At 41.2% G+C, this 211690-nt stretch overlaps 35 protein-coding genes, 2 long non-coding RNA genes, 1 other non-coding gene and 2 pseudogenes across 78 annotated transcripts; 17 read left to right on the top strand and 23 right to left on the bottom strand.

Moving 5' to 3' along the window:
- Nucleotides 1–693: 693 nt before the first annotated feature.
- On the top strand, nt 694–1823 carry LOC135615763 (protein G1-like7). Its single transcript, XM_065114702.1, has one exon. The coding sequence runs from the start codon at nt 840–842 to the stop codon at nt 1482–1484; it is 645 nt and encodes a 214-aa protein (XP_064970774.1). The 5' UTR covers nt 694–839; the 3' UTR covers nt 1485–1823.
- Nucleotides 1824–3842: 2019 nt separating this feature from the next.
- Nucleotides 3843–18190, top strand: LOC135615762 (cytosolic endo-beta-N-acetylglucosaminidase 1-like). The gene is made up of 11 exons (XM_065114701.1): nt 3843–4344; nt 6905–7042; nt 7275–7384; nt 7486–7597; nt 7683–7790; nt 9397–9509; nt 11334–11415; nt 14673–14753; nt 15684–15739; nt 16725–16860; nt 17238–18190. The coding sequence occupies exons 1-11, from the start codon at nt 3898–3900 to the stop codon at nt 17985–17987; spliced, it is 2133 nt and encodes a 710-aa protein (XP_064970773.1). The 5' UTR covers nt 3843–3897; the 3' UTR covers nt 17988–18190.
- Nucleotides 18191–19461: 1271 nt separating this feature from the next.
- LOC135615761 (cytosolic endo-beta-N-acetylglucosaminidase 1-like) lies at nt 19462–24808 on the top strand. Its single transcript, XM_065114700.1, has 11 exons — nt 19462–19886; nt 19996–20133; nt 20220–20329; nt 20419–20530; nt 20625–20732; nt 21391–21503; nt 22225–22306; nt 22999–23079; nt 23248–23288; nt 23507–23642; nt 23846–24808. Exons 1-11 carry the CDS (start codon nt 19485–19487, stop codon nt 24566–24568), a joined length of 2046 nt encoding a protein of 681 aa, XP_064970772.1. The 5' UTR covers nt 19462–19484; the 3' UTR covers nt 24569–24808.
- A 2221-nt stretch (nt 24809–27029) lies between these two features.
- LOC135581503 (uncharacterized) lies at nt 27030–30543 on the top strand. 16 transcript variants are annotated; one of them, XM_065114691.1, is made up of 6 exons: nt 27030–27150; nt 27212–27730; nt 27853–27929; nt 29231–29324; nt 29427–29494; nt 30129–30543. In XM_065114691.1, exons 1-4 carry the CDS (start codon nt 27117–27119, stop codon nt 29264–29266), a joined length of 666 nt encoding a protein of 221 aa, XP_064970763.1. In that variant the 5' UTR covers nt 27030–27116; the 3' UTR covers nt 29267–29324; nt 29427–29494; nt 30129–30543. The 16 variants fall into 16 exon arrangements, with proteins under 16 accessions (XP_064970763.1, XP_064970762.1, XP_064970756.1 ...); XM_065114690.1 differs by having other exon boundaries at nt 29647–30543; XM_065114684.1 differs by adding an exon at nt 29031–29125 and having other exon boundaries at nt 29427–30543.
- A 514-nt stretch (nt 30544–31057) lies between these two features.
- On the bottom strand, nt 31058–32032 carry LOC103989695 (abscisic acid receptor PYL4). The gene has a single exon (XM_009408636.3). It carries the CDS (start codon nt 31881–31883, stop codon nt 31248–31250), a length of 636 nt encoding a protein of 211 aa, XP_009406911.2. The 5' UTR covers nt 31884–32032; the 3' UTR covers nt 31058–31247.
- Nucleotides 32033–32439: 407 nt separating this feature from the next.
- LOC135615758 (dehydration-responsive element-binding protein 2B-like) lies at nt 32440–37277 on the top strand. 3 transcript variants are annotated; one of them, XM_065114680.1, is made up of 3 exons: nt 32625–32741; nt 35473–35522; nt 36155–37277. In XM_065114680.1, exons 2-3 carry the CDS (start codon nt 35515–35517, stop codon nt 37101–37103), a joined length of 957 nt encoding a protein of 318 aa, XP_064970752.1. In that variant the 5' UTR covers nt 32625–32741; nt 35473–35514; the 3' UTR covers nt 37104–37277. The 3 variants fall into 3 exon arrangements, with proteins under 3 accessions (XP_064970751.1, XP_064970752.1, XP_064970753.1); XM_065114681.1 differs by having other exon boundaries at nt 32644–32741; nt 35470–35522; XM_065114679.1 differs by lacking the exon at nt 35473–35522 and having other exon boundaries at nt 32440–32741.
- Nucleotides 37278–37471: 194 nt separating this feature from the next.
- On the top strand, nt 37472–41081 carry LOC135615759 (uncharacterized). The gene is made up of 2 exons (XR_010488136.1): nt 37472–37964; nt 40684–41081. It is a non-coding gene; the product is annotated as an uncharacterized LOC135615759 (long non-coding RNA).
- LOC135615757 (uncharacterized) lies at nt 38282–40371 on the bottom strand. Its single transcript, XM_065114678.1, has 2 exons — nt 39459–40371; nt 38282–39218 (listed from the first exon to the last, which is right to left on the bottom strand). The coding sequence occupies exons 1-2, from the start codon at nt 40307–40309 to the stop codon at nt 38570–38572; spliced, it is 1500 nt and encodes a 499-aa protein (XP_064970750.1). The 5' UTR covers nt 40310–40371; the 3' UTR covers nt 38282–38569.
- A 545-nt stretch (nt 41082–41626) lies between the features above and the next one.
- LOC135586389 (uncharacterized) lies at nt 41627–47470 on the bottom strand. 7 transcript variants are annotated; one of them, XM_065114675.1, is made up of 12 exons: nt 47054–47461; nt 46912–46971; nt 46657–46799; nt 46224–46405; nt 44935–45651; nt 44751–44807; nt 43938–44289; nt 43647–43846; nt 42622–42698; nt 42366–42467; nt 42103–42289; nt 41627–42012 (listed from the first exon to the last, which is right to left on the bottom strand). In XM_065114675.1, exons 3-12 carry the CDS (start codon nt 46796–46798, stop codon nt 41923–41925), a joined length of 2106 nt encoding a protein of 701 aa, XP_064970747.1. In that variant the 5' UTR covers nt 46799; nt 46912–46971; nt 47054–47461; the 3' UTR covers nt 41627–41922. The 7 variants fall into 7 exon arrangements, 6 of the variants coding, with proteins under 6 accessions (XP_064970747.1, XP_064970748.1, XP_064970743.1 ...); XM_065114676.1 differs by having other exon boundaries at nt 46912–46968; XM_065114671.1 differs by having other exon boundaries at nt 46906–46971; nt 47054–47460.
- A 2519-nt stretch (nt 47471–49989) lies between these two features.
- LOC103989690 (uncharacterized) lies at nt 49990–50838 on the top strand. The gene has a single exon (XM_009408621.3). The coding sequence runs from the start codon at nt 50108–50110 to the stop codon at nt 50531–50533; it is 426 nt and encodes a 141-aa protein (XP_009406896.2). The 5' UTR covers nt 49990–50107; the 3' UTR covers nt 50534–50838.
- Nucleotides 50839–54938: 4100 nt separating this feature from the next.
- Nucleotides 54939–57038, bottom strand: LOC103989689 (uncharacterized). The gene has a single exon (XM_009408620.3). It carries the CDS (start codon nt 56672–56674, stop codon nt 55130–55132), a length of 1545 nt encoding a protein of 514 aa, XP_009406895.2. The 5' UTR covers nt 56675–57038; the 3' UTR covers nt 54939–55129.
- Nucleotides 57039–60688: 3650 nt separating this feature from the next.
- LOC135615755 (CASP-like protein 4B2) lies at nt 60689–64528 on the top strand. 2 transcript variants are annotated; one of them, XM_065114669.1, is made up of 3 exons: nt 60689–61195; nt 61293–61428; nt 64152–64528. In XM_065114669.1, the coding sequence occupies exons 1-3, from the start codon at nt 60882–60884 to the stop codon at nt 64341–64343; spliced, it is 642 nt and encodes a 213-aa protein (XP_064970741.1). In that variant the 5' UTR covers nt 60689–60881; the 3' UTR covers nt 64344–64528. The 2 variants fall into 2 exon arrangements, with proteins under 2 accessions (XP_064970741.1, XP_064970742.1); XM_065114670.1 differs by lacking the exon at nt 64152–64528 and adding an exon at nt 61522–61545.
- Nucleotides 64529–65103: 575 nt separating this feature from the next.
- LOC135615754 (WRKY transcription factor WRKY24-like) lies at nt 65104–67839 on the bottom strand. Its single transcript, XM_065114668.1, has 5 exons — nt 67317–67839; nt 66840–66998; nt 66112–66752; nt 65856–66017; nt 65104–65767 (listed from the first exon to the last, which is right to left on the bottom strand). Exons 1-5 carry the CDS (start codon nt 67635–67637, stop codon nt 65323–65325), a joined length of 1728 nt encoding a protein of 575 aa, XP_064970740.1. The 5' UTR covers nt 67638–67839; the 3' UTR covers nt 65104–65322.
- A 2154-nt stretch (nt 67840–69993) lies between these two features.
- Nucleotides 69994–74112, bottom strand: LOC135615753 (uncharacterized). 2 transcript variants are annotated; one of them, XM_065114667.1, is made up of 4 exons: nt 73726–74112; nt 71979–72048; nt 71698–71788; nt 69994–70235 (listed from the first exon to the last, which is right to left on the bottom strand). In XM_065114667.1, the coding sequence occupies exons 1-3, from the start codon at nt 74065–74067 to the stop codon at nt 71733–71735; spliced, it is 468 nt and encodes a 155-aa protein (XP_064970739.1). In that variant the 5' UTR covers nt 74068–74112; the 3' UTR covers nt 69994–70235; nt 71698–71732. The 2 variants fall into 2 exon arrangements, with proteins under 2 accessions (XP_064970739.1, XP_064970738.1); XM_065114666.1 differs by having other exon boundaries at nt 71998–72048.
- Nucleotides 74113–74882: 770 nt separating this feature from the next.
- On the bottom strand, nt 74883–86781 carry LOC103989900 (SCAR-like protein 1). Of its 2 annotated transcripts, XM_065114664.1 has the most exons (14): nt 86677–86781; nt 86496–86603; nt 85489–85568; nt 84299–84586; nt 83951–84181; nt 83145–83656; nt 81822–81979; nt 80751–80874; nt 80545–80671; nt 79524–79591; nt 75728–79436; nt 75496–75582; nt 75316–75423; nt 74883–75236 (listed from the first exon to the last, which is right to left on the bottom strand). In XM_065114664.1, exons 6-14 carry the CDS (start codon nt 83477–83479, stop codon nt 75168–75170), a joined length of 4785 nt encoding a protein of 1594 aa, XP_064970736.1. In that variant the 5' UTR covers nt 83480–83656; nt 83951–84181; nt 84299–84586; nt 85489–85568; nt 86496–86603; nt 86677–86781; the 3' UTR covers nt 74883–75167. The 2 variants fall into 2 exon arrangements, with proteins under 2 accessions (XP_064970736.1, XP_064970737.1); XM_065114665.1 differs by lacking the exon at nt 85489–85568.
- Nucleotides 86782–87197: 416 nt separating this feature from the next.
- On the top strand, nt 87198–91555 carry LOC103989685 (uncharacterized). 4 transcript variants are annotated; one of them, XM_009408610.3, is made up of 7 exons: nt 87198–87281; nt 87383–87459; nt 88164–88423; nt 88632–88713; nt 89099–89153; nt 90706–90844; nt 90933–91555. In XM_009408610.3, exons 3-7 carry the CDS (start codon nt 88244–88246, stop codon nt 90996–90998), a joined length of 522 nt encoding a protein of 173 aa, XP_009406885.2. In that variant the 5' UTR covers nt 87198–87281; nt 87383–87459; nt 88164–88243; the 3' UTR covers nt 90999–91555. The 4 variants fall into 4 exon arrangements, with proteins under 4 accessions (XP_009406885.2, XP_009406886.2, XP_009406891.2 ...); XM_009408611.3 differs by having other exon boundaries at nt 87383–87543; XM_065114663.1 differs by having other exon boundaries at nt 87206–87281; nt 87363–87459.
- A 1854-nt stretch (nt 91556–93409) lies between these two features.
- On the bottom strand, nt 93410–94182 carry LOC135613999 (uncharacterized; the record flags this gene model as incomplete). The annotated part of the gene is made up of 1 exon (XM_065110994.1): nt 93410–94182. A coding segment is annotated over one exon (546 nt), but the record flags the coding sequence as incomplete, so codon positions are not given.
- Nucleotides 94183–95303: 1121 nt separating this feature from the next.
- On the bottom strand, nt 95304–102077 carry LOC135615752 (uncharacterized; annotated as a pseudogene).
- Nucleotides 102078–104459: 2382 nt separating this feature from the next.
- Nucleotides 104460–108829, top strand: LOC135615751 (uncharacterized). The gene is made up of 3 exons (XR_010488134.1): nt 104460–104576; nt 107719–108122; nt 108317–108829. It is a non-coding gene; the product is annotated as an uncharacterized LOC135615751 (long non-coding RNA).
- LOC135615750 (alanine--glyoxylate aminotransferase 2 homolog 3, mitochondrial-like) lies at nt 106004–109184 on the bottom strand. The gene is made up of 9 exons (XM_065114662.1): nt 108831–109184; nt 108444–108674; nt 108206–108376; nt 107947–108090; nt 107696–107875; nt 106796–107021; nt 106587–106700; nt 106369–106455; nt 106004–106285 (listed from the first exon to the last, which is right to left on the bottom strand). The coding sequence occupies exons 1-9, from the start codon at nt 109062–109064 to the stop codon at nt 106242–106244; spliced, it is 1431 nt and encodes a 476-aa protein (XP_064970734.1). The 5' UTR covers nt 109065–109184; the 3' UTR covers nt 106004–106241.
- Nucleotides 109185–114954: 5770 nt separating this feature from the next.
- LOC135613708 (transcription factor SCREAM2-like) lies at nt 114955–116449 on the top strand. Its single transcript, XM_065110747.1, has 4 exons — nt 114955–115099; nt 115642–115767; nt 115841–116011; nt 116302–116449. Exons 1-4 carry the CDS (start codon nt 115022–115024, stop codon nt 116383–116385), a joined length of 459 nt encoding a protein of 152 aa, XP_064966819.1. The 5' UTR covers nt 114955–115021; the 3' UTR covers nt 116386–116449.
- A 161-nt stretch (nt 116450–116610) lies between these two features.
- LOC103989761 (putative tRNA pseudouridine synthase) lies at nt 116611–123491 on the bottom strand. 2 transcript variants are annotated; one of them, XM_065114660.1, is made up of 7 exons: nt 123194–123491; nt 123044–123079; nt 120437–120549; nt 119326–119474; nt 119094–119238; nt 117909–118346; nt 116611–117219 (listed from the first exon to the last, which is right to left on the bottom strand). In XM_065114660.1, exons 1-7 carry the CDS (start codon nt 123453–123455, stop codon nt 116806–116808), a joined length of 1557 nt encoding a protein of 518 aa, XP_064970732.1. In that variant the 5' UTR covers nt 123456–123491; the 3' UTR covers nt 116611–116805. The 2 variants fall into 2 exon arrangements, with proteins under 2 accessions (XP_064970732.1, XP_018682459.2); XM_018826914.2 differs by lacking the exon at nt 123044–123079.
- A 1995-nt stretch (nt 123492–125486) lies between these two features.
- LOC135615749 (uncharacterized) lies at nt 125487–126396 on the bottom strand. The gene has a single exon (XM_065114661.1). The coding sequence runs from the start codon at nt 126360–126362 to the stop codon at nt 125820–125822; it is 543 nt and encodes a 180-aa protein (XP_064970733.1). The 5' UTR covers nt 126363–126396; the 3' UTR covers nt 125487–125819.
- LOC135615748 (mini-chromosome maintenance complex-binding protein-like) lies at nt 126343–136977 on the bottom strand. Its single transcript, XM_065114659.1, has 15 exons — nt 136783–136977; nt 136294–136407; nt 136090–136197; nt 135608–135733; nt 135473–135517; nt 134275–134388; nt 134016–134174; nt 133224–133298; nt 132972–133085; nt 132630–132832; nt 132225–132360; nt 131797–132021; nt 131618–131685; nt 131413–131542; nt 126343–129224 (listed from the first exon to the last, which is right to left on the bottom strand). Exons 1-14 carry the CDS (start codon nt 136960–136962, stop codon nt 131428–131430), a joined length of 1782 nt encoding a protein of 593 aa, XP_064970731.1. The 5' UTR covers nt 136963–136977; the 3' UTR covers nt 126343–129224; nt 131413–131427.
- Nucleotides 127497–129195, bottom strand: LOC103989898 (CBL-interacting serine/threonine-protein kinase 14-like). The gene is made up of 3 exons (XM_065110993.1): nt 128972–129195; nt 128295–128648; nt 127497–128247 (listed from the first exon to the last, which is right to left on the bottom strand). The coding sequence occupies exons 1-3, from the start codon at nt 129193–129195 to the stop codon at nt 127497–127499; spliced, it is 1329 nt and encodes a 442-aa protein (XP_064967065.1).
- LOC103989897 (CBL-interacting protein kinase 29-like) lies at nt 129203–131223 on the top strand (annotated as a pseudogene).
- A 4975-nt stretch (nt 136978–141952) lies between the features above and the next one.
- Nucleotides 141953–142071, bottom strand: LOC135616009 (5S ribosomal RNA). Its single transcript, XR_010488243.1, has one exon. It is a non-coding gene; the product is annotated as a 5S ribosomal RNA (ribosomal RNA).
- A 1328-nt stretch (nt 142072–143399) lies between these two features.
- LOC135615747 (protein trichome birefringence-like 28) lies at nt 143400–147022 on the bottom strand. 2 transcript variants are annotated; one of them, XR_010488133.1, is made up of 8 exons: nt 146883–147022; nt 145427–146811; nt 145172–145343; nt 144892–145091; nt 144654–144812; nt 144143–144586; nt 143878–143991; nt 143400–143662 (listed from the first exon to the last, which is right to left on the bottom strand). XR_010488133.1 is itself a non-coding variant. In XM_065114658.1 (6 exons), exons 2-6 carry the CDS (start codon nt 146134–146136, stop codon nt 144229–144231), a joined length of 1599 nt encoding a protein of 532 aa, XP_064970730.1. In that variant the 5' UTR covers nt 146137–146811; nt 146883–147021; the 3' UTR covers nt 144012–144228. The 2 variants fall into 2 exon arrangements, 1 of the variants encoding a protein (XP_064970730.1); XM_065114658.1 differs by lacking the exons at nt 143400–143662; nt 143878–143991 and having other exon boundaries at nt 144012–144586; nt 146883–147021.
- Nucleotides 147023–149727: 2705 nt separating this feature from the next.
- Nucleotides 149728–153640, bottom strand: LOC135615746 (transcription factor RF2b-like). 2 transcript variants are annotated; one of them, XM_065114656.1, is made up of 4 exons: nt 153005–153640; nt 152420–152552; nt 151724–151808; nt 149728–150301 (listed from the first exon to the last, which is right to left on the bottom strand). In XM_065114656.1, the coding sequence occupies exons 1-4, from the start codon at nt 153577–153579 to the stop codon at nt 149946–149948; spliced, it is 1149 nt and encodes a 382-aa protein (XP_064970728.1). In that variant the 5' UTR covers nt 153580–153640; the 3' UTR covers nt 149728–149945. The 2 variants fall into 2 exon arrangements, with proteins under 2 accessions (XP_064970728.1, XP_064970729.1); XM_065114657.1 differs by having other exon boundaries at nt 153023–153640.
- A 334-nt stretch (nt 153641–153974) lies between these two features.
- Nucleotides 153975–156410, top strand: LOC135615745 (uncharacterized). Of its 3 annotated transcripts, none has more exons than XM_065114654.1 (3): nt 153975–154366; nt 155080–155169; nt 156093–156410. In XM_065114654.1, the coding sequence occupies exons 1-3, from the start codon at nt 154004–154006 to the stop codon at nt 156138–156140; spliced, it is 501 nt and encodes a 166-aa protein (XP_064970726.1). In that variant the 5' UTR covers nt 153975–154003; the 3' UTR covers nt 156141–156410. The 3 variants fall into 3 exon arrangements, with proteins under 3 accessions (XP_064970726.1, XP_064970725.1, XP_064970727.1); XM_065114653.1 differs by having other exon boundaries at nt 153976–154366; nt 156057–156410; XM_065114655.1 differs by lacking the exon at nt 155080–155169 and having other exon boundaries at nt 153976–154366; nt 156057–156410.
- A 56-nt stretch (nt 156411–156466) lies between these two features.
- LOC135615744 (pentatricopeptide repeat-containing protein At1g62680, mitochondrial-like) lies at nt 156467–158719 on the bottom strand. The gene has a single exon (XM_065114652.1). The coding sequence runs from the start codon at nt 158650–158652 to the stop codon at nt 156811–156813; it is 1842 nt and encodes a 613-aa protein (XP_064970724.1). The 5' UTR covers nt 158653–158719; the 3' UTR covers nt 156467–156810.
- A 531-nt stretch (nt 158720–159250) lies between these two features.
- Nucleotides 159251–160472, top strand: LOC135615743 (probable carboxylesterase 8). Its single transcript, XM_065114650.1, has one exon. The coding sequence runs from the start codon at nt 159369–159371 to the stop codon at nt 160335–160337; it is 969 nt and encodes a 322-aa protein (XP_064970722.1). The 5' UTR covers nt 159251–159368; the 3' UTR covers nt 160338–160472.
- Nucleotides 160473–161511: 1039 nt separating this feature from the next.
- On the top strand, nt 161512–167231 carry LOC103989672 (probable U3 small nucleolar RNA-associated protein 11). Of its 3 annotated transcripts, none has more exons than XR_010488132.1 (9): nt 161512–161916; nt 162013–162103; nt 162171–162262; nt 162335–162428; nt 162524–162603; nt 164785–164868; nt 165797–165896; nt 165998–166195; nt 166795–167231. XR_010488132.1 is itself a non-coding variant. In XM_009408597.3 (8 exons), exons 1-8 carry the CDS (start codon nt 161861–161863, stop codon nt 166088–166090), a joined length of 690 nt encoding a protein of 229 aa, XP_009406872.1. In that variant the 5' UTR covers nt 161512–161860; the 3' UTR covers nt 166091–166301. The 3 variants fall into 3 exon arrangements, 1 of the variants encoding a protein (XP_009406872.1); XR_001978692.2 differs by having other exon boundaries at nt 166783–167231; XM_009408597.3 differs by lacking the exon at nt 166795–167231 and having other exon boundaries at nt 165998–166301.
- A 2632-nt stretch (nt 167232–169863) lies between these two features.
- On the bottom strand, nt 169864–173768 carry LOC135615739 (probable LRR receptor-like serine/threonine-protein kinase IRK). 2 transcript variants are annotated; one of them, XM_065114645.1, is made up of 3 exons: nt 173505–173768; nt 171926–173406; nt 169864–171651 (listed from the first exon to the last, which is right to left on the bottom strand). In XM_065114645.1, exons 2-3 carry the CDS (start codon nt 173371–173373, stop codon nt 170190–170192), a joined length of 2910 nt encoding a protein of 969 aa, XP_064970717.1. In that variant the 5' UTR covers nt 173374–173406; nt 173505–173768; the 3' UTR covers nt 169864–170189. The 2 variants fall into 2 exon arrangements, with proteins under 2 accessions (XP_064970717.1, XP_064970716.1); XM_065114644.1 differs by having other exon boundaries at nt 171926–173768.
- A 1273-nt stretch (nt 173769–175041) lies between these two features.
- On the bottom strand, nt 175042–177104 carry LOC135615740 (uncharacterized). The gene is made up of 8 exons (XM_065114646.1): nt 176973–177104; nt 176805–176873; nt 176677–176702; nt 176419–176565; nt 176240–176311; nt 175643–176132; nt 175488–175519; nt 175042–175359 (listed from the first exon to the last, which is right to left on the bottom strand). Exons 1-8 carry the CDS (start codon nt 177053–177055, stop codon nt 175271–175273), a joined length of 1008 nt encoding a protein of 335 aa, XP_064970718.1. The 5' UTR covers nt 177056–177104; the 3' UTR covers nt 175042–175270.
- A 2375-nt stretch (nt 177105–179479) lies between these two features.
- On the bottom strand, nt 179480–187413 carry LOC135615741 (uncharacterized). Of its 3 annotated transcripts, none has more exons than XM_065114647.1 (10): nt 187258–187413; nt 185988–186048; nt 185476–185498; nt 185160–185335; nt 182914–182944; nt 182679–182827; nt 182409–182504; nt 181809–181863; nt 180373–180460; nt 179480–179710 (listed from the first exon to the last, which is right to left on the bottom strand). In XM_065114647.1, exons 2-10 carry the CDS (start codon nt 186027–186029, stop codon nt 179486–179488), a joined length of 885 nt encoding a protein of 294 aa, XP_064970719.1. In that variant the 5' UTR covers nt 186030–186048; nt 187258–187413; the 3' UTR covers nt 179480–179485. The 3 variants fall into 3 exon arrangements, with proteins under 3 accessions (XP_064970719.1, XP_064970720.1, XP_064970721.1); XM_065114648.1 differs by having other exon boundaries at nt 185160–185311; XM_065114649.1 differs by lacking the exon at nt 180373–180460 and having other exon boundaries at nt 179507–179710.
- Nucleotides 187414–188362: 949 nt separating this feature from the next.
- On the bottom strand, nt 188363–190323 carry LOC135613707 (WRKY transcription factor 55-like). The gene is made up of 2 exons (XM_065110746.1): nt 189488–190323; nt 188363–189259 (listed from the first exon to the last, which is right to left on the bottom strand). Exons 1-2 carry the CDS (start codon nt 189967–189969, stop codon nt 189076–189078), a joined length of 666 nt encoding a protein of 221 aa, XP_064966818.1. The 5' UTR covers nt 189970–190323; the 3' UTR covers nt 188363–189075.
- Nucleotides 190324–190548: 225 nt separating this feature from the next.
- On the top strand, nt 190549–191672 carry LOC103989892 (trans-cinnamate 4-monooxygenase). The gene is made up of 3 exons (XM_009408835.3): nt 190549–190569; nt 190767–191365; nt 191636–191672. Exons 1-3 carry the CDS (start codon nt 190549–190551, stop codon nt 191670–191672), a joined length of 657 nt encoding a protein of 218 aa, XP_009407110.2.
- LOC135615738 (uncharacterized) lies at nt 191616–204934 on the top strand. The gene is made up of 6 exons (XM_065114643.1): nt 191616–191932; nt 193349–194282; nt 201520–201615; nt 202312–202448; nt 203357–203579; nt 204649–204934. Exons 1-5 carry the CDS (start codon nt 191718–191720, stop codon nt 203529–203531), a joined length of 1557 nt encoding a protein of 518 aa, XP_064970715.1. The 5' UTR covers nt 191616–191717; the 3' UTR covers nt 203532–203579; nt 204649–204934.
- Nucleotides 204935–205319: 385 nt separating this feature from the next.
- On the bottom strand, nt 205320–209163 carry LOC135615737 (uncharacterized). Of its 2 annotated transcripts, none has more exons than XM_065114642.1 (3): nt 209025–209163; nt 207762–208085; nt 205320–207688 (listed from the first exon to the last, which is right to left on the bottom strand). In XM_065114642.1, the coding sequence occupies exons 2-3, from the start codon at nt 207877–207879 to the stop codon at nt 205617–205619; spliced, it is 2190 nt and encodes a 729-aa protein (XP_064970714.1). In that variant the 5' UTR covers nt 207880–208085; nt 209025–209163; the 3' UTR covers nt 205320–205616. The 2 variants fall into 2 exon arrangements, with proteins under 2 accessions (XP_064970714.1, XP_064970712.1); XM_065114640.1 differs by having other exon boundaries at nt 208999–209155.
- Nucleotides 209164–211690: the final 2527 nt, after the last annotated feature.

Raw genomic sequence — 211690 nt, 5'->3', positions numbered from 1 at the left:
ACCCATCTCAACCCCACACTTTGAATCTATGAAGGGCCAAACCAATCATGGCAACAAAACATAAACAAGTCTATGATGAAGATGCAAGCTTGTTTGAACTTGTTTTGCCAATCAACAAATGCAATCTTGATTGATGTTTATGAAGGGTGGAGTGGGCATCATATTCAAAATTTGAGGTGTATTTTAACTTTGTATAATGGTGAATGGTTATATCTTAAAATGCTCACTTATCGTCATTTTATTATCTAATATATGTTTTAAAAAATAAAGATTTCGATCGTTGTCGATAGTATGATCATTGGGATCGAATTTTGTTTTAGTTACTCATCTTTGTAAAAAATAAGAGATAATGGGGTGCATCACACTATACTATTATATATTTTTTATTAAAGTTAATTAAATATCAATTAATGTGATTCTTGATAGCAAAATAATTTAGGATCAAATAGTCTTCAAAAAAAATAATAGTGAGAAAGGAATCTCCTACCTCTTCGATCAAAGATCAATTATTTATTTGATAGACTAAAAATAAAACATGATCATATCGATTGTGAAATTTGATATGATCATCCCATATATATATATATATATATATATATTTGTAGAGACCATTATGAACACCACTATATTACAAGGACTAACATGATGACAAAGCGCACCGTCCGGTCAAATTACCACGCAATCCCCGAAAGAGGTACACCGGTTGGTCGTATCTTTCCATCCCCGCCTCTCTCTCTCTCTCTCCGAAGACCCGTATCGAGGAAAAAGAACAAGTTGGGCGTGGAGAGGAAATTAATTGGAAGGAGAGCGAAGGCATCAACTGCAGGAAGCACAGTTGCATGGATCCTGGCCCTGCCGCAGCCGGTGATGCGGGAGAGGAAGGTCCCTCCGCCTCGTCAGCTCCCGACGATCCACCTCCGCCTATGGCTCCAACAGCGCCACCTGCTCAGCCGCAGCAGCCACTGAGTCGATACGAGTCGCAGAAGCGGCGGGACTGGAACACCTTCCTTCAGTACCTGAGGAACCACAGGCCGCCGCTGAGCCTGGCGCGGTGCAGCGGGGCGCACGTGATCGAGTTCTTGAAGTACTTGGACCAGTTCGGGAAGACGAGGGTGCACGCGCCCGGGTGCACCCACTTCGGCCTCCCTAAGCCACCGGCGCCGTGCGCCTGCCCGCTCAAGCAGGCCTGGGGCTCGCTCGACGCGCTCATCGGCCGTCTCCGGGCCGCCTACGACGAGAACGACGGCCGCCCGGAGTCCAACCCCTTCGGCGCCAAGGCCGTCGGCATTTACCTTCGCGAGGTGAAGGCCTACCAAGGGAAGGCGCGCGGCATCCCTTACGAGAAGAAGAGGAAGCGGAAGCGCCTCCCGGGTACAGCGCCCGTCGAGGGGAGTTCAGCTGGCGGAGGGGAGGCAACTGTTGCCGGTGCTTTCAGTAGTTCAGCGGCCAGCGAGGGATCCAGCGCACCACCGACGAGCTCGTAGTCTGCTTCCTGGGTACCGATCACTCCTCACATTTCCCGTCTCTCGTACTGTCGTTCTTTGGCGGCCGCCGGCAATGGGAGCACCATGGAGTGAGTACATAGCTGTTGGTTCATGGCTAATTGTCCGCATTAATTCTTCGCTGACTTAGTGAAGCAAATCTCGATCATCATCAGCAGCATAGGCAATTGAAATCTTATTATTATCCGTTTCAATTCATCAGCAATCTATATATAAATATATATATATGTATATATACTACCCGTGCAGATTAAGACTACTCTTCTTAGATTGCGGCTGTTGAATTATTGGCTACCGGTATAAATGCTCTCTTTTCTCTGAGCTTATCAGGTTTGATTCCTTGTCTCCTACAACATTGTTCTGCAACCATCGGACTTCCATGGATGGATGGATGGATACATTACGAGATCACACGAACAGCTTCCATTTCATCTGTTTTCTTTGTTGTAGATCAAAATTAAGCTTCCTCGTTGTTGTATGCTCTTTTCCTTTACCTTTCTTTCTCCTTTTGATGCTTTTCATCTTTCGTTTGTCTTCACGAGAGTCCTCTCGCCGAGTCGCGAGAACCACAGTGGGTCCACGACTTCTTCTCCCTTCCCATCACCAAGCGAACACACATGTATGATTCATCACAAGAAGAGAGAGAGGGAGAGAGAGAGAGAGAGAGAGAGGGCGAGGCGGCCTTTTTCTTGCCCGCTTTGAAGGTGAACTCTGAGTTTACTGTACGCTAAAGGCAAACAGCAGCGGAAGACATTCTCGTACGGGGTTGTCGGAGAAGTCACTGTGTGTGCACTGCGGGCGTTTGAACGCCTGCAGTATTCCAAGAGAGGAAGAGGGAAAGGGGGAGGGAGAAGGAGAGATGGAATTGAAAGCCCACAAAGCACCACCGCCTCGCCTGTGCACCTTTTAATAAGCCCCCACCATACATATAATACACATATGCGAAGATTAAGATCGCAATAGTCTCAGCGATCTCGATGACGTACATTAAGTTTAATTCATAATTTAATGTATTATTTTATAAAATCAAATTGATGTTTGAATAAATTTATATTACTCTTCGATCATTTTTTACTCATATCATAGATAACATGTTATAAAGTTATATATTTAATTCTCCAAATCTGCCATCTTCCTACTTATGCCTCTTAATTTAATTTTAGCGCATATATATATATATATATATATATATATATATATATATATATATATATATATATATATATATATATATATATATATATATATATATATATATATATATATATATATATATATACGGTGACAGGCAAATGAATTGAACAGTTCCCATCGTTGTCATATCAGATGACGTTTCCGTGCTCAGATGTCCATCTGCTTCAAATGTCCATTTCAATCTACAACTCATCGGTGGGAATTGTAGCACACAGTTTTGGTATTCTATGAGTTACCTATTTTCTTCTATTTTTATTATTTTTTAATACTTAATAGAAAAGTTAATCGTATTTTTATTATATTAATTAGGGATGTCAACCGCATCGGACAGGACGTGGAGTCCCTTCCCCTTCTCCGCCACATCCCCAACCCCATTTCCTGTTTAGTCCCGCACAGGGAATCTCAATTGTCGGTGGAGATCCACAGGTCTTTTATATTCTCATAATTAATTTATTATATAATTTTTAATTAAAAAATATTATTAAAACTAATTAATAATATCAAAATATCACAATAACAATAAGGAGGGTATTGATTATTAAATATCGATATGATTCAATTAAATCAAATAATTCATAAATAACTTACTCAAGATTCAACGCAACCTAATTTATGGAGAATAGATGTAAAGATGGGATAAAAAATGAAATAAAAAAACCTCTTATACCCACCCATTGGAATATACATGTGTTATTGATTAAGTTTGACATGCAAAGTACACTATCGTTACACATAATTAAATATCATATTATTAAAATATCTAATAAATAATTATTGAAGGATAAAAATTTAAAATATAATAATTTATTAATTTAAAATAAATAAAATTACTTGTTTCGATATTTTGTATTATATACTTATTTTATCTCCCGGTTTATTTCTTTGCATGTATATCAACTCGGCATCAGATTCTCTCCAATCGTTGGAGCGGATCCAAGGATGCAAATTCCACACAGGGTGGGAAAGCTACAAAGGGAGCTTCAAGTCCGTGCATTCCATCCTGTTATGTATCTTAACATCTGAGTTTGATCAAATCAATCCGACGGCTAAATTGAAAGAAAGAAATCAAATGGACGGTTTCGATAACAATTCCATAATTTTCCTATTACGAAACCCCGCGCAGGTTTGCATAAGGGCAGAAAACAAATGGATACCAAAAGAGAAGAGAGAGGGAGAGAGAGAGAGAGAGAGAGAGAGAGAGATGTCTAGTTTTCTTAGGTGCGTCAAAACCGTGGTCAGCTTCCTGCGTCGCCTCGTCCACTGCGGCGGCGATCGGAAACCCGATCCCCGGCCATGGGATCCGCCCTTCGACCCATCCCAGCCCTCGATCCCCATCTCCTACCCGATCACGACCCTCGAAGCCCTCGCCTCCCGCTCCTACTTCCGGTCCTTCCACTATCCCTTCAACCGCTCGTCGGTCCCCCTCCCCCCCTCCGCCGCCGCGCTGCCCCCTCGCCGCCGGATCCTCGTCTGCCACGACATGAAGGGCGGGTACACCGACGACCTGTGGGTGCAGGGCGGGGTCAACCCCGACGCCTACGCCATATGGCATTGGCACCTGATGGACGTTTTCGTCTACTTCTCCCACTACTTGGTCACGCTGCCGCCGCCGTGTTGGACCAACGCCGCCCACACCCATGGCGTCAAGGTATTGCCTCCGAGGTTCCTGATCTGAGCTCTTTGTTCTTCTTCTTGGGCTTCCACATTTGGTAAATTGGTGATGGTTTTGATGATGAATGATTCTTGAATATGTGATGTGGTTAGATAATTATTTTACGTATGCATATAATGGTTTCTATTTGTCGATTGTTTGGTTAAGCCAGTTTCGGGGCATTTATTTTAGAAAAGAACATCTTATCCTATTCATAAAGAAGATGCTCTGCTTTTGAGTAAAAGGTTACTTTTGATCGCCAACAAATGGGCTTACCACAAAAGAAAATAAGCAATATGATTATATGGGTGACGAACAAGCAGGAGGTTACTTTTGACCCTCTCGAGGATGATATCACATTGCACCCACGATCACTTCAAACAAGCAGGAAGTTAATTTCACTGTTTGGTAGCTCTTTGTCACACAGCTTGTAATACCCCGAATAATCCACGTCGAAAGTGAGCAAGATTAAGATTGATTTATACGGGTATGATAAGAATACTACTGTCAATTTCATCTTAAACATTTTGATAAGTGATTTAGATCAAACGAAGTTGATGGATCGGTTAGCCTATTAGGCTTGGAGACGACTTAGTATTTTTAGACATGGTGAGGGGTTCAAGTAAGAAAAGACTATCCATTGATGGAGTCAAAGGATTCGTCATGGCATGGAGCCGCTACTAGGCTACACCTCACATGCACCATGTTAGGGTTTGATCTGGACTATGGTAGGTCTTGATGAGGATGTTGTATTTGAGTGAGGAAAATTGTAACACCCTGATTAGTGCCACATTGAAAGTGGACAAGATTAAGATTGATTTATAAAAGTCTAATCAATGTACTATTGTCAACTTCAGCTTAAGCATTTTGATCAGTATTGGTTCGTGACATAGCTAGACTATTGTGGTGAAGGACAGAGCTGTAGCTAGCCCCCTAGACCTGCAACCTTGGTCGACCACTTGTTAGATTACTTCATTCTTTTAGCGGTGGAGGACTTAGGCACCTATTATCGGCAACCTTGGTTAACCATCCTTATCACTATTTTAGGTGCACAATCATTTGCACTCAGTCCCACAGATTACTGAAGATAAGACTAGCAAGTCTTTTAGTGTTTCTTTCCTTTGCTGCATTTATCCTTATTCCCTGACACTTCTTTGCAACTTGTTTAGCTCAACTTGATCTTCTCATCAACCTGGCTTGTCCAGGCTCTTTCATGGCAGCCACAATCAGCTCCGCACTATCTTTGGTTCAATGCATCAAACTACTTGCACTTGTTTAGCGAAATTTAGAATATCTTTTTGCAATGCAATTAATATCACTTTGGGATTTCTTTGATTAAAAGAAATTATTAATGCCCTCTAATTCTTGGTGTTTCCAGAAGTGGTACAAAATAAACTTATCAAGGGTCACAAGATTGCTATAGAAAATTTCATTGATTCGTCATGTGTGTGATCCATGGTGAAGATTGTTGATTTAGGGTTTTAGTTACCTTTTATCTGATTTTTTTGTTATTTAATTATTGAAAACTATTTTATCTAGTTGGATCAATCGTGTGGAAATACACAAAATTGGAAAAATCAGGTGTGGATTTGTAACTTAAGGATTTATTATGCAATTTATTGTATTGAAGAGCATAGCTACTAGGAAGTTATGGCCTTTGCTTCCTGATTTGCGGCATTTTTACATCCCAAGTAGCTGTGCTATGAGATCTGTAATAAATAGGTATATGATTTGGATCTTCGAATGGGGATTAATCACATAAATATAATTCAATTATACCTAAAATATTTGTTTGATGTAGTCTACCAAAGAAATAAGGGTTGAGAATTCAGAATATCATTCAATAATTTTTTATTCCATTGTCATCTAGTCCGGTTAGGATTCCTAGCTTTCATCCTGGCGACCCGGGTTCAAATCCCGGCAATGGAACTCTAGTTACCATTTCATTTATCGAAGCCGTCAAGCTTAGCTGGTGAGGACTTCAACTGTTGATAGTAAGATTTTGGGATCCAATCCTGTCTTCACCTCTTAGTATAGCTAATGAGTTAGCAAAGTGTATCATATCTTCCTTAATATAGCACATGGCATATGTGATATAATGCATAGTATGACTCAAAAATGGCAATTTTATTTTAGTTATCCTATTTCGACAAAATATCAACCAAGTATATAGTGGCATACCTTATATCTCCTTCACTATTATTGTCCAAAATGTTGCATTTCCATGTTTCTTGGTAACTATGTTGATGAGCTTTTCTTAACAAAGAAATCTGACATATTATTCTTTTTTTTGCTGGAGATCAGTAATTTAAAGATTTGATAAAATTCTATATTTGCATTCTTCTTACAGCTCAGAATTCTTTCTAATGTTTATGCCATAAGTTTTGGACTTTCAAAGTTCAAACTACAAAGAAAATTCAAATAGTCTTTGTGAAACTTCTCTTGATGTTGCATTAAAGTAGTTTGGATTTGTTGTGGACACTTCAAATTTACTGTTCTGCAAGAGCTTTACAATTTCTTTCATTCTCTTTTGTTGCATGGTACGATGGATTAAAAGGTCTTGGGAACTTTCCTGACGGAATGGGATGAAGGTAGAATTATTTGTGACACCTTGCTTTTGTCAAAGGAATCTGCTCAAATGTATGCTGAACGGTTGACAGAACTAGCTTCTGCTTTGGGATTCGATGGTTGGCTGGTTAGTTTTCTCCACACTTTGTGGATAAGCAATGGCTATATTGGAGGAGTGTTTTTTTTCATCATTCTGGAAATGCTGCCTTTTCTGTCTTGTTTCTGTGTAAAATGGCTCTTGTAGGAGCTATATTAGTGATTCTTTTGTTAGTTTAGTTTCATGTTTTTAGTCATATAAAGTGGCAGAGGCCATTTTGATAGGGGCTTTTCTGCAGCTGACATGATATTAAGACTTTCAGGTCAATATAGAAGTCAAATTGGACAGGAGGCAAATTGATAACTTGAAGGAGTTCGTGGGTCACCTATCTCGTTCTATGCATGCTTCAGTTCCGGGATCTTTGGTCATATGGTCACTTCTCGCAGCAAATGCTTTTTCTTTTATGGAATCTGAACTTAGATATCATGCTTTCTTTGCAGGTTTTACTAGCCTAATTTATTTGTGTTATGCAGGTATGATGCTGTGACTATAGATGGTAAACTTGACTGGCAAAATCAACTGAACATGCAAAACAAACCTTTCTTTGATTTGTGTGATGGTATTTTTGTCAATTATACTTGGAAGGTAGCATTTTATTTTTTGCTATGCAATAAAAATTATATCTTCTTCCTTTTTATTCCCTGCTTTTATATGTCTTTGAATCCTGCAGGACGAAGACCCTAAACCTTCAGTTAGTATTGCTGGCGAGAGAAGGTTTGATGTCTACATGGGTATTGATGTTTTTGGCAGAAATACCTTTGGTGGTGGGCAGTGGCATGTATGTCAACACCCTTCAGCTATTTTGATTATTTTACCTTATTCCAAATAAAAAGAGGTTGAAACTTAATTTATAGATGATATTTGATGAAAAATGCATGGCCTCAGCAAGCTTTTAGCACAATGTGTTACTGATTTCTTCTCTTCTTCTCTGGGTATGATCCAGGTAATGATGCACCATCTTCATGTTTTCAGAATAGTTTCTTTGTTCCTCACATATTTATGCACACTGAAATAAATTCATGAAAAGCTCTTCTCGGATGTTTAAGGAGCTATAATAAAAATCAGCAGGGAACTATAACAGCAAAAAAAAAAAAAACTAATGCATACATGCTTATACTTAAATTTCTATAATTTTTTGATGAATGTTCTTGTACCTTATTTAATTCTACAAGTAGATGACAGTCTATTGTTTTTGTCTCTTTCTTCCTCAATAAGTAAACAAAAGTATTTTCACAAGTCCCAACTTCAATTTGTTGTCTTGTTTCTTAAAATCATTATCATTATGCTTGTTTATCGCATACCTGCAAGCAATCTTAACAGTTCTGCTCCGTTTAAGTTATTCCTTCTGGAGATTATTGTGGTTACCATACGTGATATTCAGTATTGTGCGGATCCCTCCATGTAGGATCACATATATTGGATTGTGTCAGGTTACTTTCAGCATGTTAAAAGGAGTAGAATCATGGAGGATATGCGTTGGATTGGAGCAGCTAATCATTCATGCTTAGTCCTAAGAGGAATTTAGAGCAGGATTCTAGTGTGTAAATGATGCCTTGGCTAGACTTTTAGTTGAATAATTGAGGAGATTGTTATAATCCATAGAAAATTAGATAATGGATTTGGGAGTTGGGACACATGAAATGAGTGACTTATTACTGATATTAGCAGCTGATGAAGCATTTTGGTAAAGCCTGCTATTGAAAATGTTGGGCTAGCAACCCAGTTCATGCACCGCTTTAATGGGCGATCAACCCAACTCTTGGAACATACTACAATCCTAGGTAGCGAAGAGCCGGCATCATGGTGCTGAACCTTCCTGTAGATGTGAACTCTTGATGAGGATCGGCATGTTTTCTTAAAGTAACTTTTATTGGTTCAGTGACGACCCTTCCACTCAGAATCATTGAATCATTGAGGCTGACTATTGTCTGTGCTTGATGGGCGGGTCTTGCAGTCAAAGCTCCCTTCTACATTTGCACTATAGGGTCAATCTCCATTTGATTTGAGGAAACCTTTGCATGCCTATGTAATGTTATCTTTTGGGGGTCCTATGTCCCATAGAAACTATCTATTTGGGACCGTCCCTTGACATATAGGTTCTAACTTGCACTCGAGCTGTGTAGGAAGGGCCCGAAGCCAATCGCAGGGAACAATAAAGCTAGTAGATTGTTTGAATCATTAGTGTCCCACCTTGGATCTTTAAAACCATGCTTCTTCAAATAGATTGCTAGTGGAACTATGCTGGATTACAGAGGACATCATTTAAATATATTCTTGAATTTATTCATCTTATACATCACTTACTATATACTTGATTTGGTTTACTTTCTTTAAGATACCATATGCGGGTTTTCTTTTGCCTTTTTTCCCTTTTACCATGACAGACAAATGTAGCCCTCGATGTGTTGAAGAAGGATGATGTTTCAGCTGCCATATTTGCTCCAGGATGGGTCTATGAAACTGAACAAGAACCTGATTTTCAAACTGCACAAAATCGGTATGTATTTTCTACCTTAATCATATAACACCTTAAATATCATGTCCAGCTTAGTCATGTGATGATTTACTTTGCTATAAAAGCCTCCATTCATAACTATTAATTATTAAATTGATTTTTTTGACTGTAGCCAAGTAGTTGAGTGTACCGATTATAAAATACAAATTTGTTAGATTTATTTGCCTAAAATTACTATTATTAATTTTTTTGACTAGTACAAAAGAGATGAAATACCAATTACTAAGTTTTCCACCTTCAATACCTTTCATTTATGTTGGTCATCCTTGAAGGATAAAAGTTGAGAAGGTCTAATAAATTATTGACACAATTACATAGTGTCAATTGGTTATCAATCCTCTAGTGTTGGTGAAAAGTTTCTATTACCCAACCTAGCTGGGTCAGATCAACTAAGGATGCAATTGTATTTATTCCAACTCAAATCACCGTAAAACCCTTACTCAAGCCAGAAATTAGGCTAGAAGACCCTACAGAGATTAGAACCTAATAGCCAAATTAGGGTGACCTTGGGTGAGCTCATAGGGGCTTCTGAGGTCTAGTCAGCACCTTCAGATGATATGCCAGCCTTTAGTATTGCTCCATTTAGCTATCCTATTGATTTGATAGCATATGGATCTTGATTTGTTGTGACAACATGGTCCAGTCATAGATGGAATCATAGATCGAAATAAGATATTTCCTACTTGGGCGAGCTTGAACCACATTCAGAACAAATTGTTGAAAACTGAACCGGATCAAACTTGAGCCAGTACTAATGAAGACTACTGCTACTATTAAGAGGGGTAACCTCCTTTTGCATTTGCCTAAGTGGGTTATGAATTGACATGTTTTTTGTCATTATTTTCATAAGCAAATTCTGAAGGTTCCTCGGAATCTTAGAAGGAGAAGGGGTGCTTAGGGCTTGAAGCAACTGGTACCAGGTTTGGTATCAAGAGCTTAATCCTTGATGTGTATGTTCATACACTTTGTATTCCTTTTTGGGTGAACTTTATAGAAGTGAATATTAAAAGAAATTATTTTGTAAATTTTTGTTTTTCTTACTGTACGGTATTGAGAGAAGTTGACATTGATAAGAATTATACTTATGCGAGTCATATGTAATGATGATTTGTTGTAAACATACTCCACCTTATACCTTATACGGGTTGGGATCACTATGTCAGGGTTTGTCATGACAATTTAGTTTCTAGTAATCAAACTTTCTAGATTGAGGCCTTTTGCCTGAACATGGCGCCAACTTGATGTTGGCCACTGACATAATTAGATATCTCAGCACACCACATTTTTGGTTGATTTGTTATGATTTAAACCTATTTTCTTGCTCTTAGATGTTTTAACTTTTAAGGCTAAAGTTCCATGTTAAAATTATTCAGAAAAAGATGAAGATGATAAAGGTGATAAAATGCTGATGATGTGTCATTAGTTTTGCAAGTATTGCACCATAAGTTTGGTTATAAGCCTTTAAGCTTCAGAATTGAACTTATTACCTATTTAACTGCACTATTGATTTCTTCCAATCAATCGGATTGGTTAAATTGCAGACTTTGAAAAGTCTCACTTTTTTTCTTTGTTCATTAATACATCTCAACCTACGAACACAATGAGCTTGAAAAGGAAATGTGGTTATATTAAATAACTTGTCCTTTGTACATCATGGTACACTCTGATACAAATTCTGGGTAACTTGTCGTAAAATTAACACCCGTGTGTGATATTAATAAAGAAGAAGCTTTTGACTTTTGACATTCAATTCTATTGTTTTTGTTTATGTTGTGACACTTAAAATACTTGAATTGAATTGTGCAGCTGGTGGGGCCTTGTTGAGCAATCATGGGGAATTCTTCAGAACTACCCTAGAGTATTGCCCTTCTACTCAAGCTTTGATCAGGTAGGTGTCTTGAAATTTTATTCTTTCTTCTACATGATCGAAGGCATTTGATTAGCATTATTTATGCAGTTTTATCTTTAAATGCACTTATATTCTTCATCCTTTGTGGTAAAAAGAACACAAAATCCATGACTTTGTTTGAAGTATGTGTTAACAGAACAGCAACAGAGAAGCAATTTGCTGAAATCTGATTAATTCAAGGACATCGTTTTGAACATGGGGACCTTCGGGAAGTTTCGGCTATGCCACATCAAACTGACATGGTTTCTTTGCGAGACTCATACCATGCTGAAGAATGCAACTAGAACACCCTTTGCATAGCAATGGCTTATGACAATAAGGGCCTATCATGTTGGATATGTCATGTCACGCAACATATTACTAACACAAGACAGGCATACAAAAATTCAAGGGTGATTTCTCAGGCAAAGCCCCACACTTTGTGGCTTGTGGGATCTAGCCCCTTTACAAAATGATCAAAGTGTCCTGTCAAAAAAGACATCTAGTTTCCCACTGAAACCCAGCTGGGCTGGATCGATTCTTCAACTAAATCGTTCCAAATCTGGATTAAACTGGTTATAATGTTCTTAAATGGAGGTACAGTTTCTTTTAAAATAGAGGGATAGAAAGATCATTGAGAAACAATGCTAGAAATGGGTTGGGTGTTAGTTTTCATTTGCAATGTAATATAGGATTTAATCACTATGGTAAAATCAAGTTTAAAATTGTTTTTGCTGAACATCAATTAGTGTTTATTTGAGTTGAAGGTTTATTTTTTATATCTATATGAGCTTAGATATCTATATGAGCTTAGATAATTATTGTTAATTAATTATGTAATTCTATTGTTTAAAAATGTTTTTGTTTTTGAAGCACCCACTATGGGCTCACCTAACATGGTGGTTGCTCCATAATACTATGAAACAAGGTCTTCAATTTCGAAAAATACGGCCCATACCGGGTGGTATGTACCGGTCCGTCAGCAGATCGGTACACGGAACGCTTGCTACCGGGCGGTACCGTCAATTGGGCTATTTTTGCCCATTATCGTTTTAAATCGATGGTGACCGAGGTCTGAGGAAGAAGAAAGAAGAGGGATGACCAAGGGAGAAGGTGAAGAAAGAAAAGGAGAAGAAGAGTGCCTACGCTGCTCTACCTCCTCGTCTGTTGGCGACCTCTCATCCGCGCGGGGAGAAGAATCACGGCGTCGCAAGGAGAATAGGCGACGTCGCGGCGAAAACGGTATATATATATATATATATATATAGGCGACGTCGCCGAAGCGATATCGCTGAAAAAGATTTTTTTTACTTTATATATATATATATGTATATATATATATATATGTATATATATATATATATGTATATATATATGTATATATATATCAAAATATACTGCTCGGTATATAGTACCGTACCGTACCGAGTGAATCTCGAAACTTCGGTACGATACGAAATTTCAATCCTTGCTATGAAGTATGAACCAAGGATTGAAATATCGTATCGTACCGGAGTTTCGACGTTCACTCGGTACAATACGATGCTATATACCGAGCGGTATACCGTTCGGTATATATATATATATATATATATATATAATTCGGCGACGTAGCCTCTCTCTTCTCCTAGGCTTGGCGACGTCGTCTCGTTTATATATATATGTATAAATTAATAAATATATATTTATATATATAAAAAATTATATATATTTATATATATATTTTTATAAAGGCGACGTTGCATCGCCTTAGCGACGTCGCCTTGTTTATATATATATATATATATATATATATATATATATATATATATATATATATATATATATATATATATATATATATATATTTCGTTTCGTCTGGTAACGGGCGATATTATTCGAAATTACATACCTTGGTATGAACCATTATATCAGCAGGTGCAATTACTATTTAGAACAATAACTATATGCTTGTTGTCTCTTCAGGGACATCCTATAAAATGGGAACTATTCTTGGTCAAAAATTTCGGTTAATGGGTTATTCGTTTATATTCACAAAATTAAAAATTTGTGGTCATTTTTCAGTATTTCTTTTATTTTCTGCATAACTTTAAGTATCAGGTGAAAATTTCAGCATCTTACTTTTGGAGTCTCCTTACCAAGGCTTATTAAAATTTAAAGGAAAATAAGGGTTCAGTCCTTCTAGATCAGTCCAATAAGCCTGCATAAGTGAGCAGGATTGAGTGTGCAGGTTTGAGCTTCTAGGAACATGCAAGAACACTAACATAAGAAAAATAAAGATAGATCACACAAGAAAAAAAAGAGGAATGGAAAAAAGAAGTAGAAATCTATGAATATCTTATAGGAGTTATTTTGGGTATTTTCAGATAACAATAGCTGGCTTTGGCCTAGATGTACTGTTGTTGGAGCAAAGAATTTGTAAAGGATATAAATAAATATTGCTCAAGCGAAAAAAATATTTGCTCTAGTTACTTCTACTGAATGATTTAGTTGTTTATGAACTATTCACTGATCTGAGTAATTGCTTTTCATTAAATGATTGGGTTCAACCCCTTATTTATCTCGTTGTTAACTCTTTTATTGATAAAGCTGTCAAGTCTTCTTTTTTTTTTTCACTTGCAAGATACCATAGACTAGTGAGCTAAGATATTTAAAGGACAGGGGGTACTTGTTTAAATATTTATTTAATTGTTGAGAAACCAGTGGGAGAAAAATGTTGTTGCCAATTCATAAAGTCCTACATCCTATTGCTATTCAGTTTTAATCCTTCGTAATTGTTGTAACTGAGAAATTATAGTGTGACTAACATCATCTTTTGTCTAAACTTTTGTAATAGCTTTCACTTGAAAATATTCTTTTTCATTTATTAGCAGTTACTCATAATTATGCACCTAAATACCAGATAATCATAGTTATGCTGCTTACTGGTCATTAAACATTTTCTTTTTTTCTTGGATCTTTTCTCCATGGTTGGTCTTACTGGTCCATATCGGTATATCGACCGACTATTGGTACGGTTTGTACCGATGTATCAACACATGATACAGTGGGACATACCAACAGAATAGTATGTACCATCCATACCGGTCCCCTATCGGACCGGTACATATCACCCTGAGTGTTACAATGAACCTTGCTTTTATCCATATTTATTGTTTTGTTTCTCTTAAATACCGGTTGATCTTATGCACCTTGAATCTGTCACATTTGATAAAATCAGTAGCAACTATCAAACTCTGAGTCCTACATATTTCCAGGGTCATGGTTATCATTGTTCAATTGAAGGTTTACAGGTTGCCAACGATCCTTGGAATAACATTTCTTCTCAAGGCTTTCAGGTATATTGAAATTTTGTTTCATGCTTCATTTAATTTTGCATGTATACATGATTCATGTTATGAAATTGTTACTTTAAGGAAGCTTCCAAGCTTTAGATATTTTTGTTGTGTTATTAATATGTTGTCTTGTGGCCCTTTTTGGGTTTATCTTTAAAGTTTGCTTCACATTTGGAATATTTTTTGTTGGGAAGATTATCTGAAGGATCATACGATGTTGATAAATAACAGATCCTTTTGTTACATGTGTTTTTCACCGATTGTGCTCGGACTTGATAATTTACACCACTGGACCCTTGTCAACTTGATGTTGTCACTGGTACATTTCAGATGATCATGCGGAATTGCCTGAAATCAATTTTAACTTGGTCTGTCCTGGTGGCTGATTGACGCAATCCCTCAGAATTCTGACTGAAATCCCTTTTTGGTATTAAGGAAAACCTTATGATTTTAAATCCTTATACTAAAAGGTGGCTGGTATCCATATGTATAACATAGTTTCACAGTATGTTCTTCACCCAATTGGAGCTTTTCATCAGAGATCAACATTTGCTATCTAGAAATGGTGAAAATTGTACCGAGGAGATGCACTTCTTGACTTTGTTTGATAATCTGATTTGTGCAGATTTCCTACATAAATACTAGTTAGTTTACATCTTGGGTTCCATTGTTGACAAGTAGTTCACACACACACACAATATTTGTACACCGTGTGCATACATATTGTCAATGCTTTCACCTATTACCATATTTCCAAGTGCCATAATATCGAGAGTATAAAAAATATACTAAAATGTTATATTTTCATTTGGAAAGCAACGTAAGGTGTTTAAAGGTCCTATCTGTATTAAACATATTTCTCGATCTGTGTACCACTGTTTAAAAGAAATTTATATTATTTGTAAGACAATTTTCTTATGTTTTCTGGAGCAGCCTCTTCTTAATAATCCTAATGGTCCTAGCTCAACTACAGTCGAGGCCTGCATCAAGTAAGTTTTGTTGTCTTTCTCTTTTTAGACCAAAAGTTTCATGATTTAAGTTTCTCTACTTCAAAATTTTCATTTTTAAATTTAACATTTATGTGCATATGTTACCAGAAATTCATATCCTATATTTAGGCACATTTATTGTTGTTGTTGTTGTTGTTGGGAATTTTATTGCTGCTGCAGTTAGTTTCAGTAGGTTCACAAATCTTGTTTCTTTCCAACAAAATGGTTTCAGTAGGTCCATAAAGATTGTTTCTTTCCAACATTTAATCCTTCTGGAAAGAAACCAAAATGATGCATGAGAAGCAGTAGTCAAAGAATCTGTATATTTATTGGGAAAACATTATCATTATATGCTCGAAAATTATAAATCTTGTGCAACTTTTATTGCAAAATCCTTCTTAATTAGAACCTTGGTCACGTGATGAACTGATAGAACACCTAAACAACATCCATTTCATTGACCATCAAAACAAAAGAAATAATGAACAAAGATCCCTGTAAAAGTGGCAGATAGCAAATTCCTACAAAGGCTTTACACTGACATAATGCATAATAACCTCCCCAAAGAGAGAAGGTAACAATAGTCAAATAAAAAGAAAAAGAAGAGGAAGAACTGGGTCAAACTGTCAAAGTGGGTAGGAAAAGTGTTTCTGTTGTGTTATTTCTGTATAGCTTCCCCCTTGCAACTATAGCTTTGTCTTCTGTTTAACATGGTCTGAAGTTGGCTTTCCTTCTTTTCATAAGATCTTGTTCTGTTGTTCAGTAATATTTCTAGATCTAATCTCCTTAATTAAGCTATTCTTGAATTGGTAGGTTCAGGAGTGTGTATAGTCTGAAACTCTCTCTCTCTCTCTCTCTCTCTCTCTCTCTCTCTATATATATATATATATATATATATATATATATATATACTTTTTCATGAAGATTTTCTATGGTAATATTTATAGGTTGAACTCCTTTAGTTAGGCTATTCTTAAATTGGCAGTTTCAAGGACGCATCTTACTGTGGAGGAGGTAGTATCACTGCTAGAGGAAATCTTGAGAACAACTCTTTTTTCTCTACAAAACTCTTTCACGGACAACTTCAGCTGGAAGATCAACCTGTGAACATTTCATATTCTGTAAGCTGCATTATCTCCCATAAGAATGTCTAATCGATTCTTTTCCTAGTTATTCTAGCTTTAATCCAAGGTTCTATTCAAGAGTATGCTGACTTCCAGGAGAATTTCTTGATTCAAAATTTTCTATGTTGCAATATACTTTTTCTGTTTATATTTTAATTGGACATTTCCTTTAATATCAACATCAAATTCATTGGTCGCAGATGTATTGAAATATTTAGCAATTTTCAAATGTATGAACTTAAGAGGTGCTAGTAAGCCAAGGATTTCGTTTACACAGACTGTAGGATTATGCTGTACCTAGTAATTTCCAAGCTTTTTTTTTTAACATTATTTTACGTGTTGGCATTCCTGAAATTCTTGTTCTTTCTCTGCAGGTAAGATCAGATGAAAACTCTCTCTTTGGACTATACCTTGAATTGTGGTCTGAAATCAGTGGACAAACATCCATCCTTGTCACAGCTGATACTCAACCCTTCACTGTTGCTGGCCTCGAGTATAATAGAACCATCAAGCCACAAATTAAAGACACGAAAGCAGATGTGTTGGCTGACGCAGCATGGTTTATTCATGAAGTTACCTTGACCATGAGTGGCTATACATTGGGTGGCATTTATATCGTGGGTGCCTTGAAAAACCCTGGCCCGACTAATATTGAGATGGAGAAGAGCCCAATTAGAGAAAATACCACATCAGAAAACAGTGGATTTTTGCCCTATAGAGCATCATTAGGTCACATCAGGATTTTAACCAGTGAACCGATCGTGGAATTTCCACCTGCCAAATCATGGGTCATTCAAGGCCATGATATTTCATGGATCTTGGATTCTGATGGAAATAGAAGTTTGAACCTAAAGGTCGCTTGGAAGCTCAAAGAAGGATATGCGATGTCATTTACAAGATATAATGTCTACGTCGAAAGGTTAATGATTCATACCGACGGAAACATCAGTGATAGAGTACCTAGCTACGTTGGATTCGCTAGAGTCGAAGCATTTTTCTTATCAAAACTTGGTATTCCTACTGGAGTTACGGCACTCAGGTTTATTGTTCAAGCATGTGGTGCCGATGGAACTTGCCAGCAACTGGACGAATCTCCAACTCTTGAATTGGCTGTCCAAGGTTAGTTTGCTTTCTACCATATCAGGGTCCATCATCACTTTCTCATGCAACCCGGTAGCCTTCATCAACATATCAATGTTGATGTTCTTTTATTGGCAATAGTTGTTTCAAGATGGTTGTCGAGTTTCTTGCTTTAGCTTTTCATCGAATTGAGTCGAGATATGGTTGTACACCACTTTGGAATATGCAATTATTATCTATTGGTGCATCATGTTATTATCTCTGTTTTTTGGTCAATCTTAGCATACATACGCAATTATTATCTATTGGTGCATCATGTTATTATCTCTGTTTTTAGGTCAATCTTAGCATACATACCCACCATCATCTGTAGGTGTCCGATTGGATGTCCATTTCTATTCTTTAAGAGGTTCACATGCAGTCAAATGCTTGGTAGTAGCTATCCAAGTAATTAATGCACTGCAGAACACTTGACGGTTATCCAAGTCAAATACTCGAAAGATTAGTGTTATGAACTAAGCTTGTGGCACACACGTCGGCATTAAAAGAAGGACACACTCCACTACAAGTAGAAGGGCTCACTCAAGCCCCTCGGAGATTTCTCGCTACATTAACCCAGGAGGCTCTGTTCCACACCTGTAAGCCGTGCGTGCTCTCGTGTCGTCGTTGTATGCTGACGCGGAGGTGCTATCTCTTGAAAAGCTACATACACATTCGATTCTTTGCGTGTATATTGAGGAATTAGTACTTATATGGGCCCCAGCAACTTGACGCATCTCGCCAGCGGGGATATCTCCAAATGCCATGCCCGCTGCAATTGCAATCGGTATGATTTATGCGTGGCAGGATATCGCCATGCATGATCAAGGAAGGTGCGGGGATGGATGGTCTTTTAATCTCTATCGTTAACCTATTTCGATTCCTCTGCTCCTTTGTCATTCAATAATGAGATGATCCTTTTTTGAATTGTAGCATTAAAGTCAATACGGCATGTTTCTTCACTTTTTATCTTTCATCGTTTTTTCTTAGTTATGTTCGTCGGAAGACATCCCAACAACCTCATAATTTTATCTCCCTCCTCATCGAAGCCATCACATTCTCGAGCTCTAAAATACTTTTCTTAATATTTCATTTCCTTAGCTTTAAGAACATAACTTTTCCTATTTTTATTGACTCTACCATAATCTCAACTTCTCTACAAATTAAGCTAAACGAAACTCCTTTTTATCATTTGTCTCCCATCAAAATATATATTTTCAGAATTATGAGTTTTAATTAAAAAAAGGTTATGTCTTATATATATATATATATATATATATATATATATATATATATATATATATATATATATATATATATATATATATATATATATATATATTTATATACAGTAAACAGCACTTCAGAAGGGTAGATATTGAAAGAGCTGCTTGGTAGGGATATATATGCAATTTGGCCCAATGTCCTCTATAAATAAAGCGGGAGCGAAGGCGGGAGAAGCAGATCGATAACAGAAACGAAACGAGATCGGCGATCGCGAGATGCCTCCTATACAATCGATCGGCGGGTCGAATGGCGATTCCCGGCCATGGGATCCGCCCTTCAACCCGACGCAGCCCTCCATCCCCATCTCCTACCCCATCACAACCCTGGAAGCCCTCGCCTCCGACTCCTACCACAACTCTTTCCACTACCCCTTCAACCGCTCCTCTGTCCCCCTCCCTCCCTCCGCCGCCGCGCTGCCCCCTCGCCGCCGGATCCTCGTCTGCCACGACATGATGGGCGGGTACCTCGACGACGCATTGGTGCAGGGCGGAGACAACTCCGACGCCTACGCCATCTGGCACTGGTACCTGATGGACGTCTTCGTCTACTTCTCCCACTACCTGGTCACGCTGCCGCCGCCGTGCTGGACCAACGCCGCCCACACCCATGGCGTCAGGGTATCATCGAACTCTTCCTTCTTCTTTGGTTCCCGCTAGCTTTTGGTAGATTGGCTGATTCGGTACAGTTGCAAGTGTCTAGCCTCCTCTGATTTGGATCGGTAAATAGGTCTTAGGAACTTTCATTACAGAAGGGGAGGACGGTAGCAAGATCTGTGACACCTTGCTTTCCACAAAGGAATCGGCTAGAATGTACGCGGAACGGCTGACAGAACTCGCTACTCATTTGGGATTTGATGGTTGGCTGGTTAGTCCTGATCTGGATCTTTCTTTTCTGGTCCCTGAACTAAGTTTGATTTCATGTTTTAGCTGACATGATAGTAACTCTTTCAGGTCAATATGGAAGTCACACTGGACAGGACGCAAATTGATAACCTGAAGGAGTTTGTCGATCATCTATCTCGTACTATGCATTTTCAGATTCCCGGATCTTTGGTCATATGGTCACTTCCCGCACCAAACTCACTCCTTTTCCTTAATCTTCCTTTCTTCTCATGTTTTGCGGCTTGCCTTATTTGGTTGTATCGTCCAGGTATGATGCTGTAACTATAGATGGTTCGGGAGGCTCTCAAAATAAACTGAATCAGAAAAACAAACCCTTCTTTGATTTGTGCGATGGTATTTTAGTCAACTATTTGTGGGAGGTACCTTATCTTTTTTTTCTTTCTTGTCATGCTAGAAATCTTGACTCTGCTTCTCTTCTTTCTTAGCTTTTAGATGTGTCTTCAAACCCTGCAGGAACCGGATGTTGAAGATTCAGCTAGCATTGCGGGTGAGAGAAAGTTCGACGTCTACATGGGCATTGATGTTTTTGGCAGGGGTACCTTTAGTGGCGGACAGTGGAATGTAAGTTAGCACCTTGCTCTGAGACTCCTAGCTTTTGATTATTTTGCCTAATTTCTCAAAAAGAAGGGTTGAAATCCAATTTATACAAGTCATATTTCTTCATAAATATTTGACAACTTCGGTACGCCTGCCACTAGGCAAATTTGTGAGTAATATCTTCTCTTTCTTTCTTCCTTACTGTAATTAATTGATGCAAAGCTAGAATAGTAAAAGAAACCAAAGCATACGTGCCTATGCTAAGGGCATTTCTAAAGGATTTCCTATAAACCTTCTACGGCTAGATGTGAATCTATTAATTTAGTCTCTTTCTTCCACAATTCAAAGCACATTCGCAGCATTTTTGACAGATTATATAAGTTCATGTAAGTTTGCAGATTCTTGGGGTTGTCATACATGATATTGGAGTAAATCTGTGGGCCTTTAACCAGGTTTTTTTGCCTTCTGGGTCAAGCTATTTGCTTGTGGCATGATCAGAAAAGTAGAATCATGGGAATACGCTTTTGCTTGTCGATTTGGTCTACATCGTTGATCCATATGCATCTATTACTTCATCTTATACATCATCGATTTGGTCTACATTCTTTTACGTAGGTTTTCGATATGCCATGTATGAATTCTCTTTTGGCCTTTTATTTGTTTATTATTGTTGCCATCACAGACAAATGCAGCCCTCGACGTACTGAAGACGCATGATATTTCGGCTACCATATTTGCTCCAGGATGGGTATATGAAACTAATCAAGGACCTGACTTCGAAACTGCACAAAACCGGTATGAACTTTCCACCTTAATCTCCAGCTCGGTGAAGTTTTACTTGGTCATAAAGAGCTCCCATGCATCATTTATTAAGTAGCAGCTTGATTATTTCGGCCGCAATCAAATAGTTGATTGCACCAACAATATATGTCACCTAGGAGGTTACAACTTGAATCACTATAAGAATAATGAAACACAACTTTTGTGTTGGATCTGTTTGCTCAACATGTATCAGTTTTACTTGTGGCCTAATTTCGAATAGACAGAAATACCAATTACCAAGTTTTCCTATAAAGGAAATCCAATTCTTTTGTTCAAACAAATCTGATCAAGAAAGGGCCCCGTTTTAAAAGGCTAGTTTGCAGGTAGTAACACCTAAGACAAATATTTTCAGTCTATGCTTACGAACCTATGGTCTGGGCTTCAGGGTGCTCTTCAGACAAACTTGCATGTCAACCTAAAAGGCACCAATGGGAAATTTTTTAATCGGTGCACATTAAAAAATAACCGGTGTAAGTCATCAATTTTATGCGGCTCGAAATAACTCGCTCTTTGGCATAACTTATGTTGATACCTTTCTGCAGAGTCGAACCAGTTTGGTATGACGTCACTGTCATAGATTTATACAACCGTATATTTTTTGTGATTTTAATAACTCGGTTGTTGCTAGCTTTTAGAATTCATATTGCTTCTATTTGTGTTGTAATGTGTAAGATACTCGAATTGAACTTTGCAGCTGGTGGGGCCTTGTGGAGCAATCATGGGGAATTCTTCGGAACTACCCGAAAGTGTTACCCTTCTACTCGAACTTTGATCAGGTATGCATCTTTAAAATTGGAATTTGTTGATTCTGCTACGTGATGGAAGACTCTTGAACTGGATAATATATACCGCTTCTTCATAGTTTGTATATAATCTTTTTCCTCTATGGCAAGCATAACACAATTGATAATGAAGCTTGAAGTGACATGATTTTTGCATGAGATTCGTGTCATGACAAAAAACACAATCTTTGCATATATTTGGCTTATGACGATGAGGGGCTATCATGTTGGACATGCCATGCTGCGTCCACAAATTACTATCAGCAAACATGTTTATAAAAAAATGAATTCAATTGGAATTGTGACAGTAAATTTGCTAGTCTTTACGATTTCAACTGAAATTTAGCAATTAGTTCAACATATTTAGCCTCTTCCTTTCTCCACTTGGACCCACTAATATGTAGTGTATCCTTTAAGAAGTTTTCATGAGAACATTGTTTCCTTTGACATAGACTCTTAAACTAGCTTCGCTCTGAATTTCTTCTTGTATTTTTCATTATCAACTATTTAAAATTATATATTTGTACTAGATATTCATATTTATGGTGCTTAAATTCATTAAACGTTTTTTTTTTCTCTTTTCTTGGGTCTTTTTTGCATATTTATTCTTGTGATTTTCTTGATTATGCCTATTTCATTACTACTTCGATAGCAATTGTTGAACCCTGAGCCTTATATTTCTCCAGGGTCGCGGCCTTCATTTTTCAATTGAAGGATTACAGGTAGCAAATAACCATTGGAATAACATATCTTCTCAAGGCTTCCAGGTACCTCATAATTATGCTTCATGCTTCATATAATTTGTCATGTTCATCAGCAATTTATTGCATGTAACTTGTAGAATATTCTTCCGCCTACATGCATTGCATTTTTGGAGCACCGTCAAATCTATTTTATGTTATTTATAAGGTAATTTCTTTTATTCTTTGGAACAGCCACTTCTTAGTGTTGGCTCTGCTGTGGAAGCTTACATCGAGTAAGTTGAAGTATTTTCTTTTCCAAAAGCAAAAGGTTCATTCTTTTAGTTTCTCTATTTCATAAATCTTGGTCCTATATATATATATATATATATATATAATCTCGTGAGAAACTAGAACAGTTACTTTGTGTTCTTTATTTCCCATATATGAAGATCTTTGTTAAGTAAAATTTCAAGATTTAATCTCCTTTGATTGAGCTATCCTCAATTGGTAGTTTTGAGGACGCTTCTTACTTTGGAGGAGGAAGTCTCACTGTTAAAGGAAGTGTCGAGGATGTCTCTGTTTTCTCTATAAAGATCTTCAGTGGACAACTGCTGCTGGACGATAAAGCAGTGCAGGTTAAATGTTTTGTAAGTTTCATCTTTCCTCACAAGCAACATGTAATTTAATTGGTTCCTTTCCCCGTCATTGTAGTTTAAATGGCAGCACTACTTTGATCTTGCAGGTTAATTGATATCCCGTCACTTCAATTACTGAAACTGATACCTTGCTGAGTTTCATTTTCATTTACGTGTAGGCCTCGATCCTTACCTTCTTGTTATTTTCCATGCAGGTAAGATTAGATGAGAATTCTCTCTTTGGAGTAATCCTGGTTTTGGTGTCTGAAACCAACGAAAAGTCATACATCCTTATCGAAGATGATTCTCAACCACCGTTAACTGTTGCAAGCTTTGAGTTTGATAAGATCATTAAACTACCACAAATTAGTAAGAAGGCAGACGTGCTGGCCGACTCAACCTGGACTCCGTTTGGCGGCACCTTCACCATGACTGGCTACACGCTGACTGACATCTATATCGTGGGTGCCTTGAAAGATGCAGCCGTGGAGATGGAACAAAGTCCAAACCGAGAAAGTGACTCACCTTCTTCCTACCATGCATCATTAGGTCAGATCAGAATTTTCAACACGCCAATGAGTTATCCACTCGCGGACGCATGGCACATCGATCCCTCGTATACTTCATGGACCACAGATCTCGATGGAAACAGAATTCTCAGCCTAAAGATCACTTGGAAGCTCAACGAAGGAGACATGACGTCGTTCACGAGATACAACATTCACGTGGAGAAATTATTGACTCATGGAGGCAACGAGGCACGCCCCAGCTTCCTTGGGTTTGCTAGAGTTGAACTCTGGTACGTATCGCATCTTGCTATTCCCAGTGGAGTTGGTCTCGTCAGGTTCATCGTTCAGCCGTGCGGTGTGGATGGAAGCTGCCAAGAACTGGACAAATCTCCGACTCTTGAACTGCGGCCGCCGCATTCTGAAGGTTGATTTGCATGATGTCGTAGCTGCAATAAAAATCTCGAGAACTCCTACTGCTGTGTCAGGGTGCTGCAGGTGTTGTAGCAATAATAATAATAATAATAATCTCGAGAACGGCTACTGTGTCCCAGGGTGCCGCAGGTGTTGTAACAGTCATAATAATCTCGAGAACTCCTACTATTACTGTGTCAGGGTGCTGCAGGTGTTGTAGCAATAATAATAATAATCTCGAGAGCTACTATTGTATCAGTGTGCTGTTGTTGTGACGATAATAAAGTCGATGGTGATGCAGATTGGTGTAGCTTTCGCTAATTCTGCATTCCGAGTGTGAATAAAATCGTTTGTGAAGAATCGTAGAACTTTGTGAACGATATGCTTCGACAACACGCTCATATTTGCTGTGGATCTTCAAATAACACGCTCCAACAAAACAACATGCTCATTTTAGCTATGATCCATATCTTTTGATATGGTTTGCTTTTTATTTTTTTTTATTTTAATTAAAATAATTTAATATATATTTATTATTAATTATATATATATATAATTTAAAAGTTCTTATAGATGATTTAATTTAATAGATTATCCTTTTAATGATAAAGAAATCATTGTTTATATCCTCAATGCCTAGAAAATTATAAGAAACTGACTACAATAATTTAGATTTGTGACTCATCGATGTCATTTGTAGAACTATATGATAAGCTAATTGATCATGAAACATATCCAATTGCTTGATCGAACATTGTTTAGATTGAAGATACTATTATGGTTGAAGGTTTGATAATATAACGGAGGATAATAGTTAGGTGTGTTATTTATTTGTCTAAAAGGCATCTTGTTCGGTCCTTCGTTAAAGTTTTGTTGCTTTGATTATCCTTTCGTTTGAATTTTTTATTGAATTAAAATGTGATAGTTGGTTTCATGATCTTTTTTCTCATTTTAGATATGTCATGTGATCGAATTAATGTCTTTAGTTCCTTATATTCTTTTCCTAAGCCATTAAAAATATGAACAATGACTTTTTCATTAGGAGATGAGCTATTAAAGTAAAGTCATCTATAATAACTTTTAGATTTTGTATATAATTGATAATAGTACTTCCCACTTATGTTATTTTCATAAGTGGATAAAAGATTTTGCATACGAGTGCAAAGGCAATTGATAATGTTAGTTTGTAATTTTGACCATGCTTATACTGCAATGTTGCACAAAAAGATTAGTAGTGCTATGGAGTCAACGACTAAAGTTTGAATTGTTTATAGAATAAGATGATATTGTCTACTCATAACTTATGATTATGATTCATTATTTAGATGTATTCTCCTAGTATTTAAATCTTTTTCGATGGACAATTAAGAGAGTCATTGATGTAGCCTAATAGATCATATCCAAAGATAAGATTAATGAATTATGCTCGTCAAAATGCATAATTATCGTTTTTGGATAGTTTGAAGGGGATTATAGTTATTACATTTATGGATATAAGTCATATAAGTTGAAATGAATAATTATTTTCTAAAAAAAAATACTTGAAGTGTTAGATGTAGATGAGGAAAACATTTTGAAAAGATATTTTGATCCACTGAAAAAATTTTAGAACCAATTGATAATATGGTAGATGGTAGACGATAGAGATATTATATGTTAGTTAAGATTAGATTCGAAAAATGCACAAGAAGGAATCTGATTTGATGATGAAGAACAGGAAAATTCTGCGTATCTGATAAGCCACGTCGTTGAAATACGGAAGGAGGGGGAAAGAGCCCTTTCTGTGACGACGACACAAAAAAGTTGATCGGCAACAATGGTAGAGTTACTAGAGAGAAGGAGAACTCGAGTACGTCATGAGGAAGAAGACTCTGACTCTTACCATGGCTCCGAGAAATTTTAGATATATAGATTTGAAATCTATATTGAAAGAAACTTCGACGTAGGTGCAGATTATCGAGGAAAGGTTTTGTTATTATTCTGACAATAATGGCAATAAATGACAAGTAAATTGTTGTCGTTGGGACGAACTCAAATGGGAAGCGATAAGAGAGAAAAGTGATTTCATTGGTTGAGATAATATTTATTTATATATATATTGAGAATTTTTTTCAATGATGTATTTAAATTACATAATTAACTCATGCATTCAAATATGTGATCATAAATTAATTAAAAATATAATATATATAATTATTATTTTATATTTATCACTATCAAAATATTTTATCAGTTTGTCATCCTCCAATTATTAGTTTTGTGTTATAACGATTGCATGCGTCATATATATATTTTGCTTTATGCCGTGATTGCTAAATCCCGATACGGACTTTCTTTTCATAGCGGTAGTAATTAAATTCGAAATTCGAATCATTAAAAATATACCCTTTTCTTTATTTAAAAAAAAAGGCATTTGGGTTCTTCTTGGTGGGGCCACTTGAACAAAAACAAAGTAAAATAAATATAAGTAACTAAATGGAGCGGTGGGAGTATTTTTCCGATCAGAGGCGTGGCGACGGCGACCGAGGCTCCTCTTCTCCCATTCTCTTCGGCTCCATCGGTGAAAATGTCCATCTCCAACGGCCTCCACCCCCACCGAGGTAACATCTCATCCTTCCGTCCTTCCCCCAAAGAACTCTCCTAAATGCCTCTCGTCCTCAGATGACGCCACCGACGACGAAGACGACGGCGACTACGGATCTGCCGCCCACGACGCCTACTACCACCCGATCTCGGCCTTCGATGACGGGTTCGATCCCAACTCTAACTCCGACGTCGCCTCCGGAGGGATCGTTGAAGCCGCCTCCCCGATCCGACCCAACGGCGGCGCCTTGTTCCACCTTCGGAACCCTGACCCTAGTTTCCTCTTTCTCGACGCCGAGAGTGGTATATCGGCTCTGGATCTGAACGGAGGTGGCGATGGCGTTGTCGCTTCTAGCGGAGGCTTGGTGGAAGAGGTGGAGGATGAAGAAGCCGAGGAGGAGAGCGTGAGGCAGCGGGAAGTGTCGATCTCGACGGCGTTCAGGGAGGACGAGAGGCGAAGGTCCGCACCGTTGACGCCGGAGAACGCCGCGAGGGTCCTCGATGCGATGAGGGGAGTCGCGTTCCAAGGTGTCCCTCCGGATTGGGCGGAACGAGTGCCCGAAGACCAGTGGGTGGCTCGGCTTAGGCGTATGAGAGGTGAGAGTAGTTCACCAAGCTAGTCGAGATCGCGTCTTTGATGCATTCTGTCAGTGACTGATGTTATTTTTTCTTGGTTTTATGCTTTATCTACAATCATGGGGACGAAAATTGAAGATTAGCCTTTTCTTCTATGATGGAAACGCAAAAAAAAGGGGGGGAAAGATGGAATTCGATTTATTGCTCATCATCATCTATGGTATTTATCATTTGGTCATGCTGATTTCAATGTAAATGATAAGTTTTTATTTGACAAAGTTTACTAATTGCCTCCTTTTTAGATTATTTATGTTTTGTACATAAATTCATGTTTGCTACAGACTGATCTCATGCCACTGATAGTGTTTGTGATCCTCTATTAAGATTATTGGTAGAGAGATATCATCGAACACAGTTTATGATCTGGAATCAAGACTTGGCGACTTAGGTTCTCGGATGACTAAACTTTAGGAGAATGAACCTAACAACAGGAAGATCACCTAAAAAAATTTGTAGGTATCCAACGACGGAAGTTTTGTAGCTTTGTGTTTCTCTACCCATAGCCAAATCCATGTTGTTCATGCTTGTGAGCTTCCTTTGTCACTCTTAGATTGCAAATCCCAGAATGCAGCCACTTGAGATGGTTGGCATTCGACCTTGTTACGACTAATGTATTATATTTTGGTTTTCCAGATATCAACATCTAATTGTAGGTCGTCGTCTTGGTTCTTTCTTCAAGTTCAAGGTCTAAAAATATCTTCAAATGCTTGATAGAAGGATCGGAACATTGGTCTAGTTTTTCTATCATAAATAAAGAATATCTTGAGGCTCTTAATCTAAAAGGAATTCTTTTGCCATTCCAGTCATCTGGCAGGGTTTCAGATTCTTTGATCCAAAAAGACAGCATGCTTGACATTGTAAAACATCAGATAAACTCCTTAAGAACCTTTATGATCACTAATACTTTTTTTTGTTGTGTCAAACTCACATTGAGCGTAGGTTTGGGTCTTGCATTCCTTCGAATGAGTCAGTTGAAGTTATTATGGTCTCTGTGTTTCCTATTTATATTAGGTTTTGGTCCATCCTTGTTATTATTTTTTAGGAAATTTTGGGGTGTTCTGTAAGTGTAAAAAATTCTTTATATCGATCAATTAGGATATCTTAGTCTGGATAGGCAGGTTCTTTAACTTTGACTTTTGAGGACTTTTAAGTTGATTATGAGCCCTGTTTTTTTTTTTCTCGGATGGTATGCAACAAATCTGATGTCTCAGCAGATAGAATCGAGGTTTTGAACACATTGTTTATGGTCACTCCTAAACAGGGCATGGGTCTAAAGGGAGTAGTGGACTATAGACATGGACCTCGAGGAAGTCATGATCGATGAAGATTCACGTTGGGTGATACAATGGAAATAATGTAGTAGTATATTCTGAAAATTTGTAGTTCTTACTTTTGGTCAAAATTGAAGTTTTTTTTTTGGAGCTTTGTGGTAGGGTTGATTCCTTATTTTGACTGTAACAGTATATAAATGGTGTTCCTAAGCCATATGGAAAGTGAGAAATCCTTTTGGGCTAACGCATATTGGAGTCTGTACCAGTCGTTGAATCGGTCGAAGGTATTCTATAGTCCTATGATTTATGGAAGTTTCTCTGTAATATATCTGTAATCCGACGATAAACTTAGTGACAAGATATCATGATCTACACCGATCTAAAAGGTGAACCTTCTGAGTTTGGTGGTTCCACTGCTTCGGTATCATGGTAGCAACTGACACACCATCAAAAGGTAAGAATTGTGTTTTTTGTTTTCTGCTACAGAACAAATATTCTCATTTTAAAGATTATTCTTCACAGCCTACATTGTATATTACAGCTACATGATTTCCTGTTATGTCAGCATGCACAAGCTCAAAGTTTTATTATGTTGTTGTGTTCTAGTGGCACGGCAAAACAAGAAGATGCTGGAGATCCTGTAAGGCTCTGAAAACAATTGGTTTGCCATTTCCAAATGCTTAATCTGCATGTTGGACATGATGATGGATCGTTTAGGATTAACCGTCAGCTTAAATACCTGCATTCACTCTATTTACACCATCTCTTGTCTAAGTAATGCAGCCTTGTGCATGTTGTGAAACGGAGTTCATTCCTTTCATCCTGTTGGAGCTTTTGGTATTTGAAGCTCTCCTTACAGTCACAGAAGTAAATAGATGCTTTTAATTTGATATTTTGAACTTTGTTTTGATTCATTGATGCCAAAGTAGAAGAATTCTTGGTTCTTGACTTTCCCAGCTTTACTCATTACGGCATTTTCATAGTGTTTATGCTAATGGATCCTTAATCTTCGTGATATGCAATGTTGATATACTTAATAATCATATGTGAGGAGTCCTCGTCAGAATAACTTGTTTTATCCTCTGTAGAATCTTACGCTGGGATTATTCTGTGGAGAGCAGCTTTTAGGTGTTGTCTATGATGCTAATCTGAGTCGGGAGTAAGAACTTTGTGCCTCTGGTAGAGAGAGAGAGAGAGAGAGAGAGAGAGAGAGAGAGATGGGTGTGTCGGTCGGATCTCTCAAGATTCGTGCTGCAAGATTCGTGCTGGAGTCCAAACTACGTGGCGTCGTGTAGAAAACGAACGCTTCAAGATTCGTGCGGGAGTCGAACCTAAAAAAGCTTGGTTTCAATAATAAGATCAGGGAAAGGATGAAGGATGGGGGAGGTGCAGACCACAAACGTAAGGCAGCTTTAAGCTGTTCCCATGGGAACCGCCACTTCTTCCGACATACTAAACTTTCCCGACGTCCCACTGCCAATTTGGACCACCAGCATCTTTCCGTGGATTCATTACCTCCTCGCTGTGAATATTATTCACATCGGTCATAGGTAAATATGCGTCGTATTTGGACGATGCAAACTATGTTCTTTGATCCTCCCTTTCCCTTTCATCACTTCTTCTTCTTCAGGGTTGACAAGTCCGTCCTTGGCCTTGCAACTTGCAGCTCAACTTGCAGGAGGGTGAGGGAGGGACATTAAAGGCTGCCTTGCAACTTGCAGCTCAACTTGTCCGCCATCACACTCATCGGTACAGCTGAAATAATGTTCAGCAGGAGAAGAAAGCCGAAGCCGATGGCCAGAGAGTAACCGATGTAGGACAGGAAGCTGATGGAGAAATCAAGGGAAGCAGCTCCAACTTGCTCTGTCCTCTCTCTTAAATCCACAAGCTGAGGTATCCAATGCCACCAACTTGCATATGAAGACATCAATATTTCTTCTTCTTCTTCTTCTTCTTCTTCTTCTTCTTCTTCAGCTTTTTGATCCTTTTTTAAGGACAATTTGTGGGCACTCATTAATTCATAAGCAGGAATAAGTTGATTGAATATTTATAAACTGATGCACAATAGTATTCTGGCATTCGATATTATGCTTGCAAGTCCAACTATGGGGAATCAGATCGGAAACAGTATTCTGGCATTCGAGAAATATAGATCGAAGAGACGGTAATTGGAAAAGGGGAAAGCTTTAGAAAGAGCCCGTCGAATCTCATTTAATTATGGGTTGCCCTCCCGCCGCCGCTGTTGCTGCCGCGCTTGACGAGAGGCCTTGGGCGGTCCGCGCCAAGGACTGGAGGTTGCACCTGACGATGGTGTCGACGAACACCCGCGTCTCCTCCGTGGTGTTGCCCGGCGGCACGTCCACCACGTACGACTCCACCACCACCGTGCGCCCGCCGCCGCCGCCGCTTCCGCCGTCCTGGTGCAGCGTGGTCACGGACCGGTAGTTGGCGAGGCGGTGCTCGCCGCCGACCACCCGGAAGCTGAGCACGTGGCGCTCGTCGTCGAGGATCTCGAGGCGCTCCGTGCTGGTGGCCGCCGGCAGGCCGGAGACGACGCTCACCTCCCGCAGCGTGCCGACGTCGCCGTCCCCGACGACGACGTCGCACCTCCTCACGAATCGCTTGTACGCCTGCGGCTGGTCGAAGCGCCGCACCACCGACCACACCGCCGCCACCGGGGCCTTCACCGCCTGCACCACCGCCGAGCAGCACTGGTTCAACCCCACCGCGTGCTCGTGGTGCCTCGCCACCGCCTCCGGCACCTCGTGCGCCGTACACCTCTCCCACTCCGTCTCCTCCTCTTGGTGTTCGATGCAAGTCCTCGTTCCAGGAAGACAAGGCATCGCTTCGCTTCTTTCCCTTCGAATCTGTGACACCGAGAGAGAGAGAGAGAGAGAAATGGGAGGAGTTGCCGTTGGGCAGAAGAAAGGCCATATAAATAGTGGTGTGTAGGGAAGTGAATGGCGTTGTATGGTGTGCAAGCAATGGGTTGATTGGTTCTCAGATTGGTTGATGGATGCCGTAAGTCATGCGACACGAAGCTAAGCTGCGTTCGTATAGGTCATCGGTAATTGTCATTTGTCATGCGGTTGGATGTTTGTACAAATTATCTTTTTCTCATTTCATGAGCTTTTCTACCAAACTGCCAAAGTGGATGCAAAAAAATGCTCTCTTGAACATAAAGGATAATATAAGGACGAACATATCCATTGCCATGAGTGACTTGGAGAGCTAATCTAACCCACTGACTTAATTATGTGGTCAGGATTACTTGTGGCTGGGAGAGCTAATCTAACCCACTGACTTAATTACGTGGTCAGGATTACCAAGTAATCCTGACCATCCATTTGACATCGCGTGGTTCCTGCCTCGCTGATCCAGATGATGAGCTGCCATCCCGTGGGTTGCACTACCATGAAGGTCTACGTGTACGGGCAGATACACAATCCAAGCCTTCGTGGGCAAGCAATCGGCCACGCCATCGCGGAACGTTCGTCAGACACGTGCCAGCCACGGCGTCTCAGCTTTCGACACGTCGTCTCCCACGTGAGACGTCGTCTCCTATATAAGGATCTTTGCACCGCCTTTGGCATCTCTTGGAGACCAAGAAACATCTGGAAACCACGAAGGAAGAGATCGCGGGCCCTAAACCAAGAGGAAGCTCAACGGATGGGGGTGATGACGATGGTGGAGTCCGATAGGTATAGATCGAATCTTTACGATCCTGTTCTTGTTTCTTGCGCTCTCTTGGTTCGATTTTTTGGTTGGTCTACGAGTTCTGCGCTCGGTTCTTGTTTGGTTTTCCCTTGTCGATTGGTTCCTTGATTCCCTCTTCGGTCGTTTCCATTTATTTTCACGGTTGCTGGTCCTTTTCGGTTTCTTGGGGTTTCTCGTTTGTTCTGTGAGGTTGTTTGGGTTTGGGCATCGAAAGAGAAGCTAGCGACCTCAGTGGAGGGGATCGATCACTTAAGTTGGGCCGATTGACTTGTGGGTTTTCTTGAGGTCTTACGGAAGGCTTTCGGACTCAAGAAATGGGTTTTGCATCTCTCAGGAGAGAGTTCTCTTTATCAAGAAAGATGGATTCCTTTGTTTGGGAAGTGCTGACTGTGGTTTGCTTTCGAAGTGAGTGTTGCTTGCGACTGTGATGCGTGATCAGAACATAGAATCACCTGAATTTGGCATAGATAAAGCATGCAAACGTTGATGGCAACGACCGGTGGTTTCGGTCGCTTTTGCTTTCCTTTTCTGTTGGATTTCTGCAGTACAAGGGAATTTGATGCCTGGTGGGTAACGACGGAATAATAGATATATGTTTATTATTAGAACGTTTGATTTCATGTTGTAAAAATTAGAAGTAAAAGTTCGGTCCAGTACTTGAACGTCTGAGGAGCATGTTTGGTTGCTTATGTTGATTTCATATATTTAAAGGTTTATTTCTTAGGAACAGGGATGTTATAGGTTGAGAGAGACGTAGGCTTTGACCTTTCGTTTCACTTTGTCCGGGAACTATAGTTTTGTTTGCCCAGTAACTATATAGAGCGTGGAATCTTTTGGATGAATTGTTTCTGTAAGACTATCGAACACCATTATGGACTCCAAGTAATTATTTTGGTTGCTTTGGGTTTGTTTCCAAGGATTATTGCAATGTGCAAGAGGTTTGAGATGGAAGCAGGGTGATGGCAGAAGACTTTTATGACCGCCGAAGCATAATCTATTTAGAATTGATGAATAAGGCAGTATGAGTTCTGATGCAACTAACTTGGGATTAGAAGACATACATGCTTCTCATGAGCGTGTTCAGTTGATTATATCAGAGGAAAGGTTAGATTAGTTAATTTACTGATTGTAATTCATCATGACATTTGGTCTATGGGTGCTCCATGATATCTCTCAAAGATTTGATCGAGTGAACACAAATTCAAAAGCTTAAGTTATCAGGTAAGGGCCCAATATATGCTTTAAGCTCCATCTCGTGATTAAGTTGGTTTTACATGTGACAAGAATGAGCGGAACATGAGTGTATGGAACAACCAATATGAAGAATGGGTACTGAACAAATATATTAAGCATTGGGTAGATTTAGGACTCAAATTCATGACTCAAGTATATTAAGATTTGATTGGGTGGTGATAAATCTTTAAAGCTTGACCTATTAGGAAGGATTCAATAATATGCTTAATCAACAACATCGATGAGGTTATAATGTATTAGCCTTACGTCTTGCCTTTCTTATGTCTGAACTTTACAATGTTGAAATTTGATGGTGCATGTGGTAGTCTTCTTTTGTCACTGATGATGTCTAAATTAGCATTGGTTGGTCAGTAGTCAGATTAAGCAAGAAAACATGCAGGAATATGATGTTCTTAGCTGAACGTGGGAGGGCCACCAAGCATAAGAGATCCATTGATTTAGGAGTCAGCAAGGACGCTATCATGCTCTGTTTTTCTGGGCCTTTTTGGTTGTTTTGCACAACTGAAGCTGGACATGTTTCTAACAACTAAGAATATTTGAGAATATTTGGGTCTTAGCTGTGCCAAATTGGATACGGTAGTTGTTTATAACTCAAGTTTAACATCACAAACTTATCAGGCAGACTATGAAATTTCTTAGATGTTCTGGATTTTGTTGTTTGGTTGTTACTTCACTGTCAATGGATGCTTAAACCCTTGGAGTGTTTATCAAGTCGAATGTTGTTCTGAAGATACATCATTTAGTTTTTATAGATATTACTCTTGATTATCCTGGGAGAAAGTTATTGACTTTTATCTTAGAAAGTTCTCCATGATGAAATTAGTAAGTTGCCGCTTTCTAGGTAGAAATATGTTGATCACTGGAATCTTCTTGAAGTTCGTATCCAATAAAACATGGGTGGGAGTCTCACTTGGAGTGTTTATTTGACTTTCTGCAACGAAACATCTGTACCCTTAAGACTTCCTAGAGAGTTGGCTGGCAGTCTCTAATCTCAGTGGATTGAAACTGTAGTATTAGTTCCATTTTTGTAGCCTGTGTGTCCTCGTTTACTTCTTGGGCTCAGTGTGAAAGTTGTGATGATCAAAATCATGAGGGTATAAGCATGGTGAACATAGGGTGAGAGGGTTTATGCTAGTTCTGAATCCAGTAGCCTGTACTTCTCAATGCTGAAAATACACAGATTGAATTTCTTTTCTTCCAACGATTGAGCTGTCAGAAACTTAGGGGAAACTAATGTCAGAATGAACGTTGAGATTTATGTACCAAGGTCATGAGTTTTTTGTTTGCTTGCTGAATTTGTTTTGCTATTTTTAACGGTTGAATAAACAGATTTTCGGAAGCTAAAAAATATTTGAAATGTATTTTGACTTTGGTTCGTGCTACTTAAGTGTTTATTTCTCTCTGATGGATCACATGCTTTACTTATTTTGTACACTTGTCTTATGATATTTGCTGAAGTAGAAGTCGGGAGCGGCAGGTGCTTGGTTATATTGATTCTGCAGAATGTTTAGGTATGACATGCCTGTTTCTCACTTTGCATCTGGTTTTATATTCACTTCAGTTGTTTTTTTTATGGTCAAAATTGAATCCAGCTTATGTTTTCTAAAGTCTTATAAATTCAGATGTGGGTTCAGAGGAAATGGTGTTCATAAGTTACAAGTGCTTCGCAGTTGTCTTTCTTGTTTTTTGTTACATGGGAGGGAAGGTCTGGTTTTTCTCCTAGTCTGGAATGGGTAGCTGGGAGCTAACAGGAAACCGTTGCACTTTTGGTTGTATTATACTAGTCTTCAGGCGGGATCCAAATGATGTTCCTCGAAAACAAATCCGGCCTTGCAGAATGTGGCCATTTTCCAGAGGAAATTGTCGTGTTTTGCCTGCTGTTTGGTGCTTCATTCAGGTGGTGATCAGGAATCCTGAACACGAGAGGAATAAAATGGAAAATAAAAAAAGCCTTTTGATTTGTTTTTGTTTTTTGTGTTTTTGACCTCCGTGGGTGTGGTTGGGAGTACATTTTTTTCACGCATCGTGAAAGACAATTCTTATTTGTTTCAATCATCGTTGATGATTTGGTTTGATAAGTGTTCGATCATGGCTTTCTGCTGGTCCTGTATAAGCGCTGACACGTTTTCCCCCTTTCGTTCAGGAGGAGTAGAGCACGCAGAGGGAGGAATGGTTCTAGTTCTGTGGCAGAAACCATTGCTTGGTGGAGGGAGCGTAATAGGCAGCTCAAATGTTCCGCAGACACCGAAAAGCGAGTTCGGAGACCACCTGCCAAAGGATCAAAGAAAGGTTGCATGCGAGGCAAAGGAGGGCCAGAGAATCCTCACTGCAGATATCGTGGTGTAAGACAGCGCACCTGGGGCAAGTGGGTCGCTGAGATCCGAGAACCAAACCGAGGTAGCCGCCTTTGGTTGGGAACTTTCCCCACTGCCATCCAAGCCGCTCTCGCCTATGATGACGCTGCGAGAGCCATGTATGGAACCATGGCTCGTCTCAATCTGCCTGCTATGATGAGGGGGTCGTGTGGGTCGACTTCGACCTCGTATAACTCAGAAGATGTCGATGCCTCCGTATCGTGTGACTTTGGCATCAAAACTCCAAGGGTTGATGCTGGCTCTGAAACTGTGGATGCACCTCGTACCTGGGCGGACAACATCAAGCATCCGAAGATTGAACTGAAAGAAGATGTGGCATCTGATATGTGGCCATCTTCAGCAGCTGATGCTCCAGAGACTCAGTCGACTGAGGCGAGTGTGGATCTTCTTCTTTGTCAATCACCACGGGAGGATGAATTCTCCGTGGAAGAGATGCTGAGAATGATGGGGACGGATACAGACAATGGTGCTCCCGATCAGTTTGGTGCTGTTGCGGTGGACACAGGCTGGCAATGCATGATTCCTGCAGACGTTGGGCTGGACTTGCAGAGTCCGGATGGTACGGTGTTAGGGCCATTATGGGGCACGGAGCAAAATCCTCCTTTGGAATTCGATTGTTGTGATAGTCTCCAAAGGCCGTTGGGTGATGATTGGGAGTATGGGCCTGGAGAATTTGGAATGCTCGACGCTGACATCCTTTCGAGCCCCATAAATTGATATTTCAGTCAAAAGATCGATGGTTCTCGTCGTCGTTTGTTTGTTTTTTTCTTTTCTTTTCTTTTGATGTCCATGTAATCTTCTTTCGTTTGTGTGTAATGATGTTTGTTTGTTTGTGTTTTTTTCTTTTGTAATACATGGTATGAAAGTAAAGAAAGCCTTCTGTTTCGATGAGCTTTAGACACCATGCAATTACTGCAGCTCTGACTTAGTGTTTCAATGTTAGAGGTAGCTTTGCGTCCTCACTTTGGACAGATTGTCGTCGTCGGCGGCTGATGGATACCGTGCTGATCCTAGACTTCGGATGTTTAACTGATTTGGAGGCTCTGGGACGGAGAATTGCATCCAGGTAAGTGATGGATACGTTCATCATTTCCATAATAAATATTTTATTTTATTTTTTTCTGATCGGTAAAATCCGATAATTTTTTTTATATAAAAAATAGCGTAAAAATTTACTAATTATCTCTTCTTCTATTATTTTTTCACATCATCCGATTGAAGGGAGAAATTCAATTTTGTGTGAAAATACAGGATCTAATTTTATGGTTGTTTGGTGTTCAGCGGGCTGTTTGGATGGTGGTTTTAATGAGTTCGTTAAACGGGTGAGGAAGAGATTTAGGGCTTTGCATTTGAGGTCCGGCTCCTCCTCCTGCCAAGGCGTTCGGGCGAGCATGAGCAGGCAGGCCGTGCCGTGGCTTCAGCGCGACGCCCCGACCTGCCTCGTCGGAGATCGCGGCCCCACATGACCAGCTTTACGCCGGCTCGCCTTTCGACCACGTCGTTCGGCTCCTTCGACCGATCTGGCCGCCGTGCTTGCCCAGCTCCAGCGCCAAGATCGTTGGTTTCCTCTCCAAGAAGGTGCGAATGATTAGCTCGTCCTGCTGCTGCTTCTGATTTCTAACTGACCTGCTGCCTTCAGTCTTGATAAGCATTGTTTGCGTTAAATCTTTTGTTGCTTCCTAATAAGAAACTGAAGGAGTTGGGGAAGGTAAGTCGTGGTCTTCATCAAAGATCGATTTGTGAAGATTTGTTACCTCCCATGATGGTAAGTCGTGGTCTTCATCAAAGAGCGATTTTTAGCTGTCGGATGGAAGTTCCCTCGGGGATACTTTGATATACTTTTGTTATCCTCTTATCCACCAGTAGGATTAACCAATATTTGGTCAGTAAACCAGTGAAAATAATATTAGTGTCATAAAAAGTATTGAAGCACCTCAGAAGGTTGCTTACTGTGTTCCCATAATCAGTTTGATGAGCTCAGAATTCACATTAGTAATTGATGATAGTCGTTTCAGACCGATACCACAAGACACCAACATGCACTTAGTATTATGGATGTACATATGGGGTGCATTGCTCTAAATACCATGCTGTTTTATGAAGGGAAAAGGTAGTAGTCATATTACGAGCCAGCAACATGCTTCTTTGTGTTAGGGATAGGCTTCTTCCATTACTCTTGGATGTTATACTGCTTTAGGAAGGTTAAGATAAATTAGCTCTTTGAACTGCAAATTCCTTGTTTCACTGTAAAAGCTTCTTTGCTTGTTGGGCCAGTAGGTTATGCCAATCGTGCCTTTGATTTCCCACCCCATGGTCTTTCCGAAGGCTCCTGCACCCACCTTCCACCAGACACTTTCCCCATACTCGTCGCCCGCAAAGATCACCCCTCCTTCTTTCGTGAAGGGCCTGTAGACACTCGAGTATCGATCTCTAAACCATGCCTTTGGCTGGAGCAGTGAGAACTTTGATGGCTTGGAAGAGAAGACCTCTCTGCCATTCATCCCATCATGAAGAAACCAATTCAACTTGCCGCTGGCTCCATGAACCGATTGCTCAAATTTCCAAGGTTTCACACTTACTGTGACTGTTTCTGTGGTTGAGACTCTGAGACCCAGGTAAGTACCAGGGGGTTCAAATGCCCCTTCAAGCGCCTTTTCGAGTCCAATTTCTTGAGTAGGGTTATCGGAAGATTTGCTTACCGAAACCGACACCACATCTGATTGATGGGTCGGGGTGACTTGCAGAGATATTCGAGAAGGGAAATGCTTCTCTCCGGAACCATAGCCTCGCTCATCCATGAGAGTCTCGGATACCAGGGAGATCACATCACATCTGCTGGCACAGACAGAACAAGAGTTTTCATTCAGTATCACTTAAATTTTTGGAGTAACTCTTGCGGTCAGATGTGATTTTAGTATGATGTAGTATTAATAGGAAGTTTAGCTATGAGCAGCGTTACATGCTCTAGGTGAGTCAGAAACAGGCTTATGTTGGATTTGTCCCCTGAACAGCTGATCAGTGGAAATCATTTACAAATGTGAATGAACTGAGATGAAGAAGTATCTCACTGACCTTATGTTATCGACGGCCACCACTATGTCAATCCAGTTTTGTTTTACGATAACCTTGTAGGCAAGTTGTATCACAGCTTCGAGCTGCTGATATCTCAAAGAGAAGAGCAAGCGTTCGTCTTGTGTGGTAGCGCTGGGATCTTCGAGGCTCATGGCTATGACTGGGCAATATACCTGTACTTTCCATAGGCCACTTGCAGAGAGAGCATATGAAAACAATGGTGATATTGCTCTGACCGACTGATTTAAAGACTGAAGCTCTACCATCCAGTTTGTCATGCCGAGGTTTAATGATCTCATCCATTGCTCCTCGAGGTTGGAACCAAGCATCCGTACGAGAAGTTTTAATGCGTCTCTGCATGTCGGATTCGATAGCTGAAGCCTCAAAGTGTCGAGACATCCACAACGGAGGTCATACGGGGCTTCATAGATGCAAATCAGAAAAGTAAGAGTGAGAAATGAAAGATTGAGGACATCCCTGAAGTTCTCTTTGACTTTTACTTGAGAGCGCCTGAAGGAGGATCTCTTAGAGGGGCCATAACTGAAAACTGTGCTTAGTATGTCAAAGAAAAGATGAACAGCTTCGGCTTCGGTCAAAGAAATTTGTGCAGAGCTTTTAAGGGGGATGGGGTTTGAGGTCCAAAGGGATATAGGCATGTGGAAATCTGCAAAGATAGTGAAGGAGACGAATGGGTTTTGGTTTTGGGGGCTTTTGATGATCGAGAGCTTCAACGAAGTCTTTGTCGATTTCGAAGTGCAGATGCAGAGGCACATGGTGTTTGTACTCCATCGAGAGAATGGGGGAAGATTGGTTATCCATCCCCATACATCGAGAACAAAATTAGAAGCCATGGAAGAGGTTGGTTGGTTGGTTTACTCGATACCTGTGCCGAACGAACTCCAAGGGGGTTGATATAGTGGTGAACTTGAGTTTCTATATGGTACAGTAGGTCAAAAGAAACCAAACCATGATTCCAGTCCCACTATCACCTATAAAGTCATCAGAAATAAAAGTAGATTCTTTGTGGAGGCTGGGGTGATACAGACGATACTGTGTGAGCAATAAACATCTCATTCTGTGACAGAAGAATCGATACTGTGATATATCTTCTTCATGTTTTCATAATTGGTTTTTCTTTTTTTCTTTTTGGTTTCACATGGTCCATTAAAGGAAATGCACGATCAGGATTTGATTAGATAACCTTAATATTAATTGAAATTTGCAGGCATCTTGAGCGTTGTGTGCCTGCAGTTAGGTCTTTGTTCGGAGATGCTGTTTATCTAACCTTGGCCACAAGGGTAGGTGGTGGTGGTGGAGATAAGTTTGAATCTCTTAAGCTTGAAAGGAAGCATCCTTGGAGGCCACACAAAACCAGTGAGCGTCTTCATCCTAAGATACCTCTGAAACTTAATTCTGCATATGCTATTCATTCAGAATTGGCACGCGTGTCTTACTTGTTAAGTTTCCAACTTATTTCCTACAAGTAATTCTAACCTATGTATCTGGGCAAGTTAGGATTATATTCTTGATTGATGGGATGATCAAATTGTGTTGTTCTGCTTTCCCGATGCAAAGCTGTATCGTTCTGATCTAATCATCTGCCGTTACTCGCATTCTATTCTATTACTGAAGCTTCTGTTGCATGGGTTCTGCTTGGAAGAAATGTGGGGTGCTTGGAAGCCATCAGACAGTTTTGGTCGGATCAGCTTTAGATTTAGAAAGACGTTGGCGTGTACGTTAGTGACAGGTACATCACACCCTTTTTTCTTTTCCGGTCCCCATTCAACAAAGGTATTCGGAAAAGAATCAAGTTAGCTTTACATCTTTCTTGGGAGCTTTGATTAGATGGTGATGAGCACAAGCGGGGAAAGCCTTTTTTTTTTTTTTCTTAAAGAGGGTTTTAAATGTCTATAAATTACAGGATGTAAAAACAATGCCATTTGCCTTTACAATTTCCTTAAAAAAAAAAAACAATCGAGTTATATTCTTTAGGCCGGCCAAGAAAGTTGAATTGGTAAGGGTCTGGTCACCCCGGCGTAGAACCATCTGACAACTTCTAAAAGGCACTTTAGCCATTTAACTCAAAACAGAACTCGATATCAGTATTTTGCATCAAAGAAATTATTTTCATCACTCAAAACCTAAAAGTTGATAAAAACCAAAGGGCATGTCGAGAAATTTTCACTATTCTGATTTCAATAACGATCAATTTCATATCCCAAGTCCTGGAAAGAAGGAAAAAGAAAAAAAAGAAAAGACCACTTCCTCGTCGTACATCAATTTCATATACAACGGGAGGATGATCTCAAAAAGGCTCCGCATCGTCCTCCCTCTTCATCGTCATCATCGGAAGAAGAAAGTAGGACGATGATGCTTATAGAGCAACGGGAGGATCTCAAAAAGGCTCCGCATCATCCTTCCTCTTCCTCGTCATCATCGGAAGAAGAAAGTAGGATGATGATGCTTATAGAGCAACGGCTGAGAGAAAGCACCTCTTCCCGATTGTCTTGGAGCTGGAAATGCTCCATCCGCTTCCCTCCCTATAACACTCCACCTATCCGATCGGATCAACAACAGAGGGAAGATAAAAGATGCATCAGTTGTGATTCACGAGTGAAAAAAATTAAAGAAACAAGCAACTTACGGTGTCCCAAATGTGTTCCCCGCTTTTGAGCCCACCAATAACAAACAGCGTATCGCCCAGCACTGAGGCAGCAGCGTATCCTCTTGCGAAATTCATTGGCTCACCGATCATCCACGAACCCAGACGAGGATCAAAAATTTCAACACTTGCAACCATTTCTTCACCATCGTATCCTCCCATCGCATAACTAAAAACAGGAAAGCACTTTGGCATCAACAACAGGTAGTCGTCTCTCTCTCTCTCTCTTCAAACACACCACTTACATTTTACCGTTCAGAACCGCTAATGAGTGGCATCCCCTTCTGACATTCATGCTTGGGAGCCTGGTCCAATAAGCTTCTCGTGGATCGTATCTTTCAGCTGACCTGAGCAAAGAAATTCATCCACTTTCTCAAAGGCAAACATTTTTATGCTTACAACATGGTATGAACTTACAAATACGACGTCTACTATGCTGGAGTGGAGGTAGAATCAAGGAATAGATTAAAGATGAAAAACTTCAAATGTTAGATATCTTACATCAGGTAACCATCACCATTATATCCACCCACAGCATACAGGACTCCATCATGTTCAACTGCAGCAGTAGCAAATCGCTGGAACAATCATAAATTTCACATAAAGATAGATCAGCTGCACAATTACCAACATAAGGTGAATGAATTCAAAGGGAAAAGCTACTAAAAACTGAACCAGGCCCTTGGATATTGTAATCGAGAGTAGAGACAGGTTTTATTTAGGAAGCAATTCTTATTTAAATAGTTGAAAGAAGTTCGGCTAAAAATGCTTTACATGCTTGACGAGGATGTAATCATAGTTGTTTAGTGTCAGGTACAACAGAATAATTATCACTGTGACGATCGGATCTTCAAGTTAGATGGTTTCTTCATAAGAACAAAAAATAATGATCATTTTTGCTTGTTAACTAGAAGAGCGAGGGCATGAGAGTAGGTTAAAGGCAAACACAGTAAAGGCCTTTCTAACTTAAAGGCGTAACCACCAAATAACCGGATTAGTTCATTCTTTTAGATCCTAAAAACCATAATACTTCCTCAGTTTTAAAGATGCCCAAGGCATGTATAGTCCAAAAAATTAAAATACAACAAAAGGACGAAGATTCACAAAATTGAGATGCTCAAATGACCAAATGAAATTTCAATAGTTGCAACAACTCTAACAAATAACTCGGCAGTAAATCTCTTTGATTCTTTCTCCTTTCGTTTCTTAGCCCTGTTGTAATGCTAAAACATCTATAAAGAATATTACAATCTTTATTACATATGAGAAAAGCTTGAGCTGAATAGATTTTATATATTATTTAAAATTACCTTATCAAACAAATTGCATTAGTAAAGATAACATATGAGAACATATACATCCATGCAGCAGCAACTCACGAAAATGCAAATGAAGTTTCAGACATGATGATTCATAAGGACAGCATGGTAGCATCTAAAACAAGCACATATATTAAGTCGAAATAAGAGGGGATGAGGAAGACGGTGCAATCAAACTAATTACTAGCAGCAAGGAGTACATTATACCTTATCAAACATCAACTGACTGTTTATCCACTTTCCAAGGATTGGATCATACATCTCAACATCCGAAAGACACTTAACTCCATCTCCTCCACCAATAGCATATATCTTGCTGTTCAAAGTAGCTCCAGCAAGGCTCCCTTTTGGATGATTCAAGTTAGGGCACAGTGCCCACTTATTTTCCCTCTGATTGTAGCACTCGACTTCATTGAAGGACACAAAATCAGTGCCTAAGCGATGCCTTCAACATAGTATGTTTTAAAGAATAATCAAAAGGCACACAATGAATAGCACCTGAAGTATACCAAGAATTGCCATCACCGCCGCCAAAAACATATATGTTGTCATCTAATGCCGCAACACCAGCATATGAACGAGGAGAACTCATCGGCTTAAGAGGCATTAGTTTGTCCTCAGAAGGTGAAAAGGCATCAAACGCTGATAACCAAGAAGTGCCATCATAACCACCCAAGAGGTAAATAACTTTTCCAGGTTCTCCATACTGATCAATACATGTTTCACCAAGAGACATAGAGGAATTAAGTTTAGACTCTAGTTCTTTAACTTGATCCCGCAATCCTTGAACCGTCCTCCCTGACTTCTCGACTACATCTCTCAGTTGTTGCAACTCTTTATCTGATTCGGCCTGCAACACATGATGGACAAAACCATTAGGAAATGCAGCACATACAATGCTCTTGTTATGAAACGTGTGTGAACAACAGTGAGTTTCTGAATTATTGATATTTTAAAACTCTATCTTGTCTATGATGAATGATCAACACACGGACCAATTGTTGCATTACCATTCTTTTCAGTGACATGAACCAAATATTCTACTCATGCTAGTACTGCAATATAATTCAAAGTGAAAAAACCATGCATAACATATTAAGCATCCATAGAGGTTTAAGGGATGGTACGTGCTTAAATGCTGCAAGCATGGAACTCCCGGGAGCCTAATGCCAGTACAATAAATGCTAACATAGAAATAGTTGAGATATGCTTCAACTTAAGAAGATTTACTTTTTATTACTTTTAAGAATAATCAGAAACATAAAGACGCAATGATATGATATTTATCAGAATATATCAAAAACATGGTACCTGCTTTTTCTCCAATGCTTCAGTCCTTTCTGTCAATGCTTTGATAACTTGCACCAACTATATAAAACAATAGCTTCTCAGAAAATATGTAGATGAGCAAAAAGCATGAAAAAACAATTAAGAGAGGATGCAACCCACAGTTGTTAAACATCAAAATGAAGAAAAAAAACAGAAGTTCGACTACCTTAGAATTTTCCTGCAGTTCAGATATGGTTCTATTCTCCGCTTCAGGTGATATGAAGGTATCCTCTTTGCGCACATCCTGAGATATGCATGGAGTAAAATTATCATTTCTACAATCCTTTGATGAACTTGAAGCTGTACGCTCAACTGAAAGTTCCTTAAGCTTATGCAGCACTTCCTTCATATCAGCCTCTGATTCCTTGACAGTAGAGTGTCGTTCCAACAACTTGATGTTCTGTCTATTCAATTGAGGGTTAAGCATTGAATGATTCCCCTGGATGTTGTCATTGTAATCCCCCCATTCCATGACTTGTTCCTTAGTCTCCTCATCATGAACACTGGATGATGTGTTGCTCGAGCTACCAAGTTTATCTTCATCACCCCCGTCAAGTGACTCAAACTTATTCACGTTCCTACGCTCAGTAGAGTATTTCGACTCTCCTTCAGCAACAACGATGTCTTGATTCTCCTGACTGTTTGTTGCCTTCCGTTCGGCACCACATAGTGGTGCGCAATAGATGGATTTATTCGAAGGAAAGGGGGCTTGCTTAATACTGACAGGAACTGATGCCGGTTTGAATAAAAGCATTAAGCCTTTTGCTTGTGCATGATCCAGTTCGAACCAGAAATGTTTTTGAGCATAATAATTGTCCTCAATTACACTCTTAAATTGTTTCTCTGAAAGAGGTTGACAAGGCGTCTTTGTATACACACGAACCTTGAGAAAACAATAAATGATCTATAATCAACAAGAAATACAAAAATAAATGCATGCACATTAGTGGTCTTCCAGGTAAGGATGGAAACAAATCGGATGGTGTCCGCATAGTAGAAAAATATTATCTCTATCCACTTTTGACCAGCAGATACCAATTCAGAAATGGAAGTTACACCAATACTAAATTCTGTAATTATATATGTTTGATACTGTTACAAATATGAATCAGATGTATGACCTATAAGGATTCAGAGCGGAGTTAAAGCGGATAGACGTGAACATTCCATAAATCAGATTTAACACTGAAAAATGATGAACACATTTAGACATTAATTGAACTTGGAGGTAAATTAGATTTCTGGATACAGATATAGCTATTTCCATCTCCATATCAGGAAGAATTTAGAAATGAAATTCAGATTCAAATACATATGTGACATGTGCACTTATATAACCTTAACCGGCTCCATGCAGATACGACAACAGATTCGGACAGGTCATATCTGATCCACTCCTAAACCTATTTTCAAGGGAAACATGGCATGCAAAAAGAGTTTCTCTTATATTAATACCTGTGCAGGAAAGGGTGTTCTCTGTGCCCCGTTTTCCGTCCAAGCATACGGATCAATGTTCATCTGACCATGACATGCAGCCTCAAAAATGCCATACATTGTCCTGTTGGTGTAACTAAACAGAAAAAGAGGCAGACCTGGTTCAATGTTCCTCACATACGAGAAGTGAGTAGAGGGCAAGCCTGCCAATCATATTACGGTCATTTAATAGAACAATTAAGTAAAATTAATTAGTCTTACAAACAGTTTGTTCATTAATATAAACAAGAATAGAATCTGAACAAGATGACTAAGAAACCAGATGTTCTCGGAAGCATGACCAATTAATTCTACGCCCATTGAAGCAAACATTTAAATTCAATGCCATGGAAAGAAACAGGTATCCGAAGTGAGATCATGCGGCGATAGAAATGGGACGGTGATTAGAACTAACCGAACAATTGCTTTTTAAGGCACTCCTTCATCGTCGCGTCCTTGCAGCCAAAGATCGTTCCTCCCAAATCCTTCTTGAGCAAGTTCCTGGCCGGCGACGGCTCCGGCACGAGGATCGCCTGCGTCTTACGTCCTGCCCCCATCCTGGTTCACGAGAACACGAAACAAACACCGGTTCGCAGGTAAATAAACATAAGACGGCACGATCCATGGAACCCTAATGCCTAGGACGAACCAAAGAACCAAGAACCTTTACACCGATGGCGACGGCCGATCGAGTCGCGAAACCAAGAAAGATGCCCAAGAAGGATGCCTTCTTCCGTAAGCAAGCAAGAAAACATACCCAAAATCAATCCAAGAAAACGGGCATTTGCGTCGCGAACCAACGTCGCACTCACCGGAGATAGAGACCGTCGAACAAGGAGATGGAGAGAGAGGCGCGAGGGAAGGGTTAGGGTTTAAGCAGAGGCTTCTCGAGGACGAGTGTGATCGAGTTCTGTCGAACGAGACGGAAGGCCCTCGTCTTCGAGAAACCCGGAGTGGATCAGTGTCGGATCACCGCGAGTGCCGCCGAGGGAAGCGAGCGTCTGCTGACCGCCAGTCGACTGCCGCCACTATTCGGAAGGTGCGAAGGGGGGTGACTCTACCACGAAGGCAACCCAGGCGATAAGAGATGTCCAACACACCCCTGCGAAAACTTGCGAAGGTGTGAAACGACCGTCGCGGAATGTGTACCCGCAAGGTCCCGTGCGGGTCCCGCTCTACCTGCATTGCGTGGTAGGGGTGTGAACGGCGACGAAACGATAAGTGGGTAAGAAAAGGACGATCCGGATTGGGCTTTTGGGTTCATGCCTCGATGCTTCAAATAAAAATAAATAGCAGCCCATGAAATCGTATAATTGTCCTAACCCGTGAAGGCTCGGCCCAGCCCATTGTATAATGGGCTTCAATTAGCTGTTATTCGATTTGGGCCAAAAGAGGCCCATAGAGAGAGAGAGAGAGAGAGAGAGGGGAAGTGGGGAGGATTGGGGTAATAATGCAAGCCGCTAATAAATGCTTAGCGTTGTAATCTTAATTAATCCAAGTCACCCAACCAAATCCTTGTCCCGTCGCGTCTGTGCGCGTGTGGGCCAGCTGTGGGCCCGCGGAATCCGACGATTTCTAATGGGAGTCGATTTGTGGGTCCCGACGAGTGTGGAGCATCCTATGAACGCGGGGCGCGGGGCCGAGTGCCACGGCGGGGAATCGGAGGGGAAACGGGAAACGGGAAACGGGAAACGGGAGCGCCGTGCCGAAGCTTCGTCCTCTCTCGCGTGGCACGTACGACCAAACGTCCACGTTTTTGTTTTGTTTCTGTTTTCTGTTTTTTATTTTTGCTTTTGACTTGTCGTTCCCCGATGAACACGAAGCTCGCTGCGAAGAAAACAGAAACGTTTCTCCGAATATATTCCCATGTATTCTTTCTAATTATTGATGAACATACTAAGAAAACAAAAATATAATGGTTAAACATCTATTTCGACGTAAATAATTGAAAGCTTAAACCACTCACTCTCGAGTGAATGCAAAATTAATTAAAAATTATGAATTGCTATCATGTTTATCATTTCCTAATAAATAAAATCCGTCTTATTAAATACATGAAGCTCGAGACCAAATCAGTCAGTCTCACTTGGTGTGTTTCTCTCTCTAAAGGTCAAATTTCTACGATGTTGGTGTTGGTGAATGTAAACTATGGAGACAAACAAGTGTGAGAAAGGGGATTTGACCACCTAATCTAATGAAGAGTCCCCCTTATTTTAGGCGAATCGAGCCATCCCCACGAGCAAGACACGAGTAACACGTTAGCACACGAGTTAAGTCGAGGAAAACATTCACATGTGCTCTTCCACCAATGCCATAAATATACGTGATCTAATAAAAAGTGTGGTATAGTTGCTTGTTTTTGCCTTATCCATATGTACCTCCAAAAATGATTCTTGGCATTGCTTCTAGGAGAAGGCATAGATCTCGATTCGATTACTTTACTTTCTCCGAAGAAATATGAGTTAGTTTTAAGTAACATTATTATTTGTATCAAATAAACTTAAGATTATGTACATCGACCCTCGTTCAATGATAGATTTATAATAAGAGTGTTATTATATTTTTAAATAAATTTATTATCATCTTAATGTTAGTTTGAATTTTACGTTCAACTATACCATTTAGCTTGAATGCATATGGTACTGTCAATTTTCTATTAATATTATATTTTTATAAAAAATTTAAACTCATTATATACAAATTCACTATCTCAATTTGTTTGAAAGATCTTTATATATCTACCATTTTACTTTTTCATAAATATCTTAAATTTTTAAAAATTATCAAATATTTTAGATTTTAGTTTAAAAAAATATATCCAACTCATGCAATTATATTCATCAATAAATAATAAAAAATATTAACTTCTATCAAATAATTTTATATTCATAGGTCCACCACCTAATTCATGATAATTAGATGCTTTCTATACTTTGTGTCAATAGAAAATGATATTTTACTTCGTTCACCAAGTATATTAATTTTATTAAAATAAAAAAATATTTTTTTAAAAAAATTAATAATATTAAAATTTTAACGTTAAGATGTCCATATCTTAAATGTTTTGTGAAACAGAAGCTAGATTTAGGTTTTTTAAGGGGGGGGGGGAACGTGTATATATATTGCATGCTATTCTAATCAAGCTTGAACACTGTTCCACCCACACCTACATTGACCTAAGCACAATGATTTCATGTCTCATGTTTAGATAGTAGAGACTATAATGAAATGGAGAAATCATTGTGGTACAAGTACGAGTACATGACACATGTATTTTATGGCTACCATTACTTTGCGCACTTGTCCTCATCAGCAATCTAACTTGCATTGATGAGTATGAAAACAGCCTTTCAAATGCATGAAAATACATCATATGTGATGTCGATATGTGCTAAAACCGATGTCACTGTATATATCAATGTCGACGGATATGGATCGGCAAACACGCGGTTTTCCGAGGTGGTGGTGGTGAGATCAAACTGTTACGGGGCGGTGGTAGCAGTTCTCTGGGGAATAACTTCGAACACCTGGAGAACAAAGAGAATGAGGTTGATGGTGGGAGTTCTCCGGAGCGATGGAAGGGTGCATCTGTCTTTTAGTTCGCACTCGGATAAGGTTGGGAACCCCATTCGCCCATCTTTTAACACGGACTGGAATATAGCGCACGAAGCTCCACCTAATGAAGGCAACGACTCAGTTTGTCCTTTTGGGAGCACGACTTTGAGCTTACTTTATTGGCCATGGCGTCCTAACCCCCCACCACCCTTATATAGACCACGGCCACCTCCCCCTTCCACGTCCACAACAACAAGAAGAAGGAGAAGCCGTGGGGGGAAGCACGAGGGGAGGAGAGAGAGGTGACAGAGATGGGCAACAGCCTTCGGTGCTGCTTGGCGTGCGTCCTGCCGTGCGGCGCCCTCGACGTGGTTCGCGTGGTGCACCTGAGTGGCCAAGTGGAGGAGTACAGCCGCCATGTCACCGCCGGGGAGATCCTGGCGGCCAACCCCGACCACGTCCTCAGCAAGCCATGCAGCTCGCAGGGCGTGGTCCGCCGGATCCTGATCGTCTCGCCCGAGTCGGAGCTGAAGCGGGGCGACATCTACTTCCTCATCCCCACCTCGACGTTGCCCGACCAGAAGAAGAGCAGCGACGACAAGAGAAAGAAGCATGCCGAGAACACACGCACGACAGAGATCCTCGCGGAGAAGAAGCAGCCGAGCCATCGTCGCCATAGGAGCGGCCGGGTCGGGGTATGGCGGCCGCACCTGGAGAGAATCTACGAAGACTCGTGAAGCTAGCAGCAGCAGCAGCACAGACTCGTGTAACCATCCGTTCCTCCATCCTCCATCCTCCATGGAGACGAGCAAATCTGTAGAACTTGTAGACCTTTTTAACGATGATCTTCTCATCTAATAAAGAGAATGATCAGCTCGTTCAGAATCGTTGTTCACGAGGGATCAGCCATGCAATCGATCGACAACCTGTAACTCCACATTTGTCTTGCTCCATGAACAGAAAACATTACAGAAGAAGCTACGAAAGGATCTAACGTTGTCGAATCAGTATCCAACCGGTAGATTGCTACAGGAGAAATCAAACTGAACCAAACCAAAGGCACACTGTTGATCCGCATGCTGGCTGTGTCTTGTTTCTTGAGTGGAGAGAGATCTGTATCTTCCTCGTGCAGTCTACGACTGAAAAATCTGATCAACCTGAACAAAAGATAATGAGAATTTTCTGCTCGATCTGTTTGCCATCCTAAGAAAAGTGGAGCTGCAGTAAGAAGGGAGGATGTGCGTGGCTCCAGAAAACGTGTGGCTGCAGCCTTGCAGGTTTAGTAAAACAATGATACAGTAGTATACATGTTGCCCGAGGGAAGAGATCAAATTTGATACTTGTGCTACAACAGAAGAAATCCCTTGAGGAGAAGAGAGAGAGAGAGAGAGAGAGAGAGAGAGAGGCTAAGGGAATTGATTAAAGACGAGGGTATACAGCTAATAAGGTGCAATTGTTTAATTGGATCTTTTGACTACAGCTCTTGGATCCATATCAACAGATTGTTGAGGAGAATATATATATAGTGAATATGATTCCAGAATCCACTATTTTATGCTGCAGTGGCAGCTAAGAGGTGTGGGGACAAGCAGTCTAGAGATGTAGAATAAGGAGTAGCACAGAATCATGGGGTCTTGCTGAGGTTAGAATATGGATCAATGATTGGTTGTCAATGACATGGTTTGCTGGAGAAGAAGATCATGGTAAGATTGATGAGAAAGACATCACAAAACTGCATGCACGAAGATGATGATATGGGAGCAGAAGGTGAGACTAAACAACTACTGTTGAATCAATGACACTAAAAAGTTTGGGATGGGGGAGAAGAATTGGTGTCCTGAGATCTGAGAACACAGACAAAAGTTGTAGTTTGGTGCATGGACTCCCCATGATCTCACATCTCATGCACTTCTTGCAGCAAGACACAAGAATGTGTTGCTAGCTGGCACTTATTTTGTCTCTCTCTCTCTCTCTCTTGACATAGCTTTCATAACCTAATAACCATTAGAGGTCTATTCCTACACATCAAATCATGTTCTAAGGTATTCAATTAATGCAATTATTGCAGGACACATCCCTAACCAGCTTTCATATTAATTGACTTCCCCAGTTGGTAAATGTCTTATCACCAGTTTATCTTCCTAATGGTAAAAAAAATCATTAATGTGGAGTCTGAAAAGGATCAATGTAAAAAAAAAAAATCTTACTAATATGGAGTCTGAAAAAGATCAATGTAGGAGAATCCTTATCAGCTTATCTTCATCTAGACATAAAATGTAGGTATCATCATCTCATAGATTGAGCCTGAACAATATAATAAGATGGATATTAGTTAAAAGGCAAGGTTGAGCATAGTTGGGAATAATTAGGCTCGGTCTGAATTGACATGATTCTATGGTTCCATGTATATGTAATTTTACATGTCACCTCAAACAAAATGAGAAATGTAGGAATCTTAAAAAAGTGAAACTCAAATCATAAAACAACAAATCCAATGCCACCCTTACAAATAGAAAGACTATTCCATGTCAAAATAAAATCACAAAGGAACTTAATTTGCATGCTAGTAAATTTTTTACTGACAAGATAATTACTATTTGTGGATTCATCATTTACATGGCAGGTTTTATTGGGTAAAAAGGTGGAGCAGCATATAGCTGCTTTGTTAGGCTGCAGATTCCTTGGATACAAGACAAAAAGAAAAAGTAGCTGTGCACATTCTTTGCTTTGTAGAAAGAGAAGTAATCATGCAGATCTTCCCTGTAATCCAACTATTTCCTCTTCATCTGTGACTCTTTGTCTACTCACAATGCAACTTCAGAACAAGTAAATGATGCAAATTGGATTTCACAAGTTACACCACTCCAGTTTAATGATGGATTATGCATGCATATATATATATATATATATATATATATATATATATATATATATATATATATATATATATATACACATACATACTATGAATTGATTTTTTGACAAAATGGATTAATCCTATGATATGTCGAGGCGATAATGTGTGGAGGACATAATATGAATAGAAGTTGAGATGCATATTTAAGGCGAGTCCAATGCAATGAACTGTATAATCACATTGCATAAAGAAAAAAGAAATACAACATTAATTGCTAAGTGCATACTATCACCTGGGTCATAAATCTCTCTCTCTTTATTGCAGGACATAATATGAATAGAAGTTGAGACGCATATTTAAGGCGAGTTCAATGCAATAAACTGTATAATCACATTGCATAAAGAAAAAAAAAATACAACATTAATTGCTAAGTGCATACTATCACCTGGGTCATAAATCTCTCTCTTTATTGCAGGATTCAGAGCAGACTTATGAGCATTGATTTACCATTCCTAAAATATATCAAACAAGATTCATAAATAGATTCTTGAGTTGCCCAAATGATAGTTAAAGAGCATATAAAAAGAACTTTGATGAAATGGTATTACCATACATGATAAGATATTATCAATGACAATTAAGGACAATATCAACTTAAATTAAAACGAGGACAAATAAATCATTTGAAGTTGTAAGTTATTGAAAAGGAAATTTGTAAATGGTCCAGAGAGACAAGGTGAGCCAATGTGTTTTTCAAGTGATAGTTTGAGACCAAGGAAGAATTGAAAATGATTTAATAAAAAAAAAGGTTATGATTACCCTTGGATATCTAAATATCCCAGGTAGCTAATATCACAAAATCCATAAATATCCTTCACCAATACAAATCTTTTGTTTTCCCTTATTTTCCTCACCTACAAAATTTTTCATTTTAGCTGCAAGAAACTTGACTACTAACCTATATAACCTATTAGGATTCTTTCTTGATGAAAATCAGGAAGTGATCTCCATGGGACATTATTAAAATGATGATAATTAAATTTACATGATTGCATCCCACATCACAGGCTGTAGGTTTAGAAAAGCAGCAGAGACTACTTCCGCTTTGTTGAAATCATATGCTTTGCTAATGATGAATCATCAAATTGTCTAAATTTGTCCCTCCTCCACATGACTACAAAGACATCCAGTTATCCAGCCCTAGATGCACAAGGCTATTCCACTCTTTTGTTATTGAACTTTCAAATGGTATGCAACATACCACTCTTCTATCCTTGAGCTTCACTTCGGATGGTATATGAATTATAAACCTGTTCTAAAAACTACCACCACAAGATATGCTGCCCTCATGTCGAGCAACCTATGCATCTGAAACAATTGCTGAAACTTGAATGAAAATTAAGAGCATTTCTTGGTCAACAAAAAAACAATTAACCAAAAACAAAGAAATCATGTTTTGCAAAAGCATTATGCCATAAATGTTGCTAAAGATTTTAATTAAGACCTGTATGGCTTAAGCCTGCCCTGACAGAAAAGAGTATCAAGTAAAGAAGTTATGCATGTTTCTGTCCAAATATTAAGACATACTAGTGACATTTCAGAGAGAGAAAGAGATCTGAAAATACAATAGCACAAAGCACAATTCAGAACTTTTTTGAGTCCCAGCAAGGAGGGGCTATATCATGTCAAAAACCAAATTGTTGAAAAACTTGCTACATGCACACCTCAGCATAGCAGGTATTGATGTTCTCACATACAAGTCAGATTTATGTATGACCAATAATTTTACAAATAGCCACTACAACCATCAATCTAGTGACCATATAAGTTGTCAGTAAATACCTGCCTATGAATGATGGTATTCATCCTCTATTTCTTTGATGTTTTATACAATTTTCAGACACAGACTAAAAAGAGATCACGAATCAATATTTAACAAGGATATCATTTCAGGGATGGTTGTCAGCTTAGGCTTCTCTAGATATATGATTCTGTATTAACTAAGGATACGCAACAATGCCTGTCAGTAAAAATTCTACAGGAGTACAATGGAGAAGAAAAACAAGTAGACATATTCTATATGAGGAATGTAAAAGTAGAAACTACCTCATGGAGAATTGTTCGATATGATGATGTATTTTACAAAGTGCCACAACCCTTTTTATAAATTCGTTCTCGTCAAAAGCAAAAGCATTATCACTAAACAAGATGGATAAATAAGGCACAGAGCTAAAATAAATCAGCAAAGATTTGTTACATACTAAAAAACTAATTAAATGACAGTGTAAAAGAATTGGCTTCCTCATTTGTGAAAATAACAGCTACATAACTATGATTGTTCATAGCTACACATTTCTTGATTATCATCCTATCAAACCATAAAAGCAATACCTGTAATATAAAAGTGAAAAACTGAACATGTATTTCAGCACCTGTGAATGGCACAAATCGTGTGTGACAACACAAGTGTTACTGGTTACCACCACTGATGAACAAGAACTCCAGCATTTCTGAGCGATGTGAACAGATTCAAGCATTCCCGGTAGGTGTTCGGATACTTTGGACTCCTCTGCCCTGGGCAGCACTTTTGCCATCGGTTGTAGTGGCACTCGAGGAAGAGCTCATCAATCAAGCAAATAGCCCCTGTTTTGAAAAGCCTCGGCACCAGATCAAACTCGGTCCCCTCCACATCCATCTTCATCACAACATAATCCCTCTCGGTCGCCGTCTTCTTCAGCCATGCAGCAAAATCAAGCCCCTGGATTGGGTGCACATCGTCTGATGTGACACGACCATCGGAGCCCCCAGTAGGCCTGATTCGACCCATTCCTCGCCCTTTACCCACATCATGGTTATCAGGGTCATGATTAATCTCGAAGGTTAATGTCTCATTGCATACCCACGCTGCGTAAGGCAGCAAATTGACACCTTTCTTGGTGGCATATTCTTTGTGGAACGCCCGATCGGCTTCGATTGCATAGATTTCAAAGGTGTGATTCTGCTTAGGGTACCGTTTCCTGAACCAGCTCCCGATGCTCGAACCGTAGCTCCGTGCCCCGACATCCACGTAAATATACCTTTGCTTGAAGCTTATATCGGCAATCAATGGCAGATACTTGACGTTCTGGATGTTCCTCTTGAAGGTGATCCATGGCTTTAGAGGCTCCTCCTCGATCAGAGGCTCCGCTGACTGAAGAATCTGGAGCTTGTGTTCGGGGATCGGACACTTGGAATCTGAATTCCAGTCGGCGCTAACAATGTGTGTACCATCTTCCTTCTGGAAAACGATCTCACGAAGAGACTTCGACGAATCTGGGCTATTGATCTCCCGCGATCGCACAGCTACGCAGCCCGGGAAAAGTTTGGCGAGGGCGTGAAGGCTGTAGGCATCGCCACCGGAGGCAGTGAGCACGACCAGGAACCAATGGGGTCTCAGCGTCCTCGCAATCTCTGCAGCGAGATCGGCGGGCTGTTTGCTCCGGTCGAGGCTCTGGCCGGCGAACACAAAGTCGAAGGTGCCATTCTTGAACGGCAGGCGGAGGAGGTTGCCGCCGGCAACCACCAACGGCGGCGCGCTCTTCCTGGCGACGCCGATCGCACCAGCCACGCCGATTTCCTTGAGGGCAAGGACCTCGTAGCCAGCGGGGGCGTCGACGCACAAGGACTTGGAGGCCGGGGAGAGGAAGCCCTCCGCGACGAGATCCTGGAACACGGTGGAATAGAAATCCACGGCCTTCCGCCACTCCCGGCTGGTCCAGAGGGCGCGAACAGCAGGGGTGGCAGACGATCCGTGACCGGCATGAGCGGATGCCACGGCGGCCGATGCGGAGGCACCGCCGGTGGTTCCCGCGACGGTGAGGGGCTCCGCCAGCGGGGAGAAAAGGCAGTAGTCCCCGGCAGTACAGGATCCGCCGTAAACGGTTACGACGTAGACGAATCGGAGAAGGAACATGGAAGCAAAGAAGAGCAGCGCCCGGACGATGAGGTTGCGCACCAAGTTCGGCTTCGCCGTCGGCACCATCGCCCGAAAAGAATGTACCAAAAACAGAAAGAAAAAAAAAGACTTCCCTATTCAGAAAAAAAAAATTGTAGAAGCCGTATCCCTTGCCCTAGATCTAACAGCGATTTACGGGAGGGGGAGGAGGAGGAGGAGGAGGAGGGTTTAACGGGAGCAGAAACGGGCGGAGGTGTGGTTGGCGCCGACGAGGGGACGAGGAGAGGGCAAAGATGGGGAATAGATTAGTCCGACAGGGGCAAAGCGGTAATCCATCAGGGGCTTTCAGATCGCTCGCTCGCACTCATCCGCTTCTCTCGCTCGCCGGAACGCGCTCTCCACCTCCTCTCCGCTTCCGCGTGCTTAAAGGATGTCGAAAGGCCCCATTCTTCGCCGCGATTTATCCGCGAGCGGCGATTTCTTTTTCCTTGCAATTTGCGCGTACGTACGATTCCTACCAAATCTGTGCACGAGAAAGCGAACGGTAGATCGGAAGGTAGTTTTAGCTCAACGCGCGATCTCGGCCATCCGTCGGGGCGAGGTTAACAGCGGCCCGTGATACGTGGGGCCCGTTATCCTATTCCTGTGGACGTGATGGAACAACGGTTACTGCGGAAAGGTGAGGTGGTGACAGAGCATCGGGAGCCGTGTCCTTCCGGACGTTTCCGACGTGATGGCATCATCGTTATTGATTCTAATGACGGGCGTATTTATCCGGTGGTCCTCAGGTTTGACGGTTGGCGGGGACGGATGTCCAGAGCTGACGCGTCTAACTCTTTACCTTCGCCTTGCAGGGGACACGAATGTGAGCTGTCAGTCGCCCATAGCAGGTGCGGGCCCCGTGCGTCTAACAAAGATCGCACGTCGGTGAGGGGTGGCCGTAAGTCGTGGCTTGGTGGGACTTGGTGGCGACGACAGGGGACCACTCTCTTTCGGGGTTGGGAGTTAGTTGAGTCACGCGTTCCGCGCCAGCTGGTGGTTTTACCCGTTGCGCCTGCCTACCCTATGATCGGAGGCAGCCGTGGGGACCCACTCGTGGGACCACAAGAGGAGACGTTTAGTAACTCGGTAGGACGGGATATTGGGCGTCAAAATAAATTCGATGAATGATACGAGTAGTATACAACAGAACAAAACAATAGAATTCCTATGAGATAATGGTCTAAAAATGGAAGATTACGGACATATCGGACGCATGAAAAGGACGACCCACCCGCTTGCATGCTTCGGGAATACATTCTATAATTGGTATTCATGGACGATGGAGCGAGTGAAGGGAGGAGATTGGAGCACGGCACGAGATGAGGCTGGCTGGGTGGTGAGATGGGCACATCAGTACGTGGCAGTGTGGGATGCCGCCGTATTGGTTCATTATGAAGATGGCGATGGTGGCCTCCAGCTAAGTGCATGCCGACTCCCTGCTGTCACCGAGCTTTCTTTCTATCGGCCACTTGTCGCCCCCTTGTGATAATGAATGACTCAGTGAAGAAATCAAGTGGTCAGTCTTCTGTATCCACTTCTGAAGGCCTTCAGCAAGTCTAATCACATTACTAGTTTCTAATTTTCCTTCCATCCAATCTTAGTTTATACTCGGATTTATAGATTCTTCGACCCACTTTTTTCATTTCTCTTGTATTTACAAAACATTATTTTGGGTTTGTCATGGGCTTCGTGGGATATCTACTATTATCATAGGGCTTATAGGCATGCAAACATCGCAATATCCACTTCACTGATTTAATATAAAAGATTAATTTTTTTATGTGTTTCTAATATGATTGAGCTACACTGTACAATCTAGCTTAGATGTTTAGGACTTCATTTAGCATGAAGACCTCTCATTCTTAACAAGTATAAATGTAGTTTTAGATTTAGTCTCGTATTAAAAGTAAATAAAACTAAATTTAGACTAAGTTATGATTTAATGGGTATACTAATACTATCTGAGTCTACAAATGATCATTCAATTTAATAGGTATCTACAAATGATCATTCAATTTAATAGGTATACTAATACTGAGTGTTGGGTTATGTTTGAATTTATATGTTTATACATAGAGAGTGTGTATATTTGTATAACACTCTAATACCCAATTGAGTGATGGTATGTGGATTTTATATTTTTTTAAAATTATTATTTTTATTTTGATAGAATAATATTATTTGATGCGTGACTTCTGCATAATAACCAAGGTGACATATGATAGACAAGACTTATCGTCTTGGTCTGTCCATATAGACATAAGTCTAAAATAGATTATTGTGGGTTATCTTTTTTTTTTTTGTCACTTACATTACATATATACAAGGATAAAGGTAGATTAAAGATGATTGGGGGCTATTTTTCTATAAAATATTTTATTTCTTTACGATTAGGTATAAAAGTTTATTTTTAGTATAGTTACAACGGAAAGAGCACTTTTATCACTTGTGATTACATTATTGTAGATTATCTTAGTATAGTTAAAACAGATTATTGTAGATTATCTTTTTTTTTTTTCTGTCACTTACATGTATATAAGGATAAAGGTAGATTAAAGATGGTCGAGGGCTACCACCCTATAAAATATTTTATTCCTTTATGACTAGGTATAAAAGTTCACTTTTAATATAGTTACAATGAAAGGAGCACTTTCATCATTTATAACCATATTTATCTATCTCATATTACTGACTTAAATTTTGAAAAGATTAAGTTATAAAAACTCTCTGGACCTTGGTCTTCATATAGGTGGCACCTTGATCATTCAATATTTCTATCTCAACGGTACCTCGAGCATACTCCGTATATCCATATGCACATAGATCATAATCACGTTGAACTAATTAGTATGTCAGCAATACATTCCCATAACACATTTGCTCTCAGGGTATTTATAGAATTATTTATTCACTATATCTTTTAGATAAGACTTATCTATAGTTTTTTTTTAATTTAATTATTTTTATAAATATTTTGAGACCCTATTACCTTATGATGTAAATAATTCTAAATAAGTACATGATATTTAATATTAGAGTATGTATCTTATTAAAAAAAAAGATAATTTTAATTATAAATGAATAACATTTGCGAGCTTCCCCTCCTAATTAGCAATTTTATATTAGAGTCTTTCTATCGGCCACTTGTCGCCCCCTTCTGATAACGAATGACTTAGTGAAGAAATTAAGTGGTCAGTCTTGTGTCAAAAACATACTGTCATTTTAAGTATCTCCACTTCTGAAGGCCTTCAGTAAGTCTAATCACATGGTAAATAACAACATTGATGAGGGCAATAATAGCGATGGCAGGCCGCGCAAGCGTGGTTTCGGGCAACATGCAGTCGAGGAGCATGAGTTACGCGGGCAGGCCGCGCGGGCGTAGTCTCGGGCAACATGCAGCTGAGGAGCACGGCTCAGGCGGGCAGGCCGCGCAGGTGTGGTCCCGACCCGACCTATGTGCAGGGACGAAGGCGGAGCGCCTCCCACCGCGTGCCCGGGTGAGGAGTTTCCTTCCAGAGGAAACGACCATCCCGTCGTGATCGGACCACCATAATCGGCCATCTCAGTAGTCTCAAGGGTCGCTCAGAAAGATCCCCAATCATTCGGACCCGAACCCGACCGCGTCAGATTATTTATATCAGATTACTGACTTGAATTTCGAAAGAATTAAGTTATGAAAACTCTCTCGACCTTAGTCTTCATGTAGGTGGCACCTTGAACATTCAATATTTCTATCTCAAAGGTACCTCAGGCATACTCCGGATATCTTTGCGCAATCATAATCATATCGAACTAATTAGTACGTCAATAATACGTTCTCATAATACATTTGCTCTTAGAGTATTTATAGAATTATTTATTTACTATATCTTTCAGATGAGACTTCTATCAAAAATTAGTACATCAATAATACATCCCCTCCTAATTAGCAATTTATATCAAAAATTAAATTATTCAACAACTTAAATAACGTGTAAGCGATCAAATCATGCATGATTTTTTTCCCTTTTTTTATTTCTTTTCCTGAAAACTATGCCGTGTCCGTTCTCCCACAGTCCATGCTAACAACATCAAAAAAGCTAAAGAGTTCCACCGCATCCCCCTCCCCCTCTCTCCCACCGAAACGAGCTCCTTTTAGTCCTCTTCTCGGCCTCCCGCCATCTGTCGCTGGCCACTTGGCGGGTTCTTCTTCTTTTCAGGTCTCCGTTCCGTGCTCCTGCGACCGCGTCTTCCCACACCGCAAATTCCCACGATGACTGCCGCCGCCACCGACAGCAGCGAGCCTGGGCCCGGCGAGCTGGCCCCCGCGCCGCCCTCGGTCGAACTCGAGAAGATCTCCCCCGGCGCCGAGTTCCCCCCACCCGCCGCGCGCACCGACGGCGGCGGCCTCAGCACGGCGCCGAGCTCCAGGTCGGTCCTGCGGAAATCGCGGACAGACAACTTCCTCGAGAAGGGCGCCCTGCTGCTTCGCGCCCTCGCTTGCCTCTTTTCCCTGATCGCCCTCGCCGTCTTGGCTTCCAACAAGCACGGGGACTGGCAGGATTTCGATCGCTACCAGGAATACCGGTAAGATCATGTGCGACTTCGTTTGGAGTAACGCGATCTTTCGTCCCGACTATGAACCGAGACGAACTGGTGAGCGGCTTTTTCCTTTGCTGATTAGGTACTTGCTGGCGATCGCCGTGCTCGCATTCATCTACTCGATGGCTCAGATCCTGAGACAGGTGAACCGGTCAAGAACCGGTAAGGATTTTGTGGCGGCACAGTATTCTTGGATCGTGGATTTCGCCGGAGATCAGGTTGGTCACTGTTCCTTCACCACCTCGTTGTAGTTAAAAGAATTAGGGATTTGCAAGCTTTAAGACTGTTGGCGAAATTACGATTTGTTGTAGGCAAGATGAGGGTCTTCTTTTAGTCCTCTCGATCATCAAAGAGAACTCTCTCCAGTGTGACCTAGAAAGCGTGTACGGTATGCTACTTACTGTTCGACAAAATTCCATTAGAAAGCGTGTGCTTGAGCTGAAGTTAATTGAATAGTTTGTCAAGCAACTGAACTGGTAACTCCAAAGTGTCAGCAACGCGGAAAATTTGTGGAATGTCATCATTAGAGGTCTTGTAAATCTGTCGAATTCTATCACAGAAAATGTTAGATATAATATGTTCCCATGTCCATAGAGGAGGAACCTTGACTATGGTCCATCACATCTTTATAGTACATGAGGCAGTAGAGTTTACCTACTTCTTGGTTTTGTGTCAGCTGTATAATATCAGATCAAGACCATACTCTTTCTTTTCTTTCTGGTAGTGACTTCTTTGCTTGTGATATTAATATTTGTAGTGCTCACGAAAACCTACCTACTGTGGAAGAGTGACACCCTTTTTAGAAAGTTGGTGCTGTGGTGCTTCTCAGGTCACTTTAGATCATTAACATGTTAGATCGGGATCAAATTCAGCTCTAGGTTTACTATAGTTGAGTTAACTTGAATTTAAAAGTGGCTGTAATTCATTAAAGTTTCGCCAGATAGTTTTTCTTTTTCCTTTCTAAGAGGATTTTTTTTTATTGTAATCGTGGAAGTCCTACAGGCAATTAGGAGTATGTTAAAGTGGCAATTAGATTCTCCATGCACATCTCAACCTCATCTGAACCTGGACCAACATGATCCACTACCACCCCTAAATATGATTGCACACAAATATGCTCCCCATTGCTCAAATGTTCAGTTATTTAGTGGTCCTTGGCCGTTGTTACTGATAACATAAGTGGGAATTTCTTGATTAGAATCATTCAAGCTGATTTGGTTTAACATAGTGCATCCATTTCATTGTAATGATTTGACAGTTTCAAGCATGTTATACTGTTCTTTATCTGTGTCTCTAGAACAAGAGAAAAGCATAGTGTAATATAAATAGCAAACAGCCGTTTACCACAACTTAATTGGATTCAGGGAGAGTGGCCGATTTCTTTCAGTTGCTTGTGCAGTCCTAACATGGTCATTTGTGTTATCACAACTTAATTGTTTTATTAGGTGAAAAACTTTTGACATAGGTGGATAGTAGCAAGATAGGATCAGGGAACTTAATAAAGTGGAACTGTTTTAGTTGTTCAAAAGGGGAATCGGCATATATTTATTCATTATGTGCAGATCTCTAATCTTCTTTAATGAATGTCGTAATTGTAGAATCATGGTGAAAAAGTTCTAGAAAAAAAAATATTTAAGAGATGGATGGGAAGACTTAGGAGATTTTTCGGAAATGAAGAAAGATATTTATTTTGATTAAGTGCAAATTTTTTTTTGGCATTTTGGGGATATCTGATTAATCCCTTATATCAGTTTTTTGTTTAGCCTTCAGGTACATGTTATGTTTAATCATCAGTCTTTGGTCTTAAAAGCTGTTTTTATCAAGGTCTGTCATATCGAAGCGTACCACCTGTACCAGGCGGTACGTACCGGTCCGATAGGTTATCGGTATGCGGACCGTCCGGTACTGCTACAGTATTATACTGTAGTACTGCTATAGTATGAAAAAATATAAAATTGTTCGGTACACCAAGGTGTACCGCTCGGTACGCCCTGATATACCGCCCGGTACATCAGTACCGTACCGTACCGAGCCCAGGTCGAAACGCCGGTACGGTACGGTATGACGAACCTTGGTTTTTATCACCATGGATGAGTATGATGTTACGTCAAATTCATATGAAGATTTGGAACCCAATGTATTAAACAGCTAGGTCACATAGCTTTGTATGAATACAGTGAAGAAACAAACTTCTCCTAGCATGAGTTGCTCCAGAATCCTTCTCAAACTGAATGTCGTCAAAACCTTATGGATCAGTTAAGCCAGCATTTAAAAGTGAAATTCCAACAGGTCAGATTTGGAGAACTATCAGGCCATTACCTAACCTGTAATTCTCCATTTCCGCACCATATTCCTTACACTATCATGCCCAACATGACCATGGTAACCAATATGGGTAGGATTGTTTATCTTTTCATCCAAGAAGTGAAAATGGAAGTCACATGTTTATATAGCATTGGTTAATTTTTAACAATAAACTAGAAAGTCAACAATTAGAGTTAACCATTGCTGACATGGATGATAACCTTCATTTTGATTTCTATGTTGTCTCAATTTTCTGGCCTGATTTTTTTTCCTTGGGCACTACAAATTTCTGTCGGTTTCCCTTTTAAGGATTGCCGTCATTGTAATTTTTTTGTGCTTCCAATTTCACAGTGTGCATTATCCAAAGTAAGTTCGTTCAACTACCCCTGTATTGGTCATGCTCTGTTTATAACCTAAGCCAAGCTAAACTTGAATCCTCCATGGTAGTCATGTTGGCTTGTAATTTTGGATTGGTGAAATCCTGCAGGCTGTTACCAGGAGGAACTATATTATATCTTCATATATATATATATATATATATATATATATATATATATATATATATATATATATATATATATAATTTATTCCCTATTGTTTGTGAGGTTGAGCAAATAAACAACTTGTGGTGTCACAGGTGATGGCGTACCTGCTGATGTCCGCATCTTCCGCAGCCATTCCAATTACAAATCACATGCGAGAAGCTGTGATCAACATGTTCACGGATGCATCAGCAGCTGCCATCAGCATGGCCTTCTTAGCCTTCGTAGCCCTTGCTTTATCTGCTCTCATCTCCGGCTTCAAAGTCTCCAAACAAAATTACATCTAGTATTCTTTAATCCCTCGTGTCTAAGTTATCATATGATGATGATGTAAACCATGAACGAAGCTATTATTTTCTTCTTTTTGTAATTTTGTTCTTATGTGACCTTGTACAGTTGTCTCAAACTTGTGTGCCAGGTTTAATTTGTTCCAAGTCATTCTTGGGTGATCCGGTTTTTGCCATTGCTCTTACATGATGTTGTCCCTAATGATGTTTTGAGATTATGATTAGGATCTAATGATGTTGTTTCTGATGACTTTTTGTTAATATAATTCAGAGGGATCGGCACTGGAGATAAAAGGAGTGATTAGATTAATGGTAGGTGGAAAAACTGGTGGAAGACAAAAGCAAAAGATGGTGGTTCTATTTGACCTTGCAGTAGCAGACTATTTTAAAGAGCTCTCACACGATGGTAGTGATTGGCGGAAGCTTCTTCTGAGTCACCAACTCGGCAGGCTTGACAGGGAATTGAAGGTGAGACAAGTGGTGGACACATCTCCGCCTAAAAATCTTTGACGTCCTTTTTCTTTTCTCTGGTTTGCAGATAAGGGAGAGATTGCAGCCCAACAGCTGCTCGAGACTCGTCATCTTCTGGGAGAACAGTGGTTGATGCTTGTGGAAAGCTACGTGCGTGGGAGACAGCTGTGGCAGTGACCACGATATGTATGCCCTCGAAATCACAAGGTCAAGTCTTTGCCAAATTATTTATATTACGATTCTGGTGAGGTTCTAATTCCGTAAAATTTTGAATTTGACTTGCAAGATATTAGCTTCAACAAAGTATGCAATTCTACTAATATTTTGATTTACATGATAGTATGACAACAAAGACTAGAGGCCACTTTGATGTCCGATAAGGCCCCAAACAAATAAACAAATGGAATCCAGTATCACTATGAACTTGCAACCAAAACCTCATGGAATTTACAAGCTGTAGTGACTAAAACCCCTCTCTCTGTGCTCCATATCATCGCATCCTTGGGTATCAACACAGCAGTGAGTCGAGAAACGAGTCCTCCTTTTGCTCTTCTTTGGTTTTGTTGGGGAACATCTGCGCTTGTTGCTGCTGCTGCTGATTCATGTAGGCATTCATGGAGTTCTGATAGCCTGAGAACCCATAGCTCCCCGTGCTCTGCAACATCTCTAGCTTAAATGGAGCCTGACTCTCTGATGCACCCGGTCTTCCTCGGAACACATTGTTAGGGTTGGCATGGTTGGCCATGACCGACGGGCGTATCGCCGCAGCCATGCCGTTGTTCTCCGGCTGCGGCCTGGCGAGCAAGTGCGCGCCGCCGCCGCTTCCCCTCGCTGCTGGAACATCATGGTTGTGCTTGCCTTCGTATGTCGTGATCACCGACCTCAGATCGTGCGACGCCCTCTCCACATGTTTCCTCACCGGACACCCCATGGTGGTGCATTTGTAGTAGCTCCTGTCGATCCCAACAGATGTTGAGTCTTTGGTGTTCGATGAAATGCTTCCAAGAAACAGCTCTATGATGGGATGAAGTAAGCGCTCACCTTGGATTTGGGTTCCCCTTCACCACCTTCTGCCCATATTTTCTCCACCGGTAGCCGTCGTCAAGGATGTCGATGTCACTCTGGGTCTGAACCACCACCCGGGGCTCCCGCACGGTCCTGTTTCCAGCGGCCGACAGCCCTTCGCTTTCACCTTCCGCCTTCCTGCAAGAACGACGAGCCGTGCGCTCGCTTCCATCATCATCCAACAAACACCATCCCAGTCCATCACATGATCACATCGGAAACAGAAGCCTACCATCGCTTGGCGTCCGGCTCGTCCTCCTCGTAGTCGTCACCTCCCTGATTACTCCTCTGCGAGCTCATATCGACGTCGTCGTCGCCAAAAGACACCGACGAATCATCGGGCGTCGGAACCGAATCCAATGGCGTCCCTGACCGCCCGCCGAAAGAGTTCTCGGATGCTTCGGAAGGCACGGGACCCTGGATCGCTTGAGCAGCAGCCGACGAGCTCCTCCTATTGGCCTGAGGCTTCGGGTGGTTGTGCGTTCCCTTGTACACGATCTCAGTGATCTGTCCATCCAAAGACCTCTCCACCTTCTTCTTCGTCGGGCAATTCGGGTACGTACACTTGTAATAGCTTCGCGGGTTTTCGCTTCCTTTGACCTGCTTCTGCCCATACTTCCTCCAGTTGTATCCGTCGTCCAACTTCCTCTGGTCTTTGAGGGCCAGAGAAGCTTGATTGGAATGCCCGTAATCCGTTTGGACCGCACTGCCATGGCCGGCCTGAGAGTTTGCCTGCAGAGTTGGGATCTCGAACGAATCTGTTCGGACTGGGGCAACAGCTTCAACCTTGATGTTGGATCTCATGGAAGACAACCCGGAGTCGTGATTGCCGGCATCGTGGCGCTTCCAGGGCTCGTGGCCTTTCAGGGCTCCCTTCCGTATCAAACGCAACCGGAACAGTGTTAGCTATAAGAACAAGGTGGAGTCGAGGTGATTCCTAGAAAGAGCTGGGAGACGTACCAAAGCAGGCAGAAAGCTGCGGGGGTTTGCGATGGTTTGGAACGAGAAATCAGAGGAGGCTCTGGTTCCGTCTCTGTTCTCCGGTCGACAAGCAGCAGAGGCGATTCTCAAGTTCAAAGCTTGTGCCGGAAAAGTCCCTGTGGTCGGAGATGCCAAGATCTGTTCGACAACAAGCGAGTCGCTCAGTAGGACAACTCATGCATCAAACTGGAGCAAATCAAGTCAAGCAAGCATGAACACGGAAGCAGGACAAGATCTAATCGAAGGAAAATAGAGCTACGAGTAGCCGAAAGAGATCGGAACAAACAAGGCCTTCGTTTCTTACGAAGGGCGGCATGAGGTCCATCATTAGATCTACTGCATACAACGATCAGATCGATGATAAGAGACCGACAATCTTCGGAACTCTTTTAGATCATGAAGATAAGAACTTAGTCAACATGTCAAGCTCAATACGCGAATTACTGGCTCACTTACGTTAGCAGAGGAGAGGAGGACCGGCGAGTCTAAGAGCTCGGCAGGGCTGAGGCCGGCCGGGATGGCGAAGCAGGAGGAAGGCGATATGGGAGGCCGGGAGATAGGCAGCGAAGGAGGAGGCGCAGACTTAAACTTGGGCACGCCGCCTCCACCAGTCCCCGCGAAGTCCCTGCTCAACGATCGGCCCCCGCCGCCGCCGCCGTCGTCGCCCCCTCCGCCAGCGAGGAGATCGGAGAAGGAGGCGTAGGGGGACGAGAAGGTGAAGGCCGCCGGGGGCGTCGAATTGGCTGAGGTCTCGAAGCTGCCTGCGGGTGACGCCATGGAGGGGTGGGAGGAGAGGAAGGGAGGAGACGTGACGAAGGGAGAAGAGGAGAGGTAGACAGGAAAATTAAAGGCGATTGGAGAAGAGGGAGGGAGTAGTTGAAGGTTTATTACGCATGCATGGATTAAGAAAGAGAGAGAGAGAGAGAGAGAGAGGTGGCACGCAGGCACGCACACGTTCGGGGGCCAAATGACAGCAGAGGTAGCTTCCGGGAAGAAGTAGGGGAAGAAGAAGAAGCAGCTGGTCAAAGCTCGTGCGTTTGACCGGCACGGAGGCGGCCGGGGGAGGAGTGGGAGGCAGAGACGCTTCCTCGAAGATGGACGATGATTTGGCTTTGGCATGGCCCCACGTCTTTTGTTCTCTGCTTTAATTTTCGTGGAACACAATGATCGCTGAAAAGTCCTACGTACCCTCGGCCGTCTACCGATACTTCTACGTAGCCACTACGCATTATATTTCATTATTAGACATTAACTAATATTATATGTATAATGTCAGACTAATGATAAGATTTAGAGCAAAAACCCGAGGTTAAATTAGGTTAATTAGAGTGCAAGCAAGCGGGGATATGATCCGATTAAACTAATGGCTCCCACCTCCAACCACCCACGTTTTAAATGTGACGCAACAGCTTACCGATGCGCTACGTCATCTCCTCTTGTCCGACTATTAAAGCACAAACGTTCTAGAAACCATTTCAAGGGCAGTCTCGTCATTTCATCTGGAGTTCCTTGCGTGCCACGGCGACTGTGTCGATGCCACAAAGCTGAGCTGCAATACGAGCTCATCTCCCTTCTCCCCAAATAATAATAATAATAATAATAATAATAATAATAATAATAATAAAAATAAATCTTATGATCGGTCTCAAAATGCATAAACCTCACCGAATATATATATTTATATAGTTGCTTATTTAAGTTGTCTTGGAGACAGAGACAGATAAATCTTGCAAGCAAAACTATAGGATAGTAATATCAACAATAGAGGAGTAGTTTTATTCTCTCTCTCTCTCTCTCTCTCATGGATTGCCTGCTACGGAGATGCGAGCGGTGGAGGATAAGGTTTGGACGAGGGAATACAACGAGTGGAGGGGTTGGATGATGATGTGACGATGCTTATCCCATCACTTGCAGCAGGAAAAAGACGAATGGGGGAACGTGATGCAGTCATGCATCCGCACTTACACGCAATCAGGAATAGTGTAACCTAATATATTTTCTTTATGAAGCATATGTTGATGAGAAAATAAGTGAGAGGGAGCTCATGTCGGATCAAAGAACGTGAAGCCATGGCTTTCCATGGTGAACATCTTACTGTCGTTGTTGGAGCGAGCTGCTGGTGACGAGAAGAGTGCAAAGACGAGAGCCTTCTGGCTGTGTCAACGTGGCCTTTTTGGCAAACGACGTCCACGGGAACCGACCAGCTCTTTTGTGCCATGTAGTGGTGTCTGGAATACATGGAGATGACGTGGAGAAAGAAGACAGAGCGAGCAGATGATGAGGAAGGATGGAGAGGGCGTCTCGTTGACGCTTGGACTACGTGAGATGGTTCCGTGTTCATCTGGAACAGATACCAACGTGACCTTAGTTTGATCTCTCGGATTACGTGAAATGGTTGGCAGTCGAGTGCTGTGCTGAAGATAACGTTCGATCGGTTCGATGTCATTCTACGCAATTTAATTTGGTTCTATAATCTATTCATGCAATGTTCACGAGGAACATAAATAATATTCTTTTGATGCATGAACTGTTCGTGCTTAGAATTTGGGTACTCGAGCAAAGACTCCCGTCGATTCTCTCGACGGTCAATTCACACATTCATCCTCTATCTCGTGTCAATGAAGCAATTTCTCGAGTTAGATCTCTAACTATTGTGTTTTACCAACCCCTACCAATCTTTGTGTTTTACCACTGGATTCAGCTGCAACAATTCCATGACATGAACAACTCTGGCCACAATATCCTGAAGTTGAAATCATAGTTGAAAGTGCATGAAACCTTCGTAATCTGCGTATTGACTTTGAGTCTCCATCCGAATACCGAGCTTGACATAAGATTTCTCCCCACACCACCAAAGTCCACTGGAAGCATGCAATAATTGCAGCTTGGACTTCTCTTGGAGCTTTCAATGTAGCATTCAAGCTTCCTGGATGCTCGTCTCAATGCAATTATACTGAGAGCTACATACATGTCCAGATGCAAATTGTGCTTGAGGTGTGGCCTCCTTAGCCTGTGGGTGATGACTTGAGCCACACCTGTTGTCGGGTATGATTAAGGGGAGACCTCTCAAAATACTAAAAAGGCTCGACTGATACAAAAAAAAAAAAGAATCACACATTTAAACAGGTCAGTATGTCCACATAAAACTCCTTTAAAAATGTCATGGCCTAAATAAAAGCCATGGAGGAATTCTGAAACTTGAAGAACAAAGTACATACAATATGATCATACAGTTCCTGGAAACCAAAAAGTGATACAGGCAAGAAAGACAATGAGCAGATGTTGAAGCACTGATTATGGGTTTGCACAAGGTTCCAACAAATCCCGATGATTATTGTGATCGGCACACACCTGACTTAGCCATAAGCATGCCAACTGAGAAGACACAGCCAATGGATGTGGATTAGCTATTGACAAGAAGCAAGCAGAACAAACGAAATATGAGAGTTAGCAACTACACTTAATATAACAAACTTCAATAAATCTAGTCAATTAATATGTTGTCGTAGTCGTTATATCCCACCTCCTAAAGGCTGCAAAGTGAGATCCAGTATGTAACTATCGTTATATATTAGTGTCAGCAGCAAGATATATTTCAGCAAATTGTCAGCACATATGTCAGCACACATGATACAATTGATATGAACCCTGAACAGCCCAAAAGTTGCAAATTTTTGCTAGGTTATCTATTCATGGATATTATGAACCCATCACTTCCTCACCGTGGGACCATTAAGGCATCAAGTATGTTGAATGTAGAGAAACATGAGAATGGAATAGCCATGTGTGGGCGAGCAATGTAGCCAGGAGACAAAAGGAGAGGGGCAACAAGTCTGTTGAATGTAGAGAAACATGAGAATGGAATAGCCACATGTGTGGGTGAGCAATGTAGCATGGAGACAAAAGGAGAGGGGCAACGAGCATACAACAACAACAACAAACATGAGAAATATTACTATAACAGATTCCGAATGATATGACCTATGTTCTTAAAATGCAAAAATTCGAGATCATTTGCCTATAAGAAGCATCAAGAAGCAAAAAGAAGTCCTCTTTCTTGCTATTTAAAGTACATAACCAAAGAGATCGACGAGTGTCCAACTCGTAATCACATACTCAGGTATCCAACTCAGACATACATGCCCAAAGAAATTTGTAGGAAGGACACAAAAACTGCAGTAATTATAATTTGAAACTAAACACAACTTCACCAAACAATCAAATTACAGAAAAAAAAGGTGAAAAAACATATATTAAAACATGCTCTGGAACATTCAAATTATTTGAGACTTCCAATCATAACAAGCACAAGCACAAATATTTCTGGAGAAACTAAGATTCTTCCTGCCACTCTTACCATCTCAACCCAAAATCATACACATTACGAGTACTAACAACTTGTCATGAGAGCTTGCCTACCAATTCTATCTGAACCTGTTTTTCACAGTCTTGATGTTTTGGTCTCTTTGCTATTAGATCCAATATGTGGACAGCCTCATCGACCTCAAGGCATCCAAAAGAAAGACTTAAGCTCGTAATGCTGGTTATGTGTAAAAAATTAATAATTTATCAGAAAAGAATGAAGCACACAGAAACTTGGAACTCCACCTCTAAAAGTGGCTAGACATGTTTATGAATTATCAATCAAAACTCATTCAAGCATCAATTTTGTCATTTTTCCTCCTCACACATCTAGTATACTTTATTTCTACAATAAACATGAAATAACATTTTAGTCCTGGTCACTGATCGCTTTACCCCTTGAACCCAATAGAACATCAATCCAACTAGAAGCTCAGCTTCAATAATGATATGAAAATAGACATACATAACTTACTTTAAAATGCTTTCTTCAAATTCAAGTTTCTTTGATCATGATTTAATGTTAATCTTCTCCTCCTCGGAATCTGAGTCACTGGCATTGTAACCTATCAAAAATAACAATACATGCAAACAAAGATAAGAAAGATTATAGTTTATGAAAGCTACTACAGCAAAAATATGTCACAAAAACACACACACACACACACACACACACACACACGTGCACAGACCCCAAACTTTCTAGCATGTCTGTACCAAAAAAAGAAAAGGGAGGAAAAACATGTGGAACATTACCTGGACGCTTGTCACTAACCTTCCAAACTGATGAACGATAGTTGGATGCTTTTGTGATCCATGCATGTGCCTGAAAAACAGATCCACATAAGGAATTTCACAAATGTGTTTCTTGAACATTCGTTTCAACAATTTTTTTTTGTAAAAAAGTCATATCTAGTTATAAAACTTTTAAAATTTGATGGAACTTTGCAAGGATTTTACAATCTTTAAAAGAATTGTTTCTCATAATTGCACATACATATTTCTAAATCTATCTAGTTGACAAGTTAGACAATTGCCTCAAAGGGTTAATTGGACTTAGCATACAAGTCATGTTGACTTACAACTTTAAAAAAATCTATTTGAGTGGGCATAATCAACCCTGGAAAAAAAAAATCAGAGTTATTCAGTCTCTCACAAAGGCCTTTTTTTCAGGGTTATTTGGTCGCTCACAAAGATCTGCTGTTTTGAACCTGACCGAGTCCCTGCACATATTTGGCCCACATCAGGTATTAGAGAGGTTGACATCACCCTAAAATTTTTCATGGGTAATTCATTTTAACCTAAAGAGCAGCTGCAGCACAGAAGTTTCAAAACTTGGATACTGATGGCATGATTGTTTGTCCATTCAAAGTCACGAGTCTCCTGGACAGTCCAGAAATGCACTAACGTCCAAGCATCAAGTGATGAAAAAAATAAGTCTCCTGGAATAGTTCCAAAAAAAGGTCACAATGATAGATACCGAACATCTAAACTTGTATATAGGCTTTCCAAACCACAAACATGATTCTGACTCCCTCAATATAGATCTACCTCCACAAGTTTGGACCTTAAAGTCATGTCCACGGCACTTGTAACAACATAGTATTGCTCTATAAATTCAGCACATCATGTGGAGAAACTTTGATCATAGTGTAATTAGACTACGATTTCTTTCCTTTACGTTCATATTTGCTAAAATCCAAACGAAAAAACGTGATTTTTGAAAAAATCAACCTCTGAAGTCTGGACTAATCCTGTCAAAGTAGATCCAGAATATCATGGTGAACATCTTCAGGTGTATTATTACCTATAGTATTTCATCTAAAGAGATACAATCAGTCAACTTATTAAAGAAGGGTATGCAAGAAAGCTGAACTCCATTTTTTTAGGCTATCACTACGTCAAACAGTCTCAAAGTTCTAAATGTGTTCTATGAGGCCACATGCGTAGGCTGTCATATGATTGCATCACCAGCAATGTGATATGAATAAAAAACCAAAATTAACAGTATTTGCTAGTGGTTTCCAGGAGACTCAAGCTTCTCTTTCGGATATCCTAGCAACTAAAATTTAGTTTGTTGGATCAAACAGCCAAAAGACTTTGATCAGGCAGAAATTTATCAACCAACATATCGAGATGCAGATGCCTCTACAATTTCTTCTATTTCAAAGCTGCCTCACACAATCTTCGATCATCTTTTGTGCGTTATCAGTTGCCTGTGGGTTCAGACAACCCAAAATACACAATAATTAAAAGCATATTCCCCTTTTCTCTAAGAAATCAAAAGCATATCTTCGCATATCTTCTCTCTTATGCTATTAGTACGGTCCGCGATCGAACCCCTGACCACCAAGTTCCTATAAATCAAAAAGAGAACCCTAAATATGCGACTTTGTAGCCGAGACCAACGAGTTACCCTAAATTAACAAACCTACATCTCAAGAAACTCCGGCGTGCTACAAATCATGCTTCAAGAACACAAAACGACATCGATAACCCTCACCTTTTGCTCGTTCTTCGGGATTCCATAACCGTTATGGTACATCTGACCAACAAGGACCTGCATAGCGGCATCCCCGGCCCTCGCCTCCTTGAGCGCGTCCTGGAACCACCGGCGGGTGCAGTCGGCCACCACGTCCCTCAGGGGGACGCGGCTCTCCAGCCGCTCCCCTTCGTCCATCCCCCGGCCGGTGCCTCTGGAGGAGGCGGCGGCGGCGGCAGACTCCACGTTGCCCGGAGCCAGCGATTTAAGGGCGGGCTTCGCGACCTTGGCTCTTCGGATCGTCTCGGCGGCGACACGGCCGTATCTCCCTATATACTTCGTCGATAGGAGGCGTTTGTCCATAAAATGGAAGAATCCGAAGACGACGACGACGAAGAAGAAAGCCAAAAGAAAGAGCTAAGGTTACATCCATCATATTTTATAGGGGAAGTGGAGTCGCGAACGCACTTGGAAGCGCAGAGGGAGGTGAGGTGTTGCTTACACGCACCGCAGATCACGCGATACAGGCCACTTAGGTCTGCATCTAACGCTATTGGGCGCCTTATATGGGCCCAGAAATTTACAACCGTCTGATCTAGATCGCCTGCAGGTTGATGAGGTAAGAAGAGTACTCGGTTCGCTAACCGCTGCTCTACTCGGGGGTCATTATAGCATGAATCTAAATATATTTCCCTCTACAAATTCTAATTTAGCAGAAATCTCTCCATTGATGTATATAGAAGTATATATACATGTCTAAATCCTTCTTATATTTTAGTATCATCCCATTAGTATTAATTCAATAAACTTATAATAACTATTATAAGTCATAATTATCAATACCTTTAAAATATTAAAAATTAATTATTTTTTTTTTTATCATTGATAGGGTTACAATAATCTAAGAGCAATTGAAGAGTTGGAGAGTCACATGTTTTGTAGGAACCCATAAACTGGATGCAACAATTTTCTTTTAACAAGCATCTATAATAACATATTTATGAAGGAATGCTAATGTAAAATAAAGCCTCCACATCATTACATTAATGATAAAATTGATGAACATTAACTGTAGTTACATATTTATGAATTTTTAATATTTGCAGGGATATATAAATGCGAAACTTAATTTTAGAGGAAGAAATACAAAAATGACTAATTATTTATGCTACACTTAATTTTAGGGGAAGACAGAGAAAAACAACTCTTTTAACTTTGAAGGGACACAAATTACATCTCTCTTACAAACTTTTACAACCAACAATGACCTCATCATAAGATACATTTTCTTTTAACAAAAAAGAAGATCATACAAGTAGAAGAAAATCCCACATCATGTACATTGCAGATGTGAACTTGATTCCCATCTTTGAGCAAAATCCATTCATTCTTTCACTGTATCTCAATAGGCGATATTCGATAAACAGCAAAGTTAATCCATTTGATATTTTCATCAGTGATTCTTATGAATCACTCCAGCTATCTTCATCATTGTCGTCGTCGTCGTCATCTTCATCACTTCCAGCACATGCCTGTATCAAGAAGTAATTTAGGAGAGAATGAGATTTCAAGAAAGAGGGATCTTATGTAACAGCAGACTAATACACAAACCTGACGGATTGCATTTGCTTTCTCCAAAATGGCGATAACCTTTAGGTTTGTTGGAGGGCCACCCTTGAACCTAACTGCCGGTGCTACTGTTGGTTTCAGGCTGAAGGACTGAAAAAGTAGAGTTCATCAGTAGGTGATGATTGAAGACATTTTGCCTTGATTGAATTATGACACACCAACCTTGTTTCTTATCTGCTCAAGAAATGACCCTGTTTCATCAGATTTTGGCATGGCTGAAGAACGAATTAGCTCATGTGCCTTCCTCAACTGCAATCATCAGTTTAAAGTAGACATCATAACAAATTTCTATGTCAGAGCTCTTTCCTCAACCGTAAACTTATCAACGAAGTTGTTCTCCTAGAAAAAAAACCAAATGTTTCTTAAAGCACTTCGTAGAAGATAAATTATGCACCTTGCTTCTATCATGAGATACAATTGCCTCAATCAGGGGGTCATTAGGCCTATGGATAGCTGGGTGAATTTTTGTTGTTGGTTTCTTGTTCTCTGAAGTCTCTGTGGTTGAATCATGTACAGTGGATGAACTTTTTTCTTCTGTAGAAAGAAATCCATGTCTAGGGTTCTTAAATTTTGTCATGGGCAGTGGTGGAAGCCTTGGGGGTACAGCAGAACCAGTAACTTCATGGATGAATTTGTGCAACTCAACAGCTGAAGCTACTACAAATGGGATGGGGGACTTTCTATCTGAATTTGCAGCCCCATTCTGAGATCTACTTGAATCTAAATCTTGAGTTTTCTCATTCAAACATGGTGTTACCTCCGACAATTTTGAAGGTTGTGTTTCATCACTTGGTAACACAGGAACATCTTGAGAGCTTTTATTTTCCCCAGTTGATGGCACTTCTGTTGACTTCCAGATACCTTCTCCAATAGCATTGTGGTCATATACCTGCTTGTCCTCTTCAAGTAGTGACTCTAAAGCTGGCCTCGTGATTTTTCCATCTGAGTCCAAGGTATCATGTTCATAGCTCTCCTTGACACTTGCTGGTACTTTACATGATTTCTGAGACCGCACAACATAATCTGACTCTGCTATTTCAATCCCTGTAGCTAGAAGCTTTTGTGAAGGTTCATTCTGAACAGCAGATATTGATGATATGGCAAGATTTGATCCACTTGGTGGTTGTGCCACATTCCTACTGGACACAAGAGAAATCAGTGGAGGCTTCGTCAATCCCCATGGTATTGGTGGTAGATGAGCAATTTGTGATATGGCTTCAGTATTTTCTGATGTAGCACAATTCTCTAGAAGTGGTGAACCAGAAGCTAATTCTGGCTGTTGTTCAGAAGCTTGTTGTGGTGTTGTATCAGCTATACAATTGCATTGAAATAGAAAAAATCCTTCACGATAAAGTCGACCTGATATGATCTCCTTTGATGAAGGAATGTTAGGTTCGCTAAAACTAACATCACTGTCATTGATATGGGGAACTGATTCTCGTGGATTGTGTGCAACATACAGCAGTTCATTTTCAGTTGATGAGATTTCTTCAAAAGGTTCAAGATGCTTACAGTTTTGTTGTAACAAAATCAAGTTTAGCTCACCATCACCTTGTGATTCGGACACATTTTGAGATAGTCCTGAAGGCTCAGCAAGTACCATGTAATCATTTGAACTCTTGGCGGGACACAATATAGATGCTTTTGAATCAATAGGGCATTCACTTTCTGATGAATCCACAGGGATCTTCTTGTCAGCAAGTTCAGTTGAGTAAATACCAGTACTTCTTTGTTTGGCAGATGAATCTTCGACAGAATGAGGAGCAGAAGACTTAAGCTGCTGTTCATCTTGGATGAGAGAGACGTTGTCAGGATCCCTGCTCGATTCTTTTCCAAAAAATTCAAATGTTTCTGCAGTCTTTACAAGGACAATTTCTGGAATGATCTCCTTTAAATTCTCAGGAGAAGACTTTTGCAGAGGTTCTAAACCGGAACTAATTTTAGTCCCAAATGTTTCTGCTGGAATTAAAGATGGAGAAGACAAAGCTTGTTTATCTGAAGAGGTACAGATGTATGTAGAACTTGAATAATCCAACTGTGTTGCATCCTCTGAACAAGTTTGTTCAATGATTTTATGGGTTCTCTCACCTAGATATGCACCATCAGCAACCACTTGTTGCTGCAACTCTAAATTGAAGCTACAAACATCTGGAGAACAAATTGATTGATCACCATTCTCATTGTAGATATGAGCAACATCATTCTGACATGATATGTTACCATTACATGATTTAATGTTCTCCACATTCTTCTGTGTGTCTGACATTGTTGATTTATGAGGCACAACCCTAAGATCAACAGTATGCATTGATCCCTGCATCATATCATTCTTTAACTTACCAGACAGGAAATGCATGTTATCAGGAAACGCTTCTTCTCCAGTGCAGCTCTGCTGAGATTTATCTGTGCCATACAGAGTATCCTTCTCAAAGTGTGACATGATAGAAATAGGTGTTTTTCCTGTAGTCAAAGCATCAACATGTTCGAGAATCAGTACTGATTTTGAAGATGATAAACCATCATCACTTGTAATGACATTTCCTGATTCTGGATCCAATATAACAGGCTTCACAAGGAAACAAGCTCCTTGATCTTGTTTTGCTAACTCCAGAAATTTCACACCATTCATACTAAATGAAGCAGGTGAAACTTCAATACCTGTGATACCTCTTTCGAGAGTGGTTTCATGTTGTTTCTGTGAATGAAGCACAGTCCCATTTTTTGTGCTCGCTATGTCATGTGAACTTTGCTCCTTGATAGAATTGTCAGAATCAATTTCTTTAGTAATATCATCTTTCCTCGAGAGATTTTGGTCCATCATATGGTGTAGAGAATCAGACACAACGCCAGGGTTTTTAGCAAGCTCTCTGTGTATCATGTTACTTCTTTCTTGAGAAGAAAGTTCAGAGTTCTTTTTTTTGCACTGTAACTCCCCATCCAAATGGATGACAACTTGGTCAGGTACTTTCTCAAGAGGAGTTGTCTCATTCATGCCCACAGTAACCAATGAGATCGTGAGAGTTGAGTCTGCGGTACACAAACTAGGATATGCTTCTCCATGTACAGCAGAGGTAGGAATATCTAATGTCATGACATCACATGCTCCGTTTATAAGTAAATGGTCTGAAAATTCACATGTTACCTGCTTATCATATGGCTGATCAAAATGGATTTCATTAGTTTCACCTAGGCCAACATCTGAATCCAAAGGAAAACCAGAGTCATTCTTATTCTCTTCTAGCAACTGTGCAGCTAAGTGACCTAAAGTATCTGAGAAGGAAGGATTTGCAGATCCTTTCCTGAATATTGTGCTGAAACCTGGCGACGAAGTAGAGTTTTCGATAGAATATTGTTCAAGATATTGAGCTTTCAACTCTTCCTGTTCCTCATTAGTATCAGAATCTGTTTCTCGAGATTCAATGCTATTAAAAACTGAATCCAGTTTACCCAGATTCTCAATATCTGTTTCTTTATTTGATTCTACGGTAGTAAGCGCATCCATGTAATTATCCAACTCACTAGAAATCTCATCAGAAAGATAGCCATCAGAACTGTTTTCTGATCTGCATTCAGCATCAGGTGAAAATCCATTTTGAATGAATTCCTGAGCAGGTAAAATATTTGAGTTCACTTCCTGAGAGTCATATGAATGGCGTTCAGTTCTCTTTCCACTCTTGGAAAATTTTCGCTTTTCCTCCATCACGGAATAGATAGGATGCTCTATTCCTAGTTCACTAGCTGGTTCAGACTCTTTGCTTGATAAGCCCTTCCTTTCTGTTTCCTGCTTCTCCAAGTCACTTGCAGTTGTCATTTCCTGCTTGGAAGTAGATGGGTTGCAGTTTTTCTCTATGTTGTCAGATGCATCAGCTACCATTTTATGCACCTCAGTAACAGATTCACCCGAGTCAGTAGATTTCATCATGACAGATTGGTTTACAGATGATTGAGAAAGCAACTGCTGCACTACTTGATGAAAATCGATATGATCCTCCATGTAATTTTTTAATCTATGGATAACTGATTCATTCAGCTGTCTCGGTTTCAACTTGACATGTTCCAAATGTACTTTAACAAAAGATTGGTCACAAATAGCAGGCTGCAATCTATATACAACAATCAAGTTATACCAAAAGAAAGAACCTTGGATGATGAATAGTTCTATGAAGGGTTCAGGAAATAAAGACAAATACCTGGAATCAATGCAAGGCATCACAAAAGGTTCAGGTGATTCACCATTAAAGGAGTATGATACCTTCTTCTGAATAGAGAAAAAGTGGTATTTTTTTCCTTAGTTTTTGAATGAAGACAATAAGTTTCACTGATAAAAGATCTTACCAAAGCAGAGAAAAGGCTACAAGAACAATTCTGCATCAGAAGATTGGATATAATGTCAAGTTGAAGCTTATTGTGCTTACACAGAAAATTAGACACAATAACAAGAGTTTACTAAAATCACCGTTGGGATGGATTTACAGATGAAAGTATAAATTATTAAGCTGTAACTAAACTTGTAGTCAACAGTTTCTGGACATATATCAATTCTTTGTCACTTAATGCTGATTTTGTTGCCAGAATAAGGCAGAGAGAGGCTGGCTATAATAAGTGAGTTGTGAATATGAAGATAGTATAATTCTTGATTAAACTATGTAAAACTTGGATCAGATCAAGTATATAATTAAAAAAATTCCAAAATGCGATACCATGACAATAAACATAATGCCTCTGAGGACCATGAAAGTAACATAACATAGATGTTTGCAGAATTTAACTTCTCTTGATGACGATGGAAACAGTTAATTTGGTCTTTTACTGGTTAACACAAACACTATCTCTGCTGTTTATTAATTTTGTGGGATATGTAAGGTCGACCTATGGTATTATTTTGTTTCTTTGATCAATTCAAATTGGGTAATTCTCTAAGGAAATTATTGTGAAATGATTTTATTCTTAATAAATACCAAAATTTCATTCTATATGACACAATACTGAATACAAATACATGGATAGGGGTTGAGTTTAAGAACAACCACCATTAAAGTTATAATCTGGACAAAGTCAAAGTTAACATCACAACATTTGCTCATTGTTTGTATGTTCATTTTCTATGGCCTGCAAGGAGAATCTACATGAAAAATTATACCCTACCTTAAAGAGAGTGCAACGGAGTATTGTTCTTCACAAGCCATTATGAAAGTTTTCTTGATTGCTCACCTTTATTTTGCAAGCTCTTTTTTCTGATTGAGCATTGTCTTCCACCAGTCTGGAGGCCAACTCAATTCTAAAAAAAGATGGATCAGTATATCTCTTCAAACATGCTCCAGCACCAGCAAGATCATATCTGCGGAAGCAAGGAAGTAGTAGTTTATAAATAATGCACTTTCACATTGGATAAACAAATAACTAGAACAATACCATACTTGTCTAGCTTAAAGAACTGTGGTGGACCACGACATTCTCTGTATGTTTCCATGATGAAGTGAGGCATATCTCCGGGAGTAATTATATTATGGTCTATTTGGAGATTACAGTGCCAATCAATACCTGCAAAATGATAAGATATTGAACTAATCATCTGCTGTCTTCTGAAATTAAAGGCTAGTTTTGTTTTATGAATCTACGAGTTCACTACAGGAGCTTCAAAAATATTGTTTTATATGTATAAAAGTTACTTGCAACTTAAATAAATTTTAGTTGATGTTTAACCTCAATGCAGATTTACTCAAGTCGACAGTTGCTACAAACGTAAATCATATTCCTTTCACTCGGCAGTCATGGCATGAACTCCTAGGATAATGTGTTACATAGGGCGACATCAGCACTTTGCGAATGTAATCAGCACTTTGGCATGATTACATAAAGTTTCAGAATAAATATACATGGCAACTAAATAATGACATGCTATGTTTATGAAAAATCATTGCAGATGATAATCAACAAGTTGCATTGTCCAAAGCTGCCAAGCTTAAATATAACAAAATGATTTAAAAATGTCTTGGATGCATGTTTCACACATGTATGATATGCAGCAGAGAAAGTGCAATACCTTCTGAACAATGATATGGCAACTAAATAATGACATGCTATGTTTATGAAAAATCATTGCAGATGATAATCAACAAGTTGCATTGTCCAAAGCTGCCAAGCTTAAATATAACAAAATGATTTAAAAATGTCTTGGATGCATGTTTCGCACATGTATGATATGCAGCAGATAAAGTGCGATACCTTCTGAACAATGGAGCTTATATCAAGCAAAAAGTGAGATTTGTAGCTAAATTTAGAAACCTGTGCTAATATTTTAAACCTTTGGTGTTTTTATATGGTGTCAGAGGTGGGCAAAACATTGAAAAACAATGACTCAAGAAATTGGAAAGTAAATTGTTTAGGATGAATTTTAGGTAGATTGTTCAAATCTTCATATAGAAATGAAAGACTGCATTTTACTTTGTCCACATTAGAACTTCAAAAAACGTAAAGTCAAAACTAACCTTGCTTGTAAGACAAACACAAAGAGGCACTCTCAGATGAAAAGCCAATTGATTTTAGATCCGTCTCTAGCTGTTGGACTTGAAGTAACAATTTATGCCCTCTAGAAGCAGTGTTTATCACTTCTTCATACAAATTGTGGAATACCTCTGCAGCAAATCTGTAGGGAAAAACTGTACATGTCACAATGTTGTGAATATGTATGCAGTAAGAAGGAGATCGAATCTGCAAATTTACATTCTTTGCCCAGAGCTAAGCAATTGCACCGAGTGACATAAACCTATCCAGATTAAGAGAGGTTCTTTAGCATGGCATATTGGCAAAAAAGTTTTTTAAGAAGATGTCGTGACAAATTTCATCTGAAAATGATCCAAATTATATAATGTATAGTAAAATTGTTGAATCTTTGTGCTTCCTATGGCATTGATGAAACCAAGGTAATTATGTCTTCACTGAACAGAATGCAGAATTCTGGTAATGGTTTAAGTATTCAATATAATCAGCTTTTCAAAATTAAGAAATTCCTGCAAAAAGTCACCACTGTAGACTTGAGTTCCTTGTAGTATCCATAGCTATCCTGCAATGTAAATATCCTAGGATAAAAGAAGAAGCTAAGCAATTTGAATAACTAGGATTTTGTGGGTAATTAATCATGTTCTTTAGTCATCGACCACTGTTAAGACACCAATTTTCCTTGTGTATTACACCTTATAACGAATAGTCTTAAAACCTTAGTACAAATTACACCTCGCATATTTACTCAAGTAGTTCATTCACCATCATTCATATTTCAAAAATAACAAATATATCGAATTGCTCCTTGTTCTTCTATTCCAGCAACTCAACTCATTGACTTAGTTATGACAAAATACCAAAACGATCTAACTCGAAGGCATAGATTGGAAATCCACTTCTCATGTCCATTACACATTGATCCTAAGCGATCCAAGTACACACATTCCATCATGTCTCTGATTGCCCCTTTATCTCTACCGCAATATACAAAGGAAACAAGAAAGAGATACAAAACAAAGGGTTAGTACGCATAGATATGGAGTCAACCGTATTGTCCGCAAGCAAAACATGGAAGGCACTATCCAAGGAAACATCATTCGCAACCATTTCGATAAAGCAATTCAAGAAAACGAAAAAGGAAAAAAAAATCAGAAAACAAGCACAAGATAAATCCATAAACGCGGTCTTTCACTTCTCATTTACCTACGGAACCAACCCAGAGAAAGGAACAAGGGGCAAATGACATGGTCCAATCAACAATGCCTGGCCTCAGAACGAGAATGCATGGAAAATAACAGGAAGAAACGTACTCTGCGAGATCTCCGAGCTGCCTCAAGAGGCCGACTAGTCCAGCGGCGGCGACGCCTTCAAGAAGTGCTTCCGGGTCATTCTTGTCCGCAGCTCCATAGAGCTCCGAGCCCCCCAATCCATACTCGTTCCTTATCCGGTATCTGATGGTCGGCATGGTGTCCGAAGTCCAGAACAAGGAGCGCCGACGACCGAAGACTCCCTTCTTCTTCTTCTTCTTCTTCGCTGGAGTCTTTCCGCTATGTATTCGCCATTTGGAGCCAAAGAAGCCGAGTTTTCTTCGAGCAGCGAGAAGGTTAAATTTGGAACGTTCATTTACCAGCGGACCCACCTCCATTATGACACCAGGACCGTAGATTGTGAACTTAATCCGCTGTTTGTGGTTGAGTCGATAGTACCAGCCTCCACACTCCGCAGTTAATGCTTACTAGAATGTTGCGGATCCAATCGGGTCCCCTTCTGCTTCTTTATTCGTTGGTCATCCGAAAACAAAAAACAAAAGTTTCCTGTTCCGCTGTTAAGAGTCATCGAAACATGAAAACACTTCCAAATCGCACTTCAATTTTCTCGAGAAATAAAGACGAATCATGCTCGAATGAAAAATCCGATTTAAAATAAATCAGAAATCACTGGTTATATATATATATATATATATATATATATATATATATATATATATATATATATATATATATATATATATATATATATATATATATATAATGAGGAGCCAAAGATTTGATGAAAAATATATGTTTTATGTTGGAATTCGGCAACACAAACAAATTAGTGGCAGTCATGTACGTACCCACAAATGATGGAAGATTAAAGACTTCTTTCACGTACAAGCTACTACTCCACCACCCAGGGTTGGCTGGCCACCGGTCTCGTGTATCGAGCATGACTGCGATCCTATACCCACTCTGCAACGACGTGTGGACCTGTTCTTCCACTCGCTCTCGTTGTTTATTACCCCAGTGGAAGGAAAGCAATATGCTTCTCTCTTTGCTTTCAAGACTTTGTTTCTTTGGAAGCATTCCTATAAATGATGTGTGTTTAAGCAAACACATAGAGAATCCAAGATAGAGAAATTAGTTTAACGCATGGGCATGAAAAGGAAGCATCAATCAGTATGGAAATTCTTAGCTGAACATACCTCCCGGGAGAAAGTGGATCCCTTTGAGTCGCCGGAGTCTGGTGCCCTCTGCATCTGAATCGAACACGTTTTCCAGTGGTGTCAAAGTGCGAGAGGGTGTTCTTTCATAGAATGCAGCCATCGGGTTTTCTGATGTGATCTTGAAACCATGAAGAACCTGCATAGAAATTGAGGCATACAGGCGGCTATCAGCAATCTCCACCAGGGAAATTTTTGACTTTGCCTCATGACTAGGGTCCAAGAGATCTTCCTGTGCTGGTGCATCTTCGGTCTTCTACGGCATAAGTTCTTGCAGTAAACAAACATCATTAGGATCTAAAAATTAGCAAAAAGAATTATGATATAATCACTTCTACAGCCATCAAGATCGGGAAAGCCCAAGTTCTAACATCAATGTGTCCTTTTATCATGAATGAAATCTCATTGGAATTAATAGCTTTAGGACTCGAGGAGAGTGAAAATGTAGTAATATACATGCTGGGTAAAGCATTGGGCTAAGCGATCGATCTTACTCCAGCTGCTCACCACCAAATCGGGATGAGGCTTTGACTTGAGTTTATTTCTAATTTTGACTGGACATACATTCTTGGCATGTTTAACGAGCTTAGCATGGCACTCAGGATAAAACCTTGAACAAGTTAGTTCAGAACGGAGCCGGACACAGTTCTAATTCTTTCTAGATCACAATTGTGATTATCACCTCTAATAGCAAAATGCTCACCTCGTATAAATGGCTTTTAATAAAAAAGAAAAGACAAGCTTAGCTCACTAACAAAAAGAAGAGACTTTGCAAAAGTCTTGAACTGAGTAACCATTCAATGCTACACGAGGAGAAATCTTTTATGTGATGAGTGATACTACTTGATCTGCATCGGTTGATACGAGTTGTAATACCTCCAGTTCATAACAACCATTTAGCAAGAATTTTTTCTTTTGTTTTCCTTTGAACTTCCTAATTCAAAAGGTTATATCCGTTTTCTCTAGGAGATATAAACTTTCAACATATTACCCCACCTTTTCCAACTATCTTGTTTGAATTGCATGATACTGAACCTATTAGGACTAGATAACGATACTATGGAGTTTTCGTTGGAAAATTGAAAATCTAACACAACAATGCAGTCTTAATAGAGTCATTGAATTTGGAAATGTTATGCATGTGGCACTTAGAAAAGAGGTTATAAACTTACCATCAGCCGATAAAAACTGGTTTGTACTAATCTCCTAGCTGAGGCAGCTTTGGGTCTTGTTAGCATGTAGGCAACTTGACCTAAAAGAAGGCAGAACAGTGAATGAGGCTCCAGCCATCTGGGATCTAGGAGATTTGGGTTCATTGATAAGGCTATTTTTAGACATGAATCATGACTCATGATTTCCAAGTTGCAATAGAGCCAAAGAACTCGGACACTGTTTATATCTATTGAATTTTCTACAGTACTAAGAAAATGAAAACTAGTTTATTGCATATATATGTGCACATAGAATGAGTTCGAATGCTCAAAAAGGTTATTGAGTCAATTGTACTAAGTACACAATGTTTAGAAGGAAAAGTAAAGCAGCACGAGATCATTTATTTGAAGATTGAAGAACTGAAGCAGAAAGAAACACTTGCAACAGTGCTGCCAGCTTAGTTAAACTAACCATTGCATTAACAAGGCAGATAATTTCTTGCATTTCTCATGATGCAATACTAGAATCTGTAGCTTCAATATAAACTCCCAATTCTTATCTTGAAATTTAGCTCTGTACATGTTTTAGGGCCATCATGTCGGAAATCCTTTCATTGGGAAAATAAGCATAAATAGATTCTCTCACAAACAGAGAATTGAAAGTAAATCATGCTACAAAATTTGACCTGTGTGTACATGGTAATACCAAATCAACTAAAAAAGGTGATGACACATTATAGGATAAATCTTTTAGAGTTAGGTTAATAGGCGAAAGTTCTTTTTTCGGTGAGAAGTACAGATTCAACAAGGGCATCAAAGATGAAGCAAATATCCTATTGCCCACTCCTCTACAGAAAATAACACAATACAGTCATTTAATACCATATAAACTGAGAAAAATGCAAGAAAAACAACAAAGAAATTTGCTTTTTGTTGAACCCTAATCTAATGTATTAACATTCAATTTTCCATTTTGATCCATCAGCAGGTAGAAATTAGCCAAGAAAAGCATCAGCTATTAAAAAAACCTTTTTTAGAAGCAAATCTTGATAGTATCTCTTGCTAAGACAATCTGCCCTCATCGAAACAGACGTCTCCCGTCGTGTTCGATTCGACATGGAAGCCAACACGAACACCTACAAGAAAGCGAAAAAAAAAAGATCGAGAAAACCCAGCAATCGATAGAATCGAGAAGACAGAAAACACTACCTTCTTTCTCATTCTCCAAGTAGATCGATTTCTCCGGAGGTCTAGACGCCATCGCGAGGAAGAAGAAGAGGAAGAAAGCGCGCAGCTCCGCTCGCTTCTTCTTCGACCGAGGAGGCTCGTGTCTGTTACATGTAAGCGACCGGATCTAGAACCGCGTTACCAAGATCCGATATCGAAGGGAGCGGACTAGGGTGGCAACAGTCCGATCCGGAAACCGGATTAGTAAACGGATCATATATACAGATGAATCCGCATCGCCGCGGAGTTATATACTAGTTATAGGTAGGATGGCTGATCCTGCGACTTGACCAAACGACCAAACACAAGAAGGGCCTCCCATTAGTTGCCATCTGTGCTTATGACGTCATCACTTGACACCCGATAAGTGCTAGGCGGATCGGAGCTGCGAAAAAGGAATCACGGAATCGGATTGAAATCGATCCGATCCGTTCACCTAACGGGCTAGTGGATCTGCCACGGGTGGATTCCCATCTTAAACGGCCGAGATGAGATCAATCCTGGCGTTTGGGGAGGCGCTCGTCGACGACTCACCGCGTTCGAGCGATTCGAACCCTAATCGAAGCGTAGGGCTTCTCCGAAACAAGGTATCCATCTCTCCGCTTCCTTTTGGTTCTTGATAGAGGAATGAATTCGTTTTTGCGTGGTAAATCGCCTTTCTCAACAAGGCATATGATCCAATCTTCAGTGGAAGCTTCGGGTGGTCTTCCTTCAGAACGCCTCAATCCGATCTCCTCGCCAATGGAACAATCTACGGCGATTCAGGTTTTTACCTCCTTTGATCCGGCAGTAAATAGCTAGTAGGGTGGCAATTTGCTGCAAAACCTATAATGCGGGCATTGAGATGCAGTTGAGTATGTGGAGTTGCTGTAGTCTGAACTTTCATTAGAACTTTCTATATTTTTCTTAACTTTCTTTAATTTTTTTGTTATTTTTATGAAAAAAGGATGAGATATATACTACACTAAATCAAAGACGTAGTTTAAATCTGATTAAGAATGGATGCAATGTCATCATAGATCCTTGCTTAAGGCAATTCTATTGGTATGATCAAGATTTTCTATTAATTAATTCTATGTTATATTTATGTTAACTATAACTCACTATTATAGTTCAGTGTTTTCATATTTCATACCATTTGGGTTCCTTATTTCTCTTTAAGAACCTTCCATAGTTATGACTTGTTCACTGTACTAGATTAATACATCTGTGCAAATTTTGTATGTTATTTCTTATATTTTTTTTATTATTTCCAGATATCACTTAGTAAAGAATGATTCTTTGTTAAATATAACTTTTCTTAGTCTTAAGAAAGAAATAATCTACATATACTAGCCTAATATTTATAAGTGCATTATCTTAGGATTGTATGCAAGACATGCTGTTGCATTCATAAATGACAATTAGTTTTTGATGCTATGATTTGAAGGAATTACTGAGAATCAGTTCACTTTTATTTATTTATGAAGGTACATATATATATTGTGGGCATATGAGATGGGGATAACCTACTTCAGGCGTCAAACATTTCCATGATGATTGAGATACAATGTCCAGGGGTCTAGCTTCTAATAGCATATACAGCTATAACCACCTTAATGGGAAAGGTGCATCTGAAGCAATTGATGTACATGATATTACAGTCAAGAAGAGCAGATTACGAATTTTCTTATCATACTTTGGGGCTGCTGTGTTTCTTACAGCTACCTTCTATTTAGTTGTGTTGAAGGTATCCACTAATCATCCTTCTGGACTTCTCATGGCTGATATTTCTCATATTATATTGTCTATCTGTAGTTTTTATTTGCCAATAGACAAGTTTCAGGGAAGACTGTATGTTTTTCCTCTTATTTTAAAGAATGATTCTTTGGGCAGGCCATGGAACAATGTTGCTCTTGCTGTTATTGCTGATATTTTTCAGCATTTTTGTCTAACAGGAATTGTGTATCAGCTCCATTTGGAGTATTCTTGTGTGTTTTTCCTTGGCCAAAGTTCTGCATCACAAGCCTATCAAGAAAGGTGAAGTATCAGAATCTTTTATCTGTTTCTTCGTGCTTTGTTTTTTTTTTTTCTTTTGATGCGTTATATACCTCTTTCATGCTTGAGTTGGTTAATTCGCATGAACAGAAGTCATATCTTTATAATATAGTTGTCGTTAAACAAATCAAAACTGTGTCATATTGGATGTAATAACTATAATGCTACTTTTGTGCACCCATTTATATACTCTATTACAATACAAGACAAGACAATATTGCTTGGTTGATGGTCAATGAGCTTTAAGCCAATGTAAGGCTACGTGTGATTTGTTTACAGTAGGTATTAGGTAGAACTGTTCAGATGATTTGCGGCTTTTTTGCTGGAGACCTCATTCCTGACATATGGTTTCTCTTAAATTTTGTAGAATCAGTGGTGATTCTGCCAGCATTTGGTGTTCAACTTGAAACTCATTACTGGAGGTAAATTTCAGTTTGTCTGGATGCCATGACATGGCATTGGTACCTAGTTTATGTCTTCCTCATTTATTTTCATCTTCTTGGGTACCATCAAGTTATTTCTCAGATTAGAATTTTGTACTCTTTGGTTCCTCGCTAAGGATTTTCACTGCTGTCTATATTCCTTACAGTTTCTTATATGGCTAACTGCAAGGTGAGCTCATGGGTGTTTTTGCAGACTTTAGAGTGAATTTTCCCAGAAATTATCTTATATAAAGAGCATGTTCCCCGTGGGTGCTATCTAGGTTGGCATTGTATGGAAACACTTCCGACCTCTTAGTCCTTGCTAATTCATTTAAAGAAACATAGAACTATGTTGTTCCACCATGTTTCTCATTGGTGCCGTTGGAAGCTCGAAGAAGGAATAGATAAGAGGGCCCCATGGAGAATGTGGTCAGAAATCTATAGTAGAGTCCAACCAAAATGACCACAACTTCAAATATCTTACCAAACCATTTAGAGCTCTATGCCCGTTTATATGTTTTCCATCTAAATGCCATCCATTTTCCTATCTTCTTAGTCTCATGATATATTGTACTTATAGTATGGTTTAAGCCTAAGAAGCATAGGCATGTGCCTTTGGTGGACGTGTCCGTGTCCGACACGTGTTGGACACTCACGTGTGGCGTTGCGCTCGTGTGGTCCTCACGTGAAGGCCATATGCTTCGCAAGAAAAGAAATCTAGAGATCGTCACATGGAAACATATATCAATTGTATCTAGAGGCTGTTAAATATTATTTGATGATTTTAATTTTTTCAACCTATATAAAGATATTCATTTGTTCACGTTGTTGAGTTCATAAAATTTACGTTTAAATACTACAAAATTCATGTTAATCAAATATTATATATGCATATATATTAAAAGATACATGTGCCATCACCGTATCCGGGTCCTAATTTTATTAAAAATGATGTGTCATCGGGTCCGTGTCCGTGTTTCTTAGGTTTAACCAATGCTTTCATCAATAAAATTTTGAAAAAAGGAAAACTTGTGATCGTTATCACTAATCATTAATTAACTATAAAATCTAGCAGATTTTTTTTTCTTGCTGCATGCCACATTGATAGTACTAGCTTTCTCCTTTACCAGGTCAAGTGAGCATCTGATTGTGGTTTAATGACAGTGTGGGGTCTGGTTGTGTCCAGGTGGCGCTGGTTAAGAATTAGGAGAGAGGGTTATGAAGTTTGTGAATTCACTGCCGCTGGATGTTTATCTGGATTTTCTACCTGAATGTCTGAGTCATTATGTTTATCTTTGTTTTTGTTATTCTTTTTGCTTTTTAAAAGCATATTCCTATTAACTTAAAGTCAAACTATGTGTTCCTCACATGATATTAACACTGTGAGCTATCTTTCATCTTGTCTCCAATAGGATTTTGAAGTAACACATGCATTCTCTGTTTCTCGATGGTGACACAGATTTCATTCTAGATGGCTCTAAAGTCTTCTTATATCATTTTAGTCTTATTCTTCTTTTTTTTGGGTCTTCTAAATCCACTCTTTTTTCCTTAGCGGAAGGGTCATCCGCCGTTTTGTCCCCATCAGCAAGATACTCAAACCAGTGTTGAATGAATGTGTGACTCCTGTAACTTGTCACTGGAGCTTGGCTTTAATTCTGCGTGACGAGGATGAGCTTATGTTAGTTTTCCAGGTAATCGACTGATCGGTGTTGCCACTCTTCATATGATCAGTACTTTTAAGTGTACGTCCGATTCTGAAGACCTTTACTAAATTTGCAGAAATTGCAACCACCCGTAAGGATGTTGGTCCCTGTGTGGAAAGCCTTGTGTGCTGCCAGCCACTGACTGCAAAAGAAATCAGCACCATCTGAACGCCAGTGCAGGTAATTCTGCATAGTTACTCTTCAGGGAAGTGAATTGTGAGGGAGAAACTCTATGAAAAGCGGATGTTGTGAGAGAGGCACCCAAGGATGTCAGCAGCCTGTTGTCTCATGCTGATTCGAATGCGATGGTATAATATGTTATCATTTGAGGCAGTGTTGGGTAGCATATATCTTGCATTTGACACTGACTAGGGCAGAAAACCGATACAGTTTCTCTGCCTATAAAAGGAAATTAAATCCAAGGTCTTCTAGATGATGACCTGCAGCTTGGGTACTTGTGGTATCCTTGCAGCCCATTCGGATACATGATGAACAGCTGAACCTGCAGGTCTCAAACAGTATGATAGATAAGATGGTTGTGTATCTGCGCCCGAATGGTGATTACCATCTTTGTTGTTTTTCCTCCTGCTGTTTTAGAATCTTGGTAGATTACTTGTTCTTGGAACTCATAATTGTTATACCATTCTTCATTTTGTTTTATGGTTTGTTTTAGTAATTGGTCACATATATTGTCATTGATGTCTTGTTCTTGGGTTCTTGCTACATGATGGACAATAAATTTGATACAAAGTGATTGATTAAAAAGTTACTCTGCCTAGACCTTGAAGAAGAGGTTTATGATAACACATGTAGGTCACAGTCTCAGGGTGTATGATAATGGAGGATTTGAGATGGGTATGTCATCATCTGCAACATACTTTTTGGAGGATTAATTGATTAGAATAAACCTTTCTTTGTATCTCACTTTCAGCATTGGTAATGGCAGGATTAGGAAATACAAATGCTTGAGATGCATGCTGACACCTTTCTTTCAAGTCTATGAAAGTAGTATGCTTAATGATACTTTTAAATTAAGGATCATTTATATTACTAAAGCTCAAAGTTAAATCCTGGGATCATAAATTTGTATCTCGGATGGCCAATACTCGTAGGAAATGGAGGAAAAAGATGAGCAACGTCAGTCAGGTATTTCTTTTCCTTATATAGTGTGTATGCGCGTGCGGACACGCACGGTAATATTCCAATCGGTTTAAGCGTCAGGTATGACGTGGGGGTGTGCGTCCGTACAAGCCTTGCATTCGTTGGATCAGAAGGCATATTCCAATCGGTTCCTTACTGGAATTTGGAAATCTAGAAGAGTCGTAACTTTTTCACGTGGAATACAGCATCCAAGTGATGGCTTTTACGACCTAACAAGTACTAATTATAGATTATCTTAGCTTTAGTATTTTGATTTTTATATTTTAAAAGGATACATTAGTATTTTTATGATTACAAACGATTTTATCAATACATAAAAATAAATGATAAAAAGATAATCTTAATGTTTCAGTTGATGATGACGAACGACGACGTTATTGGAGATCGTGATGATTGTTGTGGATAAGGAGAGTGATGATGAGGGGTGAAGATCATTTTGCATCTATGTCGGCAACGATGCAATTATCGAGCAATGAAAGGGCTATTCGACATCTGCATCAACGATCATTTCATTGCTCGACAACTATATCGACGTTGATACAGTTACTAAGTGATGAAATAATCGCTCAACATTTGCATTAGCGTTGATGTAGTTGTTGAGTAACACCACTTTCATCTTCGTCGGCATCGATGCAATTAGCGAGTGACAGAAGAGCCACCGATGAATATTCTAAATGGTCCTTCCATCGCTCGACAACCATGTCGACGTTGATGTTTATGCAGAACTAAAATATTAAAAAAAAAATATTTTTTATTATAAAATCGATGTTATTAGGATAAATAAACATAAATGTTTCATTGGATAAATGAACATAAATGTTTTTGGAAGATAGATAAGATCTCACCTCTCTCTCTCTCTCTCTCCATCTTTTTATTTTTTTAATTAGTATCTTCTTATCACATAAGTATAAGTGATGTGGGACAAGTGATCAATAGGTTCAAATGACTAAACGATTCCTTATAAAAGTGAGCTTATATTGCTCGTGGCATCTACCAGCGGTTCCCTCCGCACAACATGTGGAGCATCTATATATGCCCCCTGTCTAAGAATATGATCATCGATACAACTTGGATGCGATGCAAATAAAGTTGCGACATCAACATCACGAGGAATATGAGTATAAATTATCAAGCTCTTCACCAACCTTCACATAATCTCAATGTCCTTTAAAATTTTTGTTAGGGTTTTAATATTTATTAATATTAATAATAATTAACTTGAATTTTCTAGATAAGTATTTATGAGTATTTGTGAAGGATCTTAATTTTATTTTTTATGATAAATTATAAAGAGATATGCAATATTCCCAAACTTTTCATTTTGCAAAGATAGTTATATATATCTTTCGTCTATATATGCAATATTCCCGAACTATTCAGCTGCTTCTTATGAATCACCACTAGCACATATTTTATTCGATAAGCAACCAAGCAAACGTACATCGCGCAATGAAGAAGACACAGACCACATCCTATGACATGCAAAAAGACCACACAACCTACCGTGACACACCCAAAGAGACTCCTACAGACCAAACCCTGGACTCAATAACGACAGTGGTGCAAACCATACAGACTCGAACTATTCGTTCGTGTCGAGCTTAACTGGTCATATGCATTCATATGGCGAGCACAAGCCCAGGAAGTGACTTCCGGGCACGCCGGTGCAGTCTGCTTTGCCACACGGGCAGGCAACACAGAGTCGACCCAGCGGAACCGTCGGTGGGTGCCGGGGCCGAGTCGCCGCCGAGTCGGGTGACGGTGAGGGAGGTATTGAAGTACTCCCGGACCTGGGTGATGACCCCACCGGGGCCGACGGTCCAGGCGTGGATCCACACCACCGCGCCGGGGCCGCAGCCCTCGGCGAGCACGATGGAGCCGAAGGCGGCGACCTCCTGGGGACCGGGCAGGAAGGTGACGATGTCACCCTCCTCTTCCTCGCCGGTGAGCAGGCGCCTCAGGTGCTGGCGCTCGGGCGGGCCATGGAACCACCACTCGAGGTCCGGCGCCAGCAGCCGGTGCACTCTTGCGACGTCCCGGCGGTTTATGGCCTCATACAACTCTCGCACCACCGCCTTGTTCTTCGCCTCTGGCCCCTCCAGTATCTCTCCTCCTCCTTCTCGGTTGCTGTTAGCCAGCTCCGGTAGCAGCCTCTTGGGCTCAGATCAACTCCTGCAAGATAACCGAAGGGGAAGGGCAGAGTTCTGCTTTGTCGCACGGATAGGAGATCAACAGCCAATCGGGAAGCCTCATATAGGCTGAAGGCAGGGGTCGAGGGCTGTGGTGGGCTCCACATGGTTGGTGTGGGGCTCTGGGGTCATGCGGCAACACCTGCAACCTTCTCTGCGGTCGGCCCTATTGGGGTCGCACCACAAAAGAATCATTAAATGCCATTAACGACGGGACGTCCTCTTTTATATGTATGCATATCTCTCTCTTATTTATGGAGGCTTCTTCTCCTTGCTTCCCCCTCTTCGTGTTCTTCTACATTTCAGCCGTCCCGATCAAAGTGGTAACGCATTGTAGCTTTAGTAACGTGCAAGCGATCAAAGTGGTAATACAGTGCACCGATCCACGTGAGACAGGTCTAAGAAAGCATGCATCCACGTCCAACGGGCCCCACCAAAAACTCTGCATTCCTTAGGATTCTACCACCAGTCACTGTTTACGAATCCTTCCCCACGGCAGGAGGAGACGAAGACTGCAGAGTCATGTCGGACGGAGGAGAGATTCTTGGTTCGATCGCGTTCTCCACGTCGACCGAGAATGCAGCCAATAGGACGTGCCGTTTCTGCGTCTCTTGACTAAGGGGACCTCTGGTAGGCGGGGAATTGACTCGACTCATTGGAATCTGATGTGAGCAGAGTTCTCAGAGCGTCATATTGTCCTGCTGACTCCGAAGTCGATATCACTCACTTTTACCTTGGTAAGAGAACATACTACTGCTGCAGCTCATCTAAAGAAGAAAAATGTGTACCTGTTCCTATTACTTGGCTCCTCCTCTACGCGAACAACGCAATCCTGCAGATGATAGTAGTAGGAGTGAATGCAGCAGCAGTACACAAAATTATCCTGATTCCGTGTAACTCCTCTAAAAAGAAAAAAAAATCTTTTTCGCGTAATGGCATAGAGTTTCAATGATCGCTTTCTACGTAAATATTTTACCTGATCAGATGCTGTAAAAGAACTCTCATCAAAATCTGGATGGTGCATCATCATCATCAGCATCCACCACAATTCTGTGTGCTTTCGACGTTTGCATCTCATTAATATGCATGCAGCGACGAGGTTTAATGCCCGCTGTGTCCATCCCCATTAATATGGTAACGATGATACATCTCTTCTCAATAGAAGATGTGAAGACGTCTCATTCATGACATAACACGTAATTTGTTCCCTTGTCTTCTCCTCCCATGCAGCCGAAATAGATGGTCGGAAAAGGAGGAAGCCCGTCTGATGATGGAGTTGGCAATGTAAAGAAAACTATCCATGTACATTGTTTCTTGCAGGAACCAATGCCAGAATCTTTGCAGGCACTTGTTAAGGTACAAGGAATAGTTCACATGATTTCATTGAATTCCACTAACTGTTGGGAGGCAGATCCTGTAAACAATTGGAAAGCACGTTATCCAAAGCCACAGCTTTTCTATATATATATAATACCGAAATTAAGTTGCAAAGGAGCTCTTACCAGCTACCGTTCCCAAATAGTGTGAATGATGTAGCTTACAGAACTCTGGTCTAAACTTCCGTTGATCAGCATGAGTTTGCATGGTCTAAACTTGCCGGTTAACCCCACAATATATATGATAATGATCCAATAATCTAATTAGCTTGAACATTAAATTAAGTTAATGATAATTCATCAATCATATATGAACTAATTTAAGTCTCCTCCAACTGTTTATCTGAGATTAAACTAGGTGATGAACAGGCCCTTCCCATTTGGACTTATCTAATACGAGGTTGGTTCATAAAAAATGTTTAAACGCCAGTTAAAGCTAATGTATTTATCAAGCGCTTATAGATCAAATCAAAGTCTCCTATGAGTTGTTATGTTGGACTACATCAGAGGAGCAAAAACTAGTGGTGTGATGTATAAACATACATGTTACCGAAGCCAAGCCGTCCCTGCACGTTCCATCCGAACGCAAAGAATGTGCAAAAGGATAATGACGCAACACACTCTGAAATCATCCTTGTAAGATCAAGAAACCTGTATAGGAAGAACACAAACAACAAATTAACCTGTATAAGATCGAGACAACCAACCCGTATAAGATCAAGAAACCCTCAACAGAAAGAAAATCAACCAACCTGCGAAGAAAAAACGATCGACCTGTACAAGATTAAGAAAACCCACAAGGAAAGCACCTGCGAATGATACACAAAACCCTCGAAGGAAGAACAATCGACCTGGATAAGATCACGGAAAGCCTCAAAGAGAACAATCAACCAGTGTAAAGATCCAAGAAACCCCAGAAAGGCAGGACGACCAACCTCTATAAGATCAAGAAAAGCCATAAAGAAAGATCGATCAGAGTCTGTAAGACCAAGAAAACCCTCGGAGAAAGTACGATCGACCTGTATACGATCAAGAAAACCCTCAATGAAACAACAATCGACCATTGATGAAACAGATCGCGCAGGATTCAGCGAGATGCAATGCCAGATGATCCCCGACCCTCAAAGAAGGTCTTCCCTTCTCCTTCGCTAGCATTTTCTTTGCCTCCTCGTCAGCCGCGACAGAAGGTCTCCGATGGGGGCGCGTGGAGCATGCGAGATCGGAGGGAAAACCCGCTCGCCGTGCTCAGAAACGAGACCCCGACATGTGAGTGTAGCTCCCTGAGGCGGTGGAAGATATCAGTGATGAGCGTGAGACCGGAGAGGGAAGCCATTGATGGGGAGGAGGCCTTCTTGGAGATCAATCAAATCACTCGAAGGATTCTTGGAAGAGGAATAGGGAGAGAGGGAACGCAACTACCTTAGCTCGTTGCTACATAATATAACGTGGTGGAAAGCGGAGAGCCAAACCGCTTTCCGTATCCAATAATAATAATGATAATACTAATAATACTTCTGTTTTGTTGCTTTATTTTTGTTTCTGCTGCATCTTAATACGATAACAACAAAATACCATCAACAACTGAGTCATCAAAAGCATATAAAGATTCATCTTACTTCAGACCAACAAGCTACAGGGTCGGCCGTAGTGGGTTGTACATGATAAACATGGCTGTGAATCTGCAAGAAAGCAAAAGCATTCAGAGGCACATAATGGTGTGCAATCTTTCCGTGCATATTTAACTGCTTAAAGATCAAAACAAAGGAATAATTGGATTTAGCATTAAAGTAATGGTAATGTACGTCTTATAAAACATATATCAGCTAAAGACATCTATTCTTGTTGAACTAAATGGGCCGATGGAGAGGACGGAAGTTTAGAACAGTTGAAGCTGACTTTACCTTGGAGATGTAGACACCAAATAACACAAAACATTTCTCGAGGGACACACAGCAGATACTACTGTTGATGCGAATAATTTCTGGTAATCTGTCCAGGTTAGTGAAGATACACGAGGCCTAGATTTCCTACTGTTGGATCACCCTCGACATAGCAGACGCCAATATTCACACTACTACTGCTCCTGCAAGTAAAATCAATTTTCTTTTCTTCCTCTGGCCAAACAAATCAAGTGTGGTAGGTGTACCTGTGGTTACTTGTAAAAATCTGGAACCTCAATGCTATGACCAACACTTTGGTGGGGGTTCTCTCTCTGATGCATCATCTACAACAATAATCCCTTTTCTTGGTTGAGCAGGTAATGAGCCCTGGGCACTGTTTTTTTTCTTCTGCAACAATCCTGGATGTGATAAAAAAAGAACAGCACATTATCATACTATTGAAGATAGATGTAATTTATAGAGGTATATAGATTTCCAAATGTTATATCACGTCAAGGATCACAGGTAAAAGCATCAGCCTACTTTCAAAGATGAATGACAGTCAAAATCGTAATCACATTTCTCATGACATAGTTGCCAGAATATTGACTGATTGACATCTATGTATGAAGTAAACTAGATCAACAAATAAGGATTACTTAGAACATGATGCCTCAGTCAATGAACAGGCTGGACACATTCGAATGTAACTATGCTTACTCTGTAGTCAAGAGCGTATTTCTGCAAATTTCTAAACTAACGGAGATGTAACGTTCCATATGTTTTACTAAGAGCCACATCCACTAAGCTGATCTCTTTTTAATTATAGCGTTGACATCCATCTATTTATTTCATTAAATATGTAATATTCTTCGGTCTCATAAGTGCCAATCACATGAGACTCTCACCAACGAAGGATCTGAAGAAGGTCAACATACATAGATTACCCTTGCAAGTTTAGTAAGGTTATTTTAACTTTTATAGCATGCCTGATCAGAATCTTCGAGGAGATGAGTGCCTAACTATCATATAAGATATGACTGGTAATGTTTGTATTATTGAATAAAAGCATCAGATATAATGAAAAAGCTGAATTGAGGAAACCAAAGAATATAATGCCATTAGTCTGTCTTGTGCGGATGGTTAACTCACGTGCTGTAATATCAAGAAAGACATCATTTATTCCCGACCCAAATTTCGCAGATGTCAGAAAAAGTTTTGCTCCAATTGTCATTGCATAGCTGCAGTACAGTACGGGGCACAAGAAATGAAACAAAATCAATGGAAAACTTTAAATGACCAGAAAATTGATAAGGAAATTATTATGGGGCCATCTCTGCCTCTGATCACAAGGCAGGCAGATGAGATGAGGTAAGCCATAAGCATGCATGAAAAATTGCTGTTCAATTCAAGGTCCGTCATATTGTACCGTATCGGAGTTTCGACCCGGACTTGGTACGGTACGGTACCGGTGTACCGGGCGGTACACCAAAGCGTACCGAGCAGTACACCAAAGCGTACCGAGCGGTACACCAGGATGTACCGATACTGTATCACTGTAGCAATGCTACAGTATAATACTGTAGCACTATAATGGTACAAGACGGTCCACGTACCAAGTACCTGACAGACCGGTACACCCGATACGGCCGGTACACTTCGGTACGGCAGACACTAGTTCAATTAGATGTACAGTATGTGACAACAAGATTGAGTGGATTGACCAGGCAGTTTAACTCCACAAAAATAATAGACACGAATCTGCAAATTTCTTTCCCTTATCAATGCAGTACTTTGGAGTCTAGTGACACAGACATCTGAAATCTCATGACATCCATATATGGTTGCAACTCCAAAAGGAATCATGTTAAAGAAAACAAGCAGTAGTCTAAGTGAAAGCAATGAAATATGAGGTGGAACAAATTTTGATTGATGCTTTTGTTCAACAGTTCATGATGAAAAGACATGTAAAAGTGTCCAGTATCTTCACCACATAATGACTTATAACATGAAAAAACGATTTGACAAATACTTATCATTGATCAATTAGAAATTTAGAAGAGTAAACTTAAATTCATTGCTAACGTCAGGTATGCTGTCAACTATTTTTGCTACCGTCAGTTATGCTGTCAACTATTTTTATATCTATCTAATAAATATTATAAAACAATTTGATAGAGATGTCAATGTGAAATAGAGCTATGTACTTTCATGCAAACCTTTCAGCTTCTTGAATATCATACTTCTTTGATCTGATTAAATCGCTTTTATTTGCTGCAATGACCATGACTATATCGTTTGATGCCATCTGCTGAAGTTCCTTAACCCACTTTCTAACTCGAAGAAAAGTATCAGTATCTGTGACGTCATAGACTAAAAGCACTGCTGCAGTCACCAATAAAGAGACATATAGTGAGGTTTCTCTTGTACATAATCACCAAAAACTAAATTTAAAAGTTCTTGGTTCTCTAAATCTGAGTTCATAAATGAGACAGAACTTGTGTTTATAAGATACATGCCATCTGCATCACGATAGTATATAGGGCCCAAGGCATGGAAACGTTCCTGTCCAGCAGTATCCTGCAGAAAGAAGGTGATCAAACACTGTCTGCATGACAATCATAGTGACATATGGGTCACCCAACATATTTGCTCTAGGTTAAGGCTTGGAAATCCATAAAATACGGAGAACCAAGAAGAGGAACAATCAACCTCATCTAGATTCCAGATATCCCAACAGGCAAAATATCAAATAATCTCATCTCATATGAAATAATAATAATAGTCCAGCACAACATGAATATTAAATGGCCTAGCATTTAGCTGTCAAACAAACACATTTTCACTATAAACCCAAAACAGGACATTAAAGAGTCTATTTTGGAGCAAACTCATGGCCTGATGATATAGTAGCCATTTGGTTTTGTTTTTTTCTTTTTTTGTAAGATTTTGTTAGTTCAGGAAGGTAATAAGTCTACAGAATTACCCAACATACCAACCGAAAGAGGAAGAAAATAAGAAACAATGTGTTTGAACTAAGGTCATATCCAAAATAAACAAGTTAATTCTGACAAAGACAACATAGACAAGAAAGCTTTTACTTCAAACATCAGATCTTAAAGTAAGTGAAGCTGAGTCACCGATCAAGCCATGTTACTCCTGATATTTTATCTATCAATGTCAGTTGTCACTTTGATTGAATTGACAGGAAGCAAAGTTCATCGTTTGAAGTGTCAAAATCATAAGTGGGAAAACTTCACAGAATGCTTAATTAATGAGCCATGAGACTGCAGTCATCTCCAGCACTAGCTAAGATAAGAAAACGCACCCATATGGACAAGGTAATAGGCACACCTCCAATGACAAGGTGTTTTGTTAACTAGGAAGCTTGCACCGTAGTTTCTTGCTTCTCAGAGAATACATTATTTACATATCTCAATACAAGGGAGGTTTTCCCAACTCGGCCTGCAAAAAAGGGGGGAAAAAAAACCCCAATTATGATATACATAAAATAGAAAATAAAATTTTGAATATAGGTACTGCATAAGAATGTATGACCTGTTCATGCTAAACACAGCATATATTTATAGCACAAGAAATAGGTGCACTGGTATATTCTTTGTTATAGCACCTGTGCTGTCTACAACCTTTATTAGCGAGAGCAATAAGTAGCACCAGATTATTCTGTCCTCATTGGCCTCTACTCAACACAACCTTTTTCAGAGAGAGCAATAAATAGCATCCTGTCTTTGTATCTCATTATATTTCCTCCACCTTACATCTTCGTATCTAAATGTTTTAAGATCATATCTTTTAACTAATCATCCTAAAAACAATATGATCTGGTCTTAAACTGATCAAGTTTGATTCACAAGCAACGAAACTGCCTAATAAGATATCTTCAATAGTTTGCATTCAGGAATGGCCCAATCAGATCCATCCATGGTGGATCCATTTATCACAGGAATGTCCCAGATCAATCAACACTAAACTTGAAGTCAAGTACACTTAAGAAAACCCACATCTTGCGACTCTACAACACCAGCCGATACATCAAAGCACAACAAAATTCTGGAAACGAACTCTCCTAAATGTGTGCATGAGATCATATGTTTCTGTCCGAGTGTAGAATCATCCTGGCATTATGCAAGTGATGCACCATTACCATGTCCAACTCATACATAAGACGCCAAGTACTTCATGAATCTTACAGATCAATTCACGGAATACTAGCCCAGATTGTTCTTGGATCAAAAACATATCCACTTGAAATCCCAGCGACCATTTCAACCAACAAGGGTTTCAAGCTACCTCCTAATTCTTCTAACACACCGATCAATAGCACACGTAAACCTCAATCGCCACAATAGATTCTTACAAAAGAACGATACGACAGAACTCAAAATGAATCAAGACAAAAATGGATTCGAAGAGAAAATAGCGCTACCGTCACGGAGGAAAACGAGCTTGAAGGTGAGATAACGGGCCCTGGAGCTCATTCTCCGACGATCGAAGGAACTTTCGACGGAATTAGGTTCCGCGATCGGAGAGTCTCATCGCGTCCGACTCGCCGAGAAAGACGAGCGATGATGATTCGTTCATTGGGTTGCTTCGGTGGGCCGCACCGCCGTGACATTAAGAAGCCCAAAACCGGCATAATTTATTGGAATATTCGGTTTTCATGATTCACCACAAATTCTAAGATTAGATCGTGACCATTCATGATATTTCCACGTTCAATCCTGGTCGTTCACATGGTTTCGGACGCCAGTCTTGATCTTTCCTCGGCGTTGAAGGTTTGATCAAGATTATTAGAGCTATACAATTGATTGGAAAATGGATCAATCAGCACGATTTGTGACGCAATCATGGCCGTCCATGACGATATGATGATGTGATTATGATCGATCACGTTCAAACGAAGACTAATCTTGATCATCAACTATAATTATGTGATCTAAAATAACTATGGTCTTAGATGTTTGCTTTAGACAATTAATTAAGATCGTTTAGCCTTCGACGGTACCAACTAATTATATCGATTGACAAAGGGTTAGATGATATAAGTATTGCATAAACAATATTAAAGATTAAAAAATAGATATATGATTTGAACTCATAATTTGCTCTAATATCATGATTTTTTTTTAAAAATAAATTATATTTATAAATTACAAAAGCTTGCTATGTAAATTTAGATGGCATTCTCAGGGCAATTGTCATGCAGTGATTTACGACCACCAAAAGATAGCTTTCTTAACTTTAAATTACAACAAATATTCTTTGCATGTCTCAGCACCCATAGAATTCGATCTTTATGAACAATAAACATGAAGATTCAATGCATCTCCCACAAAGATGTTATTCATACAACAGTGCTTGTGAAAACGACTAACTCACTGTCACTTGATGTGAATGGAGAATGGAGTTTGTGTGAACCCATTGAGACAAAAAGGAGGCCAAGAAAGGAAAGGTAGCACCATGTTCTTGGTGTCAACCTGCCTACCCTCCCTTCTCTACTGTGATGATTACTTGCACCTAATAAATCTGACTATTTGAGCCTAAGCTTTGCTGTTTACTTTGATTATTATCATAATGTACATGATGTTTGTGATTTGGACCTCCTTGCCACATTCAGAATCAGACGAGAATGAACTTCCACCTTCACCAGCGTTTGAAATCAAGCCAAAGTGTTTGGCTTTTTTCATCAGCTCCATAGTCAGCAAAATGCCATGCATCCTTTCTGGTGTTTGGTTTGATGCTCACTAAAGATGTGCTAATGATGAGGGGATCAAATTGTGCTTGACAATGGTCATTCTGAAATGAACAGCTAATTCAAACCAGGCTGGGGATCACCAACTGGAGCTGTGTCTGATATGTTAATGAGCAAGAAAGTTGGGTGTGGAAACAGTAGTGAGATGGCCATAGTTTTAAGAGCTCTTCTTCATCGAGATATCTGGCAGTGGTCCAGATAGAGATTATGCAGCATTCATCCATCCATCCAACAGCAGGTCACCCATCATCACTGCTGCAAATTCACAGCCAATTCATGGTTGGGACCATTGATGCACCAGAAGGACATTTATCATGGTGGTATGCCGCCTCCTCTCGCCATGAGTGCCATGGTCGCTGTTGCTACATGTCAAGCAACAACCAACACAGCGTGAATTCGATCATCTCAGCTCAACCAAACTCATGCTAAATGGCATTTCACCATGGCAGCTCTCCATGGTGACAGAACTCAGTGACACCACGTGTGCATTTAGAGGCGCCCAAGAGTAGGTTCTAGTTGTCACCAGTAGATTTAGCAGTGCTTTGTCGGGTTGGTCCCTACAGATTCCAGTGAGGTTGGTGCTTCGCTTCCCCGCCACACCTCCCACCACCACCCTATAAGGCCATGGCCATGGCAAGCGACATGGAGAGGTGTTCTTCCAGCTCCAGCCTTGTCACTTTAGGGGCATGCAGTGGCGTCTTCAGCTGCAGAGTTGCTCCGAAAGGTGGGTTCTGCAGGGTGGAGAAGCAGGGCACGTGTACTGCTTGCACTCCGCTTCCACCAGAGAAGACCGTGCCAGTTCTTCATGTGCTCGTCTTCTCCACCGTGCACAACCACATCTTAGTTTACCCCAAGCACTGGATGTGATATCCTGAGCTCAGTGTTGCAGTCGCTCCTCCACCACCAATCTACACCGGCTCTACGGTGAGTATATTCCAACCTTGCTCTCTGAGAGAGAGAGAGAGAGAGAAGAGAGAGAGAGAGAGAGACATCATCCATGAACTTTTCCTATACGTATCCGATCTCCCTTCGATTAAGCCTTTTAGCCTCAGTTCTTTGCAACCTGTGCAAGTTTAGAGCGTGAAAGATTTCTGACAGCATACTACGCGTTCTTAGCATTAATAATGATGATAATAATAATAAATTAATAATTACAATAAAATCAAATAAATATATCTCAAATTGGGCTTTTTTTCTTGCGCTTGTAATTATATAAACTTGGGCTTTTAATAGTCCGGCCCATTTAAGACCTTCACGCGCGTCAGAAAGGAATCGGCTCCTGTCCGTCGCACGACATCCGTGTTGGGAACCTGAGGTTTTGTGTTCCTCGAGCGCACAAAGGTACGATTTTGTCCTCATCTTTTTGGTGCATTGCTCGATCGTTTTTCCTTACTTGGTTCCTCGGTTCGGAGGATGTTTTTCCACATGGGAAATCTCGACCTGGGATCCATGATTATACGAGATCTTAACCTTGTTTTTCCCCCGAGGTTTTTGATGCGTATTTTGATTTTGCCAAGATGGGTCACCGAGATCCCTAATTTTGGGGTGATGTGCTAGCGTTATTGATTTGTGCCGATTTCTCATGATCCATTGACCTTGTTTCTATGGGGAAAATGTGAATTTTGTGAGATAATATACAGTTAATTGTCATTGTACAATTTTGAGTTGTGACTCGGATGATCTGTTGTTGGTGAATTTGCTGGGTGGTGCGTTTCTGCTTAGATAACCTAGTTAGTAGAAATAAGAACTGCTGTGTTATTCATGGGAGGTTCGATGCCCCTTCTCCTCACCTCGATTTCTCTCTGTTGGTTTCATGTTCTGAGGTATCAATTTTACATTTGCAGTATCATAAAATATCCAGAAAATGCAGTTTTTTTTTTAAGTAGGTAAAATTTCAATTCTAAAATTACTTTTTGAGTTCCTAAATTACATTTTCAGACTTCCTTTCCATGCTTGATCTGCATCATTTGTTACTAATTGAGAACTGGAAGTCCAATACAATCCATGTTCACAGAATTTGGTGGTCCACTGATTGACTGATGCATAGTTTTCTAGGATAAACTAGATATTTAACTTAATTGATAGACCTGTCAAAATAATATGGGATAACCACATGTGATGAGTGTCTGATATATGTGATGCATACGATCAATCGACATGTAACCAGCCAAGCTGCTTGCTTTATGAATGTCGTTCATACTTCAGGAACCACTTCAATCAGATGTCTTATTTTGTTATGTGATATAACAATCTAAGAGGTGAGACCTTCGGATGTCTTAGATTATTATGTGATAAAAAGGTTAAATAATTAATGTTAATGGCACAAGGAGAGATAGAAAAAAACTTTAAAAGATCTTAATAAAAATTATAAATAAAGATTTAAGTACTCTAGACTTAACTAAACATATGACCTTTTACATATTTGATGCCAAAAGATCCATATAGTCGATCCTAAATAGTTGAGACTTACGATTTTGTTGTTGTTGTTATTGTAGATTGTTAGGTGATATAATTTTTCTTGTACAATCTAGTAAACACAACGTAGAAACATCAATGCTAATGAAGTAAATGGAATCATTAGCTGCTTGAAACAATAAAAAGGTCAGACCAGCTATATTCAGTCAGACAGTAGATGCCTTCTTTTTACTGTTTATTTTTCTTTCAGATAATTTCTCATGCCAGCTATATTCATCATGAAGCTTAAGTTCATTCACAATAGGTTAAGTTACCATATGAAATCTGATCCATAAATTAATAGGTACATAATAAGGTTTGAATCCACCGGATATATATTGGACTTTCATGTGCCTCTAGATCAGAAACAGGAAAACATTCCACCATAGCTGGAGGGAGAGAGAGGGAGAGAGTGAGGATTATTTACATACCACCAGAGCCATTAAAATCCCTTCCCTCAACAACACAAATCAACCTAGCCTGCCCTGCAACAGAGACATTATTGCTAATATCTGAGGATAGTTAAAACCATAAGCCTAGAATCTGTAGATCTCAGAGCTTTGATAATGCAATATCCATCACTTCAGTGAAGAAGTCTGCAAAAGGAAGGCCCAAAGCAACAGATCAATCACTAGCAGCAAAAAAGAGTAGGGAGCTACATAGGCAATCTCAAGCTCACCGGCATCTTCTTTGGTGAAGCAGAGAGGCGGAGTTATTCTGAACACATTGCCATAAAACCCTCCTTTGCCCACCAACACTCCCATATCTGCAGAAATCCAGATTGCTTAAGATAGACTCAGACATAACATTATAGACTGGAAGTCATTTTGGATCATGATCATGAGTCATGACTGTTATAAGATACCACAGCATGCGATGAGTGGAGGAATGTGTCACCTTTCATCTGATCCATGGCATGTGAGATCTCAGTACGTGCTGGGGTTTTCTGCTTGCGATCGGTGACCAGTTCAACTCCGAGCATCATCCCCCTTCCTCTGACATCGCCTATGACTACAGAAACCAATCAATAGCTTCAAGATATAGTCACTTCAGCTTCAGATGAATACTGAATCCAAAACAGAGGTAGGGAGTAGCAGAAGGGTTACTTTCGTGCTTTTGTTGTAGGGCTTTGAGTCGGTCTTTGAGGTAGGAACCAACGAGCAACGCGTTGTGTTGAAGATTTTCTTTCTCAAGAACTCTAAGAACAGCAAGCCCTCCAGCGGTGCACACGGGGTTGCCACCGAAGGTGTTGAAGTAGTTCCGACGAGTCAAGACTTGGGCTATTTCTGGTGTTGTGACAACTGCACCAAGAGGAATTCCGTTCCCAATACCCTAGAAACCATTGGAATTGTGAGGAGTGCACAATTGCTAAATATTGGGAACAGAAGGATAAAAGAGAAACCACATATTGCATTCAAGAAGAGTCATCTGCATGCCTTCATTCTCTGCATGCATTGGTTTCCAAGTGTCTCTTTCGTAGCAATGGTACATTTTAGACAACAAATTTGAGGACTAATTGCAGCAATTGGTTAGCCAAAAGATGTGATCAACCAATGTGCCGTCTGGTGTTACCTTAGTTTTCAGTGGCTCATACGAGACCGAGACCAAGAATCTTTTAGAAAACCAGTACTCAGGAGATGTTGCCTTTTTATATGCATGTAGAACAAAACTCCAACTAGCATTCTTAGTATCATCTTTTGACCTCAAAGAAATCTGATCATTCTGAATGTTCTCATTCTCTTCTTTCTAAGCTGAACTACCAATGTGAAAATTTGTACGCTCCTATAACCTAGAATCTTTGTTGCATCTAATCTTTTGTTATTTAGTATTTCTCCTTTGCTGTACTCCTATGAAATATTGCCAGGTGTTTGCAAAAGAGAACAACTACAATTAGATTTCAGCAATATCGTCTTTGGAACCAAACATTCTATCCTAAGTGTCCTTAGGACTGTTCGTAGTGCTTGCATACGCCAAATCAACAAAATTATATTGCCAAGAGTATTAACCTTTGCCATTGTCACAATGTCAGGTACAATCCCATGGGCCTCAAATCCCCAGAAGTGACTCCCAGTGCGTGCAAATCCTGACTGCACTTCGTCTGCTATGCAGAGGCCACCAGCTTTCCTTATGCTCTCGTACACAGCAGGCAAGTAACCTGGTGCTAGTTCCACTACCCCACCCACACCCTGCCTCAATTTGGAGTCAGCATCATGAGCATACCACAAGCAGATATCACCATCTGAATGATGTCTTATACCTGTATGGATTCAGAAATGAAACCTGCGACCTGACCAGACGTCCCGAATTCGATGATTTCTTGCACATCTCTGGCATACTTCTCTCCATCCGACCCAAAGGCTCCTCTGTATGGGTCTGGATTCATCGCATGATGCACTCCACTCTGGCGGTGGAACATCGAAGCAGGATGTTAGAGTAAGCATCAATTTGCATCAGATTCTGTGATTTCTTGTACATTAAAGATGATCTTTTGTTGATGTATGTTGGTGGAAATGGACCTGCATGACATTGAACTTCCAGTTATATTGAGCCGTAGTCCCCATTGTTCCAGCTGCATTCCCATGGTACGCATTCCTTACTGATACGATGTCATGGCAACCGGTGTACAGGCGAGTTATCAGCAGCGCGAGCTCGTTCGCTTCGGTGCCGGAGTTGGTGAAGAAGACGACCTGAAGACTACACTCGGGTTAAGCATTCAAGACTGCTTCGTTGTGGAGTTCGAGTAGCGTTGCAGACCTTGAGATCTCCGGGGAGCTTGGAAGCTAACGCTTCTGCGAAATCAGCGATGGCGTGGTTCAGATACACGACGGTGGAGTGCTGCAGACGGCTGGTCTGGCGGACGACGGCGTCGACGACGTCGGGGTGGCAATGGCCGCAGCACACGGTGGCGATGCCGGCGAAAGCGTCGAGGTAGCGCCGCCCGTCCTGGTCGAACACGTACTGCATCTTCCCGTCCACGATGTTCAGCTGCGGAAGAACACAACACGTGTCAAGAATCATCGAGGAAGAATGGCAGCAACAAAATCCAACAGGAAATCCATGCATGCATAGAAAAAGTCAAACAATATTGGTGGATTTTGATCTGCCAAGAACGAGCGTATACAATGGTTGACGAACACCCACAGGCTTCTTGTAGAAGTAGAACATGGAGGGGCTGAGGTACTCGGACCGCTTCCTCAAGATCTCGGCCGCCCGGGGGCCGTCGTATCGGGGAGGAGCGTAGTCGAACGGAGGAATTTCAGGGACCACGGCGTCGGCGCCACCATTGATCTCGGCGGCGGTCGAACGGGAGGAGCTGCATCCTCTCCTCCCCTGAGTGGCCACCGAGGAGAGCCTTCGGACAAGAAGCCGCTGCATGGCCTGACCTGACCTCAAACCCTCTCTCTCTCTCTCTCTCTCACTCTCACTGGAGGTTGTCTTGGGCAAGAAGACGAGCTCCGGTGTGTCCCTCTCTTTCACTGAACGTGGCAGGCGACGATGAGGCGTTCATATATAGAAAGCGGAAGAATAGGAAGCTAATATTTGGGTTTACTATACGATTTGCCACTCGTATACACTGCATGCTTATTACGTATAACCAATCTCAAATCTAATTATAGCCACAATCATTACGTAAAACCAATCTCAAAGCTAATCTGTATTGTCCAGTATAAATAAAAAAAATTATAAATTATAAATATAAATTTCATATAATCCAATGTTAATTTTTATCGAATGGTAATTAAACCGAATTCGACTAATTTCATTTGTAAGTTATAAGAGGTCTTTGATTAATACATTATATGCCTCTTATTCGAATTATACATCACTCAATGTAATAAAAAAATTATTAGAAAAAATAAAATAAAAAACCCTTTAAAATCCAATCACTGTCCAAAGTTCAAATGTCTTGATGTTGATATCAGCCAACCAAACAAATCTAACCTAAACTCCACAATCTCAACTTTATGGAACTACTTGATGCACCAAATCTCAAATCAAATTGGGCAGCCTTGTGGCATCCACATCCCTCTTTTACTTTGTCCCTCAAACCCTATTTGTCTTGAGAAGATGATAAGGCTGATGCCTAAAAGCAAGCTTAATTCTTCTGCATGATGTGTCTTCCTCAGCTCCACCCACATGAAAAGCTACATGTTCTCTATATTGGAGGTCTCACGATCCAATCCACCTTCACTCTTATAATATGATTTCATGCAACAAAAATTCAAATCTTGTCAGCATAATTAATCATGTCCCCCATTGTTGATGCCTGCACCAATGGCCAAGGAAGGTACGAGCTGTGCTAAGCCAAGCATGATCCATTCATTGTCTTCATCTGATGAGTGCAGATTCCATGCCACTGGTATCACATCCATTTCATCCAGTTGGTGCTTCTTTCTTTTCATGCATAATGTGAGTTGGTGTCGATCACATTTAAAGAATAATGGTTTATATTGAGTTTTATTTCTTTCTTTTCTTCAGATAGAACAAAATATATTTAGTGGATCTTTTTCAGATAGATGTTGACATTACAGGATGTTGATTTAGGGTTAGGAATGATGCTAAGAACTCATGCATCATTTTCTCTATATCAGTTACCTAAAATTCATAAACGTATAATGTTGAATGAAATAATTAAAGTATCAAATAATAATAATAATAATAATAATAATAATAATATTCTTAGTTTTTGAAGATAATAAAAGGAGGTTATCTCAATAACTTTAGGTTAACTCAAAGTGATGCTTTCGTTTTGTCTTCCATTCATGTGTTGCGTCACCGAAGGCTCGAGCAGATTCAGTGTATGTGGACGCAACATGATCGATGAATGAGGAAGCAATTGCATCCTAAACCACATTGCCGATTGCTAGGTAAAGGCCAATCACCATGTCTCCTACCTAAAGCCGGCAGCCAAAAGCTCAGCAGCATCAGGCCATGCCTCACCGTCGTTTATGGCCACTTGTCATCTCTCTGCTGCGAGCTGCGAGCTGCGAGCTGCAGACTTCACTGCACGCATCACCATCCAATATACAACCTTTCTTGTACCCATCATCGACACAATCATACTCCATACAACTCTTTTTTAGGCCACACTTCAGGCGACAGTACAATGCCATTAAGAACTCCATTAGTTAGTTGATTGGTACCAGTGTTTGGCAGGCAACCTTATCCTGATGACTGTGATGACACTGGCCGTATGCTCTTCCTCGACACAGCATGACCGCTGTCCTACCAAGGAAGATGGTGACTGCATGCTGGGTGGAGTAGTGAACTCTCGACTCACTCAGTGTCCTTCTTCAAGCTGTGCCGATGGTGGTCGTGACACCTCAACCAAAGACTCGTTCACCCAATGAGCTACATTTGATGATTCATCAGCATGATCAGAACATATATAGTGGGCATTTTTGGAGACCCCAGAACAGTTCAGTGCCTTCACAGAAGCTTTCACTATGCCGATAGAACACACACAGATGAATTCCAACAGCAGCTTACTCAGCAGTACTTCTATCCTCACCACCAATCTACACTAAATTTTTCCTGCTCATGACAGACCAGTGGATGACATCAAATGACAACAAGATATAAGCATGAATGCTGCAACATACGATCACAAAAGGACATCCAACTTCCCATACTCTACTGATGTCTTACAAACATCAAGCAATATGTTCATGGGATAATCTTATGCATCATTAAATGACTATGATAACTTTCGAAAACCTGCAATATGCAACGATAAGTATGTTATCGAGGATTATGTCGTTCAACAATTAGCCACCATAGTTCTACTAATTCAGGTTGTATGAAGAATCAAATGGTAGATAGATCATCCTATTCAATTAAGGATGAACACTTTACGATCAGGTCCTCATAAATTTACAGATCAGTCCCTGGCAATATATGACCCGATTGGTCCATAGGGAACCCGACTCATTTGGGCTGGTCCGGTTGGGCCGGTCTGTGAAATTATTGGGTCAACTTCTTGCTTTCCTTGACCAAATAAACCTTCAATGAAATGTTTTTGGTGTTATATCCTATTTTATTTATTTGTTGCTAATTATGTGTTGCTAAATATATAATTTGTTGGTGATGTATCTTCGAGAGATGTATGATCTTTAAGGATCGATTCCTTCTGAAGGTATACTAACAATGGTCATTCAGATACTCAAGTTAGTTCAAAGTCTTACAAAAATATATATAGAGAGAGAGAGAGAGTTTTTTATTACTAAACCATACGAAAGAAACGATTATTTATGAGATGATGAATGAAATATTTTTTAAATAAGAAATCTTTTGAAAAATATTCTCTAACAAGTTTCATGTGTCGGAGTCTTGATTGATCGAATTATCGTGATACTAGCACGACGACTACTTGACTAGTGTCAGGACCACGAATGATAACGAAATAATTAAAAGATAATTTTGAATTTATGTGAAAAAGATGAAATTAAACTTATCATCGCCTAACTCTAAATCTCGTCATGGATGCTCTCCGATGCAATTGGGGGTGTGAACTTTCAGAGTAACTTTTCTTGCATCGGAAGTAGGATAGAAGTTTGTCTTGTGATGGGCATGGGGAAGCCAGAAGAGCATCAAAGGAAGAAGGTAGAGAGTCACGAGAGACTGTGTCAAAGCACAAGAAGACAAGCATGGCAGTGCCTGGTGATGCTGCCACCACCACAAGCCTTTTTATCTCTTCTCTTCTCTTCTCCTCTTCTTCTTCCTCTGCGGTAGTGCAAGTGGATGGAGACCTATCTATCACCAATGCACCAGATTATGGGTCCGGCAAGATTCACACAACTCAAAGAAACATTCTTCTCAGATGCTGATAGCTCTTCTTTTCCCGTAGAGATGGTGTTTACAGGACTGATGCTGCCAAAAGAAAAAGGGCCGACACCACCACAAAAGTATTCGGTGCATGTCATATAAGCATGTTTTGTATGTGGATACGTGAAGATCAAATGGAGCAGTGAATTCGACACGGCATCATCTTCATGCGTGGATTCCTCAACCACCAAAATGTTGCTTGTAGGAGCATCAACCTAAGCTAATCAACCCTAGTCGAAGGAAAACTCGACATGTGACATGACACTGTTAGCATGAAAAGAACTTAGCCAAATAAATATCGATTATAAATATTTCGTTCATATTTTTCGTTTGAGGACTAACGTAGACCACATCGAGAACCTCGCTCGATCTCGTGACGTGCGATCGACTTTCGAAACCATCACAGCTCCATCCAAGCTTCTTGCACACGCGAGCTCACATCAGTCGCATCACCCACATCCATCTCTGTATTATGCCAAGAGTTTTGAGCACTCCAGGACATTGCAGATCAGGTTACGAGGTGACCGATGTTGGTCATCGCTCGCTCGCTCACAGCTGGCTGATCTGATCTCGGTGGGCTTGTGAAGAACCACTACGACACAGTCTGTTCCCTCTTCTTTTCCTTTGGGGATGGGAGGGAGGAAACAGGCAGGCATCGGAGTGGCACGAATCGAAGCAGTACAAACACAACCTGCAAGACTTACCACTTGGAAGAAGATGAGAAGTAACCAATGCCTTGCATGGTGATTAGCTATTCTCCCCACATGAACATGGCTTCTGCTCTTTGTTGGTACAGCAAAGTGCAGCCCAGCTTCAGCTACATGTACACGAAACCTTGTCGTGCTTCCTTCCATTCCCCATAGAAGATGAGGACCGGGTGATAGAAAAACCCTAACAGTAGGGATGGGAACCCTGTAGAGAGGCCACATGCGTGTGTACGCTGCTGGCTGCCTATGGTTACGTTGTTGGATAGTGATGACAAGGATGCACACATGTGAAGGGGGGGGGGGTCGTACGTGCTCTGTCATGCATGGGGAATGGAGACACTGCCATGCAATTGGAAGGGTTAGTAGACATGGACACAGCTAAAGCTCGAAGCCAACCTCGAACTCTTTTCAAGGAGGACGGAGTGCTTCCCATGTCACGAGTTGTCAGAGATGTAAAGGAGCCTCTACGGATGTGTTCACGAGAGAGCATGACAGGAAGCCCTCAGTGTGGCTTTTTGACATGCAGTTAACACTGTCATAAATATTAGTAGATTAAGCATCAGTTGCAATTAAGATGGGATTATATATATATATATATATATATATATATATATATATATATATATATATATATATAAATCGATATCATGTTGAAAGTATGTATAGAGTTCAGTGCAAGTAGAAGATTCAGTATGCAAATCCCGAGACCACAAGAATATTCGAACTGTGTTCATGTTTACTGTCCCTTTTAGGGTTTATGGATGTCCTTGGATGAACTAATGGATGTCTCTCCATGAATGAACCTGTGATGAGACATGCATCTCACTGGAGGTTTGTGTGTTATGGAACACCAATAATTCAGCAATCAAAAGGAACCTTAACAGTGTTGAATGCAGACATTGGAGTTAGGCTTCATCGATGCAACTCGAATGAGTATATTAGCAGAGATAAATCGGCATCACAAGTCTCATTTGCTCGACCGATTGCCTCCTTGGGAGATGGAGATGGACAGATCTGGGTGGGGGGAGACGAGGCGGAAATGGACAACAGCTTGTGGCGGTGAAATCTTCCCCGTGAGGGGGATTTGGAGGCATTCGACCACAGCTCATTCCCCCCCCTCTCTCTCTCTCTCTGTCTCTCCTCCCTCAACCCGGCCGCTCCATGCAGCCCCACACCCTGTCTCACGCATTGCCCGCTCATAGACAGCTCCTCCTCGATGCCTTCGCTGCTTTCCATGGCGCCCCGATCACGAGCAGATTCCTCGCCCTTCCTGTATCCGTATAGAATGGCGAGCTCGCAGGGGTCTGCTGTGGATGGCTGCTCATCGTCATGACAATAATAATTTGCTGCCGTTGTCTCACTCGCAGCGGAACACAGTAGCCATTTTATCGTAAGCAACAGTTCTGTGGGGTAATGGGGACGGGAGGGACTCGATGTTGGTGTCATACACCCATGTATGGCAGCATCTGTGAGCCTTCAAATGGGGTATTGATGTTGTTGGTTTCCCGGGAAGAGGATGATCTGTAGGTTTGTAAGATCTGTGGGATTGGATTATTGATTTGGACACGCTGCTTGGCCGTATAGAATTCATGATCTATCTTATTACTGTAAGGATGCGTCAACTACTACTGTATTGGTTTTGTAGAGGAAGGGCGATTTAGGGAGTTCACTACCTCTTTTTGTCTTATATTTAGAACACGGAGGGCAGTGAGTCTCATGTGCGTGGAACTCCCTCCGTCCTCCTCTCTTCAAGCAGCCCCCGGTCGCCATACCTCTCTGTGTGTGTAGCGAGAGAGAAAGATGGTGTCGAGGGAGCACAACAGAGCCGCTCTGCATGAGAAGCTGCAAGTCCTTCGCTCGCTCACGAACTCTCATGCAGTAATTCTCTCTCTCTCTCTCTCTTCTCATCTTATGTAATGGTTACTGCGTGTTTCTCTCAGTCTTCGATCTCTTTATGCCTAGATTGAGTAAGTCCTTGGAACATTCTTATTGTACCATGTCCGATCCCTTATTCCTCCGAAACTTCAAGTATCTTTCCTCGTATTCATTCCCATGTATGATGGCATATCTATCTATACATCTCTCTCTCTCTCTCTCTCTATCGTCTTTGAATGAGAATAGTGCAACACATGAATCTATCTTATCCACCATTACACCTTTTCCTTATCGGCTGTTATCAGCTGTTATATATCAATCTCGAGTTCTCTTTGTTTACTTCTATCACTGCAATCCAGAATGTCAACGTACCCTCAAAAAAGGTGACCAACATCTCCAGCCTCATAGAAATCAAGAAGCGTTGCCGTGGAGTCAAATTGAGTTCCTAGCAAACTTGAATTAGGTTCATTTGTGTGCATGCAATGACAAACTGGTTATCTTCAACGGTGATATGAAGAAGACAATATTCTCTTTGTGTTTGGCAGCTGAGGAAATCCTCGATCATATTAGATGCCTCCAAGTACATCAAAGAGTTGAAGCAGAAGATCCGAAGACTGAATCAAGAGATTGAATCTGCACATAGCACTGTTCACGACAACCCTTTGCCTTCTGTAAGCATGGTTTGCAGTGATCTCGTTTAGTTTGCCCTCAGCCTCACACATACCTCCACAAATACTTCTACAGGTGACTGTTGAGACACTAAAGAAGGGATTCCTGATCAATGTGTTCTCCGAGAAGAGTTGTCCGGGGTTGCTTGTGGCTGTTCTGGAGGCCATCGAGAGCTTGGGGCTCAGTGTGGTGGAAGCCAAGGCATCTTGCACCAATGCCTTTCTTCTTGAATTGTTTGGAAGAGAAGTAAGATAAGCTCTCAAACATCTGTAGCTTTCAAGTTGCTAATACCAAATGATTTGCTGGATTTCATACCATTGTAGTAAGATGCATTCTACTACGTGGAGTTGAATCCCTAAGTGCAACATTCTGGATTGAGATTTGATTCAACTTAATCCTCAACTTTGCAACACATATCCACATATATATATATGCATTTGTGCATGGCATGAATGGCAAGTAAATAGATGCATGTAGATACATTTACGTCACAAAACATTAACCTTTTCGTTTTGGATACGATGTGTATGAATCAGGGTGAAAGCGTGGATGCTCAAGTGGTGAAAGCAGCAGTACTACATGCCGTTGAGAGTTTCCATGGAAGCAGTGAAGCAGCCTGATGAAGCAATCATTCTCGTGTAACATTTTGGAATGGGCTCCAAAGATCTTCAATGAATGAGAACATTGTCTGCATCAGAGCTTCAATCCTTCATATAACTAGAAATAATATTTTGTTCGAAAGCGAAAAAACATTTATCGTCAGAATATATTTCATATAACGATGCAAATTTATGATGAACAGAAAAGCACATTTGATACTAATGAAGCACTTTAAGCCGAATGAATGGACTCATCAAGATTTATGTATTGATGTATTTTTCTCGTAACCACAGCGTTGAAACCAAGTAATCAATGAATAGCTCAAGTAGACATGAGTATACATGATGATGTTACAGCAAATTAATGCAAAACTGGATCAGGTACAAAGGGTCAAAATTTTGGTTACTAAAAAAGGGGGGAAATGATACATATTTCATCATTTAATCAACATTCCATGCTTTTGAGAAACCTTCTTTCCACACATTCCATGCTTTCCTAACTTCGTCCAGTTCTTCATCCGAAATGCTTGTGTATGTTTCCAAGTTATCCACCCACTCCTGCCATGGCGATTTTGATGGATCTAGGAATTTGGAGACCTTGGGCAAGAGAACGGAAGAGTAGAATTCATCCACTGCTCCCTGAATTTCTTGAGATTCAGTCATCGTTTGCATCTCGGGTCGAGTTATGTTTCCAGGATGGCCTCTGATAGCATAGCGGTTACTCCTTAAGATTAGGACTTCAGAAGGAGCAAGTGGCAGAACTATTCGAGAAAATTTGGCCAGTGACATTTCTATGATATCTTTAGGTAGCAATCCACGCTTCACCGCCACTGCAGTTCCAACCATTTTCCGGATCTGTCGATGAAAAAAATTAGTAAGGTGATTTTACATCTAAGATTTGTCCATACAGAGACAGAAAAAGGAAACTGTGCTTTTTTATATGATGTATGTGGGCATCCTACATGGTTGCTCAATTGAGCATGCATGAGCAAATCGAAGCATATTTTCCATTCGTAGCTAACTTCCTTAAGTTTGATATATAAGACCCGTTTAGCAACATATATAGTCATATCAAGTCCAAATTACCAAAACTCTTAGGCTAGGTTTCCCTTTTAGCAACATTATAGTTAATACACGAGACTTTTTCTGGTAGAAGCTGTCATTCATTCAGTTACTAACCTTCCCAAGTTGACTACTATGTTATGACCATCGACAAAAGGTCCAAAATTACGATGAGCATGACAGTAATACAAGTGAGACAGCATATATGAACCATGCAAATGAAAAATAATTTAGTCATAACCTTGCCAACAACTAATCAAGTCTACTCAGCAATAACAGGAAAACATTTTGCCAATTGATTTATAAGAGTAAAAAAGAATAACAGCTGGCGACATGCATCCAACAAAATACCGTTTTGCTTTTGTGTTTTTTGAGTGGGGTGATGGTCAAGGGTCAACATCCATTGGCTACCCAGAGTCTAGTAGGAAATTAATGTAGAACATCACTTGGTGATGTGCAGCAGTTAAAGAGCATATCCTTACCTGATGCAGCATGAAGGATTCACCACATATTGACAACTCAACATAGTTAATTCCCAATGATGTCTCCAGATTTCCGCAAGAGAAGCCAAAGATTTTTCTGAAGTGGGATGCGTTTAGTCTATCCATTTCATCAGGCTCATGAAGCCATCTTGCACGAACTGGGGAAGGAACTCCAAAATTCTTAATTTGATTTGATTCTTGTTCGGATGATTCATATGCTTCTTCATCAGAATCAGTGTTACATGACAAAATGAAATTTTCTTCAGGTTTATCTTTTGCAACATCTTCAACTGGAAAATTTCCAACATCATCACTGTCCTCAACTTCCGAGGCCAATTTGTCCTCGGTCAATCTTGATCGTTTTCTCGAGTCTCTTTTACCAGGAGGTGGTTTCCTATATTTGGAACGAACAGTGTAGTTATGAAAAGGATGTTCTCCCTGCATGGTAAACCACACAAGAAATCAGGTATTGTACCTATTCAAGCTCAAGACTGAAGCATACCAATCTAGATAATAGTCAACATTACAGTGTCAATAGTTCGTAATGCACTAACACACATAAGAATCACTCAATACCAGTGTGCTTACATGCTATGCCTCACTGAAGAAAGCTACGATAGTTATGTCATAAACAAGCATAACACCATTTTTCAAAGTGCGTACTGCACAGTCCTAATGTTCCAACCACTATCCAAGGCAAGATTCTAGCATACCACTGTTCCTTTGCAAGAGACTCTAATCAGATTGACTGATCTTGAGAAATTTGACAGAAAACTAAAAGAATTTTTAACATTCTAAATGTAAAAACTGAAAGCCTCAAGGCTCCCCAACTTCAATATGTTATCATATTATTATGCAGTAGAATAACAAAGGTGTTCTTGCCAATAAATTTATTAGGTTATACGTACATATATCCAGGCATTATTGAACAAAATAACACCTCTCATTTTACATGACACATCTCAGGATATCAATAGCTGATTTACGGTCAATAATTATTAGCCAGAACAGAATGATCACTACTTGTCAAGGCAAACTGAAAGACTGAGAATCTGGAGACATTTAGAACTGGGAATCAAGAATATAAACGAGGAGTTTAAAACACAGAAGAGAAGTGTAATAACAAAAGTACACAAAGCAAACATATAATATCGCAAAGAAGCCTGCCCAGCAACAAATACATACCTCAAAACCTTTGAGAATATTGCCAAACTCAGATAGATGTTCAGCAACTTCTGCAGAGCAGCAATCATTTTTTATACCAATAATTTCAGCAGGAAGGAGATACGAGTACATACGGAGAGTGCATTCCCTTCTTGCATCAAAACGCCTAAAAGAGCAACACCCATGAATAACAGGTTCATAACTAAGCGAAGCAAAAATTTTCACCCTAACCTTCTCACAAGCACAAACATACTTTTGGGAAGGTAAAACACTGAAAACCTTGACATTACTGGGCAAGTTAGAGTTAACATAATTTGCAAGCACAATGCCACTAGGATCCTCCTTCCATGCATGTTCAGGTATTTCCATCTTCAATGAAATCATGGTGGCCAAAGAATGAACCTAATATATCAGAGTGTAGACCAGGTAAGAAATTGAGTATTCTGACATGACCCAGCCTAAACACCCAACCAAGGTAAAACAACTAATGAAGTGACCATCACTAGTGAAAGTCAAGGAGAACTGATGGCATACCTTCATGTCCTAACAAATAAAATAAACAGGATAAACTAATATTATATATTATCATTTCACAGATGAACTATGATTGAAACCATCTCAGTCCCTCAAATAGAGCTGCATTAGGATTATAATGAAACACTTGTGATTTGCAACAAATATGTGACTGCGATTAAGTGGTGCATCCATTCTACATTTAGATAGGTTCATAAGTGCAATCATAGCTCAAACATGATGGCCAAAACTTCAAATATGCTGTTCAAATTGGGTTGTGAACACTTTTACTCCGTAAAAAAGAAATGTGTTTTAAAATTTTTGTGATAACAAAACATACAAATAGCCTTCTAGTCACTGTAGCAAGGTCATCCAGCATAAACCAGCGAAGAAGTCATGTAAATGTTCACAAGTCTAAAGACAAGTGTCATAATGTTCAAGTATGAACTCGTGAACTTTGAAAAAAAAACTTATTAATAACAATTAGCTTGGACTTTCAGCATATATACCAAGTCTTTCCTCAAAGACAATGTTTCACATAGAGCTATACAGTCCTAAGTATCAACCCATGTTGGAAATCATACTGCTAAGGTGCAACTGCATATGGAAAAGCTAATAGGGGCAGAGAAAGACTCAAAAGAACTGGAATGACTTTCAATGAAATCTGTTTCATGCATCCATACTCGTAAAGAAATAAAAAAACTTTGACAGTGGCTGGAAATGCAGTTAAGCTGATAAAAAGAACTAAAAAAAGAGACAAAAGAAATCTCAGAGAAATATCCCATACAAAGTAATATCTCAGTTTTCTTTAACTTAGCTATCATTTTAAGATGCCATGTGATGAGCCTTACTCCTTTGTCAGTTCTGCTACTCCTGGCCCACCCAACTTTGTGCAAGTGTCCAAAATTACTGTCAAGAATTCCCCCTGCCTTATAAATGGCAGACTCCAGCTCAGCTTCAATTGCTACATGGTAAGATTGGAAACATTTGCAAATTCAACTCATTCCAAGTTATTAACACTTCAATAAACTAAGTAACTAGGCTTACAGAAACAATAGGAACTGCCATAAGACACAAACTTTGGAGTAGGTAATAAAAAAATAATGGATTACTTTCTTATTGTCCAACTAAGCCTATACAGTAACTGAGAAAACTGTCCACGTAGGTGCAGTAGGGTAATAATAAAATAGTCTCATGAAAATGAGCATCTATAGGGGCACAAAAGAAATAATAATAGATTATGACAATGTTTCCGATAATCAATAAATTTGGAGAGAGTAAATTTTCACATATTGAATTGATTTTTCTGGTTTCCTAAATCGAAAATTTCTCAGGACAAGGGTAGGAAGAAGTTTAAGAGCGAGAAAAAAGGAGGGAGAAAGCGAAAGGAGGGAAAAGGGCATGGGGATCAACTAGATGTAACAGCAGCAAACCTTATTTAGTTATGCATGCTGACTCTTGTACAAATACATGGGATACGAGAAGTCTTACTCAATGAAACTGAAGTTGCATCAATAAATAGAAACAGACCAAAATCTCTAGTTCCTTGAACATAATAATAATGATGGAAATACATCAACTAGAAGACTATAAATCCAGTAATATTAATTTGTCGAATTAAAAAGAGAATAGCTAAAAACATTATGAGCTCAATACTCTGACCTAACAGTTAAAGTAGAAGTCTAGAAGCAATCTTAGTTAGCCAATTTTCGGTCCTATAATTTATTGATACCATCAGTGATTTAAAAAGCGCTAGGCGCCAAAAGGCGCCAAGGTCCACAAACGCCCGAGGCGCTAGGCGCTCGCCCAGGCACTCGCCCGAACGAAGCGAGGCGCTAAATTATAAAAATATATAATATAATTATTTAAAATTTTAAATAAAAATATGCTATTAAATTAAGAAAATTAATCATTTCAAAATTCAAATAAACTTAATATTAAGAGTATACTGAGCCTGATGGAGAAACGAGGAAGCAGCGGCGAGCGGCGGCGGCAGCAGCGGCGGCGAGTGGCGACAGCAGCGGCGGCAGCAACAGCGGCGAGCGGCGGCAGCGACAGCAACAGCAGCGGCGGCGAGCGGCGGCAGCGGCAGCGGGAAAGGGAAAGGGAGCGGAAGGCGCGAGCAGCGGGAGGCCTCGAGGGAGGCGCGAGCAGCGGGAAGGCTCGCGGGAGGGCTCGCAGGAGGCGAGAGGGCTCGCGGGAGGCGCGAGCAGCGGGAGGGCTCGCGGGAGGCGTGAGCAGCGGGAGGGCTCGAGGGAGGCGCGAGCAGCAGGAAGGCTCGCGGGAGGGCTCGCAGCAGACGCGAGCAGCGAGAGGGCTCGCGGGAGGCGCGAGCAGCGGGAAGGCTCGCGGGAGGCGCGAGCAGCGACAGCGGCGAGCAGCGGCAGCGAGCGGCGAGATCGAGATCGAGATCGAGAGCGGCAGCGGCAGCGGGTTAGTGTTGGGTTAGGGTTGGGGTTATATCGGTTTAGTTGGTTCGATTGAACCAACTAACAACCGAACCAGGACCGAACCAGACCTAAAATTCTGGTTCGGTCGCCTTGGTTTACCCAGGCGCTCGCCCGAAGCGCCCAGCGCCTGGGCTCGGGCGAGCGCCCAGGCGGCGCCTGTTTGAAGCGCGCCACCTGGGACATTAGCGAGGCGCTCAGGCCTCGCCTCGCCTCGCCCGAGCGCCTAGGCGAGCGCCCGAGCGCCTTTTGCAATCACTGCATACCATGGAAGTCGCAATGGATTCTCGCCAGGAAAATAACTATAAATGCATTTTTATTTTTACCATGTGAAATAACCATGCAAATAGGTAGAAAAAAAGAAAATTATTTAAAACTTCATGGTTTGTGAATGCATCTCACGTCCTATACATGTAAAAGACAATGTTCTTGAACAATTCTACATTGAGTTTTCAATTAGAAAAAGGAGGGAAACAGATAAACAGAAAGTCACCTAGCATACTTGGATGATATGCACCATTTGAATCCTCAGGTTAAGAAGTCAATACATACTACAATAATGGATACACCACAAAGTCAAGGGTGATCATCTTTTGGTTTTACTTACGTGACACAAGTTTAACCCATAATGCAAGTTAACAAATCTCAGTAGGAAACACTGGAACCTTGTAACAGTTCTAACCTTTCTCAGGGACTTTCTGTTGTAGTATGTATTGACTTTGTGGTTATACTTAAGATGAACTTTGTAACAGTTCTAACCTTTCTCAGGGAAACGAAATGCACTTGTATTACATCAATGCACCAACACTATAGGACGATGTTAGACCTAACTTCTGATATTTAACGTAATCATCACCCACAAATTCAAGTTATTCATTCTTCATAAATCCTTGAGGATCTACAATTCGGTTCACATATTTCCTCGCATTGGACGAGAACATCAAATTGGAATTATATAAGCAACGCCAATGAATACACATGGGAGAAAAGAATCGGTCTTCATGGTCTTACTCGATAAAGCATGAGCATCTCGCTGCTTCTGAAGACCTACAAAGGCATGCCCGAACAATCAAGCCTATAATTTACTCGAATAAAACGCAAGAAAAGAAGAAAAAGAAAGGGGGAAAGACAAAAGAACGAAGGCAAATCATGGGGAGGTACCTCTGTAATCAGTGCCGACATACCCGACGCGCATGACCACCTTCTTCTTGCGAAAGGAATCCCACCGCTTCCCTTCCCTGCCGCCGCCTTCATCAGGAGCCGAGGAGCAGAGGACCGTGGAGAATCTAGGGTTAGAGAGGGGGTTTTGGAGGGAGATTGTAGAGCATCGGGAGAGGAGGATGCGGGAGCTATGGTTTGGAATGAGCCAGGGGTAGATGGGCAGTCGAAGGGAAGAAGCGGCCGCGGCCGCCGCCGCCGCCATTTCTTTCTTCAACTCGGTTCGAACAAAGTGCAAAGACTGGGCGACCGGCCGCGACCTCCGCGACGGCCTTTATAATTTCGATAACTATAAAAAAAACATATTTCTAATTTTCCACTAAATAATGAGAAAAAAATAAAAAGATTTTTATTTTTCAACACGATTAATCCAATATAGAAGGTTACTACAAGATTTATACGAAGGCTATGCTCGATCAAAATGCTCCTAACTTAAAAAATAATATTAAATATAAAAATTAGAAACTTCACACGTTATATAATCGAAAGTATTTATAAAGTGACATATTCAACATATGAGACTCGATAATAAGAGGTCGAAGGAGAGTCGATGTACATAATTTTATTTTTAAATATTTAAAGAGATTATTTATGAGACTCAAATGCTCGTATCCATATTTATAATATTTTAATTAATTAAGATAAATTAAAAATATTATAATTAGTTAAAAAATATATTTATATTACTACTTGACAGTGACGTTCGGTCTATTTTGATAGGATTTGATCGAGTAAGATCCATGTGTAAGACTTCGGATCATTAACCATCGATGTAGGAAGATGAAAGGAGAATGCACAAAGGATGAACATTAGACGGCGGCATCGACATGAAGATATGAATCCAGCCGACAAAAAGGGTGAGCACAAATAATACTGACAAAGAAGATGCATTCATAGATTTCGTAGACGCCTCCACAGAAATCAAACTGTGGGGAGGACAGGACTTGGCCTCTTCTTCTTTCTTTCGTTGACTGCAAGATGGAACATCTCCCCTGTCCCAGCCATGCCAACAGAGGGTGGGGGGAGTTCCTGTAAGGTGGTGTTCATGCCACTGTGGACCAAATCATTGGCCTCGAGATATCGTTCCTCTGGGAAGGATCTCGTTAGCTGCAATCTCTTCTTTGTATCGAGGATTTGAAAGCTTCAAGAAACCAATCACTTGGAATGAAGTTTTCCTAAGATTGTTGAACCAAATGCTTCAAATGATGAAATCTAATGGTGTTAGGTGCGACGAAACATTTGTGACTATAAAATGAGGATTACCAATAGGATCAGAATGAGTTGAGACATTTCGATGTGAGCTGGTAGAGGATACACGCAACATGGATACGAAACATTTCCCCTTTCTCTTGCTTGCTGGGTCAAATTAATGGCTAGTTCAAGAACACACAACACATCCATTTCAAAGAAGAAATGATACAGAAGCTACCCTAAACTTTGATCCTTTGTTGTCCAGTACATGTCCTGAGGGAGACATTTCTTGAAGGTGTTGTCCTTGTTCGACTGTTCATTGTTTATGAGAATGAACAATGCACGACATGTTTGTCTTCGGTGGAATACAAGTCTCGATTCCTTCCGTCTTTCCCAGAGTGAAAAGTTCAGCTGTCTTAGAATTCCTTCTCTCCTGCAGATTACTTAGGCTTGTCTGGTTGCATTGACTCACAAGTCTCCAAGAGATGGTGGGAAACAAAATGGCTGGATGGCCATTCTTGCTAAGAACCCTTTACTCTCTGGACACATCAATGGAGCATCTTCCTCAAGCTGGTTGAATTTAAAGACTGCCAAGCAGATGGTGTGTGTGTGACAAATCCAAGGAGGTTGGAGAAGTGACAAGCTGAAGCTTCTGCTTCAATTGCAGCACTCTGTGGTTTGTTTCTTGAGGAAAGCATGGTTCTTTAGCTTGACATTTGAGATCTTAATGTGCTGCTAAAAGGATGAGTTTTTAGCTGGATGTAACTTGAAATGTGTTCTTTGCAGATTAGAATTCTTCATCAGACCAACAAAAAATGCATGAGAAGATGGATCTCTTCCACAGGGAGAGGGACAAACACCAATAAACTTGCATCAAATTTAACCAAGGAAGTCTCAGAACAGAGTAGAATATATAAAAGAAGAAGAAGAAGAAGAAGAAGAAGAAGAGCAGAGCAGGAAGCTGTTTCTATCTTCATCATTCTTGATGTTGATATATATGATTTTAATGATTCTACCAATGACAGAAGCATGGAGTGATATGATTTGACATTGATTCAAGTAGTAGTATGCTCCTCGCCAACAACACTAGGATACAACCAACCCACATGTTCTTCCAAAGCTGGATGGTGAACAAAGCTATTACCATCACATTTGAAACAGCAAGACTCCAATTTATACTGTCACGATTACATGAAACCTAAGTGAAGATGACAGTGGTAGAGAGTAAAGATGATCTAAGATCTAAAGAAAGAGCATGAGCTGTGCTCACTGCTCATACAAACTTTCAAGCCAAGATTATTATTCCAAGGCAAGATGAACACTTCACACCACAGAGTTCACCGCGCGCACATACCGGTGACCGGCGACACCAACTTCTTCATGAGCACCGCGGAGAGGCCGCCCTGTGCCTCGCCCTGAAGCAGAGTGTTGGTGCTCGGGACCCGTCAGTGGACTCCTCATCGTCGTCGCCCGTCCATGAGAAGGACGACCTTGGGCTCAAGGGTCTTCTGCGATGACCGGAGCTGACAGAATTGGCCAGGGACAACGAGGAAGATGACGAGAACGACATGGACGGGGAGGAGGGCGACCTGTGGGGCTTCCCCAAGCCCAGCCTGGGGAGTATGGTCTGGAGGAGACCGGACCTGGCGGATCTCCTGGAGTTCTTGTTCCCGGTGATGTTGCAGTAGTAGTAGGAGGGTGGAGGAGTGAGAGGAGGCAGGTCGGCCACCGATATGGTGTGCTTGGGCGTTCCAGGCTGAGACTCCCACAAGAATGGCACAGTTCCTGAAGCCACCCCGTAGTAGACTCTAAAGGAAGAATTGGCCATGGAGCTCTCCGTGGACAGCAGCCTGGAATAGACCTTGCCATCTTGCTTGATCTGGAGGCATGGTTTTGGAAGCTCTGAGCTACTCGAGATCATCCTCAGCTATCACAGAGAGAGAGAGAGAGAGAGAGAGAGAGAGAGAGAGAGAGAGAGATGAATGCTGGGCTTCCTGGGAATTCTGATATGTAGGACAGAATGAACACTAAAGAAAGATCATGTTGAAGAGCATAGCCAATGTGTGTGTGGGCTGTTGGCCAAAGGTTTCTGACCTTATAAAGGAGCAGTTCTACGTTGCCGAAGGATGAACATTTCAACATGAGCTCACAGTGTGATGATGACAAGGGGGAGGAGTTCAGCTACGGATATATCAATTGACTCGCCATGGATCTGTTTCTCGGTATTAGTTGGAGTGGCAATTGACCTCCAAATCAAATTGGGTGCAGTTCATGGAAGGAATGTGAGAGATAGGAAGCAGTAGTTGTGAATGCACCTGTCACTGCAAGATGTGGCCTTCTATCTGCCTTCCAGTAGCTCATTGGGCTCTCCATGATACCAAAAGGAGTCGTTGGAGGAACAAAAATATAGTGAGCTGAAAAGGATGGGATGAGTAGTGGTTGAAGACAGGATTGCTGTCACACATTCTTGTGCTGCATTCAGTATGCAATCACTATACTTGTTTGTCTTGCACTGCAAAAAATAACCTGAAATATCTTCGTATTCTGCTTCTTCAAGAACACACCAACTTTGATGGATGATTTTGAGACTCGGCAATGTGAGTTCTCACCCCAAGTCAAGTAAGAAATGGGACTGAACAAGAAATAACGCAGCAGTTAGTAATTTGTACATCAGATGATGATGACTTCTTCCCGGGGAGGATTAGGTTCAAAAGCCTAAATCAAGATTGGTGGGAGGACGATGGAATCGGCATGAAATGTTCATTAGTTTATGGAAGGATCTGAAACTTGACTAAATGGACAATAAATAGCCCAACCTGACATTTGCAGTCAGAATCCAATTTAGATCACAGAAAGATCTATATTGTGATCTCAATCCACTTCATGGATGACCTGTGTGATTCATTGCAGGGTTCTTGCAGTAGAAAGCATCAACGGATAAGATGTTCAAAGATCTCACGAATCTTGAAGCGATTGAACCAGGATTACTAACAGAGATAATTTAATTGTACTTTTCTTTTTGTTGAATTAAGAACAAACCGGTTTAAACCGCGGGTCAGCGGTCTCCGACCCGGTCCACCAACGCCGGCCTCAGCTTCTCGGTCCAGAATCTTCCGACCGCTCCGCTGCACACCTCCATCTCCACCTCCACCACCGAGGTGTCGCCGGTTAACCGGTAAACCTCCACCTTCAGCATGAAATCTCCGTTTTGCCCCTCGACCACCGCGCCCGACCGCCTCTCCCACTCCTCCCTCACCACTGACAAGCCGTCTGCCTTCCCCACCTGCTCGACCCGGTCTATGATCTTGTCCACCGGCTCGACCGATGCGAATCGCTCTCGCGACGCCGTATCCAGGAAGAGGCCCGAGAGGTCGAGCCCCGGGGAGGAGACGATCATGTCGAAGGCGGTGAGCTCACCGCCAAGCCGGCGGTCGTGCTGCCCGGCGCCGGGGTTGTTGCGGCTGGGCCGCATCATGGCCGCCCACTGGTCGGCGTCAAAGTCCTTGGCGAACCAGGAGTCGCGGAGGATGCCATCAATGGAGATGCGGGTGGCGGGGTTGGGATCGAGGAGTCGGGCGATGAGGCGGCGGAGAGCGGGTGGCGTCCGGAGGGGGAAGCTGCGGTGGCCTTGGTGGTGGATCTCGCGGTAGAGCGACATGGGGTTGTCGTGGTCCTTGAAGGGGAGGTAGCCGGCGTTGAGCCGGTAGAGGATCACCCCGCACGACCAAATGTCCACCTTCGTCCCGTCGTAATCCTGCCTTGATAGGATCTCCGGCGCCTTGAATCCTCGCGTCCCGCGTTGGCTGCTGAGGAGGTGGTCACCGTTACCGCCTTCTGAAGAAGAGCGGCCAACCCGAAGTCGGAGACCATGAGGTTGCCGGTGTCGTCGAGAAGGAGGTTATCGGGCTTGAGGTCCCGGTGAAAGACGCCGCGAGAGTGGCGGTAGGCGACGGCCGAAAGGAGCTGACGAAAGATCCGGCGGCAGAGCTCCTCCGAAAAGTGGCCGCGGGAGTTCAAGCGGGAGGAGAGATCCCCGCCCCGCGCGAACTCGAGGACGAGGTACACCTTGGACCGGGAGGCGAGGACCTCGTGGAGGTAGATGATGTGGCGGTGGCGGAGGCGTCGAAGAGCAAAGATCTCGCGGATGAAGAAATCGACGGGGGCGGAGGAGCCGGGGCGGCGCCAGGGCTTCCGGTGGCGGAGGCGCCTTCACCGAGAAGACTGCCCATCTCGTACTTGCCGAAGATGACCCTCGCCGGCCGTGGCCACGCCATACTTATCTGAAGCATCTCGAGCGCCAGGGTTTAACGTAGGAGAACAGTGCGATATATAAGACATAAAGATGAGGGTGTTTGACTACCAGTGTGAACCAAATCTTGATTTAGGATTCGGAGTTAGATGTCAGTTTAGAGTTTCCCTCTACTACGACTCCTAGCAAAATTGAATCAACACTGAGAACCTCCCACCACCGTCGACGCAGCGGCGAGGAAGGAGCGGGGAACCTCCACAGCTACTTTCGGAGGAGCTCACTCTGTTTTCACGTCGTCTTCTCCGTATCTCTCTGTCCCCCCTCCGCAGGCTGTCCAGTTAAAAATGTCTTTCTCAGGGCGACGGGTCGCTTTCTTCTCCCCGAGGACCCATCCTGAACTGCCCTCCCCTGTTTCGGTATGACGTACGCCTGGCTTTTTCTGGACCTTTTGGCCGTGATCTCCTTCGGTCCGGTAGAGACGACGGCAACTGTTTGATGGCCGCATCGATCGCCTCTCGTCAATTCCACGGAGAGCTGAGGAGGAAGCAACCAGGAAACGATGTTAGGTACTCGGTCCGCGAATCGATGACGGTGAGGAAGGAGGTCAAAGCTAAGCGAGGCGTCCGTGTTCCTCTCATGTTCCTTTGCGAGTGAGATGTTAGTGACGCAGAAGAATGCATAGAATGTAGTTTGCTTTCACGTCGGAAAACGACGCCTTCATCTGCTTGCATATTCTCCTGATATCTCAGCATCCCTCCTTATCAAACATGACGGACTTCAGTGGCACCTCATTCATCCGCGAGATCTTAGCCCTCCGCCGGCTCCGGCACCCCTACATCGTCCGCGTCCACGAGCTGCTCGCCTCCCGCTCCAAAGTGTACCTCGTCCTCGAGCTCGCCAAGGGCGGCGAGCTCTTTTCCCGTGTCGAGGACCGCGGCCGCCTTCCGGAGGACCTCTGCCGCCGAATCTTCCGCCAGCTCATCTCCGCCGTCACCTACTGTCATTCCCTAGGCGTCTTCCACCGGGACCTTAAGCCGGAGAACCTACTCCTCGACGACGCCGGTGACCTCAAGGTCTCCGACTTCGGGCTCGCCGCCCTTGGCCGCACCTCTTCCGAGGGCAACGACGGTAACCACCCCCTCCACACCCAATGCGGTACGCCAGCGTACGTGGCGCCGGAAATCCTATCGAGGAAGAAGACGGGAAGGTACGACGGGGCGAAGGCGGACACATGGTCTTGCGGGGGTGATGAGGGCAATAATGACGATGGGACGTCCGTTGACGCGCCTAGACAGACCAAGACGATAACTGAGGCATGCCATGTCCTACACAAGCCCGGTGATGAGGGCAATAATGGTGATGAGACGTCGGTTAACGTCAGTTGCGCCCGAATGACGCTTCGGTTGACCTGACAACGCCTGGTCAAACCCGATCGAAACGTCGATCGAGGCACATTAACATCCAGCACGAGCACGATCCTTCACGCCACGCCAACACCGGTATCAAACGTTACCAGGAGTACGATCCCGCTCCCTGCAAGCGGGCACATCAGGCAACGGTAATCTTTCCTATAAATACCCTCGCGTTCAGGAAGGAGCAGGGGGAGAACAAAAACGAAAACCCTCTGTGACTATCAACTAACTTAATCGTCAGAGGGGTCGGATTGAGCTTCCCGACTCGACCTGTGTGCAGGGACGAAGATGGAGTGCCTCCCACTACGTGCCCAGGCGAGGAGTTCTCTTCCGGAGGAAACGACTGTCCCGTTGCAATCGGACCACCGCAGTCGACCACCTCAGTCTCAAGAGTCACTCAGTAAGATCCCCGATCATTCGGACCCGAACCCAACCGTGTTTCCCACAACACGAGGTGATCCTCTTCGTGCTCAACGCCGGTTACCTCCCCTTTAACGACCCCAATCTCTCGTCCCTCTACCGCAAAATCTACCGCGGCCACCACCGCTGTCCAAGGTGGACCTCGCCCGCTCTCCGACGCCTCATCGCTCGCCTTCTCGACCCCAATCCCGCCACCCGCATCTCTATCGATGGCATCCGCCTAAGACCCCTGGTTGGCTAGACGCCTCGACGCAGACCAATGGGCGACCACAACGTGGCCCCGCGATGATGGCTCCGTGGTTAGGCACCACCATAGCCGGCGTGGCAGGGAGATGAACGCCTTCGACCTCATCTCCTTCTCCTCAGGGCTCGATCTCTCGAGCTTCTTCGTGGATACATCGTCGGACCAAGAGCGATTCGCATCGGCCGAGCCGACAAACGAGATCATGGACCGAGTCAAGCAGGTGGGAAAGGGGAGGGCTTGGTGGTGAAGAGGGAGAGCGAGAAGGGACTGGGCGCGGTGGTCGAGGGGCAAAACGGGGAGTTCATTCTGAGGGTGGAGATTTACCGGTTGACCGACGGCGTGGCGGTGGTCGAGGTGGAGAAGGGCATTGGAGCCGCCGGAAGATTGTGGAAGGAGAAGCTGAGGCCCGCCAACCTCGGCTTGTGAGGTTTACGCGGCAGTCAGCTACGTAATATCATACGCATGTAAACACTCGTAGTGCTTCTTTCCTCAAGCTAATGAACAGCAAAATGAATTCTGCTCCATTAATGTTTTAGGATCAAGACGTCTAAGATTTGCAAGACTCCCAAAATGTTACGCTTGAATACAGAAAAAAGTGTACAGTTGAAAACCATTGCGTTGTATGCAAGAGGTTTAATGCACTGACCAGGTTACCCCCATGTCACTGGAGCCTCTCCTTCCTAAGCCTTTCCAGTTCCTTTATCATCTGCCAGTGCTCCAAGGTGAGACACTTCTCACCGAAGCTTGCAGACATCAGTTCAGCCATTGTTAGCCATCTGCAAACGACACCGAAGAATTGAGATGAATGGAGATCATAGAGTTTGGTCGATAGAGCAACAATTAATACAAACCTGGTCAGGCCAGAGCAGCCCAAGCTTCGATCTTCCTGCATGGCTGCAACCATTTCATCTTGTAGTATCTACAATTTTTTTTGTTGAAATGCAATTAAAAACACTCGAGTGTCGTTTCATTGTCATCTTCTAGAATGAAAAGTAACTTTAGAATAAAATCCGGGGTTGGATAGCCATACTTGACTCGTTTCAGGTTCACTGGAGTGCTGGAGAGACCTCATGGTGGCCAAGTACCATCTCCAAGCTTGAAGTTTCTCACCAGTTGCATTTACTGAAGCAACAGATTTTGGACAAAAAGGTAACACCAAATCTGCGGGAAGGATATTAGATTTACCCTCTGAGATGATAAGTAATTGGACATCAGCAGCCATCTCCAAGTTGTAGAATTCAAAGTCGTATTCAACCTGCATCGTCATCAACTTACAAGTCTCATCTTGCAAACAAAATGGATCAATTTTCAGTTAAAATGCAATTAAGCAACAAAATTTGGTAATTTTGGAAGTTCAGCTGAACACTAAGTTCTACTTCAAAGAACAGTAAAGGGATGAGCACCAAGATTCCATGGGCTTATTATTGAAGTCGGCTATCTTAATAAGTCAGAACTCACCTTTTGCCACTCCAACAAATGCTTAAGTAACCTAGCATTCTCAACACCATTCGAGTTGAGGGTTCCATTCTGCATTCGAGTCTCATCTATTGTCAGGTGAGTACCTTGTGCCAGCTGCAGCACTCCAGCCACCAGTCTGAGACATACAACAATGTGATGATTATCAATAAGGATTTAGACAAAAATGACCTCAGTCTGAAAAGCATTACAGAAGCTAGACTAGGGAGAAACATCAGTTATCAGCTACAAGTAGGGTTTTGTGCTGATCAGGAACTACAAGTAAGCACAACAATTGCACTATTGTCACTCTCACAATGTGCTAATATTAAGAACAAAAAATGAGATTCTGCTGGCTTCTGTACATTCTCAAGCAATATCATGAAGGTCTCATCAGGAATCTCCTACCTTCCTGTCTTGTTGTCTTTTCTAGGTTGAAGTGTCGCATTGTTCAGGTACTCTATTGTGAGAGGAATAGCACGTGTGAAAGGCAAGAGTTCCTCAACTGCATTAGTGAGCTGGCAGCCAAATATTGATGCACTTTCTCTGGTAAAACCAGTGAGATTTAGTGACAACTTGCCCACTGTAATCACATCAACCTGAGCTCGGATCTGCTCAGAAGGTTATCAAATAAGCCCCATGTCAAAAGACCAACCCAATATTGAATTACTAAGGTGTAAGTTTACAAAATTTTTGGTAAATAGAACTTGAGTATCATTAGGAAAAAGAAAGGGCGCATGGAGAATATACCCTCGAAAGAAGATGCAATAATAGATATTGTGCTGCCACTTCATCATTGCCAAGAACAGCACTAAGATGCAAAAGTAAAGATTCTCGAATTTTTCTGATCATATTAGGTAAAGGCTGCACAAAAAAAAATCCATGTCAACATTATCAGTCTTGAAAGTTAAAAAAAAAATGTTAATAAAATATAAGACAGTGGATACTTTTTTTTGCTGCAAGATTATATCCATGTAAGCAATGTAATAGTAGGAATTTTACCTCAATGACGGGTGAATTGGGAAGAAAATCTTGAATAACCAACTTCCGACATATTAAACAATGAAGACGTGGTACCTGAATGGAGTAGAGCTTAACAGGTCAATTTGTTGAGGGGAAAAAGAAGAGGAACATCTACATCAGCCTTAAAGAAGAAATAGCTAACGGTCACTTAAATGAAATCTTGCTTATCACGCTGATTACTGAAATGCAACAGGGGGATCCAGATTTGACAAATAGTGGAACTTAAATGGACATGACAACTTGGTAAAGATTTCCTGTAGTTTGGCCAAACCATTGCATAATAATAATGGACAAATAAAAGATTTCCTGATTACTTGGAAGGATTTTCTGATAAGAGTGGCCAACTATGCAAATAAGTACATAATATATTGACAGATTCTACTTTTGACTCTAGTCCAGATCAAAAGCTCATCTAATTAAACAATCTAAGCAACAGTACAACATCAGCAAAATCAGCCATGTGGTTAGAACAAATTACAGCTGCAAACATCTGGATCATATATTTTAATAATCCCAATACAGCTCATATCAATTAATTCTAATTAAACCAAAGGACATTACAGCCTTGCCATTGCACTAGATGTTGGATAGAAAATGAAATCAGAAGGATGTTCCAGTTAGGATGGGAAACAAAAGCATTTCTTCTCCCACAAATTACAGTCAGTTATCTATAACTTCAGATACTCTATCGCTAGCCAAACCAAATGAAGACAACTCATATCAACTAGTTAGATAAGCAATGTACAAAGTAAACATAATAAGTTGACTAACCTTACTGGGAGGTAAATGAGCCATTGGGTCCTCAAATAGGTCGTACATTAGATCATCAGAATTATCCTTATGACCAGCAAGCTCCGGATCAAATGTGTAAATACCAATAAACTCAAAGACATCATTCAACTTTAAATAACTTTCTGGCATGTCATAGATCTGTAAATATTCAATTGCCACTGAGACTGTCAAGTAACATGTGGTATATCCTGAAGGCATTAGCTAAAAAAATTAAACAAGAAAACTACAGAAGATTTACCTTCACTAAGCATGAAAGACAACTTGAATCACCATTTTTGAGCAATAAGTCACCACCATGTTTCACCAAGTCCTCTGATGAACCAGAGGACTGACATGTAGACTCATCTTCCTTCTGCAGAAGAGAAGAAAGTTATCCATTTTAAAGTAGCAATGATTTGATGTGGTTCATGCCAAACTCAGAAAAAAAAACAGATCCATCAGTTAATAATAGAAAAGGAAACTATGATTTTCATATCAAAAATTAAAAATGTTAATGAACTTCTATAAATGTCGTAATATTCGAATTCAACTGCATAACCATTCACATCAACAACCCACATTCCTAGTTATGCAAGAATTTCAAAATAAGCAACCAAAATGTGACAACGTAATTACACGAAAGGATCTCATATGCTTGAAAGCCAAGCTTGCCTAAGATTGTAGGATAGCATAACAGATACTCAAGGTGTATAGCTCCTATTTAGCCAAAATAAATGCTGACGATGCACCCTGATCCTTCAACCTAGATATACTGAATCTTGGAGAATCCACTATAATGACTGCCTCATACATTTTCCAAGCATGATACAAAGCTAGGTTAGAAGACCTGATTGTTGGAGCATGCCCATTTGATTTATTATAATGACATTAAATTTTCCATGGAAAGACATGAGTATATTTTCTGATGCAATAGCCTTTTTGAATCAGTTCAAGAGGCAGTTATTTATAGTCAAATGGAGTGGAGTGAAGTAATCAAATGCAGGTCAAACCAATATGTACCTATTAATATTCACCAGTTTGAATAAGGACCAGCCATGAACCATATAGATCAATGTTTTTTTTTTTTTTTTTTTTGTTGCTATCTTAGGGTCATACTAAGTGGTACGGGTTAATACAACACCTAATATACCAGCATCACACTAATCAGACCAATTGTTGAAACTAGTATTTGACCTAGTTTTTAATCCTTAAGTGGTACTATGGACAACCGAACATAAAATATGTCAATTAAAAAAAAGTTCACATATCATAGTAGTGGTTTATGTTTCAACACAAAACCTCCTTGACGCAGTTCTCAACAAAAATGTGCATGTCAAGTCAAACCACTAAGCATCAACAAATGTACTTATTAAGCTATCATTGGCCAAGGAAAATATATGTCATTTCATTTGTTCAAAATTTCCTGACCATATTTCTGAAATAATCTTAAAGTTAACCTGCTTCTTCATGTTTGAAGAACCCTCATCCCCATTATATGATACCTGTAAAGAATAATGCTCCATGAGATCAATATAGGGTGGCTACTAATTAATATATTAAGGGGGATATGGCACAAAGACATAAAGAATCACATTTAAGTCCATATCATCTTCTGTGTTCCTTCCACGTTTTACTCCATGTTGGGATGCAGAGCTTGACATGTTTCTTTCACCTGGAGAGGGGGAAGGCTCCATTGTCCATGAATTCTGTCCTGGAACCTGGAAACCAGATGCAAAAACTTGTAACTGATGGGAAATTTGCAAGATCAGTACGAGATGCATTGTATTGCATGGAATTTCACAGCATTTTCCCTTTCAATTTCCTCTTTTCCCATCACATGTTTCCCATCAAGTTAATTATCTTCCCACCTTTCTTCTCAAAAACACGCTACAAGCACTAGGACGAGTTCTGTATCACACAGATGATCAGTTCCACTCTAAAGATAGAAGCACAATACCCAAAAAAGAACAATACCAGATTATTCGGCAAGTATTATTTCTCACTACACATACATGATGGCGGGTCGATAGAAACCATTCTCATGAAATTAATACAAATGATCACGGAAACTCACCGGAACACAGTAAAAAAGGTGTCTTTCCCAGAGCTGTGTTTCAAATGCAGGTGGCATAGGAGAAGGAGCCACGTCAGTGAACTTATTTGTCCGCCAAGTGGATCCATCCTTTTATCAGAAATCAAGAATTGACTTAGATCAACACAACAGCTAAGAGCATTAAAAAAACAGATGCAAGAAGGAAAAGCGATGCGAAGCTAGTACCTTGTAAGCACCGACATACAATTCATTGCCGAGCATATCTTGCAACATTCCCCTGAAGCGAACCAGAGTGTTGGGTTGGACCCATCGTATCGTCGATGCATCGAGAATGGGAACCTGATGATTTAGGGTCAAAGAATTGCTCGTCGTATAAGAAAACTCGTATTGGCATCACTGAGCTCGAAAAATTAGAATTTTCACTGCCTACAGAAAGAAATCTAGGGTTTACGTTAGTTGCTGAAGAACAAGAATCAAGGGCTTTCCAGGTTTGGACAATAAAACGCGCTGGACTTCGAAAGAAGAAAGAGGAAGAACGATTTCAGAAAAAGCGCCTAAAAACCGAATCTGATGAAGGGGGACGCCGCCAATGACTGAAACGCCGAGAATTTAGGGTTTTGCTTCCTCTTGTCATGCGAGTTCAAAGGCATCGGACTAAAGAGTCGCAGCAAAACCTGGAATTAGGTTTCAACAAGCCCTCTTCCACAGACTTACCTGGGAAAGGCCGCCCTGCTCGAAGAGGAAGTCGCGGAAGAGGTCAACGGCGCCCCAGTCCTTGCCTCTGAAGGCCGCCGCCAGATCGGCGTCGGGCGGAGACGACGCCACCGCCTTCTCGAACGCCAGGCGCACGGCCCCAAGCGGGTTCGCGAGGAAATCGTACGCCAGTCCCACCATCTCTCTCTCTCTCTCTCTCTCTGGGGCGGAGCAAATGGGAGCCGATGGGAATTAAAGTAGCCATCGTTTCCCGCCATAGCGACAACTATTCCCGCCCAAAGAAGCCCGTACGACGTGGCAACCTCAGATATCTTCCCGCCGGACACCATTCGGTCGGTTCATAGGGCGAGGGTGGGGGCCTTCGGCACGCGCAATGCACGTGGAGTGCACCGCATCGAAATGTGACCCGGTGCGATCCAATGTGACGCGTACATTAGATTGGGCGCGCATCGTTGGGATCATATCCAGCCTCGTTCGTGTCAAAACACATACCAATTCCAGATTATATCCTTTTTTATTTTTAATTCAAATTATAAAATAAATATTTCCTAAACACTGCACTTATATATATATATATATATATATATATATATATATATATATATATATATATATATATATATATATATATATATATATATATATATATATATATACATACATCTTGTCATAGATAGTGGAAGCTCGAACCGTAATGGTAGCAGACATCCATAGGACGTGTGAGCGTGCGTGCATTCACGTCCTGTTTCATGATAAGAGTATAGTATGTGCGGAACCCAATTGTGCACGCTGCTCTCTCCCGTGTCCGCGCAAGGAAAACATGGGAGCGTCGTCGCCGGGGCTCCTCCGCTGTCGCCTTCTCTCCGGGCATGTGGATGCGGCCTGGGATCGGATGGACGCCGTCATGGCATGAAGAGATGGGCGCCGCACTTGCACCGCCAGGCCACGGGGTAGTACTCGAAGGTGGCGGGCGCCCCCGGGGGGACGGCCACCTGCACCGGCAGGCACGGGGTGCAGTTGCCGCACTTGGACGTGCACCGCGGAGGACGCGACCCCCGCCCCATTAGATTCCTGCGTCCTCCCTCCGCCACCGACGGCTCGCGTGCTCGCCGGGGACCCTGCAAGATACGGTGGCTCCGAGAACGAGTCGGTACGACCAGCATGCTTACGTGCGCTTGATGGTAGCGAGTGAGCTCGCGTCCATTCCGCGCATTTTAGTGGAAAAAGAGCGTATTTTTATATATTGCGCCGTAGGCCCGAGCTTGCCGCAGTCGCACCAACGGCGCATTGTAGCAACATTATTTACCCAGGAGAACAAGGAAAATTCTTTAATTACAGGAGAAGATTTGCATGACGAAGAAGAGAGTGAGAGAGCACCTGCACAAAGGATTTCATTGTCGCGCTTCTAATCTCTGCAACTGAGAAATAAAAAAGGTAAAAGTGATACACAACCATCCATAGATCTAATACTGTTTTACGTAACACAGGATAAAGATGAACACTGAATGAAGTATCAGCTAGATGAGCGTGGAACCTGAGAAGTGGATTCTGCTCACCTGAACAAGCTTTCCAACTGCTTGTTTCCAAGAGAATAGCAAAGGCGACGAAGAAGACGAAGCACAAAGAGACACAGCTCAGGAGAGCCACCTTCCTTGTCCAACTCCTCATTTACACACCTCTTCGTCCGCGAAGAAGCAGCAGCAAAAACAGAGTGCTGCAGACCTCAAATCACTTCTGAGCACTCACTTTGTCTGTCTCGCCTGCCGTATGCGTTCTTTGATGCCAAAACGAAGGAACACCTGCGTCATCTCCTCCTTCCTGCTGTCTTTATGCCCGAAAGCTGCGAACTCGATCTCCAACTTTGGATTGGACCACACTCGGCAGCAAAAGGTCGAGCATCCACTACCGGAGTGAAAGGAAAACAAGGCAATGAGTTGCTGGTTTGGGTCCAATTCGGAAGTGCATGGTGGATGATGGGACTCTTGGAGATCAAGCTTGTGGAACGATACTTCTCTACAGATGTCTCAGTCCAATGGGAAGGATTCGGAACCAGTCTTGCTGGGTCTACAAGCACTCTGTTCTGCTGATGATGCTCTGCTGCACCCATTTGACAGCCATATGCATATGCCCGATGCCATTTGATAGGAACTCGGAGTGCAAGTGGGTACCATCCTTGGACATTGACACCTAAGTAGACTGCCATAAACTGCTGCTAATGAATTCCACTCGATCCAGCCAGTTGTAGCTTCTGAAACCTATGCCTAGATGCTGCAATTAGTCTTGAGGCTTTAAGCTTTTCATGCCCCCAATTGCAGCTACGATGGACATCCACAGAGCTTTCACTGCTTGCAAGAACTCCAACACACTAGGATGGAGATGCACAATTGCTTCATCATATGTCAATGTTATGCAATTAATGGGTTCAGCTATAGCTTAGTCGATCAAGACTTTGACAGCTTATCCTAACATCTTAAGTTCGAATCTCATCTTTATCATTTACCCTTTGCAAAAGGATTAATGGGTTCGAATGAGATAGTATTGGTTAGATTTCACATTCTGTTTACTGTTATTGTACTTTGCTTTGGTTGGATTTCACTCTCTCGCAGTTATTGTGCACTGTAATCTCTAAAGATTAAACTGTATAGTTGTAATGATGATGATAATGACAGTGGTATTATGGGATAACCACTAGCAATAATCTCTTTGATATTAATCCTGGTTGAATTTTACGATCAAAACCATGCGAAGAGTCAAACGAGAGAAGATTCCAAGTGCTTCTCTGACCTCTCTACATTTGCCAACACATCCATCTTTCGCTTCCTAATCCTACTCCTTCGCGATAAATCGCCTTTGTGCACGCCATTAAGCCTTCTTTGTGTCGTCCGCCATGGTAGTTCAAGACAAAGCTATCACCTTTCTTCTTCTGCTGCTGGTTCTCGTCCAACGATACTGCACCGCCGCTAGGCCTGTCGACGGGATCACCACCTCCGGGGAGGTCCCGGAATCAAGCTTCGTCGTTCGGTCACTGCAGAGACTTGGGGCCGAGAAGCCATGCGGCCTGACGAAGGCTGCCACCGCCCGTTCGAGATCCAAGAGGAAGCTCCCGGCGTCGGCGTCGGCGCCTCTCTTCTTCACCATGCTTCCCGGAAAACCCGTGCCGCCGTCGGCCCCAAGTGGAGGATCCAATTGAAACCATCATTAGATGGAAGGAAGCAGAATCCGAGGGACTGGATTTATGATCGATAATCTCACTATATGTAGCCGTGTAAGTTTTTATCTTTCTCTCCGAAAGGATAAATGATGAAGACGAGATCAAAACATGAAACTTTACGATAAACTTAGAATATGATGGGATATCTTCTTCTTCTTCCGCATGAGAGTGATGGATGTTGATAAGGTATATTTTGGATCCACGTCGTGTCACGAGTGATGCCACGTAATGCTGCAGCTAGGTAAGCAAGAGGAGCACCCCCACGTGTTGAGCCAAAGATCGTATCAAGGCGTGGCTCGATACGTCCCGTCCCGGAAAGCTCGGGATGGTGTCGCATGGCGCCGTTCCGCGCATCCTGGAACAGCGACCGCACAAAGGTACCGCCTCATCTCCTGAGGATCGGTCGCTATGCCCGCGTACGACCGACCCTCATACGGTAGCATAAAAGCACCTGGCCGAGACCCAACCAGGGGGGAAGAAAAAAAAGAAAAAACTCCAACCTGCCACTGACTTGATCGTCGGAGGGACCAAAGTCGGGAAACACCCAACAACGGTCTTTTTTGCAAGAAAGCTATCATCGTAAGCAAGAAGGCACTGATCAAACCCCTGCTCCCGACGCTCAAAGTGGTGTTCGATCGGTCTCGAAACCTAGCTCAACCGACCAGAGACTCCCGACATTGCCCTGTGGATTAGGTCGTGCTGACTCTATCAGCCACGACACATCAATCCATCAACATTTTTTGGCGCATCAATCCATCAACATTGTTTATCGATCCGGCGTTGAAGCCGGGATTCCCCCGTCCTCGAGGGTGGGGAGGGGCCGATCTCCGGGTCCAACCGAGGGGTGACCGATCGGGGGGGTCACCTAATAGGGCAAACTTAGTCCCACATCGGTTGAGGAGTGGGGGAGCCAAAGGCTCATAAGATAGCCATGCCTCTCTTATCCTCAAAGGCGTCTTTTGGAGCTCTATAGCTCCAAAAGGGCAAAACCGTGCGAGTTCGATCGCACTCACCCAAAGCGGATAATCCCTCGCACCTTCAAGGTGCACCGAGACCGACCAAGTGGTCCCCTATCAGATTGGCGCCCACTGTGGGGGAGCCAAGGGTTCAACTCTGTGACTCCGAAAGAGTAAAACCGTGCGGATTTGATCGCACTCACCGAAAACGGACAATCCCTCGCATCTCTAAGGTGCACCGAAACAGACCAAGTAGTCCCCTTTCTCTAACATGAATGACAAAATCCATCTCTAATTTCACAAAATAAACTGCTTTGGGCTTTCAATGGATGATTATGAATCCTCGACATTGATGTGGAGACAAGGCTAACTATGCACACTGAACTAAGCAGCAGAACAAGGAAAAAGTTGCTGTTCTTCTGAAAACACCAGTGGAATACATCAAACAAATGGTCTCAATTACACAAGAAGAATCGATTATTTTTCCATGATGCAGGTACTGATTATTTCTGTCATGATCTATGTAACTATGGTTTTCATCCATGCAAATATGTTAGCCAAAAGCCATTGGCAAATCAAGAAGCCTACACAAAAAATAATCATGTAATCAATCCATAGTGCCAAATGCAAGTACTGATTGTTACTACAACTTATTTTGGACCAACTTAATAGTCATGGGGAAATCTAAAAGAAAAGAGGGCTTTAATGCCTCGGATATCAAAGTCTTGGGATCGAGTAACGTATTTACTACTTAACTTTTGATTATAAATAAAACTATAATTCTAATAATTTAACTAAAAAATTTAACATATGAACTTCCGCATGATATTTGAGTAAGATGAGAGGATTCGAGTAGAAAATGGATACTCGTAGATAGAGTTAGAGAATTTATCATGGAGGAGCCCCACGAGACTGACTGTGCAGCGATCACGACAAATTCCGAGCCCCAAAACCATCGCCTTGAAGGTCTACGGAGAGATTTTTATCGCTCGGGGTGCAAAAATGAGTGCAACACGAGGACTTCCTAAGGGGTCACCCATCCTAGTACTACTCTCGCCCAAGCAAGTTTAACTTTGAAGTTTTGATTGGATCCGGTGCTTTAGTACCGGTATGATCGCACCCATTTTTTGTGTGTCGTCACTCGCCTATGTGCACGTTGCCAAAAGCCATGCACAAAAAGAATTGATTATTTTTCCATGATGTAAGTATTGATTATTTTTCCATCAAACATCAAACAAATGATCTCAGTTACACAAGAAGAATTGATTATTTTTCCATGATGCAGGTACTGATTATTTCTGTCATGATCTATGTAACTATGGTTTTCATCCATGCAAATATGTTAGCCAAAAGCCATTGGCAAATCAAGAAGCCTACACAAAAAATAGTCATGTAATCAATCCATAGTGCCAAATGCAAGTACTGATTGTTACTACAACTTATTTTGGACCAACTTAATAGTGATATAGAGAAATCTAAAAGAAAAGAGGGCTTTAATGCCTCGTAACTACGGATATCAAAGTCTTGGGATTGAATAACGTCTTTACTATTTAACTTTTGATTATAAATAAAAACTATAGTTCTAATAATTTAACTAAAAAATTTAACATATAAATTTCCGTATAGTATTTGAGTAAGATGAGAGGACTCGAGTAGAAAATGGATACTCGTAGATGGAGTTAGAGAATTTATCATGGTAGAGTTACCACTGGGCTATACTAATATTTGGGCATGGTGATTCAGACAGAAAGAACATACTCAAAATTTCTAAAATTCTAATAGACAAAACGGTCTTTTATCCGAAAACCCTAATCGTCTTCTCTTCTCCCTAGTTGTGTTGCTCTGCTCGTGGGCACTGCACCCACAAGAATATCACAATCAATAGTTTCTACTCAGTAAGTCAGCTCCAATAATTGAAACCACATTGCTTTGAGCGAGTGAATTTGATGGAACTATAATTCCAAGCTTGTTTGATGTTCAAAGAAAGGTAGGCATATGCAAGATTGCAACAAGGAGGCTTGCTATCGACCAGACCAAAAGCACCTTCACATGAAGCTGTGCACTCTCAAGACTGGTCCTCACAGTCACGTGAGAGCATCATAATTGGGTGTGGCAGGTCTCATTGTTTGTTCTACATCCGGTGAGATGCTGATCGGTGTGCAACCTAAGGTGGATGACAGCAACATATACGAAACTGCTCTGCTGCTTCGTGAAGTCCGTGTACCTTATTTGCTGCACAGCATGTCAGATGATATGAAACTGGTTAGGTTGATGCAACCAATCGGATCAGGTTTTTTCCCCAGTCTCATGTATTCAAATTGATACTTCATTTTTTGAGCATTATCATATTTTTTTTCACGCCAATTCGATGAAATATATTATTTACTTGGAAAAGTATTCTACATGTTTTACACATGCAATATTCCTTTGGAATCGAAGAGGACGTCGTTGCCAATTGCTCGATGATGAGTACATGATATGTGGTACAACTTCAATCAATCATATGTACAAGGCAACAAAACAATCATATCTATCAGTCATTCAGCATGATGTAGATTCCCAAACAGGTGCTTTTCACTTTCTTCTTCCCCTCTTCTTGTTGTGCAGTCAAATCCTCTTCCCAGTTGGCCACAGGAAGCTTAGTGATTGGTCAACGGGTCCGAATCCGACGAACGCCATCTCACATCGATCATCATCGTATCGTACGTCGATACTGTTCGTCACAATTCAGCCGAATATATAATTAACCAAATCGTCATATCCAAAACTATTTTGTCTCTAATATCATAAAATTTGTGGTGTCTCGATCGAACATCTAAACTCATGCTAATAGATAGGATTACACCCTTTAAATACGTTCTTAGGAGGTTTCAGAAGGAGACAATAGATTAGAACGCAGCAATAGTTCGAGAACAAATCCATCCATACCTTCGAAGTTAACACTCATGTTTCTTCTTGTGGTCCTCTCTCTTCTCTCGATGCCCGTGCAATAGGAGTTCATCCCATACGATTTCGACACGGGTAGATACACAAAGATCCAAACTGATAGAAATAATAGAAGATAAGAACAATAATTAAAGAAGCTTTATTATAAAAATGAAATAGCTTTAGCTTGAATCTATTAACATGTTCCAATAATCTAGTTAGGAAAATCTTATCTTCTATCACAAACAACAGAAGAAAAGAATCTAACGTTGTCGTGGTGTGAAGAAGGGTGAAAAGAATGGCGGTAAACGGTAAGAAGGAAGAAGGTGGGGATGCCAACTCAGGGCACGTGCATCAGCTGCGCCATGGTCGGGATGCGATGCGGACGAAGACGAACTCGTTCCACGTGTCCGGCAGGCCCGGCAGGCACCAGTGGATGCAGTCGGCGAAGGAGGCCGGATCCGCCTGCTGCTCCGGCGTCAGCAGTTTCCCTTGCCGGAGCGTGTGGACGGACGTGTGCGCGTCCTTCCGGAACTCCGTCATCGCCGTGATCTTGATGAACGACACCGGGAACCTCATCCCCCGGATCACCTCCTCCTCCTCCCGGAACAGTCGCCAGTCGGTTCCCAGCTTAAATGGGCGCGAGATGTTCGTGATCGGCGTCGTCTCCATCGCGCACTTTATCCCCTTTGGATTGCCCCAATCCGTGCTCCTGTAATCCATCGATGCAGCGAGTGATTCCTGTCGTCTTAACGGAGAGGTCGATCTGTAGACCTTACCTCATGTGGTTGGGCGACAAGCTCATGAAGAACACCATCGTCTTCTTCGGGTTCACGTTCCTGCGCACCCACTTCGCCCATGTCGTCAGGACTCGCCGGTAGGCCGCTGGCCGACTGACCTCGTCGTACTTCGTCGACCCTCGATCGAACGATCCTCGCCTGTGGCCCCGAGTTAGAAGCTCGTAAGCAGAACCAATTAGCTCGGATCCATCAGGTGGTGAGGGCGAGGGGTACTCACAGGAGCTTCATCTTGGCGGTGTTCATCCACCAGATGTAGGTGTTGAAGATCAAGTAGTCCACTCCCTGCCAGTGTTTCCCGTGCTTGGCGATCGAGTCGGGCATGATGATGCGGTTCTGAATGCTGTGTATGTTTGGGTCGTCGGAGTTGGATTCCACCAAGAACGGCGCCCAGTAGAACTCTACAGTAGCATTGTACTCCTGCAATCGATTAGTACGAACGGGGATCAGAGGCTTTGACTGATTGCAATCAGATTCACAGCAACTCTGGTCGCTGCTACCTCGGCTCTGAAGACGCTGACCGAGCCGTGCTTGGTGAGAGTCTTCTTGCCCCTTGGGATGGCAGATTGGACGAGGCACACCATGGACTCCCACTGGTTCCTGTTGAGGGAGTCCCCCACGAACATGAGGCGCTTCCCCCTCAGCCTCTCCAACAGCAGCCGAGCATCGAATCTATGCATCCACCAGAAGAAGACTTCAGATCCGACCATCTCTTCGATTCACGGGAGATGTCATCAGAACAGGGGAACGAATACCTCGGCAAGTCACAGTCCCGCGGCTGCCACCGCCACTTCTGGTAGGTGTCGTCGCGGCGGCCGTTCCTCAAGCAGGTCACCTGCTCCGTCAGGAACCGGCACTCGTGCTCCTTGTAGAGCGGGTACGAGACGTCGTCGTAGACCCACCGGCCGTCGAAGATGTCGCAGGTCTCCGGCACGTTAAGCACGCCCCTCTGCGGCTTCGCCTCCGCCTCCGCCTCCGCCTTGTGCTGCGACGGCAGCTGAACCACTTGCGGTACGTCGACGACCACCGACATGTTCGCCGTGTTGCTCTCACGCTCTCGGTGGTCTTCCTTGGCTGGCGGCGACCGTTCTCTGGCCGCCGTATCACCTGCTGTCCTCTCTACCACTGTTTTCCCCTTCTTACTCTCCTCCCGCTCCTCATCATCATCTTCGGATTCTTCTCTTCTGTGGAAGCCATCGTCCACATTTGCTTCGTGTCTCGGTGTATCTACGACGAGCTCTTGCCGGGCCAAGACCTGAGACTTGGCTCTGCTGCCACTGAAGGAGTACTCAGCGAAGGATCTGATGTCCTCGTTGTACACGAACGTGAAGAACAAGAAGACGGTGAACACGAAGACGAAGACAGGATGCTTCCCACTCTTCCGGCCGCTGCCCACCAGCGTGCGCTTCATCGGGAGCGTCGTCTGCGGCGCGAGCAAGAATGTCCTTCGCCGAGGCGATCGCATCTCATGTGAGAGTAACTCCGGGGGCTTATAGTAGTGCTAGCGAGGAGGCAGCAGTAGGAAGACGGAGACAGCAGAAAAGGACAGGTTAGCCGCCGAAGTGGTACCACGAGGCTTTCTTGAACGTTAGTATCTTAAGCGAAACACAATGTCCTCAAGCCATGGCCGAAGTCGTGCCACTTCCTCTGCTCCATGAACCCGATCTGGATCGAGACAGGTTAGCCGCCGCAGCCGGAGGCAGCCAGAGCACCTTGTATGCTTCTCACCAAAGGAACCAATGATATCGTGGGCCGATCGATCGCCTACCATAAGCAGCCAAGCATCGAGGTTGCGGTCACTAACATCGGTGGGTAGGCTGCCGCTGTCAATGGCCGAGTGCAACTTGCAGCTCGCTCTCCGTCAATGACGCCGTTCCTGTCTCCGAGTCCATTACTGCGGGGCCTACGCCGCTGCACAGGGCCAGGGATTCGTGCTCCTCTTTCTCTAATCATTCACCTCCCAAACCAGCAACAGCCTGCAAGAACTTGCAGCTCTCTTCTTGCTGCATTAACACCTTGTTGGATCCATTGATGTCCGACCATTACAACGATGCCTTTTTCTTAGATCACATGCGTATACCTAAGATTTGGAGAGGTTTGCTGGATTTGACGAGCAGTTGCTGTGGATCGCCTGTGCTTCCTGGGAAACAAGAGATTAATGTCAACTGAAGCAATCTCAGGAGAGGTCACCGATGATAATTCCTCCGTTACCTGTTTGACTGGGACTTCACAACCGACGAAGGATTCAAACGCCGGCATGAACGACGCTGCATCAGCAGTTCCTCAAGAAGAAGACTGTATTACGATTAATTAGCAACGAAGACAATGGCAGAGTGAAGAAGAAGAGTGCCTAAAAAGTTGCACCCAAAGTTTGCAGAAGGAATCTCGTAAAGAACACTACAGCCTGAAAGTGTATGGTGAAGACTTATCCACTTTAGATCGTTGACCTGTGCAAGATCTCGAGAGCTACTCTGTGCCCAACCTCATGTTGCGTAATGTATGAATGGAAGAAGCAAAACATGAACTCAAAGAAAGTTAGCACTTGAAATTATATCTTAGTACACAGTACAATAATTTGCTGCATTCTCGAGGAACAAAAGGAAGGGATGGGGTGTCCAGCTTGCTTTGGAAACCTGTAGTGTATCTTTAGGGAGGGTTTTCACCAATAAAGCTCTGCAAGAGAACATGGTCTACCTATATTTTTGTACTCCCACAAGGCCCTGTTTGAATTGAAATGCACAGCTTTGGTGGGCATCCATTTGAATCCCCTGACAACTTTTGACTCCAAGCTTTTTATTCATGGATTTATCTTCTACTGGGAATACAAGTTTTTTTTTTTTTCTTGCATTGCCTAAGTGTCATTTTCTGAATTACTATTTTACTATTATTATTATTATTATTTGATTATTTTTAACATGGTATTATGGTAAGTATAGGACTTCAATGATTAGGCTCTGTATGTAATGTACTACAAAAGATTTTTATCCTTTTAAGATCGATCTAAATGATACTTAAAAAGAAAAAAAAAATCATGAGCTTATTATAAAGAGATGACAATTAATTTATCATCTTTATGAAATTATCATTTACTCGTGAGATATAATAATATGAAGTATATCATTAGTTAATCGTTACAAAATATTTTAGGCGAAAGGAAAAGATGAAGGCCACCCTCCACTCATCTAACGTAGATAAGAGTTCAAGATAGGTGATTATGGATCGTCCCTCGTTCTCTTGTTGTCCACGTGGATAGAGAATAACTTTATATAAAATATTTCATGCTCCTTTACGATAAGATATAAAAGTTCATTTTCAACGTAGTGAAATGAGGATCAACTTTCTAAGCATTCACGTCCAGACTCATATATCGAGTTACTAATTTGAACGTCGAAAAAATTAAATCAAAATTTTTTTTAATCTCAATCTTCGTATAAAATAATATTTTAAAAACTTGATATTTTGTATAATCTTATTGATATGGGTATGAATTACAATTAGAATCAATCTTTTTTTTTTTCCTCAACACATAAGAATAAACAATTATAAAGAAGATGGCTACGTGACATGACCACCATTATTAAATATAAAGAAACAAAACATAAACAAATCGAAACCGGAGAAGAAACGTGCACGTGTCGTCTCCTTTATAATTTGAAATGGAGCCTTTCTGAACTGGTACACTGTACACTTGGGTGCACGTCTCATGATACCAATAATTCTCAGAAGACGGAGATAGATGGGAGTGTTGCGCTTCACACGTCCCCTTCGTGTTCTGTACCGGAGTGCCAGAATCCACGCACAAATTTAATGCCAGCGTATGGTTTTTACTCCACTCGTTACTCGTTAGATGTCAATATTCTTTAAGTAGTCGGCGAGGACGAGTGCTTCGGATGGGGCTAAATCTGATGTTACAGTGTTAGTGTAAACAACTTTAAACTTAGTGTAAACAACTTTAAGCCATGGTCTCGGGACCAATGTGGCTTGATTCGGATCCGGATGATAAGGGATCTCCCTGGGACATTTCCCGAGACTGTTGAGGCGTCCGACTGCATGGATCCGATCGGGACGGGATAGCCATTTCCATCGGGGGAGGACTCATCGCCTACGCGTTCCGTGGGGATCTTTGACTACACACTTGTACAAAGATTGGGTCGGGGAGCTCGACTCGACCCCTCCGACGATTAAGTTAGTGAGTGGTCATGGGGGTTTGCTCTTTTTCTAGCCAAGTTGTCTCTGCTCCTTCCCCCTTTTCTCCTCGTGCACGAGGGTTTTTATAGTGAGAATTACCGTTGTATGATGTGTCTGCCCACAGGGAGTAGGATCGTACTTCTGGTAGCATCTGACATTGCCGTTGGCGTGGCATGGCGTGGGGGATCGAGCCTAAGTAGGGTGTTAATGTGCCTCGGTAGACGTTCTAGTCCGCGTTGACCGGATGTCTCATCAAGTTGACAGAGACGTGATGCGTCACCTGGTACAACTGATGTCACGTGAGTCTTATCGCAATTATTACCCTCATCATACAGTTTGATTTCCAAATCAAGCAATTACAGTAATTTATGAAACATCGATCTTAACAGGGTGGAATTTTTTCACGTATAATTATAATCTTGTTAGTTTATATAATAAATTATGGTTAATCATTACTTAAAATTCTAAAATAATTTTTATTATTTTTATCGATGACTCTGATATGCCGATACCGAGAATTCGATCTTATATCAATAGTCCAAAAATACTTAAGATCAAATTAATGATGATGTACCCATTGAACTCACACCAATCAACCTAAATATTTATCTACTTTGGATGTAAGATGACTCGATCAGATAGATGCCACTTGGTCAGGTGTAATATGAGCAAAAAAAAAAAAAAGAGTAAGTTGACGAAGAAGAGATTTATGCCATGGCATTGAAATCGACATTGATGATGAATAAAGTTAAAACAATCATACCATGAAATTGCTCGATCATGGCCCGGTGTTTTGGATGGAAAGAGCCTCTCAACCGACCATGGTACTGCCTCCTGCAGATTTAGCAACAATATGTTTGTACAGAAATAATGCTAAGATGCTTTCATTTCCCATATCAGACACTAAACGTTATCAACACAACATGTGACGACCTCTACGACTTAATAATGCTACACCAAAGAGTGAAAGCAACAAGAGGAAGAAATGAATGACACAATCCTGACAAGAAGGAAAATAATATAAGAAAGAATGGAATGAAATACTGGAGTATATGACAACTGTGAATTGTTTGTGGGGTTGGTGTGTCAAACGTTTCTGGTTCCATGGGCAGAAACCGAGGAACCCTCCTCCAACTTCACTATGGAACTTTTACTGATATCCAATCCCTGTAGCCCTCCAATTGGATCTTGCTCCATCATAGCCGGAAGGGAGTTCTGATGACCGGGCAAATGGTTGCAAGAGGCGCCAGGCTGTGACTGCTGAAACTTGGGCTGAAACTGAATTGCTTGATGATGGACTGGCTGTTGCTGGGAGGAGGCAAATGATGGGTCGTATGGGATATGCTGCAATCCCCCGTTGTAAGCTCCACTGGGGGGGTTTGATACTTCACCAGTCGCAAGCATGAGCCTTTCAACCTCCTGCTTTAGTGCCATGTTTAGTGCTGCAAAGGAGAAGAATACATCATGATACATAAAAGCATTTGTTCAAGTTCACCTGAGAACGCTAGGCCATTTTGGCATGCATATCTCGTGGATAAAGGCCTGCTCTGAACAATTACATTGGATACGAATATGATGCAGTTTTTGTTCAGAAAAATGCAACCACAACACTGACCTCTTCCGAGTTTTGATTGTTGGAAATTGGTTGTTGAGACCTCCCTATCAGAGACTGTGTTTGGATTTGTACTAGAGCCATTGCCAAGTTCACCATCCACTTTCCCGAAAACTATGGCTATTGGAAATATGCCTATTTACTGATTCAATAAGGGGATATTTTGTTGACTGCTATTTGAAATGCCTTCAAGTGCTACTTGCAGACGAGCAAATTGGCAAGTACCAGTTGCAGGTGAAGTAGTTTTCAAGCCTACGTGTAGAATTGCTACTTGTAGTTGCAACTAAGGTAAAAGAGGCGGTGACCAGTGCTCACAGAGGTAAGAGGAAGAGATACTTATGTGGAGCAAAGTAGATGAGAGGGAGGCCACTTGATTGGAGGGAACGCATGAGAGGATATTCAATTCAAATTTTGACTTATAACCTGGTCTGCAAGTGTAACATACAGCATTTCAAACTTGTAATTCCATTTGCAGCATGTCGGAGTCTAGTTATGTACACACACGCTACAAGTGTCTTGTTTCCAGGCAACCGGATGTTTGCAAGTGTGCATTTCCTGTATATAAGAATTGCAGGCAATCCATTTGCAGGTAATCAAATGCCTGCAACTGTTTATATATACACATGATCTAATAAACTCTTTATATCATTATAAATGACTGTCGATGTTGGACTAAATTAAACTATATATCCAGAAAGACAACATTAACAATTTCTGTCTTATCATATACCTTAAGGTCAGATTGAAACTGGCATTTTCTCTCTAAGAATATTCACTGAAAAAAATAAGATTGAAGCAGTATGATTGAATTGGAATACGTTTACGATATGATGAGCTAAAACTGTGCTGCTTCACCGAACGTCATTGTTCAACCTAGACTCCCTTTTCTGTCTTCAAAAAAATTGTTCTGGTTTAATGGACCAGATACAGACTGATACATATTTAAAGCCCATGGACAGTTCAGTCCAACAAGGCAGCAACAGAACCAACTTAAGAGAGTAATTATAACTGAGAACGCTACACCCCTGGATCCAGACACTAAATTTTTCCACGGGAAAATTGAACTAAGTTTTACTGTTCATTCATGGTTACCGAAATAACAAACTTCAAGGTCACATTGAAGCTCACAGAATGCCAGTGTATCTACCAGTTGGATTATATATCACTGTTCTAATAGGCCTGCATCTGATATAACAGCAAAATCTAAGAAGCAACATGCCAGCATATGGTACCAAAGTGAGGTCATGCTTACCATCATGCAACTGAGCTTGTTGTTCCATAGCTTGCAATCTTAATCTAAGCTCTGTATTCTCTGCAGAAAGTCCAGTTGTGTCTCTCTGGAAAGAGAAGCAGCAAATCAGAACCCTCAGAGCTGAAACTAGCATTGCAAATATTTGTTCAAAATAATCAACATAGGTGATACTAGCAGTCAAAATAATCAGCATAAATACGTACATAATGCACCATGAAACATTGGTAATGCGGATGTCATACTACCAAAAGAAAGATGAATTAACAGCAATCACACAATATAAGCTGATAAAGTCAACATAACTGTTCTTCCTGATAGCTAAGCAAATGCATAGCATCAATGCAGAATGACGTTACCAGGCTGATCACATGCCAACCAAAATGAGCTTGCTCTCATTAATAGAAGTAAAAGTCTCTAGGGAACATAGTTATAGTCAAAATTTCATGATGGCAATAAAAATAACCCAAAGTATTTCATGAATGTTAGTGAATGGAAGAGTATACGTGATTTGTAATAAATGATGTTCTGAGACAAATATGCATTCCATGAGCCATAAGGAAGCAGGTATCTGCTGTTTAGCTTTTCTAGTCACTTCAGCAGTAAGTATTATTTGTAAAGTTAAATTAAGCAAAATCATTCCATCCTAGCAATGTAATCTAATTAAATAGCTTGCACATTCAGAAGAAATATACAAACCTGAAATACTGTAAACTGTGCGAAGAGAGTTGTAGCTTCAGTTTGAAGGTTTTGAACTTGTCTCTCAAGTTCTGATATATAACGAGCCTTTCTTTCTTTTGAGCGAGTAGCAGACCGCCGATTGGCCAGAATTCTACAAGCATCAATATTTAAACAATCAAAGAAAGCTCTAAATAATTCTATATGCATGACCATATAGTCATTGTCAAAGGGTAAGTGAACCCAAAGAACTTCATCAGAATATGCAAAGACTTAGATCAAATTTATCTAATCATAATTGTTAAGCTCAATACAATTTAAGATCAACTTAGATCAAAGTCACCTACTTTAAGATCAATACAATTTGACTTAGATCTTCAGAACCATCCGTAAAACCCTTGTCGATGTATATTCCATGCTCGGAAAGTGGCTTTTGGTGTTTGTTAGTACAAAAATCTAAATCGTCCATTAGAATTATCAAATTTACTTCTAATGCCAGTGACATAGTAACTGACGGATGCAGTATTTCCCTCATTATCTCTTGAATTGGTACTGAAACCGAAAGTAGCTTGGAAAGATTAAAAAGAAACAAGAATTCGGGTCTACCGAACAAAGATCAGACACCTTTTGGCTTTCTTGGGATCAACAGCAGCGAGCTCCGCAAGCTGCTCCGACGTCATGGCCTTCTTCGCCTCGATCGCCTCTGCAAACACTTCTTCCCCCATCCGAGGCACGGACGACAACATCGACGACCCATCCACGGAGACGCTATGCCGATGCTTGGGCCTGGAAGGCGCCGCTCCAGCAGCGTCGCTGATCTTCCTATCTTCAACACTTTCCGCCGACCAATCCCGCCAAACTCCAACCTCCGATGCGGATCCGCTCCCCTCCACCTGTTCGACGTCCATAAACGTGCAGAAGAGGTCATCTTCCGAGCCCACCTTGTCCGCGCCCCCTACCGCGAAGAAATCTCCGGAGCAGTGGTCGAGGTCTTCCGGGACGCGGAATGCGAGCTCGGATCTGGCCCGTCGGTGGCGGATCCCCTGCGGCGGCGCGCAGGGAGTGGGGTTGAGGCGGTGGAACATGGAGGAGGGAGCCGCGGTGTCTGCCGCCGGCCGATTTGGAAGGAATTTAGGGTTAGGGTTTGCGTACTGGGGCAGATCTGGGGGCCTCCAATGCATCTCTCGTCGTCTCCCTTCCCTTTGCTGGGAAGGGAGGAGAAGAAATTTGAGGAGCACAGAGGAAGGCGGGTTCATAGAAGATATATGTAGCAGAATTACCTTTTGTATATATATCCTTCTATTGTCTACAATTTATGTATATTTAACATATATACTTCTATAATAATATATTTGAGTTGAACGGAGAATACAAAGTTATTAGGGACTAATAAGTTAATATTGAATTAGGACTTAGTTGCATATATGTGCCTGTAATTTATGCAATAAACACCCCAATATATGTACTTATATCAGTATGCCTCCAAACCTGAAGGACAATTACATCTATGGAAGGGATATTTTTCAGATATTCCACCTTTGCCATCAGCACTATAAGCGGGTCAAACTCGACACTCGGTTCTCGCCTTCTGACAAGGTGGTGGGGATGGAGGAGCCGCCCAAGCATCAGGCATGGAGGATCACCGTCCGTGCCAAATCCAAGAGCCTGGATTTCCGGCTCACCGCCTCCAACGTCCTCCCCCATTGCGGCAACGGCGGCGAGCGGATCGCCTTCTTCCTGCGCCTGCGCCGCTTCTTCCTTCGAGTGGAGTCCAAGAACCAATCTCCCTCAGGCCGAGTCGCGGCGGTGCGAAATGCTGCCGCGCCCTTCGCGAAGCCGTTTCAGCTCTTGAGAGCGGTCTTCCGACGGCCGAGATGGCTCCCCAGGAAGAATGTAGCCTCCAAAAGCAGATCGGCGAGTTCCAAAATCGGATCTTTTTTCACTGATTCAAGACAGTGTATATCTCAGGTACCTCGTTTCGAGCATTGTGTCTTGAATGATGCCAATCATATTCAAGTTTGGCTTTTCTTGACTAGATCCAGAAGTGGAGGCCTGAGCTAACCTAGTATTGCATTGCAAACACAGAATTTGGCACATTGAGTTCCCAATTTTTGTTCGGTCAGAAACTTAGGTTTCAGTGAAGCAGCATATGTTTAGCAACCAAGTAATCTAGGGTTGAAAGTTCATGATTCTCTGCATTATGACTGTTTGAGTGACTTCTTCATGATTAAGATGGATCCAGAATTCAACTTTCCTTTATATTCCCATAGAAAGCAAAAGACATTTAACTTTTTTACTTGATATCAAATAATCTGGTAATTGTAATTAATGCTTACATTAAAAAACTCTCACTGATACATTTGTATATATATACATATACATACATACATACATACATGCATATATATATATATATATATGTATGTATATGTATATGTATTATTTGTTCTTTGAGTGAATATTCTTACCTATACCTGTAACAATTACCTTTTCCTTTTTCAGTTCTTAATTTTCCGAATATTTGTTAATTCGTTTGAGTATTTAAATCCAAAACCAATATGCTGACCAGAAAGACCTTTTGCCCTATACGATTGCTAAATAATTAACATCTGATTTTGCTTTATCTTTCATAAAGGTAATGGACACTGATATTGACTTCTAATTCTTAATATAAATGCTAGGTTATACCTCCATGGATGTTGCTATTCATAGAGCAGAGATGGATGAAGTGGCTTGTGATTTTTGCCTTGGTACTATTACTTTCATGCATAGTAAGTGAGATGCTGACACTCTGTCCTTTAGAACCCTGAACCGATGATTCAATATTGTTTCTTTAGTTGTTTCTTGAAGGCTATACTTGCTTAGTTCTGAGTATATTGGAACATGAATAACAAATTTGTATCACGGAAAAGATACTCTGTCTTACTCCATTCACGTTGTAAAAACATATGGATCAAAGTGCCAGTAGATCAAGCTTTCTTGACCTGGATCCAACCTGATGAATTTGATTGACGTTTAAATGTGTGAAATTGGTAGTACAGACTCACATGCACATACACATACACATGACTCAACAGGTTAGGGTTGAGATTGATACCTCTGGTTGACTAATTACTTGTAATATATATAATAAAATTTCTTTTTGGAGATTAAAGATCTTCTCTGGTGTAATCTCCGCAGATATAGATACTCAGATTCAGCATCATTATCCACCAAAGACATAACAATGACTACTTTGTCTACTTGTCTGCAACTAGTGCATACTCTTTCAACAAGAATTTCATTGTTTTCTTTATTTTTTCCCCCCTCTGATTGATGGAGGTTCATAATTTTCTATGAATGTTTCTCACAGTCTAATATACTAAAACGATCCACCACAACCACCGGGCACACTTGTGACAAAGAATATTTGCACTTGCTGTAAGGAAACTTTGCTTGTAGTTGTCCTTGTATTAGCAACAACCCATTCTTTGACATCTTAGCTTTCTTATATCTTGAATCATCATGAACAACACATCATTGTATTCGAAGTACAATTTTGTAGATTCAAATTCACAATGACGTATCACTTTGTAACACTTCAATTGCCATATAGCTCTCCATTTTCTTTTGATGTGCATCTTATTTATTTAGTTCCGTGTTCTTTCATGATTGATAGTTTGGTGTGCCTTCTGTTTACTTGTGGGGAATGGAGATTACCAAAATGTTGGCACCTTCTGGGTATACAAGAACGCTTGGATGAAGAGCAAAAGTGGAATATAGAGGCAAATGTGGGGTTGCTTCACCTCTTACTCAATTCCTGAATCAAGTCAATTACATCCAAAATTGGAAGAAAGATGTCAAGGATGCCTGAAATTTTTAATGGAGTCGAACATAATCTCTTTGTAATTCTCTTGTATCTGCTCTCAATGATGTGCCAAACACAATGTTGCAAGTGTTCTTTTGTGAAGATCTATGCTGTAGTCTTCATTGTACATGAGCTCTTAGATATGAGAAATTGACAATTGCTTGATTGTTTGTGCTTTTGGATTGGAAATACTTGGTTGTATCATTCAAATTCTCATCTCAAATTGGGAAAAAATAATTTATTTCTGGTTTGACAACCGTCTGTCTCATAGAACTTGTGATTAAATGTGCGAATCCACCAATTAGACAATAGTGGAAGGTATTATACATCCTCAGTTTATTTTCTTACACTTGCCTAGTTCTAGTTTGTGCATCTCTGTTGTCTTCTTCACCTCCTTGTGAGAGCAGCTGAGCTTCTTTGATGTCATAGGCAACATATCCAGCTGAAACAACTTTTAGTAGATTACTAGAGGTTCTCAATGAACTTGCCTGAGCACCAAATCTTTATCATCTCAATTGGTTTAACCTCTTGATGCTACCTTCTAGACTCCACATCAAGCTGTTCCTTATTGCACACCTTGCGAATGTTGAATCACAGTCTGAACATTGAAACCCTTGTTTGGCTTCCAATGGAGAACTACACCTCTTTTAATGGCAGCTGCATAAACCCCAAAGGCATCCAAAACTCGCCCTTGTTGACATAATTCACCAAGCAATATGCCCAAAGAAGATCCACTGGGAATTGTACCTCTCTCAATCATAAGAACCAAGACATCCAACGCATCGTCGCCTCTCCCTCCTCCACAGAGAACCCGAAGAACAACATTGTATGTCATCATTCTCGGACAATAACCAATCCTCACCATCTCATGAAGATGGAACAATGCCTTGTCGATTTCGCCTCCAATAGCAAGAGCTTTGACCATCAAGCAATAAGTATAGACTGAAGGATTATGACCGATTTCGGTTATTGCGTCGAGGAGCTCCATGGCATCATTTAGTACCTTTTCATCGATCACGGATTGCTTGCAAACACCTCTGAGGAGTGTGTTCATTGCACGTTCTTCTACCTGAAAGCCAGCATCCCTCATCTTCCTGTATGTTCTCCAAGCTGCAGAAACCTCACCCCATCTCAACAAGCCCTGTAAGATGATACTGTAACTACTGAAGTCTGGTGGGCAATCTCCCCTCTGCAGTCTCTTCAAAAGATGGAGCCCTTCCAAGGGTCTGCCTTCCTTGCAGTATCCATTGAGAAGGCTATTATACGTACCAATATTTGGCAGTAGATCCATTTCCTCTGCTTCCTCCAGCAATTCCCTTGCCTCATCAGATCTACCAACCTTGCAGAATCCATCAATGACCAATATGTATGTGTAAATGTCAGGTGATGTGGAGGAATTCTTGATCTTTCTCAGGAGTTCAAATGCCTCCTCCAACCTACCAACATAACACAATCCACTGATGAGACTGTTGTACGTGCGGATCGATGGCTCGCACCCCATCTGGCTCATGATCTCGACAACCTCAAAAGCTTTCTTCATCCGCCCCCTCTTGCACAGGCAATTCATCAAACGGTTGAACGTCACAGCATTTGGACGAAACCCCCTTCGGACCATGTCTTCTAAGAATCGCAGTGCCTCGTCGGGTTCGTTCTTCTTGCACAAACACTCAACCATGATCGAGAATGACCAAGAGTCTGGTGTTATTCCGAGGCGTGGGAGTTCAGAGAAGAAACTGACAGCAAGTTCATGCTCGCCAGATTTCGCTAGAGCTGTGAGAATGTCATTGCAGTCGGAGATCGTCAAACTTTTGCCATCAGACTCGAAAAGATCAAGAATTTTCACACGCTCCTCGATCGGTAAGCCGATAATCCTCTTGATCAGACCACCAACATTCAAATCACCGTCTCTCTTGGTGCATATTTCATCCTGTTCGTTAGCAGAGTCAATAGGAACGACCCGTTCTGCGCGCTCATCGTTCTCCTCCTCTTTCTCGTCAACGAGCGATATGTCATTTTCTACCGCCAAATTCAAAAGTTCCCCTTTTGCTGTTCCAAAGTCTTCTTCTACCAATTCGCCATTTTCAGTAACGAAATCAAGAATCTCACTTTTTTCTTCCTCAACCAAATCAAGCAGTTCTGCTTCGGTCTGGGTGCCGAATCTGCTGTTCCTCCTGAACTCGAGCGATTCTAATCCTTGTGTGTCTCTTGTGGGCGTTTTACACATAAAAACTAGTGCTTTGAGACGATAAGGTTTCCCTCGACGGTGTTTGGCGATGGGCGGATGCTTCTCCCAAAATGAAGACTCCAAGAAGAGGCATTCGCGCAACAAGAGGTGGGTAGACGAGGAAGAGAGAATTGGGGCAATCGGTAGGAGAGAAGACATCGAGAGAGAGGGGATTGTCTCCATCGAGGGTTGAGGTCGAGTTAATGTAATCAAGGGGTTATTATGGTCACGGCACCCTGCGCCGCCTAGGAGCTCTGACTTCTGAGGTCCTTTTGTTGTCGGAGTCGAGAGGATATGGACACCGACGCAAAGGCATCTTTCAATTAATGGAAATAGGTAATTATAATTGATATCAAATAATCTGGTAATTATAATTAATGTTTATATTAAAAACCCTCACTGACCATATTAGTATTATATATACATATACATATACATATATATATATATATATATATATATATATATATATATATATAGAGAGAGAGAGAGAGAGAGAGAGAGAGAGAGAGAGAGAGAGAGTTAAGTGGCGTGCGTCATCCGCTGCCAAACTCGTGAATTAACTACCGACACGAGGACCCAAGCCCACGGCGTCGGTGTCACATGCAATTCGTGATCAAAGCAGAGAGAGAGAGAGAGAGAGAGAGAGAGTTAAGTGGCGTGCGTCATCCGCTGCCAAACTCGTGAATTAACTACCGACACGAGGACCCACGCCCACGGCGTCGGTGTCACATGCAATTCGTGATCAAAGCCGTGAGTCGGTAGAGCGGGAGGCGGCCATTGCACTATGGCGTTGCCGGGACGGTGTTGACCAGAGCGAGAATAGCCTCTTGCACTAGAAGTATCTTCCGTCTCCCTTAGAAAGAGCCAGAGCGATAGCAAGAAACTGAGAGGCCACCATGGGGCACGTGTGCGCCGAGAACGCATCATCGAATACCACCAGCTTCTTTCTCCAAATCGTCGAACACCCAGACGGCACCGTGACCCGTCCCGTCAGCCCGCTCGCTCCGCCCTCCGGCGAACAATCCGACGCGCCTGTGATCTCCAAAGACGTCCCTCTCAATCCCACCAATAACACCTGGCTACGGATCTACCGCCCCAATCCCCTTCCTCCCACCAGAAAGCTCCCTGTAGTTATCTACTTCCACGGCGGCGGCTTTGTCATCTTCAGCGCCGCCACCGCCTTCTACCACAACTCCTGCGAGGCGATGACCCGCGCAGTCTCCGCTCTGGTCATCTCGCTCGAGTACCGGCTCGCCCCGGAGCACCGCCTCCCCGCGGCGTACGAGGACGCCGTGGAGACGGTGCTTTGGGTCCAATCTCAGGCTCGAGACCCGACGGGGGGAGACCCGTGGGTGACAGGCCATGGGGATTTCTCCCGCTGCTTTCTGATGGGCAGCAGCGCCGGAGCTAACATGGCCTACCATGCCGGGCTGCTCGCCACGGCTCTGGAGCTGTTGCCCCTACGGCTGCTCGGTTTGATCCTCAACCAGCCCTACTTTGGCGGCGTGGAGCGGACTCCGTCGGAGACGAGATCCGAGGAGGACATCATACTCCCTCTCCGCGCCAACGACATGCTGTGGCACCTGGCCCTGCCCAAGGGGGCGGATAGAGACCACGAGTTCTGCAACCCTGCGGTGGCAGTCCCGCCGGAACTGAGGCACCTGCCGAAGTGCCTGGTGAAAGGCTTCGAGGGGGATCCGCTGGTGGATCGACAGCGGGAGTTTGCGAAGATGCTGGAGAGAGAAGGGGCGAGCGTCGTGGTGCAATTTGACGAGGGAGGGTTCCACGCCGTGGAGCTCTTCGATCCGGCGACCGCGGAGGCCCTGTTTGCTGAGGTGCGGCAGTTCATTTCCGGCGGCTGCTAGTGCGCACTGAACTCTCTGAATAAGACACGTACGTACGTATGCATGTCGTACGTCTCCAAACAACGATTGCAAAACCTGTGTGTGTTCTGATGTGTTCTTCGAGCACTAAAAGATGGTTTCGTTGGTTACTGGGAATTCGATTTGCTCAGTCATAAGAGAAAATAAATCACACGTAACGTATTCGCTTCTTTCCGCAGCGATAAGGATAATTAGTCAATACGGATGATATCATTGATAGTAGTTCCTTTGACTTTTATGTAGATAGTATCTATCATCTGTTCTTTCGGCGTGGGTTGATATCATCAAATCCTTTGGATATAAACCAAAATCCAATGCACTGAAACGATTTATCCGACAATTGTAGTTGGTAGGTTTAAGTATGCCAACAACTATTACAGTATATAGTTTACTAACAAGGAATTAGTCAAATTTTCTGGGTGAGCGTTGACCTATAACTTGACTTTGTTAGTTGACCGGCCCAATCAGGGGATTCGACAATCGGACGATCAGATCGTAGCGATTAGATCAGATCGGATACATCGAATGAGGCTTTGAATCTTAATATTTGATAAGTAAATTTGATATATCACTACCATACTAATATTTTAGATTTGAATCATATAAAAACTTAGGTATATAAATCAGAGATGATATTCATTATTTTTTAATACTAATTATACCAAAAAATATTTAATAAAAATATATAATAATTATTAAATATAAAACTTTAATCATCACAATAAAATATTACTTTCATGATGAAACTAAAAACTATATTTTTATATAAAAAATTTCATAATTTTAATTGTATGCTTATGTGTTTTCATTGCCAGATAATTATCTAAAAATAACAATGAAAATTTAAGTATTTCAAGAATTAAACAATAAAACATTTTATTAATGAAAATTTTGCCATCATAAGAGAAAACTATATATATATATATATATATATATATATATATATATATATATATATATATTCTGTAATAAATTGGATCAATTAGTCCGTATTTAATTGGGCAGTCAAGAATCGGCTTCCCAAATTGGGCCATCCCAAATTGAGCCACAGAAATTGGACTCGATGGGCCGGTCAAAATTGAATCGGGTTTAAATTGGGTCAAATTAGAGTTGACCGACTTCAAAATCTAATTTGGGGAAAAGGCAGGGTTTTTAGTGTTGGACCAACTCGATCAATCGCTTAGAAGCGCGGCCGACTCCTATCGCGGCTTCCTCACGGTATCTCCGCTGCTCACAGCGTCCTCTCCGCGGCCGACGACCTCGCTCCCGCTCCAGCAACGACGTACCGTCGTCGTGCGTCGCCGTCCGCCGCCGCCGTCGCCCAATCGCGAGTCGCGATTCTCGTCACGGCAGTTGCGGAACAGACGAAAATCTCAGTCACAAACAAAATTTCAGATTGGAGACTGAACAAGGGTTAATTTTGTGCCGATCCTATCTCCCGACCTGTCCTTATCTGTTTGTGCCCTACTATTAATTCTCATCTCGTGCTGAGGAATCGAACAACCATGTCGTCTCTGAGGAACGCCATCCCTCGAAGGACTCACAAAGAGCGAGCTCAGCCGTATGTGAACTTTCTTCTTCTGTTCCTCCTGTTTTGTTTTATTATCCTTTTGCCTTTGCTCACGATTGTGATAATATGCGCTTGTGCATATGGCAGCCGAGAAAGAAAGAAGTTTGGGCTTCTCGAGAAGCACAAGGATTATGTCCTGCGAGCACGGGCATTCCACCAGAAGGAAGATACTCTAAGGGTGAGAAACATTTGCTTTCTCCGTGTGTTATTTGTGGATTTGGGGTCTCATATGTTGCATCTATCAGAGACTAAGAGATAAGGCAGCTTCTAAAAATCCAGATGAGTTCTACTTCAAGATGGTTAACACACGAATGGTTGACGGGATTCATAGACCCAAGTAATCCTCGAAATCTAATTCTTGATTAGCTTGATTTCATTTGTATATATAATACTAACAAATGTCCTTCAGGAGCGAAGCTAACAAGTACACACCGGAGCAGCTCATGCTGATGAAGACACAAGATATTGGATATGTTCTTCAGAAAGTTCAAAGTGAAAAGAAGGTTAAATCATTAAATCACTCCCTATTTTGTATTTATACGGATTGATGTAACTATGGTGCATTCAATTTCTTATTACAATTGTTTGTTCGATGTAGAAAATTGAAAGATTAAATTCTGCTCTTCATACACTGGATCATCAGCCTGAGAACAAGCATGTGTATTATGCCGAGGATAGGTATGCCCCTATGCCCTAGGCCCATGTCATTTCTCAATGTTGAACATAATAGGAGTTCACATGAATTACAACTGATGAATTATAGTTGTCCATGTAGAGCACTGAGGGTTATGTGATTTAGTATATATCTGGTTTTTCAATATACTTGGTTGCTGAAATGAGTTAAGAGAAAAAGCCTTTTTTTTAATGATCTTAGTCATATAATAATCCATCTGTCTGACATCATTGTGATTTCTTGATTTCGTCCAATATAATTAAATTTTTAGTTTGCCAGTATGTTGATTTTTCTTGTATGTCGCTGTTATATAACTAAATTACTAGTTTGCTGGTATCTTGATTTTTTCCTTGCTTGTTGTGGCCCTTGTGGAGGATCATTGGCAAGAAAAAAGGACATTAAAAAAAAAAAGCGTATGCTTGTTGGTCAAAAGAGTTGGGTACAAAGATGGCGGGTAAAGAGGGAGATCACACCCTGTGAATTGCTGCTAGAAGAGCGAAAACCCGTTGTAGCTAGGAGGTGGGCTTCCCTTTTGGCCTCTCTAGGGATATGAACAACTTTAATGACATTAATTAAACTGGACAGTCTATGGATGTCCAGGAACAAAGAGTGGAGGTACCAGGGTATCGTGTTAACATTGTTGACAAAATTTGCAGAGGCTAGTGAGTCTGTGCGGAACAAAATTTGTTGAAGTCCTAGGTCTTAGGCCTTTTGTAAGCCATTGAGAATGGCATAGCAATCAGCTTGAAGGGGTGAAGCGGCATTGCAGGTAGATGTGCCTTCAGCTAGATGGGTTCCAAGATTGTCCTCAATTATAAAGCCAAAACCTGCATAATCCAAAGCAGGATTGAATGAGCCATCACAAGTGATAGATTAGTTATAGTTGATGTGTAGGTTAGTAGTGACGGAACGGGAACTTGAGATATTGAGGTGTGGGATTGGTAGAGGAGATCCCTCACGTTTTGATCCATTAACGGATGAGATAATCAATGGATGAGACCACCTTTTTCACAAGGGTGGAAGCTTTGGCCGGGTGGTTGCAATAGCAGGAATCATTTTGGTTTAAACATAGCTGCCATAAGGATATGACAATAATATCTTGGAGGAGGATGTTTCAAAAAGCCAAGAATCAATGTGCCAATTATCAAAGTTAGGGAAATCAACTTTGAGTTGTTGTTTGATAATATTCCAAAGTTCTAAGGCTAAGTCACATTCAAAGAAGATATGATACACAGAGTCAGAAAAAAGAACATTTGGTCAACCCATGTAGAGGTTCTTTGGTACAATAGTCCAGCATCCTGCTTGTGTAGACCAATGACATCTAGACAAAAGTTTGACACATATTTCGCCTTTGACTTTGATGTTTAATTATAGGAAACGTGTACTGGAGTTGTATTCTAATGTATAGCTGATGAGTCCCACCAGGCCATCACCAGTTGGGGCTCCGTGACCCGCCTCAAAAGGCCCATCAAATGGAGGAGTCTTGGGGGTTTTTATGACCTTGACTCTCCAACTCTTTTACCTATTTGGCACTAGCAGAGCCCTTGTTTGGGGAACCAGAGGTTTCTCCAGCTTGGATGAGCCATCATTCAATGAGATGCTTCACCTAGCTGAGCTTGGGGGCTCACAAGGTGTTATCCTATCTTGGATGAGTCCCACATGGTTTTGTCCTATTGGGGTGCCCCTCATATGCTGTGTCAAGGAAAGGGAGCTTGAGGCTTTTGTAGGGTCTTGGTTCTCCAATTCTCTAAATGATATGAGATTAGATGTGGCTTCATTTATTTGTTTTTGCTAGTGCAAACAAGATAAGATGAAGGAAAACTATGCCAATATACTATGGTCCTTTGGGTAGGTTGTAAAATCTAAAATTAATTGTTTGGCTTCTTGGTAATAAGAGGAGTTATGCAATGAAGTTTAGCTAATCTGCTTGGCAGTTTAAGGATGAGATAAAGCCACAAAGAGTTCAGAATTAATATGATTAATTGCCATCATTATAATTTGTAATGGATCTTCACAAGCTTTGGTTTTTTTAAAGTAAAAGCATGTATTGGTTTTTCTATATAATTCGTATGGTTTCCTTATTTTATTTTACCAATAACAAATAGTTTCTCTTTATAGTTGTATGATCTTTTGTTTCTATCCTATATTTATTCAAAGATTTTGCTTCACCCCTTGTCATGTAACAGGGAAGAAGCCAAAGAAATACAGTCTAGACAATTTGAAAAGAGGGATTCACTTGCTTCTGTAAAGGTTCCAGGTCGTATAAAAAAGTAAGTGAAATTGGATATTGGATTTTCTGATGAGTTTTCCTTTTGTGCTCTTTAATATTCAATGATGTTTTCTGGATATTAAGTTTGTTCTATACTTGTCTTTAGTCATTGAAGCCATCTATCCTGATGTTGGGTGATATTTAATGTTTAAAATCCTTTTGAATTCTCAAACCGGTGGGTGTTGCTTGTTGGAAGTTTTTTGCTGGGGGGGCATTTGGTTTCCGATTGCTATGCATTCCTGCAAGTATAGGTGTAGGCAATCACAAATGCTTAAAAGTCGGATTGTGTTGCTGCTGTTTGGTAGTCTGTATTTGTGGTTGGAAGTTGCTCCTGCAAGTGCAATTTAATTCCATTGTTCCGTGCAAATGGAGTAATATGGTAGCTCTCGTAACTGGACCACGATATTATTCTCATGTCATCAGCGATATTAATTTCATGTTACTTCTGATATTTTATTATATTTTATGAATTTATATTATTTATATTAGGGTCATCTTTTATATTTTGTTTTATTATCTTTACAGTAGCTGATCCCAAACAATTAGAAAATTACAACTTTGTTCTTGTAGATTTTGTCATTTTATATTTGTTTATAGTTCAATTTTTTAATGTTATACATATAACTTAAGTTTTGATGACATCTAAAACTTACATATTTTGACCTTTACACCTGTTGCCAGCAAACTTACGTGAAACCTATGCATCTTGTGTTAAGGGCATTAGCCCAACCTTTTCTTTTTGTGTTGTACATTCTGCTCTCTTTTCTTTTTATCCTTTTCTTTTTGTTCTTTCTGGGTGATCTTATTTGTTCTTTTATCTTTGAACTCTTTTTTTTTTTGCATCTGGTTCTTGTCATTTGATGCCGTCGTGCTTTAATATGATGCTTTACCTTTGCTTTTTCTGATGTTTATGGCTCTCTCATTCCCAGGAAAATAGCTGCATCTTACAGAGAACTGGAAGCAAGGCAAAAAAGGGTTCAAGACCTGGAAAAGCTCTACTCGGATATGGCCTTGCAAAAAGAATTGCAGGTTACTGTTTCTTGTGTTATCATTTAGGAAGAAGATGCAACAGGTCATTAAATTTAATTATTTGGAGTAACTAAGGTGTATTTTTGTCTTTCATGCTGCAGAAATCTGGGAGAAAGCGTAAACTCCGTGAAGATGAAATTGTTCAACCGACAACTAGACCCGTGTATAAATGGCGTGCAGAACGCAAGCGTTAAATTATATTCATTGTCGCCACTAATTTGTTGCTACTCATCTTTATGAAACCCCAGTGGTTGGTTGGTTCAAGGAAATAAATTGATCGATCCAAAGAACATGTGCAGGTTCAGCTGGAATTTTCCTTTTTTTTTTCTATTATGTAACCAGATATTTATGGAAACTAGTCAGTAACATGAGATTTAATGATCAGAAATTGTCTGTTTATGTGCATTACTATTAATTAGATTTTATCTGAACATAACTGCTGTCACTTGAGGAAGCATTATTACATTGAAAGCCGATGATTAGGGTCGTACATTGAGGTGGTGTGTTCTAAACTTCTAATTTTGGTCCTGACCTCCTTGCATCCAGCTGCCATTCCCCAGGAAGAGATTGCAGCACTGAAAACCCATGGACTTGCAGTCTCTATTTGGTGAATAGGATTGACTCACTGAAATCAAATAAATATTTTTTCCTTCAAGCTTTTAGTTTTGAATAATAATGTTAATAATAATACTGGAAGAAATGTCATCTTATTCTTCCATCTTATCTGCAAGTTCTTCTGTTAGGAAGCATCATCTAAAACTATTACTTCTTCATGCATTTACATGAAAATAGTTACTTCTCTTAGCTGCAGGAACTTTTCTGCTGTTTATGATGACAGTTTTGACTGGATGGATAGCTGACTAAGAGTTCCTAATCTGCATTCAAGTTACTTGTGCAGTGAAGCAGATGAGTTATCTGGTACAATGATTGATAGGGAAAGTGGGAGTGGCTTGGACCTGCAAGTGGATTCTCCACTCTAGACAACATCAAATTGCATCCATGTTATGTCCCCTATGTGGGTAATACATTGATGCTGAATGAGGAAAAGCTCAAGTGAAAGACCCTCTCAGCTCTTCTCCTTCAAGATAGCAAAAGGTACATCTGAAAGAAAGAGAGCCATCCACTGAAGCCACACACCTTCCATGTCCATGGAGAAAAGGAGTATGTTGGTCACTAAGAATACATCAGTCATCTCAAAGGGGAGGTGGAAGCCTGACTTTGCTATGTTTCAAATAACCTACTCAAATGTTTTCATTTGTGCTATTCTGTGCTGATTTTTCACTCTTTTTCTGTGTGTGTCAATGAAACAAAAGAAGGAAAAAAAAGAAGCTTTTTCTGAACTAAACTACTCATGGATGTTTGTGTTACTAAGCATGCCAAAATCATTCCTAATTATTATGAGATATTTGTTGGTGGAATAAATGGGTCAATGGTGTATTCATTGTCCCCCATGCTCAGTGATGAATGAAAGCAGCAAAAGCTTCTGATTGTAGTAGATGTCCATCAACTGCTTGAAACACTCATGCTTCCTCCTTTACAGTCAACTTTATTTCCAGTCCAGTGCTTTCCTAGCTGTACTCTCTTCTTTTATATTCAAGAGACTCCATGTGAGGAGTAGGGTTGGACAGGGAGGCAGTCCCTACACACACAATTAGATGCTTAGGTCTTTGAACAGATGAAAAGAAAAAGCTGTGGAAGTCCACTGGGTGAAGCTTGTGTCTGCCCCAAGTGCTGAGATGCTGTGTGACAAACAGGACAGTTCCAATAAAAAGAAACTGTCAGTGCATTGGGCAAATGCAAGCTATGGCCTACCTTCCTTGTCCTGTGCTTGAATAGTTCAACAGCCAAGGGTCACACCATAAGACAAGATTAGGACTCATGGTGGTAGTTGATCATCATCACAAGAAAATTATCACATCATATCTACCAAACAACAAACAAGCACTTCATTGCAATGCAATCACAATTCAGCATGATTGCATTGCTCCTATCTCGAGTTATTTTAAGTTTTCATAGGAAAAAAGATAAGACTGTATATATACATTAATCCTTCACATAAGCCTCTCCCGCCCTCTTCAAATTCAAAAGCTGATGTGTGGAGAGAATCTCCAATTTTTCTTAACTAAAGCAAACAAAAGCAAGATGCCAAAGCTGGCTTTGATCACTTCCCAATGCCCATAGTAAAGAAGAGAGTACACTTCAACACCACCACTGGTGAAAGTGAGAACAATGTATTTGGGACCACATGCAACTTGAGTCCTTTTCTTTAAGCCCTCTTGACACAGTCACCAATTTCCTTTATCATTAGATACACCAAACACCAGCAACAATGTGCTACTTTGAGGCCATCTAATGAGTAAACATGAGCTGTGTGACTTTATTGAGAGAATGATGTGGGTCTCAGAGAAGATGAACATATGGATGTCATGACAAGGGACCAGTGTGTATTCCATTTACTCAGACTTGCAAACACTGGCTACACTCCAAAATAATGTTAGGAGGCATCAAATAAAGAGAATCTGCAATCAGTATTTAAGCTATACATCATATGGAAGGTTTTAGGTGGCCCAGTGAGAGAATTAAGAGCTTGTAAGCCCACCTGAAACCTAGAATTGTTACTTTCACAGTATCAAAGGATTTATCTGCATCACAAGTTATAAGGGATACCAAAACACTGATACAGAAGGCTCAGAACACATGTAGTTTGCATGCATGAAACATACAGGAAAGAAAAATTATGTCGTCGAGGCGAAATGGTAAAGACAAGTTCATAAACATTATTATCATTTAGACCTGCAGTGATTTGCTTATTATTCAAATAACTTCTAGATCTTGTACAACCCATATGTCTCCTAAACAAAAGCTTATTTCCAGCAACTATTATGACAAGGCCTATCAGGCTTCTTCTCATGCATCTTCTAATACAGAAACCAATCAAACTCCATATATTTTATCAAACACAAGAAGAGGTTCTCTGAGTCATGTCAGAAAACTAACACTTCTCTCATGTGGTGGATCTCACTTCAAGGGTTTTGCAGGTGCAAGGAGTTTCATCAAGTGCTACTGCTCTGACATCATCATACTGTTTGATTCTATCTGCCACCTCCAAGTACTTCTATTTTTCTGACTAATACATCATCCTTTTCCTTTACTGAAGTGATTAGGATCTCAGTTGAGGCCCTTATGCCCCAACTGCTTTTGACTTTCATGTCTGAGGCAGCTTGTTATCTATTTGGTACAAGCTATCTCCTTCCAAAGTCATCAAAAGAAGACCAGCTCTACAGTCACATGGAGAGAGGAATTGAGGTTAGGGACAAGTTTAGTTGGTGAACAACTAATTTTTTTCTACAGATAGATAGCAGGATTCTCTTTGGCTATGAAAAGCAGCCACTCACCTAACGCTGCTGCATCGCTGAGGGTAGCTAAGACTGATAGAGTAAGCAATTCAATTTTCTATGTTGATGGTCATTGATAGGAAGACGTTCAGGGGAAGAATGGGAATGGTATACAAAGGCTGGTTACTGTTCCAATAGGAAGCTGAGGAACAAGTTTAACTAAGCTCTGAAGATGAATAAGACCTCATACATTTCTATGTTCAGAAGGAAACATGTAGATTAAAATCCCTAGTTGCTGATGCTTAGAGGATCAAGGGACCAGGTTTCTCATGAAACTGGAACATTTCAAATGGAGTACGGCACAGTTACTACCGAAAAAAAGCACATTTGTGGTCCATACATAATGGATTTATGAACATTGTATGCCAAAGATGGAAAGAGAATTACAAGAAACAGTAACTAAAAGTAACTGAAGTGCTTGGTTAGCGACAACATGCAAAGAAAAAAGTTTCTTTGGATGCCTATCATAAGCAAGAAAGAGCAAACAAAAGCTAAATTAATCAAGATTAATATCCTAAATGGTACTCAGACACCTTTGGCCCTGCCAGCTTCTTTGATACCATGCTTAGCAGTGAACAAAAAGACATCAAAGTAGTATGCAATAATATGTATCTTCAGAAGGGTTTCACAATTTAAGAACCTGGTGAAAGGAAATCCTAATTCCAGACGCACATGAAAAATAGTAAGAAGAAAAGGAAAACCTCGTCCATTTGCAGAATTCTAACGACAAAAATTTCATAAGGATTTCTTGCTCATCAGATTCTAGACCTTCTGTTCTTCTCATTTCAAGCAAAGCAGACAGACTCAACATCCATGCTGTCATTATGCCATGTCTTCATATGCCAACTGATTATGTCACAGACTCTTACGGTGAAAAAAGAGATTTAAGCCCAGATGTTCAACAAAATTCCTCTTGCCGGCCATCCTGAGGGCATCTGATCAACTCCAGTATGTTCACGACCTCAGCCATGTCTGGCCTGTTAGACGGTACCTGGGAAGTACATATCAAACCCAATTTGATCACCGGAATAGTCTCCTCTAGAGGGAACTTCCCGCAAAGTCTCCCATCCATGCATTCCTCCACCCTCCCTTCCTCTAGTGCCTCCCTCACCATATCACACAGCAGCACCACATCGTCCTCCATGTATTCCACTGGCCTCTTGCCAGTCAAAATCTCGAGGACCAGAACTCCAAATCCATACACATCACATTTCTCTGTGATCTTCACTGTTCGACATGCAAATTCTGGTGCCATGTACCCAAGGGCACTCTGTATCTTGCTACTAAGCACGTACCTATCCAGCATTGGTAGCAGCTTTGCCAGCCCATAGTCCCCCACCTTGGCCTCACCGGATCCATCAAGGAGAACATTACTTGATTTAATGTTGTAGTGGATTATCTTAAGATGATGGAGATGTGCTAAGCTTTTTGCAATACCAAGAATTATATCAAAACGCTCTTGCCATGAGAGGGTGTCGGAGGCAGAGCACTCATGGAGGTGATTGTATAGGCTACCACCAGGCACAAACTCATAGATAAGAAGTTGGAGAGAAGGAGTCCAGTAATAGCCTTCCAGGGCCACAAGATTGGGATGTTGCACTTTTCCCAGCCTTTTGACCTCCTTCTCAAAATCGTCTTGCGACTTCACCAAGCTTGAAACTGTAAGCTTCTTTATTGCCACAGATCGACCATCTCTGAGAACTGTCTTGTAGACTGCACCAAAACCGCCGCGACCCAATTCACAATCCTTGTTAAGGACAGCGTGGGCACCGGCACTGAACTCAGGGTCACCACCAGCGAACATGACAAGCTTGCCAGAGTTAGCATCAGTAGCTGGAGAATGGCTAAGGTATCCATCTGATAATGCCAATCCTGCAGCAGAATTGGAGGTAGAGGAACGGACACGGAGGTTTAGGACAGTAATTGTAATGACACCTAGAGCAATCACAGCAGCAGCTCCAATGGCAATGAGAGCAGAGATGCTTAAAATTATCTTCTTGTGGCCGAGGTTGCTGGGCGAGAGCACGGGGTTTGATGATGAATCACCTGACGAGGAGTTGGGATTAAGTACAATGGGTTTTGGGAGGACTCCAGGGCAAGAGAGGTTGACAACAGATCCACAAAGACCAGGGTTGTCTGTTACTGAGGAAGGAGGTATTTTGTTGAAGAAGCTTCCCGCGGGGAGGTCTCCAGAGAGTTGGTTGTGGGAGATGTTGAAGGAAAGGAGGTGGGGGAGGTCAGCGAGCTGCTTAGGGATGGTTCCTGAGAGCTGGTTGCGGGAGAAATCAACAACTTGGAGATTGGTGAGATTAGCTAATGTTTCAGGAATTGGACCAGTAAGGTTGTTCTGTGAAAGATCCCTGTACCAAAAATCAAAAATCCAAACATGGGATATCATGTAAGTTAATTTCTAGATATAAGATAAATAACCATAGAAATCCTAGCAGACTGCAGTTAACACAGCTGCTATCCAGCTAATTCTAGACCAGAAACAAGCAAATAGGAGTTGGATTCGAGATATTTTGTAAGGTTCTAGCCTTCTAGGTACCTTAAACTTCTCATTTGGAAGACAATGCAATCCAAATAAAGTAATATTAGAGATATGACAAAAGAAATTAGAGTTAGAAATCTTACAGGTATGCGAGCGAAGAGCAACTTCCTATCTGAATCGGAATTTCTGCAGTGAGAGAGTTCTTCTCCAGCCTCATCTCTCTGAGGGATGCTGCTAGGCCAACCTCTAATGGAATACTCCCACTCAGCCGGTTCCCACTAACATCCAGAACTTGCAAAGACTTCAACTCGCCCACACTTGCGGGAATGGGGCCTGATAGCGAGTCGAACGAAAGATTCAAGAATTCTAAGCTTCTAAGGTTTGAAACTTCATTTGGAAATTTGCCAGAGAAGGCATTGCCCGATAAATCCAGCACTTGGATAGTCGAATCAGTGACCGAGGGGATGACAATCGGTCCACTAAATTTGTTCCCTGATAGCAAAATTTGTGTGAAACCTGATTCAAAAACCCATGAGGGAAGGTTCCCTGTCAACGTGTTCCGACTAAGATCCACATCCAGCAAGCTCCTGCAAGCAGCCAGTGAATCTGGCAGGCCGCCGGAGAAACTGTTATCAGAAAGCTTCAACACTTTCAAGAGTTGTAGATTGCTTAATGAACTCGGAAAGCCACCGGAGAACTTATTCCCCGACAAATCCAGAGTCTCGAGACCGTTCATCTCTCCAATCCATGCCGGAAGTTCCCCAGAGAAGGAATTTGAGCTCAAGCTAAGATAGGTACATGTTGAAAGATTCCTCATGGAGTATGGGAGGTATCCGGACAGCTGGTTTTCTCCGACATCAAGAGACTTCAACAGCATGCAATTTCCGGTATCGTTCGGCAACTGGCCAGTGAGTCGGTTTCGCCTCAAGCTGATCATCCTCAGATTGAACATCCTGCTAATTCCAAGCGGTATCTCGCCAACAAGAGAATTATCAGAGAGGTCGAGCGATCTCAAGGCGTTCAAAGACCATATTTCACTTGGCAAAGAGCCAGATAGCTGGTTCGACGAGAGGTTCAGCGACACAAGGGTGGAGCAAGAGCCAACATCCGGAGGAATCTTCCCCGAGATGGAATTTTTTGCCAAGGAGATGTCTCGAATGGACCTACATTGCCCAAATAACCCATCCGGGATGGTGCCGGAGAGGTGATTCGCGCTAAGATCCAGCGTTCGAAGGCTCTCGAGGCGGAGGAGGTCAGGGCTGAGGCTACCTGAGAAGTTGTTCATGGAGAGGGACAGCGTCTCGAGGAACTGAAGCCAGAGGAGGCCGCGGCCGAGCTTTCCGGAGAGGGCGAAGCCATCCAGAGCGAGCTCGGTGACGCGGCTCGACTTGGCGTCGCATCTGACGCCGGCCCAGTTGCAAGGGTCCACGTCGTCCTCGTTCCAAGACGCCAGCTTCGACCGGGGGTCCTCGACGCCGGCCTTGAAGACGATCAGACCAAGGACGTCGTCGTTCAAGGTGGTAGCCCCGGATTCGGCGAGCAGGGGAAGGATTGAGAGGAGGTAAATGACTCCAAGGTGAAGGCTTTTCATCTTCGACGGAAATCCCTGTACTTCCGCTTCGATCTTCAACCAAAAAGATCAGATTGAGCACCTCGATCTCAAAGAAGACGTATTTTTTCCGGCTTGGAAGATTGAAAATGAGGAAAAGGAGAGATCTTAACCGGGAAATCGACGGAGGACACAAAGACGCACTTGCTCTGGGCACAGAAGCCGCGGAAGAAAGCAATAGATCGCTTGCAGAGCTACAACGCCACTAGGTTATGGGATGGAGAGGAGGAGGTGAGGGAAATGAGGATGGGTCCTGGCTTTTGTCTCTGGAAACGAACAGCTTTTGCTGCTTTTTTGTGCCCTCAACAGCTAAAGCCGGAGGAAGGTGGTGGAAGGAAGGTAGCACTTGAACATGGGGGGGGGGGGAGTGAGGTGGAAGAGGTGGCAGAAGATACTGAGGTCAATGAATGCCTCTCAAGGTAGAATTGACAAGTAAGTGGACTATTTAAAGCCTGTTTTAAATCCTAGTTTTTAATCAGCAATTTCTTTAGAACAGAATATTTAGGCATAAATATACCTTCACCTTATCAAGAGCAGAATACCAAGATTTCATAAATCCATAAAAGCATCATAACATTTTCTGAAGAAAAGAAAATATTAATCAGATTATACTTAGTTTCTTTCTTGTTGATATACACGGAAGAATCTGTTGGCAGATATGAGTTATCCTGAAAACACCACATTGAATTTGGAATAAAAGGAAAATGACTTATCTACCTTCCAAGCATGCAAGTCTCTGCTTTATTCTGTCATCATAATGCATGCAATGATGGCCCATCATTTAATACACTCACCAAAATTCTACTGTCGACATTGATGTATGCGACTGCAGCAACGCTACTTTGTGGCCCTCTCACGCAGTGTGTGTGGCGGTTTTCTCCAGGGGAGTGTCACGTGCCGGTCATCTGTTTTGAGGTACACGCGTAACTGTCGGCGTATTTATGGCTCATTTAATGCACGCACACCGCAGTGATTGCTGTGAGGTACACATAGTTTGTCCTGACCAACAAGCCAAACGAGGTGTAGGTTGGCTCTCAGAAATAACAACGTATGGCTCCATGCGCGAAACGAAATTTAGGGATACTTTTGGCTCTTCCAACGCGGACACCATCATGAGAGTTGCGCCGAGACATCCGCCTCTAGGTTTTCTATGTTGCTCGAGAATCCAATGGTTCCTTTCTTTCATGGGCCCGATGGCCCAATCATTCAACTGGCCATTCCTCGATCAAGGACTGAACATTTATTAGGGAATCAAAACATCTCTCAATTATTTTTCATGCTTGAGCTTCAACAAAAGAGCAGCAAAAAATAAAAGAAAGTTATAGTACATGATATACCTGTGTACAAGGGGAAGAAATTATAAGAAAATATGAAACCCCGGACAAGCCATTAAATAACAGTGTAAAAGAAAATTTCACCATGTACAAAAAAAAAATCTTTAAAAAATGCATAAAGTCATATCTAATCAATCAAATGAAATCACAAAAACCATAACGGAGATGATCTCTTTGGAAATTTGTTGGCTAAGGAGTGCAGGCATCCAAAGAGGCAGTATGAATTCAACAAAATTGATGATTGATAAATGGTCTATAGAGGGATTAGCAAGGCCTAATTGTTCAATTCCCAGAGACATTGTTTGAGATTTGGATGTAAAACTATTAAACTTCACTGCTGTCTCCGCTCCTTGTTGTTCAGAGAGATCCTTGCCCTCAATTACAGAAGAGTACATTTTTTTTTTCGGTTATATCCAATCCTATCATACAGGGGTCAGTTTACTTGATCTGGGGAATGAAAATTATTCTTCACTGCATCCCAGTATTACTTTGTCATGCTTCAAGAAGCACCTTTTGTACACAGAGAAGTCGAAGAACATATCTTTCTAGCAGAACTTGGTAAGACATATCAGAGACCTCACCTGGAATGCTTCCAACAATGTCACTTCGGATCCCAAATTATCTTTAAGAGACTCTGAAAAGAGAGAGAAATCAAAATGTCATTTCATCCAAAAAAATGCTTATCAAATGTAAAATCAAACTTTATTTGCACACTTCAAGACAGATACATCAAAAGATAGGCTGAGTCGAGCAAAAAGAAACCTTTGTTTCTGATATCTGAAGGATCCAGAGAACTGCAATCAAGTAAGAGGACAGCAGCAATGGGCATTAGTCCCTTGATTTTATTAATACATAAGAAATATGTTAAGGCTGTCATAAATCTGAATAAAGTTGTGAGCAAAGGAGGAGATTCTTACACTTTGTCATTAATGTAAGTCTGAAGTTCAGAAACTTCCTTGGTTTTCCATGGAACCTCAGCTTCTTCAGGAGGATCATAGGCCTTGGAGCTGCAGGATGATGCTTTCCTCTTGTTCAGTTCTAGACGTTCACTTGGTGCCTCATTGTTATTCTCTCTTTCGCTTAGTGAATACAAAGATTTTTCACTAAGGATCTTGTTTTCTAGATTTATTGAAATTCCTTCTGATTCTCCACTGGTCTTGCTAGCATTCCTTTGCCTCACTGAATCAGACAATTGAGTGTCATGTTGACTGTCCCCAGCAGAAAATGAATATGGTAAACAACCTTCTGACATCTGGGTATGTGCGTGAGGCTTCTGGGGCTGAAAGGCAAAACCTGATAGCTCTCCTGATATATTGTTCTCAAAGTTGAAGTCATAAAAACTTTCATGGTCAACAGGTATGTTTGATTTAGATCTTCCCCATGTGAAGTCTGTCCTGGGACTCAGTACTGGAGCAGCAAGCAGATTAGATTCAAGCAATAAGTTGTGATCAGATGACATTTTACTTTCCTGTCAAACTTTTGGAACCAGAAAACAGAATCAGAAGCCAATTTACCTGAAGGAAAGTCCTCCTTGAAGGGGAAAATGCAGTCAGGATCTGGAATTCTCTGAACTGGAGATGATGCATCTAAGAAATAACAAGATATAGAATTCAACTACTTTGACATGCACCTAAAAGTTTCCTGCTCCTAAATTCATTAAACAAAAAGCTTCATTCATTTCATTGACCACTACCTATGTTCATATCCAGCTCATCCATGTGGTTTTTCTTGCGTCCTTTCAGATTCACTAAGCTTATATCCAGATCATCTGAGTGGATTTTCTTGCTTTCTTTCAATTGTGTTAAGTGTGATAGTATGTCATAACTTTTACCTTTCCCCACTGCAAGATTAGAAGTGATGTATATGGATAGAACTCCTTTTTGCAAAAGAAAATGCCAAAATCAACTACCATCCTACAGTCAGTATGATATGTTAACAAACAATGAATGACCTGCAGTAGATGAGCAGGACTCCTCGCTGAGAAAATTTCATCAATGTAAATAATAAACTGTGTTAGAACCTGAAATAGAAAAGGTAGAGAGGGTAGGTCGCAGATGATTGAAAATAGGTTGGCTTTACCTTGATGAACTTATGATGTCCCGCAAGTCTTCTTTTTGTGAGAAAGACCAAGAAGGTAGATCAAACAGACTGTCCATAAAGGATCCAATCTTTAACTTCTGTTAACCAGATTGTATCTATGTGTTCATATTACACAGCACGATAATGAAATTTTTTGCATTAGCATACCTTCTATCCTTGTGAGGAGATACAAGGCTGAAGTCTTTTCCTACTGCCGAAAGATTGAATGAAGAGCCACTTTTTGCTGACATGCAATAGTCACAAAACGATACTATCCAAAACTCCAAAAAAGAAGACAAAAGTAGCAGATATTGCTAATAAAGAATAGCAAGTAAACGGTTAGCTGAAATTTTCTTAGTTTTAGTCTCTGAAAAACAATATCTTATCTAGATATTACTCACCTAAGATAACTAATTGTTTAACCTGAGTTAGTACTGACCAACCTATCATATTATGAAGTAAACTAAAATGATGCAGATCATAATAATTTATTAAGCTTCATCAGGATGAGCCAGCACCTACTAATCCAATTTTATTGAGAGGATGAGATAGAGATTACAAGAAAGGGAAAGGGAAAAAGATAATTAAGAGCCAGGGACCAGCAGGGAACAAAAGAGACTAAAATGAACAAGAGAAACAATATCCATAGCCTTCTTTTCTGGGACAAACTTCCCAAGAAAATAGCCACTGATGCATTAGCTGTAAAATGTCCACCGATATAATATTTTGTCTTGGAAAAAGGCACAGACTGTCTTCCTACTTGGAGCATAGCAACTAGAATTTCTTCTAAAAATAACTAGAATCCTTATAGAAATTGCAAATTTTCTTAATACTGTAAGGCCTAATCTTGAAAAAAAATCAACATTCCAGATAGATGTTGTCCCTTTGGACAGCCTTTGTCCAAAAACCATACTACATGTTCCCTCCTTTCCCCTCTTCTATTTCTAGGACATGAGTCTTTCTTCTATTTACTTTCAATCCTTATTTTATATTCAATGAAACAGATTAACAGGTTTCCTCCAATTTTCTCCCCCAGAAGTAGGGATTGGAAGTTTAACCAAACTTCAAACTAGGCAATTGGAAGTTATAATTTCTATCAGTTAGGGCATGCCCCCACTAGATCGTGGAGCAGAAGCAGGATGGATTTCTGTGGACTTTATTTGACTTATAAAGTGCAGACTTTCAAATTAAAGCATGCAGAGATAAGGATATATGGACGTTACCAAGCCATAATACTTTTTTATGGCAAAACCATGAAGATAGATTGATCTGAACATAATCTAGATGTAGAAGATGTAGCCTAGAATATAACAAATAATGGCTTAGGCAGAACCTCTATCTTTCAGTCAATTTCAATGAGATTAGATCATCAGAGGAAAAAACAGGATAATTATGATGAACTGCATGGTTGTCTCACTTTCACCATTCGTTTGGTCTCTTTAACCATTTTCTTGTGTATCATCAAGACATAGATAAGACAAACAGACAAAATCTTGAAGCATAGAGACAACAAAACAAGTATACATGTTCGAAAAACTGTTGGCAAATAAGTCAACCTGAATTGCTGCATCTCTTCTGTTGTTTTGCCTCAGATCTAGAGAAGTACAACATAGAGATCGAAATAATAAAGTCATTTGTTATTTATTATATAGAAAGGCAATATCTCAGATAGTCAACCTGCTTCTGTCTAAGTAGAAATCTCCAAGGCCACACTCATATGCGTCAGAAAATTTAGCATTTGACAAGATGGAAGCATGACTCTCTTAATAGAATGATTTATTCTGCCTTACTGTCTCATACTCCCTTATACTGACGAAATCATCATCCGGCATGCCATTACTAACTGAAAAACATGATCAAATGGTGGGATTCAAGTTTGTGCAATGTTTTGCATCAAGAATGAAAGAGAAAGGAAAACACAAGATTGGTGCAAATAGTCTACATAAATATGACTAGTTAGCATTATAGTACAACATAGTCGCATGGGTCCATCAAACAAAGGAACCAATGCCAGCTTCAACCACATGCTTACAGACCACCAATTGTTAGCATTCAAGAACAAAATCATGCCATATGATAATTACAAAATGGTATAATCAAAAAGATAATTGAACCTTGATATAGCAATAAGTACTGGTTTTTACAGGGAAAGCCTCCTGACACAACCATGGCTGACAACAAGTAAAATGTTAATGCACAACTCAAGTTTTATTATCTCACGTAGTACTTTTTTTGTTCAAAGGGTTGTCTTCTTATTGGATCTTTCTAAGACAAGTATTCATAGATTTAATTTGTCTTAAGTTGGTTTGTTACTGTAAAACCAAATGATGATGAAACTGAATACCTAATTCTAGGGTTTGTTTGGTATAATGTAAGTGATGGAAGTCAGAATCAGTTCCAGTATAGTAACTCTAGTGGCTACAGAACAGAGAACAACTTGCTGATTTTAGCCAGGTTACTTCAGGTCTTGGACTCACTTTAAATTTCATTGTGACCACCCAAACATTGGAAGTAATTGAACTCACTTCCAAAGTCACATAGTAAGTACTTAAATGAAACCCACAAAATAATAAATCCAATACTTAATAAATTAGACACAACCATTTCATAGTTCTCAATGTGTGAAGAAGATGCCAAAAAGAATTTACCAGAATGTGAAGCCGGAATCTTCAAGGACAAGCTTAAAGGAAGAACTTACATTCCCATAGTTCATTTCGACATTCTTGAAAATTTTCATTGCCACTACCAAAGCAATCAGATAGATCATCAAGCACATCTGAGTAGATACATGAGTCAATAAACTTCATACTTGTCCTATTCTCCTTTTCAAAAGTACCCTTTTGTTTGCAAGCTACTCCAGCAGAATGCCCATGTATTGGCTTCTCAGTATCACACATAGCTGCACTCTGCAAGTCATAAGAAAAAAATTGTAAATACTAAAGTAAATGTTGATGCAACTCTGAACAAATGATTTGGTCTTTTATTGGCAGTTAGCAGATGCTTGTATAATATAACTACTTTGATAATTAATTTAATTTTCCTAATTAATATAACAAAATGTGTCAGGCTTCATAACACCCTTTCTGCAAATTTTAATGGATTCATGGTTCTTCAGCTACATTGTCAACGGAGTGAAACATGATACAATAGGCCGCTTTTAGGAACAACTTAGACCTACTTGCATTAGGCAAATATTCATGTGTATTATATTGTTTCGACAAAGTTTCCAGCTACTAATCAAGAACCATGAGACCTTTCACATTTCTCTAGGTTTTCGACAGAGATTGTATGAACTATGAATATAATTCACATTACATAAATAAAGGTAAAATCTTTCAACCCTACCTTACCAGTTGAGGAAAGTTATTTTCATATCTCTGTTCAAAATGAATGTATGCAGATAGAGATACATGGGGAAAATGATCTTCATAAATAAACACCGAGTGCCATAAAGATCCAGAAGATACCTTGACGTATAGATTACCATTTAAAATGCAAGAAATAAGAAGATAATAAATGAATAGTTAACATTAGATGGGAAAGGTTAAGAAACAAGTAGAATTATCACCAGTTCTATCTCAAGATCATAAGACATGGACCTAAGATTTGCCGAATTTTGTACTTGCTTTGACATCCTTAGAGGTGAAACGAAACTCCTGTAGAAGATTTTAATGTATATCATGAAGGTTAAGAATACAGTTATATATTATTTTTAATAGCAAAATATGCTCATAGAAATGCATAACCTTTCTCTATGTCTCTAAACCAATGTGCCGCTCAAATAAGCAAGAGAACGTATCATGACCAACAAGCAAAAGATTTTAAATCAATAACCAGAATGTACTCTTGCTATCTTCTTAAACACTTAAAAAAGGTCATATATGAGAACAAGAATATGAGTACGAGAATTACCTCGATTAAAATCCTGAAAGTGTTAGTAGGATCACTAAAGAACTTGGATCAATACAACTAAAAGAAGCACAAAAAAGTTTCAAGGGATGTTTGCCATTGATAAAAAAAAAGGTATATGATGTATAATCAGGAAAGGTTTGTCAATGATGATATGGGTTCCCAAGGTACTTGAACAAGAGGCCATCTAGGATTCATATAAATAATGATAGCCCAGTTAGTCTTACATGGCATACAATTCCATGACGTAAATCCTATGTTATTAATCACCAACAAAAGAGCCATAAATGCTACTTTAGGGAGCAAGCACCACATGAACTTAGGCTTGGGCAATGATAAATATAATATTCAAGACACTATTTAACAAACATCCTTGCCGACCACTTTCCAACAAAGAAATCCATGGACAATGTCAGCAACATCTTGTGATTGTTTGTAATGCCTCAGAACTGCACATTATTTGCAGGGAATCCTACTTCCTAGTGATGTAATGAGTTGCCTTGAAGAGAACATCAGACATTTAAATGAGGGAGATCATGTGTCTAAATCTCACATGAAATATGAGCAACTATATGGATAGTATATTAGTTGTTATTCACCACCAAAGGGAACTTTATGGGCACAGTTTCAAGAATAAGTCTCACATGATTTTCAGATTGGCCATGACATAAATACAAATCGATCATGAAAACAAGCTAATTAAAGTAGAATATAGTTGAAATCAACAAATAAAATCAACTATATGGATGGTATATTAGTTTTTATTCACCACCAAAGATCACTTTAGGGGCACTGTTTTGAGAACAAGGTCCACATGGCTTTGATATTGGTAATTGGTCATGACATAAGTAGAAATCGATCATGAAAACAAACAAACTAAAAATAGAATATAATTGAATCAACAAATAAAATCAAGATCAAGGACCAAGTTAGACCAAGGACCAAGATTAAAACAAACTTAAAAGAAGTTTCCCAACCAAGGGAGATAAATTTGAATGAGATATGAAGATATTTTGGTGACAACAAGATTAAATCCTAGTTTCCTAGGTGTTACAGAAATTCTGCAAAACTCAACCACAAATTTTATAAAGTCACCTTATTTGTGTTCTTGGTGAGTGAGCAGGAGTTTCCATCCCAACATTACCAAGACCTGACACATAAGAAGAAACAAACTTAACATCAAAAGGTTGTTGCACTAATTGACTAAAAGACGGCAAAAATACATAATCATGCTATAAAGACTAATATTATTTGTTCCTTCAATATATATAGTGATGGGCTTTAAAAGTTAAAATTATATTGTACCAAACAGCCACATTTACGTATTAAGGGGTTTCTTCCATAAAAATTTCATGCATTCATCTAGAGACGAACCAGATAAATTGTGGAAATTTATAGCATAACGATGTTCTGCTAGTCATCTAACTTATTCAATTTAATTATCAATTATCCTTTAGCCTGCCTCAGCAGGCAGCAGTGGATACCAATTATTCCAAATTTAACCTAAAACTATATTATCTTAGCATGTCCAAAACTATCCGGTTTAGATGTTAAAAGTGCACAAAGAACCAATGGCAAGTGACAAATGAATTATCAGTAAAAGAGCCTGTGGAGCCCAATGCAATTTGGCAACCATCATTCTGTCCTACACCAATTTGCCTGTTAAATTTCTCAAAGTAAAGACAACTCTGGTACCTCCCACTGAAAAGGAAACATGACTTTCAGGAACTACTCTTCCTCTGCAGTCAATTTTTTTGTTGTCATCATTGAGTAGATCAAGGACTGAGACCTCTGCAAAGAGTAGTTAAAATCAAAATACTATCACACATATTATCCCCTATAAAATACAAGAATTACTTAGGCTGTTTAAAATATATAAACCCTGGAGATGACTGAAACTATTATTTGGGCCACCGAGTTCCCATGTGTGTTCCTATTGACAAGATCATCCTCAAGTTTGCTTACCATCCTGGATATCCTCTTGTTTTTCCTCTGATTTCAAATGAGTAGAAATGGGACTAAATTTACAGGAAGATGCCGATGCCTTATAGCCTTCCACTTTGTTGCTAAGGCTTTGAGTTGCTGAAGCATTTTCAGTGATGGCTGCAGAACACCTGTTACAAAATTTTATTGGTCTTTCAAAGCAAGACAAGACATTATAAGAACGTGTCAAAGAAAAACCAAAGACTTTTCTACTTACTTATCTGGTAACAAAATCTCTTGTTGAAAACCTGGAAGAAAACCATCAAATCACTAAGTAATATACAATCCAGATTAATCTTGACTTCTGTTTACAGAAAAACTGATGTAAGGTAAATATAGATATATGACAAAGCTGAAACCTAATGACCTTCTTCCAATCTGTAGAATAATGACAAGCTATTTTCTTCAGATAAGCTCTGGGGAAGCTTTGTTGAACTGACAGTCACTTCTAAATGACCAATTTTCTGATGAGTAAAAACTGAAGTTCATGAGAAAACATGAAAACTGAAACCTACACATGGATACAACCTCAGGAGTTAAGGTTATTGACAATCGTGTTCATTTGTTAAAGAAGATTAGGGGTAATGCAATATGCCCCAAGCCACTTCCTGAGTCAATATCCTTTGCAAAGAATTTGTTGAGGCAATCAAATGAGAAACCAACAGTTACCTTCTCACTGAGCCAAACAATAATCCAGTAATGCACCAAGACACAACCAACTCTGGCAGAACAGAGCTGATATGCTTTTAAATAATTCAACTAACATGTCAGTAAGTTCCAAGTACGTCCGACCTAGAAAGAACCAGGACTTACACGATCAAGATAGAAATTGTCAAGTTCATATGTCTATGTACCAGCAGTGTCAAGTATATTTCTATTCCATTTTAAGAATCATATATACAACTCTTGCATGTTGAGGAAAAGATTTATATTCAGACCCTTCCCTTCTCCAAGTCATCATTAATACCTATTGCAATTGGGATCAAAGGAAACCTTAAAATCTCAAACATGCAAACCGCTAAATAGCACACTTACATCTAGAGTTCCAAAGGAAGTGCATATGAACATTTTACATTCATCCTCAATCAAGGCAATTATAGAAGTCAACAACACTTAACCTCCATGTGTTTATATGATGAGCCAACATGTTATCTAATGTAAAATTAGATCTTTTTCTTACCACCAAGACCAGTTGGATTGCCTTCAAATAAGGTACCTCCAAATTAGATGGTAGTAAAAAAGGCAATCTTATATGTCAATAGTAGAAAATATGGATGTTCATACATGGAGACTAAAAGAAGTAAGTTAACAATTATTCATAACTATAAATGGCCAAACTAATTTTCAATATGGATGTTTAAGTTATCATTTTTCCTTTACATGGTTATAACTAAAAGAACAAATCAATGGAGGAAAATAAAAATCAGCATAATAAGCAATAGTATAGAGTGTTGTTCAAAGCAATTAAAATTGTCTAACAAGATATACAGATGATAATGAGTATTCTAATTGTTGAAGGGATATTCTTTGATACTAAATTATATGTATCGGTTTTACAACAATAAAGAAGTTGTCATAGTGTCATCCAGTGAAGAGCTAGTAATAAAAGATCAAATTAGTATACAGAGCAAGGAATTAAATCTCAGATACTACTCCTATACAAGTTCCTGTCAAACCACTACAGCATGTAGGTATGCATACGGACATTGTTGAAAAAAACAAAAATATATGCATCCAAGAAACTGGATGCTTGGTACCCGTGAGGGTTTGTTTCTAGGTTAACGGTTCAATGTCAATAGTGCACATGCCTCCCCTAATGCATCCTGTAATACATTACATACATATATGTATATGTATACTATATATAGAGGAAAAGGTTGTAGGGGATTCAAATCACTGAAATATTGGCTCTCCCCAGATCTTGCATTGACAGTAGCCTCAGACACTAGATTCATCCTTTGGTGGTAAGTACCAATATAATAGAATGGTACAGTATTTCATACAAATGTAGTTGGATCAGTACAATACAATTGATAGACCATGATTCTTTAATCCATGTTTATAGGTACATCCAACAAAGATGCAATGAATAATGAGATAAGAGGAATAAAAAATTCATTCACAGTAGGAGTATACCTAAGATTGGTTTCAGATTGTCACCAACAAGCATATGGATCAACAAAGTTGTTGTTAGCAAGGACAAATGGAAATGAAAGTTTTGCATGAAGACACAATTACTGGGAATATTCTATAAGTGATTAGGCTTTTGATCATGCAATATAAAGCTAATTTGAGACCAGCTGCATTTTCCAGTCCACCAGACACCGACTTTTATAAGGTTTACAAAAAGTTAGTTCACAAAAGTTTCAAATATATACATGTTACTTTTTTATAATTTAGAATGCTAAATTTAAGGTTCAGAAAAAAAAAGGTTTCTGCAATCATAAAAGATGTTAAACTTACAAGAATTGTGACTTGAGTAACCTTGTTGAGCAACTGTTGCCAAGTTTAGAAAGCTTAGTATATCAAGTGATCGAGGTTCCTCAGGATAGTGTGCTCGCTTACTACTGTCATGAATATGATTATCCAGTCCAGTTGTCTGCTGTTGACGTTTCCTTTGTTCAAAGTAATGTTTTTGCCTTCAGTAAATGATTACACAAGTTCAAACTTCAAACATTATTAAAACTTTCTTGCAATTAGGAGCAAGGAGCATAATTATCAAGAACGTATGAAGCAGACCAAGTGCAGTTAAAGAAAATGATACGGGTTTGTGACTTACTTATTATGCATTGACTTCCTGGACTGATGATTTCACCATCCGACCATTGTATTACCACAGCAAGAACCAAATAAGCAAAAGATTAGAAAAAAACACAGATGCTCAGAGATGAAATTATTCTAAAATTTAACTAAGTAATCAATATTAAACTATTTCAGATTTGACCTACTAAACCACGTGAAAAGTCTTGACCCACTTTAGGACAAAAATAAATATGAAAACGCAAAAAAAATAAGAAAGGCGATGTGACATAAAGCACAGAATTAACATGAGAATGTAGAATATTTTTACAAGTTAAAAAGCTACCAAGTATGGAAGCAGCCTTAGATGACCAAAGTGTGAAAGTGCAGACAGTAGGCATTAATAAAAATAGATGAACTTCTCCATTTTTTACATTTTCAGAGAATTTAATGTAGAATGTTAAACTAGCTATTGATAAACCATAGCTGAACCTACACTTAACATATCATAAAAAATGATAGTTGGTCAAAGTGCTGTGATGATCTACTTACAGTATTCACCTTCCTCCGTGAGCCTCCCATCCACTGTAACATTTTGTTGATGCAATTTGCCCTAAAAAGAATACAATGAGAGAGACTAACTGCTTCCTAACAAAATTAAGTGATTTTTATAACAAGTATCTGAATTTTAAGTAAAATTTAAGAGAAATATTCCATAAAGGAGAAAGGTACAATCATTCAAGTTACTTAAAAGTCATTTGATTGCACATAAATAAGTAAAAGTAAAAAACAATATAGAATATATTGGTAGTATCAAATGATTATTTAGTAGTGTAGTGTTATCATGCAATTGTCAAACAATCCGAGAAATATTAAAATATCATTGGGAGTGTAATTAAATTAATATTTCCATGACATAACATGGAAAATTTTATGTGGATGCTTCTGTTCACTACAGTCACAGATCCGACTATGAATTGTGCCTTAACCTTGCAGGAAAGTACGATCACTTCTGAAACTGATTTACAGTTAAAATAATTTTGCCTATAACAAATTTACAGTTGGCGTTGTTCCACTAACACACCAAACTTAAAGAATAAATAACATGAGATCCAGATAAAATGAACCATAATTGATGATGTTAAACAGATCAGCCAATCAACATCTGATCCAGCCAATTTTGACTTTCAAATTGGCTAGTCCTGAGGCTGCCGATTTCTTGGGTCCTACCACCGAAAGCGTTAGCCGCCATCACAATCAAGAAAAGAGGAGGAGGTGGAGGGGGAGAGCAGAGGAGGAAAAGGAAGGGCCTAATAATAGGAATTACCGTTACTATCTGTCACCAATTTTCCTACAGGAATCAAGAAATGAAACGAACCGCAAGAAACCAAACAGAAAATAGCTATGCTACTAGAAATGATTGCTCCGACGCTCATGGATCGTGAATTCAAACCAATTTAAATCTTCTTACAACCCTAATTTCTAACCCGCGAGATATTGAAATTCTTATCTCCAAATGACCAATTCAAAGGTACTGATGACCGACAGAAACCCTAACGTACATATCCTACCTTGAAAACCCTAATTCCTCATCAGTCACAAGGAAGTTAAAGAAACGATGAGAGAACCCAAGAAATCCAACGGAACAACCCCCCGTCCCACGTTCCATTCATGACCGTTTCTTGATGTACCATCAAGAAAGATGGAAGGAAAACCCAATGCCCATCTCGACCTCCAAAGGATCACAAAACCCCGAAAGTTCGAAAACACGCGGAACATGCTAAGAAGATGAATAACAACCAACGATCGTTTCTTGACATACCACCAAGAACGATCGGATGATCAAGAACGGATCGAGCTTCGGGTTCGTCAGAGAATCGCTATTCTTCCTCAAGCGAAGAAATCGCAAACAGGTCGGAGCTAGGCGATCGTCGTCGAGGGAGACAACGGTCCTCACCCAGTCCGACCGCCTTCTTTGAAAAAGGCGGCATCTCTTATTGTGTACCAAAATTGCATTAACAAAACCGGGTTCAGTGAGTTACCGGTCGGGTTTTATTGGATATCTCGATTTAACTGATCCACGTGAACCGGGTTCAGAGGGTTGATGTCTCATGTGGAAGGGACAACGATCGGTCGGGTTTCATTGGATATATCGATTTACGTAATCCGTATAAACCGAATCGAAATCTCGATTCCCCTCCCAAGGTTTCAGCTCAGCCTTTCTTCATCTACAGAGGCAGAACTTTTAAGAGGTGGCTTTGTTGCCTTTATTCCTGTGCTCGTCTGTGTGTTCGCTGATGAGCGCCGATGGCGAGCAACTGGCTGAGACGCTTCAAATGGTATTAAATGGTGGGTGGCCTCATTCTGCCTGTCGCCCGCGGAGAAGTTGCGTCTTTTGCGCGTCGGCATGACGACAGCTCTCATTGTTACTTAAGCATAGCCCGGCATTTCGACGAAAGCATGCTGTGCTTGATGATCACATCACCTCGCAAAGCCGCCGAGGCTGACCAGAGGAGTGGTTTCGACCTTTTCCAAAGTTAAGAGCAAGTGGAAGTTAATTCTATTCCGCCACTCTTACGTCTTCTGCGCCTCAAATCATCACCGAATCGGTCATCGATTTAGTCTAAGTTATGATTCTCTGGTCGTTGGTCAAATCGGTAGAACATGAAAATTCTCGAACAATATCACTAGTACTGTAGAATATAATTCTGTCTTCTTATTAGGCAACATTAAGTGCATGATGGGCAACGAAGAAGCAGAGGAAGGGAGGTGAAGCTTCTTGGGGAACAATAAACTAAGCCCGTGGACTTTGAAGATTACGACAGGCGTCAAACCGTGAGAATCTTCTATGGAAGAGCTTGGTTAGCAGAACGAAAAGACCAGTTCTTGCATGTCAGGTTCGTTGAAAGCTTCAATCACAGTTTCTATTTGGGAAGAAGAATCAGTAACTAGGTTTCGAATTATGCGTTCAATGAAAAGACAAAGAAAACTATGCTTTAAATATGAAGAACTTCAGGTGTGGATTTATGTCGAGACAGCAAAACAAATCTAGCATAGATTTGTCTAGTGAAAAAGGAAAGCTTGGCCAAAAAGAATGCGTCTGCTATCTAAATCCTATAGCTTTCATGATGGATCACGCTTATAAGCTTCCTTGCCTCGGCGAGAAGATGGCATCCATGCTACTGCCGCTGCTCGCAGAATTGAACATGGCGTCCGCGAGTTCTGCCACGGAACCGTCTATGTCTCTACCACCCTGCTGCTGTCCTACTTGTCTGCTGGTGCTGCCACCAGCTCCACTCCGTGGAATTAGGAGGGTTCCTGTGCTCCTCGGATTGCCCTCGAGCCAGTTGCGCAGCTGAATCGAAGCAGACTGCGGTGACGCTCCCTGCTGGTGGCCGCCGCCGCCGCCGTCGTCGTTGTCGTTGTCGTTCATGTTGTTGCCGATGGCGCTGGGTACGAGGGTGGGTATCAGGATGGGAGTCGGAGAGGTCTGGCATGTGTGAGTGCCACAGTAGATGACCTCGAACGTGTTTGGATCGTCGTCGAGCCTCTGCACTTTCTTCTTTGCCTCGCAGCCGTAGTAACTCCTGTGAGTGCAACGGTAGTAACTCCTGCCATGAATGCAAGGAGATGAAGCTAATCACGATACTGTAGATTGCAGATAAGCTGCAAGGGGATCGAAAGCGAAAGCTTGCCTGGGAAACCTGGAATTGAGTATGTCTTTTTGTCCGTACTTCCTCCAGGTGTAGCCGTCGTCAGGAGGCATCTCCATGTTCCCCGTCCGAAGCGCCGGCACCCTCCTCGTCACCGTGCCGTCGTCCATCCTGGCAATTCGAATGGTAACGATTAGTTCTCCAATAGCTGACCTCGATTACTGTTGATGTGTCTGCAGAGGTTCGCATGTTTCACGTCTTGTTCAACCTTGCGTGAGAACATGGTTGAGGTTGGTAAACATGCATGAACTCAAGTGCGAGGAAATCGACTCCTTGACCTTTCCAAGATTGAATTAGCAATAATGGGAACGAATCTAATTTTCAAGGTTTGAATTCCACCTCGTCCTCGAAGATCTGTGCGGCAAAGACCCGTCGGCTCGCCGCCCGGACAACGGTCTCTCCGCACCCAATCGAGGCTCACCGCCGCCGCCGACGAATGACTCCACGCCCGTATTCGGTGTGCCGGGATAGTTCGAGGGCCCCATGGGAGCGGCGGAGTTGATTTCCAGCCCCCACGCCCCCACCACCGGTGTTCTCAGACCATTGGCCACCTGCATGCAACCCGTGCCGCGCGAGCTTCCTTCTCCGGCGCCGGGGTCCAGCCGGGAACCCGGGGCCTCCCCTAAGAGCATTTGGGAGGGGTAGGAAGACAGATTTCCTGCGTGCAACCGGCGGATGGCCTCGTTGAAGGCGCCGACGATCTCCTCGCAGGAGCCCAAGAGGTAGTGGGGATCGGTCGGGACGTTGGACAGGCGGAGGCTGGTCTCCAGTTCTCTGGCGAGCCTGCATGCGTCAAAGACTTGAGACAGGATGTCGTCCATGGCTTTGGGTCCGAGTCAGTGAGGCATAACACAGATGAAGCGTAAGAAGGGGAAGATGGGGGAGCAGTAGAACTCATTTGCATGGAAATACAGATAGAAAGAGGGCATTAAAAAGATCGAGCGACTCGTATTCTAGACGCTGAGCAGGGAAAGTGTATTGAATGGGCTGGGAAGGGAAGAGAAGACTTGGTCGTAGTCGTGGGGCACGTTGTTGGGTCTTTGTGATGACCTTCTTCGTCCACAAGCCTGCTTGAACTCATGTTTGCGGCTGACCGCGCGGAGTATTCTATAGAGTCGGTCTTCCGCATGCATGATCATCACATACCCAAGCTATAGAACAGCAATATCAATACAGATTACGTCCAAGATTTAATTCGACCTCCAGAAAGGACGTTTGGTCTATTGATACAGAAGTCTAACGCACAGTTCCAAGGACAAAGGAACTCTCCGGCGATATTTTGACCGACTGACGAGGGAAGAACGCTGGAAGATGAGGCTGAAGACCTACGCAGGCGTCTACTGCGAGGGAAACGGCTAGGAACAGATGTTCCGACAATCGCGGGAAATTTCTACGCAATTATGCAGCCAAACCCACCTGGTGTAAATTGGAGGATTGTCCTCTAATTTCGCCTGTCTCCATAGTCGCATCTCAAACATCCTCTGATGTCCTTTTCACTTGCATTTTAATTCATGAAGAATTGTAGTTCAGATTATGTCTGACTGAATCTAATATGAAGTTTGATTTGCATTAGCCAGTCGAATTGAAGTTTGATTTGCATTAGCCAAACACGTCATAGGTCATCAGCCCAACTTCGTTCAGATCTACGTGCGCAAGAAGCCTTCGGGGACAGCGCGAGCATCACCTGGAACTCGACGCCGTCCTTGGAGGTACCAAGACACGGAGCCCGACCTCTAGGCTGTCGTCAAGGAGACCCTCCGCTACAGCAGGCCGTCGTCACGACGCCAAGCTCGCCGGCTACGATGTCTCCGCCGAGAGCAAGATCCTGGTCAACGCCTGGTGGCTCGCCAACAACCCCGCCCTGTGGAGGAAGCCCGAGATGTCCCGCCCGGGCGCAGCGCTTCCTGTAGGAGGAGGCCGACGTGGAGCCCAGCGGAAACTACTTCCGGTACCTGTCCATGGGCCTGCCGGCCGCTGGAGCTGCCCCGGGATCGTCCTCGCGCTACCCATCATTGGTATCGTCCTCGGCCGGCTGGTGCAGAACTTCGAGCTGCTGCGGCCGCGGGGGCGGGACAAGATCGACACTGCCGAGAAGGCCGGCCAGTTCAGCCTCCATATCATGATGCACTCCATCGTGGTGTGCAAGCCCGGGGTGTGGACTGATTTTGCATTTGCTCTACGAGTGGGAAAAGCCGAGAAGATGAGAAGGGAAGAAGGGTATGAAAGGAATTTCATAAATCACTATATATATATATATATATATATATATATATATATATATATATATATATATATATCGTGTGTCTCGACCGCAAGGTGGGTACGTGTCGGCAAAACAGACGCTGTAGTGGTGGGCCGACGCTGTTGGACTGCAGCCCATTAAGAGACTGCGTTGTTGACCCCCCAAGTGACGTTTCCCTGAGACCTCAACGCGTTTCCCACGATCCTCTATATGCGAGCTATTCATTCAACTGGTTTGTGATTAAGAAAACTTCGTTCGATCCATCGACTGAAAGATTTGTAGTGGTATGAACCCACGGGAACCGAAGGGGGAAATTGTTGGCCGGAGATGCGTCTTCGTCTTCGTCCCGATCCCTTCCACTTAGGGCTTTTACTAGGGCTGCTTCTCTGCCACCACGCCGGGGCTTCGATCCACGAATACTACAATGGCGCCTTCATCCCGCGCTCCAACTCCTTCTTCTTCCACGGCGGCAGTGAGGGCCTCTACGCCTCCGCCGAGGTCAACATCACCGCCCCAGCCTCCGATGGCAATTCCTTCATCCAGTGAGCCCCCCTCTCTCTTCCTCTCCTCCGATCTCTCACGACATATCTTTGATCTGATCTGAGCGTGCTACGATGCGGTTTGCTCTATTCTCGCCTTAATTTTGCTTTTATCTTGCTTGATTTGGTTAATTTGTATTCAAGAATTCCGTTCTTTTGGTTGAATTAATTGTTCAAATACAGGGCTTTGATGGGTGCTTAAAGAATAGCATTTTGATGTTTTGGAGGGATGAGCGGAGAATGCGCAATGCGGTTATTGGTGTGATTCAACTATAAGATTTTAGCATCATACATGCATATAGGGTTTTAGTTGATCGATCATCCTCATGGCACCGATTGTTGCTGACTGACTAGGATAAATGCATTTGGTAGCCGATTTATCATTCTGTGTCGCTCAGGTAAAAAGCCAGAGTGCCAAACTGATGCAACCATCGTCACTATAAAGTACTATTGGGACTCTTACAAAAATGTATATATGATACCGTCTGACTCTTAACTCTCTACAGAAGACTGGTTTTCTGTCAGTTTAGCTGAATTTCTTTTGAAATCAGGACACATTATGGTTTGGGTCAATTAGAGGGCTAGCTTTGGTATGATTGTAAGTTTGCCTTTGTGTAACTTGGGTGACCAAGGTTTGAGTCATAGGGAATGTCTTTCTACTTGCACGTGTATAGCTACCTGCAAGGACCCTCTGGAGATTTATATTGGTGGAAGACTCATGCACTCTTTTTATTATGTGGCAATCAAGTTTTCTAATTTGGAGTATACATATCATTCAGAAATATAGTCTAGATCTATAGTATTTCTACTATCTTGTGTTTATTTTTATTTGTTTTCTCATATTTGCTTAAATAGCTACACCAAACAAAAGAAAAACGAAGTTCACAGAATAGTTGTTTTTCTTTTCCAATTTTTGTTGACTTTTGAAGAAACTTATATTGTTCTACAAGCTGCTATTATCAACTTCTTTCTTCCTTGTATCTGAAAAGTTGGAAACCTTGTCTGCATCTTGTTGTTTCTCCATGTACTCAAATGTTCTTGAAGCACACAATGGAAGCACTAAAACAGTCGCATAATGACTGGGTTATAATAAAAGTTTATATGATGATTCTATTACTTGCTTCATCAGGCTTGTTAATACAATATTTTGCCCCTCAATCCTGTATCAGCATTTTGGTGTATGATTGAGAATATTCAATTTTTATAATATTTAAATAACCTATAGTATTCTAACTGTGATTTATACATTACAAAAGAAGTTTGTACATGCCAGGAAGTAGAACTGTCATCAGTTAAAAGAACTTGATTGTAAGTAGGTACATCAGGTCTGGGCATTAAATATGAGATGTAGTTCTAATTTATATGAGTTTTTTCCCAAAATGCAGCCCATTATAATAGTTGGTATAAATTTGTCCTCAGGTTTGAATCTGTCACATTCAGACGGACAAAAGAGTCAGCATCCATGCATAGTGATATGCAACAAAAGACTGGATTGGTAGAAGCTATAGTAGTTGAAATCCAAGACAGGGACAAGATTGGTGGTAGATACTTAAACACTGATGCTATATGCTGCACGCGTGAGCTTCATGATCGGAATCTCTGTAAGGTAGGGGAAGTAATAATTCGTCCAAGTCAGGACAACTCAGATTGGCCAAAACGCATTCAGACATTTTTTGATGGTAGCAGTGAAGAGATCACTATGGTAACTCAAGCTATTCCTATCAGAAAAACTGGCATGTACTACCTTTATTTTATGTTTTGTGACCCGCAACTAAAGGGCACTATAATAAAAGGTAGAACAGTTTGGAGAAATCCACATGGCTATCTTCCTGGCAAAATGGCACCCTTAATGACATTCTATGGATTCATGTCATTGGCATATCTTTTACTTGGTCTCTGCTGGTTTCTACAATTTGTGCGATACTGGAAGCATACTTTGCAGCTTCACTATCACATCACAGCTGTAATTGCCCTAGGCATGTGTGAAATGGCTTTTTGGTATTTTGAGTATGGAAATTTTAATTCTACCGGATCTAGACCCATGGGCATAACCATTTGGGCAGTCACTTTCACTGCTGTTAAAAAGACTGTTTCTCGCCTTCTGCTTTTGGTAGTTTCAATGGGATATGGCGTTGTCCGGCCAACATTGGGTGGGATAACTTCAAGGGTTGCTTTTCTTGGGTTGGTATATTTCGTTGCCTCAGAAGCACTTGAGCTTGTTGAGCATTTGGGAAACATCAATGACTTTTCTGGAAAAGCAAGGCTGTTCCTGGTGCTGCCTGTTGCTCTTTTGGATGCAACCTTCATCGTCTGGATATTTTCATCATTGTCAAAAACTCTAGAAAAGCTTCAGGTAAAGTTTTGCACAATTATCGCATCGTACTTAAAAATTTAGTCAAATTACTGTGATCCTTGGCATATGTTGCTTTTTTTTTGGGTGACCTAGTAATGTTAAGCTCTAGATCTAATGATTTTTATCATGGTAATAAATCAGTTACCATGCAACATATGCAAGAGTGATGTAATGATTGAGACAAGGTTCGTCATACCAAGATGTGCCGCTTGGTATGGGCGGTACATACCGGTCTAACAGGGGATCGGTATGGGTGGTACATCAGTACGCCCCATCATATCATGTGTCGGTACGCTCGGTATGCTTGATATATACCGTACCGATAGTTGGTCGGTACATCGCTATAGACCAGTAAGGAAAACCATAATGAGAAGTATTGCCAACTTCTTATAGATCTAATAGTATTCATCACTTCAGAAATTTGGCATCAAACATGTGCTATATATGCAAGAGCTGATGCAATGACCATAAAGTATCATCATTTTGTGGCATGTGGGTATGTGCTGATATCTCTTTGGCATGAGATGATTCAGTATTTGTTGGTCAACATGCCCCTATTGCTGGTTGTCTTGGTACCTCTGACTTGCATCAGTATGGCATGTCTGTAATCTTTTGGCACCATGCATAATGACCCTAAGCTGGTCAATACTTTTCACCTCTTTATATTTGAATCTCTGTTGACATCTATCTTACTATTATGCTGGTCTTCTATCTAATTAATTAATTAATTATCTGTCGGTGTTTGGAACACTTGTTGCTTGTTCATTCTGGATATCTAGCTAGTAGCTATTATATTAAGCTAAAGATATAAGAATTTTAGAGAAATCATGTTCACATAATATTGAGAAATTAGTTCCTTTGGTATTTTATGTTGAATACTCTCAGCATTCATCTATGTAGTTAAAACTTGTTTGGTAGCTTGCACCAGGAATGGATTGCATTGTCTTTGGTATTGCACGACTTATTTGACAGCAGACTGGGGGTCCAAATTCATGCATTATATGATGCAGCATGGACCAAAAGCCTACAAAAAGTCATGTGGTCATTGACTTTGCATGACAAAACGTCAAGCCTATTGTCACGGCCTTAGCTGGAATTGCCTAAGGCGTGAGGCACCCTTGCGGCGAAGACGCGAACTTAGCTTGCGTTGCCTAAGTCGCGCTTCGCCCTTGCGATATTGCTTCGCAAAGATCAGCCCACTTGCAACCTCTCGCAGGTCCCGAAGGACCTGTAAAAGAGAAAGTTGATTAGTTCGAAAGAACGAGCGACGGTCAAGTCCCGACGTCTCGCGAAAAGAGGGGAAGCTTTATAAGCAATTCAGCGAGCACCTTGTGTACATAAGAGAAAAGAGGGAGAGAGGGAAAACAAGGGCTTTAGAAGGTTGAACGAACAGATGCAAGCCCACAAACAGCTGCTCACCGAGTCCCGGGCGCGACAAGAAGTTCCCGTTAAGGCAACGTGCTAACTTGCGAATGAGTGTTCAACGCCCTGTCACGGACTTAGCTGGTTTTGCCTAAGTCGTGCGGCACCCATGCGTGTCCATCCGCAAAGGTCAGCCTCCCCGAAGCCTCCCATTGTCCCTTAGGACCAACAAAAGAGAGAACGGGTTAGAGAGAACGCCTCATTCGGGATCCCCAAGCAAATATTTTCGAAAAACACTTCATAGACAATGCAAATTACAAATAGACTTTACAAGCTCTGAATAGTTGCACAACCTAGGGTAAAATGGTCTATTACAGATCGAAAATCTCTCATATGTGTCCACATGACACAACCTTTATTTACAGGCCTAAAGCGGCCACCAACCTAACTAAAATGAGACTATTAAGCCTTCGGTCATCCCTTTACATGCTGTACAAAGCATGAACATACTAGAAGACACAGACATACATAAGCATTACATCAAACATCCTGTTTAGAAGTTTGTCCATGACATTCTCCCTCACTTATTCCTTCGACGTCCTCGTTGAAGCCTTTGTCGACACTGCAACTCCTCGCCTTTATTGAGTCTTCAATCTTCTGCTCCAGCTACAATGCGCCTCTTGGGTCCCAGCTGCTCTCTGCTGCTGTTTTTGAGTAGTCGAACCTTTGATCCGCCATGCTGCTTCAACTCACCAAAGACTCTGACTCTGGTATGGGGTTGGTTGAGTTGTGTTGATCCTTGTTGATTCCTGCGGATCCTCCAAATGAAGGAAAAGACCATCCTTACTGCGCCAGTCTCTCAAATGCCTCATGCTGTTTGAACTGGGTGGATGCTTATTGGAGCTTTTAACGAGCATCGTCTCGCAAACTTCTGAAGTTTTGGGTCATTCCTCCACAAAATTTGTCCATTGACTCTTCTTTCACTTAGTTGTCACTTCCAAGTATGTTCGCATCACTCCTGCTTTCGATTGACATTTCGTTGGGAAATGAAGCGGACAATCTGCTCTCAGTAGTACTAATCACCGTTGGTGAGGATTTGACAACTATTGTCTTCCATTATCTTCGAAGAGTCTTTGAACTTGTGCAGAGCTCCTATGCTAGATAGATAAGAGAATTTGGGTACTCGGTTTCGCTCATTCTCTTAAGGATTGAGAAGGCAAAGGTTACTTGACTTCGCCCGCCTCCTCGAGGTTGTACTCCATGCATTGAGCTAGTTACTGGCATTCGTCTGCTCTTTGCTCACACTTCTGAAGGACATGAAGTGTTTGCACTCCTTGCATTGAGTTAGTTACTGTGATTCACCTTCTCAATGCCATCAAACTTCTGGAATGCAAGAAGTTTTCATCCCAACTTGGAGTAATTCTCTAATAGATTTGGTCGTCTCTGGAATTGTATCGTCTTCTCCATCAACCATGTCACCTACTCCCCTGAGTAGCAAAGGTACAGCACCGCGTACTGCCTGCTTCGTTCCTTAGTCGTGCACTCTTGCATGACCCGAAGTCCTTCACTTTCGGCTATCTTGATGAGAAGCTCGTTGACATCGGTCTTACAAAGTTCCTTGGCCTCTGCCCTTCAGCCTTGTCTCGGTACTTAGAGTTTGTCTCTGCATGCTCCACCTCCTCGGCCCCTTTTACGACCAAGCGTTCTCCCTCCATGAGAGCAAGGGATCAATGCCTTTTACGGAAGTCCCGCCTCTACGGTACCATGGCGCTGCCATGCCCATGGCCCTACTATTCGTCGCCCCGCATCTGCATCCCTTTTCTTCACGATCAGTAGATATATCTCTGTGGCACTCCTCTGAGTCCACCTGCATTCTAACTGATGCTTGATTTTGGGTAGCTAAGTCCCTCTGGACTCGTCGTCGCTTCCTCGCCCCTTTCGACCCCCTGCTTCAACACCTCTGTGTTCTCCAAGCAGCTCCCTTTGGTCGATGGAAAGAGAGACTGCAACTCCCATGCATAGCCTCTGCCATCACGTTGTAGGGTTTGCACCGATTCTATTCTCCTTAGCTTCCTTGGTAGCAACGTTCGCTTACTCGATCTTGTCCTCTGACTTGCCGGGCTCCCTTAAGCGAATATGAGCTCTAGAGCAGTCTAACTCTCCAGCTGCTTCGATCATACCTCTGCATGATCAAGTCCCTCCCATGGGACTCACTGGTACTTGCATTCGAACTTTTCCCTTGGTGGAACCCAGCCCCCATATGCTGATGACCAAGGTTTTCATCCGATGCAACCTTCGATGCACGCACGGAAGACCCGCCTCTGCGGTACCATGGCCTTCACTCATTAAATCCATAGCCCTTCTTGCCGTCGTGTTGTTCACCGAAGTGGAGCTTCCAGTAGCTCCCGATCATACCTCCGTATGATCTAGTCCCTCACGGGACTAGGTTATGTGTATCGTATTGCCACGAACTGTTCCACCACGATCCGCTGCACCATGTCGCCTCCTGGTGGCATCTCTATTGCATTCTGATCCTTGTGGGATGAACTCGAATTGTGAACCCTTCATGTGTGACCTCTGCCAATACATCGCAGGGTCTTTTCCACTTTTGATTTTGTTCGCTCCTTTGGCAATCGACCTTCATCCACCCACTCTTGGGTCACACCTAGATGAAGCACTGCTCTAGGACAGTCTGTCGCCTAGTAGCTCCCGAAGTCTCCCTACTTCGCTGCAATTAGTGCACCATTGTCTGGATCCTGGGCCTCTACCCCTACCAACACAATCTTCGCTGTGCACCGCTTCCTTCGTAGTAACTTGAATGACAACACTGTGGCATATTCTTCAAGAGTACCCGCCTCTGCGTCCTCTTGTCCCGTGCTAAGGCCTTCTGAACCCAACTTCGCCTCCGCAAATTGAGTCGCCTTAGTTCCTCCATCAAATGCTCTTCCGAGATAAAGTGCATGTGCCCAGAAGCTCCCTTCGTCTTTGGCACCATGCAAGATGAGTCCGCTTCGTCAGAATGAATGACCCATGGAACAACATGGTCCTGCTCTTGCCTCTGCAAGAGTTCATGTCCTTTACCTCTGTCCAAGGAAAGCACTATGCCTCCGCTCCATGTTCCATCTTCTATGCTGGCTCCCTTCATGCGGCTTGGGTACTTCGCCAAGTTACACCCAAGTTGCTCCGCTCCTCGTTTTTGCATTGAGTTGATGGTGGCCCTCGCGCCCACCATTCCACGGGTCAGCCCTCCCTTGAGTTTGATCTTCATATCGACTCCAAGTGTGCCTTCATTTGTATTGCTTTGGGTCGCTCCCCCACTTGATCTCGCAATGCATCCACCAATGCATTCTCTCAAGCGAGATCATGCGACGACTTCTCGCCGCTTGCTCAGTCCATTGAGCTTCGTGGAGTTGTTGTTTGTTGAGGTACTCCTCAACTTGTGAGCTCCGTCCCATATAATTCTCCCTCTGGAGAGCCGGGACTTATCCCATTGGAGCAATATCTCTCTTCGTTTCGGAGACCACCATCCCCTTGGGCTACTCCGATCTGCTGAACAAACTGTGCATTGTTCTGCCTCTTGCAAACACACTTGCTAGATTGCGACTTGACGTCAATACAGCCCCCGCTGCACCACTCAAGGTCTAGCAACATGCTGAACTCGTTGTACACTTCAGCCTCCTACGGACGTATCCTTCATATGCCGAAGAGAAAGTTTCAATGCTCCATGGCGTCGAGTTTTGGTCGCCTTGGGATGGCCGCGAACATTCCATCGTTCGCATACAAGCCCATGCATGATTACCGAATTCTTTGAGTTAACAATTCCCCTCATCTCTGTGAGCTTTGCATAACTCTTTCGGTCGCTGAGCAACTCATTCCACCTTGGATGGTCTCATCCTTTACCAAGTGCCTCGCTTGCCTTGAGCACCATCAAGTATGGTTGTCAACGTTGAGCCGTAGCTCAAACTCAGTCATCCCAACCTTTGTGCGCTCCGCATTCTTCCAAGCTTGTCTGTTCTCGTGGTGCCTCTTGCGCGAAGGGTTGGTCATTCATCTGAATTCTAATCTCAGATGCCCGCTCCTCCGAGCGACTCCTTTTCCCTACATCTCCATGCCCGTTTTCCCTCAAACGGCCGCGCGTGTGCTGATTGCCCTCAACGCAGCCCCGCTAGGTCCCCCACGTTTGCATGCTAAGTATTTCTATGAGTGCTTGTCCTGCTCTGATACCATCTGTCACAGACTTAGCTGGTTTTGCTTAAGTCGTGCGGCACCCATGCGTGTCCGTCCGCAAAGGTCAGCCTCCCCGAAGCCTCCCATTGTCCCTTAGGACCAACAAAAGAGAGAAAGAGTTAAAGAGAACGTCTCATTCGGGATCCCCAAGCAAACATTTCCGAAAAACACTTCATAGACAATGTAAATTACAAACAGACTTTACAAGTTCTGAATAGTTACATAACAAAGGGTAAAATGATCCATTACAGACCGAAAATCTCTCACACGTGTCCACATGACACAACCTTTATTTACAAGCCTAAAGCGGCCACTAACCTAACTAAAATGGGACTATTAAGCCTTCGGTCGTCCCTCTACATGCTGTACAAAGCATGAACATACCAAAAGACACGGACATACATAAGCATTACATCAAACATCCTGTTTAGAAGTTTGTCCATGACAGCTCGGTACTATACCGAAGCCCCATCCAGCCCTGTGCCACCCGGGGGGTTCCAAGGGGCTGAGATGGCTGACGTTTTGGTGAGCGGAGGCAGATTCCAGAAATCAGCCCGCGGCACACAAAAACGGAGCTATTTTGGGCTGTTTTGGGACTGTTTTGCTCGGTTCGGTGAGCGGTCGCTTTGTAACACTGCAGCTTGTTCGAACTTACATTTTTACAAGCAAAATGACTCAAAACCAAGGCAAAACAGGCTGCCAAGTAGTTGTACATATAGATGAGAGCGACTAACGGTTCGTTGAACGGAGTTGTTGCGGGTGCGCGACGACCGTTCGTGATACTATGTTGCTTCAAATGGCGCACCCTGAAACCTGTGCCTCTCTGGCCTCTCTCTATTATGTCAACCTCTTCTTTCCTTCAAAACCCCTTGGCTATGCCTAGCCTTCTCTTCCTTCCACTCTTCATTTACCTTCATCTTCTTTGCCTCCAGCAGCCTCTACCTTAATAGATTTATTATCTTCTGTGGGCTTGTTTCTCATCCTTTCTGTGGTTGGCTTGCTTCATTGGTTGCTGTCCCTGGGCTTCTCTTCCTCGGTCTGTTTACTTGAGAACCTCGACTTTACTTCTTCGCTATGAGCCTTTGTTATATTTGTGGCATAATAATGCTTGTATCCTAATATTGCAGATTTAGATGGGGTAGTCTGATATTGCAGAATAATATGTTTTCTACATAAATATTATTATTTTATATTGTTATTGGTGGATTAATGTTAACAAATATTGTTTATGTTTATAGTTATTTATTAGTATTCTTTATTCTGGTCACTCTATTATTCTTTATGTTAAATCAGTAGGCAAAATGTGAAATGGCAAGGTCAACCACACCATATCAAATAGAGGTCGACCACAACACATTCTACCAAATGCTTATATTTTTGCATACATTTGCAGTGTAAATCCCAATGGTTGCTACTGAACACCAAAAGAACAGAGAGATCAATTCATCCTGCATTCTGTGAAGCACACATTATATGATGCATGCATTTACAAAATGCACTTCCATCAAGTTATATAACCTACCAAATGGCTTCTCAGATAATCACAATTGAGAAAGCTGCTAATTTTACTTCTTGATTCTTTTATGATTCTAGCTCATGTTTATCCCCCACAAATGAGTTTACTTTCTATGTTCATTTTTTGCTTCAGATAAGGAAAAGCACAGCAAAACTGGAGCTGTATCGCAAGTTTACCAATTCTCTTGCTGTTTCTGTGCTTCTCTCAGTTGCCTGGATTGGCTATGAGGTATGGTTCTGCTAGTACATGACAAATCAACAGTACCTAATTCTAAACAGAGAAAAGTTTTCTGATATACAATCAAATTATTGAAGGGAGCAGTGTTGGGTGATAGCCTGTTTCTAAGATGAACTAATCTTGAATTTCCTTTCCTATTCCATCTAAGGTGATCCTCTTGTATGGGGATTTTCTTGTAACAGAGATATATGGTGGCAAAGATCCCTAAGACCGACCTAATCACTTAGGAATGATGGTTGTCACAAAACTAGAAATGCTAGTGTGAGATGACTTAATTTAGTAAAGAATTATTCTGGGTAATTTAACAAAATCAGATGAATGCACTACTATTCCATTGCTTTTGTTCCCAGTAGTTGACTTTGGCACATCTATGCAAATTGCTTCTTGAAATTGGAGATCTTTTCACATATTTGTACTTGAGTGTGAGTCTGATCAACTCAGGAATAAACAAATACAGGAAGTGATCCACTGTAAAACAAAGTCAAGCCTCTGAATTCAGATAAATCCTATACACTGAACGAAAGAACCAAGTGTTTGAAGTATAACTTGTTTAATTTTTTTATATTTTAAAGTTCTTAATATGGAAAGTAGTTTTGCATTTTGCAAGCAATTGGCCAATTGCCTCTGCAAGTTGTTGCATGTGTTTTTTTTCTAATGACCTTGAAATGTGATTATATGTGACTGCAGTTGTACTTCAATGCAACTGATCCATTAAGTGAACTTTGGCAAAGGTCTTGGATTGTCTCCGCATTCTGGAATGTCCTCTCTTATGTACTCCTCGGTATTATCTGCATCTTATGGGCTCCATCTCATAACCCAACTAGGTAATATCTTGATCATTCTGTGTGTTTCTTTGTTGCATCAGGTTCTTTAATAGATTGTATTCATGGTTGAAATTCTTATGACTGTCTGGCATGAATTGTAAATATATCGAATAGGTTGATGTTCGTAAAAAATGGTAGCAATTTTTAATCCTTTTGAATTCCATTTCCATACTGGTAGAAATATGAAACTTCTGTTATTAATTTACAATCAGAAGATGTTTTGCTGTATGGATGGTTGTTCATGACTTCATTCTGAATTAGTATTTTAGCATTCTGTTGCTTATTTTTGTAGCTTTCAAGTTTTTGATTAGTAGCTCTATATCAGATTAGTATATCACAAGTGTACTTGTACTTATTGATGAGTCAAATCCATTATTTATTTTAATTTGTATTTTTATTTCTTTGTGTTGCATAAAGGTCACATGCTATTAAGCTTAAGCCTATATGAAACAATTCGGAGTATGACTTGTTTTGGTGCCAGCTTCTGATAAACTGGTAAAGAAGGTGTTTCTTAAGTGTCTTTTTATAAAGTGATATACTATGATAGACTAAACTTAATATTGGTTCCATTACTGCCATCAAATATTTAACAAGGTGTGGGTTATTACTTATCCAAGTCTCCTTGTAACATGTATATAGATAGAAATTTGTGCTAGTGGATTTAATATAAGTGACCTATCTGTAATCAACATTCAGTCAAAATTCTTTGTTCCTATCTGCTAGCCTTAATATGGTCATTGGCTTTTGCATGTATGCCACAACTTTCACATGGACTTAATTATCATGGTTGAATGAAATTTTTTCTGTTCTAAATCAAAGCTGTTTTTGTCTGTTCAATTCATTGTGATTTATAAAATGAACAGATAATTTGTTCGTCCTACATGGTTATACTGTTGGATTGCTTTCAGATATGCATACTCAGAGGACACAAATGATGACTTTGATGATGAGGGAATTCCCCTTACCGGAAGTGGTGTCAGAGGAATTGGTGACAATTTGAGCAAACTAGAGAGAAAGGAAAGGAAGAACATGGAACATGTATTTGGGATGGGAGATGACCTTGAGGAGGATAAACGAGAGTAGTAGATGCCTTCCCCCGCATGGGGTTTTGATCTTTATTTCTCTGTCCTGGTATGTCATATATTCACTTTTCAATTTTCACGTTTTATAAAAAATGTTCTGTTTACTCGCAAGCATGTTATGGCTATCGTTCAGAATCATGTGTTGCTGGTTGGTTGGCAAACGATTAATGTTATCATGATTTTTTACCTATGTAGTCCACATAAATTTTAGGAATGGAATCGATGTAACCTGACTAATATGCGAGGGTGCTTTATCAAAGCAATTTGATGAAATTTAATAAATCTTATTACCTGTCGGCCTATCTGGTAGTTACACAATTTTGCTTGATAGACAATTTGACCTTTTGGTTCCCTGCTTACAAGGTCTTTACTGTTTTGCTCAAGGTTTTGAAAACTAATATCAGGTAAGGGATCATATAATTCGATTTTTTTTTTAAAAGAAAAGACTGGTTCTTTCCATGTGGTCAATCACATTCCTGAAATTATGGTTTTTTTATTATAAATGTGAAATATCCATATTCTACAAGTGCTAAGGAATTAAAAAGTATGTTCCTCTGCACAATATACGCAGCCTTCTCCATGAGTAAGGAGGTTGTTTTCACTAGAAAATAATTAGATCATCGAAGCTGTATATGTTTTCTTTAATGTCAGTGATTCTCGATAACAGTTTCTGTGTGCAGATACCTAGATCATTGCATTATCACTGGATATGCATTTTTAACAAAGAATGGTAAAGAAATTCCCTTCCCTATGCTGCATTCAAAAAGCTGAGTGCTTTTCTTATGCCATTGTTGTCCATGTTGGACTCCAAATACGCGTGCAAGCTTCACCTGTCATATACACAGCAGTTTGATCACTTCTAAGACAGTGACCTGGGTTTTCAGGTCGTCAGATCGTTGCATGACGCTTTAAAATCCCTTGCATGAAGCATTCTTCTAATCGCATCAGGATATTTGGCTGTTATCATACTTATGTGGTGGCCTACTTTTTAGCTTGCTCCCTCTCTGCTTGGAGGCCAAGTGTAACTTCTCATATAGATGGTTATATACTGCATGATCGATACTCAAAACAGTCACATGAAATGGTCTTTACTCTGATGTATGGTTATATTTTGGCAGGTAAATGCTGTTCTGTACTCTCTGAGCACTCAATGTGGAGCCTACACTATAAACTCCTTCAAGAGGGATAGTTGATGATGATGCTCAATGTTCATATTTCCTTATAACTTCTCGGTTTTCGGCTTTGTAACCCATGTGGAATAATCTGATACACTGAAAGAAGTTTCAAGAACTGGTTAAGTAGAATTTGTTGGATTTATACTTAAATACCAGTATCATGCTAAACTATTGTATTTGTGTAACAGCCAGCTCTATATCATAGTGCATGCCAATTCAATTTCTTTTATGTAGTTTGTGGAAGCTTAATACTTCTCTAATCCGACTCCTATCAGGATTCTCAAGGTTAAGCCAGGATTTCGGAAGTGGCATTCTTTCTGTAAGCTTTGTATTTATTTCCAAATTTAAGCCAAAATTATTGGATCCCCAATTTTGATCCTTTCAGCCATGGCTAATTGTTAGAAATTTTGTTTTTGATGTCTCCTTTTGCTTAATATATTGTTAAATTAAAATATAGTAACAGTAAGTCGTAAGGGTGGTGGTGTTGAAATCAAGCCATGTTCAAAGAGAAACTTGCGATTTTGATCCAAATCAGTCGAGTTGATTTCAAATCATGCATGCATTTCCTTGTTCGATGGTTTAATCAACTTAATTTTAATTTCGGAAGTTGTCAATTGAATGAATCTTGCTGTGGAGCAGTCTGAAGGTGTGTTCTATTGTTACAGGACAGGACAGGACGACACATGAGAAGAAGGGTTGAGAACCCACCTTAAACAATTGACTACGATAGCCACATGGACTATAATGAATAATACACTGTACATGTACAGAATACAGAAGAACATCCAACCATGATCTTTTCTCACAGGTACAAACACGACACACTACCTCTTCCTTTCATGGATTTTGAGCTTCGTGATCTTTAATACACGAAGCATTTCTCATCACCCTTTTTAGCTTCCGCAAAATGCCTAAAATCGGCTACTAGCGGAATCAGAAATGTAAATGGCTTTTCCACTCATTCCATCTCCCACGTATGTTTCGTCAGGAGTATTGCAATGTGGTGGAGTTGGCTCTGTGAGCTCTGTGAACTCAGATTCTTCGTCGATATCACTATGTCGATACAGCAGCTCACTAGCAGAACCATAACCCATAAGCCGATGAAGCTGCGAAGCTGTTCTATGCCTGCCATTTATCTGGATATTTACTGGTGGTTCGGCATCAGTAGTATAGCTGATGCCAAGAGAGAGCCCATAGTCTTCCGAGTAGGAAATTGGCTCCCCTTGAGATCTATCATCCGAGGGAAAATTAGATACCTTGTATCTGATAGTAGTGTCCGTACTGCTATCCACCTCACTACTTGTAAGATTGTCAACATCGTTGGCAGTATGAGGAATTCCATGATCTCGGGCTCTGAAAGAAAACTCAAGAACTTTGGAGCAAGCACCGCACTGCAGCTTGTTCAATCCTTTCCTCGCTACGAGAAAATTGATAGGAAGCTGAAGTAGCTGAAAGCAATTGTAGCAGATGACGAAGGGAGCACCACTTACGATGGGACGACAATGTCGCTTGGGCTGCTGCCTTCTCATCTCGTTGGATGGCTTCTCTGGCTCATGCTTGATCTGAGGCTTGTGATGACATGGTGTATGCACTCCCGGACTCAAGGTGTTACAGGGTATGCTAGATGTGTTACGGTGGCAAGACCTGTAACCTCTGTTGCGGCGGCACATCGATGTTTGGCAATGCAAGCAGGGACTGAGATGAGGCAACACTGAAGGGATGTCATTGAATCTGTGTGGTCGAGGAACACCCTTTTTATGGCAGTGTGGTTTCGGAGGAAGCCGGACTAAAGCTGAATCAAGCTGCTTTGCATGGATTTCTTCTTGGTGAGATCCTCCCTTGCCTTCGTCAGATTTATCGAATATTCCATTGATTTCCTCTCTCAATTCGTCGACCTTCTTCAGTATCTCCATTTGAATGTGTTCAAGCGAATTGAGCTCAGCCGGTGGGCTGCCATTTCGATCGTTGGCTGAACCCTTCGGCAACTCTGCATCATCCATTGGGAGCGATCTCAAATGCCCATCATTTTCTTTGGCTGAACCCTTCAGCAACTCTGCATCCGTTGGGAGCGATCTCAAATGCCCATCATTTTCTTTGGCTGAACCCTTCAGCAACTCTGCATTCGTTGGAAGCGATCTCAAATGCCCATCATTTTCTGGTTCCAACCAGTTCTGGACCGAATGGAAGTCTTCTGAGTTAAGAGAGGTATCTTTGCTTACATAACCTTTGTTCTCTGTAGACAACTCATTTGCGTTTGAATCAAACCTGTCGGCATCAGCTGACTTCTCGATCGATGGCTTTTGTGAAACTTCTTGAACTTGAACTTGTGTGCCTGCACTCATCCTATTAACCTCTTCTCCTTTATGTGCATTGGTAGTATCTTCCGAATCCTGAACTTTCCTTTGTCTGAAAGTTCTTCTAGATACTGGTATACGCTTATGAGGAGCATCAGTATTGGAGACACCTTTGGCAGAAGATACACTGTCATCATTTGCATTAGAATTTCTGGTAGCTGATCTTAAGATATTGTCATGTATGTCATGATCACTCCTGTTACTCCAATTGTCCTCCGATGAAGCAGTTTCTCTAAGGCTAGAGGATTCGTTAGAATCTTGTGTCCTCTCACTCATCTTCAAGTTTTCATGGCCTTGTTGATGAGCGTCTGAAGACTTATCCACTTCATTCAGAGAGTGATCAAGATCAATTCTCTCATTGGTAAGCTTAAGAGACTCCGAGTCCAAGCCTCTCTCTTCTTGATTCTCCAATTCATCTCCTTTCTTATAACAATTGTTTGAAGCATCCACAGAAGATGATTGTGGATTTGGAGAGTCCGCACTCTGTACTCGATCATTTGTTGCACAAACAGCCGTTTCATTCTTAGATTGCAATCCATTGTCCATGGAGCCACAATCTGGTCGGTTCTCCGATTTGTTCTCCGGCAGTGGGACGATGATATCTTTCCTGGTAGCATTGTAGTGCTTTGCTGCAGATAGCATAAAATGTTTTCAGAATTCTTTTCTAGGAATACAAGAGATCAATTAGTAGTAAGATCTAACCTCGCAGAGTCGTGCCACATTCGCCACACTGGTACACGGGAACATTGGCAAATTCAGTAAGAAGCTTCTTGCATCTTGGACATCTTACGAAGCGGAATGGTGGGACGGTGGTGGCCATGGCCGCCAGTATACACTAGTCAGAGATTTTCAGTAAGGCGTGCAGGATTTGCTGCGATGTGCCACCCTCACATGATGAAACAACTACCGAATTCGACTGATGAAGTTACTGTAAGCAGCCTTCTTCCTATTATTTTCCCCAGAATCTCTAGACTCTTTCAGATTGTGGAACGGCTAGCTTTTATTTGTTAGATAAATATCCTTGACCTATTTCATAGAATCAATGTACGAGATTAGTCGGTACATCTTTGGGGTCATAAAATTATCTCAAGGTGCTTAACTTTAAAGTAACAAGAAAACATCAACTCAAACAAATGAATTTGGAGCTTATCACAATTAATAGTACGGGCCTCTTAAACCACAAATGGCATGTAGTAGCAGCAAATATCATAAGAAATGAATTAAGTGAAGTTACAAAGTAGTGCAAGTTATGATGTAAAACAAGAGAAAGGGAAGAAGCAGTGCAAGAGCAAAAGCAATGCTTCCCAGAACAAAATTTAGGATCCTACTATGCAGAAGATGATCAGAACCGGTAACTCATCACAAAAAGAAAAAAGATTCATGTAGAGACCAAAATACTAACAGAAACCCCGCAAAGATTAATCCACTCGACCAAGAAATCACCAAACCCTAAAAAATCAGATGTACAAGGAGTACTAAAGGGCTTTGAAGTCCACTAGTTGCCCCTACAGTATAATTTGGACGAAGTCAAACTGCAAGATACCCGGTTTATCCAAATGCAAGAAAAGTGGAACCCTAGAAGTCCAAGTAAAAAACTCCAAGCTCAAATTAACCACAAAAGAATCGAACGACAAAGGAAAATGAAAGATTTTTCTCGTTCTGTTTCCTTCCAAATCACTTAGAGTAGCAGCTAAATAACCAGCTTGAGGATTCTTGAATCTGTTTAGAGATGATCTTCGATCAATTTTTTTCCCATTTCTGGTCGCCCAATCAATGAATCACTCAATCAAGAACATGGGATCCCAGAAAGACCCAAAGAATTCAATAGGACCGAGCAAACCAAACCAAGAATTCACTCGTCCAAACAGACAATAATCAAATTTATACCGAGAAAGTGTCAACATTTACGCAAAAGGAGTAGCTTAGTTAGAGGAAGTACCTGGGAGATCAGACGCTCTCTGCAACCTTGTTCTTCTTCCTCCTTTGTCTCTGCTCCTTGCTACCCTTTTTCCTTGTTTCCTTCCTTCCTACCGCTTGTGCGGAGTTCTCGAATCGTGCGTGCGTGTGCGGAGGCGTCTGAGAATCCGAAGGCGGACACACGAAGAATAAGAATAAGGAGAGGACTGACCGTTTCCACGATTACGTGGTCAGTTTGACCAAAGAAAGTCTTCAGCTCTCCGCGTTTTCACAGCTGGTCAATCCCACAATTCTTTTTCTTATATATATTATTAATTCCATATTATCACCCATCCAATTGCATATTGGTAATATCAGATAATTTTTAGTGTGGAAAATAACTAGAAATTTTGACTAAATGCAACCTCAAACTTGGCTTGGAGTCCAAGCAAATGCAACCTCTTTATGACGACCGGTTCATAATTAGTCCAAAGCACGAGGTCGTATATGTTATTTACCAGACGACCTACTTCGACCTCCTCGTAGTATATGATGACACGAAGATTGTTTAGTAATTAGTCCGAAGCACGAGGGCGTATTTGTCATTGAGAAGATGATGGCCTACTTCGTGATTAGTACAAAGTACGAGGGCGTATTCGTTAATAACCAGAGATGGTCTGCTTCCGCCTCGTAATATGATGATGAGATGAGAGCCTCCGTGACTCGTGCATATGAGGACCCTTTAGTAATTCGTTCAAAGTACGAGGGCGTACATGCCAATGATCAGAAGAAGAAGACATTCTGACAGCACTGCCCACTTCGGATCTCGAGGACTGGTTAGTAAATAGAACAAAGAACGAGGGCGTATATGTCAATAAACAGATGACGGCCGACTTCGGCTTTCCCTTGTGTAAAACGACGGAGAGTGGTTGGTGATTAGGCTAAGGGACGAGGGTGTATGTGTCAATGAGGAGATGCGGCCGACGAAGACCACGTCTCCCCCGCCCGCCGCAGCTCGTGTGGTACGCGCAAACGTGGATGCGCCTCCAGAAGAAGGGACGGAGAAACGCGAAGAGAAAGGAGATGGGCCCACACGAGACGATCCACGCGCCAACGACGACCACGCGGACGACGAGAACGTCCAGATCCCGTCTCCGAGCCCCACCGGGTATCGACGTGGGGTCGGGTCAGGAGAGCGCCGGCCACTAGCGCGCACTGGGATGCCTCGTCGACTGACGTCACAATGTCGGCCGCGTCACGTTGTGATACGCACGTCGACCGTCCACGTCTTGACCGATTCAGCGCTATATTTAAAGGACACCAAACCCACGCAGGATTTATTTTTGTATTTATTTTTGACGTCACTGCTTTCTGAAAAATACTTATATTTATTATTATTATTATTATTATTATTATTATTCACTCTTTACCCTTAAAAAAATAAATATATATTAAGTCCAAGTGTATCTAATAAATACTTCCAAACAATACTAGGTATTATTAGATGAGACAAAGACATTTCTTATGATGTTCCTGAACCTCCCTTAACACACAAGTTATACCTCGGGATAATCCTGAACTTTCCCCAGTAAACATGTCATACCTCAGGATTACCTTAAACTTTTTCCTAAAGACAATATACCTTTTTGGACAATCCGAACTTTCCCCAACAAATAAGGCATCCTTTCGGACAATCCTGAACTTCTCCGAACAGACAAGCTACATTTCAGGACGATCACGAGTCAATCACCGTGAGCTAGCAACTTCTCGATAGTCCACTTATCACTCCCGACTGCCTGCTTAAGTTGTCTCATCCACCTCCATATGAACCTCAGGACGGATCTACGGCTTCAGGAGCAAACAAGTCAACCTACTGAAATGATGAAAACAATATAGATGTACATTGGCGGAAGATAGGCATAGACTAAGTGGTGTTAGATGTGTAGTGGCGACAGCCCATGCAAAAGGATTTGGGCTCCGATGGAACATTCAATTGCACGGCCCATTAGTAAGTTATATTTGTGGCAGAGCCATCTAAGATAATAACTGCGACAAATTTTTTGTCCTTATGCTTTGTTTCTTAATTTATTTCCATCGTTCGACAAAAAATTGCATCAGCAATTATATATATATATATATATATATATATATATATATATATAAATAGGCATAAACAAAACATTCATATTCGGATGAGTTTGTATTTATTAAATTGAATGCTATTTATTGATGAACAAATGTATTGTGATTGATGAGTCGGCACGATTCGGTTCAAGGATCGATGTCAAGATATTTTTACCAACTGAATCCTTGTCACTATTGCAATTACCAATGATATCAGCTCACCGGAAAAATTGACTAATGTGGTGGAATGACGAGTGGGAAGACTTCCACTTTCATCACCAAATCACACAGCATCATATTTTGGACTGGTCTTACTGCATGCAAAAGTCCATGGAAGCTCAACTTACGTGTTATAAAATTTTAGTATTTAGTAAAGATATGCATCAAAATGATCATGGATTGGCCAAAGGTGGATGATTTGATCAAACATCTCTTTGCTGTGTTGCTCACAAGTTATTGGAAAAGTCATAGGACTGAGTCCTTGATTGTTCCATGACTTACCTACTACAACATTATATTTGAATCTTAATGTCAATATCATGGTAAGTAAACTTAGTTCTCACCCATTTAAGGTCCTCATGGCTCCACCACCCTTCACAAACTCCAATGTT

Source organism: Musa acuminata, chromosome BXJ2-6 (assembly GCF_036884655.1).
Source record: "Musa acuminata AAA Group cultivar baxijiao chromosome BXJ2-6, Cavendish_Baxijiao_AAA, whole genome shotgun sequence".
NCBI classification, from domain to species: domain Eukaryota; kingdom Viridiplantae; phylum Streptophyta; class Magnoliopsida; order Zingiberales; family Musaceae; genus Musa; species Musa acuminata.
Note: the sequence above shows the minus strand (reverse complement) of the source record. Positions and strands in the feature narration are given on the sequence as shown.

What these genes read in the sequence shown, in the direction of transcription:
- LOC135615763 (XM_065114702.1), top strand. Translation starts at nt 840, where the DNA reads ATGGATCCTGGCCCTGCCGCAGCCGGTGATGCGGGAGAGGAAGGTCCC.
- LOC135615762 (XM_065114701.1), top strand. Translation starts at nt 3,898, where the DNA reads ATGTCTAGTTTTCTTAGGTGCGTCAAAACCGTGGTCAGCTTCCTGCGT. An exon ending in ACAGTCGAGGCCTGCATCAA is followed by an intron (nt 15,740 to 16,724) that starts GTAAGTTTTGTT and finishes TTAAATTGGCAG; the next exon opens with TTTCAAGGACGCATCTTACT. An exon ending in CTGTGAACATTTCATATTCT is followed by an intron (nt 16,861 to 17,237) that starts GTAAGCTGCATT and finishes CTTTCTCTGCAG; the next exon opens with GTAAGATCAGATGAAAACTC.
- LOC135615761 (XM_065114700.1), top strand. Translation starts at nt 19,485, where the DNA reads ATGCCTCCTATACAATCGATCGGCGGGTCGAATGGCGATTCCCGGCCA. An exon ending in TGGGATTTGATGGTTGGCTG is followed by an intron (nt 20,134 to 20,219) that starts GTTAGTCCTGAT and finishes TAACTCTTTCAG; the next exon opens with GTCAATATGGAAGTCACACT. An exon ending in TTAGTGGCGGACAGTGGAAT is followed by an intron (nt 20,733 to 21,390) that starts GTAAGTTAGCAC and finishes TTGCCATCACAG; the next exon opens with ACAAATGCAGCCCTCGACGT.
- LOC135581503 (XM_065114682.1), top strand. Translation starts at nt 27,117, where the DNA reads ATGTCCATCTCCAACGGCCTCCACCCCCACCGAG. An exon ending in CGGCCTCCACCCCCACCGAG is followed by an intron (nt 27,151 to 27,211) that starts GTAACATCTCAT and finishes TCTCGTCCTCAG; the next exon opens with ATGACGCCACCGACGACGAA. An exon ending in TCGGCTTAGGCGTATGAGAG is followed by an intron (nt 27,731 to 27,852) that starts GTGAGAGTAGTT and finishes ATTGAAGATTAG; the next exon opens with CCTTTTCTTCTATGATGGAA.
- LOC103989695 (XM_009408636.3), bottom strand. Translation starts at nt 31,883, where the DNA reads ATGCCTTGTCTTCCTGGAACGAGGACTTGCATCGAACACCAAGAGGAG.
- LOC135615758 (XM_065114679.1), top strand. Translation starts at nt 32,455, where the DNA reads ATGAAGGTCTACGTGTACGGGCAGATACACAATCCAAGCCTTCGTGGG. An exon ending in ACGATGGTGGAGTCCGATAG is followed by an intron (nt 32,742 to 36,154) that starts GTATAGATCGAA and finishes CCTTTCGTTCAG; the next exon opens with GAGGAGTAGAGCACGCAGAG.
- LOC135615757 (XM_065114678.1), bottom strand. Translation starts at nt 40,309, where the DNA reads ATGGCTTCTAATTTTGTTCTCGATGTATGGGGATGGATAACCAATCTT. An exon ending in GTGGCCGTCGATAACATAAG is followed by an intron (nt 39,219 to 39,458) that starts GTCAGTGAGATA and finishes CTGTGCCAGCAG; the next exon opens with ATGTGATGTGATCTCCCTGG.
- LOC135586389 (XM_065114675.1), bottom strand. Translation starts at nt 46,798, where the DNA reads ATGGGGGCAGGACGTAAGACGCAGGCGATCCTCGTGCCGGAGCCGTCG. An exon ending in AAGCATTGGAGAAAAAGCAG is followed by an intron (nt 44,290 to 44,750) that starts GTACCATGTTTT and finishes CATGTGTTGCAG; the next exon opens with GCCGAATCAGATAAAGAGTT. An exon ending in GTCAGTTGATGTTTGATAAG is followed by an intron (nt 42,699 to 43,646) that starts GTATAATGTACT and finishes TGATTGTTCCAG; the next exon opens with CGATTTGCTACTGCTGCAGT.
- LOC103989690 (XM_009408621.3), top strand. Translation starts at nt 50,108, where the DNA reads ATGGGCAACAGCCTTCGGTGCTGCTTGGCGTGCGTCCTGCCGTGCGGC.
- LOC103989689 (XM_009408620.3), bottom strand. Translation starts at nt 56,674, where the DNA reads ATGGTGCCGACGGCGAAGCCGAACTTGGTGCGCAACCTCATCGTCCGG.
- LOC135615755 (XM_065114669.1), top strand. Translation starts at nt 60,882, where the DNA reads ATGACTGCCGCCGCCACCGACAGCAGCGAGCCTGGGCCCGGCGAGCTG. An exon ending in GATCGCTACCAGGAATACCG is followed by an intron (nt 61,196 to 61,292) that starts GTAAGATCATGT and finishes TTTGCTGATTAG; the next exon opens with GTACTTGCTGGCGATCGCCG. An exon ending in TGGATTTCGCCGGAGATCAG is followed by an intron (nt 61,429 to 64,151) that starts GTTGGTCACTGT and finishes GTGGTGTCACAG; the next exon opens with GTGATGGCGTACCTGCTGAT.
- LOC135615754 (XM_065114668.1), bottom strand. Translation starts at nt 67,637, where the DNA reads ATGGCGTCACCCGCAGGCAGCTTCGAGACCTCAGCCAATTCGACGCCC. An exon ending in TCCTCCTCTCCTCTGCTAAC is followed by an intron (nt 66,999 to 67,316) that starts GTAAGTGAGCCA and finishes GTTGTCGAACAG; the next exon opens with ATCTTGGCATCTCCGACCAC. An exon ending in AAGGGGAACCCAAATCCAAG is followed by an intron (nt 65,768 to 65,855) that starts GTGAGCGCTTAC and finishes TGGGATCGACAG; the next exon opens with GAGCTACTACAAATGCACCA.
- LOC135615753 (XM_065114666.1), bottom strand. Translation starts at nt 74,067, where the DNA reads ATGGACAAACGCCTCCTATCGACGAAGTATATAGGGAGATACGGCCGT. An exon ending in TCCCGAAGAACGAGCAAAAG is followed by an intron (nt 72,049 to 73,725) that starts GTGAGGGTTATC and finishes TCTGTTTTTCAG; the next exon opens with GCACATGCATGGATCACAAA. An exon ending in ATCGTTCATCAGTTTGGAAG is followed by an intron (nt 71,789 to 71,997) that starts GTTAGTGACAAG and finishes TATTTTTGATAG; the next exon opens with GTTACAATGCCAGTGACTCA.
- LOC103989900 (XM_065114664.1), bottom strand. Translation starts at nt 83,479, where the DNA reads ATGGAGGTGGGTCCGCTGGTAAATGAACGTTCCAAATTTAACCTTCTC. An exon ending in CAGCTCGGAGATCTCGCAGA is followed by an intron (nt 81,980 to 83,144) that starts GTACGTTTCTTC and finishes TTTTCCCTACAG; the next exon opens with ATTTGCTGCAGAGGTATTCC. An exon ending in TTGAGCAGATAAGAAACAAG is followed by an intron (nt 75,424 to 75,495) that starts GTTGGTGTGTCA and finishes CTACTTTTTCAG; the next exon opens with TCCTTCAGCCTGAAACCAAC.
- LOC103989685 (XM_009408610.3), top strand. Translation starts at nt 88,244, where the DNA reads ATGTCCAGGGGTCTAGCTTCTAATAGCATATACAGCTATAACCACCTT. An exon ending in TCTATTTAGTTGTGTTGAAG is followed by an intron (nt 88,424 to 88,631) that starts GTATCCACTAAT and finishes TTTGTCTAACAG; the next exon opens with GAATTGTGTATCAGCTCCAT. An exon ending in CTTGAAACTCATTACTGGAG is followed by an intron (nt 89,154 to 90,705) that starts GTAAATTTCAGT and finishes TTTTTTCCTTAG; the next exon opens with CGGAAGGGTCATCCGCCGTT.
- LOC135615750 (XM_065114662.1), bottom strand. Translation starts at nt 109,064, where the DNA reads ATGCAGCGGCTTCTTGTCCGAAGGCTCTCCTCGGTGGCCACTCAGGGG. An exon ending in GGAAGTTCAATGTCATGCAG is followed by an intron (nt 108,091 to 108,205) that starts GTCCATTTCCAC and finishes TTCCACCGCCAG; the next exon opens with AGTGGAGTGCATCATGCGAT. An exon ending in TGCCATGGATCAGATGAAAG is followed by an intron (nt 106,456 to 106,586) that starts GTGACACATTCC and finishes GGATTTCTGCAG; the next exon opens with ATATGGGAGTGTTGGTGGGC.
- LOC135613708 (XM_065110747.1), top strand. Translation starts at nt 115,022, where the DNA reads ATGGTGTCGAGGGAGCACAACAGAGCCGCTCTGCATGAGAAGCTGCAA. An exon ending in ACGACAACCCTTTGCCTTCT is followed by an intron (nt 115,768 to 115,840) that starts GTAAGCATGGTT and finishes ATACTTCTACAG; the next exon opens with GTGACTGTTGAGACACTAAA. An exon ending in TTGAATTGTTTGGAAGAGAA is followed by an intron (nt 116,012 to 116,301) that starts GTAAGATAAGCT and finishes TGTATGAATCAG; the next exon opens with GGTGAAAGCGTGGATGCTCA.
- LOC103989761 (XM_065114660.1), bottom strand. Translation starts at nt 123,455, where the DNA reads ATGGCGGCGGCGGCGGCCGCGGCCGCTTCTTCCCTTCGACTGCCCATC. An exon ending in GTAGCAGAACTGACAAAGGA is followed by an intron (nt 119,475 to 120,436) that starts GTAAGGCTCATC and finishes CTGATATATTAG; the next exon opens with GTTCATTCTTTGGCCACCAT. An exon ending in AGTGTTTTACCTTCCCAAAA is followed by an intron (nt 119,239 to 119,325) that starts GTATGTTTGTGC and finishes TTGCTCTTTTAG; the next exon opens with GCGTTTTGATGCAAGAAGGG.
- LOC135615749 (XM_065114661.1), bottom strand. Translation starts at nt 126,362, where the DNA reads ATGATCTCGAGTAGCTCAGAGCTTCCAAAACCATGCCTCCAGATCAAG.
- LOC103989898 (XM_065110993.1), bottom strand. Translation starts at nt 129,195, where the DNA reads ATGCGGCCATCAAACAGTTGCCGTCGTCTCTACCGGACCGAAGGAGAT. An exon ending in GAAGACGACGTGAAAACAGA is followed by an intron (nt 128,649 to 128,971) that starts GTGAGCTCCTCC and finishes TTCTCGGTGAAG; the next exon opens with GCGCCTCCGCCACCGGAAGC. An exon ending in CTCATGGTCTCCGACTTCGG is followed by an intron (nt 128,248 to 128,294) that starts GTTGGCCGCTCT and finishes CCACCTCCTCAG; the next exon opens with CAGCCAACGCGGGACGCGAG.
- LOC135615748 (XM_065114659.1), bottom strand. Translation starts at nt 136,962, where the DNA reads ATGGTGGGACTGGCGTACGATTTCCTCGCGAACCCGCTTGGGGCCGTG. An exon ending in CTTCAAACATGAAGAAGCAG is followed by an intron (nt 134,389 to 135,472) that starts GTTAACTTTAAG and finishes TCTCTTCTGCAG; the next exon opens with AAGGAAGATGAGTCTACATG. An exon ending in CCAATTCACCCGTCATTGAG is followed by an intron (nt 133,086 to 133,223) that starts GTAAAATTCCTA and finishes TTTTTTGTGCAG; the next exon opens with CCTTTACCTAATATGATCAG.
- LOC135615747 (XM_065114658.1), bottom strand. Translation starts at nt 146,136, where the DNA reads ATGCGATCGCCTCGGCGAAGGACATTCTTGCTCGCGCCGCAGACGACG. An exon ending in ACCGCCAAGATGAAGCTCCT is followed by an intron (nt 144,813 to 144,891) that starts GTGAGTACCCCT and finishes TCGGGGCCACAG; the next exon opens with GCGAGGATCGTTCGATCGAG. An exon ending in TTGTCGCCCAACCACATGAG is followed by an intron (nt 144,587 to 144,653) that starts GTAAGGTCTACA and finishes GATGGATTACAG; the next exon opens with GAGCACGGATTGGGGCAATC.
- LOC135615746 (XM_065114656.1), bottom strand. Translation starts at nt 153,579, where the DNA reads ATGCATTGGAGGCCCCCAGATCTGCCCCAGTACGCAAACCCTAACCCT. An exon ending in AGGTGTCTGATCTTTGTTCG is followed by an intron (nt 152,553 to 153,004) that starts GTAGACCCGAAT and finishes TGATGCTTGTAG; the next exon opens with AATTCTGGCCAATCGGCGGT. An exon ending in CACAGTTTACAGTATTTCAG is followed by an intron (nt 151,809 to 152,419) that starts GTTTGTATATTT and finishes TTCTCTTTCCAG; the next exon opens with AGAGACACAACTGGACTTTC.
- LOC135615745 (XM_065114653.1), top strand. Translation starts at nt 154,004, where the DNA reads ATGGAGGAGCCGCCCAAGCATCAGGCATGGAGGATCACCGTCCGTGCC. An exon ending in CAAGACAGTGTATATCTCAG is followed by an intron (nt 154,367 to 155,079) that starts GTACCTCGTTTC and finishes TATAAATGCTAG; the next exon opens with GTTATACCTCCATGGATGTT. An exon ending in TACTATTACTTTCATGCATA is followed by an intron (nt 155,170 to 156,056) that starts GTAAGTGAGATG and finishes CATGATTGATAG; the next exon opens with TTTGGTGTGCCTTCTGTTTA.
- LOC135615744 (XM_065114652.1), bottom strand. Translation starts at nt 158,652, where the DNA reads ATGGAGACAATCCCCTCTCTCTCGATGTCTTCTCTCCTACCGATTGCC.
- LOC135615743 (XM_065114650.1), top strand. Translation starts at nt 159,369, where the DNA reads ATGGGGCACGTGTGCGCCGAGAACGCATCATCGAATACCACCAGCTTC.
- LOC103989672 (XM_009408597.3), top strand. Translation starts at nt 161,861, where the DNA reads ATGTCGTCTCTGAGGAACGCCATCCCTCGAAGGACTCACAAAGAGCGA. An exon ending in AGAAGGAAGATACTCTAAGG is followed by an intron (nt 162,104 to 162,170) that starts GTGAGAAACATT and finishes TGCATCTATCAG; the next exon opens with AGACTAAGAGATAAGGCAGC. An exon ending in GTTCCAGGTCGTATAAAAAA is followed by an intron (nt 164,869 to 165,796) that starts GTAAGTGAAATT and finishes TCTCATTCCCAG; the next exon opens with GAAAATAGCTGCATCTTACA.
- LOC135615739 (XM_065114644.1), bottom strand. Translation starts at nt 173,373, where the DNA reads ATGAAAAGCCTTCACCTTGGAGTCATTTACCTCCTCTCAATCCTTCCC. An exon ending in TGCTCTTCGCTCGCATACCT is followed by an intron (nt 171,652 to 171,925) that starts GTAAGATTTCTA and finishes TTTTTGGTACAG; the next exon opens with GGATCTTTCACAGAACAACC.
- LOC135615740 (XM_065114646.1), bottom strand. Translation starts at nt 177,055, where the DNA reads ATGTCAGCAAAAAGTGGCTCTTCATTCAATCTTTCGGCAGTAGGAAAA. An exon ending in TCTCCTCACAAGGATAGAAG is followed by an intron (nt 176,874 to 176,972) that starts GTATGCTAATGC and finishes CTTTATGGACAG; the next exon opens with TCTGTTTGATCTACCTTCTT. An exon ending in GTCCTGCTCATCTACTGCAG is followed by an intron (nt 176,566 to 176,676) that starts GTCATTCATTGT and finishes CTAATCTTGCAG; the next exon opens with TGGGGAAAGGTAAAAGTTAT.
- LOC135615741 (XM_065114647.1), bottom strand. Translation starts at nt 186,029, where the DNA reads ATGTTACAGTGGATGGGAGGCTCACGGAGGAAGGTGAATACT. An exon ending in TCACCAAGAACACAAATAAG is followed by an intron (nt 180,461 to 181,808) that starts GTGACTTTATAA and finishes AATCTTCTACAG; the next exon opens with GAGTTTCGTTTCACCTCTAA. An exon ending in ATGATCTTGAGATAGAACTG is followed by an intron (nt 179,711 to 180,372) that starts GTGATAATTCTA and finishes TATGACTTGCAG; the next exon opens with AGTGCAGCTATGTGTGATAC.
- LOC135613707 (XM_065110746.1), bottom strand. Translation starts at nt 189,969, where the DNA reads ATGGACGACATCCTGTCTCAAGTCTTTGACGCATGCAGGCTCGCCAGA. An exon ending in CACAGATCTTCGAGGACGAG is followed by an intron (nt 189,260 to 189,487) that starts GTGGAATTCAAA and finishes TCGAATTGCCAG; the next exon opens with GATGGACGACGGCACGGTGA.
- LOC103989892 (XM_009408835.3), top strand. Translation starts at nt 190,549, where the DNA reads ATGCAGCCAAACCCACCTGGT. An exon ending in TGCAGCCAAACCCACCTGGT is followed by an intron (nt 190,570 to 190,766) that starts GTAAATTGGAGG and finishes AACACGTCATAG; the next exon opens with GTCATCAGCCCAACTTCGTT. An exon ending in AAGATGAGAAGGGAAGAAGG is followed by an intron (nt 191,366 to 191,635) that starts GTATGAAAGGAA and finishes TTTGTGATTAAG; the next exon opens with AAAACTTCGTTCGATCCATC.
- LOC135615738 (XM_065114643.1), top strand. Translation starts at nt 191,718, where the DNA reads ATGCGTCTTCGTCTTCGTCCCGATCCCTTCCACTTAGGGCTTTTACTA. An exon ending in GATGGCAATTCCTTCATCCA is followed by an intron (nt 191,933 to 193,348) that starts GTGAGCCCCCCT and finishes ATTTGTCCTCAG; the next exon opens with GTTTGAATCTGTCACATTCA. An exon ending in CCATCTCATAACCCAACTAG is followed by an intron (nt 202,449 to 203,356) that starts GTAATATCTTGA and finishes GATTGCTTTCAG; the next exon opens with ATATGCATACTCAGAGGACA.
- LOC135615737 (XM_065114642.1), bottom strand. Translation starts at nt 207,879, where the DNA reads ATGGCCACCACCGTCCCACCATTCCGCTTCGTAAGATGTCCAAGATGC. An exon ending in ATGTGGCACGACTCTGCGAG is followed by an intron (nt 207,689 to 207,761) that starts GTTAGATCTTAC and finishes TGCTATCTGCAG; the next exon opens with CAAAGCACTACAATGCTACC.